This window comes from Schistocerca serialis, chromosome 9, assembly GCF_023864345.2.
Source record: "Schistocerca serialis cubense isolate TAMUIC-IGC-003099 chromosome 9, iqSchSeri2.2, whole genome shotgun sequence".
In the NCBI taxonomy this organism is placed as follows: domain Eukaryota; kingdom Metazoa; phylum Arthropoda; class Insecta; order Orthoptera; family Acrididae; genus Schistocerca; species Schistocerca serialis.
Window position 1 is genome coordinate 149,356,031 of NC_064646.1, and position 269,113 is coordinate 149,625,143.

The 269,113-nt window shown below is 41.5% G+C and overlaps 1 protein-coding gene across 1 annotated transcript; it reads left to right on the forward strand.

The window, feature by feature from the left end:
* The first annotated feature begins 88,686 nt into the window (after positions 1-88,686).
* Positions 88,687-242,959, forward strand: LOC126419432 (brachyurin-like). The gene is made up of 6 exons (XM_050086621.1): positions 88,687-88,786; positions 119,034-119,187; positions 164,453-164,625; positions 172,734-172,832; positions 232,143-232,282; positions 242,780-242,959. Exons 1-6 carry the CDS (start codon positions 88,687-88,689, stop codon positions 242,957-242,959), a joined length of 846 nt encoding a protein of 281 aa, XP_049942578.1.
* Positions 242,960-269,113: the final 26,154 nt, after the last annotated feature.

The following is a 269,113-nucleotide window of genomic DNA, read 5'->3' on the forward strand; positions in this document are numbered from 1 at the left end:
TCAGTATCCCCTGTGAGTTCTATTTGGTATGGTTACCACACACTTGAGTAATATTCTAGAACTGGTCGCAGAAGTGATTTTTAAGCAGTCTCCTTTGTAAGTGATTGCACTTCCCCTGTATTCTACCTATAAATCGAATTCTATCATCCGCTTTATCCACAACTGAGCCTGTGTGATCATTCCATTTCACATTCAAACAGAGTGTTACCCCCAGATATTTGTATGAGCTGGTTGATTCCAATAGTGTCTTATTGATATTATAGCTACACGATACTACATTTTTTCGGTTTGCGAAGCGCACAATTTTACATCTGAACATTTAAAGCAAATTGCCAATCTATGCACCACTTTTAAATCTTATCAAGATCTGGGTGAGTATTTATACAGCTTCTTTCAGACAGTATTTCATCACAGATAAGAGTATTATCTGCAAAAAGTCTGAGGTTACTATTCATATTGTCTGCAAGCCCCAGCACACTTCCCTGGGGCACACCTAAAGTTACTTCTACATCTGAAGATGTTTCTCAATCCGAGATAACATGCTGTGTCCTTCCTACCAAAAAGTCCTCAAGCCAGTCACAAATATTTCTTGATGCGCCATGATATAGTACTTTTGGCAATAAACGTAGGTGTGGTAGTGAGTTAAACGCTAATCGGAAATCAAGAAATACTTCATTTACCTGACTGTTGATCCAAGGCTTTGAGCATGTCAACTGAGAAAAGTGCGTGTTGGGTTTCACATGATCGATGTTTTCGGAATCCATGCCGGCTGGCATTCAGAGGGTCATTCTGTTCAAGAAACCTCATTATGTTTGAGCTTAGAATATGTTCTAAGATTCCACAACAAATCGATGTCGAGGATATTTGACGGTAGTTTTGTGGATCACTTCTACTACCCTTCTTGTAGATGGGTGAGACCTGTGTTTCTTTCCAAGAACTGGGAACCTTTATTTTTGTTCGAGGGATCTACGATAGGATATAGTCAGAAGAGGGGCAAACTCATTCGCAAATTCCGTAAACAATCTGACAGGGATTCCGTCGGGCACTAGACCTTTGTTCAGTTTTAACGATTCAGGCACTTCTCAGCACCACTAACACTAATACTTTCTTCATTCATCTTTTCAGTGGTACAAGGAATAAATTGGGGCAATTCTTCTGGGTTTTTCTTTGTAAAAGAACATTTGAAAACAGAGTTAAGCAATTCAGTTTTTGCTTTGCTACCCTCAATTTCAGTTCCTCTCTCATTCGCTAGGGTAATGGTTATTGTACAAGATATGAATGCAGCATACGCTAAGAGTTTATAGCTGACGCGAACAATGCCTCTCAGTATGCACAGCAAACAAAGAGAAGTAATGCACCACTTGCGTATAAGCAATGGCCAAGTTAGGACATAAATGGACCTTCTTTCTACTTTAATTTAAACTTTAATTGTGCACATAATAATAGACTGTATTTGTATATATGTGTGAATGTAAGTTCCGTTCTTCAGTAGTAAATAGAATTTGAGTTAAAATTGGGTTCTATCAACTTGACTTGCAAGGGGAGGCCACGACGTTTGGAACGCGGATTTACTGCAAACTTCGTACACTCGTAGTACTCCATTGGGACAACAAAATGTGTAAGCAGTAGCGCGTACTTCTCAAGCGTTATTGAGAAAATCGCAAGATGATTTCGGTCGTCAGATACATATCTGTGTGTGAGCATTTTTACCCTGAAGCGCCGGCAGCCGACTGGCGCCGGCACGGTAGCTCAGCGTGTTCGGTCAGAAGGTTAGCTGCCCTCTGTAATAAAAAAACTGAGTTTAATCTGTCAACAACCAGCTTAAACGGGTGTCTGACGACGTCCGCCCCGAGCAGATGGAACGAACTGAAGCGAACAAAATGAGATTAAAAACAAAAAAAAGTGGTTAGCGTTCAAGCCCCGCTATCGCTGGGTCGCTGGATCGAGTCCAGTTCGTCAGTTTTTTTCTGACTGTCATTATCTTTACTATTTATATTGCAGTTGATGTAATGGGAAAAGTACGTGTAATCGGATGAACTTACATTGAATTTACGATGTTATTTGGCAGTCTACAAATTTTTATTATGACAAATAATATAATATTCATAACTATCGACTATTAAACGACCAAACGCAAAAAGAGATACTGAAAATGTATGCTTGTCCGTGATTTGAGAAATCCCTTATACCTGGAAGGAGCCCGAAACGACTTGTTACCTTCAAGTTTCGACCAGCACACACGGCTTTCGAAAGATGTACAATTAATCGTCGCTTTCGACATTACGAGTACAAGTTGCGGGATGGTATTTTTCGTAAAAACATGAAAAACAGAGTTAAACGGCACCAGCTGCATTGAATAAATGCTATGTTTCCGCACACTCAATGCCTTTTGAGGTTTTCAGTGGTAAAACATTCCTCATTAACACTTTCAAAAACCTCTCTTTCAGCCGATAATTTGGAAGCAAACCATGCATAACGCAGCATTTCCTTAAATATCGGCGCTGATCATTGGTCATGCAGTATCGAGAGTATTTTAATAGCATCTTCACGAGAAGCAATTTCTCGTTCTCTTTCGATTAAATACGAACAATTTTGAAGACACGGACAAGCATACATTTTCAGTATCTCTTTTTGCGTTTGGCCGTTTAATAGTCGGTAGTTATGAATATTATATTATTTGTCATAATAAAAATTGAGCACGATGTATGAGACAGGCGAAATACCCTCAGACTTCGAGAAGAATATAATAATTCCAATCCCAAAGAAAGCAGGTGTTGAGAGATGTGAAAATTACCGAGCTATCAGTTTAATAGGTCACAGCTGCAAAACACTAACGCGAATTCTTAACAGACGAATGGAAAAACTGGTAGAAGCCGACCTCGGGGAAGATCAGTTTGGATTCCGTAGAAATGTTGGAACACGTGAGGCAATACTAACCTTACGACTTATCTTAGAAGAAAGATTAAGAAAAGGCAAACCTACGTTTCTAGCATTTGTAGACTTAGAGAAAGCTTTTGACAATGTTAACTGGAATACTCTCTTTCAAATTCTGAAGGTGGCAGGGGTAAAATAGAGGGAGCGAAAGGCTATTTACAATTTGTACAGAAACCAGATGGCAGTTATAAGAGTCGAGGGGCATGAAAGGGAAGCAGTGGTTGGGAAAGGAGTGAGACAGGGTTGTAGCCTCTCCCCGATGTTATTCAATCTGTATATTGAGCAAGCAGTAAAGGAAAAAAAGAAAAATTCGGAGTAGGTATTAAAATTCATGGACAAGAAGTAAAAAGTTTGAGGTTCGCCGATGACATTGTAATTCTGTCAGAGACAGCAAAGGACTTGGAAGAGCAGTTGAACGGAATGGACAGTGTCTTGAAAGGAGCATATAAGATGAACATCAACCAAAGCAAAACGAGGATAATGGAATGTAGTCAAATTAAGTCGGGTGATGCTGAGGGAATTAGATTAGGAAATGAGACACTTAAAGCAGTAAAAGAGTTTTGCTATTTAGGGAGTAAAATAACTGATGATGGTCGAAGTAGAGAGGATATCAAATGTAGACTGGCAACGGCAAGGAAAGCGTTTCTCAAGAAGAGAAATTTGTTAACATCGAGTATAGATTTAAGTGTCAGGAAGTCGTTTCTGAAAGTATTTGTATGGAGTGTAGCCATGTATGGAAGTGAAACATGGACGATAACTAGTTTGGACAAGAAGAGAATAGAAGCTTTCGAAATGTGGTGCTACAAATTTAGCATTGAAGGGCAGCGTGGAGGGTAAAAATCATAGAGGGAGACCAAGAGATGAATACACTAAGCAGATTCAGAAGGATGTAGGTTGCAGTAGGTACTGGGAGATGAAGAAGCTTGCACAGCATAGAGTAACATGGATAGCTGCATCAAACCAGTCTCAGGACTGAAGACCACAACAACAACAACAACAACAGTGGTCAGTAGACCGATGACCAAAAAAAAAAGGAGTACATGAGTGTACGGAGTTTGCAGTAAATCCGCGTTCCAAACGTCGTGGCCTCCCCTTGTTAGTCATAGTCCAGTCACAAAGTAGTTGCCCAAATGGAATTATACAGCAAGTCGATTATATTCACTGCATTTGTTCTAAGTGTTAGAGGAGGTGGTACACATATACAGAGAATGACGACACAGATTTGTCTAATGGTATGTGTTGTTGGTCGGCTGATTTTGGGGGAGGGGACCAAACAGCGAGGTCACCGGTCTCATTGGATTAGGGAACGATTGGGAGGGAAATCAGCCGTCTCCTTTCAAAGGAACCATCCTGGCATTTGCCAGAAGGACAGTCACGGAAAATCTAAATCAGGGTGGCCGGACGTGGGTCTCAACCGTCGTCCTCTCGAATGCGAGTCCAGTGTGCTAACGACTGCGCCTCCTCGCTCACTTATTGTGTGTGCAATGATACACATCCCCAGTGAGTAAACCGATTACTTACTCACTGTTGCCCTAACATTTGACAAAAAACCATTATTGATAGTAGAATGCCCTTCATCGTTAGACAGATCTTTCATAGTAAAGAAGAAAATTTATTGTAAAACGAATCGGATAACTAAGGAGTCCCAGAAAATAAAGATCTTTGTAAATAACACCATGTAAGAATCTTCTTGCTCCACCGTTACAATATACTTTGGCAATATACTTTGGCACAAATTTACCACATATTGACTGAAAGAAAATTGACTTCCTATTTTAAACTTGTGGTAAGGTCTAATGGGACCAAACTGCTGAGTTCATCGGTCCCTAAGCCTACATACTACTTAATCTAACTTAAACTAACTTACACTAAGGACAACACACACACACACACCCATACCCGAGGGAGGACTCGAACCTCCGACGGGGGGATCCGCGCGATGCCGGCCAGAGTGGCCGTGGGGTTCTAGGCGCTACAGTCTGGAGCCGGGCGACCGCTACGGTCGCAGGTTCGAATCCTGCCTCGGGCATGGATGTGTGTGGTGTCCTTAGGTTAGTTAGGTTTAATTAGTTCAATGTTCTAGGCGACTGAGAACCTCAGAAGTTAAGTCGCATAGTGCTCAGAGCCATTTGAACCATTTGATCCGCGTGAACCGTGACATGATGCCGATAGACCGCGCGGCTACCACGAGCGGCTGACTTCCTAATTAGAGCCTCAAGGCCACGCGATGTCGAACGGTTGCTGTGAACTCTTCAGACCTTGGGGCCGCTACTTCTCACTCAAGCAGCTCCTCAGTTGGCATTACCTTGCTGAGTGAACTCCGTTCCAGTCTCACCACCAAGGAGAAATCCATGACAGTAACGGAAAATGAAACTTGATCCTTTGCATAGGAGTCAGTCACGATGACTATCACACCGAATTTTATTACGGAAATTGTGAAGCTGTATTTTAAATCAGTTCCCCTGCCAAGTCAATAGAGATGTATTCCTTTAAAATTTGTTAATTCACTTGCAGTCGACTTCGAGGTATTTGAATGTCATCCTCGGGGCCCTTCTGGAGTCCGAAAACACAGTGGTAATCAGTATCACAAACATGTAACACTGATTTAATTTGTTGATCTCAGTGCTGGTTTCGTTTTTGAATTGTTATTGCTAAGTGCCTTAAGACCCCAAAGATATAGCGAAGAATAACCCAGTAAAATCACCCTTAAGCGATGGAGACGATATTATTAATCAAATTAAACATGCACAAAACATCTTTGCAGGTAAAAGTACCATCTAATTTCGCGTAGCAGCTAGATATCTTACTTCCTTTAGTTGTCAATATGCAATATTGTAAATTTGATACATGGTAAAATATATACAAAAAACGGAGAGTAAGAAACAGATTGTAAGCAGAAGCAATGAATATGCAAACAAAGCATTTTCAAACACTTACAGAACTCTTTGCTATTATTTTTATTACCTCCATCGTTGCACTTGTAGTTGGTGCAACCCCCTATCGTTCCATAAGAGGTGCACCAGCACACGTTACAACTTCTCAAGAAGGGACGTCCTGGACTGCAGCTTCCTGCTATAGAAGACCCTGAACACAGAGAACATAATATAAATCATTTGCGAGATATATGCAACTATTTTGCTTTTATGTGGAAACAGTTCTGCACTATTATTAAAATTGTATATCATTGTTTACATTTACACTTATTACAAGGACAATATGTAAGGGTTGTAAATAATCGTAATATCAAGAGTCATGTACTTTGTACTTGCACTGGTTCCAGTTCAGGTATTAAGCATATATAGTTAAATCTACTTAAAACTGTTTGGCACCACCTACATATCTACTACACACGTGTGTGGGATTATATTCAAGGGAAGCTGGGAATAAAGAATGAGCTTTAAGAAATAATAATTTATACTCTGAATTAAAAACAGGGTAATAACCAAAGCAAGGCCACACTGCTCCATATTGCACACTTTCATACATATGTGATACCAAAATATGTTTCTGGATGTTGCTTCACACCGTGCATTGTGATATTTGAATCCTCCTTGGTATGCTCTTCACAAGGGGACAGACACAATGCTGCTCAAGCCTACCTGAGGTTTCAACGGTAGCTCTCATGAGAGCATTCTATACATCAGCAAAATTTCTGCGACTGTAAGGTTAGACAATATGTGGGACCACATCACCCACTATAGCAGAGAAATACTGCCGTCATTCATACAAATATCTAGGTCAAAACATGACTGCCCCACTTCACTGTTCAGCCTATCTTATTACATGCCAGAGAGGTACATTGTAAGCTGGCCACCTCCACATTCCCCTATGACGATAGTCAGGCATCTGGCGAAGCCTGCACTCGTCGGTGAAGAGAATTTAAAGCCAGTGATTAAGGTACCATTGCACATCTTCATCGCGCACAGTAGCGTTGAATGCCTTACACTGAGGTGACAAAAGTCATGGCATACTTCATAACACAGAGTCGGACATATATTGTGTTCGAACATTATGAATTACCTCGAAGAAAACGGTCTATTGACAGAAAGTCAACATGGGTTTAGAAAACATAGTTCCTGTAAAGCACAACTAGCTCCTTATTCGCATGACGTGTGAGTGCTATTGGCAAGGGATTTCAGATCGATTCCGTATTTATGGATTTCCGGAAGAGTTTTGACACTGTACCACACAAGCGGCTCGTAGTGAAATTGCGTGCTTATGGAATATCGTCTCAGTTATGTGACTGGATTTGTAATTTCCTGTCAGAGAGGTCACAGTTCGTAGTAACTGACTGAGACTCATCGAGTAAAGCAGAAGTGATTTCTGGCGTTCCCCCAGGTAGTGTTATGGACCCTTTGCTGTTCCTTATCTATATAAACGATTTGGGAGACAATCTGAGCAGCCGTCTTCGGTTGTTTGCAGATGACGCTGTCGTTTATCGACTAATAAAGTCATCAGAAGATCAAAACAAACTGCAAAACGGTTTAGAAGAGGTATCAGAATGGCGCGAAAAGTGGCAGTTGACCCTAAATAACGAAAAGTGTGAAGTCATCCACGTGAGTGCTAAAAGGAACTCGTTACACTTCGGTTAAACGATAAATGAGTCAAATCTAAAAGACGTAAATTCAACTAAATACTTAGGTAATACAATTACGAACAACTTAAATTGCAAGGAACACATAGAAAATGTTGTGGAGAAGGCTAACCAAAGACTGCGCTTTATTGGCAGGACACTTAGAAAATGTAACAGACATACTAAGGAGACTGCCTACACTAGCTTGTCCGTCCTCTTTTAGAATACTGCTGCGCGGTGTGGGATCCTTGCCAGATAGGACTGACGGAGTACATTGAAAAAGTTCAAAGAAGGGCAGCACGTTCTGTGTTATCGCGAAATATGGGAGAGAGTGTGTAACCTCCCCACAGAAATGTAAGTCTAATCTTACTCAAATGGAAATGGACCTAGAGCTAAGTGTAACCTCCCCGCAAAATTTTTTCAAAAATGGCAATATTTAACTGACAATGAAAATCGTGCTAAGTGTAACCTCCCCACAGAAATAAATTTAATGACAATACGAATAAATGTGAACTAGCAATCTGAGCCAAATGTAAGCTGCCCACAAAAATGTAGCACAATTCAGTGATAATGAAAACGCAAATAGACCGAAATGTCGATCTTAGGCCCTGATTAAACTCAAATTCTTACCTCAGTAAAACTGCATCTGCTCTTATTTTTCGCCATAGCTTGGAGGAAATGCATCGCAAAATATACTTTTTTTTTTTTTGGAAGTTAAAGGGATCTTTTCTTTATGGAAATGTAAGGCAAATATTCTTTCAAAAAAGGATTCTTTGTTAAAAAATGGTTGGTTTAAAAACAAAGTTATTATTGGGGCGATTCTTGAACAAATTATTTACAATTACAATACATTATTAGCTGAGCGCAATGCTGCTTCATTACCTTATTTAAAAAAATATACCTCGTCCTGAATCTTGACCAGAGTGCCATGTCGACGCCCGCCGACTCCTCACACACAACTGCGACTATCTCTCGCGCGCTACTACCACAGACTACTTCATCTCGCATGCGCTACTACTCTCGATCTCTAACTCGCAACTACACTCTCTGGTCAAAGATTTTACAATGCCTCGCCATCGCTGTTACCGAGTACATACGCGTTTCAAGTGTCACTGAAATGATACAGGGTCTGGGCTGGAAATCATTAAAAGAAAGGCGTTTTCAGGGTTGCGGCGGAACCTTCTCACGAAATTCCAGTCACCAATTTTCTCCTCCGAAAGCGAAAATATTTTGTTGACACCGACTTATATAGGGAGAAACGATCACCACGATAAAATAAAGGAAGTCAGAGCTCGTACTGATGGATGTAGGTGTTCGTACTTAGCGCGCGCTATACGAGATTGGAATAATAGAGAATTGTGAGGGTGGTTCGACGAACCCTCTGCCAGGCACTTCAATGTGATTTGCAGAGTATCCATGCAGATGCAGATGTAGACCTTCTTTTGCCGGCATAGTGCAGCAACTCAACATAGCATGGATTCGGTCTGTCGTCGGAAGACAGCTGCAGGAAAATTGAGCCATGCTGCCTCTTTAGCCGTCCATAATTGCAAAGTTGTTGCCGGTCCAGGATTTTGTGCACGAATTGACTTCTAAACTATGTCGCATAAATGTTCGATGGGATTCATGTCGGGCGATCAGGGAGGCCAAATCATTCACTCGAACTGTCCAGACGTCCTGCAAACCAATCACGAACAGCTGTGGCCTGACGACATGAGGCATTGCCATGCAAAAGAATTTCAGTATTATGTTGGAAAATGAAGTCCATGAACGTCCGCAAATGGCCTCCAAGTAGCCGAACAAAATCATTTCCAGTCAATGATCTGTTAAGTTTGACCAGAGGAGTCAGTTCATTTCGAGCAACCACAGCCAACACTATTACGGAGCCACAACCAGCTTGCACAGTGACTTCCTTGTTGACAATCTGGATACATGGTTTTGTGGAGTCTGCGCCACACTTGAACAATACCACTAACTCTTATCAACTGAAATCGAGACACGTCTGACGAGGTCACGGTTTTCCAGTCGTTTGGGGTCTAACCAAAACTGCCTCGAGCCCAGGAGAGGGGCTGCAGGCGATGTCGTGCTGTCAGCAAAGGCATTCGCCTCGGGCTTCTGTTGCCATAGCCCACTAAAGTGCGCGTCATTTATGAGGGCGGCCGAGTTTAGGTTCATTCTGCGCATCTGACGTCACAAAAGGCAGTCAGCCAATGAACAGAGAACGACGTTGCCGGAGCTCGACTGCAGTGCAGAGCACGGACGAGTGTCTTCAGTTTTACAAACGTTCAGTCATAAATAAAGTAATTGAACAAAAGCAATGTCCTGATAGTAGACTTTCATTTATAGAAAGTTTGGAAAAAGCATTCTTTATACCAATTGCTTCATATTCTATTAATTAATTCAACCAAACAAGCAATAAGCCTCCTAATTCAGGCGATAGCAAGGAAAGGTGTTTGTATCATTCTCACTAACCGCTTTTTCGCAATAAAGAACAGTGGTAATTGTTTATTTCCTATGCTACTTCGACGAAACGTGAGCAATTCATAATCATACCAACAGTGTTTGTCGGTATTTTGCGTGATATTTTAAAGTCCTCCTGGAAATATATTGAGTGATGTGCTGCGTTAGCATAATGGTTAAAGTGTATGGCTGCTTAGCAAAAGGTTCTCAGTTCAAACCTTGATCGGTGCTTGATATTTTCTTTATTTAAAAACAATATCGAAGTGTCTTACTTCATGAATTTTATTCGTTTGAATGTATTTTTTTTTTAAATTTCTAGTGGCAACTAAAATCGACCATACGGAAAGTATACACTATGGACTTTTACCTCTACAAACTCTTCAAAATTTCGTGCAATGGTTTACTACATCTAATGCTGCACAATAACTGCGTTGAACATCGAAACAAAATTAAGTCACTTATGGGGGGAAGGTATCAGTCAAGAAGATGTGTAAAAATCAAATTTTTGGGCCAAATAGTTTTTGTGAAATCGAATGATAAAGTGTGTCAAAGCAGTCGAAACACCATGTGTCTGCACAGGCGAGCAGTGCAATGATGGCAAAATCGCACCCATCGCGGAATGCGGGGAGCACGTCTCTGTAGCAGCGAAAGGGTTAATGCGGCCATGGTGGTGTTACTTCATAAACTGCGCGCTCCCCCCTAAACGTAAGTTTGCGAACTATACTATGGCGCTGCTTCTCTTGGCGCGTACAACTGGCAACGCAGCAATCTCCCGCGTCTGGGCGGGCATGTGCGAACCGCCAAGATAAAAGAATTGAACTATAACACCAAATTTCGATGCACTATCCTAAAGGATACGTTCTTCGCACGTCCCACATTGATTTCTGCGGTTATTTCGTGCAGTGTTGCTTGTCTCTTAGCACTGACAGCTCTACCGCCTGTCCTACCGGTAGTTAAGTGAAGGCCGTCGGCCACTGCGTTGTCCGTAGTGAGAGGTAATGCCTGAAATTTGGTACTCTCGGTACACTCTTGACACTGCGGATCTCGGAATACTGAATTCCCTAACGATTTCCGAAATGGAATGTTCCATACGTCTAGCTCCAGCCACCACTCCGCGTTCGAAGTCTGTTAATTCCCGACGTGCAGCCATAATCATGTTGGAAATCTTTTCTCTTGAATCACCTGAGTACAAATGATAGCTCCACCAAATCACTGCCCTTTAGTACCTTGTGTACGCGGTACTATCGCCATCTATATGTGTGCATATCGCTATCCCATGAACTTTTGTCAGTTCAGTTAAACATGCACACAACGTAGTTGCCATGTAAAAGTACCATGTGATTTCGCTTTGTAGCTAGCTATCTTACTTCATTCAATTTTTAATAATAATACGGAATCGGGATATTTTTTATTGTCCTCAGTGTATATTGTTACTACCTGACAAACCCGATTTTGCCCTGGTACTGATTTTTCCAATTTTCTATTAAAAACGAAAACAAAAAATTAACTATTTTTGTAGTGTAACATCGAAAATTTCATTACCATCTATTCGGAAATACAACTTTGAAATTATAAAACAATTCCAGAATGAGATTTTCAATCTGCAGCGGAGTGTGCGCTGATATGAAACTTCCTGGCAGATTAAAACTGTGTGCCCGGCCGAGACTCGAACTCGGGACTTATAAAACAATTGCTGTATGCTGGGCGCAGCTGCTTCACGTGTCTACAGCGCGATTTTACAACCGTCTCCACGGTAACGCTTCTTCATAGCTGTTGTTTTCGCCTAAAACCGTTTGGCCTTTACGGGTGAAAGCTGTCAAAAGTGCTGAAAGGTGTTAGGAACTTCCTTCACTTGACTCGACTGTAGGATTTTCTTAGTACTAGAGAATAAATGTATTAAAATGGTATGTACGAGGCGGCATTTCTGCACGCATCTCAGTTTTTATGCCATCACATACCTTAAACTGAGTCGTACAATGCTACATTGCGTAGGTACATTCAACGTCATATGTAGATACTGCCCGCGAAATGTGTTGCGAATACAGTCAGTAGCAAAGAGAAAATAAATTTAAACTTCATGCAAGCTGCAGCAGTTTTTCAAGCATTTCAGTGCTTATGACGTCATATTTCCTGATCTACGTGGATAAAATGACTTAATTTTTAGGTGCATTCAGCAGAATATTGGGTTACTGTGTGCAAAATGTATTGTGAATATAGTTATTAACAAAGGAGAAATAAATTTAAACGTTATGCAGAATACGGCACTTTTTCACGAAGCTCTGTGTTTATGTCTTCATATTTAGCGGCACTGTCTCCGAAATTTATTGCGAATAGAGTTAGTAGCACAGAAGTAATAAATTTAATCATCATACATGATATGGTAGTTTTCCACGCACCTCATTGTTTATTACGTCATATCTCCTGAACTATATAGGCAGGTCGTTCTTACCAAAATAGTGATTGTTGGCTAACAGTAACAGATATTTTTACCTAGTTTAGTTGAAATCGGTCAAGTGGTTTAGCAGAAAATGTGGAACGCACACATCTACGAGGGCAGTTCAATAAGTAACGCAACACATTTTTTTTCTGAAACAGGGGTTGTTTTATTCAGCATTGAAATACACCAGGTTATTCCACAATCCTTTAGCTACACAACACTATTTTTCAACGTAATCTCCATTCAATGCTACGGCCTGACGCCACCTTGAAATGAGGGCCTGTATGCCTGCACGGTACCATTCCACTGGTCGATGTCGGAGCCAACGTCGTACTGCATCAATAACTTCTTCATCATCCGCGTAGTGCCTCCCACGGATTGCGTCCTTCATTAGGCCAAACACATGGAAATCCGACGGTGCGAGATCGGGGCTGTAGGGTGCATGAGGAAGAACAGTCCACTGAAGTTTTGTGAGCTCCTCTCGGGTGCGAAGACTTGTGTGAGGTCTTGCGTTGTCATGAAGAAGGAGAAGTTCGTTCAGATTTTTGTGCCTACGAACACGCTGAAGTCGTTTCTTCAATTTTTGAAGAGTAGCACAATACACTTCAGAGTTGATCGTTTGACCATGGGGAAGGACATCGAACAGAATAACCCCTTCAGCGTCCCAGAAGACTGTAACCATGACTTTACCGGCTGAGGGTATGGCTTTAAACTTTTTCTTGGTAGGGGAGTGGGTGTGGCTCCACTCCATTGATTGCCGTTTTGTTTCAGGTTCGAAATGATGAACCCATGTTTCATCGCCTGTAACAATCTTTGACAAGAAATTGTCACCCTCAGCCACATGACGAGCAAGCAATTCCGCACAGATGGTTCTCCTTTGCTCTTTATGGTGTTCAGTTAGACAACGAGGGACCCAGCGGGAACAAACCTTTGAATATCCCAACTGGTGAACAATTGTGACAGCACTACCAACAGAGATGTCAAGTTGAGCACTGAGTTGTTTGATGGTGATCCGTCGATCATCTCGAACGAGTGTGTTCGCACGCTCCGCCATTGCAGGAGTCACAGCTGTGCACGGCCGGCCCGCACGCGGGAGATCAGACAGTCTTGCTTGACCTTGCGGCGATGATGACACACGCTTTGACCAACGACTCACCGTGCTTTTGTCCACTGCCAGATCACCGTAGACATTCTGCAAGCGCCTATGAATATCTGAGATGCCCTGGTTTTCCGCCAAAAGAAACTCGATCACTGCCCGTTGTTTGCAACGTACATCCGTTACAGACGCCATTTTAACAGCTCCGTACAGCGCTGCCACCTGTCGGAAGTCAATGAAACTATACGAGACGAAGCGGGAATGTTTGAAAATATTCCACAAGAAATTTCCGGTTTTTTCAACCAAAATTGGCCGAGAAAAAAAATGTGTTGCATTACTTATTGAACTGCCCTCGTATTTTAAAAATATATATAGAGTCGTAGCGATTCGCAGTGCTCCCTATTGCCTCTAAAAAAACGGCGTGTTATTTCTTTGCATTCTGCTCGAAGAGCCTAGGAGCTATAACTGATAGTTTTGGACAGTTAGTATATTATTTTGACCACGGATGAACACTGCAGGATAGATATTTCATGCTTTTTTTCTCAAGATACTGGTTGGGTGCTACCATTTCCTACTTCCTACATACGAAAAAATAGTCGATGTAATTGTTCGAGGCTCCACAATGTTCCGATTCAAGCAGAAATATGCAATAATACATACAATATAATGCCTTGGTCAAAACGAATTAGTTACCTTTTGTAGAGCCCATTGTCAGAATAGAAGCATCAACAAGGAAAATAGTAAATAACGTTTTTGCTAACAGATTTTGCTAAAATGGGCTAGCAACTTTAACAAATGCAGCTCAGCCAAGTAAGTACTTCGTCTTCTCTAAGTGTAATATATAAAAAAAAAAACTATAAACGGGGCAGAAATTTCGAATTACTTGGATGGATATTCTAGTTCAACTACTATTGCTGAAAGAATAACTTAACGGTGAGGACATAGAAATCAGTAAGTTAACATACTTTGCATACACAGGAGCTATAATTTATAGTTGCGGTCAGTCAGCATGTTATTTTGACCACAGGTGATCACTTCGTGACAGATATTTAATGCTTTATATCTCGAGATGGTGGCTGGATCCTCTGGATTCCTGTTTCCTACATACGAAATAAACAGATGATGTAATTGTCCCAGGCTCCACAATATTCCGACTTAAGAAAAAGTGTGGAGCAGTACAAGCAACATAATGCCTAAGTCATATGCCTTTGTCATTGTCAGCATAGAAGCATTTCATAAAGTTAACTTCATACTTGCACTACGATTATTCATCGTATAAGAGAAACTTACTACTACCATGACTGGGGTTCACAAACGTAAAACAACTTGAAGGCATCTGTCCACGGATTTACAAAATTAAAAATTCAGTGATGAAAATTTTTGTGTTGCATTTTGCGAGCAATAAGGATATTCAAAAATACGAGGGTCGTTCAATAAGTAATGCCCCACAATTTTTAAAAAGCCATTAACATACCCAGACAAACGTCCTTATTGGTGCTTTACATTTAATGTTTGTTCTGTGCGCCGGTGAAGTTTCGAACCGTTCTGGAGGACGGCAGAGCCGTAGTACAACGACAAAATGGCGTCTACATACGACTCACGTTACAAGCAGCGTGCTGTTATTAAACTCTCCTGTGCAGAAAAAGAAACTGTAGTGAACATCTATAAATGTTTGTGTGCAATGTATGGCGATGTAGCAGTTGATAGGAGCACAATTGGGCGATTGGTAAAGAAAGTTACAGCCTCAGGAAATGCAGAAACAGAGCTCCATGATCAGCCACGCTCGGGACATCCTGTCACAGCCACTGCTCCAGAAATGCTGAATCGTGCGGGTGCCATTATTCGTGCAGACCGGCGCATCACAACTCGACAATTGGCTCTACAGTAGTCGGCCAGCATTGGAAGTGCGTCTGCAATGATCGAGACTCTCGGATATTCAAAGACGTGCTCACGATGGGTTCCACGAGTGCTCACAGCGGACCACAAGATTGAAAGAAAGGCCATTTCATCTGAATTGTTGGAGCGTTTTGAGACCTACGGAGAGGCCTTTCTGTCACGGATCTTTACGGGGGACGAAATCTGGGTGCACTAATTTGTGCCGCAAACAAAATGGCAGTCCATGGAATGGTAGCATACTCATTCACCACAAAAGAAGAAATTCAAGACAACTGCTAGAAAAGTCGTGGCGACAGACCTCTGGGATTGTGATTGCGGCATTATCGTGTATGTGATGCCAAGAGGGTCAACCATCAATTCAGAGCCATACGTGAATAAACTCAAGAACCGTTTCCGACGTGTTCGATAGGACAAGAATCCAGCAGAAATCTTGCCCCAACACGATAATGCACGCCCACACCCAAGTCTCAGAACCCGGGATCACATCGCCGCCGGCCGGAGTGGCCGTGCGGTTCTAGGCGCTACAGTCTGGAACCGAGCGACCGCTACGGTCGCAGTTTCGAATCCTACCTCGGGCATGGATGTGAGTGATGTCCTTAGGTTAGTTAAGTTTAATTAGTTCTAAGTTCTAGGCGACTGATGACCTCAGACGTTAAGTCGCATAGTGCTCAGAGCCATTTGAACCATTTTTGAACACATCGACAAATTGGGTTGGACATCATTGCTTCATCCATCCTGCAGTCCAGACATGTACCCTCGGACTTCCATATCTTTCGGTCGCCTAAAGATTCTCTACGGAGAACGCACTTTGAACATGACGAGAGTTCAGTCATGCAGTGAAAACATGGCTACGCCTACAGGACAAGAGCTTTTATCAGCAGGGAATACATGCTCTTCGACAACATTGCCAAACGGCCATAGAACGTGATGGAGACTACGTAGAAAAACAGGACGTGGACAATACATGTCTATGTATGTTATCACCAAATTCTGACTCTTAACAATAAATATGTTCTGAGAAAAAATGTAGGACATTATTTATTGAACGACCCTGGTAGAATATTACAAGGAAAAATGGTCAGTTGTTCTACTGTGAACCTAACTTTGGCACAGACAAGTTCAAAATTCGCAGATACAAAAGTCTTTGATACTCTGTCTGTGGAAATACGAGCAAAATGTTTGGCAGACAGCAGAAGTTGTTGGCAGTGCTGATTATTCCAGTGTGCTTGTGCGTGAACTACAGACCCCTCTTATGATGTGAACCTGGTTAGTGACGACCGAAAGCAATAACTCACTTTCAAATTTTGTTATGACTTTCCAAAGCAATAATATTTTTAAAAGAATGTCGTTCTTTCTGAGACAGCATAGGTGTTTTCAGACTTAAAGTTGTTTCTCATCAACAACTCCTTTTATGTTGAGTAGAAATACGTAAGTAGTTGTAAAGCTCTTATATCATTATACATCGAGTTATTTACTATCATTTCTAACAGTTGAGAGTGTATTTATCGAACTGCTTAATCACAGTAACTATGCTGCAGATACCTCTTGTTTTGTCGAGCTAGAATTTTAATGACAATGTTTCTGTGTAAAGCATGATTGTTGTTGCTGAGCGCCTGTGCTCGACAGCAGTCATATCTGTCTGCAGTCGGCAGGGGAAGCTGTGTCGCTTGAGCCGCACAATCGGCTGGGAAGACATATGGCTAGAAGTCTTTGGTTAAAGTTTCTAATGTGTTTTGTGCATGACTATTGGGGCCGTGTTATTTCACTTGCAACTTTCAGTGTTTTCGACAGTAAATAGTACCGATCGTGACCTCATTACAATAACTGTTCTTCGTGGTACCCGTCGTTGCATCAGCCATTATATTATATCTGTCTCTTAATGAAGAGAGAAACAGGTGAAGGGGATATCGTATCTTTGGATCCGGAGCCCGATCGCCAGCAATAACATATGGTGAGTGGCTTAGGCATTTTCAGCGGAACCAGCGTTGGACAGGAAAACGAATATAGAAAGTGAACATTTACTTTGATTATGAACTGCGTGTAAAGTGCAGATTTGAATGTGAATGGCTAGTGCAACAGAGAATAGTGATGCTAGTAATAGAGAGGAAAGTATTCATCAGGTCAATTTTGATATGGATATTGTTAACGAATCAGAACTAATTAGTGCAATTCAACGTGTAGATGCACCGGAAAACGTAAACTACTTGAACCACGTGAGGCACTGCCAGGTAGCAATCCTGTAGAAGCCGTAGGATGCAGGAATGCTGTTTTTACAAAAATGAACACGACTTTGAAGAAAACAGTGATAGTACTCAAAAATTAAAGACGAAGCTCGATGATCATGACCAAAATTTGAACAAAGAACTCGATGAATATGGTGAAAAATTGGAAAAAAATGTTAGATCAAATATTAAGTATCAATCATTAAAATATATCTGGCTCTTAATGAATGGAGTTGAGAGAGGCAGCCTTGCAGTGATATAACACGCATCCGACGGTCGTGTTGTACAGTCAATGCCAAACATGTAAAGATGTGTGTATACACATAAACAGTGTCGATGTTGTCAGTGCAAACCTTTGTGAGAATACGTTGCACATTATAATATTTATCGTGAATGTCTATGGGAAATTAACTAGCTAGCTAATAAACCTTAGTTTGTTGCTTAGCTTAAAAGATGCCTATTGATGAATATATCATGAAGTAAAGGGGCCGAATGCTGAAAACGAAAAAAGGAAGTAAGCCTGTAAATGCCTGTAAAGAAACCTATGGTATATTACATACAATGACTTTCTTTAAAAGTGACTTTTTGTAGCAATAGCATATTTATGGAAGAAGTGTCAAGTAAGTACAAGCAGACAGTTGTCACTTACGTTAATCACTAATGTTTATATGCAGGGTGATTATAATTGAAGTTAAACTTTCCAAGCGCTGTAGAAATAACACCACTGGTCAGAGTGGCGTCAAATTGCAACGGAGAAGGGGGAAAACGTATGGCAAAAGAAAAATAAATAGTTACAAAATGTAGCAATAGATGGCGCTGTAAGCATCGTAATTTAACAGTGGTCGACTACAAACGACAAATGAATCGTACAACAATGCCTTAGGTGTAAGTCTGACGTTAAACAAACTGTACTACTCAGTGTGCATGGGTGTACTGGTGTGATACTGTTAGTTACGTAAGCCCATCCACCACGGCAAAGTCATATCACATACGACGAGAAAAATCGGTTTTTAATTGTTCTGAGGCCAAAAACCGCGTAAAAACCATCAATCAAAATCAAATCGGATTATTAATTTACATGTGACTGGTCCAAAACGTGTTCAATATACTGTCCACCCGTTTTCTGCAACAAGTTGAATTCGAGAAAGAGCATGTTCCACAACTGATCGAAGTGTTTCCAGGGTCACGTTCAGAATGTGTTGCGCAATGCATGCCTTCAATGCAGCTAAGTTTGCAAGCAGAACACTGAATACACATCTTTCAGATGGCCCCACAGCCAGAAGTCACACGGATTAAGAACAGGTGATCGGGACGGCTAGGCTGTAGGGAAACGGCGGCTGATAATTCTAGCACTTCCGAAATGGCGCCTCAGAAGCTGCTTAACTGGATTTGCAATGTGCGGAGGTGCGCATAAAAATGATCCCATCCACACATCCACGCTGTTGTAGAGCTGGAATGACGTGGTTGGGCAAAACACACTCATAGCGCTTACCAGTGACGGTACGGGTAACAGGACCGGAAGCACCAGTCTCTTCGAAAAAATATGATGCCGTAAACTCGCACCACACAGTGTCCAATGTTCGGGCAATTCTCCGTGCACTACACGTTTGCACACCACCACTCGTCTCCTCCTGCTTTGCTGTGGCTACTGCTTCCACTGACGTCGAATCAATTCGTGATCAATGCACGTAATGCCTGTTGGTCGGGCTTCATCCACAGTTCATTGAGTATTCAATGAACTGTGGATGATGCCCGAACGACAGGCATTACATGCATTGATAAAAATGATAGTGCATTGAGAATGGCTAGTTTATAGCTGAAATCTGGATCTGCCAATAAAATTTAAATAGGTCGACTGATAGTTGAAAACTATTATTTACAAGAAAAACAAATCACATTACCGAAACCAAATGTGTCGAATTACTAGAGCAAATACGCATTCAAGAACAGAAAAGCTTTCGAAATTGCCTTTCTGACACTGTTATTCATGCAAGCACTGTAATTCTTAGTATTTAAAACAGTTGTAGGATGCACATGACAGAAATAATGATCAAGAAACAGTCTTAAACAGTAGTCTGCTAATGCTTAGGGCTACTTAAAATGGCAGCAGGTCCCGCCCTCTCTGGCCTCAAAACAACGCACAGCGGAAGTCTATAGTGCCGTCTCCCTTCTTTTCTTACCTCCATGAGTACTACCTCCCTTCTTTTTTTACCTCGATGATATTATTGCAACAAAAGATAATCTCTGAACTAATGGATAATGGTGCAGGTTGGTTTTCAGCCATATTTCGAATGAGAATTGAATTGTCTTATGTAACTGCCATTCCATATTAGTGCCAAAACGTCTCACACTACATATGTAGTTACACTGAAATTCTTTAAAGACAACCACTTTTTTTGAGTGACATATGGTTCAGCACATAATTATTTTTACTACCGCAAATCACACAGATACCTTTGCTATACGAAGACTGTACTGTACGAAGAACCAAGAAGAAGTGGGTAGTTTCTTGTTCCGTATCCTCTCAACGATCAGTCCCTAGAGTTTGTACACGGTGGAAAAAAATCACTGTGTATACTGACATCATTTTTTTCAAATATGCGTCCATGCTGGTCATTTATTAGTCTTTTCGTCTTTTAATTAAAGACAGAAGATGTTAGTCAATATTCCCTACCCATCACCATGTATACAGAACAGTAACAGATAATCTTCTGAGGAATAGGAGGAGTTGTCAAAGATAAACATTTTCAGTTTAGATTCAAATTTTACTTTTCTGTCTGTCAGGCATTTGATATCAAAATTTTGATTGCAGCATTGTGAATCCCTGTTTGTGCTATAGACAACCACCTTAATGTAGGGTAATGAACATCATTTTTTGTTGTGTAGTGTCATTATGCACAACATTGTTCCTGTTGAAGTGCAGTGGATTGTTTACAACAAACTTCATGAGGGAATAACTCTACTGTGAAATGGAGAGACTGCTATTCACATGCCAATCAGCAAGCAAGCAAGCACGGCGAAAAGAATGTTTTCGGCCAAAGTGTTCTTCAGAAAGGCAGGAAAGCACAAATTACATTCATACAAACGCGCACACAAAAGTCACACACACATGTCCGCTGTCTCAGGCTGTTCTAGCCAGAATCATTTTTAAGGGGGGAGGAAATGTGAATAATGAATAATTATCGGCGGGAGGAATTTAGGGCATGAGATGCTGCCCCAACAAGCAGCGCAGTCACGTAACCGTGTGTAGCGCTGGAACGAGACCGTTGATGCATTGTGGCTAGAATGTCGGAGCGTTTGCGACTTGGAAGGCAGTGAAAAACACAGGAAACAAGAGAAAGAACGGACACTGAGTAAATTCAGGCATATCTAAAGTCAAATGACAGAAATATAACCACGGCGATAAGAGTAAACAGTGAAACCACAATTCACGTACACAAAAGAAAATGTTGCTTGAACGGTTCCACCTACGTATGAAATGTGATTCCTTTGTACCTTTAGACTACGATCGGATTGATTAGTACATCCGAAAACAACGCAAGCTGGCATTTTTGATGAAACAGCTACGTCCCCACACAATCAAAGCACCCAGCATGGTCGAAACTTGGCACGGGCACGTCGGAGTGATGTCACGGTAAAGTATCACCGCCGTCAGCCAAGGAGGTATGAATGCAGTGAACTTAATGTTTTGGGATGCTTAAGATGGTGATTTGACTGTTTTTTTTCTTGTTAACTGTTTGTGATATAACCGTTAGTGCTGAAATTGTAAGAATTACCATTATTAAATCCACACATCAAAAAAAGTTTTGCATCACCCCAGTTCCCAGAACTCCTGATGATAGATGTTGACTGTGGATATTGTGTCACTTCGACTGTTCAGAGATGTCACTAAACCCGCCCAAAGAAGTAAACAACCATGCATGAGAAGCGCCTATTAGACGGAGGATGTCCGACACCCGATCAGTTCCAGTCACCCACTAGGAAGTAGTTACAGGTGTCGTGTTGTCTGTAGTTCAACCATGCCTAGACAGCCAATACCACTCTTCGATCGCGTCCGCATTGATACTTTGTGCCAGGAAGGGCTCTCAACAAGGGAAGTGTCCAGGCGTCTCGGACGTCAAGAGATACAGAGAGACAGGAACTATCGATGACATGCCTCGCTCAGACCGCCCAAGAGCTACTACTGCAGTAGATGACCACTACCTACGGATAATGGCTCGGAGAAACCCTGACAGCAACGCCACCATGTTGAATAGTGCTTTTCGTGCAGCCACAGGACGTCGTGTTCCGACGCAAACTGTGCGTAATAGGCTGCATGATGCGGAACTTCACTCCCGACGTCCACAACGAGGTCCATATTTGCAACCACGACACCATGCAGCGCGGTACAGATGGGCCCAACAACGTGCCGAATGGAGTCAGGCTGAACGCCTTCGACACACTGTCCAGCGAGTGCAACAAGGTGGACTCGCTGTTTTGGGATGGCGTTATGTGGGGCCGACGTACGCCGCTGGTGATCATGGAAAGAGCCGTAATGGCTGTGCGATACGTGAATGTACAACTATATCGGCAGCATATTGGCGAGACATTCGTCTTCATGGACGAAAATTCGCTCCCCCATCGTGCACATCTTGTGAATGGCTTCTTTCAGGATAACGACATCGCTCGAGTGGCCAACATGTTCTCCAGACATGAACCCTAATGAACGTTCATGGGATAGATTGAAAAGGGCTGTTTATGAACGGCGAGACCCATCAACCACTCTGAGGGATCTACACCGAATCGCCGTTGAAGAGTTTAACAATATGGACCAACAGTGCCTTGACAAAATTGTCGAAATTGTAGATAATATGACACGACGAATACAGACATGCATCGATGCAAGAGGACGTGCTACTGGGTATTAGAGGTACCGGTGTTAACAGTAATCTGGACCACCACCTCTGTAGGTTTCGCTGTATGGCGGTACAACGTGCAATCGTGCAATGTGTGGTTTTCATGAGCAATTAAAAGGGCGGAGCCGGCCGTGGTGACCGAGCTGTTCTAGGCGCTTCAGTCCGGAACCGCGCGACTGCTATGGTCGCAGGTTCGAATCCTGCCTCGGGCATGGATGTGTGTGATGTCCTTAGGTTAGTTAGGTTTAAGTAGTTCTAAGTTCTAGGGGACTGATGACCTCAGATGTTAAGTCCCATAGTGCTCAGAGCCATTTTGAAAAGGGCGGAAATGATGTTTGTGCTGATCTCTATTCCAATTTTCTATACAGGTTCCGGAACTCTCGGAATCGAGTTGATACAAAGATTTATTGATGTGTATATTTTGACATTACATTTTCGTTTCAAATTCAAGTTATGGTAATGATTTCTAGACAGGTAAACATAGATCATGAGCATGATAGTCATGTCGCGTTGAAATCGGAATTAGCAGAAGCGATTACAGGCGAATTATAGCCGGTAGATCCGATGACTGAATTACTAAAAAAAATCGAATCAATGTTTTCGGCTGTGACTGAAACAGCGAAAGACCAGGAGGTTATCGCTACAGAAATGGCGAAGGTTTCAGAGCTCGCTCAGGAGCAGGACGCGCTTACCTTCGATCTTACAGCACTTCCAGAAAGACTAATATGACGAAAAAAATTAATGGCGAGACATCGGGACTAAAGAAAGCGTGTAAAGGTAAACAGGAGGCTGTGCAGAAATGAAGTGGCAAGATAAGCGAGATAAAACACTCGTGTTATGCACTTTGCCAAAATATCCAAATACTTCCGAGTGCGATGAATAGTTTTGCTGTAAAACAAGTGCAAGCTTTGCAAGAGCAGTTTGAAAAAATGGCTCTTAGCACTATGGGACTTAACTTCTGAGGTCATCAGTTCCCTAGAACCTAGTACTTAAACCTAACTAACCGAAGGACATCACCCACATCCATGCCCGAGGCAGGATTCGAACGTGCGACCGTAGTAGTCGCACGGTTCCAGACTGGAGCGCCCAGAACCACTCGGCCACTCCGGTGGCTGAGCAGTTTGAAATGCAAGGAAAACTTTCGCGAAAGAACTCACAGTCTGGGCATCCGAGAAGGAAACTCGCATCGTACAACTACTAAATACCAGAGTACACAAGGTGGCGGATAAAAAATTGCAAACGAAACTGAGGACGAACATAACCATTTCAAAGATCCTGTAGGAAGTGAACTACGGACTGTAACGGAAGAATTAGGTCAGGATAAATGAGCATTGCAAAAAAATGCTGTAAGACAACGATTAGAAAATATCGAGAGAGAAATCGGAGAAGCTAACGTCTTCCCCCCCCCCCCCCCTCCCCGTCGGATGTTCGAGTCCTCCCTTGGGCATGGGTGTGTGTGTCGTTCTTGGCGTAAGTTAATTTAAGTTAGGTTAAGTAGTGTGTAAGCTTAGGGGACCGTTGACCTCTGCATTTTAGCACCATAATACCTTACCACAAATTTCCAAAAAATTAACTACGTTGCACGGGATGATCAGTCCGAAGGGCACGGTTTAGAAAGTAATCCTATATCTGAACCAGTAATATATAGTCCACAATGAATACCAACCGAGCAGGCAAGTACAACATTGCACGATACTGTGTTTGTTTCGTCCAGCCTCGTTACCAATCTCATGGGAAGCCTGCATACTCGGTTCGCTAGACAAATAGTCAAACACGTCGTTTAATGAGTTTTATTACAATTAATCAAATCCAACACTTAACTTTGGCAATTACACAGATGTGTCACAAGCAAGGCGACAATCAGTCTTTGCAGTGACTGCTGATTAACTGATAAGAGTCTTTGCTGAACTGCTATCTAAATGGCTATCGTTGACGCTGCTATCCAAGTCGCTAATCTTGAAGCTGCTATCTAACCGGGCGCCACCAGTAGGTCGCGGGGCGTATGCCCTCTTCACATAGGGGCTGCTGCTGTCGCGTTGTCGTCCTGGAGGCAGGTCCAGTCAGTGTGCGACTGGCTGACTTCTTCTCACAGACTTTTCTTCCCTTTCGTTCCCGACTGGCGTGCTGGCGCTTGGCTATACGCCGTAACGATGTTCAATAATAGGGAGCCGCACCGCTATATGCTGCAATGCTGCTCGAAGGAAATGTAATCCGCCACTAGGAATTTCAAACTTTTCTGCCGGAAAAGAAATCTGTTCATCCCATTGCGTTCATTCGTGCATTTCGTGGTACCATGTCGAATCTTGGTCTGATACTCGGATGATCAACAAACAGGCTTCATGAGTCTTCATGAATGCATGTATACAGAGTGATGATGTAATATGGAAGGTAGAAACGGCAGAATATTGCAGACCGTATAACGAATTTGAAAAAGTGTTTGTGGCGATTTGGTATGTAGCAAGGAAGTTTCCGTAAATATTTTGAGAAATATATTGATAAAACGAGATACTGAGGTCGTCACATATCTCACAGAGATCTACTTACAATGATAACATTAAAGGAAAAAATACCAGCACATACACGAGAAAAGTTAGTCAAGTTTCCTGAAAGAAATTCAGAAAAGAGTTCTTATAGGTGTTGGATTCGATAGATCTGATACGAGAAATTACGAAGACGCCATCGAACAATAGACGACTCAGAGGAAACGATATCGGAAAAACGGTTTCAAGTCAGAGTTATCCCGAAGGTCACAACAATGAACAAAATAATGTCCCCAGAAACAAACGCAACGGAAATGCGAATTATGCACAAAACCATGGCTTTAGAAAGGGGAAGCTAATGGGTTATGGGTACAACAGTAACAACAACAGTAGCAGCGGAATAGACATAGTAAGCCAAACTGGGATAATTCAATTCGAATGCGAGGAGTATAGTAGCGATCGTCCATCCATGTCAGGTTCGGCAATCTAATCTCGACTGTGTTGATCCCCAAAACGATGTTATTTCTGCATACTTACATAAGCGAAATTGTCGAACAATGCGTGTACCCACGTCTCCTGTTAACAATTGCAGGATTCTGGGAGTGCCAGGCACCAGATCTCCAAGCATCACGTGACAGGGCTGGATTCACTTTGACTAAGAAATTTGCCAATATTATGTGCAATTTTGGTTCCAGACTTTTTGATAATGAACTGTATACTGGGGATGTAATTCTTCCACCAAAGGGGTGAAGTGATCGACCTACATACAGAAGTATGCTACTTGAATATCGACGGCATAAAGATAGAGGTAGAATTGCAAAGAAGTACCAAAGCCTATGGTAAACATTGCCAAGGCACGAAGATTCAAACACTAAATAGTTGGTTGGATTATATAAATTGGCATCTCCTGGAATCGGTTACTGTGACCGATATTAAGGAACAGATTATCTGAAAAGAAACTGAATCTGCAACCTCTCAACAATGCCATGATTTTAGGAGTGAGTTGCAAAAATATACAATGGTGTTTGACGGCAGACCTGGCTTAACCCGAGATTTTAAGTTTCAGATAACACCATTTCTAGTGTCTCATGATCAAAGAGACCTGTCGTCACTAGGGAAACTCGAAAAACGCTAGAATGGGAAATCTTTGTGCATCTACTAGCCCATACCCCAGTTCGTTACTAGCAGTAGCGAAGTAAGGGAGCAATGTCAAGTTCATAATTGATGCTACGGCAACAAACGTAATCACAATACCCGTCCAGACTAGACCTAAAACATGGAGACGCAAATACAGAGATTTCACGCCGTGCAGTAAATATTCTTCTGATGAACAAACAAGTGGATATGAGTGTACGGCATTGTGGGTCGAGATTCCCCCATTTGGGAAAGTTCGTCCGCCGAGGGCAAGTTCATATTGCATTCGACGCCACATTGGGAGACTTGGGCGTCAGAGATGGGGATGAAATGACGATGAGCACAACACAACACCCAGTCCTGAGCGGAGAAAATCTCCTGCCCCAGTCGGGAATCGAACCCGGGCCCCTTAGCGTGGCATTGCGCCTCGCTGGCCACTCAGCTAACGGGGCCGGACTTACGCTGAACAATTACGAAAATTGATCATTCATTTAATTCTACAACCTCAAGCTCTTAAACAATCAATGGTGTAGTGTAAGAGGTGAAGTGTCAGCTCCCAATCCTTAAAAACATAGTCGGAAACTTTTGTTCCACAACAGAAAACCTTTTGTCCATATTTCAAAATTTTTGGTATATGTTTGCAAATTTCTCGTTATGTTTTTTAAAATTTTCGGGCCGTACTTCAAAAAACTTGCTTCATTGCTTGCCACACTCATTCGTAGCCTTACGCCTTCGGTGGAATTATTCGCTCAGTGTATGTTTGCTGCTTCCAAATCAGCCAATCTTTCTCCTTCATGTTCCGTTTCCAACAGACCACTATTTTCTACTATAGAACTTGACTCTCCTACACAATTATCGACCATTACATAACTCCACAAAATTCGATAGCAATACGTGTGTCAAAACATTGTCTCTTCCTAACTCGGTGGGCTCCATCATTTCTACTTACGTAACATCACTACATTTGCAGCTACATCAAATGTTTTTGAGTTTCCGTTATTCCTTATTTACTGCCCACTGTCTCTGTTTTATTTTCTAAATCAGATTTCATTTTCTTTCACGCTGCAGCTTAGTGTTTACGTACGAATACTATGCTATAAACTCTGACTACCAGGGACGGTTCTAGAAGTCGGTCAAGGGCGGTGGGGGGCTAAGGGGGGGGGGGGGGGGAGGGGGGCAGGGTTTTTTTGGAGGCATGGAATACCGCTTAACAAAAGGAGAGTTGGGGTCTCCACCAACAAACTGATAAAATTTGGTTTTGCTTAAAGTAGTTTTTGGTAACTGTTTAGGAGTCCAGGGTAAAAAATGTGTACTAATAAATAATAAGACTCCCATTTTATGTTCAATGATATTTGTTGGTTTAGGTAGTAAGCTATTTGCCGCTCTTACTCTTTTGTTAAAATGTGTTTGAAATACATTGCAATCTATATTGCCTCATAATTATATATATAAAAAAAGATTGAATCTGTCGGAGTAATATACTCGCTGATTTATGAAGTGATTTTATCAGGTATAATATGATAGTCCAAGGGGGCGGGGGGTGAGGGGAAACAAATTAATACGATCAGTCTAAGAAAGAGTCTACTACACCTACACTCAAACTTAAACAAAGGTAAAACTTTACAAAAGACCATAGGTATGCATGTGGTGGTAACGCCTGCCGCGAGCGATGGTGGGAATGACGGTACAGCTGATTTTTGAAGTCAATAAGAATGATATTTTAATTTCAGTCGCGGAAGAAACAAATACTGCATTTTAATATAACATCCATTAGCACACTACGTATCGCAGTTTGACGGAACTGACGTTTCACAGAGAGTGACTGGTACACAATGCACGTTATACATAATTGACCACATCGTTATATTATTGCGGATGTGGCTTGTTATGCAACGAAATAACACTCTATCTTTATGGTGCCTGGGTACCATTTCTTTATATTTACGAAACGTCATGTATTTCAGGTGTGTGCATATGTTTCAAGATCCTTAAACATCACTTTAGGATTAACTGTAAAATGCCTGAACCTTTCATCATTCAAGGCATTTTGTGCCATCCCTGTTTAAGTCTTATATGTGCCACAGCGATCAAATAGGACACAGTGTCGTGTTGTAAAAATATGGTGAAGTGTGAAATGAAAGCCAATGCAGTGCGTCCACAGCATGTACAATGTATAAGTAATAGCAGATGAAAGTGTTTGCTTTGCGTGAACTCATCAACCTCTCTGGTGTAATAAACATATAAAGCACCGCCAGAGAGAAAACTGACCAACTCTCTTCTGTCTCGCTCTACGAGCAGAAAGTTGTTGTGGAGTAGCACCTCTGACGCTTACTGCTTGTGAAACGAAAACGTATGTATTAAAAATGTATTACTTTGTACTTAGTTTCCGAATATAATTCAATAGTTACAATATTAACCTACTTTGTTCCGTTTTCAAAAGCTCCCTTCCTTGAGTTATTAAGTAAATATGTAAGAGTTTTCTAACGGCCATAAGCCGCTGGAGATCATTGCTGGATCGCGGCCACAAGTCACTAATACCTTTATATTTATGTAATAATTTGCGTGTTTCACCTGCCTTCTTGAATAATGTCTCAGGAAAATAATCGTTAGAACCATAAAACTTGAGTGCTCAGGAATAATTTTACTTATTGTTTACATAATAAAATAATGTTTTTTATGTTGTTTACATAATACTTGATCGATATCATTTCACGAGATCTGATATCGGTGAATTTTTTAGATTAAAGAATTGACTTAAAGACAAATACTGAACACACAACCGAAGTCGAATTTTTTTCATTCTGGATGCTCAAATAATAAGAATTACTTTATTACAATAATTTTTCATTACGTGAGTATTTGTATCGGCAATCCATCTCTATAACGTACGTTGTATGTCGGGCAAACCTAAACAATTTCATACTATTGACATCATATACGCGAAGCTTTATCAGACATATTGGTTCGCAAGCTTAATTTTAACAACATTTCAAAATATTTTGCTCACGTAATGTCAAATCATTAATTGCCTGACAAACGCAAGGCAATTTTCTGCGCTTTGTCACTGTATCCATTTCATTCTTTTCATTCACCGAGTTGCTCCGCGAGCATGTACGTAAATCATTGCAGACAATTCCGGTCGCCTAACTACCGACTAAGAAAGATCGATACGACCATTCACTCGTAAACATTATATATAAATTAAATTTAAATAAAAACATACACGAAGAGAGGGAAGGTCACTACAGTTTGCACAACCTAAAGCAGTCGGAAATTACTGTCGTTCCCGGAAGGATATACTAATAGACGATACTGAGCAGCACCGTCTTTGTACGCCAAAAAAAAAAAAAAAAAAGAAATCGCTTGGTATCCTTCGAAAACCTATCTTACTGTTTTTCTTGGTTCCCTTTGCTGTATTTTCTTCTTCCGAACACAGCTTCGTTTATCACCTCAGTGATTTAGTCGCCACTAAGCTTCTCAATCTCTTTGAGACACATTTTAATACATACTTTTCTGCAGAAGGTTAAGCAATCGACGACTATCTTCCTGGATAACTGCAGTTCATTGGTGGTAAAAAAAATTTCTGCCCCTTTCCACTTACAGAAAAGTTAACTGTACAATTTTTTCGATGCTTAATTTGCTGCCCTCAAACAAAAAAAAAGTTTTTTTTGATTGCTGAATCTATCTCTGTGATCAGTCATTTGGAAGCTCCACTACACTCTTTCTGTACATTTCGTACGAGTAATAAGACTCATATTCACACCTCTTTCTATTCCTGACAGTAAAACCGTGAGACATACACCACCCAAGTACACTGTTTGCGTATTTCATAATGACAAGGTCCCTAAAGCGAACTCGGTCGGAGACCATGGCTGAAAACACAACGGACTGAAATCAGATTGTCTGCTCAAAAGAGGCTGAAGTCCTCTGTTTCGGTATTTCTCATTGGCTACTTACAAGAATACCAAATATGACATTATCATCTATTATTGCCTTCTAATGTGACTATTGACTAACAAATTCAGCCTAGAAAATAAAAACGTAACATTTGTGAAAATATATACCCTTCGATAAAATTTTTCTTTTGATTGGCACGACATAACCTCCGTTACAAAGCCCCACTCGACGTAGTCCGATCAGAGAAGTCAGTGCGGCACATAATAAAGGTAGCAATGGAAGTTAACGATATTACCTATTTATCACTGCCAATGCTATTACAGGATTCACGCCCTTACGTAGACTGCGAACTACGCTACAGATTCGTCTGCCACCAAAGTCAGTTTTTCTGCTTTCATACCCGTTGGCTTCGCCAACTCACAACCAGACTGTTGCCTTCCAACCTAACCTAGGCCTTGGGCTAGACTACAGATTAGCTTATCACTAAAACTAGTTTTTCTGCTTTTACATTCGTTGGCTTCTTCGCCAATTCACAAACAAGCTGTAGCCTTCGAACCCAACCTAGACCTCGCGCTAAACTGCAGACCAGTCTCTCATCACAACCAGTTTTTCAATGCTGCATTCGTTTGTTTCCCGAACTCACAACCATACTATTGCCTCCATACCTAACCTAGACGTCGGGATGTGCTACAGGTCAGTCTGTCTCCACAACCAGATTTTCTGCTTCCATCGTCGTTGACTTCGCCGACTCACAGCCAAACTGCCTTCCAATCTAAAGTAGGCCTCCTCTTACTGGAAACATCAGAATGTCACCACAACCAGTTTTTCTGCTTTTACATTTTTTGGCTTCGCCACCTTACGACCAATCTGTCGATTCGTACCCAATCCAGAATCCTTAGTAGTAGTTATTATTAAAATCAGTCTTGATCACAAACTTATTTATTCTGGTAACCGGTTTTGACCACGCCTGCGGTCATCTTCAGACCAAAATGCTGTATGAGCAGGAACCTCGTTCTGGTGGTAAATCACTGCTTGGCAAGAGGGAGGCTCCTGCTCATACAGCATTTTGGTCTAAAGATGACAACAAGCGTGGTCAAAACCGGTTACTAGAATAAATAAATTTGTGATCAAGACTGATTTTAATAGTAACTATTAGTAATAACATTGATCACTGTCTGCTCCCACGAAGTATTCAAAAGTAATAGAATCCTAAGGCTACAAGTAATAATAGAAACGGCAACAGCAAAAAATGGCCATATACACAGCGCATGCAATTCGTCTCCCAACGGAACAAAAATTCGCTTTTGCATACACATTACTTCCGATCAGACTACCTCAAAATAAAAGTGTCCGTAATAACTGCTTCAACATAAAAAAATGCCGGACTGTATATATACTTCGATAACTGATACGCCAAGATACAATAAAAGCAGAAAATTAATATGGGCTGCCCCTAAGACGCGAAGAATTCGTAGCAGTCCGTCACCTATACAACATTCCACTTTTCAGGATGAATTATTTGCAGGCGAGTGGTGTGAATCAGGACGTAAGTGACATGACTTCCGTTTGATACTCACTGAAATTTGAGGAACGAGCTGTCGTCAGAGCAACGAACGCCAGGGAGACGATGAGGAAGAGTCGCATTCCCATCTCTGCTCAGGTGGTGTCCCTACAGCTGGCGGTCCCCGACTGGCGTGTTCTCTTATCGTCGCTCCATGTGCACGTCGTCACGCAATACTCGCTGCGCTTACCGGCATTCCTGACCCATCGTGACAACGGAGACACGATCCTGACACCAACTCTGATTACAGTGAAGTATAAACTTGTTACAGTGCGCTTTAATCACATCTACCAAGAACAATTACAAAATAATTGAGTAAAGAAGTCGCCGTTTCGATTGTGCAGTAGAAACTGATCCAAAGTACAACGCTCTTCATCCAAGCACACTTCGCTCTTCGTACTTATAACTGGAATTTGCTCAGTATTCGTTCATTACGGAAACGTTTCATTCCTCAGTTTCTTTGTAAATATGTGATTTGTCTACAACAGACTTCGACAAAACTCTCTGCAAAATCAGGTACTGTGAGGAGTGAGAAATTTTAGAGTAACTCTAGTGTGAGATGAGCAGATATCGCATTGCGTATCTGTCTAATTTCACTCCGCAAGCGGTTTAATATTAGCCATCACTGTGACATCGCATAAGCCACACGTGCCAAACGACGTAAACAATGAGGAAATGACCCACCACGGCTGTCTATGGATGTGATCAATCAGTAGTTTCGTGAGCTGAAAACTGTAATAAATAACGTTATAATGTAATCAGAAGTGTGGAACGTACGTTAAACACAATGTCGCCAGTCTGCTTACATAAAGCGTTGGAGGGATTTGTCGGGACGCTTAAATCCATTAGTAGGAGGCACAACGACATATCCCTGTCGTGACAGCAAGATTTACACAGATAATCAAACTGTTAAATGCCTAATCGCTTGGAGAGTATGCCGTAAACAGCGAGCTCCACGCTGTGTTAAATTACAGTAAAGGTGACGGCAAGCGCTGAGAAGCCATGAATACTGATACCAAACGACTCAATGGGGAATGGGAAGACGAAGGAGTGACCTAACCGAGACTTTAGGGTTTATTCTGGCTTTAAATGCAATAGAGGTGCCAGAGTACATGGTGTTTATAAGTTAGTTATACAAAAGTCACCTTAAATGTGAAAAAGATAAATAAATTACAGAAATAATTAATGTATTTTAAAGTTATATTTGCAGATGTTCGACGTGTCTACCTTTTGTAACACGACAAACGACACATTTGTAATCAGTTTCCTGTCAAATCCTATGAAGCAAATATTGATGTATTGTGGTAACTGCTTGTGGTATCCTTTGTCTTAGCTCGTCGACATTTCGCTGAAATGCAGGAACAAATACTCTGTTTTTGATGTAACACCTTACACAGAAGTCCGTTGAGCTTAAATCAAGTCACTGGACTCGCATTCGGGAGGACGACGGTTCAATCCCGTCTCCGGCCATCCTGATTTAGGTTTTCCGTGATTTCCCTAAATCGCTTCAGGCAAATGCCGGGATGGTTCCTTTGAAAGGGCACGGCCGATTTCCTTCCCCATCCTTCCCTCACCCGAGCTTGCGCTCCGTCTCTAATGACCTCGTTGTCGACGGGACGTTAAACACTAATCTCCTCCTCCACCTCCTCCTCCTTAAATCAAGTGCTTGTGGTGGCGAGGATATTGTTCCGCCACGTCCAGTCTAAGTCTACACATCCCTACGGAGCTACGTGACACCGTCACGATTATAATGTGGTGGCGCGCCATCTTGCTGGAAAATAAATTCTGCGACCATATCCAGCTGTAATGTTCGAGTATGTCCAGGTACAATATGCCAGTTACAGTTGTCTCGGCAAAAAAACGAAGGACCGTAAATCTTGTTCCTTCATACAACGCCAAAAACGTTTACTTTAGTTGAGTTCCGTACATGTAAGATAATGTGATATGGTTTCTGCTCACACCATATCCGAACATTATGCAGATTCACTTTACCGCTGGTTTTGAAGGTGGCTTCGTCACTGAACACAACTTTATTAGGAGAATCATCTTCAGTCTGCATTTTGTTAAACACTTCTCCACAAATCGCAATTCGTTTTCCTTTATCACTTTCTCTTAAAGCTTTCAACTTCTCCAGTTTGGATGGTTTGAATGGCAGGAGTTTCTGTAATATCTTCCACACTGTAACACTAGACACATTGAATTTTAAGCTGGCATTTCTCGTTGATTAACACAGACTACGATGTAAGACTGCCGAACACATTCAGTTGCTGCGTCAGGAACTGCTGGTCGCCCATGACCCAGTGTCCTACGCGATACACAGCTAGTTTCGGTGAAACGATTGTACCAATTAACAACAATTTGTCTTTGAGGTGGCGGCTTGAAATATTTTGTCCTGAATTGTCGCTGAGCTTTTGTAGCGGATTTGAATTCATGAATTCATAAAGTACACTGCGCACGCTCTGCACTGATATATGATTCCATGATAACTATTGGAATAACTCATTTGAGCATACCACCTAACGGGAACGTCGAGAATAAGGCGGGAATAAGACTTGAAGATATACTGCAATCAGTGGTGTTTCAAACATCTTGTATGTTATTTATCCTTTTCACGATTATAGGTTATTTTTGTATAACTAATTTTTATATGGCTTGTTGTTACTCCGTATATACCGAGGGCCGAACGAGTCCGTCAAATCACCACGCTGTACAAACTCAACTGCCCACGAATCAAGTACTCAGTGTACAGCCAATGGGTATTGATTGCTGCCAAAACTATCGAGTTTGGAGCAGAGCACGTCTTGTCTTCATAGAACAAAATTAAATCTGAGATTTTAAGGTTACACAGGGTGTCCGAAAGGACTTTCCCTGATTACATAAATTGATAACTCAGGCTAGAAGTAAGATACAAATATGAAACTTGTGTCGAATTGTTTACAACTATCAAAGTTTTTTTTATGTTTTAGGTTCGCAGTACGTAAGTAGTGGATGAGGTGCAGTGCCCAAGAAACCATGTTAACCAATCAGGAGAAGGCACGGTGTGTCCTGTGGTACCATGAGACACGATCACCAACCACAGTGCAGAGACACTTCCAGACAACATTTGGAAGGAATCCACCTGATGTCAAGAGCATTAAAGCCTGGTATGAGAAGTTCAAGAACACAGGATCGGTTGCTGACCTTCCGAGGTCTGCTCGACCAAGAACCTCAGCAGACAGGGCGGAAGCTGTAAGGTAGTCTTTTCTGCGAAGTCCGAAGAAATCGGTGCGCAGGGCCTCACGTGAATTACAGATGCCAAAAAGCTCTCTCCATGACATTTTACACAAACGTTTATTGTTTCGTACATACAAAGTGCAAATCGTTCAGGCCTTGTTGCCCAATGACAGTACACGTCGATATGACTTTGCGGCCGAAATGCTATCACTTATTGAGGACGATGATGGTTATCTCAGACGAATTTTCTTTTCCGACGAAGCGACCTTCTTTGTCAGTGGAGTAGTGATTCGGCATAATGTGCGCATTTGGGGTTTACAACCCCCTGGCGAGGTCATGGAGTGCACCAGAGGCAGTCCAAAGGTGAATGTTTAATGCGCGCTATTGCACGATCGAATTATCGGGCCATTCTTCTTCGCTGAGGCTACCATCACATCTGCAGTGTATCTGGACATGTTGCAACTGTATGCTGTTCCTCAGCTGCTTCAGTATCACCCCGATGTCTTGTTTTAGCAAGACGGTGCACCGCCTCATTGGGGTTTGGACGTCCGTGCCTATCTCGATATGACCTTTCCTGGGCGATGGATTGGTCGTGATGGGCCAACGGTTTGGCCTCCACGCCCTCCTGACATAACCCCATTAGACTTCTTTTTATGTGGTTACGTCAAGGAAGAGGTCTACCGAACACGTGTACCAGATCTTGAAACCCTGCAGCAACGGATAACGACAGTCGTTGAATCGATCCCTCCAGTGATGTTGGCTAATGTGTGGACGGAAATTGAATATCGCCTAGATGTGCTACGTGCTACCAAGGGTGCTCATGTGGAAGTTTACTGATGTGTGAAAAAATTTTGATAGTTTGTAAACAATTAGACATCAGTTTAATTTTGTATCTTACTTCTAGCGTGAGTTATCAATTTATGTAATCAGGGAAAGACTTTTCGGACACCCTGTACATTGTATCTAGTATGGCCTCATCAGTGTTATCGTTCTTGCCTTTCTTCTTATGCTGAGACGGGTTTGCGGTAATAGGCGAATGTGATTTCGTTAAGCTTTCCGTCGATATTCCAGTCTTCCTCTAATCTTCCTAAACGGGTAGTGGGTGGTCTGGGTGAATGAGGCCGCCTCAAGGCCGACTAATGTCCGCAGGATGACCGATGCCTTCCAACATCCACTGCAGGGAAGCTTATGAACGCTGGAACACCACAACCTGAAGCATTATAAGCGGCAGCAAGACATGACCAATGAAAATAGTTACATTCTGCTTCTTATCCTGTTTTTCTGTAAGGCCTAAATGTTAAATAATTTCGTGGAGTGGTTTGGAGTTCGTGAAGTCCGGCAGTTTGCTTGCAGCCCTCTTAGGGTTGAGATGGCACACAGTGGGCGCTTTAGGGCAGAGTCTGTGTTTTGTAGTGCTTTAAGTGAAATCGGCAATTAGTGATCCTTTGCGATGAGCAAAGTTACTTTTCCCGTTCAGAGAGTCCACAATGAATTCGAAAGCACTTCACCTTCCGTAGGCGTGGGATTCAGCTTAGGAACTTGTATGTAGTCTGCATAGCGAATGGATATTACTTACGCTCTTAAATGAGGAACTTTGTCGTTACCAAGCCTCACATAAATACTAACCTTCCATCAAAAGTGAGCAAGACCCAAATTAAGAAAATGTAAACTGACTATTCTCAATTATGGTCATACAGGTATCCATACTTATACAACACAACGTAACATTTAGTTTAATATCTGTAACACCTTATTCTTGCCTGCTGGTTAGCCTTCATGTTGTTGAACCAAACTTAAATCCTCCTAAAGTACTTGATATTTGTCTGATAAGCAAAACAGAAACCTAAATTTATGCTTTGATGTTTGAAGTTGTTTTATTTCGCTGAAATGAGCTTGTAACACCACAGTATCGTGAACCTAGTAAATAAAATGTTGATCAGCCGCCGTATTGGATCTCTAGAGGTAAGGTGCCGTCTGGGGTCCCAAAATAATTCACCAATACAAAATGTGGTTCTTTGTGAAAATCTACTACGAGCAAAAACGGTTTTGATGAAAAAACTGATTTGGATTAGACACAAAAATATTCAGATTAATATGTTCCATGTAGGCATTGTACTACACGTCATGGGTGCACGCATCTACTATGTGTTAGAATTATAGCTTCCGTCATGTTGGAAGGCGGCCCTATTTTCAGCCGTTCTGCGCATCCCTCACCATTAACTACTACTAGCCAATAAGATTCATTCTCTTTCCTAGGGGCTAGCCGCGACTTACAAACTGACTGCGAGAATCTGTTTCCCACGTGCTGGGCTGTTGCTGTATTTTGCGACAATGCGGCTTCATTCACAGAGCGACCGAATTATTCACTCAGATGTTACTTTCTTGTAGCGTTACAGCTGTAAACGTGTATCTGTAAACGTTTTAGTGTGATTTCCTAAAGAAAACGTCATGTGACAGAAATAAACGTGAAGTTTCTCACAAGCAACATTAGTTGTGTGTCTATGGAGTGTCTTCTTAGTCGTGCGACTGGTTTCGTGACTTCCTGTCAAAGATCACTGTACGCAGTAATTCACGGGAAATCATCGCGTAAAACATAAGTGATATTTGGCGTTTGCAAGGAAGTATTATAGACGCTCCTCTGTTCCTGGTCTAACAAACGATTTCGGAGACAATCTGAGCCGCCCTCTTAGACTGCATGCAGATAGTGCTGTGATTTACCGTCTCATAAAGTCATCAGAGATTTAAAAAAATAGAAAAGACTTAGCAAAGGTATCTGTATGGTGAGAAAAGTGGCAACTGACTCTAAATAATGAAAACTCTGAAGTCATCCGCATGATTACTAAAAGGGATCCGCTAAATTCCGTTTACAGGATAAAACACACGATTCTAAAGGCTATAAATTGAACTAAACATTTACGGATTACAATTACGAATAACTTAAAAATGCTACTACCATCTGGATGACGTTGTGTGGAAATCAAACCAAAGACTTCGATTTATTGGTAGAACAATGCAACAGTGCTTCTAAAGAGATTACTTACTCCACATCAGATAGAACTAACCGAAAAAGGTCAAAGAAGGGCAGCTCGTTTTGTATTTTTGCGAAGTAGGGGACAGACTGCCAGGGATATGATATGCGAATTGTGGCAATCATCAAAACAACTGCGTTTTTCTTTGTGGCAGGACTTTCACATGAAATTTCAGTCACCAACTTTCTCCTCAGAGTGTGAAAATACTTTGTTGGCGTTCACCTACTTAGGGGGGAATGTTCATCATAATAAAATAAGAGAAATTAGAGTTCGCAAGGAAAGAAAAAAGCGTTCGTGTTTTCTGTGCGCTGTTCGAGAGGGGAACGATAGAGAAACATGTTTTGAAGGTGGTTCTGTGAACGCTCTGCCAAGCACTTCATTGTGAACCGCAGAGTAATCATGTAGACGTAGATGCTTCACAAGCAGCCGAGGAGGTTTACGTCCCGCATTTATAACTTCTTCAAATTTGAATCTGAAACCGATACTTCTATTTTTGAAATATTCAAGACTCAAGAAGAAACTGCGGAAGCACGTGTCGGCAAGAGAACTGTACAGAGAGTGTCGGAGCTGTACAGAGAACGGTAAACAAAAGCGTTGGAGCTGCAGAAAACACAGGAAATTTTGTTTTCGTATCACCTGATTATCATCGACATCGCTAGAAACTTGTAACACAAATAGATGGTTTTGACAAAGTTGTTTAAAGCGCTCCGTGTTTGAAACGTACATAAGAAGGGAATACCCAACATCACAAAAACTTGTTACAATTACGCTTCAGCAAATTGGCTTCAAAGGTAGCCCTTCGTCAATTTAAATAATTTTAAAATACATTCGTTTTAAACAAAATGGTTCAAACGGCTCTGAGCACTATGGGACTTAACTGCTGTGGTCATCAGTCCCCTAGAACTTAGAATTACTTAAACCTAACTAACCTAAGGACATCACACACATCCATGCCCGAAGCAGGATTCGAACCTGCGACCGTAGCAGTCGCGCGGTTCCGGACTGAGCGCCTAGAACCGCTAGACCACCGCGGCCGGCCGTTTTAAACATCTTAAGAAAAGAGTTTTTAGTTGAAAGAAGTGACATGGAAGCAGCACGAAGCACGCCTGTTACAAAGATGCACGACCCAAGAGGAGGAGGTGGTTCTACAGCGTATTACTTTGATGAAACATGGATGGATCAGAATCATTACATGAATACATCCTGAAAAACGAGTAATGATACTGGTGGTTTTAAATTTCCCTTAGGAAAAGGTTCTCGCATACTTAACCTGCATGCTGGCTCTTTTTCTGATTTGGTTTCTGAGAGTAAACTTGTATGCAGGTGTAAGAAAAACAGTTGTGACTACCATTCGGAAATGAACGCTGTCACTCTCAAGAAGTGATTCACAGAACTATTCTTGCCATACCTAGCTTCGAAGTCGGTCATTGTAATTACCGTGACAGTTGTCATTCAGGTGTTACAAAAATGACCAAGTACGAGTACCAGTAAAGGGGATATCGTGCTTTGGCTGAAAAATAAAAATATTCCGGACAGCAGAAGCCAGATTCGTGCTTAACTCGTTAACTTTTAAAGTCATCGACACAACGTACAAATTTTACTTTCTTTTATGTGGATGTGGTCACACAGTTTTCCGTTTACTCACACACTACTGTCAGTATAATCCCATAGAATTAATTTGCGTGCAGGTTACGAGCTATGTGGGGGGAAAACAAAACATTCAAGATAGCAGACACAGAAAGGCTTGTGCTTGAAGCAATAGACACCATCTCCCTTCAGCGTGGCAAACTGTGTATGTTTCAAAAATAAGACTTTCACAGGGAAGTGAAGATGGATAAAAGCCTTGAACGTATCAGCCTAGTTTTACTTGGCTCGGAAATGGACTCAGATAATAGACGGTATTACGGTGTACACTTTGAAACAAAATAATGATCTTCCTTGGTTTTAAAGTTTCATGGCTCAAAAATTTTTTTGTCGACATATCAGTTGCATACACTGTGCATGAGAACTTCCTAGCTTTTATTGGTTAGGAATATGTAGCCTGTGAAGCATTCAGATATAATGTTCAACACGCTGCGCAAGGAGATGTTAAGCTTTTCGCAGTCTGTTGTATTACTTGTGAGAATGTGGTTGGATAAATTCGTCAAAAATTCCAGTATTTCGACACGTAAATCCCTGTCATTTTCATGGCACGAATTGGACACTACCTTAAAATGAAAAGGACGATTACCTGTCGAGATATCGATAGTTTTCGAGGTTATCGGTCAGCATTCCGTCCAGTTGTTCACAGAAGACGGTTAATTGTTAGCTTGTTCAGTAGATCATAAATGCGTTCTCCCACTGTAATGTCGAACGTGTAAGTTTAAACTCATAACGCCTGTTGACATCGAAAAATATGGTAACATACAGACAATTTTTATGATAGTCTTTTGCATTAGTGTGTGCCACCAGTAATTCATTTTTACGCGTAGTGGTTTACACTGCACAGCAGTGAAACACATCCACTTACGCGTATAAAACACATTTTAAAAAATGTATGAAGTAGAAGCAGTTGTCAAACAAATATAATGATTTCGGTTTGAGTTTGAAGTGTTTCGGTAGCGTGCTGCCGGAGTTGAAATTAATTTCATAAGTTGCAGTGTAGCCACGCTGTTTAAACTAAGTGAAATTTTGTAGATGACAGAGCTTGAGCAATACGTGGGGAGTTAAACGATTTGACGCTGATTTTGAGCGATTTTTGTTGTGGCAGCTGGAGAACGTTAATCTGGGTCGAGCGCTGCATTATTTCATCGTTAATTTAGTCGATAGTGAAGTGGCAACACTAAAGAACTTTTACAGTAACAGTGTAACACATAGGCAAGACCTGGACCTTGGTGTTGCTATCACGTTAGCACAGTTAACTAGGAAATTTGACAAATATAATTCACTTTCCATGCCATCTTAATTAGCAACGATTTTAGTTGTTTAACAGTAGATGTAGATCGTCAGAGTTTTAAATACAGGGTGTATCAAAAAGAATCATCCGATTTGGAACGTCTATATTTCTGATACTAATAAATGCATACAACGAATTTTGTTTTTTGACTAACGGAAAACTCAAAAAGATTTTTTTCATACCTTTTCATAGCTGTTCAATATGCCCCCCTTGAGATGAATGGCATATATTAATGCGGTATTCAAATTGTTCCCGCACTGCAGCGAGCATATCCTGAATTACAGCTTCCGCAGCTGCTGTTGTGCGATGTCTCACTTCATTTATTGTTGTTGGTAACAGAGGCTCATAAACAGTCTTACAAACCACCACAAGAAATATACACATACCATCAGATTCGGTGACAGTGGAGGCCAGTAATGTAGGGCTGAATCATTTGGTGCAGTGTGTCCGATCCATCATTCAGCAGTCCTTTGATTTAAAAATTCCCGCACTTCCAGATGCCAGTGTGGCGGTGTCTCATAATGTTAGTAAACGAAATCGTTCGAATCAGTCTCCAATGGGGGAAAAGAAAGTTCTCAACCATATCGAGATATGTGCTTCCTGTAACAGCGTTCTCAGCAAAGAAAAATGGACCATGCACCTTTTCCCGTTAAACTGTACGATACACATTAAATTTTGGAGAGTGCCTCTAATGCTGTACAACTTCATGTGGTTATCCTGTACCCCGTATTCTCACATTATTACGGTTCACTTTTCCATTTAAATGGAATGTTACCTTGTCACTAAACACTAAATGTGGAAGAAGAAGAACTGTCGTCTTCCATCTTGCCAAGAACGAAATTACAGAACTCCAGACATTCTTGTTTGTCACCTTCACGAAGAGCTTTCAGGAGCTGAATTTGGTATGGTTTCACGTGTAAACGTCGACGCAACATACGCCAGACGGACACGGGGGGCTTATTGAGCTGTTGAGCTGCACGGCGAACAGATTTTTGCAGACTCTTTGTGAAGTTATGGCGGATGAGCTCGACGTCTACATCAGACACTCGGGAACGGCCCGGCGATCTGCCTTTACACAAAAAACCTGTCTCTCGGGATTATTCATGCCATCGTCTGATGTTCTGTGCTGCAGGACGATCCACACAATACCTAGTGCGAAAGTTGCGCTCAACAGTTATTACTCACACGCAGTGCGCAAAACGTAGAACGCAAAACGTTTTCTATTGTCCCGACACCATTTCTACTAGAACTGAAGTGGGCGCACATTGCTGCAACCTATCGGGAACCATGTAAAACGGTGGCCGAGCTGTTCTGGGCGCTTCAGTCCGGAACCACGCTGCTGCTGCCGTCGTATGTTCGAATCCTGCTTCGGGCATAAATGTGTATGACGTCCTTAGGTTAGTTAGTTTTAACTAGTTCTAAGTCTAGGGGACTGATACCCTCAGATGTTAAGTCCCATAGTGTTTAGAGCCATTTGAACCATGTAAAACTCGAGAGTTTGCTCCTTCCAACAGTGCGTTGTTCACGCACGTATCTCAAATAACAGAATATACAGGGTATCCCAGCTATCTTGTCCACCCAAAATATCTCTGGAACAGTAACAGCTATTGGAAAACGACTTTCACCGGTATCAATGTAGGGCTGGGGCCCATGAATGTACATATTTGGAAACATTCTAAAACGAAAGCATATGTGTTTTTTAACACAAACTTATGTTTTTTTAAATGGACATCCTATATTTTTTCTTCAGCAATCCATAGCATGACAAAGCACATACACAATAGCGTTGATTGCATCGCAATATTCCCATTACATCCCGAGATATTGAGACGCGAAGTTGAAGCTTGAAACACAACAATGTTTCCAAATATGTAAATTCATCGGCCCCAGCCCTACATTGATACAGGTGAAAGTCGTTTTCCAATAGCTGTTATTGTTCCAGAGATATTTTGGGTGGACAAGATAGCTGGGACACCCTGTATATTAAATCGGGTGATTTTCTTTGATACACCCTGCATATTAAGTTTTGGATTTTATCATACAGTAATCCATCTGAGGCCCTGAGAACCATAAAGTACATCATCGTCGATTGCGTGACGGTAGAAATTATTCATGTTTCTGACATCTGTTGATCTTATGGTGGATCAGGTTTAATTGTCAAATTGTATACAAGAACATTCACGAGAGGCTGTCTCACTGGTTGCTTTGATATTCAGTTAAATGTGGGATCGACGACGCTGTGCTTTTGGTCCTTATGCTTCTCAGCCCCTCATTTCTGCTCTAGTCAAGTGATCATGTTGGTAGACAGCACTACATGAATTTAATCATTTCCATAAACTTCAGTTTGTGTTGGAGTTGATTGTTTACTGTGCTGGAATCGCTTTCGTGTGAAGTGTCAAGATGAACTCTGTTGAATGTTTCAAGCGGTAACAGAAAAGAACATTACCAGGAAAAGTTAACAGCAAACGAATTAGGGCCAACAAGACGAGATCCGTTGATTGATAAAGTGACGAAATCAAATAAGCCTGACTACAAGCGAACACAGAAGTGTATACTATGCGTAAGTTGTTGCATGGGTGGAGCGTAAGAATGTCTAATTATCAGTCCGTAAGTTTATTCGTTAACTAATACATTTGTCCGAAGAAATAGAAAAAAACGAGAACTCGCACTCACACAAAAATGCGAAACGAAGAGTAACGGAAGCTTACACGTTATTTTCTTCTTGCCCTAAACAGTACTCAATTATGTACAAAACAACAAAATTATCCGTAAACAATTCTTTCTTTTTTTAGACAATTGATGCATATTATTATTATTATTATTACTGTTATAATTGTTGTTATTATTATTAATAATACAGGGTTATTACAAATGACTGAAGCGATTTCACAGCTCTACAATAACTTTATTATTTTAAATATTTTCACAATGCTTTGCACACACATACAAAAACTCAAAAAGTTTTTTTAGGCATTCACAAATGTTCGATATGTGCCCCTTTAGTAATTTGGCAGACATCAAGCCGATAATCAAGTTCCTCCCACACTCGGCGCAGCATGTCCCCATCAATGAGTTCGAAAGCATCGTTGATGCGAACTCGCAGTTCTGGCACGTTTCTTGGTAGAGGAGGTTTAAACACTGAATCTTTCACATAACCCCACAGAAAGAAATCGCATGGGGTTAAGTCGGGAGAGCGTGGAGGCCATGACATGAATTGCTGATCATGATCTCCACCACGACCGATCCATCGGTTTTCCAATCTCCTGTTTAAGAAATGCCGAACATCATGATGGAAGCGCGGTGGAGCACCATCCTGTTGAAAGATGAAGTCGGTGTTGTCGGTCTCCAGTTGTGGCATGAGCCAATTTTCCAGCACGTCCAGATACACGTGTCCTGTAACGTTTTTTTCGCAGAAGAAAAAGGGGCCGTAAACTTTAAACTGTGAGATTGCACAAAACACGTTAACTTTTGGTGAATTGCGAATTTGCTGCAGGAATGCGTGAGGATTCTCTACCGCCCAGATTCGCACATTGTGTCTGTTCACTTCACCATTAAGAAAAAATGTTGCTTCATCACTGAAAACAAGTTTCGCACTGAACGCATCCTCTTCCATGAGCTGTTGCAACCGCGCCGAAAATTCAAAGCGTTTGACTTTGTCATCGTGTGTCAGGGCTTGTAGCAATTGTAAACGGTAAGGCTTCTGCTTTAGCCTTTTCCATAAGATTTTCCAAACCGTCGGCTCTGGTACGTTTAGCTCCCTGCTTGCTTTATTCGTCGACTTCTGCGGGCTACGCGTGAAACTTGCCCGCACGCGTTCAACCGTTTCTTCGCTCACTGCAGGCCGACCCGTTGATTTCCCCTTACAGAGGCATCCAGAAGCTTTAAACTGCGCATACCATCGCCGAATGGAGTTAGCAGTTGGTGCATCTTTGTTGAACTTCGTCCTGAAGTGTCGTTGCACTGTTATGACTGACTGATGTGAGTGCATTTCAAGCACGACATACGCTTTCTCGGCTCCTGTCGCCATTTTGTCTCACTGCGCTCTCGAGCGCTCTGGCGGCACAAACCTGAAGTGCGGCTTCAGCCGAACAAAACTTTATGAGTTTTTCTACGTATCTGTAGTGTGTCGTGACCATATGTCAATGAATGGAGTTAACAGTGAATTTATGAAATCGCTTCAATCATTTGTAATAGCCCTGTATTGGCAGTGATTTTATGTTATTAATTTCACACTCTCATATTTATCTCAATCCAAACATTTGTGAACATCCACATCACGAGCCGCTGCTGGATTTGCCTTTTCACGAACAATCTATTTCTCGGAATTGTTCATGCCATCATCTAATGCTCTGTGCTGTAGGAGGATCCACACAATACCTGGTACGAAAGTCAAGCTGAACAGTTATCACTGATCTGCACTGCGCAAAACTTAGAACTCAAAACGCTTTCTATTCTCCCGAACCCATTTCTACTAGAACTCAAGTTGGCGCACACTGTTGCAACCTAGTGGGACCCATGTAAAAGTAGAGTAGGATCTTTCCAACAGTACACTGTTAACGCACATATCTAAAATAACATAATAGTTATGATTTTTTTAAATCGGATGATCCTTTTTGATACACCCTCTGTTTTATGTAACGGCCTCATACGACTTTGTATCTTTATTGAAAGTGCAATATCCAACATTCTAATTAACTTCGTCACTGTGGTTATCACCATTTTTAGTAACCGGTTACATACATTCTCTCATTTTTGTTTAACTTGTTTTACTGTTTATTTATTACTGCAACGTGCACCGGGCTTCATATGTTCAATTGGTGCTTGCCTGCTGAAAGCTGTCATTAGGGTAGAAGCAAAGCAACGGCCGACCCACACTTACGATGTAGAGTTATACGTACTTCGTCGCCCGGATCATTCACGGTCCAGACCCCAATAATTTTAGTACCAATTATCGTGAATATTTTCTCAACTACAGGGAGCCAGTTTGTTTCCGATGTGTGGGGAAACGATGAAATAGCTCAGCCAAGGAGTCCTGTAAGACACGCAATGTACGACTTCCTGCCGGCTGCGATCTCACTATCGTGTCAGAGCTGCAAATTTGAAAGGGAGAAACCAAGCAACAGTCAGTAAAGCAAATGATTCGGCTCTCAAGTACCTCCTACTGGTCAATCCGTCGGGACGAAAGTATTCTCATCCGAATAGGGCACCGTCCATTAAGGCGCGACTTTGTACTCCGATTGGAGTTTGGGGCGTGCAAATCACTATATATCACATCTTCACTATACGAATATTTTAGCGTGGGATTAGAAGCAAATTCGAGAGGAGCCTTACACTACGGATTCATAGGCAACTTACAGTTTTGAAGAGTCTTGACTCCGTGCCTCCACGAGGCTGATATTTTAATGTGTTGCAGATTGGCTCGTAAAACGTTTTTAAAAGTCTGTAATATCTGAGTTGTTGTATTGTTTTCAATTTGCAACTGTTAAAAGTTTTAAAGCTGAGAGTACACATGATTATAGTATTTCCGTCCCCCCACTCCCTCGCCCTTTCCTTCTCTCACTCTCTGCATGTGTGCTTGCGTGTGTGCGTGTGTATGTATGTGTGTGTGTGTGCATGTGTGTGTGTGTGTGTGTTTGTGTGTGTGTGTGTCTGTGTGTGTGCTTTTGTTTGCACTGGGAAACATCATACTGCAATTTTTGTAGACTTATTACTGTGATGCTACTTTTAGCCACTCTCGCCGTGTAACAGAATTTAGAAAAGGCGCCAAAGACGTTGCTACCGTGCTTTGTGACAAACATATCACCAACATAACAGTTCACAGTGCTGGCAGTTGACAGACCTCTGCGCTGTCACAGGGAGTGACTGGGTCCATTATGTGGTTTCTCGGTAGGAGCACTGTAAGAGTAACTAAGAACGATATAGCATTCTCTGACAGGTACGCATTTACAGTTTCTCTGTGGCTGCAAACCTGTAAACGCATTGCGATGGAAGTTGTCCCCATCCAATGACTGCGTCTAGGAGTGCGTCAATGTTCGTTCCGGTGAGGAGAATCAGAGTGAGACACAAAAGTAAATACACCTGCATTCTCTTTTTCAGGGAAAGATTTTGTTAAACACGGCATCGAACGGTACTCAGTCCCCCAGCTATTAAGGCCCGTTTTTCCGATACGGTAACAATAAAATAAATTATTAGCCTCATTATTTTTAACAGTGTGTGTTTGTAATTGCAAGACAAAGCACTGGCTCAAGATGAGTGCCTATTTAGTATCATGATTTGATAACCTTTATAGCGTCGGTACGTTTTATGGACTGATTTTACGGATTCTAACGTACACAATTTATGGCTAACATAAAAGTCGTAAGAAGCTTGTACCAACGAGTTTTCTTATGGGTTTGTTTCAGGTAGGGCAGCTGTTGGATGTATAAAAACTATTGGCTACCAAAAAAGTTTTCGCTCCTGTCTGCAGAAGATAAGTCAGAGAATTGCAATTTTATGTTATTAAGCAATATAAAGTATTCGACTTTTATATCAATATTCATTCACTCTTGTTCAATAACTTTCATGAATAGTCAATGACTCGAAAACTCTTTCGAAATTTATCCAAACTTTAGTGTTCTTGTGCCTCATCCTCATTTCTGTAATGATACTGGGAACAAAGGAAAGAAACTGTAAGATAAAAGGAGAATTCGGCACATCACTCGAACACTAAAGTCGAAATAAGGTGTTTGGATTAGACAACATATCCTCAGATTTATGAAAATCCTTCCTAGAACCGACAAGCATAACATTGAAAAATTAAAATGAGAGGGGGGGGGGAGTACCCTTAGACTTCAAGAAGTTATGATAATCCCAGCACAGACCTGAGTCATCAGGCTTATAAACATTGGCATTGAAATACTGACATGAATTGTATGGAGCACAACTGAACAGTTGGTTAAAACCTACGTGGGTGAAATATATTTTGGGTTCCAGAGAAATATAAGAACGTGCAAATCAGTGCAGTACCAATAACGTCTCTCAAAGCAGATTAAAGGTTGTAGGAAGGCAAATCCACATTCACACAATTTGTATATTTAGAAAAAAGATTTTTATGATTGTGAATAGTTTACACTTTTTTCCATTCCGTATTTGTCAAGGATGAAATAAAGAGAGTGACAGTTTAAATACAACTAGTATAGGTACGAAACAGAAGTTATGAGGGTTAAAATGGATGAAAGAGAGGCTTTAGCTGAAAACGAACTGAGAGGAAGTTGTAGAGTACCACTCAAATTATTCGATCTGTAAAACAGTAAAAGAAATCAAGGATGGGTTTTGAAAAATAAGATTAAAGTTTAGAGAGAAGAGATATAAATCACTAGTTTTGCTGATGATATTGTAATTTTATTATTGATGTTAAAGGGTTTGGAAGATAGATTTAAAGGAGATTATCAGACGAAAATGAACACAAGTGAGGCAACAGTAAAGAAATGTGTTCGTAAATCGGGTGAAGTGAAGAGAATTAATTTACGAAATGAATCACTAAGTCAAGGATGAGTTTGTTGTTTCACAGGAAAATAAGCGAGGACGGTAGACGAAGAGAGAGAACAGAAAATGCAGACTAGAAGTACGAGTATACTCGTAATGCAAATCATTTCTAAAAAAGCGAAATATTTAAGACTGAATATAAAATTAAGTATTAGGATCATTTTTCTGAAAGTATTTATATGTTGTGCAGCCTTGTATCGTCAGCTTAGTACAACTCGGTTCTCTCTACTTTTGAATTACCTATGTGACTCTCGCCTACTAGATGAGCTTTATTCAATGATAAAACTGGTTATCTCTCAGTATTTATTGTTGGGACACAATATGTATTCAAACAGATATGAAAGTATTGAACCAGGGAGTGTTTCTGTGCTACAAATACACTCATATTCAGAAAAAAATAGAACACCTTGAACCACTAGACATACGACCTTCATATTCACAGGACATTTACATTAGTATGTTGTGCAGAAATGATTAGGATTTAAGTCATCTAGATTCAGCATGAGTCCTGTTGCCTAGCTGGTACAGGGTCCGCCATGAGCCCTGATAATGTTCCATGCGTGATGGTATCGACGCGTATAAGACGCGAATCGCGTTCCATGTTACAGCCATCCATGCTGCATTCGCCCGGTTCCGAAGTTCATCTGTGGTGAGTGACATTAGATCACGGCGCTGTAGCCATCGTTTCGCCAGGTCCCACACATTTTCAATTGGCAACAAGTCTGGTGATCTGGCGGGCCAGGGCAATAGGCTGATATCCTGTGGCGCCAAGAAGGCACGTGTTCGTGTAGCAACATGTGATCATGCATTGTCTTGCTGAAATACGGCGTCTGGGGTGTTGTGCAGAAAAGGTATGGATACGGGTCAGAGGATTTCATTTACACAGGTCACACTGGTCATAGTGCCCTGGACACGCACCAACAGTGTTTTGCGGTTGTACGCAGTAGCACCTCATACCATAAGGTTGGCGCTGTATGTCTTGTGCGAATGCAGTCACTGTGATGCCACTCCGCCTGTCTGAGGCGAACCAAAATGCGGCCATCATTTTCAAACAAACAGAACATGGATTCGCCCGAAAACACTATTTGATGCCTTTCCTATCCCCAGTGATACCGTTCCATATACCATTGCCGTCTGGCATGTTTCTACACATTCGTCAAAGGTAGGAGGAGAAGTGGACGACGCACACGTAACCAATGCTGTAATAAACGGCGATGGACTATTACTTCGTGATTGTGTGCGACGTGTTACACTGCTCCAGTGTTGCGTGAGAACCGAGGAGGACGAAGAGCTGTCCTGCAATGCCATTCGGATTAGGTGTCGATCTTCTCGGGAGGTGGTCTGGGTGTTGCTACCTGACGCTCTTCGTGTTCTACAGTCTTCCATGAACCATTCTGCACATACGCATGCACTACTGAGATACTTCTTTCCTCAGGAGCAGCTGTTTCCCAGACGGCTGTATGACATTCTCTCACTCCAATAATGCGCCCTCTTTCAGACTCACCTATTTGACGGTATGGTTCGCGCATACGTCTTCGAGGCATCCTGCACGTCTGCTCAAGCCACACTGATCCATTACCTTCGGTTTATAGCGGCAACGAGAGCCGCAGGCACATTTTGCGCCACGATATCGATGTTTACCTTTAACCCACGGGTCGACGTGTTTCTAAATCTAACCATTTCTACAGAAATGTCCTGTGAATATGAACGTCCTATCTCTAGTCGTTCAAGGTGTTCTATTTTTTCCAACCATGAGTATATATACACTGGTGTCCAAAATTAAAGCAACAAACAGTTATATCCTCGTCCTATGTGTAATTCACGATATAATCAAACAAACTATCTACCAGATGTCGTACGATCTTTACCTGCACAGAAGATGGCATTCCGGTCAACGGACAATCATGCTGACGTTGCCGTTAAGGCACCTATGAAACGAGGTAGTGTTTGCCGGGTAGCCCCGCATCCACATTCACTGTGTACATAGTCACAGACGGTGCAGTATGGCGCAAAGAAGATGCCTATCAGACTCTCTGCGACGGTTGGTCATAGAAAGAACGGAAGCAGGACAGTCGCAAACTGATGTGGCCCGTGGCTTAGTGTGAATCGTTCTGTTGTTTCTCGGATGTGGCGACAGTTCACAGAGACCGAATATGTATCCCGAAGACCAGGGCAGGGCCGACCACGTGTGACTTCACAAGGGAGGACCGTTACTGGCTGTAAGGACACGGTAGTACCGACTTAGTACTGTACGGCAACTAGGATGTGATGTCGCGCCATCCACTGGACGTGATTTATCGAGGCAAACGGCGTGCAGGAGGCTTCGGCAGAGTGGCCTTTATTGTCACAGACCAGCTGTATGTCTACCTCTGACGAGTCTTCACAGATGGGAAGGTCTAGAGTGGACTCATCAACATGCCACCTGGACGGTCGAAACGAGGGCCGATGTTGTTTTCACAGATGAGTCCCGATTTAGTCTTGAGAGTGATTATCGATGGATTCGCATCTGAAAGGAACGTGGAACACAATTTCTGGAACCAAACATTGTGGAAAGAGACCGATATCAAAGACGATCGCTAATGGTGTGGGCAGGGATTATGTTTACCACTCGAACCCATATTCATGAAATTGTCTGGGTGAATAGGCAAGGTTTAACAGCTGTCAGGATCGTTACTGGGGACCTCATTTGCAGTGTTTTCGAAGTGCAGTCTTCTTACTGATGGTCGATAATGTTTGCATGGGTGGTTGATGTTTTCTTGGAAACTAAAGATATTGCAAGCATGGCGTCGCCTGCTCGGTCTCCCTATTTGAATCCCATAGAGCACGTCTGGGATGCACTGGGGAGGTGGTCTGCATGTCAGCATCCAGCAAACACTCTCCAAGACTGCGAGCAGCTCTGCAGGAAGAATGGGCGTTATTACCTCAACATGAGCCTGATGACATCATTCACGACATGCCCCATTGTTGTCAGGCCTGTGTTGCTACCAGAGGGGGTGACATCCCATACTGAGCACAGTAATCAATTGTCAGAATTTGTGTGCAAATGCGTTAAGTTGGAAAAACGAAGAAAATTTCTGTTTACTGTTACGCCATGTTGCAGTTGTTTAGGTACTGAATTCTTTGCATTATTTCTACTTTCCTATTACCTGTTTATACTGTTTTGCTGCAAAATGAAAGCAACCTTGCAAAATTTCCTTTTGTTGCCATAATTTTGGACGCCAGCATATCTTGATTTATACAGTAGTCCCATAATACGAACTGCCAATGATGACTATAATCCTAGAAGTAGATATCTTGAGTTACCTAGTCATTTTGTGGTATGGCAGTTCTTCTTAGTTCAGTGCTTGCTAAGAAAACTGGATGAGGAATTCCGCCTTATGCAAGACACCTTTCGAGTTTTGTTTTACCCAAACGTGTTTCGGCACTTTTTATGCTATCTACAGTGGGTTACTTTATTGCCTTTCTTACATGAAGCTAGAATGTGTATGTTGGTACAAAATCTACAACTTCGTATAGCTTCGATTTTGTGGTGCTTGTCTCCTTTGTATGTAGTGTCGTAACATGCTGATTTCTACCACTTTAGTTGTTTCACAGGAATTTTCTGTTTTTTTTCCCGAACTTGTGCTTTCACCACCATTACGTAATCATATGGCGACAATTTATTTGCCTTTCCCGTTTTCTTATTTCCTATAGGCACTAAATGGGGACAAAAAATTATCTTTTTAATTTGTTGTAATGATTGGTCAGGTGAATTGGAAGAAATGCTTTGAATGTAAAGCACGCAATATACTGAAACACGTTTCTGTCCTTCTGCAGGTATCATTTGTTCTTAGCGTGTCATGAGGGAAAAGCATCCCGAATTAGTCGCTTTGCTTTCTACTTTGTTTCTCAGTGACGACAACCTTAATTCAGATTCACCATCTGATATCTCTCCCCGTATTTCGGAACACAAACTATCACCTAATGATGAATCAGATGATGAGCTGTGAAGAAGAATTAGCGTTAATTTGAAGCATTTAATGCTAGCCCTTACTAACGAAGACAGTATAATGTGCATCTGAAGATGAGATTACCGATGTGCAGCCCATTAAAGTAAAATTAAAACACTCGTAACACTGGGCAAAAAATATTTCTAGAATCAGACGGCAGCGCGGAGAATCTTACGTTTCATCCAGGATAGTGCATGTTACAAGAGTATGCATGAAAGATTCATGTTCAGTGAACTGCAGAAGTGTTAGAAAAGTTATACAAACGCAGAGACGCTAAACATTTTTGAAATATATTGTAAATTAGAGACGTATGAGAGAAAGAGAGATTTCATGCGCAGTAACACAGACAAGTGTAAAAAGACCAGCACGTGCGAGTGAAGAGGGAAAAAGGAGCAGTCACGTAAAGAAATTCGCCTCGCAGCACTTTTGGATAGTATCAAGAGTCACATTGAAAGTTTTGCAGATTAGATTAGATTAGATTAGTACTTGGTCCATAGATCATGAATACAACTCTTCATAATGATGTGGAACGTGTCAGGTTAATAAAAGGTGTCTATACAAGATAATACATTACACTTAATTTTTGGTGTGGGGGGGGGGGGGAAATTACCCACTAACTATATCCAAAAATTCATCTAATGAGTAGAAGGAGTTGCCATTCAGAAATTCTTTTAATTTCGTTTTAAATGCTATATGGCCATCTGTCAAACTTTTGATGCTTTTAGGTAAGTGACCAAAGACTTTTATGTCATCATAATTCCCCCTTTCTGAGCCAAAGTTAGATTTAACCTTGAGTAGTAAACATCATCCTTTCTCCTAGTGTTGTAGCCATGTGCACTTCTATTACTTTTGAATTCGTTTGGATTGTTAATAACAAATTTCATAAGTGAATATATATATATTGTGAGGCTACAGTGAAGATCCCTAGCTCTTTAAATAAGTGTCTGCAGGATGATCTTGGGCGAGCTCCAGCAATTATTCTGATTACACGCTGTTGTGCAATGAACACTCTTTTACTCAATGATGAGTTACCCCAGAATATGATGCCATACGAAAGCACAGAATGAAAATAGGTGTGTAAGCTAATTTACTGAGATGTATATCGCCCAAATTTACAATGACCCTAATAGCATAAGTAGCTGAACTCAAACGTTCCAGCAGATCTTTAGTGTGGTTTTTTCCAGTTCAACCCATCACCAATGCATACACCTAGAAATTTTGAATATTCTACCTTAGCTACCGATTTCTGATCGAAGTCTATATTTATTAATGGTGTCATCCCATTCACTGTGTGGAACTGTGTATACTGTGTTTTGTCAAAGTTTAATGAGAGCCCATTTGCAGAGAACCACTTAATGATTTTCTGAAAAGCTTCATTTACCATTTCCTCAGTTAATTCTTGTCTGTTGGGTGTAATAGCTATACTTGTATAATTGACAAAAAGTACCAGCCTTGCATCTTCGTGAATATAGAATGGCAAGTCATTAATATATATTAAGAATAGCAGAGGACCCGAGAACGAACCTTGCGGCACCCCATTCTTGATTGTTCCCCAGTTTGAGATATCATCAGTTTTTTGCATATTATGTTAACTCCTTACTTCAACATTCTGCACTCTTCCAGTTATGTGTGATTTAAACCATTTGAGCGCTGTCCCATTCATACCACAGTACTTGAGCTTATCTAGAAGTATTCCATGATTTACACAATCAAAAGCCTTTGAGAGATCACAAAAAACTCCAATGGGCAACTTCCGGTTACTCAGAGCATTTAATATTGCATTAGTGAAAGTATATATAACATTTTCCGTTGTAAAACCTTTCTGGAAATCAAACTGATATTTTGTTAAAACTTTTATTTTTACTAAGGTGTGAAGCTACTGTACAAAACATTACTTTTTCAAGAATTTTGGATAAGGCAGCCAGAACAGAGATTGGGTGGTAGTTGTTGACATCAGATTATCCCCTTTTTATGCAGTGGTTTAACAATGGCATACTTCAGTCTGTGTGGGAAAATACCCTGCTTCAGAGAGCTGTTACATATGAGGCTAAGAATCCAACCTCTCTTGGGAACAAGCTTTTATTATCCTGCTGGAGATGCCATGAATTCCATGTGAGCTTTTATTCCTGAGAGAGCTTATTATCTTCCTTTAGAAGGAGAGGTGGGTGAAATTTCAGTTGTATCAGAATGTGTGGGTAAGGCCTCTTCCTTTAACTGCCTTGCTTCTTCTAATGAACATTTGGATCCTATTTTCTCTACAACATTTAGAAAATGATTATAGAAAATGTTTTCAACTTCCGGCTTGTTGTTTGTCAAGTTTTCATTCGCTTTGACGGTAATGCCATCATCTTGTACTCTTGGTTTCCCTGTCTCCATTGTAATAATATTCCAAATTGTTTTGATTTTGTTATCAGAGGTATTAATCTCAGACATGATACACATGCTTCTGGACTTTTTAATAACCTTTCTTAATGTAGCACTGTAGTTTTTATAATATTTGGCTGTTTCTGGGTTATTACTCTTTCTTGTTGTTAGGTAAAGTTCCCTTTTGTGGTTACAAGATATTTTTATTCCTTTAGTAAGCCAAGGTTTTTAGCATGGTTTCTTATAATTAGATTTAACTACTTTCTTGGGGAAACAGTTTTCAAATTCTCTTACAAGTGTATCATAAAATACATTATATTTTAAATTAGCATTGGGTTCCTTGTACACCTCATCCCAGTCTAACTGCTGAAGATTTTCCCTGAAGTTTCTAATTGTTGAGTCATTAACTGAACGCACAACTTTGGGGGTTAGTTTTGAATTACTGAATGGAGCAATGTCATATACTGTAACATGTAGCTGAGCACCATGATCAGAAAGGCCATTCTCAACAGGACAAGAATTTATGTTTTTAAACTTATCTTGGTCTATAAAAGTGTTATCTATCAATGTGCTACTGTCCTTTACTACCCAAGTAGGAAAATTAATGACAGATGTCAAACTGAAAGTACTGAGCAAGACTTCTAGGTCATTCTTCCTATTACACTTTTCAGTCAATCATTATTGAAGTCTCCGCAAATAATAATTTGTTTTCCCCTATCTGACAGATAGCACAACAAGGCATCCAAGTTTTTCAGGAATAAATGAAAGTTTCCTGAAGGGGGCCTATACAGTGTTACAATTATAAAAAAACCTTCCTTCAGTTTAAATTGACAGGCACATGCTTCTATATTCTGCTCTAGACAAAACTTTTTTGTGTCTAAGCTTTTTACACTGTTAACTTTTGAAATATGTGGCAACTCCTCTCACCTTATTCTCTCGACTCATATGTGCAGCTAGTTAAAATCACTGATATTTACCTTTTCCATTTCAGACACAATGTGATGCTTAGACAGGCATGGTATATCTATTACATTATCAGATTCAATGTCATCTAAACAAATGAGGAGCTCATCTACTTTATTCTTCAATCACAGAATAGTTTGGTGAAAAATGGTAATATTATTTTTTACTTTACTATTCTGAGAATCTACTTTTTTCTTTGATCCACCAATATTTTTGTTAAATATGGTAACATTATTATTTACTTTAGTGTTGTGAGAATCTTGTGAGTTTTGGACCTCTTTAGCACCTGCCTGCCTAAACTGCTCGTTGGACACTGATATTAGTCTAAAAAAGAGGTACATCAATGAGTAATAGTGTCCCACCTTATGGATTTCGCTATACAACCCTGCCAGTTTACGCTTCCCTTTCCTATTGAGACGTAGGTCATGCCTTGTGAAATCCTCCCTATCAATAGCCTCGACTGGAACCAATCCAATGTCTGACAGAGTGGCCGCCCTACGCAACTGATCCAACTCCATATTTACCCTACTGACAGAGCGGTTCAACAGGGGCTGACCATGCTGCATGAAAGCAGGCACCAGATCAACACTGGCATGGGTCGTTGCAGAGGCTGTTTTCACCAGGTCTCCCTCAGTACTGTAGCCCTGATCCCTATCAATACTGTTTCCAACTCCACCCACTATCATCACATGATCCTGCTTTGAGAAACCCTTGCGCAAGGAACCTATATCCTCTACCACCTGGCTAAGTCATTCGCTTGGCTTGCAATTATAGCTCCCGCCGTCATGAGCTATTACTTTCATTTGTTATACCGTCATCCAGTTGTTGATTAATAAATCCCTCCAAAAATTGGTTTCAGAGATGGTGATATTCTGTATGGTTTCCAATATATCGGTGCTTCGTTGCCTTTCGGTATCCGGTGTTGTGTTACTGGTGTAGCGGGCCACGGCCCATGCAGAAAAACCAGATCTTAAAATTCTAGCAACAGGTCCGCTATCTGTGATCTTTGAGTCCCCTTAAACTGCTTTAATTTTTCACGATATGCAGTCCTAGCAGCATGCTTTGACCTCTTATAGCCTACACCTCCCGTATGGCAATCTTCTTCATCCTGAGTCCGGCCCCGGTAGCTGAGTGGTCAGCGTGATAGACTGTCAATCCTAAGTTCATTCGTTTTTTCATAAATTAAATAAATTCTAGAGTTTCATACACCTGTGAGTATGGTATGTATGCTGTGCAAAATTCATGGAAGAATCTCTCTAACTTATGAAGAAAAGTGTACCTATAGCAACAAATGCAGCCATTAGTAATTGAAAAATTGATGAAATGTCGCACGTAAAAAAAAAAAAAATTATTTTGTTATGTTTTCGAACTTCCACTGGAATGAGTGTGAATCCTGAATCCTTCCTGGTGTTGCTGACAAAGTTTTGTGAATTTATTTGCAAAATTATAGACACTGGAAATTAAAACGTCCTGTGATGCCTTTCCTGCTCCAAGTCGGCCCGTTTGACGTCCTACCCTCCTTAAGGCGTAATAGGGCTACGAGAAGCAGGACGCTTGTTCTGTGATAATGCAGAAAAAACTGACAGAAAAGTAGCCACTATACACAATTGCTGGCAGCATTGGACACGACAATGTACGGTCACAAGATTGGGTGGTGAAGTGCCACTACCGAGAGGGAACGCCATCGAGTTCAGCTTGTGGCCCTGGCGCATCATACTGCATATGCGCAGCAATTTGAGCAGGAGTTGGCACCACAGTGACACAACTAACTGTTAGTTACTTCAAGGACATCTCCGAGCCAGACACCCTGTAGTGTGCATTCCACTGGCCGCAAACCACCGCCATTTGCGGCCCCAGTGGTGTCAGGCGACAGCTCATTGGAGGGCAGGGTAAACGTCTGTTGTGATTTCCGATGAAAGCTGGTAGTGTCTCGTTGCCAATGATGGCTGTCTGTTGGTCAGAAAGAGGCCAGTTGGTGGCCTGCAACCAACCTGTCTGTGTGCTAGACACACCGCACCCGGAGTTAGGGTCTGGCGTGCGACTTTGCATGACAGCAGGAACACTCTCGGGGTTATCCCACGCATCATGACTACAAATTTGTACATCAGTCTGATGTTTCAACCTGTCGTCCTGCCTTCCATGAATAGCATTCCAGGGGATGTTCTCAAAAGGATAACGGTCGTCCAAATACCGCTGTTGTAATCCAACGGGCTCTACAGAGTATCAACATGTTCCCTTGGCCTGCTCGATCATCTCATCTGTCTCCAATCTAGCACATGTGTGACACCATTGGATGACAACTCCAGAGTCATCCACAGACAGCATAAAGTTGTATTGATCGACCAAGTGCAAGAGGCGTTGAACTCAATACCACACACCGAAACCCGATACCTGTACAACACAATGCGTACATGTTTCTGTGCTTGCATTCAGCATTGTGGTGGTTACACCGGTTATTAATGTACCAGAATTTCACCTCTGTAATGGCTCATCCTGCACTTACATTAATGCAATTGTATTCCCAAAATTACATTACTCTATGTTAATTATGTTTTGATGTTGCGATATTTTGTCCATCAGTGTATGTGCTACATAATGTGCAATAATTCACACATTCTCACCTGCGCAACTACACTGCTGGCCACCATAAATGCAACACCAAGAAAGACAAGAGGTAGCACAACAAAATTTATTTTGTAGATAACATGTTGACCAAGTATCAAATGATTACGTTTACAGACGTCTGTGACATGTGATTCCTGCCAGAATCAGTAGCCAGAGTAGCCGCCATTGTTGGAGATCACCGCTGCCACACGTCTCGGCATTGAGTCAAAGAGACGTTGGATGTGTTCCTGGGGTACAGCAGCCCAAGCAGCTTCCACACGTTGCCAAAGATCATCTGCTGTGGCAGCTGGGGATGTAATCTGGGTCACTCGTTGAGCAACCATGGACCACATGTTTTCTATCGGCGAAAGATCCGGAGAGCGAGCCGGCCAGGGAAACACTTCAATCTGGTTATTGACGAAGAACCTTTGGACAATGCGTGCCACGTGTGGTCGCGCATTATCCTGTTGAAATATGGCTGAGGCCGAGACCTGAAGGTAAGGAAGGACAACTGGCTCCAGCACCTCGGATATGTAGCGCCGGCTATTTAAAGTACCGGCAATGCGTACTAGAGGCGTGCGAGAGTAATATCCAATACCGCCCCATACCATAATACCCGGTGCAAGACCAGTGTGGCGGTGCATAATGCAGCTGTCCAGCATCCTCTCTCCACGGTGTCTCCACACTCGAATCCGACCATCGTGGTGCTGCAGACAGAAGCGTGCCTCGTCAGTAAAGACAACGTCATTCCATTCTGCCGTCCACATCCGTCTGTCATCACACCATTGGCGACGAAGGCGTCTGTGGTTCTGCGTCAATGGTAGACGAAGCAATGGACGTCTTGCGGACAGACCACTCTGCTGTAAACGGCGTCGAATGGTACGCGCAGACACTGGATGATGCGTTACAGACGCAATGTGCTGTGCTATGGTTCGGGATGTCACTGAGCGATCCGTCACTGCCATGCGCCCAATTTGCCTATCAGGACGTGCAGTGGTGCACCGAGGTGAATGCGATCGACCACGTCGGTCCGTCGTACCCTCCTGCATCCAACGGTCACATATCCGCATTACAGTTGTTTGGTTTCGTCCAACACGACTAGCGATTTCTCTGTATGATAATCCACAATCTCGGTAAGCCACTATCCTTCCTCTGTCGAACTCGGATACTTGATCAAACGACGTTCGCTGTTGTCTACGAAGCATAACCGGTCGTCTTGTGAAACAACCACAAGGTAAACACACGTGCCTAACGTACACTCGTCGAAACCGCCAAGCCTTAAATGGCGCTATGAGGTGGCGCCACAGACGCGCGTGATGTGTGTCTGCGCTGAAATTCTAATCAGTTGCATATCTCATCGCTGCAAACCCATGGTGTAAATTTCACTTGATTCGGATGCTTCCTTCAGGGCGTTTCATTTACGGTGGCCAGCAGTGTATAACAAGCGGTTCATCCAGCACACATACAAATCTACTACTTAAAAATAAATTAACCAAACACACCTTTAGTCACTCGGCGAATAATGTGATTGCGGGAGCATTTCTATCCAGTCCCCACAGATGAATCGTTTGTCATCGTGGTGTAACAGTCCTACTTTTAGTTGAAATGGAGTATCTACCAGATGGAACCACATGTGGAACGTTGCAAATGGGCTCAAGCTGTCACCTCTTGTGCTCCTCTACTGAGGCAGCCTTTGACGCTGTATGATGCTCACTTTTAGCCCGGCTCTGGGTGGCACTTGCATCTATATGACATGCACACATCTTTGACCTCAGTCTTATAAACTTCACAGCCTGCAAACCATTCACCTCATCATTCTTCAGACAAATAACCTTCTTGTTTTGTCGTGTTATTCCGTAAGGATTATCGACCGCATGTCCAGATGTGTCAAACACTTCGTTGTTGTACCTAATTACTTGGTAATGATCGAAGCCTTTCAAGCACTGGATGAAATCGTCTGTATGCGTACAAAGTAATTTGTGGTCGCTGAATTTTGGCTTCACAAACTCATAGCGGAATCGGTATACGTGGAGCTTGGAGAGGTCCAGAACGCTTGTCTCTAATCTTGAACCGGCCTTTGATAACTACTGAACAGATGGTTATTAATGTCAGTAGTTTCCCTAGTTTTTATTTAGTCTAAGGTGCATTAAGCAATTGAGAGCTTTTTATATTTCAATGTTATTACCGCTCAGTTGGCACGTGAATAGCTGAAAGACATTGTAATTGATGCAGGATCATCTGAAGAGCGGAAACGTGAAGTGCTAAGTGCCAAATCTCTTATTTGTCAGGAGAACCTAAAACAATGTACTTCTGTTTTGTAGTTAAGTAGTTTTTGTTCCAAAAATTGAAAAGGTACTCTTGTGCAACAGAGTAGGCTAATGCTGTCCATTTGATCACTCCAAAAAATAATAAGACAGCTCAGAAAATTGACATTGTCCGATATGAGGAAACTGATTAGTTATGAGTGGCAATTAAAAATGGTTTTATTTTATGTGTCAGTTATACGTATGTACTACATTTTATTTGTGATATCGTAAGTAGGGACACACAGTAATAATTATTAACTGGTAGAGCTTCAGTCAACAAAAACCATTTCACATCTCTTGTAAGATTTCTGCAATGGAATAACATAATTAAAGTCAAGAAATAATGCCACAGTGTTGTCTTCTGTTTCTTATACAGCTCCATTCTTGGGATCGGATGTTGAAAAATGTTCTGTAAAATTACCCGTGCTGCTGAGGCAGAATGACATGGTATACATCTACCATGGTATTTCGTCTTCAGAAATTTTATATAGCTCTTTGAGAAGGATGTGTATGAGACACTTGGATCAAACCGCATTTCGAGAGCTTACGTCCCTCCATTGACGATAAAGTCTCAACAGTATCTTCAAAATTAAATAAGTCAGCTATATGCACTGGAGCTACATGGAATGGATTCATAGCGTTAGCTGTCAATAGTCTTGTGGAAATCTTGCCGATCAAAGGCCTTGCTTACTTTTCTTCGTTTGACTGTTGTTGCAAAACCTCTGTCGCCAATCAAAAAGCTGTGCCCAATCACCAAACGATTATGTGTAATTTCTTTAAACTATCTCACTCTAACTAAAGGACACCTTGATGCGTGGTAGTTAGAACATCACTGGGAATCAGTACTTGACCCGTAGATCATATGCCACAAGTTAAACTTTTTCTACACTGTGAAACAACATTAACGGATGACATTTTCGAAACCCCCTGCTTGTCTCCCATTCCAACGCATAAGGTTACAAGGGTACCTACAACCTTCCTCTGTAATGGTAAAAAGCTTGGCATTCTGCGACGACGCCTCAACCAGCAAAGTGTCGACAAAAGCGAAAGAAGGCCACAGCTCAGAAGTTCTCGTGAGCTTTAAAGGGGTTAACGATGTTTCATTGGCACCAAATTTCACCATAGTTCTGCCCAACGACATCGTCGACATGTCACCCGATGGTACGGTCTTCAGCCCCTCGTCCCCACATTTCACACCTTCTACTGCCGCCTCTGCGATGGATGTCAGAACCGTGACATCCAGCACTGAAATCACGTGGTTTTCTTTGGGTGGACGAGGGAAACATTTCAGACACAACGATGCTCAGAACTGACACGAAAATACCACAGGGGGGGGGGGGGCATAAAGGGAGTCAGTGAAAACACTCCTTTCCTTGGGAAGTTGGTTCTCACACATTTTACCGTCGAAAATGAGAGTTGGCCGTGCGCTGAGCAACAGGGCTACGTTCTTCACGACGTTCGACACTGCCGCCAGCCTGTGTGCGTCTCAGCGCTACTCTACGTATATTGTGGGCTGCACCCACACTGAACGGGATATAGCCCGTTTGGAGTGTAGTGAGATTTTTGCTGTGGTTTATGGTGTGGAACCGCATGCGATCGTCAAAACCATTCGACGAAATTTGAACCCAATGCGAAGCAGCGAAGGGTTTTATGCTTTTTCAGCGCTTCATTTTTACGCCCTTCTGTGGCGAATCCATTTGGTTCCCGTTTTCCTCTGCCGCGGTAGGATGTGCTTCTTATGCAGAACAAATTCTGTAGGTTAATAAGGTTTCACAGTTTCTTTACATACTTGGATACAATTATACGCTTTGACACATATAAAGGACAAATTAGTACGCATAAAAGTTATTTGCTTTATATTTTTCCAGCTTACTTTGCTCATCGATCATCGAAAACCCCAGGCTTTTAAACTGAGTCTTAAAAAAGGTAAAAATATTATAAAAAATGTGTTATTGAACTCGGGTTCCCGGGTGTTGTGTGCTGTCCTTAGGTTAGTTAGGTTTAAGTAGTTCTAAGTTCTAGGGGACTGATGACCATAGATGTTAAGTCCCATTGTGCTCAGAGCCATTTGAACCATTTGTTATTGAACTAGCAGTCCTTCCAGTTCTACGTAATTTTTTGTTTGTCATTTTAATTTCTTCTCAGGCTTATTAGGACTCATTTTAGCCATTTTTGTCACTTCAGTACCCATTTGGGCATATTTGTATAGGCCTGAAGTTCTTGTTCTACAGAGACAATGTATTATAGAATTTCATTGTGAGAATATGCTGATTAAAAGCCTCGGTTGGTGATTCCAGAATCTTGCGATGACGCTAGAACGGTTTCTATGTGTTCACTACGTTAGTTAACACTACCACAGACCGAATGTTATAAGCATAAGCACGTTAACTTTGAACCTCCGGATCTCGGTAACCGATAATGATACTAAATAAATATTCGAGGTTCCGGGACAACATCATCTTAAGCACATATGATAAAAATTTCGACCATTTGTCAAGAATAGAAATTGTAGAAGTTGCTATTCCCACAACTGGTACTTTTGGTTACCAAAAAGCATGGTTTTTTGGAGGTAGCTTGACAACAGATACAGATTTTCGAAAGCGGAAAAATGGAATTTCTAGATGAATATCTGTCGAATGTACGATTAAAATTTGTGTCATTTACTGTAGTTGATTATTTCGATATTCGTGGCCCACCGAAAAAAATGGCTAAAATAAGTTTTAGCGATTTTCTGCATAATTACGGTAACTTTGAATCTCTGAATCTTGGTTACGGATAATGAGATCAGAAGAAGTTACGAAGTTCCGGGAGAACATCATCTTAAGTATATACGGTGAAAATTTCGATGATTTTCCATGAATACGAGTTATAGAAGTGGACATCCCCACTACTGATGCTTCTCGTATCCAAAGATCATGGTTTCTTGGGGGTCTCGTCAAGAACCACTCATGAACAAAAGGTACTTTCATAACCCGCATAAGGTCCTCCTTAAACCATACCTAAAGCAAAAGAACCAACAAAGCCGGCTGGAGTGGCCGTGTGGTTCTAGGCGCTGCAGTCTGGAACCGAGCAACCGCTACGGTCGCAGGTTCGAATCCTGCCTCGGGCGTGGATGTGTGTGATGTCCTTAGGTTAGTTAGGTTTAATTAGTTCTAAGTTCTAGGCGACTGATGACCTCAGAAGTTAAGTCGCATAGTGCTCAGAGCCATTTGAACCAGCCAGAACCAACAGATTTTCACAATTTATTTCGGCAGGAGGAAATTTGGAATGTTTAAATTTTGTCCATGCACTTTAGGACAGCTACAGTGTACGTTCTTTCGTTAGGTATACAAGTCATCGCTAGTCCAATGGCAGACCATAACACCCTACACATTATGTACGCGATCATTAGAATCCGAGATTTGTCCACACGCGGCGTTTCGGAACTTATTGGTCGTACACAGGCCGAATATCGATAACTGATATATCACAACGATAGATACCACTTACAGATGTATCGATTTTTCGATATTTTGCCTACTTCAGGGGTAGCAGGTGCTTAAGAGGTTGCCCGCTACGGCGGTTTCGCCTTATCGGCTATCCAGAACATCGTCACATAGCACTCCTCGAAGTTAAGGGGATTTGTGTGGATTTTTTTTACCATCATTGCTTTCCCCACTTACTGTTACAATGTTCCACAGCAGCGCTGCGTAGTGGCCGCTGAAGCATGCCCAGAGCTTGTGGTTTCATGGGATTGGTGGTTCTCAAGACATCACGGATTCACCAGATCCGTAGGTAACTAATATAGGCCTTTTCACAACGTGCTCGTCATTTGGCACGACACAGGGGGCAAATGTGAGCTGCGCAATGATACATGGGCAGCCGACATTAATTCTCTTTCGTTCTGATGTTCAGTTAACAGCGAAGTTGCGTAAAATTTCTGAGACCAGAGTTAATTCTGAAATTCTTCACGTTTTACACCAACTGTTTCGATTTGTAGATAGAGGACGTATTTAAAAAGAAACCGGGACTGAAAGTTTTGCGAAGTGCCCGAATATTGGATAATTCATAGTTATAAGTTGTCTTAGCGAAATGTGCCTGGATGAAATACATGGCATTTTGGTTCAGTTTCTGGTGCAGAATCGCAAGATCGCAATTTTTACTTTATTGTTGTGTACTTTTCCTCGTTGGCGGACATTCATGCGGGCTGTGACACGGCAAACTTCGTTGTAATAAGAGTTGGTATCCAAAAATGTATCTCCCTTATTAGGATAGGTCGAGAGTCCTCGTAAGCGCAGGGAGGCTGTGGTAAGAGCAGGAAGGCCGTGAGACGACGTGTATATGATAATACGCCGCTGCGATAAGAGCAGAGCCCAGTCGACGACTGCCACCTACAGGGACAGCATCTGCGGAGATGGCGCTACGACTCTTCTTCATCGTCTCTCTGGCGATCTTTGCTCTGACGACAGTGTGTACCTATAACCTAAGTGAGTATCAAACGGAAGTCACGTCACTTGTGTCGAATTTCACGTCACAAATCTTTAAATTTCGCATCGCTTCCCTATCTTGAAGTGATCTATCCAGGGTGGTTCACGAAGATAGGCAAATATTTTAATATTTTATTCTACAAGTAAAACTAAAGAAAAAAGTTCATATAAACATAGGCCCGCAAATGTTTAGTTACGGAGTTACGGCTAACAAAAGATTTTGCCTGAAATTTAGCAACTTCGCTAAAATGAAGCCATCGCAAAACTGTACGAGGGTAAAGTAAAGTACGATTTTCATTTATTTTGTTGTTATTCATCTGGTGAATCTAATAAACCATGTCCCAGACGTTTCTCTGCAATTGTTTTCCAGAACATCCAGAGAAGCATAGAACGAATTTCGTAAAATTTTTAATTTATTAACTACTTGGTCCACTTTTTTTCTTTTTAAATTCCAGACAATTGCACAAATTTTTCAACACAAGTTGAAAAGTTTAATTTTGGAAAAATTATGGCGATAACGTTAACTGAAACTGTATGAAATGTGTCAGACTGCTTCTATTAATACCATATCAGACGTGAATTCATGTAAAACCAGAAAAAAACAAAGCTCAGTGTTGAGGAAGTGAACAATACAGAAAACTAAATCGTTTCAAGGTTAGGAAACGACTGAAACAGCTCACTAACGGTTGCCAACAATGACATGAACGTTTCTACATTGATAATAGAGAGTAAACAGGTTACTTGTGTAATAACCTTTGATTCTCTGGATGTTCTAGAAAACTACTGCATATATACGTATGGGACATGTTTTATTAGATTAATCAGATCAATAACAACAAAATAAATGGAAATCATGCTTTACTTTAACCTCGTACACTTTTGCGATGGCTTCATATTAGCAAAGTTGCTAAATTTCAGGCAAAATCTTTTATAAGCCTAACTCCGTAACTAAACATTTGCGGAGCTATGTTTATTATGAACTTTTTCCATTACTTTCACTGGTAGGATAATGTATTAAAATATTTGCATATCTTCATGAACCACCCTGTATATTAAGAAGAAAGAATGCAGCATGTACAAGTATGTCCTACAGACTACTGAAAACAACACACATCTGATAAGTACAGTAAATGTATAATGAATGCTTTGGATGCTGATTACTGCGCAACAACTGCCGGGAATAATGAATCCTTGCTAAAAACCGATCACCAACTCCACTTGATATCTATAGAACGCCGTCTTAATATTACGAGACGCATGATAGAAGGCGTGGCACTTAGAGCGGCGCATTATTAGATGTCAAAGGTTAACTGAAAAGTTATATTTATGGAGTTTACTTTCTCGATTAGGTTCTCTTTCAATAGATTATCTGTATGGTATTTCCCCAAATAATACAGATCGAGTCACGTTTATGTATACGTGATACATTTAGGTGTATGATTACATGGTGCCTCTTTCGCAGATTATAAAAAAACACAGTCGCTTAAATTTTGTAAGCATATAAACGTTCGTATTTGATACTAACACTGTTAGTAGAACAACATATTTACTTTTAACAGCAGTAATAACATTTTGTCATTTATACTAGTGTTTAATGAAAAATTGGTGCGCGTATTGGACTTTTCGAGAAGAAAATACTGAGGTTGGATTTAAAACGTGCTTTCGTTCCTATGAAACATATTGTGTAATTGAATAAATAACCACGCTTTTGCGTGTCTGCATGTTGAAGACTTTTCTGAACAACTGTCAGCCTTTGTGGTGAGTAATGAGTCTCACGTTTTCTTCGCAGTTCTAGTGCTCATTAACGAATACATATGAATGAGAATTAATCGTACTCGGACGCCACACTGCCGTTACTTGCATACTGACAGTACACAGATTATTGTATCAAAATTTCACTCCGTGCATATTTTCAGTAGAAAATGTACGTCAACGAGTGTAGGTTGGTTTGCATTTTTATTTTCTAGTTTTAAATTGCACAGTAATGGCGTAGTACACACCGTTTCTTCACAAAATGTTCTTAGACTCCAGAGCAAATGCTCAAAGCTATCACCCTGCCTGCGTCTCTAATCATTAAATGACCCTCTACGTCATGCTTCTGTGGTTTTCCTCGCCTCATAGCAGTATCCATTTACAAGAGCAGCATTTAAACACGTTACCAATTCTTCCGATTCCCCATCTGTCCAAGACTATGTTTATATTCCGGATGTTATTGCCCCTGTCTAGAAATATTACTTGTTAATGTGCACCGTTCAATGAATTTATGGAACATGTACAAGTTTGAATAATGCTACTGACCGTAGCGATACTAAAGGATAGTTGCAATTGGACTACAAATCATTGTTCGAACAAAAAGGAAAAGGTGAGAATTAACGTCTTCTCGATTACGAGGTCATTACGGACGCAGCACAAGCTCTGTTTAAGGTAGGACAGGTAAGAAAATCGACCGTATGCATTTCAAAGGAACTGCGTGGAATTCCTGTAGGGACTATGCGAAACCCTGCGGTAATAAACACAAGAACGTGTCAGGGCGATCCTGAGTACTCGATACGGAACACCTGAAACAATCTTGACGTCTGTACCCCCTCACTACAGCAATAATACTATTTATGAAATAACAGTTTCTTGGTTTTAGTCACGTTTTTTTTTATCCAATATTCATTGACTGACGTGTTTTGGCAACATGCTGTCATCAGGAGATGCCCAACTGTTATATACAGCCTAGAGTTACAAACCAATAAATAAGTGTTAGGCATCTACTGATAACAGTGATAACAGTATTTGTCTAAACGCATCCTGTTGATAAATGCTGGACGTCTATATGTCTACATATATCAGCAGATACCTAACACTCAGTTATTGAATTAGAGCTGTGGTGTATATGTATAACTAACAATTGGGCATCTGCTGTTGCAAGTATTGACAAAACACCCGATGTCAATGAATACTAGAAAAAACGTGACTAAAGCCAAGAAATTGTTATTTTATAAATAACGTTATTGCTATAGCCAGAGCGAGAGGGTACAGACGTCAAGTTTATTTTAGGTGCTTTGTATCACGTTCTCGGATCGGGATGACGTATTTTTGCGTGTAATACCCCATTAAGATGAGAAGTGCTAAGTCCGAATAAACGGAGTAGTTAAGTAGAATGAGTGTGGGCATTCTATTAGTAGGGCTATGGAGAAGTCCATTTTCGTTGGCAGTCATATGTAAATGAGTAAGACGGAAGAAATGAAAGTAAATTGTTCATTATTACAAAAGTAGTCGCCAAATCCGTTAATACATTTATCCGACTGTGAAACAAGAGTGTAAGTACCTTCATGGAGAAATGTTTGTGGCTGCCTACGAAACCATGATTGTACCCAGGCGTGCAAAATTGAAACGTTGTGCCGCGTAGTAGGAACAACCTTAGCAACATGTGGGCCAGTCGATTTGCTTCGGACAAAGAAGAGCACGCCTGGATCTTGTGTCACAGTGCGATTTACGTGTCAAGAGTTAGAGCGACTGTTTTTAAATAAAAAAACAGTTCACTTACTTTTTTCCAACTGTCTCGTATTCATTTTACTTCCCCTAATATAAATAAGCTAAGACTTCTCTGTGCGTAGTTCTCTGCCTACTAGAATTACAAACGGTTGCATCACGAACTGATAAGCGATATCCGGTAATGGACATTACTAGTGAAAGTACAGCTACTGAAATTTAATTTTGGGTTGCAAAGTAACAACTCAGATGCGTGAAATGAAACTTTACTCCTATGAATAATAGGAAAGATGAAATGTATACGCGAGAGGTAGTTTCTGGCACTCGCAGTTTCGAAATATCTGGCACTTTTGACTGAGTGCAGTTAACTTACCAACAGTAAAGTCAGAGGAACACTGAGTGTCTCTCATACGACCGAACAGCACTTAGTATCGAGTAGGCCATTGCAGCTGCAGGTAAACACATTGTAGTCCATTGCCTAGCATTCGGGATCCTCAATATGTTGTAATCTGTATGTACTTCGTCTCAAATTAGCTCTTTGCTGAAGATGTTACTTCTTATTCCCTGTAAGGGATTATTGCCTAATTTAAATTCTGTGATTGTTCTAGTCATGTTCGTTTTGTTTTTATCTTCTGGAGATTAACAGCATTAGAAGCGACTAATCTGCAACTCATTTATTGTCGTAGTACCTCAAACAATGTTAGCTATGATCATAAAGTGTAAAAACAGAGATCTTCTGAGTGAAATATTAATGTAGCAGCGCGGAATTCGCCGAGCGGTCTAAGGCGCTGCAGTCATGGATTGTGCGGCTGGTCCCGGCGGAGGTTAGAGTCCTCCCTCGGGCATGGGTGGGTGTGTTTGTCCTTAGGATAATTGAGGTTAAGTAGTGTGTACGCTTAGGGACTGATGAGCTTAGCAGTTAAGTCCCATAATATTTCACACACATTTGAACATTTTTTTTTAAATGTATTTTGATTGTGCCATTTCACTACACTTCGTCATCGGTTTCTAGTAAGGCACATTCTTATCCATAAAAGCATCTGTTACGAAGAAAGTCGAAGAATTACAATTTGCGAGGATTCAAACGACCAGTATCAACTGCCGATATCTGCTGGAAGGATTTATTCACTTCTTTATTGCGTACACGTTGCAGCGTTTAAACTGTACTTTCGTTAATAAAGACTAAATCAACACAGTAGCTATTTTTGTGTATGCACCCTGCAAAATAAAGAAATGTGAACTTTTGCTCAAAATGGTTCAAATGGCTCTGAGGACTATGGGACTTAACATCTATGGTCATCAGTCCCGTAGAACTTAGAACTACTTAAACATAACTAACCTAAGGACATCACACAACATCCAGTCATCACGAGGCAGAGAAAATCTCTGACCCCGCCGGGAATCGAACCCGGGAACCCGGGCGTGGGAAGCGAGAGAACTTTTGTCTCAAGCTGAGTGAAAGAAGAGTAGTCTCTTTCTTGTGCGGGAGTTATTCAGAGAAGTGTGACGCCATTAGCGTGACTAGCACGTGATGTACAACCCTCTGTCTATCAGTCGAAGTATGTTTGTACATCAGTGCGAAGCAGTTCCTAAAAACAAGACATAGTTCATGAAGTTCACAGCTGAATATGACCTGCATAAAACTATATAACATTGCATAAAGCTATATAAATATTGTGGAAGTGACTTTGAATAACTATAAGATGATAACCAGGGACAAATTTTATCTCGAATTGGTTGCTAATCAAACTGTAAGTTTACTAATAACTCGATAACCAGGAGTAAATTTAACCGACCGGAGTGGCCGAGCGATTCTAGGCGCTACAGTCTGGAGTCGCGTGACGGCTACGGTTGCAGGTTGGAATCCTGCCTCGGGCATAGATGTGTGTGATGTCCGTAGGTTAGATAGGTTTAAGTAGTTCTAAGTTCTAGGGGACTGATGACCTTAGTTAAGTCCCATAGTGCTCAGAGCCATTTGAACTATTTGAATAAATTTAATTCGGCATTCGTTATTAATCAAACTGCAAGGCTACTACCTATCTTTGATAGGAGTCGGCAAGTGTGAATCTACTACTCCTTTTAAGAATACTTTTATTAAATTCTGATATTGTTTTACGGAATACTCTTAATACTGAGGACTACCTATGCCTGAGAAAAATCTGTTTGCGTTTAGTCTCGGGGATCATGTATGGACTGACCAGGTTATCGTCTACCAAGCTAGTCCAAATTTTGACAGCGAAGTAATCTTGGTGATCATGAACAAAGGCGGCGTGCGGATTTTCCCGACGCCACATGCGTTGACTGTGGCTGTTGAAAATACTCTCTCGGGTAAAGGACGCTTCATCCCTAAAAAGTACAGCGTTCGGAATGTCCGAGTGAGTGGCACACCTTTGCAGAAATCACTGGCAGAATTCAATTCGACGTGGAAAACCGTTTGGGTTAATGGCTTGATCTTCCGAAAGCGGCAGGGGTGAAATCATCTTCATGGTACACAAGCCAAATCGTGGAATGGCTTGCACCCATTTTCCGGGCAACACACCACGATCTTGTTTAGGGCGTGCTTTCCAGCAATGCGCCCTCTTCAAGCCATGGTGACACACGTGCGTTGACGACTGCGTCCGTCAGGCGTTCGCAGCTGAGTACACGGAATTTCGAAATGGCCTTGAATGCATATGTGCCACTACGAGAACGTGACAGTAAAACGTACCTCTAGTGAACCTCTCATTCGTAGGGACATGGGGATGGCAGTAAGTGTGCATGGACTTGGCACTCGTCGATTCGGAAACCTCCGAACGTACAATCGTTGGTCAGCCTGAGCATTTCCATCCGGTGCCCCGTAAGTACAGTGCATGTCAGCCCCTTTTTCCCAAAAATAGCACTTCGCTTCCTGTCCGCTCCACATAGAAAAAAAAAAACAACAACACTAAAGTGTCCCCGTTTGATGCCAAATGATGCAGGGCGAACCAGACTCCGCAGTGTGCACAGGGGCTGCCCTCTATGCAACAACTGTCAAACACCCATTTGCACAGCTAGAAGCAAAGCGTTCACGTCCTATTAAGAGGCTGAAAACCCATAGTGTTCTATCTGGAATATCCGCAACCATGTCGACAACAGCATTTGCATGTGAAGGTAATAAGACTTCAACTCGACGTCTCTTTTACCTTGATGTCACAAATACATTCAAATCCTTGCGCGGCTTATCTCATTTCATGACGGCTCGGATGGCGTGTTGTGTGCTTACCCTATTGGTGACGCGCCATGCTGGTGGACGACGCCTAGGCCAGTACGCTAAGCGATGCGGACGTGAGTCTTTGCTGTATCTGGATCCCGCTCCAGCGACTGCTGGGTCTGGGATGTTACTGTAGAGTTTGGAAATGTTAGTGGCGGAGGGTGGCCGGATGCCACCACGGGATACGTCAGATATTGCTACATTTTTTATGAAGACTCTAAAGAAACTGACAAAGACATTTTCGATGCAATATGCAACACTACAGAATCTAATGGCTTTCACCTAAATCAAGTACATGCATACAGTGTTGCAACTGCCGTGTCATAAATAATAGTGTAAAACACTGTCAGAAAACATTTCGTTGTGATGTAGAGGCATTAGTTCTCAAAATACACTCCTGGAAATTGAAATAAGAACACCGTGAATTCATTGTCCCAGGAAGGGGAAACTTTATTGACACATTCCTGGGGTCAGATACATCACATGATCACACTGATAGAACCACAGGCACATAGACACAGGCAACAGAGCATGCACAATGTCGGCACTAGTACAGTGTATATCCACCTTTCGCAACAATGCAGGCTGCTATTCTCCCATGGAGACGATCGTAGAGATGCTGGATGTAGTCCTGTGGAACGGCTTGCCATGCCATTTCCACCTGGCGCCTCAGTTGGACCAGCGTTCGTGCTGGACGTGCAGACCGCGTGAGACGACGCTTCATCCAGTCCCAAACATGCTCAATGGGGGACAGATCCGGAGATCTTGCTGGCCAGGGTAGTTGACTTACACCTTCTAGAGCACGTTGGGTGGCACGGGATACATGCGGACGTGCATTGTCCTGTTGGAACAGCAAGTTCCCTTGCCGGTCTAGGAATGGTAGAACGATGGGTTCGATGACGGTTTGGATGTACCGTGCACTATTCAGTGTCCCCTCGACGATCAACAGTGGTGTACAGCCAGTGTAGGAGATCGCTCCCCACACCATGATGCCGGGTGTTGGCCCTGTGTGCCTCGGTCGTATGCAGTCCTGATTGTGGCACTCACCTGCACGGCGCCAAACACGCATACGACCATCATTGGCACCAAGGTAGAAGCGACTCTCATCGCTGAAGACGACACGTCTCCATTCGTCCCTCCATTCACTCCTGTCGCGACACCACTGGAGGCGGGCTGCACGATGTTGGGGCGTGAGCGGAAGACGGCCTAACGGTGTGCGGGACCGTAGCCCAGCTTCATGGAGACGGTTTCGAATGGTCCTCGCCGATACCCCAGGAGCAACAGTGTCCCTAATTTGCTGGGAAGTGGCGGTGCGTTCCCCTACGGCACTGCGTAGGATCCTACGGTCTTGGCGTGCATCCGTGCGTCGCTGCGGTCCGGTCCCAGGTCGACGGGCACGTGCACCTTCCGCCGACCACTGGCGACAACATCGATGTACTGTGGAGACCTCACGCCCCACGTGTTGAGCAATTCGGCGGTACGTCCACCCGGCCTCCCGCATGCCCACTATACGCCCTCGCTCAAAGTCCGTCAACTGCACATACGGTTCACGTCCACGCTGTCGCGGCATGCTACCAGTGTTAAAGACTGCGATGGAGCTCCGTATGCCACGGCAAACTGGCTGACACTGACGGCGGCGGTGCACAAATGCTGCGCAGCTAGCGCCATTCGACGGCCAACACCGCGGTTCCTGGTGTGTCCGCTGTGCCGTGCGTGTGATCATTGCTTGTACAGCCCTCTCGCAGTGTCCGGAGCAAGTATGGTGGGTCTGACACACCGGTGTCAATGTGTTCTTTTTTCCATTTCCAGGAGTGTATACAGTGAATTTTTTTTTCCTATGCATCAAATTTTCAGTCACTGAGGGAATTCTCAAGGTTTGTGCAGATAGAGATTAACGAAACGTTAAAACATGCATGTACAAGATGGCACGCGCTACTTCCTGCAATTGACAGAATTGTGTATTGATGGCCAGCCAACAAGTCATATTTTATTTCAAAGGGCAAGGAAGTGTGTTCAAGATCGATATGGAAGTTTATTACATCAAATGTGGAGCACGAGCCTGAAGAAACTGAACACTCATTTCCTACATGCTATCTACGTTTTCTGCAGTATATTTTGCTCCTGTTTGAAACTGGTATTAGAAAACTGGAAAACAGCTCAGTTACTTCTGTTGAGCTGGATAGACTGATAAGGATCCTTAAGAGCAAGCTAGAGAGCAGAAAACAAGAAAAATTCTTAGGAAAGAAAGTTTATGATGTCGTAGAAGAAACACTAAAACCACAGAATATGCGTTCTGAAAATGATGCACAATCTTTCTTGTGACATTATACTGATTATTTATCCAAAAACTTCGGCTTTTCTAAGAACAGTTTGTTGAATCTGATTACGAGTTTTTTTCTTAAAGATCAAGACGATTTTCGTTTTCAATGGCAGTATGTTTTAAAGGGTACAAACAAGCTTAATTTCAACCTGGATGGAAATCACTTACACAATGAATTCTGTCATTTACGGAATGAATATGCTGGACTTTATATAAAAATACAGCACACGACTAGATTTGTTTAAGCAGAAGACCACAAACGACAACTCCCGATCGAAATTGCTTACGTTTATATCATAAATATTTTCAGTTCGACCAGCAACTCATTTACTGAAAAGAACTTCCATATGACGAAAAATCAGTGGCGAGAGGACAGAAATCGCAAGTCAATGACCATAGTGAAAAGCGGACTTCAAATAAATTTTCCTTTTCTGAAAGTTGTGGTGAATTCTAGACTTTTATGAAGCATCAGGTATCAGATAGATTATCAGGTATCAGATAGATTATATAATGGTAAGACAGAGATTTAGGAACCAGGTTTTAAATTGTAAGACATTTCCAGGGGCAGATGTGGACTCTGACCACAATCTATTGGTTATGACCTGTAGATTAAAACTGAAGAAACTGCAAAAAGGTGGGAATTTAAGGAGATGGGACCTGGATAAACTAAAAGAACCAGAGGTTGTACAGAGATTCAGGGAGAGCATAAGGGAGCAATTGACAGGAATGGGGGAAATAAATACAGTAGAAGAAGAATGGGTAGCTTTGAGGGATGAAGTAGTGAAGGCAGCAGAGGATCAAGTAGGTAAAACGACGAGGGCTAGTAGAAATCCTTGGGTAACAGAAGAAATATTGAATTTAATTGATGAAAGGAGAAAATATAAAAATGCAGTAAGTGAAACAGGCAAAAAGGAATACAAACGTCTCAAAAATGAGATCGACAGGAAGTGCAAAATGGCTAAGCAGGGATGGCTAGAGGACAAATGTAAGGATGTAGAGGCCTATCTCACTAGGGGTAAGATAGATACCGCCTACAGGAAAATTAAAGAGACCTTTGGAGATAAGAGAACGACTTGTATGAATATCAAGAGCTCAGATGGAAACCCAGTTCTAAGCAAAGAAGGGAAAGCAGAAAGGTGGAAGGAGTATATAGAGGGTCTATACAAGCGCGATGTACTTGAGGACAATATTATGGAAATGGAAGAGGATGTAGATGAAGATGAAATGGGAGATACGATACTGCGTGAAGAGTTTGACAGAGCACTGAAAGACCTGAGTCGAAACAAGGCCCCCGGAGTAGACAATATTCCATTGGAACTACTGACGGCCGTGGGAGAGCCAGTCCTGACAAAACTCTACCATCTGGTGAGCAAGATGTATGAAACAGGCGAAATACCCTCAGACTTCAAGAAGAATATAATAATTCCAATTCCAAAGAAAGCAGGTGTTGACAGATGTGAAAATTACCGAACTATCAGCTTAATAAGTCACAGCTGCAAAATACTAACACGAATTCTTTACAGACGAATGGAAAAACTAGTAGAAGCCAACCTCGGGGAAGATCAGTTTGGATTCCGTAGAAACACTGGAACACGTGAGGCAATACTGACCTTAAGACTTATCTTAGAAGAAAGATTAAGGAAAGGCAAACCTACGTTTCTAGCATTTGTAGACTTAGAGAAAGCTTTTGACAATGTTAACTGGAATACTCTCTTTCAAATTCTAAAGGTGGCAGGGGTAAAATACAGGGAGCGAAAGGCTATTTATAATTTGTACATAAACCAGATGGCAGTTATAAGAGTCGAGGGGCATGAAAGGGAAGCAGTGGTTGGAAAGGGAGTAAGACAGGGTTGTAGCCTGTCCCCGATGTTGTTCAATCTGTATATTGAGCAAGCAGTAAAGGAAACAAAAGAAAAATTCGGAGTAGGTATTAAAATTCATGGAGAAGAAATAAAAGCTTTGAGGTTCGCCGACGACATTGTAATTCTGTCAGAGACAGCAAAGGACTTGGAAGAACAGTTGAATGGAATGGACAGTGTCTTGAAAGGAGGATATAAGATGAACATCAACAAAAGCGAAACAAGGATAATGGAATGTAGTCTAATTAAGTCCTGTGATGCTGAGGGAATTAGATTAGGAAATGAGGCACTTAAAGTAGTAAAGGAGTTTTGCTATTTGGGGAGCCAAATAACTGATGATGGTCGAAGTAGAGAGGATATAAAATGTAGGCTGGCAATGGCAAGGAAAGCGTTTCTGAAGAAGAGAAATTTGTTAACATCCAGTATTGATTTAAGTGTCAGGAAGTCATTTCTGAAAGTATTCGTATGGAGTGTAGCCATGTATGGAAGTGAAACATGGACGATAAATAGTTTGGACAAGAAGAGAATAGAAGCTTTCGAAATGTGGTGCTACAGAAGAATGCTGAAGATTAGATGGGTAGATCACATAACTAATGAGGAAGTATTGAATAGGATTGGGGAGAAGAGAAATTTGTGGCACAACTTGACCAGAAGAAGGGATCGGTTGGTAGGACATGTTCTGAGGCATCAAGGGATCACCAATTTAGTATTGGAGGGCAGCGTGGAGGGTAAAAATCGTAGGGGGAGACCAAGAGATGAATACACTAAGCAGATTCAGAAGGATGTAGGTTGCAGTAGGTACTGGGAGATGAAAAAGCTTGCACAGGATAGAGTAGCATGGAGAGCTCCATCAAACCACTCTCAGGACTGAAGACCACAACAACAACAACATGAAGCATAGATGGGAGGGGGGGGGGGGGAGACGGTGAAGGACTACTGAAAACAACCAAGAGCAACGCAAAATATGCGTTCAGAAATACAAAACAGCGAACTTATTACATTGCCCTGACATGTTCATTTAAAACTTAATTTTATGTTTAAATTTCAAATCCATAGATTACAAATAACAATGAAAAAGACACGTATTTCTTTTTTATTTTTGTTTTAACAGAATATTGAAACTAGGTTATCATATGCTTGGAAATTATAGGTGCAACAAATTGCTTATAGTCATGTAGTAAACAATTAGCATTTTCTTCATTCCGTATGATCGAGGAGTAGTCCAGTTCAGGGTTTCTTGAAAAGGGGCATCCCTACGGCAAAGGTAACCTCCTTTCCCATGCTCGCCAGCTTGGCCGCTTTCAGCTCCACAGAAAATAGCATGCCCTCACTATAATAAAAGAGAGGGCAGAGAAGTGGTAATAAGTAGGGTAGTCACTGGAACTACTGAATACTGTCTGCAGTTATGAAGCAGCATAAGAGTGACTACATGGAGCATGGGGAGGAGCCTATTATGTCATGAAATACGATGTATGGCGATCTTGGGACAGAATTGCCACATAACATTATGAAATACATAGTCCAAGTGAATAACGTTTGAGGTCTGTAGCTACTACAACATTCTCATGCAAACATGAAGAAAATCCAAACATCTTACTCGCTAACAAACATACAAACCATAAGACAATGCTACACAATGACTCTCACAAATTCATGTTAAAAACTACATGCAGATTTAAGAAACCACTTGTGTCCTATGTGTCTGTTTATTCATAAAACGATTTTCCATCCTAATACAGATATAAATCTCGTATTTTTCTGAACCAGGAAATCTCAGTAAATACAACGCAGGATAATAGATATGTGCAATCTCAAACAATCTTCTCCATAAGCCTTAGGGTGGTTTTAAAATAGGACTGAGTCACCAACTTTATAGTCCTGAAGGTGAGCAACTTCCTTGTCAAATTAGGAATTTCTCTGGTCTGCTTTTGTGGGTAAATTTATGAAAGTTTGTCGTGGCTGTCTCACACTATCTTAGGAATCAGTCTATACAATTCATTATTCTCTGGCTGGTAAAATAATAACTCATGGCAAACGTATTCCATGGACATATTAGTGAAATTGTTGTCTATTCACTCGAAGTGTTCCAAAAATCTGCCCAGTTATTTTGTACGTGTTCTCACTTCATGTAAATATATACGAACCATTTTGGGTATCAAAAACATCGTGCTACAGAACTTCCTTTGGGGTGATACCTCGAAATAAGTATTTATTTGGTTCCATTTTGCCAGAGAAATTATTTCAAATTGTTGTGTGCAAATATTGTGCCACAATTAGGGAGTAGCACCTCTATCATGTCAGCTCACACTAGGTAGTTGGTCTGAAAGCCCCAAATAATTGACATACTGGTGGCATTCCAGGCAGTGTACGGGTGCAAATACTTAGTGAAATACTGAACATTGCTACCGTTTAGTGTATACCAACTTTCGAATGGGGGAGAGGCTAATAGGTGTCAATGGTAAAAGTTGCGTGGGTTTATATGGAATAACAAGATGCAATACTTCCTTGTGGCAAAGGATGGTGGCTTTGTAATTTGACTAATGAAGCACAGCTTAATCATTTACTGAACCCTGCGTCCCATATCAGGGAAGTAACAACACTCATTAAGTTCGTTTGCATATTTCGACATTCCAAAATGACCCTACTTGATGTGTGTGTGTTAACTCAGTCTTTCTGTTGTTTTGTGTAAAATGCACACTCATCATAGCTCACGATTTAGACTTCTTCAACAGTATGAAACATTGATTTCCAGCAGATAGTGGGATCCGAGCTGCACATGATTTCTATCTAAAAGATTTTGCTATATGCCGTAGCAATTAGGATCATCATCTTGTAGATCTATCATATTTTTGCTATCACCAAGAAAATGTCAATATTGGATGGCCACTTTCATCACAAACACCAGGAATTGGTTTTCTTGATTTATGTGTGATGTGAAATTTTTCAATCCTTGTGGGAGATGCAACAATGTGACCACAACCACATTGTTGCTACCATCTGACAGACACGATCTTAAGGTCATGTTCTTGAAGTAACAGTGACCACCATGCTCCGTGCGGGTGTACAAGTCTATAATTAAGCGGAAAGTTTGAGACTTTGTGATCATTGTAAAATTTTGTGTGGCCTCCAGCTAGATAATAATGGGACTGCTTCAACACAGTCATTGGGTAAGCATGTTCACATGTTTTTAAAATCACGATGTATGAATGACGATTGGTTTTTATCCTTGACTTTCAGTAATATAAAGTATTTTTCCCCAAGCGAGAGAACGTTTATCTTTTTACTTCCGATGCTACTTAGCAGTGGCTTTTGTGAACGTATACCTGAGGAAGGTTAGTTGAGACAGATAAATATTCTGAGCACTGCATTTATCCTTTGACCAGCGTGCACTCAATAATATTCTAAGTATGTTTGCATTCTCTCTTACATCACAGTAATAATATGTTGAATTCACTTCTTTAAAATGGCTGTTAAATACACGAAATGGAATTATGCTGAGTAGCATCTAGATTAATGCCTCAATGAAGCAGAACTTATTTGTGGCAATGTCCACTTGTCTGTTGAGATGAAGATAACTGGAAATCCGAAGAGAAGAAGGTATAAAATGATATCTAGTTACAGATTGCTGAAGACAACATACACTCTAAGGGAAAAAAAAGGAAGAGGCGATGCACCACAAAACAGTTATGCAAATCAGTCACAAATTGATATTCTTACGTGTCGCTACGGAAAATGCAAAACTGTAAACTTCGATGGCTGATGGCTTAATATTTGATTGCTGCAGCGCAGTTTCACTGCGCACGTGGCGAGGATAGTCAACAGAGGACCTATCGATACCAGGGCATAAAGTCTTCGAGAATTTCATTCCGCGTACTGTGCTGGACAGTAACTATGCCTCGCAGACAGTAGCGTAAACAGCATATGGAGATGTCAGCGTTTGAGAGAGGATGTGCAATTGGGCTCAAAGAAGCCAGTTGGAGTATCCGTCGAATCACTTGACATTTAAATAGGAGCAATGCCACTATTCGGCAATGTTGGTAGGAATGGGTGAATCATGACTGAACACAGCGTCAACAAGGAAGTGGTCGAGCAAGAACCACGACAGAACGTGAGCACCTAGCAGCCCAGTATTGGTTGTTATCGTTGATCAGACGTGCAATTGATGCTTCAGTGACCACAAGAACTATTAAAAGAAGCTCACAAAAAGTGAGCTGAGGCCATGGCATCCATTGCGCCGACTACTATTGACCTTTGTACACCAACAACCCAGTTTTCAGTAGCGTCTGGCACATTCGGCCTGAAATCTCATTGACTGAAGTAGAATTGTCTTCAGTGACGAGTTCCACTTCGAACTTAGCCCCATTGACTAGCCAAGACGTGTCTGGAGGCTCCCCATACAGTGATGGGATACCTTTCCAGCAGTCGCTTACTATATGGCGCGAGAATCAGGTGTACCACTTCTATATAAAACAGGAATCCTTTGGTTGTCATCCACAGCACTTTTACAAGACAGCATTACGTCGACAATATTCAACGTCCTCTTTTGTTGGCCTTCAGGGTATGCCATCCTGAGTTTACATTTCAGCAAGATAATGCTCGCCCACACGCAATGAGAGTTTTTAGTGCTTGTCTTCGTCCTTGGTAAACCATACCTTGACCAGCAAGGTAGCCTGATCTCTAACCAACTGAGCAAATTTGGAGTATTATGAGTGGAGTCCTCGAAAGAGCTAAGAATTTCGAAGCTCTAAGTCGTCAATTGGACAGAATTCACTACAATGTCATTCAGGAGAACATCCAACATCCTTGTCAAATTGTGTCAAGCCGAATAACTATTTTGCGTAATGGCCAGAGGTGGACCAAAATGTTACTGACTTGCTCAAATTTGTGAAGCTTTTTCTCCTGAATAAATCATCCGCTTCTGAAACTGTAATATATTTGTCTATACACACACGTCACAGTTACTGATTTTTGTCCCATTCGCATGAATCCTTCGTAGTGCCTCGTTTTCTTGCGTCAAAATCTCTTTTTATACAGTGATGGTAAAAAAATTAGTACACTCTTAGATTGGTACGCACAGTTGGCGTTAGGTTGTCTGGGAGCGAAAGAACCAGGCCAAATAAGGGTTGGACATAACTCGCATGAAGATTTTTGTTAACAGTTGCCAGCAAAATCACTTTATTAATCAGACCCCAGGTCCTTGAAATTAAGACTAAACTATTAAATTAAATTACTTAAAACAATTACTGATAATCGATCGACAATTTACCAGACGTTTCATTGAGATCAAGTAACAAAAGGTGACAGCGTTAATTCAAACACTTGCTCTCAAGTCTGCAAATGTCATTCGCGGGAACATGAAATACGAAAATTTAAGTTAACAACAACTGTTATTGTGTTTACAAAAATATACAAATCTTGTGTGCCATTGTCTACTATTCTTGAAACATTTAAAGCAAATTTTAATAAGAAAAGCAGGTTAACACTTCAGCAATTGAAGCTACGTAACACTCTCTTCAAAGGTTCTGAAAAAAGACTCTTCATATGGGTAGTCCACAAAAATACCTTTTATGTGTTTTGACTAAAATACCTTGAGGTTTACCTAAAAAGGGGTTCATTAAAAAGAAGGAAAAACGCAACATTAGAAGCTGCTCACTGTGAAACCACGACATGTCGGGCATTGTGGTCCAGACAAACGGACCCGAAATTATTTAGGGCAGATCCAATAAGCTGCTCATTACGCTCCTCCTTTCCTAATCAACCAGTGGGAACACGCCCCAAGGCACAAACGTACAACGATAGCCTGATGAACAGAGAAACAATTTTTAAGTAAAACGAGTAAAACTTAAGTCATCACATTACACGCTAACATCGTAGACAAACATTTGTGAAAATCACTACAAGATGGTAACTGGCCAAGGCTACTACTCCCATTTACACCTGATAGTAATGAAGTCCAGCGGCCAATTGAGATTCAACTTCAAATTACGCCACGAGGCAAAAACTGTAAATATTTAACCGTCACGTGGGATGATAAACGTGGGTGGAAGAAAGGACGTGAACGTTTGGCTAATGAGCCTCTCCTACGTATACACAAGCTTGCCTTGGAAGTAAAGACGACAAAAATGCAAGCAGCAAGATTTGCTCCAGTGAGGCGCGTAAGCTTGCGGGCTCCAAATAACTAAAAAAAGCGACTTGGCGATTTAGTACACAAGATAACATGCACGAAAAATGTTTCGGACGTCGCAGTTAATGACACTGAACGCACAAGGAATTTACAAAATCCCAATAACTTAAAGCACACAATCAAATTATAACTCTATGATAATTACCAAATGGAAGATATTATGTTTTGAAACGAGCGACATGTTCCTCAAACCTCGTTGCCAGACGCAGGCACACGGAGCAACAACAATAGGAGACTGAACCGAGTCCAATACAGAAGCAAGAGGGCACAAACACGCGCAGCAAGCGGACCAGTCACAATTATGACGCTCACAACTGGTAGGAAGGTCAGTCCTTGCCGATGCCGCGCGGTCTCGGCAGCGACGCAATGAACAAACAGTAGCTCAAAGCCGCTGTGGGATGACATAAACAGTGGGAAACTTGTAGCCCCCAGGAGACATGTGGATAACGACAGCCCATCGTCCGCCTACAGACCTGCCCCGCCAAAGGAACAATGCGTCAAATCCTGTTTCCGGTGCACGTCCCTCATTTCTGGAAGATTCTCAGCCAGACCAACTTGGAAGTCACACAAGTAACAGAACAAACAGCCGGCCTACAGCCACAGAGACCGTAGTACCCGTAAACCCACTGGTAATTACCGGTTCGCAAGCACTCGTACACTGAAGCACCGAAGAAACTGGTATAGGCATGCTTGTTCAAATACAAAGGTATGTAAACAGGTAGAATACGGCGCTGTGGTCGGCTACGCCTATAAAAGACAAGTGTCTGGAGCAGTTGTTAGATTGGTTCGTACTGCTGCTATGCCAGGTTATGTTCTTCTCAAACATTTATATTCACTTATCACAACCAGCCGGGAAGAAGGTTATGTCCCGATGAGTATGCGAAATTCGAGGATAGTTACTCTATATAAACAGAAAGGGAGCAGAAGTGACTGTAACAATTACCGAGGCATTTCATTACTAAGTGTAGCCGGGAAAGCTTATACAAGAGTCATCCTAATGCGATTACAAATCATAGCTTCCAGAATCTACCCAGAATCTCAGTGTGGCTTCAGGCCCGGCCGATCAACCGTGTATATGATCGTCTCCTTAAGACAGCTACAAGAGAAATGTCGTGAGCAGCAGAGGCCACTTTATATTGCTTTCATTGACCTTGTTAAAGCGTTTGATTTAGTGAGCAGAAAGGGGCTTTTCAAACTGTTGCAGAAGATTGGATGCCCACCTAAACTACTACAGATAATTGTCTCTTTCCATGAGAAAACACAAGCAACAATCTGCTTCAACGGTAAAACATCAGAAGCATTCCCTGTTAATAGCGGTGTGAAACAGGGGTGTGTATTAGCTCCTACATTATTTGGGATTTTCTTTTCCATTCAAATTTGGCTTTGAAGACTGTGAGGAGGGAGTGTATCTACATACGAGGTCTGATGGAAATCTTTTCAACATTTCTCGCCTCAAGACCAAGACCAAAGTAATCAACAAATTATCAAATTCCTGTGAAAAATTTGGTCTACTCATCAGCCTTCAAAAGACTAAGATCATGGCGCAGAGCACTAACAACCTTCCATCCATCAGCATTGGTTCAAATGGCTCTGAGCATTATGCGACTTAACTTCTGAGGTCATCAGTCGCCTAGAACTTAGAACTAATTAAACCTAACCAACCTAAGTACATCACACACATCCATGCTCGAGGCAGGATTCGAACCTGCAACAGTAGCGGTCTCGCGGTTCCAGACTGACGCGCCTAGAACCGCACGGCCACACCGGCCGGCTCCATCAGCATTGATGGCAATCCTCTCCAGGTAGTGGATGACTTTAGCTACTTGGGATCCACAATATGTAGCAACTTGTCCATGGACACTGAAATTACTAACAGAATCGCAAAGGCATCATCTGTCATGGCGAGATTGAAAAACAGAGTATGGAACAACGGACTGCTTACCACAAAAACTAAATTAAAAGTCTACAACGCTTGTGTTATAAGCACCCTTCTCTATAGCTGTGAGACATGGACAACTCTTTCTAGGCATGAATCTCGACTCAACAGCTTCCATCTCCGCTGTCTCCGGAAGATACTTCAGATCTCTTGGAGAGATAGAGTACCCAACACCGAAGTCTTTCATCGTGCAAGCACAACCAGCATCCTTGCACTCCTGAGTCATCGATGTCTAAGATGGTTGGGACATGTCAGGCGCATGGATCCTGAACGGATACCGAAACAACTGCTGTACGGAGAACTTCAGGAAGGTGTGAGGCCAGTGGGTCGACCGCATCTTCGTTTCAAGGATGTCTGCAAGAGAGACCTGACCAAGACCAGAATCAATCCAAGTCGCTGAGAAAGCATTGCAGATGACCGTGTCAAGTGGCGAGTAACTGTGCGCAACGGCGTCAAGCTCTCAGAGGACGAACGCACACAGGAACAAATCAGGAAGAGGACAAAGCGAAGAGACAGAGCGGCTTCTGTTCGAAGTCCCTCAAATTTCACATGTCCAAACTGCAATAGGGACTGCCACCCTCGAGTGGGACTTTTTAGCCACAGCAGACGCTGCAGACTCTGAACCAAGCATGCTACACCATCATCCCTAAAGGATGGACGGATGCCATTAAAAATACCAGTTTCTTTGGCTCTTCAGTGTATGTGTTGTAGCTACATGAACTGCCACTACTGGCCGTACAATACTGATAACCTGGCGGGCGTTTGTGCTAGGTGGACGTTTGTGTGGACGTCCAGAATCACCTCTGCGCGTGTGAAACTGTTCACATGATCACTGACACCCACATCGTTGCACAACTGACGCAGTACGTCCTGCTTGTATGCGAATTCTCGGCAAGGCCACAATCTGAGCCCTTTCAAATTCACTCAGTTGCCTATAAGAAGCACGAGTGCGTCTCCGTGTCATGATTGCCTGCTTACCTTACAAGTTTACACCACATGGAGCCTTCTGAATGTGAGCACACTCTATTGAAAGGTAGACACAGATGGTTCCCTGGTAGCTATGCCACTACGATATCTATTGAAAGACAACGCTGAGAACATTGCCAGTGCATCTACTATCTCCCAGATAGCATATGTAGTCATTGGATCAATATCGACGTCGTTTTTCCAGTTATACTAATTTTTGTTCCAGCAGTGTAGTATCATGAAGAAAAGAAATTTCTGTGCAGGAATTTTAAAAATTGAACCCAGAAATTACAAAGTTTTGTTCACTGATGTTTGAAGGAATCGACTTTTGCCTGATGATCTTCCTGGAATTGTATGGAGGTGGTCCGCTAACAGTGTATGGATCAAGCACGGAATCTCATGGGTTCAACAAGGAAGTGAGGCAGTCATGTTGTGGGCCGGAATCATGTGCAGATAACGGCCATTTTTCTTCGCAACAGTGGGTAATTTTGGTGCTGTGCAATATCGGCATAGGGTCCTCCTACATTTTGCCCAATCTTACAATCTCGAGATATGTGCTCAAGCACAGGATGCCCTCACGATGCCTGCCATCGAACACAGTGTCAGACTTGAGCACCATAGCGCCTATCACGTTGTGGAGAACATCCCAAGGACTATACAAGAACATTACAACGCCTGGCGTGAAGCAGGATGACATCCAGCAGCATATTTTGATTTCACAGACGTACGAAAATGTACAGCAAGGGGCTAACAGCCCTTACGTCCGTTATTGTCCCGTTTGAATTTAAAAGCAAATTTGAGCCCTGAAAACGATAAGGGCCTAAAGGAAACAGTCTTTGATTATGAGATTGTAACATGTGTGCATATGGCCTACAAATACACTCCTGGAAATGGAAAAAAGAACACATTGACACCGGTGTGTCAGACCCACCATACTTGCTCCGGACACTGCGAGAGGGCTGTACAAGCAATGATCACACGCACGGCACAGCGGACACACCAGGAACCGCGGTGTTGGCCGTCGAATGGCGCTAGCTGCGCAGCATTTGTGCACCGCCGCCGTCAGTGTCAGCCAGTTTGCCGTGGCATACGGAGCTCCATCGCAGTCTTTAACACTGGTAGCATGCCGCGACAGCGTGGACGTGAACCGTATGTGCAGTTGACGGACTTTGAGCGAGGGCGTATAGTGGGCATGCGGGAGGCCGGGTGGACGTACCGCCGAATTGCTCAACACGTGGGGCGTGAGGTCTCCACAGTACATCGATGTTGTCGCCAGTGGTCGGCGGAAGGTGCACCGGCCCGTCGACCTGGGACCGGACCGCAGCGACGCACGGATGCACGCCAAGACCGTAGGATCCTACGCAGTGCCGTAGGGGACCGCACCGCCACTTCCCAGCAAATTAGGGACACTGTTGCTCCTGGGGTATCGGCGAGGACCATTCGAAACCGTCTCCATGAAGCTGGGCTACGGTCCCGCACACCGTTAGGCCGTCTTCCGCTCACGCCCCAACATCGTGCAGCCCGCCTCCAGTGGTGTCACGACAGGCGTGAATGGAGGGACGAATGGAGACGTGTCGTCTTCAGCGATGAGAGTCGCTTCTGCCTTGGTGCCAATGATGGTCGTATGCGTGTTTGGCGCCGTGCAGGTGAGCGCCACAATCAGGACTGCATACGACCGAGGCACACAGGGCCAACACCCGGCATCATGGTGTGGGGAGCGATCTCCTACACTGGCCGTACACCACTGGTGATCGTCGAGGGGACACTGAATAGTGCACGGTACATCCAAACCGTCATCGAACCCGTCGTTCTACCATTCCTAGACCGGCAAGGGAACTTGCTGTTCCAACAGGACAATGCACGTCCGCATGTATCCCGTGCCACCCAACATGCTCTAGAAGGTGTAAGTCAACTACTCTGGCCAGCAAGATCTCCGGATCTGTCCCCCATTGAGCATGTTTGGGACTGGATGAAGCGTCGTCTCACGCGGTCTGCACGTCCAGCACGAACGCTGGTCCAACTGAGGCGCCAGGTGGAAATGGCATGGCAAGCAATTCCACAGGACTACATCCAGCATCTCTACGATCGTCTCCATGGGAGAATAGCAGCCTGCATTGCTGCGAAAGGTGGATATACACTGTACTAGTGCCGACATTGTGCATGCTCTGTTGCCTGTGTCTATGTGCCTGTGGTTCTGTCAGTGTGATCATGTGATGTATCTGACCCCAGGAATGTGTCAATAAAGTTTCCCCTTCCTGGGACAATGAATTCACGGTGTTCTTATTTCAATTTCCAGGAGTGTATTTATCAAACCAGGTTTATCTGTGCCGGAGACCTATAATGTATATACCACCAACATTAAAAAAAAAAAAAATTGTTTCCCTGATTTCTCTGATATTCGCTTTCATATGGTCCCAAAGCACAAAACATAATTTGGTGTCTGTGCGCTGCTCAGCTGTTATATACTTTAGTGTCTACATGAGCAGCGTAGTAGTACTTTGTAATCGGAGGTAGATTTTCTCATCTGGTAGGATGTATCAAGCAAGGCTGGCTGAATCTTTTACAGTCTGTAAAATGAATATTCGGGATTTCAGAACCTTTTATAGTGCTAGCGGACACACAACTAAACCACAAGTTTCTATACATGGTAACAATATAAATTTTAGAAAGTTTAGAGTGATGAAGATTTCAACAAGTTGACAAAAACTGCGGTTTAAAGTATTCTTATTGGGGTGTAGGGAGGCCACTACTTTTTACAAGTCACGCCGAGGGATAACACAATTTGTCATTTCCTCACAGTTTGTAAATGCCTAGTGCTCACATATGTATTTGGAAAGCAAATATCAACCTTGAAACACAGAGACTAAACAGAACTTCTAGATATCATGCCTGAAGTGGTGGACAGTTTTACCTGACTTCAAGTCAAAGAATGTGCTTTGTTAAAATGATGATAAGAAGGACCATGAAGTATTGGAATAGGTCATAATTGTTTGTGTAATGCATTTAGCATCTGTTTTTTATGTTTTTGGTCTAGTTTCACGTTAATTACGAACTTCACAACGTCAAAGGCAAACTATTGTCACTAGGTTATATGAGAAAACTTTTGTGAATGAATATTACTAACAGTATTGCTAAATATTAATTAAAATTTCATGATACTTTTAATTACAAATACTGGATGTTCAGACTTGGTGAAAAATCAAACGAAACCTATGAGACTCATGTTTTTCCTACAAATTCCTATGTAGGTGGAATAAGACCTTTTTAAAGCAGTATTTCCTAAGTTTGCCTAACTCCTGAAATGAAACCGCCGCGTGGAGTGGCCGCGCGGTTTGAGGCTCCATGTCACGGATTGCGCGGCCCCTCCTACCGGAGGTTCAAGTTCTCCCTGGGGCATGGGTTCGTGTGTTGTTCTTAGCATAAGTTAGCCTAAGTTAGTATAAGTAATGTGTAAGTCTAGGGACCGATGACCTCAGCAGCTTGGTCCCTTAGGAAAGTCACACATTTTGAAATGAATCCAGTGCAAATACAAACCATAGAACTTTTGATATAACCATTCCTTACAAACTTTATACATAATTTTTACATAAAGTGTACACATAAATAAATATCTATCTTATAAAGTAGCAGAGAAAAAAACATATTAAAACAAAGTAACTGCACGTAGCTTGTGTGTGATTAATAATTGTATTTTTTGACCTTCTGTAGATAGACGCTGCAAACCGGGACGGCCCTTCATGAGAAAGTGTAACATCTGCTGGTGCGCCTCTGATGGAACTCCTGGGGGCTGCACCAACTACAAGTGCCCCGATGATGTTGCAGCAGTCACTAGTTCCAGTGAGAGATCTATGTTTTTCAGATTGCGCTATTTGCATGTTAAATGAGTACCCTTTGCAATCTATTTCTAACCTTATATGCAATATGTTTTGCGTTATAACTAAATTACTGTTGTTTCCTATCGACAGTTGAAAGTAGGAAGATATACAGCCACCGCTGCAGAAACAGATGGTACCTTTGCCTGGTAACGCCGTGATTTGCCTGTTTAATTTGATTAATAGTATCATCTTCATCCATTAAAGATTATTTTAAGGTGGTTATGCTCGTTATATGATTGGGCTCTTATCGTCTATTATCAACACCAATTCAAATCCACTGTCAGCAAGTGAAATCAAGGGTTTTGTTTTGCCGATTACATGTACAAGGTGTTACCAAAGGGTACGGCCAAATTTTCAGGAAACATTCCTCACACACAAAGAAAGAAAATACGTTATGTGGACATGTGTCCGGAAACGCTTACTTTCCATGTTAGAGCTCATTTTATTACTTCTCTTCAAATCACATTAATCATGGAATGGAAACACACAGCAACAGAACGTGCCAGCGTGACGTCAAACACTTGATACAGGAAATGTTCAAAATGTCCTCCATTAGCGAGGATACATGCATCCACCCTCCGTCGCATGGAATCCCTGATGCGCTGATGCAGCCCTGGAGAATGGCGTATTGTATCACAGCCGTCCACAATACGAGCACGAAGAGTCTCTACATTTGGTACCGCGGTTGCGTTGACAAGAGCTTTCAAAAGCCCCCGTAAATGAAAGTCAAGAGGGTTGAGGTCAGCAGAGCGTTGAGGCCATGGAATTGGTCCGCCTCTACCAATCCATCGGTCACCGAATCTGTTGTTGAGAAGCGTACGAACACTTCGACTGAAATGTGCAGGAGCTCCATCGTGCATGAACCACATGTTGTGTCGTACTTGTAAAGGCACATGTTCTAGCAGCACAGGTAGAGTATCCCGTATGAAATCATGATAACGTGCTCCATTGAGCGTAGGTGGAAGAACATACTGACGAAACTAAAATGAGCTCTAACATGGAAATTAAACGTTTCCGGACACATGTCCACATAACATCTTTTCTTTATTTGTGTGTGAGGAATGTTTCCTGAAAGTTTGGCCGTACCTTTTTGTAACACCCTGTATACATGTCAAAGAATTTTAAAGTGTGACGTGTGCTGAAGCAAAATCCTTTGCAGCACCACTAGATTATGGTCCAACGGCCGAAACTGAAACTGTCGAATAAATAATTTCTACAATCAAATGCAAATCTGATGCCCTTTAAGAAAAGTGAAATCACTGTTGCACCCTTGAGGTACTAAATAACACAGCCTTGCCCCATCTAGAAGGGCCCTGAGGATGAGATTCCAATACCTCGGTCTCGAGTGCAAGTGAATGAATTTTCAAACAACACTTCTCTGTTGTCGGGAAAAACGGATGATGAGACAGTGCTGTTTCGTAAATTATTTATTCACAATCGGTTTCAGTCATAGACTGTCCTTCCAGTGCTATACATACAAACAAAACAAAAGAGAAAGCTACAAACGTCGAAACAAAATACAATTTCCAATGAATAATGCATTCCAAAGCTTCAGATACTTACGAAAAATTCTTTTTACAGTGACAACATCACTTGAGATTCATGATGTCTTTATATATGAATGAATAACTTGGTCAATCCAAAAGCGTAAGAAACATTTAACACAGGTATTCAGTACTATACCAACGACTCAATCAACGACAAGTGAAATACTAGCAGTCGAGCATACAAGTGTGAACAAATAGGTCACAAAGCAAAGCCAAAACTCATACGACCAAAGACAATACAAATAAAAAAAGGAAGCAACATAATGTCGTAACTTAAGAAGTACAAGACAGTGAAAAATTGCTATGATGAACACGAAGATTTTATATAAACACGTAACATTATTTTCTTCCCTCCACGCACAAACACTGCAGCCAATATCAAATGCCCAAATACAGCCAAGTAACATAAAAACATCACCTACTTGAAACTGAATTATATTTCGAATGCGTCATGAGTTTAATGAACAGAACTAAACTTCTATATTAAGACATGAAATAATTACATATAGATACCTGCATCGAAAATAAACGCGTAAGTCCTTAAACATGCTTGCAGTGAAGTATAACAAATCAAAATCATTCAGAAAAACGAATAAGCTATGTATACCATGTCTCCTTATGTACCTATACTATTATATGCCACAGATGAGAAAGCATCCAAAATTGTGGTTGTTGTGATCTTCAGTCCAGAGACTGGTTTGATTCAGCTCTTCATGCTGCTCTATCCTGTGCAAGCCTCGTCATCTCCGAATAACTACTTCAACCTACATCTTTCTGAATCTGCTTGGTGTATTCATCTCTTGGTCTCCCTCTACGATTTTTACCCTCCACGCTTCCCTCCAGTACTAAATTGGTGATCCCTTGATGCCCTAGGATGTGTCCTACCAACCAGTCCCTTCTTCTAGTCAAGTTGTACCAAATTCGTCCTCTCCAGCCCTGTTCCGTAACTCCTCAATACTTACGTGATCTACCCATCTAACCTTCAGCATTCTTCTGTAGCACCACGTTTCAAAAGCTTCTATTCTCTTGTTGTCTAAACTATTTGTCGTCCATGTTTCACTTTCATAAGTGGCTACACTCCACACAAATACTTTCAGAAATGACTTCCTGACATTTAAATCTATACTCTATGTCGACAAATTTTTCTTCTTCAGAAACGCTCTCCTTACCATAGTCAATCTACATTTTATATCCTCTCTACTTCGACGATCATCAGTTATTTTTCTCACCAAATAGCAAAACTCATAGACTACTTTAAGTTTCTCATTTCCTAAAATACTTCCCTCAGCGTCACCGGATTTAATTAGACCGTATTCCATTACCCTCGTTTTGCTTTTGTTTATTTGCATCCTATACTCTCCTTTCAAGAAGCTGTCCATTCCGTGCAACTGCTCTTTCAGGTCCTTTGCTGTCTCTGACAGAATTACGATGTCGTCGGCAAACCTCAAAGTTTTTTATCTCAAGTTATGGAACCTACACTCATACAGGTAACAGTGCTCAACAGATGTAGTACATGTAGATAAGTAGAAACTGTAGATCTAGTCTGACAAAAGAATCAGTAGTCATAACATCACATCGTGATTGTTTAAAACACGAAACCAAATTATACAACATGCAAAAAAGTCTTAGGTATAATGAGAGGACTGTTGTTACTCCTCTCTCCTCCCAACCTTTGAGATACCTTGGATCGTATTTGTATGCGAGATACACCATATTATTCATTCCTGTCTAAAGACATTGCCATGTGATTTTGTCACTGGGAAAGATGGGAAAGAGAGAGAGAGAGAGAGAGAGAGAGAGAATTGTAAGTATCTCAACCTTTTGTATTTCTTTGGACATTGCATTTTATTTCAGTGGTCATTGTCTTTTTGTTATGGTTAGGTTTTTTGTTTTGCTTTGTTTGTATATACAGCACTGTGTAGTTGGTCTGTAACCAAAATCGATTGTGAATAAATTATTGCCAAGGCAACACTGTCTCATCATGTTTTTTTCCAAGTATAACGATGGTGTTAATTGTTGTCTGAAATAAACTTCGATTTCTCTATTGGCGAGACTAGCGAACTAAATAAAAACAAAGCTGAAAAACTTAGAACTTCTGTAATACAATAGCTCCCTACTTAGCAATCATATACAACCGCTCGCTCACCGATAGATCTGTATCTACAGATTGGAAAAATGCGCAGGTCGCACCAGTGCTTAAGAAGGGTAGTAGGAGTAATCCATCGAACTACAGACCTATATCATTGACGTCGGTTTGCAGTAGGATTTTGCAGCATATACTGTATTCAAACATTATGAATCACCTCGAAGGGAACGATCTATTGATACCTAATCAGCATGGCTTCAGAAAACATCGTTCTTGTGCAACGCAGCTAGCTCTTTATTCGCACGAAGTAATGGCCGCTATCGACAGGGGATCTCAAGTTGATTCCGTATTTCTAGATTTCCGGAAAGCTTTTGACACTGTTCCTCACTTTTTTTTTTTTGGTCATCAGTCTACTGACTGGTTGGATGCGGCCCGCCACGAATTCCTTTCCTATGCTAACCTCTTCATCTCAGAGTAGCACTTGCAACCTACGTCCTCAATTATTTGCTTGACGTATTCCAATTTCTGTCTTCCTCTACAGTTTTTGCCCTCTACAGCTCCCTCTAGCACCATGGAAGTCATTCCCTCATGTCTTAGCAGATGTCCTATCATCCTGTCCCTTCTCCTTAGCAGTGTTTTCCACATATTCCTTTCCTCTCCGATTCTGCGTAGAACCTCCTCATTCCTTACCTTATCAGTCCACCTAATTTTCAACATTCGTCTATAGCACCACATCTCAAATGCTTCGATTCTCTTCTGTTCCGGTTTTCCCACAGTCCATGTTTCACTACCATACAATGCTGTACTCCAGACGTACATCCTCAGAAATTTCTTCCTCAAATTAAGGCCGGTATTTGATATTAGTAGACTTCTCTTGGCCAGAAATGCCTTTTTTGCCATAGCTAGTCTGCTTTTGATGTCCTCCTTGCTCCGTCCGACATTGGTTATTTTACTGCCTAGGTAGCGGAATTCCTTAACGTCATTGACTTCGTGACCATCAATCCTGATAAGTTTCTCGCTGTTCTCATTTCTACTACTTCTCATTACCTTCGTCTTTCTCCGATTTACTCTCAAACCATACTTTGTACTCATTAGACTGTTCATTCTGTTCAGCAGATCATTTAATTTTTCTTCACTTTCACTCAGGATAGCAATGTCATCAGCGAATCGTATCATTGATATCCTTTCACCTTGTATTTTAATTCCACTCCTGAACCTTTCTTTTATTTCCATCATTGCTTCCTCGATGTACAGATTGAAGAATAGGGGCGAAAGGCTACAGCCTTGTCTTACACCCTTCTTAATACGAGCACTTCGTTCTTGATCGTCCACTCTTATTATTCCCTCTTGGTTGTTGTACATACTGTATTGTATATGACTCGTCTATCCCTATAGCTTACCCCTACTTTTTTCAGAATCTCGAACAGCTTGCACCATTTTATATTGTCCAACGCTTTTTCCAGGTCGACAAATCCTATGAACGTGTCTTCGTTTTCCTTTAGCCTTGCTTCCATTATTAGCCGTAATGTCAGAATTGCCTCTCTCGTCCCTTTACTTTTCCTAAAGCCAAACTGATCGTCACCTAGCGCATTCTCAATTTTCTTTTCCATTCTTCTGTATATTATTCTTGTAAGCAGCATCGATGCATGAGCTGTTAAGCTGATTGTGCGATAATTCTCGCACTTGACAGCTCTTGCCGTCTTCGGAATTGTGTGGATGATGCTTTTCCGAAAGTCAGATGGTATATCGCCAAACTCATATTTTCAACACACCAAAGTGAATAGTCGTTTTGTTGCCACTTTCCCCAATGACTTTAGAAGTTCTGATGGAATGTTATCTATCCCTTCTGTCTTATTTGACCGTAAGTCCTCCAAAGCTCTTTTAAATTCCGATTCTAATACTGGATCCCCTATCTCTTCTAAATCGACTCCTGTTTCTTCTTCTATCACATCAGACAAATCTTCACCCTCATAGATGCTTTCAATGTATTCTTTCCACCTATCTGCTCTCTCCTCTGCACTGAACAGTGGAATTCCCGTTGCACTCTTAATGTTACCACCGTTGCTTTTAATGTCACCGAAGGTTGTTTTGACTTTCCTGTATGCTGAGTCTGTCCTTCCGACAATCATATCTTTTCGATGTCTTCACATTTTTCCTGCAGCCATTTCGTCTTAGCTTCCCTGCACTTCCTATTTATTTCATTCCTCAGCGACTTGTATTTCTGTATTCCTGATTTTTCCGGACCATGTTTGTACTTCCTCCTTTCATCAATCAACTGAAGTATTTCTTCTGTTACCCATGGTTTCTTCGCAGCAACCTTCTTTGTACCTACGTTTTCCTTCCCAACTTTTGTGATGGCCCTTTTTAGAGATGTCCATTCCTCTTCAACTGTACTGCCTACTGCGCTATTCCTTATTGCTGTATCTATAGCGTTAGAGAACTTCAAACGTATCTCGTCATTCCTTAGTACTTCCGTATCCCACCTCTTTGCGTATTTATTCTTCCTGACTAATGTCTTGAACTTCAGCCTACTCTTCATCACTACTATATTGTGATCTGAGTCTATATCTGCTCCTGGGTACGCCTTACAATCCAGTATCTGATTTCGGAATCTCTGTCTGACAATGATGTAATCTAATTGAAATCTTCCCGTATCTCCCGGCCTTTTCCAAGTATACCTCCTCCTCTTGTGATTCTTGAACAGGGTATTCGCTATTACTAGCTGAAACTCGTTACAGAACTCAATTAGTCTTTCTCCTCTTTCATTCCTTGTCCCAAGCCCATATTCTCCTGTAACCTTTTCTTCTACTCCTTCCCCTACAACTGCATTCCAGTCGCTCATGACTATTAGATTTTCGCCCCCCTTTACATACTGCACTACCCTTTCAATATCCTCATACACTTTCTCTATCTGTTCATCTTCAGCTTGCGACGTCGGCATGTATACCTGAACTATCGTTGTCGGTGTTGGTCTGCTGTCGATTCTGATTAGAACAACCCGGTCACTGAACTGTTCACAGTAACACACCCTCTGTCCTACCTTCCTACACCTGTTATACAATTTTCTGCTGCTGTTGATATTACCCGATACTCATCTGACCAGAAATCCTTGTCTTCCTTCCACTTCACTTCACTGACCCCTACTATATCTAGATTGAGCCTTTGCATTTCCGTTTTGAGATTTTGTAGTTTCCCTACCACGTTCAAGCTTCTGACATTTCACGCCCCGACTCGTAGAACGTTATCCTTTCGTTGATTATTCAATCTTTTTCTCATGGTAACCTCCCTCTTGGCAGTCCCCTCCCGGAGATCCGAATGGGGGACTATTCCAGAATCTTTTGCCAATGGAGAGATCATCATGGCACTTCTTCAAATACAGGCCACATGTCCTGTGGATACACGTTACGTGTAATTAATGCAGTGGTTTCCATTGCCTTCTGCATCCTCATGTCGTTGATCATTGCTGATTCTTCCGCCTTTAGGGGCAATTTCCTACCCCTAGGACAAGAGAGTGCTCTGAACCTCTATCCGCTCCTCCGCCCTCTTTGACAAGGTCGTTGGCAGAATGAGGCTGACTTCTTATGCCGGAAGTCTTCGTCGACTTCTAATCAAGCTGCGGGCCTATGGGGTATCGTCTCAGTTGTGCGACTGGATTCGTGATTTCATGTCAGGAAGGTCGCAGTTCGTAGTAATAGTCGGCAACTCATCGTGTAAAATTGAAGTGATATCAGGTGTTCCCCAGGGAAGCGTCCTGGGACCTCTGCTGTTCCTGATCTATATAAATGACCTGGGTGACAATCTGAGCAGTTCTCTTAGGTTGTTCGCAGATGATGCTGTAATTTACCGTCTAGTAAGGTCATCCGAAGACCAGTATCAGTTGCAAAGCGATTTAGAAAAGGTTGCTGTATGGTGTGGCAGGTGGCAGTTGACGCTAAATAACGAAAAGTGTGAGGTGATCCACATGAGTTGCAAAAGAAGTCCGTTGGAATTAGATTACTCGATAAATAGTACAATTATCAAGGCTGTCAATTCAACTAAGTACCTGTGTGTTAAAATTACGAACAATTTCAGTTGGAAAGACCATATAGATAATATTGTGGGGAAGGCGTGCCAAAGGTTGCGTTTCATTGGCAGGACACTTAGAAGATGCAACAAGTCCACTAAAGAGACAGCTTACACTACACTCGTTCGTCGTCTGTTAGAATATTGCTGCGCGGTGTGGGATCCTTACCAGGTGGGATTGGCAGAGGACATCGAAAGGGTGCAAAAAAGGGCAGCTCGTTTTGTATTATTACGTAATAGGGGAGAGAGTGTGGCAGATATGATACGCGAGTTGGGATGGAAGTCATTAAAGTAAACACGTTTTTCGTCGCGGCGAGATCTATTTACGAAATTTCAGTCACCAACTTTCTCTTTCGAATGCGAAAATATTTTGTTGAGCCCAACCTACATAGGTAGGAATGATCATCAAAATAACATAAGAGAAATCAGAGCTCGAACAGAATGGTTTAGGTGTTCGTTTTTCCCGCGCGCTGTTCGGGAGTGGAATGGTAGAGAGATAGTATGATTGTGGTTCGATGAACCCTCTGCCAAGCACTTAAATGTGTATTGCAGAGTAATCATGTAGATGTAGATGTAGATGAAGATGTGAATGAAATGCAGTATTAGTATGTGGCGAAACAAGTGCCAAAGCTTGGAGTTAACTGTAACAGTTAACACTCGCATGGAGCTATGGATTCTTTGTATCATAAATAGACTCTTTGGGTTCAAAAGAATACCGTTTTGTGTTAACCATGAAAAGTTATTTGCTTTACCTTCATCACAAATATTTATTCACAAATGTCATGTTTACATATTTTAGAATGCAAACAATATGTTGACATAAAAACCTGAAAAAAGGTCACAATAGGGTAGCTAGTTTATGTAACCTTGCATAACAAAAAGTGAAACTGTTGTGGCGTAGCAAGACAGCCACGCCACGGAAGTAGCCGAAAGGCACGCGTTTAGCAGGCAAGAGATAGGTCTGTAACAGGATACGTCATGAATGCTATAAAGAAAAGTACGTAGCTTCTGTAATACTTACCTTTAATCCATCCTTGGTACATCGCTATTGACGATATAAGTGAGACTCCATAGATACATGCAATGTTACTAATGGCGCCTTGCTAGGTCGTAGCCATTGACTTAGCTGAAGGCTATTCTAACTATTGGCTCTGCAAATGAGCGAGGCTTCGTCAGTGTAGTCGCTAGCAAAGTCGTCCGTACAACTGGGGCGAGTGCTAGTCCGTATCTCGAGACCTGCCTTGTGGTGGCGCTCGGTCTGCGATCACACAGTGGCGACACGCGGGTCCGACATGTACTAAATGGACCGCGGCCGATTTAAAGCTACCACCTAGCAAGTGTGGTGTCTGGCGGTGACACCACAGAAACATAAAAATTCAAACTAGTTTATTGTATTACAAATAACATAAAACTTTAATATATCGCTGTAAGATGAAGGTACGAAATGTGAGATAGAATGAATGAATTTCACATATCAATTGATGCACAACTTTTTACAGATGTTCAATATTCACACATTGAAATTATGAATGAACTTCACGTATGAATTCATACACAAATTTTCACAGGTGTGGAAGTTCTGATATTCACACACTTTAAACATCACTAAAAGACAGGTATGGCTAAGTGGAAGACTGTAGCAGGTACAATACTGACTGGTATTTTTCTAACTAGAGAGGGGGACAAGTAGTACATCATCTCTTCTGTGAATCTGAAATGGATATTTTTTATTTTCGGAGAGGTTTTGTCAAAATTTGTGAACTCGTTATTCTCAATTCATTTGGTAGTCTGTCATTGATCAGTCTTGCTTTGAGGTAGGATTCAGTGCGCTACGTAGGTTGTACTTTGATGCACTCAGGTCGGGAAATAGGTATGTACTTCACGCAGGATGTTTGCATTTCATAAAAGCTACCTCCGATATGTTAAAAAAATGGCTCTGAGCACTATGGGACTCAACATCTGAGGTCATCAGTCCCCTAAAACTTAGAACTACTTTAACCTGACTAATCTAAGGACATCACACACATCTATGCCCGAGGCAGGATTCGAACCTGCGACCGTAGCGGTTTCGCGGTTCCAGCCTGAAGTGCCTAGAACCGCTCGGCCACTCCGGCATGCCGATATGTTCAAAATTGCATGAAAAAGCAAGAGTCCATCTGCGTGGTGGTCTGCTTGTGCTGTCGTCAAGAGGACGTACTACAACTTTTGTGCTGTTTTAAAAGGAAATTATTTCTGGTTAGGTTTTCCTGTTTTGAAATGTTCTCTTTTTGACTAATGCATACCGGAAATTAACATGAAAGCTTTTCCTTTTTTAGGGACATAAGAAATAAATGTTCTGTCATTAGTGAAGCCGTAAAGTGATGAACCTTCCACATGCCTCTTTAGACTCCAGGAATACAGGAGTGATTTTCTTTTTATTTCTTTCTCAGTGTAGCAAAATAAGTTTCAATTCGGAAACCAATTCAACAGAGTCAAAGTAATTGTTACCTGTAATGTTACAGTATGTACCATAAATGGGCTGCCCTAGTCTCAGGACAGATTGAGTAAGTTTCTGAAATTTCTTTCCTTCTGGTTTTGAGTCAACGCCATCACTGTCTTTTCCTATGTATAAATAGGCAATCAGAAGGTTCTTTGTTTGATCATCAGCTAAAGAAATTATTTTGAGCCCTTAAGTCTCTGGTTTACAAGCAATATAAACCATAGATATGCATCTCCCACGAAAAACAAACTAGCATTTCATGCACACACACACACACGGGAACGTATGCTATAACATTGCTGAGGATTGTGAACCACTCATCTAAAAATACAAGAAATCGTTGCTGCAGGGTATTTTCCTTTCTGTTGACCCTGCTGGTCACATTATCAAATCTTAGGCAGTGAAGCAATATCAGCACAGAAAATATCTTTTCCGGTGCCGCCTGCAGCAAACATAAACTGTAAATTTCCATGACTAGATTTGGAAGTGACACTAAAATGTAATAATCCAAATAGTGCTCGAAGTTCATAACATTTTCGTCTCATAGTTCCATGCGCTGCTAATCAGGAAATTTTGATCGGTATGAAGATATTTTCACATTAGTATGAATTACAATTTCTTCTTACACATACGTGCCAAACGAACACTCGCACGGTTCCCGTGGACTGCACTAGTCTCCCAGTCTGCTTCTAGGGGCATTCAGTGTACGAACATCCATTGTCAAGTTGCGGGCTGGTGTTCTCACACTTCTAAAAAGTTCAGTAGAGAACTACTTATACCTATATTTGCCTCCTATCTGTGTTCATTTCACTCTTCATTGCCTAGTTCACGGACCAGGTTTTTTTTCTGAAGTAATTTCATGTTCTCTGTTGTAACAAGGGCTATTTTCATCTTCGATATCATTTGCGTAGCTACTTTCAATTTTTTAGTTCATCATCTTCCTTTCCTCTCTATCCAACATCTGGTCAGGTTGGGGTATCAATGGTACTGCGCCACTTTCCTCGGTCTTTCCACCATTATTCTTCCACAATTTGGCAATTTGGGTCCGTAGCAGGTTTCTCCCTCTTAAACCCATGTTTATTGTATCAATCCATCTTGTTCTCGGTCTTCCTCTTGGCCTTTTGCCCTCAGTCTTGAACTCCATCATTCTTCTTCGTATTCTTCCCTCTCTCATCCTCTTCACATGCCCAAACCATTTTAATCTATTTTTTTCATTTTTCTTAGTCAATTTCTCCACTCCAATTTCCTTCCTAACATCTTCATTTTTCACTCTGTCTCTCCTCGTCTTCCCTAGCATACTTGTCAGAAACTTCATTTCACTGGATTGTATCCTACACTCCTCTCTTCTAGTCATAGTCCAAGTCTCTGAGCCGTAAATTAGTATGGGTGTGAAGAAAGTCTTGTATAGTACCAACTTGCACCTCAATGGCACTTCCCTTCCCCACACCAAACTCTCACACACTGGTAAAATGTTTCCCTACAAAGTCCAGAAAATTTGAATCAAACACTGACATACTGAATGAGAGCTGGAAGCAGTAGTAATGCAGAAAATAAACGAAAACATGAACTAAGCCTAAAAATAAAATTATATTTAGCTGATAAGTAAGTCTGGAACACACGGAAAACAGATTACCTTACAGCAGGGACGATCATCCTTTTTCAATTTGAGATCTCCTACATGAAATTTAGTCCATTTAGAAATGTAGATTTCACACGCGTGAATAAATTAAAATATACACTATCATAAATGTTGAAAAATATTTGGGAGATACTTGGCTTTACGTATCATTGCCAAGTTTATTATAGTTTGGTGAATAATTTGTCGGGGCCAACCTTACACAGCCTGAAAGATGGACATCAGTCGTTTATTTCTACGCTTAGATTTCAATATGTTCATCGTTGCAAACACTACCTCACATTGATAAGTTGATTAAAAAATCGGTAAAACATAGGATGCCGTGTTTAAAGTGTTAGATTAGGTTTTCCCACTCATTAATTTCCAAAAGTTATCTTCATTGTATTCTGACTTGCAGGAAATGCCATTTGGAAATCGAATAATTTCCTCTTCAGGTTCAGTCTCAGTGCAAGTGGAAAGAGGACTCATTTTACTTGAAATATCTTCCACATCGACTTTTTGGAAAGGTTGATTTACGAATGCTAGAAAAAGTACCGTTGCCTTTAAAGGTGAAAGTCGGTTTTCAAACCCTGCGTTTAGTGCTCTCACTTTGGCCGTTTACTACTTTGCAGGTTCTTCACTATCAACAGCGGCTTGCAATTCGAAGTCTTTGAAGGTTGTTGCAAATGGGGTTCAGTGTTTCCAATTTTAGGAATGACTAAAGTAGCATTACACATAAAACATATAAACTTACGTTTATGCGTTGCAACAGAAAGCGGTTTTCAAACCCTGCGTTTAGTGCTCTCACTTTGGCCGTTTACTACTTTGCAGGTTCTTCACTATCAACAGCGGCTTGCAATTCGAAGTCTTTGCAGGTTGTTGCAAATGGGGTTCAGTGTTTCCAATTTTAGGAATGACTAAAGTAGCATTACACATAAAACACATAAACTTACGTTTATGCATTGCAACAGAAAGCTGTTCGTAAAGTTCACTGTGAAAGTGGAATGTCTTCCGTGTTTAGCTGCACTCCTACTGAGTCCTGATCGATAGCACTCGACAGCGGTGGTGAGACATCGTACAGTAGTGGTTTCGATTCGCCTCTGTGTGTGTGTGTGTGTGTGTGTGTGTGTGTGTGTGTGTGTGTGTGTGTATTTGGAGGCACTGGCGCTCAATGACTCGGTTATTAGCCCCTATTCGCCGGTATTGGCTGCATTATCGCAGAGCTGTACTGTCGGTGTGGTGTGTATCGTTGCGCTGTCTTCATCTCAATTGTTTCGAAAACGAGTGATGAGGTGGTTTTTTGACATGTCAATACAAACAGAAATCTGAGTTTCGATAGCACACAAAGCGTTTAACTTATCATTACCTCCGTAGTGCACATTGTTGTTTCGCTGAATCTCGCAAGCGGCGCGGGATTAGCCGAGCGGTCTCAGGCGCTGCAGTCATGGACTGTGCGGCTGGTCCCGGCGGAGGTTCGAGTCCTCCCTCGGGCATGGGTGTGTGTGTTTGTCCTTAGGATGATTTAGGTTAAGTAGTATGTAAGCTTAGGGACTGATGACCTTAGTAGTTGAGTCCCATAAGATTTCACGCATATTTGAACATTTTTTTTTTAAATTTCGCGGCCAAATTTGTATTGCCCATTGGGGACGAAACTTGTTCGCCCCCCGCACCGCACACTGCACCACAGCCTGCAGCGAACCCTGAGATCTCTCCCCGGTCACCACAACCCCTGGTCATAATGCATCAAGTTACGATTCGCGAGTAGTAACCTCACGCAGAAGGGAAGACTGTTGCTTGGCGCGAGTGTTAAAAGCAGAGACAATGTTGTGAGTTTTACCGCCTGTAAATACCACGCGAAAAGCTCATTGTCAGCCAAGTATTATCTTGTGCAAAAAAAAAAAAAAAAAAAAAAAAAAAAAAACCAGATCATTTAAACAGATTTCTGACAAAGTATTTCAAAGGTCGAGTCATAAAACCATGCCGATCGACCGGTCGATCGGGATCGGCGGATTGAGCATCCCTGATTTCTGGTGTTGTGGAATACTGGCACGACCCAAACTTCACAGCTGTTCACTGAGAAAGCGGACGACTCGATAATGGTTCTAATTTGTATACTTGTCCGTTATCAACTGCCAGCAAGGTATGAGGAACCGCCAACAAATGAAGGACCAATGGGGGCCGGCCGGAGTGGCCGAGCGGTTCTAGGCGCTACAGTCAGGAACCGCGCCACCGCTACGGTCGCAGGTTCAAATCCTGCCTCGGGCATAGATGTGTGTGATGTCCTTAGGTTAGTTAGGTTTAAGTAGTTCTAAGTTCTAGGGGACTGATGACCTTAGAAGTTAAGTCCCATAGTGCTCAGAGCCATTTGAACCATTTTGAACCAATGGGGGATATGGCAAGGGTGCACAGTTTCACTAGTATCGAAAGATACCTCGTAACTCCGTTTCAGTTTTAAATAAGATTAGCCTTACACGGTGTTATTCACAGAGATATATAGCAACAAGAGGTGAGTGGGGTGCAGGTGGTGGAATGGTGGCTTGTGGAGATGGTAAAGCTGGCCAGGGTGGCTAGGAAAACTCCGCTGCAAGATACAACATATTTGTGTTGGTTTACAATGCTATAGTGCTGCGACGTTCATGTATTCGTCCTCTGCAGGTGCGTGGTCTTCAGGTGGTGCTGATGACGTCGGTAGACCGCGGCAGTGGGATGGTCATTTGATGCCCGTATACTGCTTTTCTGGCACTGTTTACATCACTCATAACAGCGTGCCTGAGTTAGCTGTATGTGGCCCTTAGTCAGCAGTGCCAGCAACAGGTATGGCCACTGACTTCCTGTAGGTGGTTATGGTTAATGGGTTAGGAGTTCGCCCTGGTGTGGAGGGATGGTAGCAGTACTGCCCTCTGTGCGAACTGCTGTCCTCCAAGGCAGAAGATCCGTGATGTTGTGGCACATGGGGGATGGCTCCCCGTCGTGTTGGCTAAGTCCATGTGGTGGACTTAGAATCGTGAGCTGGTCTGTTGGAGCTTGCTGCCCAGACCAGCGTCGAGTTCTGGCTGGTCCATAGCGTGTTGGAGACTGACGTTGACCCCGATCTCATGGAGGGTGCTATCAGGCCGCATAACTGTGCTACAGATAGGAGGTATTTATAGCGATTAGTATCACCCTTGTTGTGCTGTTACACTGCTTCCAAGCATGTACAAACCGACACCTGTGTCGCAACGTCCTGAAAATACACCACAGGCCGGCCCGTATTTGCATAAGCTTTCTGTGATAGTACTACGATTGCGCAGCTTAAACCTACCGCCTTGTGGAGTACAAGAAGACTAGCTTTTGAAATTACATTCATTGCCTATATGCCTGCCTGCTTGCCCCACACATGGCTGTACTGGAACTGCTTTAATTCAGTAACGCCCAAAATTTAGTGACAGCGTAAGATGCATCATCTCTCTAGGACGACACAGACACCAGGTCTGAACCTGTGACCAGTCTCCAAAGTAAGACTTCACCACAAAGTGACGACATAGGTTATTTTACAATTTTTTGTCTTACATCATGCAACAAATCTCCGCATGTACAGCTCATTTCCACCCATAATACCCAATCCATTTGTTGCGTTGGTCCAGAGGCTACTACACTTCCATTACTGTTTGAGCTATCTTTTCACTATTAACCCCTCCAAAACATTAAATAACTATTTACTTTAATATCTCCTTATCGCGCCCACATGACGCCTCATACAGTCGACAACAATGCTCGTTTCTACACTGCCAGGTTATTCGTCCTTCAAATCACATGTAGTTATTTTATACAATGTAACTCTCTTATTAGTATATCTAGCTTTTACAATCAGCACACCTCCTCCTGTACAAATAGTTAACCCGTCCATCGGTATCTGATGTGCTGGATGATGCACTCGCGAGCGGCCGTCCATGTAAGGCAGATAAAGGTTGCGCAAAACAGAGTCAACACTAATATAGTGTCTGTGGCTGTGACACTTATGTTCTTGGTCGTGTGCTGCTGCTCTTCCCGGTATTTCTGAACATGAGAAAGAACTTCGTCTACAGAAACACGCCCCTCTTGCGTTTCTGTTAACCGGTTTAAGGACAGGTCTAGGGTGAGGATCCAACATTTCATTCAGGTAGGCAGATTTTTCACTAGTACTCTCCAGTCGGTACAGCTGCACCTGCGTAATGTTAATCTTTATTGCCCCCATAACAGAGGTTGACAGATGCAACGTCTGCTCCGTTACATCACAGACCGTTAATACCGTCTTAAGTTGCACAGAAAGGACAACTACTTATTGATGACCAGTTTTGGACGGCGTATCCATAATCAAATCAGCCATAAATGTCAATGTTGCGTTACACCAGGCATACAATTGGAAAATTGGCAATGAAATCAATTCGTGTGATAACAGAAATTGCCTCAACATGTTCTCATCTCTACTATGACAGCGTGAGCACATGTGTATGCCACATTATCTGCTATCACACTTGTTAATTTCATGACAAGTTTTCATCTTAATGACTGGTGTAACGCAAGACTTACATTTAAGGCTGATTTTTGTCCGCAGCTCGTGGTCGCGCGGTAGCGTTCTCGCTTCCCTCTCCCGGGTTCCCGGGTTCGATTCCCGGCGAAGTCAGGGATTTTCTCTGCCTCGTGATGACTGGGTGTTGTGTGATGTCATTAGGTTAGTTAGGTTTAAGTAGTTCTAAGTTCTAGGGCACTGATGACCATAGATGTTAAGTCCCATAGTGCTCAGAGCCATTTGAACCATTTTTTTAAGGCTGATTTCATAATGGATAAGAAGTTTTTAATATGGTCATAAACAAATACCTGTTCTTCTTGTGCAACTTACAATCTCTATAACGGTTACTGTAACCGTTAATAAGTATTTCACTCCTATGCAAACCGAAACGTTCAGCTCCCTCGACCTTATCTTGCTCAAAGCAGTTCACTAGTACCACTTCGATACTTTTACAGAAAACATCCAGTACGAACATGCTTGCTGAATGTAGGCTCGCGGCTCCAGTACGTCACATGTCCAGTTCTGGCCTTCTTCTAAGTACAGCGGCATCTCATATGTTTTTCCCTTCCAATGGTAGTACCTGTAGCGTCCCCATTCCACTTCTAGTGAAGAGGTGCAACATTGTTAGGCAAAGGACAACCTTCATCTCTTACTTCGAGCTGTAGCAACCTATGAACAGAGAACTCCCATCACTAACCTTCCCCCCTTCAAAAGGTTTTCCGTTACATAGACATACAAAAATATCTAACTTACATGCCAATGAACATAAAAGTATAATCATACGTATAGCAACAAAACTTCTTCCTCCCGTCCCTATCTCAACTGGCATGCTGATCCATTATGCCTCTAAGTAACATGTACACTCTCACCTACAGGTAAACTATTCCCTCCAGATTTCTTGGTGTTCATCCATATGGAATTTCCTGCAGAGATTTTGCAGGGCTTCTGTATACATGCCCCCAAGAAAAAACGACATCTGTCTCAACGCATCTGGTGCATCTCGAAATGGCTTCAGACGTCCCACACGCACAACAGTTGTAAGAACCGGTAATTTACCGACGTTTTTGTGTCAACTACCCCATATGGCCCTCGATAATTTGTTTTTTATTTCCTGGTCTTATCCTTCAGAATGTACAGGTTCTATAACAGTACTAACTGACCGATTTTATACTGTAGCAATCTGCCACTATCATTCCCCGACCGTTCCAGGTTCTGCCGTTTGCTCCTTGAACACGCTTCCAAATTTCCCTCACTCTTTTAGCAAAATCACGTAACCTTATTTTGTCAGATGGCGATGGCATGCCTACCTGTAAACTACCTCATATGTTGACAGTCCCACTGCACAAGGGACTTTTGAATTATATGCACTCTTAAGGAAAGATAAACACATGCCCCAATCATTATAGTGGACACCCACATAATGACTCATAATCCTTCTGACTGTGTGATGCACCTCCAGCGCTCTACCATTAGCCTGGAGGCGCAATGCACTCATCAACTTCTTAACCCTAAAATTTAACAAACTGAACATAATGTTTGTTCTGTGATCAGTGGAAATAGTTTCTGGCACTCCCAATATGAACACCCAACTGTTCACCAATGCTTATGCTACTGTTTTTGCCTACTGATTACAGAAGCAATCTTTTCCACATATCTAGAAAAATGATCAATAATGGTTAACAAAAATCGATTCCTGGCTGGAATCTTGTTGAATGGTGCAAGAAGGTCCAACCCAATATTTTAAAAGGCTCCATTGCTTCTTTCAATGTGTAAAAAGTTATTAACTTGCATCTCATATCCGCTCACTGTCCCCATTGTACATAACCCCTCACATACCAGCCCACATCGTCCTTTATAGACTTCCACCATCAGCACTCTTTCACCATTATATTCGTTGTTCTACAACCATCATGGCCTGATAACAAGTGATCATGCATTTCTTTCAACATTTCCTATTTCAACATAGCTGGCACTACAACACAATAACCCGCACTACACAGTGAATTGTGACTGCAGCCCATACTGTTTCGCTGCTTGCCATTGTGCAAGGGCTGAATTATGCTATTTTTCTCCTTAAACTACATGCGTTTGTGTGCCTCTTACCAGGTTTGTGTACTGCTTCATAGCTGAATGCACTTAGCCTTAATGCTCAACTATCCAGCCTACAAGAATGGTCCATAAGCTACAAAAACCTTTTAGGGGCTGAATTGTTCATTACTACTGTAAAGCTCTTTCTATATAAATAAAACCTGAAAAACGTAATTCCATATATCACACCAAGCGTCCCTTTTCTGTTGTTGAGTAGTTTTTCTCTGCTCTGCTGTGCTGCCTAGTGGCATACGCTACCACATGTCTATCTTCATTTACTACTTGACTGTGGACACATCCTATAGTCTGATTGGAAGTGCTGGTGGATATTATCCAGAAATATTAGTGCTGAACTCAATGTCAATGGTCTTCTTCGCTCTTCAAACGACTCTTGGCATTTCTTTGTCCATTCGAACTTTACTCCCTTTTTTAACAGTCGCGTAAATCACCGGGCTACTTTTGCAAACTCTTTTATGTATTTTCTATAGTAATTCGGTAAATGCAGAAAGACTAATTCCTTGGGAATACTAGTAAAGGGAAATTCCAGTACTGCCTCTGTCAACCTCAGCTCCGTCTCTACCCCTTCCATTTTAATAATATATCCTAAATACCTAAATTCTTCTAATGTAAAACGGCATTTTTCTATGTTTACTGATAAATTTACTGCTCGTAAATTACTAAAAGCCCCTCGCAGATATTACATATGCTCTGCCATATCCTTCTGAAAAATGATTACATCATCCAGCTATACTGCAGGTATATCATGCACTGGCGAGGTTTCAGCCCCTTCAGCAGTCCACGATGAAATGTTCCAGGAGAATTTTTCAACCCAAATGGAATTCTACAATGCTGGAAACGGCCGCAGAGGGCGAACGCTGTTTTTAGATAGTTCTCGTATCTAAGGTGAGAAGTATTTACGCAGCCCCAAATTGTCAGAGGTTTCAATAATGTGTGGGACCAGATATGCATTTGTTATGGCTTCTTTATATCTATAGGTCCATGTGGTGACGTTTTCCATACAATTAGGACAGCTGCACTCCACAAACTATTGCTTCCCTCTCTTATACAAGCCACTATCTGTTGCTCAATGAATTCCTCTCATTCTGGTCGCAGACAAAAAAAAACCTATTTTTTTGGTTGGGAACGCTTTTATAGCACTACGTTTTGCCGCTCGGTTGCATAGAGCGAACATTTCAAGTCAGTAAGCCGAGTGCCATCGCTGAAGGTCAGAACTAGGTCAGGACTAGTTTCGGCAGTGTTTATAGTGACAACTGTTTTGTGCGATTGTCGTTTTTGCAAAGGCTGATTTTCGTGAGCGGCGTGCGGCGGTGAAATTCTGCTTTTTTCCCGAAAAAAGTGCAGTAAAACTCTCTCGAAATGTTAAAAACGGGGTACAAGGGCGGTGCTATTGGGAAAACACATGTGGCTGTGTAGCTCGGCCGTTTCAGAAATGGTGAAATGTTAGTTGATGACGAACCTCGTTCTGGTCATCCTTCTACGGTTCGAACACACGAAGATGTTCAAAATATTGTTACAGTCATCAATGAAGATCGGTGACGGACCACTGAAGAAACTGTGGAGCTGTCAGTAATTCAGTACAGGGATTTATGACAGAAGATTTGGGAATGAAAGGGTGGCTGCCAAATTTGTGCCACGACTGCTAATTGCTGAACAAAAACAAGGTTGCATGGAAGCAGCCTGTGCTTTGAAAGAATAGTCCCGAAATAGTCCAATTTAAAAAAAAAAAAAGATATCACGCGTGTCGAAACTCGGTGCTAGCTTACGATCCTGAATGAAAGCAACAATGACGCCAGCGGAAGACTTCAAGTTCGCCTCACCCAATGAAAGGAGGACAGCTGAAATAAAACAGTAAGACAATGCCGACTTGTTTTTTTCCATGTAACAGGAGTCGTCTGTTCAGAGTTTTTTCCGCAGTGTCAGAAATTTAACCATACTTCCCATTTGGAAGTTTTGGAAAGACTGTGTAACAGCATGCAGGAGAAGTGGCATAATTTGTGGCTGTCGGGTAACTGGTTTGTCCATCATGACAGTTCCCCTGCTCATAGAGCCCTGCCTGTGCAACAGTTCTTGACCAAAAACAGGGGCGATGGCAACGGCGGAGGTCTATAGCCCCCCCCCCCCCAATTGGAGTATCATATTACACTGGATAAATTGACTTCAGAAATCAGTGAATATATTACTTCATCACATTCAATCATTTTTTATAATTATGTATCAGTATAGGTTGCGGAAGAGCGGAAAATAGCTTGCTATCTAAGCCAATAAATATTATTTAACTTAAAATGGGCGTCTTATTATTTATTAATATACATTGGATGTATATTGATGTACAAGTACCACTTACTATAATCAAGAAAGCTAAATATACCTGTTATGTCTACCAATACTTAAATTGCTGACCCCAGACAAAAAATTCGAATTCACCGGACATCTGGGTCAAACAGTATTATTTTCTCGGGCACACACATTCTGTAGACACGTTTTTACCCTCTAGTTACAACGTTGTTCCCATAACTTAAAGTATACGTCACCTATGGTAAATTTTGGCATACTATGCTATCAGAAAGTCCAATACTAAGATCATGCAGTAACCATCTCTTACTCTGGGCAGGATTTCGATGCAGTGCCTAAAATCTATAATTGCTGAAACCAAAGACTTCACACCATATCTCCAACTCCACCTAAATTATACCGTGAAGGTCATAATCGCCTCTGACCCAGAGGCCTATGCTTACAACTGACATACGTGCCCCTGTGTCTAATAAAAACTAGTGCTTTCTACACTTCACTGTTCACACTACATTACAGGCTGCTTCTGCATCCATATTCATTACATCGAAATAAATTGGGGAATCCGCACCGGTGGTTGTGCTTTCCGTTTGCGTTTGACACCTGCTTGTTCGACTATTGTTTCTCATTACCATTCCTACAATAATGTTGGTGGAATCTAGCCATACCACATCTACTACGTTGAGGTTGGCGACATTGCCTCTACGCATGTCGTGTCATTTCACATCTGCAACACCTCACGTCAACGGAAAATACTCCATTATTTTCCTGTATTCCTGTTAGTACATCAACTTCTTCAAACTCCGAGGTTAATTGGATCGCAGAGTATAAATCAATTGCGGTAACCGTTCTCACCCTTCTAGAGATATCAAGACAGTAAGCCTCTCAAAAATGTGTCCCATATTTTCTTTTCTACTTCATGGAGTACGATTGTATTTGCCTTGTCATCATCCCCTAATTCACATGTCTGCACATTCACATTCCATATTCTGTTGGTAAAATTTTCGACCGGCTCATTATGCTTCTTTGACGTACAATTGCTTGCGAAAAATCTTCGTGCTGTTTTGCTTTTTATACCTTGGTAGCAGACCTTTTTCTAGTTCATCAAATGTCTGTGTTCCTCTGAGCCCCTCCGTAAATATGTCATATGTCTAGGCTTTTCCTACCAATCGTAGTATTGCCACCAGTGATAACTGATTCTGTAATGACACCCAGTATTAGCTGCTAACTCCAGGTCATCCAAAAAACACATTACGTTGTCAGTCAACTACCCAGAGAAGGGCATAACCAAACAGGCTGTGGCAGAATCTAATGAAGGAATAGGTTACTCCACCAATTTCAGCTCTTCCTCCCTGGCTGCAAGCCTTTTACCGAAGTCGGCATTATCTGCTTTCAAATTCAAGTTACAATGACCTCGTTGAAGAGGTCGCAAATAATGCTACTCTGTTTTACCACAGAACTGGGAAAGATCAGCCGGTTCTCCTGGTTGTACAAACGTGACCCTCAAATCCCTATGCATCTGTCATTTAGATTCCATGCCCCCTACACAAGAAACAGGAAGAAAAACCACAAAACACAATAGTCTGCTCACTCACCCCTGTGTATGACAAAACTGCATGCTGTGATTGTAAAGCCGTGCTGCGTCGAGTGTGCTGACTCCAGTTCTCAAACAAGGACCACAAATACGTCTTACACCATTATATAGCGACCTAGAGGGAGTGGGGCTGCTATGGTGTGAAGGTGGTGGAGTGGTGGTTGTAGTGGTCAGCGATGGCTAGGAAAACTACACTGCAATGTACAACTTTTTTTATTCGTCTTGGTTTAGAGTACTAGAGTACTGCGACACCCCAGTATTCGCCCTCTGCTGCGCCGTGATCCACCGATGGTGCCGATGACGTCGGAAGACCGTGATGGTGGGATGGTCAATTGGCGTCTGTGGTGGCACTATTTACCCCCTCAGCAGAATGTGCCTGAGCTAGCACTATGCGGCCCTGAGTGAGCGTGCAAGTGACATGAACGGCTGCTGGATCCCCTTGGGCTGCTGGGTTAGAAGCTTGCCCTGGTGTGGAGGGATGAAGGCAGTACCGATCTGGCTGAGACTGCTGCCCTCCAAGTGAGAAGTTTGGCGGTGCTGTGGCACTCGGGCGATGGTTCCCGATTGTGTCACCTAAACCTTCAGGGTGGACTTAAATCCTTGAGCCGACCTGGAGGACCTGCCCAGAATGACGCCAGTTTCTGGCTGGCCCCTAGAATGATTGAGAGTGATGTGGACCCGATGCCGTAAAAGACGCTGCCAGACTGGACATAATTGTGCCAGAAACAGGGAGCATTTAGAGCGATTAATAGTACCCTTGTTGTACCGTTACATTGCTTTCAGGACCTTGCAACGGTGTGGAAATATACCACAGGCTGGCACGTCGTAGCATGGGCTTTCTGCGACGGCGCCACGAATGGGCGGGCTAATCCTGCCGCCCTGAGGAGTACTAACTGGCTCGTTTGTGAAATTGCATAGCACCGCATCTATGGCTGCCCACTTGCCCCACAACTTGCTGCACTGTGGTTGCTTTAATTAAGTAACGCCGAAACTCTGGCGATGGCGTCAAAATCGTTATTGTCAGGAATTCGTTAGGAATTTCTTTCCCGTTATAATAAACGTACTCTTACGTGTTCTAGGGGTACTACTATCGATAGTGGTATGACATTATCAACTGCACCACTTAGACTTCGATGGTTCTCTGGAGTGTCACATTCGTGCGGTACATTAAGTGCCAAATAGGTCTTTGTTTCACAGAAAGAAGGAACTTTTTTTTAAAAAAATTTTCAGCATAAAATAGCGGAAGGAGTAACATACTTAGTGACTTCAAAAATCAAGATAAACGCTGTCGCCCTCTATGGCCATCGCGCAACAAGAGCGGCACACAGCCAGAAGTGTCCAGCAGGCACAGTCATGCTGTGGCAAGAATAACAGGTGCATCAGATTGTCAGACTGAAATGGCGCAGCAACTCAAGCGGACTCCAAAGTTGATGAATGTGGGACAGCAGTACGATTCTTGTTGGGAAAAAGCCTAAGCTGCCTACAAGTTAGCCGTGAAATACAGGCGGTCTATGGACCAAAGACGAAGCCGCCTGGTGCAATTTTGCACAGAGCAAACTTTAATCATAGCTAACAGTACATTTAAAAATCATGAGAGAAGGTTGTATACGTGGAAGAGACCTGGAGACACTGGTAGGTTTTAGATTGATTACATTATGGTTAGAGATTTAGGAACGAGATTTTAATCTGTAATACATTCCCAAGGGCAGATGTGGACACTGACCACAATTTATTGGTAATGAACTGCGGATTAAAATTGAAGAAGCTATAAAAAGGCAGAAACTGAAAGAGATGGGACCTGGATGAACTGAAAGAACCCGAGGTTGCAGAGGGTTTTAGAGGGAGCATTAGCGAACGATTCACGGAAGAAATGATGAGTGAGAAAGCCGACATCCTGGTCCTCATTCTGACTGGCTAAAAGACCTGTAAGTTAAAGTTATTCGTGCAGCGCATGTGGAGCTCGCGAAGGCGAGGAGTGGGCTGGCAGGCCTCATCGGATGATGTGGCCCTCTGGAGCGGACATTTCGGAAATCTAAAGTTATCGACCCTTCATGACCAACGAAATTACTTTCCCGCTGCGGGAAGCATGTAAAGCATTCCCGTGCGCGGGCATCGAATTCTGCTTAACCATTCCGGTGTTTTTCTCTGCGTGTGCGGATTAGCGAGGGTGGACGTGTTCGGTAAAAATCGTATCTGAACAGAGGGCGGAGACATTAGCTTACTGGCAGTGGTGTTGGATAAAAGTGTGGCATTTGGCTAGCTTTAATTCATACCACTGGTACTAATTTGTTTCCACGGAAATTTGTCTTGTGCTTCTTTTCCTATTGACTTTTAGTCGTATTGTTGTGATTATTGGCAGTAGTTGATAGTGACCAGTTGAATACATTGTATTGAACTACAATGACAGAAAAAATTATCAACACCAAGAAGGAGCTGTGCGACATAAACGTGGCAGGCGAGTTTCTACATCTGAAAGATGACGTCTATTAAAATTTGCTAGGAGCACCACCAGGGGATGCAAGTAAAGTTTGCTTTGAATACACGCTTTAACAACCGTGGGCAATGATTTTGAGATAGGACGTGATCAGCTGTCTAGAATGCCATTAGGGAAACTAGGCGCCGTTATCAACAACTCAATGAGTTTGAAAGAGGTCATGTAAGAGGGCTATGAGAATCTCGATATTCCTTCTGCGATGCTGCAAAAAGACTTGGTAGGAATGCAGTCACTCTACGTGATTGCAACATCAGCTGGGCCACAGTACTGCAATGAACTGTTACAAGTCGATTACTTAAAGGACAGATCTGTTAAGTGCATTCCACTGCTCTCAAACCACCACCATTTGCGACTTCAGTGGTATCAAATGAGAGCTCATTGGAGGGCAGGGTGGAAATCTCTTGCGTATTCTGATGAAAGTAGATTCTGTCTCCGTGCCAGTGATGGCTATTTTTGGTTAGGAGTAGGCCAGTTGAGGGTTTGCAGCCAACCGTCTGCGTGCTAGACACACTAGGCTCACACCTGCAGCTACGAACTGGAGAGCGATTTCGTATGACAGTAGGAGCCCTCTTGCTGTTATCCTATACACCACAGCTTCAGATCTGTTCGTCGATGTGGTGGTCCGACCAGTTGGTCTGCCAGTCACGCACAGCATCTCAGTGAGTGTTATCCAACGCGAAAACGCCCCACCCCCTCCCCCCTTCCTCCCACATAGTTCTGTTGTAACCCAACATGCTCAACATAATGTGTAAAAGTGGCCTTGGATCTATCTTCAGTCGAGCACATATGGGACATTATCTGATGATATCTCCAACGTCCTGCACAAATAGCGTTAACCGTACCTATATCGACTGACCAACTGCAACAGGCATGGGACTCTATCCAACAAATGGACATCCGGCTCCTGTCAAACACAACGCATGCTAATTTGCATGATTGCGTTCAACATTCTGGTGGCTACATCGGTTATTAATGTACCAGCATTTCACACTTGCTACGACTTATCTGGGGCTTATATTAACCTGTGACCCTAGAATGTTAATCACTTAAATATGTTACCTAGACAAAAGTACTCCCTACATTTCATTAATCTACATTAATTTTTTGCTGTTGTGATTTTTTTCTGTTCAGTGTTTTATCGCTGAATGTATTCCAGTGCAGTGGTCGGGTCACGGAATCTTACCTAGAAGTAGTTAGGCAGCTACAGAGCTTTTAGCTTTTGACACTTAGGAGTTCGTGAGGCTGATGATCCTAACTGAAACTGATTTTGAATGTGTAGCAGTACAGAGAATTACTGAGTCAGCCAATGAGCGTTTCCAATTAAATCCGTTGAACAGCACGCCGTATAATGTGCTTGGCGCGGCGCACTTCACCAAGAATACGCGTGTTCACGCCGCAGCCGCGAGTGTAATTGCGCACGAAGCTACGGAAGCTTCGAGGAGCGGACGAAAGGAACGTTTCAAAAGTGAAAAGTGGAGCAAAACATGTAATATATAGCCTCTTCGACGTAAAAGTTGAGTAGCAGTGCTGATAAGTTGCAATTATTCTTACAATATCGTAAACGAAAAAGAAATTGTTGAATGAGTTTCCTTCCATCATCGGAAAATACAACAGGGTGGTTTCACAAGTCTGGTAAATTTCCTCTAAAGAATGGAACATTTTTGTTGCCCCTACATGGTTGATAAACATGTTTATTCCAAGGATCGTTTAAGGAATTTCAACAATATAAAGCGTAAAGTTCGTGATTGACAGCCGTCTGCCGTTGAAATGGAGGAAACCGATTTTCGTGCGGTTATTAAACATTTACATTGGAAGGGTTGGACTACAGCACAAATCAAAGCAGAACTGGATGAAGTTCACGCAGACTCTGCATCATCCTGGAAAGTGGTGGGTCAAGTACCCAAGACGAAGTGCGCTCCCGCCGTCCAGTTGAGGTCACCACAAAGGAAACGGTTGACAAAATCCACGATACGGAAATGCGAGACCGCGGAATAAAAATTCGTGAAACTGCTGAGACTATAGGCATCTCACCTGAGCGAGAGTGTAACATCCTTCATGAATAATTTTCTATGTAGGGTCTGTGCGCGAGGTGGTTGCCGCGATTGTTCAAAGTGGAGCAAAAGTGAGTCTGGTACAACGTTTCAGCACATTGCACCAGAGTCCAAATGGTAGTCAAAGCAATGGGCATATGTCGGTGACAGTTCATCGAAGAAAGCAAAGACCATTTTGTCAGCTGATGAGGTGATGGCGCTGTTTCTTGCGATTCCGAAGAAATAATCCTCATAGATTACTTGGCAAAAGGGAGAACCATAACCGGATCCTATAGTGCTTCATTGTTGTAGTTAGGTAGTTAATTAGTTAGTTGGTTGCGTGTTCCATTGATCAATCGCACGCTACGGAAGCCGTTATGATGTAGAAAGTGTCAAGTGCACAAGAAATGCACATGTGATACAACATTTTTTAATATATATATATATTACAGTACAGTGTTAAAGATTAATATTTATATTATTTACCCCATTCCCTTAAATGGCACAACATGCATATTCTATATTAATAGATTTATTTATTCCTATTAAAGAATTCATCTATGGTATAGAAGGAGTTGTCAAGGGGATATGATTTCAATTTATTTTGGAGGCTATTACTGCATTCTGTCAGACATTTTATTTCGTCATGTAATTTGTCAAAAATTTTTATAGCAGCATATTTTGCCCCTTTCTGGGCCAAAGATAGGTTGAGTAAAGGATAGTGTAAGTCTCTCTTTTTTCTGGTATTATAATCATGAATGTTTCTGTTGTTTTTAAACTGGTCCATGTTGTTGATAACAAATTTCATTAGTGAACAAATGTACTGTGAGGCTGTTGTAAGTATTCCCAATCTTTTAAAAATATGCCTGCAAGATGTTCGACTATGAAACCCACACATTATTCTAACCACTTTCTTTTGAGCAGTGAATACTTTTTGTGTAAGTGTTGAGTTACCCCAAAATATTATCCTGTATTATATCAGAGAGTAAAAGTATGCAAAGTATGTTAGCTTACTAATTTATATATCGTCAAAATTGGAAATTATTTTTATTGCGAAAGTTTCTGAACCTAATCGCTTTAGAAGATCGAAAATATGAATTTTCCAATTAAGATTCTCATCTATATGTACACCCAAAAACTTAATGTTCTCTACCCGGTCTACTGACTTCTGTTGGTGTGTTATATTTATTGTAGGAACTGTATTTTCTCCAGCATAAAATTGGATGTACTGTGTTTTTCCGAAGTTTAGAGCAAGCCCATTTGCAGAAAACGAATTAATGACTTTTCCAAAGACCTTATTTGTATCGTTTTCAATTGGAGTTTCTTTTACTGGATTAATAATGATGCTTTTATCATCAGCAAACAGTGTCAGTTCAGCTTCTTGTTTCAGATAAGAAGGGAGGTCGTTCACATATATCAAGAATAGAAAGGGACCCATTATTGAACCCTGTATAACAACTAATGTAATTTTACCCCAGTTAGATGAAGTGGCAAACTTATTTAAATCACGTGACCCATATAAAGAAACATTTTGTTTCCTGTTCTGTAGGTACGACTTAAACCATTCATATGCTATCCCATTTATGTCATAGAATTGTAATTTCTGTAACATAATGTCGTGGTTCACACAGTCAAATGCTTTGGACAAGTCACCGAAGATTCCTATTGGTGACATTTTACTATGTAAAGACTCTATTATGTGGACAGTGAAATTGGATATTTCTGTCTCAGTGGAACAGCAATTTTGAAATCCGAACTGTGATTCCATTACTGTTAAGATGGCCAACCACTCTTCAGTTCATTATTTTCTTGAAGATGTTTCAGAATGGCGTAAGCAAGGATACTGTCCAATAATTATTGACATATGCGGTGTCCCTCTTTTTGTAGAGAGGCCTGACAATGGTATGTTTAACTTGTCTGGGAGAATACCTTGAGTTAGTTATGCATTACATATGTGACTCAGAACATCAGCTGTTGTTTTAATATCTTATTAGAGATGTCATCTACTACAACAGAACATTTATTTTTCAAAGATTTAATAATTTTACTTATTTCACAAGAGGTTGTCAGGTGAAACATAAACTGACAAAAATTTTTCAAAACTGACTCTTCCATGTACTGCCTGGCTTTTTCTTTTGAACTATTCTCACCAATTTTTTCTCCTACACTTAAGAAATGGTTGTTAAATACGTTAGCTACTTGTGTACTGTTGGTTATGATGGTCTCATTCTCTTTAATAGTAATGCTGGAGTTGTTAATTTCTTCTCTATCATACGTATTTCTTGATTTCCTTACAACTTTTCTCAGTGTGTTAAAATAATTTTTGTAGCGTAATACAACTTCTGGATCTTTACTAGTTCTTGCTGTCTCATACAGCTTTCTTTTTCTTTCTGAAGGCTCTTTAATACCTGTAGTAACCCAAGGTTTCTTTGAAAAGTGAGTGGTGTTGCATTTAGTAATTTTCTTTGCGAAACAATGTTAAAAAAGGGATATAAGTTTATCAAGAAGTATGCTACATTTATTATTAGCATTTGGCTCATTATATACACTTCCCCAATTAAGATTTCTTAAACTTTCTCTGAAGTGCTCTGTAGATAATAGGCTGAGCATCCTCACACTTTTACTGAATGGTTTCTGAACTGTAAATCCTGTTAGATTTTGTAAGTTAATCAGTTGTGCATCATGGTCTGACAATCGATTTACCACAGGGAAAGCATGTGTTCGTTTTACATTCTCTTTCTGTACAAATAAATTATCTGTTACAGTGCTACTGTCTTGAGCTATACGTGTAGGTAAATTGACCACTAAGTTATATGTTGTTAATAACACTTCTAGTTCACTTTTCCTATCAGAATTACTTAAAAAGTTTGAAACTTGCGTTGGCTGAAAACAGACCAAGGGTGGCACCAAAAAAGTGCTCGTTCACCAGGATGCTGCACTATCCCACACACCAGCAATAATGATGGCAAGAGTACATGAAATGAGATCTGAAGTGGTTCCTCATCCACCCTATTCACCAGACATAGCCCGAAGTGACTTATTCCTATTCCTTAACTTGAAACTTTGGTGCGGTGGTAAGAGATTTTCATCAGAAGAGGAACTGATAGCCATAGTCAACGAGTATTTTACAGATTTCGACATAACTTTTTTTTTGAAGTGGGATGAAAGAGCCGGAAGATCGCTGGACCAAGTGTATATACTTTAAAGGAGTCCGTGTCGAGAAATAAGGTGATGTGCTTACGAAACAAACATTTTTCCTTGCTTTTTTTACGATACTTATCAAACCACAGTCGTACATCTTAATATTGCGATTTGAGAGTGCATGTTTGGTAGCTGTAGTATCACGGTACGTGACATCCCACTATCTGTTTGAAAGGTGCGTTGTCCGATTCGCGCATCGTCGGTGGGAAAAAGGTGAAGCCCGGCGAAATCCCGTACCAGGCGCTTATGGTGTCTGACTACTCATCGATTTGCGGTGCATCGCTCATCTCCAAGTCCGCCGTCCTCACTGCGGGACACTGCGTCAAAGAGTAAGTTGGCGCAATACATTTTTCATTACTCTACATTAATTTTTGGTGTTAATGAAAAATCGCGGGAGTTGGTCACAGTTTGAGTCGTCAACTATTACTCTGTTCCAGCAGCAGCAAAAGTGTTCTTTTAAGGTCTAGACTCTCTGAGTATTCTAGGATAAGTGGTCGTAGACTTTAAGTATCAAATTCTCAACTTGAAACTTGCACTTCCCCCTAGCATGACGGATAACATTGTGTACCACGTGTTCTGAATACCCTTCAGACAAGATGTTGACATTATCTTGAGAAGATAACTGAATTATTTTTGCCAAAATTAACATTAGGGTCTTCGGCAGAGAAGGCTATATGTTTGTGAAATCCAAATCCCGCGCTTTGAGTCTATTTATTATATTACTATAAATATCGATCGCTTTTTCATCCGGGTTCTCATAAAAATCAAACAGGCAGATGCCGATTCCACTCTTTGCAGAGTAAAAACTGACAATTATTGGAAATAATTATATATATATATATATAATTTGGCGGATCTCTCGAAATGCTGTAAAACACGCATGGCCTTAGTTTTTCCACGCTATCTTAGATTGATGTTGGAGCCAGAAATTTGAAAATGAAAGAGGACGTCTTAGTTCTACCGAGCGATATTTTTGACGCGATTTGGGAATCATTAAATATCACGGGCCATAAGGTTGAATCGCAGTCAATAGAACTGTACGACAAGTTACGGTCTACGCCATGGTAAACTTTGGACAACTCTGAAGCTGTCACTTTTTCCTCGTCTGTCGTGAATACATCGCACTTTAAAAACTGCTGCAAAGTCTGAGTATTCTTTCGAGATCTTTCACCCTGTTGGTGTTCCGGGACGCTATGATGCCGTTTTACATCATTCAAACCTCCGTCTGGTATCATAAATGATTTCATACCCATGTTGCAAGAAGCTTTATGCGCATTCGTATCAGCGTTTTTCAAAAAAGGATACGAATTATTCCATTCATCCCGGTAGGAACACTTCACTTTACAGTTTTTGTAGTTTACTTTTTCACTGTCTTTTTCTGAATCAGAAATGACTCAAATCCAAAGGAACTGTTCAGTAATAGTAATTGCAAAGTGCACAATAACACACTAAACGCTATTTATTTTATGAATCGCATAAAAACACCGAACCTCTGTGATAAGTAGTGTGTACTAACTGCACGGCGCCGTCGTAACGCGAGACACTGGTGCAGCGAGGGGAGGGGGGGGGGGGGGGGGAGGGCGGCTAGTGACCGAACGCGTGCGACACTCACTCGTCTCCTTCCAGGGGCGGCGTGGGTGTGAGCGGCTGCTGTCATTGTCCACACGCCCGACACCGTTGCATGTACGCAACGCGCCCCATGTACTTCCCTTGAATGCGATTTCTTTCTAACCTAGGCCAGGTTTACCATAAAGCGGGACAATTAGCGTCCCGCAGACACACGTTGCGGGACACATTATTTGAGCACTACCTTGTACCTTTAATGACTTTACCTTTAGCGTGTGCGGTGCACGATGCTGTAAAATGTGTTCATATTCTTTAACATTTGCTACTTTCTTAAGCGCAACAGTGTTACCACGCCCTAACCACGAAAAACATGATACTCCCCGCCTCCTTTTATGCTCGAGACGTCTAGTGGTCAGTTCCGGATTTCATAGGATGACCGAAAGTTTTTGACCAGGTAGCGAAGGTTTGCCAAGACAGTTTCATTTATTATCTGACATAAACTGTCAATGTGTCAACAAATACTAGCCCTCTCTTATGCCTCATTGTGTAGCCTCTGTGTGGTGTGCGTACTGTAAGACCTTCGGTACACACACCATCAGATTATTTGACTTGTCACCCTAACGAAGTAGGCGAGTGTCAGCAATACATCTCGTGGTCTTATCGTGGCGTGTTTATCTTCTGCCGTTAGGTCAGACGATAGAAATGCCACTTGCACGCTTAGAGTAGCAGATTGACGGTGACCAACTTTAAACAGAACTTGACTAATTTTCACACACGTTTATTAAAGTAATAAAAAGCATAAAAATAACTTAACTTGGTTCTGGATGCTATTTACAATTGACAATCGGAAGTTCCTTTGGTCTTGGTGCGTTAATCTTATTCTCACATATCTCTGATACTTGACAAAGTGTCTATACATTTCTCTTCATGGCTATGTACAGGAATATGATAATCTTATTAGGCGCAGTCTGAAACTTGACTACAGACTAATGCAGACAGACTAATCGGAGGTCTGTACACTCGTTATAATAGCTCGCGAATTCAGGTATCACTACGCGAGTGTGATCCGCGAGGAGAAAAGGTTCTACGTTAGCAGCAATCTCATTGGCTGCGTGACATATTAATACGCGGATCGGCGGAAGCAGAATTTGGTCCGTCTCTAAGACAGCGCCATCTTGTAGTGCGGAGACGGACGAGCGCTGCGCCTGCGCTGTTGTGCTTAGCGGGGCGCGCTCTATTGGGAAAGTTGTGTACCCGCTGACTACGCGGAACTATGTACACAACACTCTGCAAAGTATTCTCCGTCCTAACAGGCCTTGAAATGTCCAACGGTACCGACCGTTCGCCGTGTTATCCTCAGACCACTGGCGTCACTGGATGTGGAAATGGAGGGGCATGTGGTCAGCACATCCCACTCCCGGTTGTAAGTCAGTTTACGAGACTGTACATGCTACTTCTCAATCAAGTAGCCCCTCAGTTTGCCTCACAAGGGCTTAGTGCACCCCACTGGCCAACAGCACTCAGCAGACTGGATGGTAACCAATCCCAGTGCTAGCCCAGCCCCATAGCGCTTAACTTTGGTGATTTGACGGGAACCGGTTTTATCACTGCGGCGAGGCCGTTGGCTCTGCTAAGTATCAGTAATGTTCAAAAGATTATTACACTGTGATTTGCCAGTAGGAGAACTGCCTTGCCATGCGACTGACCTCAGAGCAGTATTAACAACTATTATCATTATGACCAGTGCCATCATGCAACATTTCTGATTGGCTGTGTCGTTGTCGCCATTGTACTGAAAGAACAGTGTGCCATCACGACCGCATGTAGTGTGACTTTTCTTATTTTGCCAAGCGATAAATCGTAACAACATTGTATTATCCGTAATATCGTGATGATGGTTTTGCAGGTAAACTTCTATCCATTATCCTAATGAGGAAGACACAGTTAAGTGAGACTTTTTAGAAAGAAAAGTTTTGCACAGAATAGAACCACAAAATCCAACAATGGTATTGATGTATGAAGACATGCGTTAAAGTCTCACATATTTAATGGAAAGTTAATTATTATTCAGCTTGAGACAGTGTAGTGGAACCAGCAACCATCGGTATGCATCTATGAGAAATTTTAATGAGCTCCAGAAATTATAGTGATGATGCCGATATTCTTCCTGTATACAGCTATGCAAATGGCAACCATCACTCAGACTAACATCTGTCGTCGTTAACCCAGGCCATACGGCACTTAAACGCTGGTAATTTCAGCAGGAGTCTAAGAGAGGAGATCCTAGCGAGGCAATGACTCCTGGTGGCGCCATCAGCTGATGCGACACAGATTCCACGAGTGATGTGCGGTCCAAGCGCCTCGTGCCAGACCCTGCTTTGACGAAGGCGGCTTTTATTATTTCAGTTCCATCACCCCGTCCCTCTGAGAGAAACAATGATTGTATGCTTTTTACACGACTCCTTTCCTACAACAAAGCAATCGCACTTCATTCGTTTCTTACAAAACTTAAGTATGTTAAATTTTTATACGGGGTATTCAAAAAGTCTCTCCGCAGTGCCGTATGATTGTTAGCCGCGCGTGCCGTATGACTCTTCGCCTGCCTGGGTTACTTCCCTTCAAGTGGACTCTCGCAACATTCCACTGTTCCGTTTATCTCAGCCAGCGTCAGTAGTATCGTTCGTGTGTGTCGTTACGTGTTGACGTGAACGTTTAATTTTAGTTCCTTTGTTAGTTTGTCTCGTTTTTGTCACTGTTAAAATGCTAACTACTGAAGAACGTGTGTTTTTAGTCGAACAAGTGTTCAAAGCTGGCGGTAAATACACATTTCTGTTCGTCAAACATTTAACTCAGTTGTCCTGGAGACAACACTCCCACACCGCGATACTGTGCGAGATTTGATTAACAAATTTCGAACTACGGGTTCAGTGACAGATGCACCAAGGAGTGGTCGTCCTAACGTTTTGTCTGAGGACAAACTACTCGAGATTTCCGATAAAATGTCCGTGAGTCCGAACAAGTCGTTAAGAAAGTGTCGGAACGGCCCACACAACTGTAAGGAAAATATTGGAACTTTTCCCATACAAAGTGTCAGTCTACATCTACATCTACATCTACATTTATACTCCGAAAGCCACCCAACGGTGTGTGGCGGAGGGCACTTTACGTGCCACTGTCATTACCTCCCTTTCCTTTTCCAGTCGCGTATGGTTCGCGGGAAGAACGACTGTCTGAAAGCCTCCTTGCGCGCTCTAATCTCTCTAATTTTACATTCGTGATCTCCTCGGGAGGTATAAATAGGGGGAAGCAATATATTCGATACCTCATCCAGAAACGCACCCTCTCGAAACCTGGCGAGCAAGCTACACCGCGATGCAGAGCGCCTCTCTTGCAGAGTCTGCCACTTGAGTTTGTTAAACATCTCCGTAACGCTATCACGGTTACCAAATAACCCTGTGATGAAACGCGCCGCTCTTCTTTGGATCTTCTCTATCTCCTCCGTCAACCCGATCTGGTACGGATCCCACACTGATGAGCAATACTCAAGTATAGGTAGAACGAGTGTTTTGTAAGCCACCTCCGTTGTTGATGGACTACATTTTCTAAGGACTCTCCCAATGAATCTCAACCTGGTACCCTCCTTACCAACAATTAATTTTATATGATCATTCCACTTCAAATCGTTCCGCACTCATACTCCCAGCTATTTTACAGAAGTGTTTGTTCCGCTATCATATAATCATACAATAAAGGATCCTTCTTTCTATGTATTCGCAATACATTACATTTGTCTATGTTAAGGGTCAGTTGCCACTCCCCGCACCAAATGCCTATCCACTGCAAATCTTCCTGCATTTCGCTACAATTTTCTAATGCTGCAACTTCTCTGTATAGTACAGCATCATCCGCGAAAAACCGCATGGAACTTCCGACAATATCTGCTAGGTCATTTATATATATTGTGAAAAGCAATGGTCTCATAACACTCCCCTGTGGCATGCCAGAGGTTGCTTTAACGTCTGTAGACGTTTCTCAATTGATAACAACATGCTGTGTTCTGTTTGCTAAAAACTCGTCAATCCAGCCACACAGCTGGTCTGATATTCCGTAGGCTCTTACTTTGTTTATCAGGCGACATTGCGGAACTGTATCGAACGCCTTCCGGAAGTCAAGAACAATAGCATCTACCTGGGAGCCTGTATCTAATATTTTCTGGGTCTCATGAACAAATAAAGCGAGTTGGGTCTCACACGATCGCTGTTTCCGGAATCCATGTTGATTCCTACATAGTAGATTCTGGGTTTCCAAAAACGACATGATACTCGAGCAAAAAACATGTGCAAGAACTGAAAAATACTCATCATAGCAAGAGCCTGCATTATTGTCAATGGTTCAAAAATTTCGTTCAGCAAAATATGAGGGATATTCTTAATGAAACGTTTTTCACTGATGAGGCGTTGTTTCATTTATCCGGGTACATGAACTCGCAAAATTCTCGTATGTGGAGTACTGCAAATCTATTGTGTATTCAAGAGGAACCACTTGATTCTGTGAAAATAGGACATTGGATTGCAATTTCTAGACGTCGGATTGTGGGTCCCATATTTTTCAACGAAAAATACTGCGGTGATATTATGTACCGATTCATAGGAGAACGTTTGTTAAGTGAAATACGGAGCGGTTATTTTCAGCAAGATGGTGCAACCGCGCATACAGCTCGCGTTTCAATGTCAATGCTTGCTGATGTTTTTGGTGATCGCATAATTTCACAGGGACTTTGGCCTCCACGATCGCCTGACCTAACACCACCTGACTTTTTCTTCTGGGGTGCAGCGAAAGCAACTCTCTAAAATAACCGTCCAAAATCTATCGATGAATTGAAAATCGCAATATCCACTTTCACTGCTTCTGTTACAGAAGAAATGTTACAGCTTGTGTTTGGAAACATGATTAGATGAATTGAATTGTGTATTCAACAACAGGGGGACACTTTCAACATTTAATGTGAAAATCTGTAAGTAAAAATGAATATTAAATAAATTTATAACTTGTATTTCACTGAGATTTATTTCGTTATATTCACTGCAGCATACGGCACGAGTGACTAACAGTCATACGGAAGTGCAGAGATGCTTTTTGAACACCGCTTATAAACAAATCATTATAACATTATCTGTATGTATTCAACAATATATTAAATGTTTAACATAAATACAAAGTGTTTGGTTTTTGAATGGGTCTCTGTGGTGTGCATACTGTAAGACCTTCGGTACACACACCATCAGATTATTTGACTTGTCTCTCTAACGAAGTAGGCGAGAGTCAGCAATATGTCTCATGGTCTTATCATGGCGTGTTTATCTTCTGCCATTAGGTCAGACGATAGTAATGCCACTTGCACGCTTAGAGTAGCAGATTGACAGTGACCAACTTTAAACAGATCTTGATTAATTTTCACAAACATTTATTAAAATAATAACAAGCATAAAAATTACTTAACTTGGTTCTGGAAGCTATTTACAATTGACAATCGGAAGTTCCTTTGGTATTGGTACGTTAATCTTATTCTCACATATATCTCTGATACTTGACAAAAGTGTCTATACATTTATCTTCATGGCTATGTACAGGAATATGGTAATATTATTAGGCGCAGACTGAAACTTGACTATAGACTGGTACAGACTGTTGCAGACAAATGCAGACTGATGCACACTGGTGATCAGAGGTCAGTACACTCGTTATAATACCTCGCACGTTCATGTGTCACTGCACTAGTGTGATCCGCGAGGAGAAAAGGTTCTACGTTAGCAGCAATCTCATTGGCTGCGTTACATATTAATACGCGGATCGGCGGAAGCAGAGTTTGGTCCGTCTCTATGGCAGTGCCATCTCGTAGTGCGGAGATGGACGAGCGCTGTGCCTGCGCTGTTGTGCTTAGCAGGGCGCGCTCTAGTGGGAAAGTTGTATACGCTCTGACTACGCGGAACTATGTACACAACAGTCTCTTACATTCTGCATTAGCCGTATGTTTCGTCTTTGGTTGAGCGAAGCCAGTCACTCTGCAGTGGGTGGACAGAAGTACGGGAACACCAAAAACAGAACACATTACCATGCCTAATATGGCCTAGCAACTCCGTTGCCATTAAAAACAGCTTCCACTCGTTTGGGAATGAATAAATACAGGTACTGCAGGGTTTTCAAGATTATCGTATGCTATTCTTCATGCAAAATAGTGGAAAATTCAGATAATGATGATGGATGTGGGTACCGGTCACGAACCCTTTTCTCGAAAGGGGACCACATAGTCTCAATAATTTAGAGATGTGTTCCCTGTAGTCGCCAGGGAAGATGCAATTTTCATTCTCGTGATCAAAAAGCTAGGCCTGAGCGATACGAACTGTGTGGATAGCGGCCCTGTCGTCTTGCAACACAGAATCAGCATTGCGCAAGAAATATTGTATCACGGAATGGACGTCATCAGCCAAAACAGTAACATCGTATTTGTTTGTTATGAGACCTAGAAGAGTAACCGCGTGACTTATGGAATGTCACGATACATCTGCCCAAGTTATCACAGAACGCCCATCATATTTCAGTCCTCGGGTGCAAACTCGGCCAGAAGTTGGGGACAGGGTGAAACAAGACTCGGTAGGCCAGGTTTTCTGGCTTCGGCATCGCGTTTCCCTGTTACAGGCATTTGCAACACTGTTGATTGGTTTTGTAGGTTCCCCTTGACCTCCATTTCCCTGCTTGTGGAACGCCCTTCCTGTTGTTTTGGTGTTGACAGGGTTCGTGAGTGCGACATGCGATTCTGAAACGATTTTTACAGCTGTCGTCCCCTTATTTTTCGTCACAGTCCTCTTCTACGACTATCAACCACCATCACTCAAACCAAACTTTCTTTCGCTTTGTGAATTAGTGGATTATGTTTTTCCGCTTACCCTGTGTGCGATATAAATCTTAGACACCGTGCTTCTTGAAACACTAAACGCTTCGCCTACCTCGCTTAGGAGGGAATTTAAGGAGATGGGACCTGGATAAACTGACTAAACCAGAGGTTGTACAGAGTTTTAGGGAGAGCATAAGGGAACAATTGACAGGAATGGGGGAAAGAAATACAGTAGAAGAAGAATGGGTAGCTATGAGGAATGAAGTAGTGAAGGCAGCAGAGGATCAAGTAGGTAAAAAGACGAGGGCTAGTAGAAATCCTTGGGTAACAGAAGAAATATTGAATTTAATTGATGAAACGAGAAAATACACTCCTGGAAATTGAAATAAGAACACCGTGAATTCATTGTCCCAGGAAGGGGAAACTTTATTGACACATTCCTGGGGTCAGATACATCACATGATCACACTGACAGAACCACAGGCACATAGACACAGGCAACAGAGCATGCACAATGTCGGCACTAGTACAGTGTATATCCACCTTTCGCAGCAATGCAGGCTGCTATTCTCCCACGGAGACGATCGTCGAGATGCTGGATATAGTCCTGTGGAACGGCTTGCCATGCCATTTCCACCTGGCGCCTCAGTTGGACCAGCGTTCGTGCTGGACGTGCAGACCGCGTGAGACGACGCTTCATCCAGTCCCAAACATGCTCAATGGGGGACAGATCCGGAGATCTTGCTGGCCAGGGTAGTTGACTTACACCTTCTAGAGCACGTTGAGTGGCACGGGATACATGCGGACGTGCATTGTCCTGTTAGAACAGCAAGTTCCCTTGCCGGTCTAGGAATGGTAGAACGATGGGTTCGATGACGGTTTGGATGTACCGTGCACTATTCAGTGTCCCCTCGACGATCACCAGTGGTGTACGGCCAGTGTAGGAGATCGCTCCCCACACCATGATGCCGGGTGTTGGCCCTGTGTGCCTCGGTCGTATGCAGTCCTGATTGTGGCGCTCACCTGCACGGCGCCAAACACGCATACGACCATCATTGGCACCAAGGCAGAAGCGACTCTCATCGCTGAAGACGACACGTCTCCATTCGTCCCTCCATTCACGCCTGTCGCGACACCACTGGAGGCGGGCTGCACGATGTTGGGGCGTGAGCGGAAGACGGCCTAACGGTGTGCGGGACCGTAGCCCAGCTTCATGGAGACGGTTGCGAATGGTCCTCGCCGATACCCCAGGAGCAACAGTGTCCCTAATTTGCTGGGAAGTGGCGGTGCGGTCCCCTACGGCACTGCGTAGGATCCTACGGTCTTGGCGTGCATCCGTGCGTCGCTGCGGTCCGGTCCCAGGTCGACGGGCACGTGCACCTTCCGCCGACCACTGGCGACAACATCGATGTACTGTGGAGACCTCACGCCCCACGTGTTGAGCAATTCGGCGGTGCGTCCACCCGGCCTCCCGCATGCCCACTATACGCCCTCGTTCAAAGTACGTCAACTGCACGTACGGTTCACGTCCACGCTGTCGCGGCATGCTACCAGTGTTAAAGACTGCGATGGAGCTCCGTATGCCACGGCAAACTGGCCGACACTGACGGCGGCGGTGCACAAATGCTGCGCAGCTAGCGCCATTCGACGGCCAACACCGCGGTTCCTGGTGTGTCCGCTGTGCCGTGCGTGTGATCATTGCTTGTACAGCCCTCTCGCAGTGTCCGGAACAAGTATGGTGGGTCTGACACACCGGTGTCAATGTGTTCTTTTTTCCATTTCCAGGAGTGTATAAAAACGCAGTAAATGAAGCAGGCAAAAAGGAATACAAACGTCTCAAAAATGAGATCGACAGGAAGTGCAAAATGGCTAAGCAGGGATGGCTAGTGGACAAATGTAAGGATGTAGAGGCTTATCTCAATAGGGGTAAGATAGATACTGCCTACAGGAAAATTAAAGAGACCTTTGGAGAAAAGAGAACCACTTGCATGAATGTCAAGAGCTCAGATGGAAACCCAGTTCTAAGCAAAGAAGGGAAAGCAGAAAGGTGGAAGGAGTATATAGAGGGTCTACACAAGGGCGATGTACTTGAGAACAATATTATGGAAATGGAAGAGGGTGTAGATGAAGATGAAATGGGAGATTCGCTACTGCGTGAAGAGTTTGACACACCACTGAAAGACCTGAGTCGAAACAAGGCCCCAGGAGTAGACAACACTCCATTGGAACTACTGACGGCCTTGGGAGGGCTAGTCCCGACAAAACTCTACCATCTAGTGAGCAAGATGTATGAGACAGGCGAAATACCATCAGACTTCAAGAAGAATATAATAATTCCAATCCCAAAGAAAGCAGGTGTTGACAGATGTGAAAATTACCGAACTATCAGTTTAATAAGTCACAGCTGCAAAACACTAACGCGAATTCTTTACAGGCGAATGGCAAACTGGTAGAAGCTGACCTAGGCGAAGATCAGTTTGGATTCCGCAGAAATGGTGGAACACGTGAGGCAATACTGATCCTACGACTTATCTTAGAAAATAGATTGAGGAAAGGCAAACCTACATTTCTAGCGTTAGTAGACTTAGAGAAACATTTTGACAATGTTGACTGGAATACTCTCTTTCAAATTCTAAAGCTAGCAGGGGTAAAATACAGGGAGCGAAAGGCTATTTACAATTTGTACAGAAACCAGATGGCAGTTATAAGAGTCGAGGGGCATGAAAGGGAAGCATTGGTTGGTAAGTGAGTGAGACAGGGTTGTAGCCCCTCCCCGATGATATTCAATCTGTATATTGAGCAAGCAGTAAAGAAAAAAAAAGAAAAATTCGGAGTAGGTATTAAAGTCCATGGAGAAGAAATAAAAACGTTGAGGTTCGCCGATGGCATTGTATTCTGTCAGTGACAGCAAAGGACTTGGAAGAGCAGTTGAACGGAATGGACAGTGTCTTGAAAGGAGGATATGAGATGAACATCAACAAAAGCAAAACGAGGATAATGGAATGTAGTCGAATTAATTCGGGTAATGCTGAGGGAATTAGATTAGGAAATGAGACACTTAAAGTAGTGAGGGAGTTTTGCTATTTGGGGAGCAAAATAACTGATGATGGTCGAAGTAGAGAGGATATAAAATGTAGACTGGCAATGGCAAGGAAAGCGTTTCTGAAGAAGAGAAATTTGTTAACATCGAGTATAGATTTAAGTGTCAGGAAGTCGTTTCTGAAAGTATTTGTATGGAGTGTAGCCATGTATGGAAGTGAAACATGGACGATAAATAGTTTGGACAAGAAGAGAATAGAAGCTTTCGAAATGTAGTGCTACAGAAGAATGCTGAAGATTAGATGGGTAGATCACATAACTAATGAGGGGGTATTGAATAGAATTGTTGAGAAGAGGAGTTTGTGGCACAACTTGACAAGAAGAAGGGGCCGGCTGGTGGGACATATTCTGAGGCATCAGGGGATCACAAATTTAGCATTGAAGGGCAGCGTGGAGGGTAAAAATCATAGAGGGAGACCAAGAGATGAATACACTAAGCAGATTCAAAAGGATGTAGGTTGCAGTAGGTACTGGGAGATGAGGAAGCTTGCACAGGATAGAGTAGCATGGAGAGCTGCATCAAAGCAGTCTCAGGACTGAAGACAACAGCAACGACCTTGCTTACGGAAGTACCACCAATACGAGCACCACTTATACGAGCCAAAACGATTTGCCCATTCACGGTTTTACTTGCATTCGACATAATATACTCACAACTACGCAGGACACTGTTCTGACCACGTCTAACACTTGCGACGTATTGAGTTCACAGCATAGGTGCCGTTCGTGTTGAAATACAACCGCGCAACCTGTGGGCTTGCCTGGCATCTGCATTTAAGCTCAAGCATAGCGTTTCTCACGGTGTTTCCGCATTTTTGTACTTCTGTGCGCTATGTATAAATGATTCAAATACATTCATCTTTGTATTTCTGAAAGACGTACCATAATATGAAGTAACGAAAAAAAAAAATTATAGCCTGTCATATCCAATCGTAGCAAATAAATTGCAGTTACATCCAACATCCTACAGCCATTGCAAGAATGATTTCTCAAATTAAAATAAAGTACTACTGTTGCTAGTCTCTGCTTCATGGACTAGTATGGTAAAACTGGCGATCCCACTGCACTAAAACCTTGCACCACAAAACTCTCAAAAGTTTCTAAAATGTTTCAGTTTTACTACATTATGTATCATATTATATTAGGTACACTTTAATGTTGAAATGACATGTTTCGGCTGAATCAGCTTATCCTCACCTCAGATACAGAGTGAATATCAGTTGTCACCGCTATCATCTGACGTGCATCATAAAAATATCCTTTAATTTTTTTTATTATATATGCTAGTGTGATCTCAGACTGAACCCAAATTATATTTCACAAATTTGGTAACACATTTTGCTGCTATTGCAGCATTGTGTTAATCAACGGGACCATTAGATAAGGGCATCTGGTCGTTTATCCGTGAACTACAGCGTCCTGGATTACGCAAGGAGTAGCAGAAGTGCATACACTTTGGTGTGCTATTCAGGCTTGGATACTTTTACACTACTGGCCGTTAAAACTGCTACACCACGAAGTTGATGTTCTACAGACGCGAAATTTAACCGACAGGAAGAAGATGCTGTGATATGCAAATGATTAGCTTTTCAGAGCATTCACACAAATGGTTGGCGCCGGTGGCGGCACCTACAACATGCTGACATGAGGAAAGTTTCCAACCAATGTCTCATAGACAAACAGCAGTTGACCGGCGTTGCCTGGTGGAAAGTTGTTGTGATGTCACGTGTAAGGAGGGGAAATGCGTACCATCACGTTTCCGTCTTAGAAAAAGGTCGGATTGTAGCCTATCGCGATTGCGGTTTATCGTATCGCGACATTGCTGCTCGCGCTGGTCGAGATCCAATGACTGTTAGCAGAATATGGAATCGATGGGTTCAGGAGGGTAATATGGAACGCCGTGCTGGATCCCAAAGGCCTCTTATCACCAGCAGTAGAGATGACAGGCATGTTATCCGCATGGCTGTAACAGATCGTGCAGCCACGTCTCGATCCCTGAGTCAACAGATGGGGACGTTTGCAAGACAACAACCATCTGCACGAACAGTTCGACGACGCCTGCAGCGGCATGGACTATCAGCTCGGAGACCATGGCTGCGGTTACCCTTGACGCTACATCACAGGCAGGAGCGCCTGCGATGGTGTACTCAGCGACGAACCTGGGTGCTCGAATGGCAAAACGTCATTTTTTCGGATGAATCCAGGTTCTGTTTACAGCATCATGATGGTCGCATCCGTGTTTGGCGACATCGCGGTGATCGCACATTGGAAGCGTGTATTCGTCATCGCCATTCTGGCGTATCACTCGGCGCGATCATATGGGGTGCCATTGGTTACACGTCCCGGTCACCTCTTGTTCCCATTGACGGCACTTTGAACAGTGGACGTTACATTTCAGATGTGTTACTACCCGTGGCTCTACCCTTCATTCGATCCCTGCCAAACCCTACTTTTCAGCACGATAATGCACAACCGTATGTTGCAATGTTGCAGGTCCTGTACGGGCCTTTCTGGATACAGAAAATGTTCGACTGCTGCCCTGCCCAGCACAATCTCCAGATCTCTCACGAATTGGAAGGGTCTGGTCAATGGTGGCCAAGCAACTGGCTCATCACAATACGCCAGCCACTACTTTTGATGAACTGTGGTATCTACATCTGCATCTACATACATACTCCGCAAGCCACCTGACAGTGTGTGGCGGAGGGTACTTTGAGTACTTCTATCGCTTCTCCCTTCTATTCCAGTCTCGTATTGTTCATGTTGAAGCTGCATGGGCATCAAGGCCGTTATTACGGCCAGAGGTGGTTGTTCTGGGTACTGATTTCTCAGGATCTATGGACCGAAGTTGCTTGAAAATGTAATCACATGTCAGTTCTAGTATAATATAATTGTCCAATGAATACCCGTTTATCATCTGCATTTCTTCTTGGTGTAGCAATGGCCAATAGTGTAGTCAAATTCAATCATCGTATTAATTTTCACTGTAATCGTTTTAACCTCAAGCTACGCGTACAGTTGAAATGCCACAGTTTAAGAGAGTTCACTTGTCTAAAACAAATATGACTTTATGTGTATACACTGAGGAGAGGAGTGAAAATTTGTACCAAGGTTGGGAATCGAACCCATGTCGCCTGCTTACAATTCAGGTGTGTTAGCCACTAAGCCGCGTTGGCACAGCAGTTCACACAACTGCACGAATTACCATTTCTTCAGTCTGTATTCATAAAATGGTATCTGTATGAGACCAGTAAAGTCTCTGAGATTATTTCATTTTATATTTATAAGTACCTGCGTCTGGGTTTCTAGTTGGATATACTGTTTACGTTCGATGCTGTTCCAGAAGATGGAGAGCATCGGAAATCCTGTTCGTGTGTAACGGGAAATTTAAAGAAGAGGGGGGCGGCAGTGAGAATTTGGATTGAGGAGGGACGCATGCCAGGGCAATCCATGTGGATGCGCAAACTGCTATGCCAAGGTGGTTTAGTGGCCAATGCACTTGCTAGCAAGCGGGAGACCCTGATTCGGTTACTGGCCTTGGTGAAAATTTTGCTTTACTCTTTGACTCTTCAGTCTATACACATAAATTCCAGCTACATATTAATAACCTAAACTGGCCTAAGAGGCACAAAGAAGACAGTGTAATGTTGTGACAAGGGAAACAGTGATCTTGTTTTATAATTTTATCAACAGAGAACATTGCAGATTACGAATTAATTATAACAATATATGATTTCTGTTCAATTTGTTAATATTCACATCTAAAGCATAGAAACGTTGATAGTTTTCATTGGCATCTTCTTTAGTTAATACCTGTAATAGCTCCCATTCTCTCTGACTTTAGATGCGAAGAGGGCGTAGTTAGGCCCAAACTAGTGACTGTAAAATAAAATAGACTCTATTCTCTTCATAAAATTCTGAAGCCTGTGCAGAATATTCTTTATGGTTTTTAGTGCCTGATTATAAGTTTTTTTTGATGATTTTCTTCATCTGCTGAATGTTCAAATAGCGAACTACATTTGTTACATTGTTAATATTTAAGCAGATTTGCATTTTTCAAATATTTTACCTGATCTGTCTTCACTCATTTTATTTTCGAATCCTCTTTCATTATTCATTCATTATTCAAATTTTTAATTTCGTAATCTTTATCTCATATTTTATGATACGTTCTGTGACAAACATAATTTTCGTTGATCTCTTGCCAGTATAGTGTTTACTATTGAACTTTTATATTGAATACTTATATTATTTTGAGTCATCTGCCGTCTTCTGACGGGTATAATGCGGATGGCCACGAATTCCTCTCTTGTACCAACCTCTTCATCTCACAGTAGCACTTCGAACATTTGTCCTCAATTATTTGTTTTATGTATTCCAAAGTCTGTCTTCCTCGACAAATTAAGACCTATGTTTGATACTATTAGACTTCTCTTGCCAAGGATTGTCCTTTGAATCTGTGTTAGTCTGCTTTTTATTGCCTGCTTGCTTGGGTTGTTTTGCTTCTAAGTCAGAATATTTCCTTCACTTCGTCTGCTTTGTGATAGACAACTTTGATATTGAGCTTCTTACTATTCTCATTTCTGATACTTTTCGTTATATTCCTCTTCCTTCGTTTCAGTCTCAATCGATATTTTGTATTCATTACGCTATTCGTGCCATTTTAACAGATCCTGTAACTACTCTTAGTCTCCACTAAGGATAGCAACGTCATCAGTGAATAATCTTATCATCGATACTCTTCCACCCTGATTTGTAATCCCGCTCTTGAACCTTTCGTTTGTGTCCGTCACTTCCGCACTAGAAGTGAAAGGCTGCATCCTTGTCGTTCACACTTTTTAATCCAACCACTTCTTTCTTGGTCTTCCAGTCCTGTGGTTCCCGTTCTTGCAAATATTGTATGTTACCTGTCTTTCCCTATTTGTTCAGAATTTATATTTGCAACATTTTGCACTTTCGAACGCTTTTACCAGGACAACAGATCCTATGAACGTGTTGATTTTTCTTCAGACTTGCTTCCATTATCGCAACCGCAGTGTCAGAACTATCACTCTGGTGCCTTTGCTTTTCCTAAAGCCAAACTGGTTGTCATCTAAGAGATCGTGAGTTTTATCTCCCATTCCTGTATATTATCATGGCAGCAACTTGTATCCATGAGCTGTAAGGCTGATTGTCCAACAGTTTTCCCATTTATCTGCACTTGCTATCTTAGGAACTGTACGCATGATATTTTTCCGAAAGTGTGATGGTATGTCGCCAGTCTCGTAGACTGTACACACCAACTTCAAAAGTCGTTTTTTGCCATTTCCCCCAGTGATTTTCAAAATTCCAATAGAATGATATCTAGACTTTCTGGCTTATTCGATCATAAGGCTTCCAAAGGCTCTCATAAATTCTATGGCTAATACTAGATCCCCTATCCCTTTCATCTAGACACCAAATTCTTCGTCTGTCACCTCATGAGATAGTTCCCTCATAGAGGCCTTCAGCATACTCTTTCCACCTAACCGCTCTTTCTTCTGGTTTAAATGGTGGATTTCCTACTGCATCTTAATGTTGGCGGCCTTACTTTTAACATAAGTCAGGACTGTTTTTAATTTTCTATGGGCTAGAAAATTTCTTCCAACGATTATTTCTTTTTCTATTCTTTCACATTTGTCTTGCAGCCGCCTAGCGTTTCCTATTTATTTCATTCGCCAGTGATTTACACTGCTGTGTTCCTGTCTTTCCCTTCAAATATTTATACTATCTTCTTTCGTCGAACAGCTGAAGTATTTCTTCTGTAAGCCACGGTTTCTTCGCAGTCCTCTTCCTCATACCTTTGTTTGTCTCTCCAACATCTCTGATTGTTCGGTTTAGAGATGTCCATTCCTCTTCAACGGAACTCACTACTGTGTTATTCCTTATTACATTATCCACGTCTTTAGTGAACTCCAGACGCATCTCATCTTTTCGTCACCTCAGTATGCTACTATCTTGCACACCGATTCTTTCGTTTGATGCTCGTCATCTCCAGTCTACTTTACGGAATTACTAAATAGTGATCCGAGACAGAATTTACTCTTGGGTATGCCTTACACCCTAATATCTGATCATAATGGAATCCATCTACAATCTTTCCGTCTTCCCAGGCTTTTTCCACATGCTTTTCGCCCTCTTTTGATTCTTGAACAGAGGATTCACTGCTACTAACTGACATTTGTTGCAGAACTCATTTCTCTCCTCATCTCTCATTCCCACTACCAATTCCATGCCCTCCTGTAACCCTTTCTTCTACTCCTTCATCTGTAACAACGTTCCAACCATCATGATAACACTAGTCAACAGCCATTTTATATCTGGGATGTGGTACATCAACCAGTATGTATTTTGGTCTGTCGAATCCGAATACACCTTTCAAAATGTTCCAGCACGTACCATTTTTGAGTTTTTAAACGTCTTTTTATTTTTCGTATTCAGTATTTCGCTTTTTGCTGTTCTTCTGTTTTGATGTTTAATTGTGTGTTTTTGATTTGCAGAGGAGAGCTAAAATGTCTACAAATCGTCAGTAAATGGTTGGTGTGGTAGTCAAATGGTGTGAAAGAGATGCTCAGTGAGTGTTTCCTGTGAAAGATAGTGCGAACTTCTTGTGTTTAAAATTTAAACTAAGAAAAATGGCAATTAGTAAATCTCATTGCTGTCTAAACTACCCCAACAACTTTTTTTATGTGTATGGGAAATTCACTCCGAAAGTCCAAACAAAGCCAATCATTGATTTGGTTAAGAAGGCATATGAATTGTATTTTGATCAAGATAAAAATTTTGCACCTCATATTGCCTGCGTAACCTGTATTACAACCTTAACCGAGTGGTTGAAAGGAAAACGCCGAGCCACGTCATTTGCTGTTCCAATGATGTGGTGTGAGCCTAATGACCATTATTCAGACTGTTACTTCTGTCTTACAAATATTTCGCGACATTCAAGCAAAACTAGACATAAAATAAAGTATCGAAATGTATGTTCAGTGGTTGTGCCTGTGCCCCATGATGAGGGGTGGCCTGTTCCTGTCTGTAACTTGAAAGCCACGGAATCAGATATCATGCCAAGTGAGTCAGAAAGTATTGTACATATAGAAGAGTGCTACCCTTAATGTCATGACACTTCACCTCAGCTCTTTTATTGAAAGGAATTGAACGATTTGGTCCCCGATCTAAAACTTTCGAAACAGCAAGCTGATCTCTTGGGGTCGAGACTGCAACAACGGAACCTTTTAGTACCAGGGACTAATATTTCCTGTTTCAGATCACTATTTCGATATGCAGAGTTCAGTGTGTGCATGTAGAGATTTAAATGGTCTGATGATGCAATTAGGTGTACAACATAAGCCACAGGAGTGGCGTCTATTTATTGACTTCAGTAAAACCAGCTTGAAAGCAGTACTACTGCAAAATGGCAATGCATTTCCATCGGTACCTTTGGCTTACGCAGTAGACATGAAAGAAACCATGGCCTTGCTGCTAGAGGCAATCAAATATAAGGATCATGAATGGCAGCTTTGCTGTGATTTAAAAGTTGTTGCACTCCTTACAGGTTTACAGGCTAGATTCATGAAATACTGCTGCCTTCGGTACAACTGTGACATCAAAAACCACTATACAGTCAAAGACTGGCCTAAACCTCCTCTTTATACCAAGCTGGGCCTTATCAAGAACTTTGTAAAAGCTCTGGATAAAGAAGGTGAGGCTTTCAATCACTTAAAAGAAAAGTTTCCCAAATTAAGTGAGGCAAAGCTGAAAGAGGGTATATTTGTTGGACCACAAATAAGAAAATTGCTGAAAGATCCAACCTTTGATACCAAACTCACAGATACCCAGTTACCTGCTTGATCTTCTTTTGAAGCAATTGGAAGGGCTTTTTTGGTAACAGATAAGACAAAAGCTATGTTACCATTGTGAATAATCTGTTGGACAGCTATAAGAACATGGGGTGTAGAATGTCGCTTAAAATTCTCTTTTTACATTATCACCTTGATTTCTTCCCAGAAAATTTGTGAGCTGTAAGCGGTGAGCATGTTGAATTGAACGCTTTCACCAAAACATTCTTACCATGGAACACCGTTACCGAGGCCACTGGAACCCTCTGATGAGGGGTGACTACTGCTGGGGTCTTGTTAGGGAGAGTGATGAAACGGCAAACAAAATAAGAACTCCGTCGTCGCATTAAAAAAAAAAAAAAGAACCAAAGATGATTAAAGGTTAAGAACATGTTCTGAACTAATTTGGACCTTTTATTGGCACCACGCCCAAATATACATGCAAAATAGTATTGCGTATTTTTTTACTTACTTGTGTCAATTTTCGCTATTACCATGTTTTATTCTGCTGTGTATGTAGGAAATGTGACGTCATAGAGAAAAACTTATTTTACCAGTGTATTCAGAACACGAAAATAAGGTAAATCCACCCACTTACAAAGAAGATGCAGAAAAAAGTTTAAATTTGTTAACTACTGTTACTAGTTTTTCAGCTTCCTTTACATACAGAATTACCACTTCAAACTCCTGATATATAGACTTATATATAAACAAACTCTCTCTTCATCTTGTGGCTGCGACATCAGCGTATATACCTGAACTATTGTTGTCAACATAGATTTGCCATCGATTCTGATGAGAACAACCACATTACTGAACTAATCACAGTAATGCACTCTCTGTACTAAAATTCTATTCGTAATTCATAATTCTCGTTACACCTCTATCTGCGACTGTTGATATAGCTCTATATTGGTTGGACCACAAATCACAGTTTTCTTTCTATATAACTTCCTTGAATCCTATTAGATCTAGACTGTGCCTCAAAATTTTCCTTTTAGATTTTCTGGCTTTTATACCAAATTCAGTGTTCAGGTATTTCATACCCTGACTAGAGGAATGTTATGCTGTTGTTCACTATTGCATCTCCCACTTGGAAGTCCCCTCCTGGAGATCTAAATGGGGACTAATCCGGGGAAACGTTTGGCAATAGAGAGATCATCATGACAATTTATTCAATTACAGGCCACATGTCTTTTTTATACACTTTATGTATCTTTACTACAGTGGTTTCCATTTCCTTCTGCATCATCATCGCTGATTCATCTGCCTTTTAGGTGCCAGTTTAGGCTCAAAACTCTTTTGATAGTGGATTATGAGTAACTCAAGCCAAAATTTTGGAGAATTTTAAAATTTTACTTTATGTTATTTCAAATGATTAAAAGATATGTGTCCTGTTTGATGTTGTAGACAATTATAAATTCATTCTGTTATTAATCCCAGATACCTAAGCGGTCTATGTATTGACACATAACTCAAGCCAGTTTGAATAATAATTTGAAATTTTTGATATGAATATCTATAAAAGGTTAAAAGATCATCTGTGTTTCCATAGGTCTGTTGAATATCATAATGGAATAAATTTTCATATAAACTCACATCGTAATCTTAGGTTAAGTAATAATTATGAATTACTAAATAAGATAAGTAGATAGATAAAGAATAAAAAGCATTATTACCAATTGAACCAACAGTACAATTAGTAAAACTAGCCCAAAGAATTTTATTTTTATTCTGTAACTGGCATTAAGACAGCTAATCTTTAAGTTCTCGGATGTGCTGATAGCGGAAATGTTAATGAGAATGCAAGATCAGTTCTCCTTTTGAAGTTATGATGACTTTTGTTGGCGTTTTCCCATGGAGCAAGGTCACTGAATCGCTACTGCTTTGCGTGGTGTTTGTAGTTTTCTGATGGTGATTCCCTGATTGGTATCTAGCAGTAATCGGCTAACACTTATGCACCCCACTTTCGCTGGTATCCAATTTCCATGTCCCAATTTTGTTGACGGAAACGTTCTCTGTGCTCATCGGTTTCAGCATCATAGTTACCAGCAAATAAATTGAAGTGGGAATCTAGGAAATGTAACTTTATCGACATATCTTACACATCAGTCTATCGTAGCACTGCAGAAGGTTTAACACAAGATCCTTATAGTTTTCTGTCCTGTTGTTTCCTAAATAGTTTGTTGACACTTGAACAAGTGTGCCCCAAGCTAACTTTTCGTCACACCTCAGGTTGGTGTTGAAATGTTCCTCTCTGTACAGTTACGCTTCTAGGGACTCAGAGAAATTCCCCTTTCATTTTCAGCTAATTAAGATGTGAAAACTCACGCACAATAGAGAAATTATTTCCCAGTTTTATCCACAGTCTTAAAGAAGTTTTTCATTAGGGCAAATTTTATGTGAACAGCATGGAGAATTATGTTCTGATGTTTTTCATTAGGGCAATTTTTATGTGAACAGCATGGAGAGTTATGTTCTTGGATTCGAAAACTGCTTTATGCATAACATTGTGGGATAATGGTTCAAACGATTGACGTTTGGGCCAATCTTTTTTTTATCTTTATAGCGAAGCACTTTGGCATGGCTATCTCAGAGGGACAGGAAGCGGCAGAAGTTGGTATAACCATGTTTTAGCCCAAGTAATATGTTCATGACTTTCAGATCCCCAGAAATCTGCTATTTAAACTTGTCATAGTTCAATTTCAAGAATAACTGTTTCATGCCATCATATGTTTCTATAATTTAAGGTGCATACCCAGTCCGAATCGATGGTAACAAGCACATTGCCATTATGAAGTGGCGCACACTTGAGACTTTGGAGGAGTCGATAAACAACCTCCACTGATCACTTTTATTATCAATTCCCATAGCTGCTATAAGTCTCCGTACATCACAACAAAATATGAAGTTCTTTCCACTTTCGAAAAATGGAAGGAAAGGCATACGGCGATTATGAAACGCAGTCAAATTTACCACTGTTGTAATCTTCACATCAAAAATCCAGCTTCATATCTTAGCAATTCCAGACATCCCGCTAGGTCATTAATTTCAAATCTCGTTATTTTGTGAATCGTTACACGCAGACTCAGGATCTTTCGGTGAACTGTGTTTTGAAGATGATGGTGCGGCACTAGTTTCACTACTGCCCTCATCAACATCACATTCAGATGGGGTAGGAATAGGCAGTCCATCTCCATGAGGCACTGGTCGCATGGCTGACGGTATGTTAGGATATGTCAAGGAAGGCGTTTTCTTCTTTGAAATACTATGTGTTAATGGAGTCGTCATACAGAAGTAACACCCATTCACGTGGTATGATGGTTCTCGCCAGAGCTTGGGTATAGCGAAGCCCATGGAAAACCTTTTACAATACAACCACAAATGATGACTCGAGACACAAGATATGCAACATACATGAGGATATCAGGGCTTGTCCTACTCGTCGATGTCACAGCCTCAGCGTAGCCTGTACGCCTTTCTAATATATGGCGTTATTGGCCTCCTTTGCTATTTCAGTGTAGCTTCTCAGCAAATGTCAAAAAATGTCAGCGCTGCTTACACCTTTGCGAGACATATTGGATTATATTAACTACGATGAACAAAAACGCTAACTGCACTTCAGTAACACGTTCTTACAGCACACAAACAGATCACTAACTTGTAACACACTGAAGACTAAACTTAAATGAAACATGCTCCACACCTCCTTTCCTCTTCCCATCCCAATTGTTGCTATGAACAGAAGCTAAAAGTAGCGACAGAATACACATCGCTGTAACACATCAGATGAATTCGCCACTGCCAATTATGACGAACATCAGCTGTAGAATGGAATGACGACGATGAAAATTTGTGCTGCACTGGGGCACAAACATGGATTTCCCGCTTATAGCAAGTGCTTGCCTTACCATTTGGCTATCCATCAGACCCAAATGTATGGTTGACGACATTTGATATATAATCCCATCAATGTTTTCTTTATTTCCAAGATTAACAATATTATACGAAGAGCAAAAATAGCTGAGCATAACTGTCTGAGAAGGACAGTAATATTCTTCTTTCAGTTGAAGCTTTTGTGTACGTATACACCAAAAAAGTTGGAGCATCTACCCTATTTGCTGACTCCTTTTCATGTGCTACATCAGTTATTGCTATGTGTCTACCTGTTGAGAACTAAATACAGTGTTCTTATTCAAAATTTAGACAGAGTCTATTTTCTCTAAATCAGTTGAGAATTCTTTGGAAAACATTATTTTGAATCTCATCTGTTGCATTCTTTCTAATGGGAGTTATTATAATGCTAGCTGGTCCCAGTCACTCACAGGTGTGGCTCAGCCTAGATAACTGGAAAGAAAGAAAACATAAAGTACACTTTTTAATATTATATATATATATATATATAAATTTGTTCAACCTCCTCCCCTCCCCCCCCCCCCCATCTCTGACTCTGAGCCATGTTTATCAGTACTGCAGATTAAGATTTTGTAGTAGTACTCTGCTCATAACCTGATAAGCCATAAATACAAATTTCCTGTTGGCTAACTATCTCTCTCTCTCTCTCTCTCTCTCTCTCTCTCTCTCTCTCTCTCTCTCTCTCTATATATATATATATATATATATATATATATATATATATATATATATATATATGATCTTCATCTAAATGTATTTGAAGTAAATAAGTCAAGCAATTTTAGAAATTTTAGTAATGGCATTTCCCCTTTATATATTACATATTTTTATATATTATATATATATATGTAAAATGTATGTATTTCAAAAGTATATGTTTAAAAATATATACATAAAATGTCACACATATTTGAATGCTACATGGTCTCAAAATTTGGAAGTAATCACTGCAGAACTTTCAGAGAATTAGGTCGTTGTACATATGTACATTTACATTGTTATATAGATTTGCCTTACATTTGTTACACATTTGTTTGTGTATTACAGTGACTTGGCCACCTGGTAGTTATACTGCATAAAAATATGTGCATATTGAATTCAATGTTATGTTAAAATTTCACAGTATTTGGTGAATAGCTTTCAGAGATTTGCGATTTTGTCCAAAGCAAATATTTACGTTATTATTGACATAGATGTAAATGTTAGTATGTATAAAACTGCATACGTCTCAAAGTTCTTCACCAATTACTTTGAAATTTTGACATAACACTGCACTCAAATGCATATGTCTTTATATATCTACTGGGTTGGCAACTCAGTAGATATTTAAACACACAGACCCACACCCACCCACACACATAATCACATTTCATTTGCTCAAAATCCTAAATCTCCGAAAGTTCCCCACCAGTTTCTTTGAAATTGTGACAGTATTTAATATGGGCTTGGGTGTGTTCTTATATACCCAGTGGAGTACAATATAGAACGTAAACGTGTATCCATATTTTTATTTAACTATTGTTCACTCATTAACAATGTTACATGGTTGCTTTCAATTCTATTATGTATCGTGGTCCTTACCATTTCATATTTCCATATAGACACTAGCATTAGCAACTCACCATTGCAGTCAGAGTGCACTGTTGCTAACAGACTGTTGCAACGTGTCATTTGGTTTCCACGCTCACTATTTCCTAATGACTGCTTCTAATACGGCCAAAACACTAGCATACCCTTTCTCTTTCAAATATCTCCAGAGAAAAAAAATCCAGTGGTGTCAAGTCTAGTGACTGCAACTTTTCCCTCGAAACTCCAGGAACTGGTTATTCTTCCACCCACTGTAATGATGACTCAGCAAACTCTATTCTAACATCACAGTGATCTGGTGACAATGCTTGGACGAACAGAGCCGTATGCTAAATCGGTATCCCTCTGATGTCGGCTCGAGGACTTCGTGGGGCTTTGCGCAAACGCCACAACAGCGCTTGGTCTAACCCTTCAGCGACAACTTTCTGTGAGGGCGAAGCACCCCTTTCATAAGTAACAGATCCTGCACGCAACAAATTCGCATGCAGTCTCTTTAGTGTTTTCACGTCCAGAACCGTGCGTCTGTCCCTCTCCAGTCTCTACCACTACATGCGATTGCCATTCTTCCATACCAGCTGCAATCCGATCACGGTCAGAAATGTGTAGTCTCTGAGCCGTCTTCACTTAATTCGCGGTTAGAGCTGCAACAAACAAGAGATACGTAACAATTAGATAATGACATAGAACAGAGCATTATATGATTGTAGAGTGACTTTACAGAAAGAAGTTGCAATCATTCTTGGGACTTATTAACTGTTACCGTCAGTTCATAAAAGGATTTGCAGGTATTGCCAGACTGTTGACGCAATTGCTAAAAAGGGTACTAAATCTGTGTGATCAGAAGAGTGCCAGCACGCTTTTGTGGAGCTAAAAGAAGCTTCAACGCCACTCCGATGTTGGTATTTCTGGATTTTAATACAGAATTTGCTATGTCATGCGATGCATTTGGCTGCGTGTTGTCACAAGAGGTAGAAGGTGTACAAAATTCGGTTGCTTACTCATCAAGGCAACTAAATTCCGCAGAAAGAAATTATTCCATAATGGAAAAAGGGATGTTGAGCCATAATTATGGAATCACTTATTTCAAATGTTATCTGTTCGGTAAAAAGTTTATAGTAATAACAAATCATGCGGCATTAAAATGGTTGTCACTGTTAAAGGATCCTTCCGGTAGGTTGACACGATGGGCAGTAAGACTAAGCGAATTTGATTTCGAAGTTATGCATAAAACATGGAAGAAGCACGGAAATGCAGATGGCTTAAGTAGAAAAGTAGCAGCGTTACACATTGGGGGTAATAATGAGCATAAGGAATGGCAAGCTGGACAAAGAGCGGATGCCAAATGTAAGCAGTATTTTGAGCAGTCACAGTTTTGAATGCAGGGTGGGTTGTTATACAGAGAAACCAAGTTGAGACAGCGGGTAGTGGAACAGCGAAGCTAAGGAATATGGTGGTACAAGAAGCTCATGATCACATATTAGCGGGTCACAGATTTGCAGATCGACCGACAGAACAAAGGCGGAAAGGTATTGCTGGAGTAATAGGCTGACAGATGCAAATCAGTATGTGTGGAATTGCATGCATGTCGCAGAAGTATAATAAGTATATACTATCATAAAGCATTTTTCACAGCACATAGAAATGATCGCAATGCCAGACCAGCACACAGCAACAGTGACACAAGCATTTGTGAATAATTCGATATTGAAGTTTGGACTGTGTGAAACAATAATAACAGACCAGGGAACTTCCTGTCAGATCTACTCAAGAAACTGTGTAGGTTACTGAATGTGAAGAAGTTAAGGAAGAGTCCTCTCCATCTACAGGCTAATGCAAGAACTGGAAGAGTGTCATGGGACAATCGGGAAGATGGTTGGATTCTACATTGCCTCTCATCACACCAACTGGGATATCTATGTAATGTACGCTGTCTCCGCCTACAACTCAAGGCAGCATACGAATACAGGATTTCGGCCATATAAAAGAGTATATGATCGTAAAATGCCATCATTGTTCGACATATTGAAAGCAAAGAAAGGGATGACTGGACAGTCTGTTAAAGAATTTACCAAAGCGATTAGGGACTTTTGGAATAGACTACAGAGGGCAAATACACGAACAATGGAGAAACAGAAAGAGGCTGTGAGCAATATGACAAGTATGCCACAGTATAATGTTGGTCAGTGGTGATGCTGTGAGCTTCGTATACGCCGAAGGGAAATTCTAAAAACTTTTTTGCAAAGTATCAGGGGCCATAGAATGTGGTAGAGACTACGTCGCCAGTAAATATTATGATTCCGTTTTCGATGGAGTCTGGAAGTTATTCCAGGAATAGGAGATATTGACCAGAAATCGAGAGTGAGCAGAAAGGTATAGGAAAATAAACAAGAGGTTTTAAATGAAACGATGATGAGGAACCTGTATGGATTAAGGCCTAGTAGATAGTCATTTAATATTTTTTGTAGGTTAGGTATAGATTTAGTTCAATTAGTATAAGCAGCTATGGAGCTACAATGAATTTAAGGGGGAGGAAAGTAATAGGTATTTCTGCCTGTAGATGAGGTTTCGATAAGGAGGTATTAGATAACACACAACTACTGTGACACTGCCTAGGGCGGTAATGCGGTATGCCAGAGTGATCAGGGAACTACAAAACAAGGTACAAGTCTTAGCTAGGGAAGTAGTAATGACAAAATGATTGCAGTACGTAGAAGACAGTGTTTCGGAAGCATGAGGGAAAGTGATTGAACTACAAGAGGCTATGCAGTAGGCAGTAAGAGGCCAGCAAGAGATAAATTTGCTGTAAACAAAGCACTACTTAGAGAGTCTAAGGAAAGTTCAGGAAGAACTACCTCTGGAGTTGAGGTTGGATTTACAGCCCGAGCTACCACACCGGAATTTGTTTGACAAGAAGCAGCTATAGTTTTAAATCATTATAGCTGAAATCGTAGTTATTTGCGTATACATGGTGGGTTACTGCGGGCGTTTGATTGTTTTCCTCTACTTTATCGAATTTACACATCTTTAGTACATTAAAACTCACATTGGTTAACTTTTGTCCTTTTCTTTCACTTCATCTACTTCAAGAACATACTGTATATTCCGTATTCCTAGAACATTAACTTCACATAATTCGCTATTGGAGCCATTTCAAAATAGGTAAAAAATTAAATTTCAAAAGTTAACTCATGATGCATATACATTTTCGTCACTATTAAAGTAAAAACTATATGACTTTCTACAGTACTGTTTTAAGAATTTTGATAATTTGCTTGTCCTAATAGAAATTGTTTTGTAAAAAATTTTGCTTGACAACAATGTTTTCAAAACGATTCTTTTTTTATATTAACGCGTGTTTACTCAGAAAATAATTATAATTGTGAAACCTTCAAAAAACTAAATTTGTGTGTCATTGAGAAGCCTTAGAAGATATTTCATTTTCGTAGGGTTGCTGCATAAATTGTTTAACACATTTCTTATCCCATTTATCAATGACGTATCAGGTTCAATTCCATTACAATTGTGACTATGAAAATGTTATAATCGTGGATGAACAAAGCTTTCAGTCACATATAAATCTGTATATTATTGCAGATCTGGCTAGATTTCAGTTACATTATGCCATCATCAACGCTAAAAGTAATTTGAACTTTATTTACCAGGAAGCATTTAGGTGTTTCCCACTTCAAATATTATAAGTTAAGACAAACAAGTCGTTTAGTAGCGATTAATTCAGACCTAGAAAGCTTGCATGTGCACTTGTTGCTAAAATAACTTTGACACGCCCATAACGCAGTTCTCACTAGGGATTCTGTTCACAATTGTACACAGCCAGTCACAGCGTCCATTATATTAACTTCAGGTGCCCCTGTACTTGGTGCCATTTCATTACAAATTGCAACATACACTGAATCCACACAAAATATGTAAACTCAAAATATAAATTATTACACTGATATTATTGATACATTATTAAAAATCTAAATTTGATAACAAGAACCAAATTGAAATATTACAGAAGTGGAGTATAGAAAAAGCATTGCTTTCTGTATCATGAAACAAGTAAACCAAGCTTTACACGTTTGATGCAAAAGAGGCTATGAATAAATGTTTTAAAAATCGCTGTCACATACTATTTAAAACAAATACGTTTTTGCACTTATCAGAAATTCTGCCTGTTAACACAACTCATAATGAACCCACTGGGTTACAGTGTCATAGTGCTATGAAGAAATGACATGTGCCAGAGCGCATAATAAAGGGCTAGTTGACAACTTCAACATTAGTTCAATGATATTAACATTGCAGTTGAAGCTGTTGCGTAGAGTTTGGGAAAAAAAATAATACAATATTCGTCAGTGGCAACTTATTCTCACTTGAAAAACTAACGAACGCTACTATATAAGGAGGAAGATAGAATGTGAACACATTTACTTTTCCTCATTCCGAACAAACCCCTCGCTAATACCTGCTTGTACTGCCTCACTTCTCTCACCTCAGCGTTTATCAAGGTCTTTGACTCCATCTTCTCCTTTCAGATCCACCGACATCGGCTCAAACATCATGTGGTTCCTATTACCCCGTTTGGCTTCCATCCTTCCTTCTCTGTTGACGATCAACTCCTGTGCCTCACGTACCTCCTATTCCAACAGCTCAACAACCGTAAATACTACATCATTATCTCCCTTGACTTGGAGGAAGCAGATGACCACATATTGCATTCCAGTCTCATTTTCAAACTCCAAACTTATGCATTTTCAATAAACTATGACCACCTTCTTGGATCCTTCCTACCCAACCACCCAGCCCACACCTTCTACCCCACTGCATGATTTCCCGAAGGTTCCATTTTCCCTTGTCTCCTTACCTCCCATACACTGCCAACATGCCAAAACCACCTCCTCCGCCCACCTTCTTCAGTATGGTGATGACATCACTTTCTCCAGCCTCTATCGTACGCTTCAGAAATCGCAACGATCCCTCAAACTCCACCGTAATCAGTCTACCTCCAGGTGTACCCAATGGCTCCATAAGATTAACCCCTCCAAAACGCCAACAATAATTATAGGATGCACCACCTGCACCTTCCGTCACCACGACTTCTGTCTCACTATTTCCGATCATCCTACTCAGCTATCTAACTCACTAAAATACCTTGGGCTAACTTTCCACTGACAACTGATGTGGAAAACTAACCTACTCCATCTAACAGAAAGCCCACAACAGACTGAAAGTACTAAACCTGCTAACCAGTTGTGCATGCAGACGACACCCCTCCAAGGTCCTCACACAAACAAATCCCTGATTTACCACGTCCTCTGCTACGCAAATGTTGCATGGATGTTTGCACCATGCAAGTTCTATAAGTCTCTTCACATCCTCGAATGTCAGACTTATCTGTCTCACTATCCATATCTGCTTACTTTCCAACAATCATCCTTTACCAAATCATCATATTCCGATTTCTCCTCACTCACATTGGACACCTACAAAGCACTTGTGCCATGCCCAAACTCGACTGCAACAATCCTATTGTGTCCCCTCGCCTTTCCAATCCTAGTGTGTTGCCGCACCTCAACCTACACGTCCCACTGTACCCTCCAACTGCCCACCATCCACGTCTTCTCCCAAAGAAATTTCAACTGTCGGTCCTGGACTACAAAGTCCACCTAACATACACCCAGTTTACCAACACTGAATCTACTCCATTCTATCCACAATCCCAAGGGCTCCCTCCTCAACCTCTTCCAATATCACACCTCTTTGTCTTCTACATCCCTGTCGCTCCTCACTCCCTTTTCCTTTCAGGTTTCTAGATTCCAGTAAGGCCCATGGTCTAGGGGTAGCGTCTTTGATTCATAATCAAAACGTCTTCGGTCCTGGGTTCGATCCCCACGACTGCCTAAATTTTGATAAATAATCAGCATTGGTGGCCGAAGACTTCCGGCATAAGAAGTCAGCCTCTTTCTGCCAACGGCCTTGTCAAAGAGGGCGGAGGAGCGGATAGAGGTTCAGGGCACTCTCTTGTCCTAGGGGTGGGAAGTTGCCCCTAAAGGCGGAAGAATCAGCGATGATCAACGACATGAGGATGCAGAAGGCAATGGAAACCACTGCATTAAAGACACGTAACGTGTGTCCACAGGACATGTGGCCTGTATTTGAAGAAGTGTCATGATGATCTCTCCATTGGCAAAAGATTCCGGAATAGTCCCCCATTCGGATCTCTTGGAGGGGACTGCCAAGGGGGAGGTTACCATGAGAAAAAGATTGAATAATCAACGAAAGGATAACGTTCTACGAGTCGGGGCGTGGAATGTCAGAAGCTTGAACGTGGTAGGGAAACTAGAAAATCTGAAATGGGAAATGCAAAGGCTCAATCTAGATATAGTAGGGGTCAGTGAAGTGAAGTGGAAGGAAGACAAGGATTTCTGGTCAGATGAGTATTGGGTAATATCAACAGCAGCAGAAAATGGTATAACAGGTGTAGGATTCGATATGAATAGGACAGAGGGTGTGTTACTGTGAACAGTTCAGTGACTGGGTTGTTCTAATCAGAATCGACAGCAGACAAACACCGACAACCATAGTTCAGGTATACATGCCGACGTCGCAAGCTGAACAGATAGAGAAAGTGTATGAGTATATTGAAAGGGTAATGCAGTATGTAAAGGGGGACGAAAATCTAATAGTCATGGGCGACTGAAATGCAGTTGTAGGGGAAGGAGTAGAAGAAAAGGTTACAGGAGAATATGGGCTTGGGACAAGGAATGAAAGAGGAGAGAGACTAATTGAGTTCTGTAACAAGTTTCAGCTATTATTAGCGAATACCTTGTTCAAGAATCACAAGACGAGGAGGTATACTTGGAAAAGGTCGGGAGATACGGGAAGATTTCAATTAGATTACATCATGGTGAGACAGAGATTCCGAAATCAGATACTGGATTGTAAGGCGTACCCAGGAGCAGATATAGACTCAGATCACAATATAGTAGTGATAAAGAGTAGGCTGAAGTTCAAGACATTAGTCAGGAAGAATCAATAGGCAAAGAAGTGGGATATGGAAGTACTAAGGAATGACGAGATACGTTTGAAGTTCTCTAACGCTATAGATACAGCAATAAGGAATAGCGCAGTAGGCAGTACAGTTGAAGAAAATGGACATATCTAAAAAGGGCCATCACAGAAGTTGGGAAGGAAAACATAGGTTCAAAGAAGGTAGCTGCGAAGAAACCATGGGTAACAGAAGAAATAATTCAGTTGATTGATGAAAGGAGGAAGTACCAACATGTTCCGGGAAAATCAGGAAAACAGAAATACAAGTCGCTGAGGAATGAAATAAATAGGAAGTGCTGGGAAGTTAAGACGAAATGGCTACAGGAAAAATGTGAAGACATCGAAAAAGATATGATTGTCGGAAGGACAGACTCAGCATACAGGAAAGTCAAAACAACCTTTGGTGACATTAAAAGCAACGGTGGTAACATTAAGAGTGCAACGGGAATTCCACTGTTAAATGCAGAGGAGAGAGCAGATAGGTGGAAAGAATACATTGAAAGCCTCTATGAGGGTGAAGATTTGTCTGATGTGATAGAAGAAGAAACAGGAGTCGATTTAGAAGAGATAGGGGATCCAGTATTAGAATCGGAATTTAAAAGAGCTGTGGAGGACTTACGGTCAAATAAGGCAGAAGGGATAGATTACATTCCATCAGAATTTCTAAAATCATTGGGGGAAGTGGCAACAAAACGACTATTCATGCTGGTGTGTAGAATATATGAGTCTGGCGATATACCATCTGACTTTCGGAAAAGCATCATCCACACAATTCCGAAGACGGCAAGAGCTGACAAGTGCGAGAATTATCGCAGAACCAGCTTAACAGCTCATGCATCGAAGCTGCTTACAAGAATAATATACAGAAGAATGGAAAAGAAAATTGAGAATGCGCTAGGTGACGATCAGTTTGGCTTTAGGAAAAGTAAAGGGACGAGAGAGGCAATTCTGACGTTACGGCTAATAATGGAAGCAAGGCTAAAGAAAAATCAAGACACTTTCATAGGATTTGTCGACCTGGAAAAAGCGTTCGACAATATAAAATGGTGCAAGCTGTTCGAGATTCTGAAAAAAGTAGGGGTAAGCTATAGGGATAGACGAGTCATATACAATACAGTATGTACAACAACCAAGAGGGAATAATAAGAGTGGACGATCAAGAACGAAGTGCTCGTATTAAGAAGGGTGTAAGACAAGGCTGTAGCCTTTCGCCCCTACTCTTCAATCTGTACATCGAGGAAGCAGTGATGGAAATAAAAGAAAGGTTCAGGAGTGGAATTAAAATGCAAGGTGAAAGGATATCAATGATACGATTCGCTGATGACATTGCCATCCTGAGTGAAAGTGAAGAAGAACGGAATGAACAGTCTAATGAGTACACAGTATGGTTTGAGAGTAAATCGGAGAAAGACGAAGGTAATGAGAAGTAGTAGAAATGAGAACAGCGAGAAACTTAACATCAGGATTGATGGTCACGAAGTCAATGAAGTTAAGGAATTCTGCTACCTAGGCAGTAAAATAACCGTGACGGACGGAGCAATGAGGACATCAAAAGCAGACTCGCTATGGCAAAAAAGGCATTTCTGGCAAAAGAAGTCTACTAATATCAAATACCGGCCTTAATTTGAGGAAGAAATCTCTAAGGATGTACGTCTGGAGTACAGCATTGTATGGTAGTGAAACATGGACTGTGGGAAAACCGGAACAGAAGAGAGTCGAAGCATTTTAGATGTGGTGCTATAGACGAATGTTGAAAATTAGGTGGACTGATAAGGTAAGGAATGAGGAGGTTCTACGCAGAATCGGAGAGGAAAGGAATATGTGGAAAACACTGATAAGGAGAAGGGACAGGATGATAGGACATCTGCTAAGACATGAGGGAAAGACTTCCATGGTACTAGAGGGAGCTGTAGAGGGCAAAAACTGTAGAGGAAGACAGAGATTGGAATACGTCAAGCAAATAGTTGAGGACGTAGGTTGCAAGTGCTACTCTGAGATGAAGAGGTTAGCACAGGAAAGGAATTCGTGGCGGGCCGCATCAAACCAGTCAGTAGACTGATGACAAAAAAAAAAAAAAAAAAAAGATTCCAATATCAGCCGTACCCCAACCTCCTTGTCCCCCACAGGCACCCCTGTCGCATCACCACCTCTTACCAGACCTCATCACCGACACTTCCTTTTCTTTCATCTGTCCTGTGACTGTTTTGATGCGGCCCGCCACGAATTCCCCATGTGGCAACCTCTTTATCACAGAGTGGTACTTGCAACCTACATCCTCAATTACTTTCTGGGGGTATTCCAATCTCTTTCTTCCTCTACAGTTTTTGCCTTCAACAGCTCTCTCTAGTACGAAGGAAGCCATTATCTGATGTCTTAACATACACTATTTGATGAAAAGTATCTGGACAACCCCCAAAACATATGTTTTTCATATTAGGTGCGTTGTGCTGCTACCTGCTGCCAGGTACTCCATATCAGCGACCACAGTAGTCATTAGACATCGTGAGAGAGCAGAATGGGACGCTCTGCGGAACTCACTGACTTCCAACGTGGTCAGGTGACTGGGTGTCACTTGTGTCATACGTTGAACGCGAGATTTACATACTCATAAACATCCCTAGGTCCACTGTTTCCGATGTGATAGTGGTACTTGCAACCTACATCCTCAATTACTTTCTGGGGGTATTCCAATCTCTTTCTTCCTCTACAGTTTTTGCCTTCAACAGCTCTCTCTAGTACGAAGGAAGCCATTATCTGATGTCTTAACATACACTATTTGATGAAAAGTATCTGGACAACCCCCAAAACATATGTTTTTCATATTAGGTGCGTTGTGCTGCTACCTGCTGCCAGGTACTCCATATCAGCGACCACAGTAGTCATTAGACATCGTGAGAGAGCAGAATGGGACGCTCTGCGGAACTCACTGACTTCCAACGTGGTCAGGTGACTGGGTGTCACTTGTGTCATACGTTGAACGCGAGATTTACATACTCATAAACATCCCTAGGTCCACTGTTTCCGATGTGATAGTGGTACTTGCAACCTACATCCTCAATTACTTTCTGGGGGTATTCCAATCTCTTTCTTCCTCTACAGTTTTTGCCTTCAACAGCTCTCTCTAGTACGAAGGAAGTCATTATCTGATGTCTTAACATACACTATTTGATGAAAAGTATCTGGACAACTCCCAAAACATATGTTTTTCATATTAGGTGCGTTGTGCTGCTACCTGCTGCCATGTACTCCATATCAGCGACCACAGTAGTCATTAGACATCCTGAGAGAGCAGAATGGGACGCTCTGCGGAACTCACTGACTTCCAACGTGGTCAGGTGACTGGGTGTCACTTGTGTCATACGTTGAACGCGAGATTTCCACACCCATAAACATCCCTAGGTCCACTGTTTCCGATGTGATAGTGAAGCGGAAACGTGAAGGGACACGTACAGCACAAAAGCGTACAGGCCGATCTCGCCTGTTGGCTGACAGAGACCGTTGACAGTTGAAAGGGGTCATAATGTGTAATAAGCACACATCTATGCACACCATCACACAGGAATTCCAAACTGCATCAGCATCCACTGCACGTACTATGACAGTGAGGCGAGAGACGAGAAAATCTGGATTTCATGGTCGAGCAGATGCTCATAAGCCACACATCACGCCGGTTAATGCCAAACGACGCCTTGCGTGGTGTAACGAGCATAAACATTGGACGATTGAACAGTGGAGAAGCGTTGTGTAGAGTGACGAATAACAGTACACAATGTGGTGGTCCAATGGCAGGGTGTGGTTTTGGCGAATGCCAAGTGAACGTCATCTGCAAGCGTGTGTAGCGCCAACAGTAAAATTCGGAGGCGGTGATGTTACCGTGTGATCGTGTTTTTCATGGAGGGTACTTACACCACTCGTTGTTTTCCGTAACACTATCACAGCACAGGCCTACACTGATGTTTCAAGCCTCTTCTTGCTTCCCACCGTTGAAGAGCAGTTCGTGGATGGCGATTGTATCTTTCAACACGATCGAGCACCTGTTCATAATGCACGGCCTGTGGAGAAGTGGTTACACGACAATAACGTCCGTATAACGGATTGATCTGCACAGAGTCCTGACCTGAATCATATAGAACGAACACCTTTGGGATGTTTTGGAACGCCGACTTGGTACCTGGCCTCACCAACTGACATCGGTGACCTCTCCTCAGTGCAGCACTCTGTGAAGAATGGGCTGCCATTCCCCAAGAAACTTTCCAGCACGTACCTGAACGTAAGCCTCCGAGAGTGTGAGCTGTCATCAAGGGTAAGTGAGGCCCAACACCATATTGAATTCCAGCATTACCGATGGAAGGCGCCACGAACTTGTAAGTCATTTTCAGTCAGGTTTCCGGATCCTTTTGATCATACAGTGTCTGTAATATCATCCTGTCCCCTCTCCTTGTCAGTGTCTTACACATACTACTTTCAGATTCTGCGCAGAAGCTCCTCATTCCTTACCTTATCAGTCCATCTAATTTTCAGCATTTGTTTGTAAAACGACGTCTCAAATGCTTCGATTCTCTCTTCTGTTCCGGTTTTCCCACAGTCCATTTTTCAGTACCATACAATGCTATGCTCCAAACGTACATTCTCATGAATTTATTCCTCAAATTAAGGCCTATGTTTATACTAGCAGACTTCACTTGGCCATGAATGATATTTTTCCAGTACTAGTCTACTTTTGATGTCCTCCTTGCTTCGTCCGTCATTGCTTATTTTGTTGCCTAGGTAGCAGAATACCTTAACTTCATCTACTTCGTGACCATCAATCCTGGTGTTACGTTATCTCAGTCCCAATTCTGCTACTTCTCATTACCTTCGCCTTCCTTCGATTTACTCCCAGCACATATTCTGTACTGGTTACACCGTTCATTCCATTCAGCAGATCGTGTAATTATTCTTCACTTTCACTCACGACAGCAATGTTATTGGCGAATCGTATCATTGATACCATTTGACCTTGAATTTTAGTCCTACCCTTTTTAATTCGAGCACTTCGCTCATGGTCGTCCACTTTTATTATTCCCTCTTGACCCTTGTACATACTATACATCCCTATACCTTAGCCCTATTTTTCTCAGAATTTCGAACACCTTGCTCCATTTTACATTGTCGAACGCTTTTTCCAGGTCGAAAAATCCTGTCTTGATTTTTCTTTAGTCTTGCATGCGTTATCAATCCCAACTTCCGAATTGCCTCTTGGCGCCTTTACCTTTCCTAAAACCAAATAGATCGTCATCTAACTTATCCTCAGTTTTCTTTTCCGTTCTTCTGTATGTTATCCTTGTCAGCAACCTGGACGCATGAGCTGTTAAGCTGATTGTGCTACAATTCTCGCAGTCTTCGGAATTGTGTGGATGATATTTTTCCGAAAGTTAGATTGTTTGTCTCCCGATTCATAAATTCTACACACCAAAGTGAATAGTCGTTTTGTTGGCACTTACCCCTAAAATTTTAGAAATTCTGATGCATTGTTATCTATTCCCTCTGCCTCATTTGATTTTAAGTGCTCCAAAGTTCTTTCAAATTCAGATTCTAATACTTGATCCTCTATTTGTTCTAAATTGACTCTTGTTTCTTCTTGTATCACATCAGTCAAATCTTCCACCTCATATGGATCTTCAGTGTAGTCTTTCCACCTATCCGCTCTCTCCTCTGCATGTAACAGTTGAGTTCCCGTTGTACTCTTAACGTTACCACGCTTGCTTCTAGTTTCAGCGAAAGTTGTTTTGTCTTTCCTATATGCTGAGTCAGTCCTTCCGACTCTCATTTCTTTTTCGATTTCTTCACATTTTTTCTGCAGACTTTTCGTCTTAGCTTCCCTGCACTTCCTATATGCTTCATTTCTCTGCGTTTTGTATTTCTGTATTCCTGAATTTCCCATAACATTTATTCTTGCTTCTTTCATAGATCAATTGAAGTATTTCTTCTGTTACTCAAGGTTTCTTCGCAGTTACCTACTTTGTACCTATTTTTTCTTTCCAACTTCTGTGACTGCTCTTTTAGAGATGTCCTTTCCTCTTCAGCTGTACTGCCTAATGAGATATTCCTTATTGCTGTATCTATAGCATAGCATAGAGAACTTCAAGCGTATCTTTTCATTCCTTTGTACTTCTGTATCCCACTTCTTTGGGTATTGATTCTTCCAGAGTAATCACTTCAGCCTACTATCTCATCAGTACTAGTTTGTGATCTGAGTCTATATGTGCTCCTGTGTACGCCTTACATCCAGTAAATGATTTCGGAGTCTCTGTCTGACCACGATGTAATCTAAATGAAATCTTCTCGTATCGCCCGGCCTTTTCCAAGTATACCTCCTCCTCTTGTGATTATTGAAGAGAGTATTCGCTATTACTAGCTGAAATTTATTACAGAACTCAATAAGCCTTTGTCCTCTCTCGTTCTTTGTCTCAAGTCCATATTCTCCTGTAACTGTTTCTTCTACTCCTTCCCCTACAACTGCATTCCAGTCTGCTGTGACTATTAGATTTTCGTCTCCCCTTACGTGTTGTATCTCCCTTCAATATCCTCATATACTTTCTCTATCTCTTCATCTTCAGCTGAATTATCGTTGTCGGTGTTTGTCTGCTGTCGATTGTGATAACAAGGGCATCACTGAACTGCCCACAGTAACACTCTGCCCTTCCTCTCTATCCATAACGAATCCTCCTCCAATTATACCACCTTCTTTTGCTGTTGATATTAGCCTATACGTATCTGACCAGAAATCGTTATCTTCTTTCCATTTTACTTCACTGACTCCTACCATATTTAGAATGAGCCTTTGCCTTTCCCTTTTCAGATTTTCTAGTTTCCCTACCACGTTCAGGCTTCTGCAGGCTTCTGGCAATCTATGCCACGATTCGTAGAACGTTATCCTTTCGCTTGTTATTCAATCTTTTTTTCATGGTCACCTTCCCCTTGGCTGTACTCTCCAGGAGATTTGTATGGGTACTATTCCGGAATCTTTTGCCAATGTCCTGTGGATACACATTATCTGTCTTTAGCGTAGTGGTTTCCACTGTCTTCGGCATCTTCATGCCGTTGATCATTGCTAATTCATCCGCCCTTAGGGACAGTTCCCCACACCAAGGACAAGGGAATACCCTGAAGCCTTGTCCGCTCCTCCGCCCTATTTGACAAGGCCGCTGACAGAATGGGGGTGACTTCTTATGCCGGAAGTCTTCGACCACCAATGCTGATTATTAATGAAGCTGTGGCGGGTTTTGAAGCCAGGACTGGAGACGTTTTAATTCAAGATGCTACCCCTAGACCACTAATCAACTACCGCTGTCTTATCTCCCTCTACAGCCATCTTCCTTTTCATTAACAAAAAACCATCCCACGGTAGGTCCTTTTCCAGTTTTAGGGAAAGTGCAAAATGCTCATTTTTAAGAGTCAGTGTTTCTTCTGTTGTGTTCAGTGTTTATCAAGTGTTATTTCAAGTGTTTAATGTTCTTCGAGTATTTTAACTGTGCTGTCAGTCCATTCGTTTATCACTATTTTTCAACCATTCATGAAGACAGCGTTATGTCTTACAAGATTACAAACATCACCATAAAAATAATTAAATTCATGGTAAATATGTCTCCCTGTTTTGTGTTCACTGTCTGAGTTAGTGAATTCATTTCCAAAGTGACGAGGCAGAGGAACGTAATTTCGCTGCCCGTGTGATCGAAAACGAGTTTAGCGTTCCGATCATGTGCTCGCTTTTGATGGAGAAGGGCCGATTTGTGGACCTACTGGAAAAGATGGAGATATCACTGGTCCGTGAGCAGGTACGAATGAGAAGATTCCAATTTTGGGAGCTGTTTAAAATGACCCTGTGTGCTGGTGAGGCCAAGACCCTGCAGAGATATGAATCCGCCTGCTATTTTGCTCCCTATATAAGAGGGCGTAGTGAACTGCTGAGTCCGAATGTGCGGACTTGGTGTCTCTAAGCTCTGGGCCATGGCTTCGAGTCTGTGCCATATAATACCCACCTCTCACTGCCTGAGCATGGCGAATACTGTCGCTGTTTGTCAGCCTGTGCGAACATATGACTGTCACTGTTGTTGTCCCTCCCCCCCCCCCCCCCATCCATCGCTCAGTGTTGGCACACGACAATGACATAATACATATTGGAGTTCGTGGTTTAATCCTGCCTGACCCAGTGACGCTGAGCTTATCAGTGGTGCTAGGCTGGGCCATGTACTGCCCATCCATTGCTCGCCACCTGGCACCACCTATGGGTTTGTGCCTGCTGCCGCTGTGTTGACAACAGCACCTTGGCAACAGTTGTTGATAATTCTTCTGGGTTATATGGCTGTGGTCCATGGAATTCTTCTGTTCCTAACGTTTCGTCCAATACTACGTTGGACATCTTCAGAGGTATGGCTAGTCCTGCTAAGTCCTGCAGACCTGCAGTCCTGCAGGACTCAGCAGGACCAGCCATACCTCTGAAGATGTCCAATGTAGTATTGGACGAAACGTTAGGAATAGAAGAATTCCATGGACCATGGCCATATAACCCGGAAGAATTATCAACAACAGTACCATCCGGTCGTGAAAGCCTTCATTGTATGACCTTGGCAACAGTCGCTATCTCCCGACCACGTCCGAAACACGCCGCGCTTCTGAGGGGCTACTGCCAATGTCCGCACACTTCACTGGCTGTGGTCGCCTACATCACAGGGGCCTTTGGCGGCATTTCGGATGTCACCACCGATGTAATTGTTACGGAATAAAGACTTATACGACCAGTTTTGTTTCTTTGACGGGTCACAACTTAACACCTGCGACCAAACCACAGGAGCCACGTCCTAGGAAGAGAACTATCATATTTCACGGCCCGCTTCACCTGCCACCATAGAGATCGTAAACATCGACAACTATTATAGAAAGGGAGAAAATCGACAGGTAGGGGAAGAAAATTATTACATACGACGTATTCATATAATGCGTAATGGCTCAGAACAAGTGAAACTACATTAAAGGATGAGTCAGTTTCAAGACATTCTGACAAACATGGAAGACAATGTGTCCCTCTATGCGAAGTCTACCGGCAGAATGAGAGATAGTAATCTGGAGACACTCTTTTAATTATTACTTTCATAACCAATTAATGAATGAGAGAACCCTCTGAGTGACATGTGTTCTGCTGGCACGTCCGACAAAACGACACCACTCGTGATGAGGCGGCTGCGTTGCAGTGGGCGACAGGTTGGCAGTTTGAGACGGTCAGGGAACGTGTCCAGACGGCCAAAGTAGTTAAGGAAACATCTCATGAGAAGCGCTAAATCCGGGTTCGAGTCTCGGTCCGACACAAGTTTACAGCTTTCACTGCTGCATTACCACAATGCCCTGTTCGGTACCACAATGTCCTGTGTGGCTGGAGGTTGCGAACTCCCATCCATCCCTTCCCTTGGATTCTCCATTTACTATTACATGTAAATGACTGCGAGAGCACTCTAGGTATCTAACAGCTGTTTTAGTGCGGATGTGGATTCCCAGTGGATGAACAGAAATGAAGAGCATAATAAAAACATATGAACGACGTAAATTTTGCCTGAGTCTTAGCACTATGCATTATTACTTGGTTTGTTGTTTGGTTACAAATGCAGAGTCGAACTGACTTTTATCAAATTACTTTTGGCCGTTTACACAGCTGCAAGAGAGTTAAACTAATAATTTTACATCTTTGTTCTTCTAATATGAATCGGTTTGTTTCAGCTCCAAATCATTAATACTTATCTCCTTTTACATGATCTGTAACACTGTGCACAAAATTTCGTAAAACTGGAGACTTCTCTTTGTTTTCTTGCTCCTGTCCTAATTGCACCTAACACCTAGTCGTTTGTAAATCAAGGTTTTCTTTTGTAGCTCTCTTTTTCTTTAGAGAATTTCTTGATCCCTTCATACCTAAGTTTCCCTAATCCTCAGGAAGAAGTTCTGACACTGCTTTCAGGCAGCTCCACCAGCAAAATATGGCTTGCCAACCGACTGTTTCTAATCTAAATCCTGCACGAAAAGACTGTTTATAACGTCCCCTTATGAGTGGTACTTCGGCAATGAACTGCTCAATTTAGAACGTTGTGTCCAGATAGTAACAGGGTCGAGCTATGAACTTCTGCCTTTACGCCCAGCAACTGAACTCGCTGCATTGCTTATAATGAGAATTATTAAACCAAACAAGTAGCAATAAAACTGAATAATAATCATAATTGTTAAAAGCGTTATTCTGATGAATAAATTGATGCAGACGACAACAGAAGGTTTCACCTAAATGCACCGATTTATTTAGTAAGTCAAACATTGAAACTGTTAAGAATGGTAACCCTAAAATAAATTATTAAAACGTGAACAATTTTTCACATGCATTTAAGCTTGCATGTATGTGAGATTAGAATGGCAACAGAATCCCGAAATGCTATGTAGATATCACTGCTATGCGAAAAACACAGTTCTATTCCGCTTAACTGAACACAACTTGTTGCCAGCTCATAAATACTTAAAGTTCACTTAAGGCAGCCGGCCGGGTTGGTCGAGCGGTTCCCGGCGCTACAGTCTGGAACCGCGCGACCGCTACGGTCGCAGGTTCGAATCCTGCCTCGGGTATGGATGTGTGTGATGTCCTTAGGTTAGTTAGGTTTAAGTAGTTCAAAGTTCTAGGGGACTGATGACCTCAGAAGCTATGTCCCATAGTGCTCAGAGCCATTTGAACCATTTTTGAACCACTTAAGGCAATCAACATATTAACACACATGCGAATTTTCAAGCAGATTTTCGTACTACACCTAGCTTGAATTGTAAAAGTGAAATCTCAGTAAGTTAAAGTTCAACATTGCACATTATTTGACGTTCACAAAATGTTAACGTTCCACGCAGTTGGCACAGGCTGAGTACCACACCACTCGGAAATTTTATATGTGCAAACGAATATTAAAGTATTCAGGTGTCTACGTGCAGCCAAGAAACCAACACTTTAGCGCCTAAAAGGTCCCCAAGCCTACCCTGTACCAAACTTGACATACAAGTCCCCTATTCATTCGACAGAAAGTGTCTTCCAGCTCAACTTTCCCCCGAATCCTTCCTTGCTCCCAAACGCCATTCCACGAATAAGAATACGCCAACGCTTCTATGCTCGGACGAACAAGAACATTCGCTCCCCCACCAAAAGAGCATAATTTACTCAGAGTTTATAAAATGGACCACCATTTTCGTGATAGCGATTTTGCAAATTAGGCACATGACTTAAATGAAAAATCACTTTTATCGGTTCTACAGAGATCAAACGAAATAGTCTGCATAGAAAAGTACAGACAAAACTAATTAATCACGGATATAGTGCATAAGCGCTTAAAACAAATAATAAAGAATACACGTTAAAACATACACCGGAGAGTCAAAGAAAGAGATACACCTGCCCAATATCGTGTAGAGCCCTACGAGCACGCAGAAGTGCCGCATCACAGCGTGGTATGGACTCGACTAATGTCTGAAGTAGTGCTGGAGGGAACTGAGCGGAAGTGTTTAATCTCAGAAGAGAGTTCCTGTAACTATTCTGAAGCGAAGCAGTTCTGGACGTGTGGGGTGTCGCGTTGTACTGTTGGAATTGCGCAAGAACGCACAATGCGCATGAATGGATGCAGGTGGTCAGACAGGATGCTTACGTGTATGTCATCTGTCAGAGTCGTATCTAGTCGTATCTGGGGTCACATATCACTCCAACTGAGCACGCCTCACACCATTACAGAGCCGCCACTAGCTTGAACAATCGCCTGTTGACATGCAGGGTCCATGGATTCATGAGGTTGTCTCCATACCCGTACACATCCATCCGCTCGATACAATTTGAAACGAAACTCGTCCGATCAGGCAACATGTTTCCAGTCATCAACAGTCCAACGCCAGTGTTGACAGGTCCAGTTGAGGCGTAAAGCATTGTGTCATGCAGTCATCAAGGGTACACGAGTGGGCCTTCGGCTCCGAAAGGCCATATCGTTGATGTTTCGTTGAACGGTTCGCACGATGACACTTGTTGATGGCGTAGCACTGAAATCAGCAGCACTTTGCGGAACGGTTGCAACTGTTGTCAAGTTGAACGACACCCTTCAGTCTCGTCTTGCAGGACCATTTTCCGGCCGGACAGATGTCGGAGATTCGATGTTTTACCAGATTCCTGACGTTCATGGTTCACTCTTGAAATCGTATCAAGGGAAAATCCCCACTTCATTGCTACCTCGGAGATGCTGTGTCCCATCACTTGTGCACTATAACACCACGTTTAATCTCACTTAAATCTTGATAAGCTGCCATTGTAGCAGCAGTAACCGATATAACAGCTGCGGCAGACAAATGTTCTCTTATATAATGGTTGCCGACCGCAGCGGTATATTCTGCCTGTTTACATATCTCTGTATGTGAATAAGCATGCCTACTGTCTTACGAATAATTTTCCGTTTTTAAGTTACAAGGGTTTTTCTAACGTTGGCCTACTAACCTTTCAGTTACACAACTCAGAAACAGCTAATAAAGCGTGACTAGGGAATCGCCACACTACTTTCATTTGCTGTGTTAGTGTGGAGTATCAGATGGTGTAACAAAAAGATATAAAAACATACGTACATCCCTATTCTAAATTATAATGCCGTGTCGATGCAACCATTCTCATGTAAGAAGCACAATAACTCAAAAAAATTGTCTACAGATGCGTGGCTTTCAGGGATGATGTTTAGAGTCCTAAGTTATCGTCCAATACCTTGCTTATAAAGCATTTAGCAGTTCTTTAATTTTAAATGACTTTTACTATGATAATATAACTTCCCTGATTTTAGTGATATTTGTAATAATATTCTCTCAATAGATCCACCTCAGTGCTTTGAGTATGCTGGTACGTATGGATCTGCGCTATGATGAAACACTGAATTATCACAGAATTAAAAAGTATTTGAATGTAGCCGTCTTTCATACTGTAGCAGAAGCCACCATTGCATACATCTCGTATATTGGACCATGTTGCAGCTGGCTAGAAGCTCATCCTGTCCTGCAATTTCCTCAGCAAAAACCGTCGCTTAGCTGCTGGATACCATCCTTATTTTGACGAGCGTGGCTTACCGCAAAAGCCCCTTTCGTCGAATCACGCATCTGCTTATGTCGGCCAAGAAATCCAACGTTCCAAATTTCACGTACCAAATTTCACATACCAAATTTCACACATTGATCTGGCCGAATTCTTACCAATATGTTGGTAATCTAATAAAATTCTGATATCTTCATTGCACCTCTAGTCTTTATTTTTGTTATATACTATTTCTAGTATGGTACTAATCTCTCCCATGTCCTTCTTCATCTCATCTACCCATTTGTTCTACTATCCCCATTAGATGTTCAGACACTTACAACATTCGTTTTCGCATTTTGACTCTAGTCTTTCTGGTACTTTTAGAAGCCTTTTTCTTTCTCTGGTTCTCTGTGGTGCTAAATTTTCCCTCTCGATTCTACTATAACACCCTATACAACTTTTATTATTAAGATGTCATTTATTTGTAATACAGGATTCGGATATAATTTTTTAAAAACTGTCTCTGGTCATTTGTTTCCCTTGTACAGTTTCAATACGTTTCAAGTGACGCTGGGGACCATCAAACTGTACTCCTTCGACTGGGAGGACAACTTGGAGCGCGTTTACAGCCGCGAGGGTGTAGTCCACCCTTCCTACACGAGCGTGTCTCTCAAACATGACGTGGCTGTTGTCCTCCTGAAACCCGAAGTAGCCCTAAGCTGTAAGTTTACATTCGACGGAAGATATGATTCTTCTGTTTCTTTGGTTTTATTTATTTATTTGTATATTTCAACTGGTCATATCAGTCACATCGGACTAGGGTTTCACACACAAGTATTTTTTCATCTTAGTTACCTAATAAATAATGATAGTTTTAATATGACAAACAGTAATCAAATGCTTTTAATACAAATGAAATGACTGGATTGCATATAGGGACAATGTGAATAAAAACACTCACTAAAAACTAATAAAGTTAGTACTACCAGTACTGTTACTACTACTGTTGTTGCTGCCGCTGCTGCCTAGTAATGATAATATCACTCATGAACACTTTTAAATGTGTAGAAAAGTGACATTTTGTGATATAGCGTGTTCTGGGGGACAGAAATGTAGGTAGACTGCACATGCTAATAGCTCTAAATGAGGAAGCTATGGTTGGAAAGAACGATGTGATAATGTAACGAGTGCATACAAGGACAGAAGTACACGTTATTGTTGTATCAGATATCTGTTTTGTTCAGACATGAGTGTTAAATTTGAGGGGTGTATGTTGGCTGGTTACTGTGACGCCATTGTGTCACGTAGATGCTGGTTTGATATACACTATGGATTTTCCGACTGTGCTGTTGGTAACACGCTTAAGATGGAACTTGTTGCAGTTATTGGAGCTTATCCTCACGAAGTAATCATTATGCCTCTAGTTAGTTTGCTGTCCGATTGTGATTTTAGCTTATGTGAAGTGCTATTTCAGTCCCCTGAGTGGAAAAATAAGATCAGCTTATGACATATCTTTTGATAGAACCAAGAAGGTGAGCTCATGTACCTGACTGAATAGTCTTCAAGGGTCATAGAATTAATGATAACATCAACTGATACTGCTGGTTTCTATTTCATTTTAAATGTTTGTAGAATTATGGGAATAACGTTGAATGAACTCTACAAAACTATTTCGATAATTAGATAGCTCGATTTTATTGGCCCTCTTAACTCTGGTTTTATTTAGTTATGGGACAGACTTGGGAGAAATGGTCTCATAACATTACACCTTCATGCCGTTTCTTTAAATTTTTGCTGATGCAATTGTCCTCAAAACTTGTTAAAGCGTGAATGCATGAAGGAAGTTAGATATGTGTGATTGAGATTATGTGCTTACTGGAGGCACTGTTTTGGCCATGAATTTTTCCAAGAGTACAGGTAAACATTTTATTCTGATCCTAACTAACTTCAGGCACTCACTCACTTAGTCCGACGGCGTCGTTACCAAACAATACAGGGTTGCTTAATGCACCACCTCACAACTTATTCAACCCTCTTTACAACTCTCATTACGGTTCAGCCATTAAATTGGTTCACATTCAGACTAAATGAATTTATAAACAATGTACAGCGTATCAATTATTGAACAATGTGATATAAAATCGTCATATGTTCTGAACGGTTTACGTTAGGACGTTCAAACTGTACGGTTAACCGCGGGGCGTGACGGGAATTAATATGGTTTATGTTAGCTACGAAGCCAACTTTAATTTGGATGGGTTCGTCAATAAGCAAAATTCGCGCATTTGGGGGATTGAGAATCCGTATTTCGCCACCGGGAGGTCTCTTCACCCTCAACGGGTGGCTGTATGGTGTGCAATGTCCAGTCACGGAATAATAGGTGCGATGTTCCTTGGTGGCACGGTGACTATCAAACCGTACGTGAAGGTTTTGGAAGATGATTTCATCCCCATTATCGAAACTGACCCTGACTTCGACAAGATGTGATTCATGCAAGATGGAGCTCGATCCCGTCGAAGCAGGAGAGTGTTCGATGTTCTGGAGGAGCACTTTGGGACCGCATTCTGGCTCTGGGTTAGCGAGAGGCCACTGGCATGAGCCTCTCCTGGCCGCCATAGTCTCTTGATCCGAACTCATGCGACTCCTTTTTGTGGGGCTGTATTAAAGGTAAGGTGTACACCAATAACCTCAAAACCATTGATGAGCTGGAAACAGCCATTCAGGAGGTCATCGACAACAAAAATAGCTCTAAGCACTATAGGACTTAACATCTGAGATCATCAGTCCCCTAGACTTAGAACTATGTAAACCTAACTAACCTAAGGACATCACACACATCCATGCCCGAGGCAGGATTCGAACCTGCGACCGTAGCAACCGCGTGGTTCCGGACTGAAGCTCCTAGAACAGCTCGGTCACCGGTCGGCTCATCGACAGCATCGATGTTCCGACATTTCAGCGGGTCATGTAGAATTTCACTATTCGTCTGCACCACATCATCGTCAATGATGGTAGGCATATCGAACATATCATTACCTAAACCCTAATACCTGTAGTGACGTTTGCATCTTGCATAAAGTGTGTGCACACCGCAGTTTGTAACTAATTTACGTTTTTTCCCAATATTTCATTGACTGTCACTCTGTAGTATTTATTTTTATTTATTGCGAAAGCTCTCTCTAAGATTACAAATGTTAGAAATGTAGGTTTGCCTTTTCTTAATCTATCTTCTAAGATAAGTCGTAGGGTCAGAATTGCCTCACGTCTTCCAACATTTCTACGGAATCCCAGCTGATCTTCCCCAAGGTTGGCTTCGACCAGTTTTTCCATTCGTCTGTAAAGAATCATGTTATTATTTTGCAACCGTGACTTATTAAACTGATAGTTCGATAATTTTCACATCTGTCAACATCTGCTTTCTTTGGGATTGGAATTATTATATTCTTCTTGAACTCTCATAAATTTTGTTCACCAGATGGTAGAATTTTGTCAGGGCTGGCTCTCCCAAGACTGTCAGTAGTTTTAATGGAACGTTGTATACTCCCAGGACCTTGTTTCGACTTAGGTCTTTCAACGCTCTGTCAAATTCTTCACGAAGTATGTTATCTCCCATTTCATCTTCATCTACATCTTCTTCCATTTTCATAATATTGCCCTCAAGTACATCACCCTTGTGTAGATAGGCCTTCTGTATACTCCTTCCATCTTTCTGCTTTCCCTTCTATGTTTAGAACTGCTTTTCCATCTCAGCCCTTCATATTCATACAAGTAGTTCTCTTTTCTCCAAAGGTCTCTTTAATTTTCCTGTAGGCAGCATTTATCTTACCCCTAGTGAGATAAGCCTCTCCATACTTACATTTGTCCTCTAGCCATCCCTGCGTACCCATTTTCCACCTGCTGGCGATCTCATTTTTGAGACGGTTGTATTCCTTTTTGCCAGCTTCATTACCTGAATTTTTTTATTTCCTCCTTTCATCAATTGAATTCCATATCTCTTCTGTTACCCAAGGATTTTTAATAGCTCTTGCCTTGTTACCTACTTTATCCCGTGCACCCTTCACTATTTCATCTCTCAAAGCTACCCATTTTCTTTTACTGTATTTCTTTCTCCCATTCTTGTCAATCGTTCCCTGATGGTCTCTCTGAAACTCTTTACAACCTGTGGTTCTTTCAGTTTGCAGTTTCTTCAAGTTGAAACTACAATTCGTAACCAATAGATTGTGGACAGAGTCCACATCTACCCCTGGAAATGTCTTACAATTTAAAACCTGTTTTCTAAGTTTCTGTCTTACCATTATATAATCTGTATGAAACTTTCCAGTGTGTCCAGGCCTCTTCCATGTATACAACCTTCTTTCATGATTCGTAAACCAGGTGTTAGCTATGATTAAGTTATTCTCTGTGCAAAATACCACCAGGCGGCTTCCTCTTTCATTTCTAATCCCCATTCCATATTCACCTACTGCTTTTCGTTTTCTTCCTTTTCCTACTATTGAATTACAGTCCCCCATGACTATTAAAGTTTCGTCTCCCTTCACTATCTGAATAATTTCTTTTATCTCATTATACAGTTCTTCAATCTCTTCGTCATCTGCGGAGCTAGTTGGGATATAAACTTGTACTACTGTGGTAGGCGTGGGCTTCGTGTCTATCTTGGCTACAAAAATGCGTTCACTGTGTCGTTCGTAACAGTTTACCCAAGTTCCTATTTTTTATTCATTATTAAACTTACTCCTGCATTACTCCTACTTGATCTTGCATTTATAACCCTGTATTCACCTGACCAGGAATCTTTTTCCTCCTGCTAGCGAACTTCGCTAGTTCCCAATATATCTAATTTTAACCTATCCATTTCCCTTTTTAAATTTTCTAACCTGCCTGCCCTGTTAAGGGATCTGATTTTCCACACTCCAATCCGTAGAACTTCAGTTTTGTTTCTCCAGGTAACGACGTCCTCCAGAGTAGTCCCCACCCAGATCCGAATGGGGAACTATTTTGTCTCCGGAATATTTTACTCAAGAGACGCCATCATCATTAAACCATACAGAAAATTTGCATGTCCTCGGGAAAAATTACGGCTGTAGTCTTCCCTTGCTTTCAACTGTTCGCAGAACCAGCACGGAAACACCGTTTTGGTTAATGTTAAAAGGCCAGATCACTCAATCATTCAGACTGCTTCCCCTGCAACGACTGAAAAGGTTGCTGCCCTTCTTCAGGAACCACACATTTGTCTGGCCTCTCAACAGTTACCCCACTGTTGTGGTTGCTATCTGTATCGCTGAGGCACGCAATCCCTCCCCCCCCCCCCCCCACCGCTCCCCCACACCAACAGTAAGGTCCATGGTTCATGGGGAGAGGTGTTATATCCTTCAAATAAATAAAAATGGTTTTCTACACACTCTCTACAGTAGGCTATACTCTTCCTCAGCATTCGAGCTATCCCCATACCAAATTTATCAAAATCGGTTCAACAGTTTAGTCGAGAAAGCGTAACAAACGGTGTTACTTTCGTAATTATAACGTTAGTATGGATGTTAGTATCAATATTATTAGTATGGATGTGAAATTTGAGCAAACTCTCATGAAAACAGTGAAGAGTTCTGGTGAGATGGCTCGTGGACAAGGTGTACCGGACAGCTTCCTCACTCGCTAGACTATAGGGTTAGCTGCATTTTAAAACGCAACTGACGAAATTGAGAACTTCTGCAGGGGTGATTCGGCTACTATGGAAAAACACATTGACGTGACATCTTCCCGTGTCGCAAGGGACAACTGTGACGTTAATATGCTAACACAGCCGTTTTCCAGTCACAATCCTTTTCCAACTGTTAAATATTTAATGTCAATAAGTAATGGAGCGAGTGAAGGTGAAGACTTCAACTGGAATAGATAGAATTGTGAACAGCAATTTTGAGAACATGCGTTTCTGACGTAAATATGCAGTGGCTTCTCTGTCGGTAATTTCTACCCATATATAAATGAAAAAAGGAAAAATAGCTCTGAATCTTTTCATGCTTTACAACAGGATGATCGTCTCTAAGCAGCCTGATGATCTGAAGAACTACATCAAGCTCAAACTTTCTCAAGTTCCACCATAATTTTTTTCTGAGGAAGGCATTCGCAAAGGGAGAAAGTCCAGATTTTACGCTCCCTTGATACCCTAACCAAGTGACATAGAAGTGGGTAAGAGCAAAGAATGTATTTCTGCCATTTCAAAAAGATTTGTGGCTTACTCACAGCGACATCATGGTCAAAATTGGTAGTTGACTTCGGTGGGTATCCCGCAAAAGAAAATAAAAGGAGCAAAAAACACCAAAAGAGCTGTTCGCTTCTGGTTAAAATATTGTGCGGCAGTTCTCGTTGATGTTTCGGCAGATACCAATGGATAAATTGTTATCAAATGAAGAAAAAAAATCCTGCTTTATTTCATTGCTCCAGAAGGAACTTCAGCGAACACAAATGATAACCAAGCAGGTAATAAAGGACACAGATGTGTTGATTGTGAAAACTACCATTTCATTTTCTTCTGAACACGATTCTGTTCTGTATGCTGGGAGAAACATTCATCTTTCGGGTTTGATGATGGCTTTATTGCCAGACAATGTGGTTTTGCAAATCGATAAGGGGTAACATAGCAGATGCACTGTACACCAAAACGTTCTTCAGATATAAAGATGTTATTGACAACATTCTATTTCTCCTTGCAATAACTGGTTGAGATATCACCTGTACTCTGTTTCGACAGAGGAAACATAAATTTTGCACTACACTTGGGAGAGATGTTTCCCACAGTTAAAGTTATTCTGTTTTCGAAAGATCTAGCTGCACAAAAACGGAAGATTGTGAAAACAACTGAAAATTTTCTTGTGGAACTTTATGGAGGTGTCCTGAAAACTTCTATAGACGATCTGCGATTTCTTCGCTTTTCTAAAGCTGCTACGAACATCTAATCCAATTTAGCACGCCTACCTCCAGCCTCGAGATGAGTGGGTGTTGTTATGTCGTCTTCATCATCATAATTCATCCCCATTACGGTCGGAGGATGGCAACGGCAAACCACCTCCGCTACGACCTTGGCTACTCAGTGGTGCAGGTCTCCCACATCGTCCCCTACGCTCCTCGGAGTATGGGACCTTATCATCATTACATCCAGCTAAGGGTGAAGTTCATTATCGAACATACAGAACTTATCTGCAAGTTCAGCTAGTGATGAGTTTATGGAAAAAAACGTCCTGAAGTGGGGCCGGAATAAGGATATTGGCGGTGTGACTACAGCGCCAATGAATAAAAGACAAGCTCTACAGGCATTGCTTAACACGATTTCATGCCAATGCAAAAAATTTGTGGCAGCAAATGCTGCTGTAAAAAAGCAGGACTTCGATTCTCCATTGTATATGTTCACTGTTGTTCGAATTACACGGAAATTTATCAGACGTTGGATTCAACATCGAAGAAGACGAGTTGCGAGATCCACTGCCAATTGGTGGAAGTGATGAATGCATATGTCAACATATGAGCGAAAATAACAGAAACTTATGAAATTTTACAATTAATTTTACACTTTTACAGTAATTAATAGTTTTATAATTAATACAAAAATATGCACTATATAATTTTTTTGTATATATATAATTAAAATAAAATTTAAGATCTACTTTTTAATGGTATGTAAGTATACATAGATGTGTTGAAATTAGTGTTTTTACTTTTTCAGAGATACTTGTTCTCAAGAAATTAAATGACTCTCATGATCTACATTTACGTATTGCATAAGTAGCTGCTTAAAGCTGATATTACATTTAGGAGTACTATTTTTGACTGAGGAAGGCTTTTTCAGTTTCAAATCCACTTTCACTACAATTGTTAATGCAGTATTTCTCGGCATGTATCGGTAGTGATTAAAAATATTTTGTATGAATCTTGCGAAATTAAGTCATCTAGAACAATGGTTATTATACAATGTGCACCAGGTCTACAAAAGAGTTATTAAAGTGAATTACTAATTACCTAACTTTTTGTGATTTCTGAACATCTTTCCAGATTTTCACAGCCTTGTGTCTTAGTAGCTGTTCCGAATTTTCTATCATGTTTTGTGTGAAACTTTAAAGTTTGCCGAAAACTTGTTGGGAGCAAATTACTGAGGCAAAAGTAAAAAAGTGCCATTTCTTACCGATTTTTTCGAGATTGCGATTAAGGCACAAGAAGGAGGTCTAAAACTTGGATTTTTCATGAGAAGAGTAATGCATACAACATGTATGGTCATGAGAATTACTCTATCTTTTGCAGTCCAAAATGGTATCTCTACTTTGTTATATACAAATGTATAACACACTCATGTCAATTTGACATATATAGGATGCTTCCTTCATGATGTTGATATTTTAATGTTCACCATTGTATTTTTTTCCATTGTGCTGAGATGACAATAATTTGCATATCTGAGCAACTGATGACAGTTTGATGTTTGTTCACTTCTGTCTTTATGAAGTTGCATTTAAAATACCAGCAATGTACTAGGGTCATGAAAAAAATCAATGAAGTCAATAGACCTAACTTACATTTCTTACATTCCTCTTCCTTAGGTTAAACATTAACTAAGTTATGCAGTTACTCACCACACCTTTAGAATTATAAACTTTGGAATTAAAAATGAAAGCTAATGGGTTTAGTGACAATGAGGTAACTGACTTTGGGTACAGTGTAGACTCCTTTCACAAACTACAGCAAGGTAGAAACAAGTTGTACACAGTGTTTTAAAGTGACTTATGCACTTTCTGGCTATCGTCTTGTTATTATGCTTCAAATGAATATTTTTTATTATTATTACAGCGTACATCCAATTAGTGGACCTGCCTTCATATTCGATTGCTAATGAGACATTTGTAGATTATAAAGCCACTGCTTCTGGTTGGGGTAGAACAGCAGACAGTAAGTTAAGTTACTATTTTCATATATTAAAACACCTCATAGTACTGTAAGTGCATACAAATGTAATTCCTTGTCTACAGAAATTCTGATAACGTGCATAAGATACATGGATATCAAGCAGCACCATCCTCCTGTATATTCGTCAGCTATAGTTCTCTTACATCCTAATCCTTGATTTTTTACAATGGTACTTCAGAATGAATTAATAGTTACCAATTATCTGATCCCATGTGGTCCTTCAGACCACCTCTTATATCAGATAATAGCGTTGAACACACAAGAATTTTTAGATTACAATTTACTTAAATGAGCAAATTAGCTATAATATTACAAATGGTATTGGCAAAGATTGTAACAAAAGAGAAAGATATGTTGAATCAGTATTTTAATATATTTGATGCTATTTTTAATGACACTATTGATTGAAAATTTACAGAAAATGATCTGTACACTTAACTACTTACAAACAGTGATACTAATAATAATACTCCAACGAGAACTAATAAACCGAGAGATCAAATTTAACTGTCTCCTTACCTGGTCTGCTATGACATTAAGTACAGCATCCAAGCAAAAAAGAGGTATGTCTGGTAAGGACACATCATAACAGCATAATAATAGAGGTCTGTATCTCAAGTAGCAGTATATTTTTTTTACATACAACCATAGTAAAAGAAGAACTTCAAGATGGCTCGAAATTAGCCAAGAATCATCCTTCACACAAGTTTAGAATCGATGGAGATTTGAATACACATTGTAGCACATTAATAGTCCCAAGCAATGCACAGATTTTTGTCACATACCCTACAAAGAAAAGAATGGCTTATGGTAACAAAATTATGAATTGAAATTAATAATGTGCCTCTCTGAACATAATGTGACCACTGGTATAGAACTTTTAAGTGTTACAGGATTTAGGTTAGCATCTCACTTTTGTAGAGCAGAAATGGACAAAGGAGGTGTGGCCACATTTATCACAAACATTCATAAATTTAAGAACATAGACATTCATAAATTTTGCCTAGAACAGCGTATGGAAGCATGTGCAACAGAAGTAGAATTTCACAAAAAATCCTTCATAATATTAAGTGTATATCGAGCACCTACAAGTAACTTTAACTTGTTCATAAACCATCTTGAAGCTGTAATTGCCCATTTAACAACCAAAAACGAAGAAATAGTGTTTGCTGGAGACTTCAACGTAGATTTCCTTAAAGACTATCCAAATAACATACCTGAGTTAGTAACACTATCATTCAACTTAATTCCCACTGTAAAGTTTCCAACTTGTGCAGCCAATTGCTCAAAAATAGCCATTGATAATATATTCATAGAAAAATCCAATGAAGAAAATTATATTAGAAAACCAAAAGTCAATGGCCTCTCAGACCATGACATACAGGTCTTTCTGATTTACGTTAATGCTGAACAGGATATAAAATCTGTTATATCTGAACTCAAGAGGGCAATCAATAAGCCAAAAATGGATTATTTTAGGACACTCCTCAGAGACATTGACTGGAGTGATGTTTACAGTGCTTGTGACATAAATGAAGAATATAATACTTTTGCTAATAAAGTGCTTGCCTTATTTGAACACTGTTTTCCCCCAAAACTAACCCATGTTAGAGCAAGGTCTACAAAGAAGCCATAGGTTACTCAAGGCATTGGGGTATCTGGTAAAACAAAATGAAAACTGTATCTGTCAATCTGAAACAGTTCTGATGTTGATGTTATAGCACATTACAAGTAATACTGCAAAATATTAAAGACTGTAACACAGACATCAAAGCAAATATAATACAAGGAAAAGATAGTCATACCAGGTAACAAAATAAAGACAATATGAGATGTACTGAAGGAGGAGACCGGTAGAACCAGACATTAAGAGGGGCAAATAGAATTAAGAGTAAATGATATGTTGGTGACAGATGTGTATAGTGTTGCACAACTTTCTAACAAACATTTTATAACTGTTACTGAAAAGATGGGATAGCCAGGTTCTGTAGTTGCTGGCATGGGATACCTCAGACCAGAGATTTCTAGTAACTTCCATAATATGGATTTGAACCTCACTATCCCAGCAGAAGTAATGTCAATCATAATAAAATATTTAAAATCAAAAACATCTAGTGGGTATGATGAAATGTCAACGAAGTTGATTAAAGAATGTGATTCGGATTTAAGTAACATATTAAGCTATCTGTGTAACCAGTTGTTTATCAGTGGAATATTTCCTCAATGGTTGAAATGTGCCAAAGTTAAGCCACTGTTTGAGAATAGTGATAAAGAAATAGCATCAAATTTCCACCCAATTTCACTTTTGCCAGCCTTCTCAAAAATTTTTGAATAGGTAATACATAATCGGCTATATATCCACCTTATCACAAATAACATACTGTCAAAGTCGCAGTTTGAATTTCTAAAGAGATCTTATATTGAGAATACCATCTACACTTACTGTGAAAGTGTACTTAATTCAATAGACAAAAAATTGCAGGCAGCTGGTGTCAAAGGCATTTGACTTTGTAAATCACAATATCCTTTTAAGTAAATTAGAATATTATGGTGTAACAGGAAATGCTGTAATATGGTTCAAATCTTATATCTCTGGTAGGAAACGAAGGATGTTATTAGGAAAGAGACATGTATCAAGCTATCAGGCGTCATCCAACTGGGAACTAATTACATGTGGGGTCCCACAAGATTCCATCTTATGACCCTTACTTTTTCTTGTACATATATCAATCATCTCTCATCAGTAACATTACCAGATGCCAAGTTTGTTTTGTTTGCTGGTGATACAAACATTGTAATAAATAGCAAATCAAGTGTAGTCGTAGAACGGTCGGCTACTAAAGTATCTGTGGACATTAATCACTGTTTCCTAGCCAATTCTTTGTCACTAAACTTTGAAAAAACACAATACATGCAGTTCAGAACTTGTAAGAAGTGTCCCATGAGTATACATCTAACATACAACGACAAACAGATATAAGAAGTGGACAGTATTAAATTCTTGGGATTACAGCTTGATAATAAATTCAACTGGGAGGAGCACAGCACAGAACTGCTGAAGCATATAAACAAATCTCTATTTGCAATGCGAATTGTGTCAGACATAGGGGATATAAAAATTAAAAAGCTGGCATACTATGCTTACTTTCATTCCATAATGTCATATGGGATTATTTTTTGGGGTAATTCATCAAGCCAAGCTAAAGTTTTCTGGGCACAAAAACGTGCAATAAGAGTTATATGTGGTCTCAACTTAAGAACACCCTGCAGAGGCCTGTTTAGGGAACTAGGGATACTAACTAATGCTTACCAATATATTTATTCCTGAATGATATTTGCGATTAAAAATGTATCACTTTTTCAAACCAACAGCTCAGTTCATGGAGTCAGTACTAGAAATGAGAATAATCTTCACAAGGATTTAAAGTCACTTACTGCTGTACAGAATGGTGTGCACTATTCCCGAACACACATTTTCAATAACTTGCCAGTAGCCATAAAAAGCTTAACAACCGATGAAATTCAGTTTAAGAGAAGCCTAAAGGATTTATTTCTGGCCAACTCCTTCTACTCCATTGATGAATTTCTCAGTAGAACCATCTGACTTCGTGTGAGTGTATGTGTGTGTGTGTGTGTGTGTGTGTGTGTGTGTGTGTGTATGTGTGTTAATGATGTGTTCATTGCAAATAAGTATTGTAGTAGTTCTGTTATTTGTTTATTACTTTATAAATTAAAAACAACATTTTTTACTTTTAAATTGAGTGCATTAATGCAATCTTAGTAAAAGAGTGTTGTAAAATGATCTTTTCAAATAGTGTCCATTAAAAAGGGACATTACCTTATTTGTTTTAGTTGTAAATATTTGTCATGTATATTGTTCTTCTGGCATGTTCTACATCCTGGAGAAGCTCCTCGCTGTGGACCAATTTGAATGAAAGTAAACGTAACCTAATGTAATGTAATCTTAATCATCATATGAAGTAATTTTTTACTTTCCAAAAGAGCAAACAAACACCCATAAATTCATATAGAGGTTCAATTACTAGTCTAGGCATCTGGTTGTGCACTATTGCATTTATCCTAATGAAATCTTATGAATCATAAAACCCCAGCAAATTATTAATTAATAAATTGCAAAACACAAATAAATTTCAGTTAAATAAGATGATATAAGAACAGTCCATTGTGACAAGGGTGTACCCTGAGACTGGTACAATACTGAATCTCCATTTCATTTACATCAAGAAACAAGTTACATTTGATGGGGAGTTGCGAAGGCAAATATTTTATATTGTGAGACAAAAAGGAGTCTACACAGGCAGCTTTTAACATTTGCCACTCACATTGTGCAATGTACTGGAACGATTATCTGAAAACATTCCGCACATTTAACAGTTCACTCAAGTCTACCTGAGTACCATATCTCCAACAACCATTTTCAGTACAAAATGTCTCTTTAATTCGCAATGAATACATTGTCAAGTTGCAATGTGGTGCCTAGAGGTCACGCCCCTAAACGCACTCCTCCTGCCTCCTCAGCTGTATTCTGTGACTGACTTCCTTGGAAATGTTACAGCATGCCTGACCACCAATTGATGAATTCAGTTTTATATGGGTTTTAAGTGCTCGAAACACGTACACTACACAAGCATGAGTAAGTGTAATTGACTATCGTATTTCTTTAGTTACATATTGTCAGATTACTAACACAAATTGTATTTTGTATTCTGCATTATCCTGAACAGCAATTGTTAGTGACGTGGATATTTTCTCTTACCAATTCCGCGCTGTTTGATAAACACTGGTTCATGTAGGAATTTGCAGCATGTTTGTACCTTTCTGCATGTAACTAGCATATTGTGGTAACTATGTAAACATGTAACAGCGCCTATCCACTGTCATGCAAGCTGTCAAGAGAAAAATAGCATAAATATAAACCTAAAGTCAGATATGTTTTTCCAACATGCATCTACAGATAAACTAATTTTCCTAAAAAAAACATGGGACTTGGCAGCAACGATATTACATGTAAGGTAAAAACACCGAACGAATATATTATAGCTTTTATGATCACAGCTACAGACTGTTATATTAAGACTATCACTTACTTATGTATTTACAAGACACTTGATGATGATGGTATGCCGAAATGCGCTCATCATGAGTCATTTATAAAATGAAAACCATTTAAAGAGCCATGTAACTGGGTGACATACATACATTTCATGTCATTATAGGACATACTTTGCATTGTGCACCCCAAAGAACAAAAGCTTTCGTTACTGGTGCTGTAAACAATTTCACATATAAATGTTAATAAATTTGTTATTATTAATTGTACAAACAAGACAATATTTTATGGGAATAGTCTATTTAATGCGACATCACCGTTTTTAGATTTCCTATAGCTCATTTGGAAGGGATTTTAATGTCTCTGGCGAAAAAGTAAATTTTAGCTTTAGATACAGACACAACCTTGGCGTGCTGTTACCTTCCACAGTCATGTGATGGCGTAGCCTCGCCTCCCCCCCCCCCCCCCCCCCTCCTGCCGTGGTAATCCAAACCACATCCACTCATTGGCTTGTCAGCTACTTACTCATTTTCTTCCTTGGCTTGCTGCTGGACCTCTGGCCGTGTGACGGCTTTCGCTTACCTGTCTGGCCTTGCCACTCTACCTTAACTTGTCAGTAACATAACACTCAATTGAACCTTCCATACTATCACCGGTCCATACAGAGTGTTAGGCGTGTAATTACTGATATTGTGATCACTGGTACCTTAATATCTACCCGCTTCAATGTGTTAGTTGTATTTTCTATGCATCTAACAGTCTTCCCGCTAACACATCAAATAATTAACTACCTGATGTTTTCTGCGTGGTAGTAACTGCACCACAATATGGAATATGCGTTTCAGTGTATACTAACCATTTTGCGTCCACAGATCCACACTTAAACACCTGACCTGCTGCCCAAGGGAAAATTAGCGTTAACATGTTTCTCTAGCTACACTTACTAGGAGTTTATAACCAAGCTAAGAACATATTACCCCAAATAGCTATAGTTACCAATCTGTAAATGAAGTAAATACTGATTTATGTTGTTAATTACACTGTCCTCAGTCACTAACAAAAATATCTGCGCTTATACACATATATTACTGCTTTCTATGTCACACCCTCTAAAACAGAATGGAATAATTCGAGCATAAGCTGAAATTAGATGAAAGAGGATTTTGAAAAGGTGAGTGGACGGTACAAGAAATAATGCATGAGGAAACAGTGCTAAGGGAGTACCTCTGTAATGGTTATGATGGTATGTAACTCTTCTGGCTATGCTGTTTCACATAACACTATTGGGAATTGGCTAAATGATACTAGTGATTACTAATGCAACCCTTACTAACAACAATTCGAAAATAAAATTCAAAATATATTTTTCTAAATCCTTTGCAATCAAATCTGAAGCTTTACTGGAGATGAACATGCACCAATCCTGTCCCTGTGTAACAGAAAAATGACTCAAGAATGGGGCCATGGATTAAAACTTCGGAACCTATTTATATTTTTGAAGATTGAGACAAAGAAGGATGGTGTCGAATGTACTTTAGCTTTCGTAGCTGAGATACCCACAGTGACAGAAGTTTCTGGAACAATAATACAAATTGGTGCACTGAAAGAAGTAATGGAATAAATTTGCTTGGAATTATCTTTCGAAAAAAAGCCTTATTTCCAAATATAATAAACGCTGGATATGAAACACTAAAAGTTCGTATAGCTTTGTATATCTGGATGAGAAGATTGCAGACGATGGCCTAGATGAATGAGCCTTGGTAATAGTAGGCAAAGAAATTGAAACATTTTACGAAATCTCATTGGAAGCTGCCAGTTTCTTGGCACTTTCGATTCCTCATCCACATTTTACCTTTTTCAGAAACTTAAATATTTATTCTGCAACTACACTACCGGCCATTAAAACTGCTACACCGCGAAGATAACGTGCTACAGACGCTAAATTTAGCTGTCAGGAAGAAGATGCTGTGATATGCAACTGATTAGCTTTTCAGAGCATTCACACAAGGTTGGCGCCGGTGGCGACATCTACAACTTGCTGACATGAGGAAAGTTTCCAACGATTTCTCATATACAAACAGCAGTTGACCGACGTTGCCTGGTGAAACGTTGTTGTGATGCCTTGTGTAAGGAGGAGAAATGCGTACCATCACGTTTCCGACTTTGATAAAGGTCATATTGTAGCCTGTCGCGATTGCGGTTTATCGTATCGCGACATTGCTGCTCGCGTTGGTCTAGATCCAATGACTGTTAGCAGAATATGGAATCCGTGGGTTGAGGAAGGTAATACGGAACGCCGTGCTGGATACCAACGGCCTCGTATCACTAGCACACTAGCAGTCGAGATGACAGGCATGTTATTCGCATGTCTGCAACAGATCGTGCAGCCACGTCTCGACCCCTGAGTCAACAGATGGGGAAGTTTGCAAGACAACAACCATCTGCACGAACAATTCGATGACGCCTGCGGCAGTATGGACTATCGGCTCGGAGACCATGGCTGTGGATACCCTAGACGCTGCATCACAGACAGGAGCACCTGCGATGGTGTACTCAACAACAAACCTGGGTGCTCGAATGGCAAAACGTCATTTTCTCGGATGAATCCAGGTTCTGTTTACAGCATCACGATGGTCGCATCCGTGTTTGGCGACATCGCGGTGAACGCACATTGGAAGCGTGTATTCGTCATCGGCATACTGGCGTATCACCCGGCGTGATGGGGTTACACGTCTCGAGTTGAAGTCACTTTCAACAGTGGCTCTACCCTTCATTCGATCCCTGCAAAACCCTACATTTCAGCAATATAATGCACGACCGCATGTTGCAGGCCCTGTACGGGCCTTTCTGGATACAGAAAATGTTCGACAGGTTCCCTGGCTAGCACATTCACCAATTGAAAACGTCTGGTCTATGGTGGCCGAGCAACTGGCTCGTCACAATAAGCCAGTCACTACTCTCGATGAACTGTGGTATCGTGTTGAAGCTGCATGGGCAGCTGTACCTGTACACACCATCCAAGCTCTGTCTGACTCAATGCCCAGGCGTATCAAAGCTGTTATTACGGCCAGAGGTGGTTGTTCTGGGTACTGATTTCTCAGGGTCTATGCAACCAAATTGCGTAGAAACCGAATCACATGTCAGTTCTAGTATAATATATTTGTCCAATGAATACTCGTTTATCATCTGTATTTCTTCTTGGTGTAGCAATTTTAATGGCCAGTTATATATATATATATATATATATATATATATATATATATATATATATATATACGAATTTGGGCTCAAAGGTCCTTCCTCTGTGATGGTGCAAAAACTTTTCGTCCTACGTCGTGTCCCACGGACTCGGCGACGTTTCAAACTGCAAGGTGTTGGGTTGGACATGCGAAAGAAAGGCCAGAGCTCAGAAGTTCATGTGAGTAAGGAAGGTTAACAGTGCCACATTGGAATAAAATTTCATGACAATGAAGCCGAACGCCTTCTCGGAAGTGTCACATGATGACAATGTCGTCACACCGTCTCATACCCACTTTTCAACTCTTTTTTTGATGAGTCTGTGGGGAATCAGCGGTGTCAAAGAGCGTCAAGAACGCCGTCTTATTGTTCATTGCACTGGCAACTGTCGTTTCCAACAGCGAGATTTATGGGAATCAACGCTCCAAGAGAAGTAGTATTTCCAGTTACCATTGACGACGTTTGCGGCAACAGCTGAGGCATTTCGTGACGTTACTGGGTGGCCGTGTGTCTGAGATGTTTTCCTCGACTACCAATAAGAAAATTCGAATGGTGGGCGTCACAGTTATGATCTCTGTGGCAAAGGCATCAAGAGCAGGGCTGAAATGTGGGTAAGAGGGGATGTGACGTCTTGTCCACCATGTGCCACATCCACAGATGCACTGGGCAGAACTGTGGTGAAATTCGGTTCCAATCCGGCATAACTGACTCACCTTAGAAGTCACATGAACTTCCGAGCTTTGGCCATTGTTTCGAGTGTGTTGACATCTCGTTGCTTGAAACGTCGCCGACCATGAGGTAGGGATGGGGAAAACAGACCGATTGAAAAAATCGATACCAATATTTCACTTCTGAAAGTATTTCAGTATTTGTTTGCTCTTGACTATAATAGGGGTTTTTCACTTTTTGATAATAATCGAGTAAAAGAACTGAAATATCAATTTTTAAATAAACCTTTTTTTTTAAAGAGAGGAGTAATTTTTATTCATAAAATTTGTATTGATTTGAAATACTGCTTTACTGTAGAAAATGGGTAAAGTGATCAGTGCTATTTAGTAACAACGCCGACAGAAGTGAGCAATAAACATACGGCATACGGACTGCTGCAGCACCGCTGAGATGATACTGGTCGTGTTGCCGTATGTCGTGGCTTAAAGTACTCGCGTGCATGCAGCGCGCAAGACGTGACCTGTAGGCTAGTTTCCCGCTGCCGTCTCCGCACATCCGTTGTACTGCATAATGGCACCAGCCCTCGACTGGAAATATTTTGGGGAAGTGATGTACTGATGAAATATAAAGCTTAATTTGCTTTACTAGATTAGGGATTTGTCTGCCTTTTCTATGAAATAATAAGAGGGGAAATAAATTATAGTAGTAAATTAAAAACTCATCAACACTTCATTCACACTATACGATAAAAATAGAAAGTAGGTGATCTGCTGCTTTTGCCTATATAGTATGCCTTTATCTGCGTGTAGCTATTGAAAACGAACAAATTAACAAGAAAAATAGAGTTGTTCAACCTCAGTTTTCACCCTTTAGCACTGACTATTCGTAATGCCTAAGTGGTGGTATGACACTGAGTACAACATGATATTTGAGTAGAGTTTCAAAAAATTAGAAGTAATAGAAGAATACTGGTGATTTTCTGTAGTATTCAAGCACTTATCACTTTTAGAGAAAAGCGGCGAACGGTGAACGGATTAAGTTTTCTATTATTTGCCTACTCAGTTTACTATTTTGCATCTATGTATCTTGAAACTGAGAGACACAAAATTTTTCAATCCCTGTCCAATTTCTACATTTACTACAAAATCAGTTATGAGTAAAAAATCGTTGATTTCAGAAACCGGTTATTTTGACCAGTTTTAATAGTCAGATTAAACTGCCGTGGAAAGAAACCGATATAACAAAAAATCCGCTTGTTTAATCGATAACCGACATCCCTAGCACGAGATTAACGTCACAGGGTGCCACACTTTTATACTAAGAGAAATGTTGTACGCACCCCTTGAGCGATATACCAAACTTCTGGATCTAATGGAAGACAATTACTACGATTCGAAATACTGACCCTTTAATTGTGTAGCATGGTATGTGTATCGATTGAGATACTTTCACAAATTCTTTGCTCAATCACTATATCGGAATTTAGGCTTCTTTGGATAAGTTGGTCATCAGCTAGTAGCTCCGGCGTTTGAGAAGGCCATGTGGTTTCTCCTTCGAAGGAAATAATTCATTTACACTTGTTGTATAGTGCCCTGAAGTGTTAAGAAGCGTCTGGTTCCGGAACTATACCTGACGAAGCACACTGTTCCGATGCAATCACTCTTGTCTTAGAGGGAATCTCGATTCTGAATATTCTGTACCACAAGCAAGATGACCAGTAAAATCATTCCAGTTGACATTCAGTGCTGAAATATATTCTACATTTGAGGTTAGTCAAGTTGTCCATTTGTACCGGTCCATGCCCCAATACAATCGTACTTTCGCATACTTACATGCAGTGGATTAAGCTTTAACAGACAGACAGTTATTAAATATTTGGAGGCCGGTTACTGAATCATTTAGACTTCATGTCATTCTATTATATCTTCCATGTCGAAGCTTGTCTTTTACGGTTTTGGATTACTTTTGTCAAGAGAAGATTGTTTTTGTAAAGAGTACTTTCGGTAATATTCAAACCATGACACTAATTTCTGTCCATGATTATTATCAACTGCACGTGTTGTGCAGCGATTTACTGGAAATATATTCTTTTATTCATGCTTTACTTAAATGTGCTTCAAATAGGGCACCACCAAGTTTTGTCATGATGTTACCCAAAGTGATGGCTGAGGTAAAATTCATTTTCATGATTAATTTTACGCACAGCGAGTCAAATTGGAGGATAACGATAAAATTCAGTACGTTCCCTTTGCACGCTAGCTAGTTTTTCAGGATTTCAGTTCGGTAAGATGACGGATGTTGCTGAGTCGCTGGTCGCCGATATACAGGGTGTTACAAAAAGGTACGGCCAAACTTTCAGGAAACATTCCTTACACACAAATAAAGAAAAGATGTTATGTGGACATGTGTCCGGAAACGTTTAATCTCCATGTTAGAGCTCATTTTAGTTTCGTCAATATGTACTGTACTTCCTCGATTCACCGCCAGTTGGCCCAATTGAAGGAAGGTAATGTTGACTTCACGTCATCAACACAGATTTTCTGTGAACATTTGGGCAGGCATTGTTGGTGATGTCTTGATTGGGCCCCATGTTCTTCCACCTACGCTCAATGGAGCACGTTATCATGATTTCATACGGGATACTCTACCTGCGCTGCTAGAACATGTGCCTTTACAAGTACGACACAACATGTGGTTCATGCACGATGGAGCTCCTGCACATTTCAGTCGAAGTGTTCGTACGCTTCTCGACAACAGATTCGGTGACCGATGGATTGGTAGAGGCGGACCAATTCCATGGCCTCCACGCTCTCCTGACCTCAACCCTCTTGACTTTCATTTATGGGGGCATTTGAAAGCTCTAGTCTACGCAAACCCGGTACCAAATGTAGAGACTCTTCGTGCTCGTATTGTGGACGGCTATGATACAATACGCCATTCTCCAGGGCTGCATCAGCGCATCAGGGATTCCATGCGACGGAGGGTGGATGCATGTATCCTGGCTTACGGAAGACATTTTGAACATTTCCTGTAACAAAGTGTTTGAAGTCACGCTGGTACGTTCTGTTGCTGTGGGTTTCCATTCCATGATCAATGTGATTTGAAGAGAAGTAATAAAATGAGCTCTAACGTGGAAAGTAAGCGTTTCCGGACACATGTCCACATAACACCTTTTCTTTCTTTGTGTGTGAGGAATGTTTCCTGAAAGTTTGGCCGTACCTTTTTGTAACACCCTGTATTACGTGTCCTAATACTGTCACCGAATTAGTATCGCTTCACAAACAGGAGTCACAAGAGCACTATTAAACAATTTATCAGACTGTGAACTATCGCATATCGGTCAGCCGATGAGTACACGATTATGGAAACTGCCCCATGGTTCACCAGATCGCTGTAAGTGAGAAGCTAACACGTATTAGTACAACTTACTGCTTTCATGAATTTCTGCCCTTACATACGCTGTGCTAATTCGTGTGTAATTGTGTGCTCTGTGAGTGTTTAAAGGTGCTTAGTCGAGTTAGTTAGCTTTAGAAACTATTTGGTAGCCGTTCCGTATTTTTTTCATTTTGTATATCATTAGAATATCAGAGCTTCCTCGTCGGTATCTGTGAGAGGTTGATGCTTTTTTCACACACACACACCCATCGTTCAACATGGAAAATATATGACTAAAACTTCTTTTCCATATATAACGAAATACTTTATTTCAACACTGTTATAAAGTAGTGCAGCTCCATGCGTCCGAATTCCTTATCCTCTATGAGAAATATTTACAAGCAGAATTATAAAGTAAGGAATTCCTTATCATCTATGAGAAATATTTACAAGCAGAATTATAAAGTAAGGAGTCGCAATATTTTTGGTCCTAAATAAAAATTCGAAAAACTAAGTAAATTCAAAGAGAGAGAAAAAATCAAAGCAGAAGCGCAGATTTAGTTATATGGCCTCGGGTGAACAGTGGATGACCCCACTGGACGAAAAGCATCTTCAACTTATTTGACCTGAATCTAAAATCTAGAATGTCGGGATACATCTACGTCAAGAGACATCCAAAGAAACCGATTGCAGAACCGAAAGGCACATCAAATGAAAGCATCAGATCGTCTGTGGAAGAGAAAAACAACTCATATTACATAGATTAACACCAAGCTGAACACAATTTGTTGATGAAAAAAATCTTAGACGAAGAAACAAACGCGATAAAATACCTCCATAACTGTTATAAGGTTACTGTGGATCTGAGATGACCGAATAACGAAATGAAAATAATAATTATATTACACTGATTGACTGTTCGGTGAAAAATGTTAATGTTAGAATTATAAATAAAACAAAATGGTTATTCCATCAGAAATGTGGTGTAAGATTATTTAACCAATATAAAATACGTGACACAGTAATTAATGAAATGTTGACAAACTACAACAATTGTACATGGAATGAAATAATTGAATAATAAACTTTGCTGACATATTCCAGTGATGTGGCTGAACAAAATAATCTTGTTTTTAATAGGTCCTAAATTACAGTCATACAAGATATAACTGTGATATTTAACAGCTGAGTGAAGCAGCCGTGATTATAAAAAGTAAATTTTTTTTAACACAACGAGAGGAATTATAGTAACTGAAATAACATTTTTCGTCTCTGGAAATGGAGATATTCTGAAGATGCACTAGTTTAAAGTCTTTGTTTCAACAAAATTTCACTGCACCATATGCTTATCTTTGTACCTGATGATATGCGTAACAGCAGAAAGCCGGTTCTTGTAGCGAATAACAAATATTGTAGAATATTACACCAGTGTTGTGTGTGTTTCATTCATAATAATAATTTTTTTAATTGTATACAGTTATACTATTATATACAATAATGTTTAAGGGCGTACAGTACTGTACAATGCCGTAGTTAGGGACTATGGAAATAAAAAAAGCTCTGGTTGGAGACGTGGTAAGTCGGAGTGTACATAAATAAAGGTAGCAATTTTGTTATAAGAGAGAATGTGGTCGTGTGATCGAGTGGAGCAGACAGGGTTATGTTCTGGCTATAATCAGCGTTTGTGCGATACTGTTCATACAAATTCGTTGAAGTTGGGGAGAGATGTGAGGGAGTGATAGGTCCATCAAGTGGTAAAACTGATAGAGTATAAGAAAAGACTGCACTTATCGTAATCAGAAGATCTGAATGAAAGATATTAATATAAGATGGAGATGTTTAATTCGACGCTTTCATCGTCAGATCCAAGATATGTGGACTTTCTCGAGAAGGACCACACAGAATAAAATTGCTATTCTCAAGCATGTGTATAAATTTCTTCTTTGGACATGCCACTGGTTTACTACGAGCAGAGGATCGGACCAAATATCGAACAATCGGGGAGAATTGCGATTTTATTTTCCCAGTAGTGACGGATTCTGACGGTATAGTAGGTACGAGTGAAAGCATTGTACTTCATTTGGAGACCCATTTAGACTGGTAAGTCTGGAATATAAGAAGTCGAAGTAATCAGTACGGATACATTTTTCTTGGCTTCATAACATAAAGAATTGCGTATCCATCAGCGTACAGTGAAAAAGTTATCATCACCGTCCACGAGGACCATGCGAGGTTCTTCGACGCTCATAATTCAGCTACACAGGGTGAACATTAATAAAAGCGATAAACTGCAGGGACACATTTCTGACTGGAAATGGAAGAAAACGGTGCTATGAACATGTGTCTGGAAACGCACCGTTGCCACGGCAAACGCCACTGACGAATAGAAGTTCTTCTGACCACGTGCCATTTGTTCCTTGTGTGCTGCAGGTTATGTGATTGACGCAGCGTATTGTAAACAGCAGAATGGTCCGCCATTCATGCCGATAACAAGACGAGATGGTGTTTGTGTACGGCTAAGCAGATATAGCTTGGGATACTCAGATGTTTAGGACGGGTGGTAGGGGCAGAACATCGAGTGACATTATACTGAGTGCACTATCTGAAAATTTCCTCGAGCAATTAGAGAACCGACTCGTGGAGATAACATCTTGGACCTACTGATAACAAACAGACGCGAACTTTTTGAAGTGTCGGCAGGAGTGCCAACACTGTTTTATTTGAGGAGACCGAAATGCACGCTATTAGCTCACGCAGGCTGGCGTGAGGTCTGAAACAGGATACGTAATGAATGCTATATAGAAAAGTACGTAGCTTCTGGAATACTTAACTTTAATCCACATTTGTAGAACATCGCTCTTGATGATACATTAACAGGATCTCAATATCTATACTGGTAATGGCGCCTTGCTAGGTCGTAGCAAATGTAGCTGAAGGCTATGCTAAATATCGTCTCGGCAAATGAGAGCGTAATTCTCAGTGAACCATGGCTAGCAACGTCGGCTGTACAACTGGGTCGAGTGCTAGTACGTCTCTCTAGACCTGCCGTGTGGTGGCGCTCGGTCTGCAATTACTGACAGTGGCGACACGCGGGTCCGTCGTATACTAGCGGACCGCGGCTGATTTAAAAGCTACCACCTAGCAAGTGTGGTGTCTGCCGGTGACACCACAGTCCTCCCCCGCAAATCGGCGTACGGTTGTATTATAAGGCTTCCGCCCGCCGTGGGGAGGACCCCATGTTGACGTATGCGACGAGGTGGGGAGCCTAACAACAGGCGAGGCTGTGCCACCCGCACCCTGCCATTCGGTCCGAGGGGACCCCATGTTGACGTATGCGACGAGGTGGGGAGCCTAACAACAGGCGAGGCTGTGCCACCCGCACCCGGCCATTCGGTCCGAGGGGAGCTAGGACACGCCTGAAAACATAGTCCAGAGTGCACGCCAACATGCGGTGTATGCGCCCTGAGAGAGACAGGAGGGGCCGAAGGGTCGACCTCCATCGCGTCGGGGTAGCCGACGGGCGATGACGACAGATGGTCCGGAGAGGGCCAGAGTTCCATGCCGGAGGACAGCTGGTCACGGGAAGCGGCCGGCGGCGCGTGATCCAGGGAGGCGTCCGGCGGCTGCAGCGGCGCGTCCACTGCGGGCGTCGCCGGCTGGAGAACGGGGGGCGGTGGCGGCTCGACGCCATGGGGCAAAATGGAAGGCAGCGTCGGTAACACCCGGGGATGAGGCGAGCCAGTAGATGGGTCCCCAGGGCGCTGACCGGACGGCACCGTCGCTGAAAGCAGACGGGGAGCGGCAGATCCCGTGCGACGACAGAGGCGCAGCTGATTGAGATGCCGACGCACCTCACCAGAGGCCCCCAAAACCAGATACATAGCGCGGCCGAGGCAGCGAAGAATGCGCCCTGCGAGCCAACGCCGTGAACCGCGATAGTTGCGATAGTATACAACGTCGTCAGGGGCAAAAGCAGGTGGCTGCCGCAGCACAGGAACCTGATGCGGCGGGTGTAGCAAAGACATCAAGGTTCGATGAGGACGACCATGGAGCAACTCATCCGGCGAGCGACCATCGCGGGGCTGAGAGCGATACGAGGACAAAAAGAGCAATAACGCGTCCTCCCGAGAATGTGACTCTTTCAATTTCAACATCTGGGACTTGAAAGTCCGGACCAATCGTTCAGCGGCACCGTTAGAGTGAGGTGAAAATGGCGCGGAGGTCAGATGTTGAATACCATTGGCCTTGCAGAATGACTGAAATTCTGCGGACATGAATTGTGGGCCATTGTCGGAAACAATAGATAGCGGACAACGCTTGTTTTGTGGCAGAAGACGTTGTGGAAGACATCCGGACAACAAAAGGAAAATTACTGAATGAATCGACAACAACCAACCATCGAGCATTCCAGAATGGACCAGCAAAATCGATGTGTAAGCGTTGCCAAGGGGAAGTGGCTTTTGGCCATGCAAAGAATTTCCGCGGAGGTGCGGATTGTTGTTTGGCACACGCCATGCAAGAAGAGCACATATTCGTAATCGCAGCATCAATTCCGAACCAAGTACAGTGCTGACGAGCAAGTTGTTTCGTTCGCACTATACCCCAATGTCCTTGGTGTAGAAGCTTTAAGACAGAGGACTGTAACGAACGTGGGACCACGACCCTGGACTGATCATTATCAGAACGCAACAACAAAACACCACGTCTAACAAAAAGTCTCTCCTTGTGAGCAAAAAAACGGCGAACCAACGGATCCCAGATCCGTGACTTTGACAAGGGCCATTGCAAAACGGTAGCAAGGACAGGGTCAGCAGCTGTGGCTGTAGCTACGTGACGAAAATCAATCGGAAACGATTCGACCACATCATCGGTTTCCGACTCAATGAACATGCAAGCAAGTTCGGAAGAATCGAATGCTCCATCCTCAGCACAGGCAAACGGGACAACGCATCGGCGTTTCCGTGCTTAGCAGTGGACCGATACAAGATATCGTAGCGGTACTGCGAGAGGAAAATAGACCAGCGAATGAATTTCTGCGCTGTACGTGGAGGTACAGGCTTGTTCGGATGAAAAAGCGATGTCAAAGGTTTGTGGTCTGTGATGATGGTAAAGTGACGACCATACAAGAAATCATTTAATGTTCTTGCGATCTCATCACGCAATGCGTGGGGAACATTGCGCGCTCTGAAAAATTTCGGTTGCGCGTTTACTTTCAGTTCCAAATGTGCTTCATAGTTCTTAGCGAAACCAAGGCCCGGTGCAAAAATGTCAGCAAATTCGTCACATAGACGAGAAACACTGCCTGAAGGCACAGTCTGGTTCACTGAGAGGACCTGATTGACTATAGACAAGTTAAACAACTGAAATAAATCTAAACCAAACAAGTTCACAGCAGAAGAAGAACGAAGGACGTAAAAAGACACAAGTTTTGTTTGTCCCTTGTATGTTGCAAGAAGGCTGCACTGTCCTAACACAGGGATATGCTGTCCGGAATAACTAGTGAGCTTAACATTTGCGGCACGCAACGGAGGTTTGCCCAGCTGTTTGTACGTGTCGTGATTGATCAACGAAACTGCAGCTCCGGTATCGAGCTGGAACGGGATCACTTTTCCGTCAAAGTCCAAATCTACAAAACGTTTATTGTCCTGCTGACGACAAGAGCGACCGTCTCGTGCAACGTGAACTGACACTGGTACGGAATCACTTGCGACTTGACGGGATTTCCGTCGATTGCGACGCCCACTTTTAGTGGGACGAACACAGTCACTGTTACAGAGAGTAGCACTGGGCGGAGTGGCATGAACTACATGAATTTCCATGGGCGAAGGTTCACGAGCCCGAGTATTCTTGGTTTGATTCCGGCGCGAAGCAAAGGGCCTGGAATGTTTGTGAGTGTCTGTTCTAAGCTTTTTCTGGCAAACACTTTGAACATGTCCTTTTTTATTACAGAAAAAGCAAATAGCTTGGCGTGACGGGCAATTCTCACGCGAATGTCTAGTAGCACACCGCAAGCATGATATTATCATTGCATTTGCTTGCTTACGCGGCACACGTGGCTGCGCGGAAGGGCGCGAGGGCTGTTTACTGTTCCGTGCAGCTCGCCCGGCGGGCCAGTTAACCTGACACACAGCTGGCGAAGTTTCAAATGATTCCTGAGCAAAGTCAAGTGTCTTGCCGATCCAATATGTCTATCACTTGTTGAAGAGAGGGATTGACTAGTTTCAAAATCTGTTCTCGTATACGAACATCAGAAACGTTCTGTGCAATTGCATCACGCACTGTAGTATCTGAATAAGGGAGTCCACATTCACACTCAAAAGCACAATCCCTAGTAAGGCCTTGCAAAGTTGCAATCCACTCCCGATTAGTCTGACCGGCCGTACGTTTTGTACGAAAGAACGTATACCTTTTTGCAACTACATTGACTGTTTCTTTGAAATAGGCATCTAAAGCAGACAAAATTTCTTCGTAGGACAGAGTTGCTACGTCGCGTCTGAGAAACAATTTCACTATCACTCTGTACGTCTGGACGCCGACACACGATAATAAGTGAGGCTGCCGCTCGTTACCTTGAATTCTGTAGGCGGCGAGATGGAATCCAAATTGGCGTGACCACTCCGTCCAGCTTTCCACTGCTGAATCAAAAGGCCGAAAAGTTGGTGCAACTGCGTGTTGTGGCTGCGGTAGCGATGAAGCGGCGGCGGCCGCATCGTTTTGCAGTGCACGTTGACCCTGGACGAGCTGTCCAAGGGCATCCAATAACGCCTGCGTCTGCTGATTCTGCAAGCGATAAAATTCGGACAGTACATCTGCAGAATGTGGCGAAGCCATGACACAAGTAAATTAGGGCAAAGTAAGTATAAAGAACAAGATCCTTTTTGAGACTCGTCGCCAATATGAAGTGTCGGCAGAAGTGCCAACACTGTTTTGTTTGAGGAGACCGAAATGCACGCTGTAAGCTCACGCAGGCTGGCGTGAGGTCTGAAACAGGATACGTAATGAATGCTATAAAGAAAAGTACGTAGCTTCTGGAATACTTAACTTTAATCCACATTTGTAGAACATCGCTCTTGATGATACATTAACAGGATCTCAATATCTATACTGGTAATGGCGCCTTGCTAGGTCGTAGCAAATGTAGCTGAAGGCTATACTAAATACCGTCTCGGCAAATGAGAGCGTAATTCTCGGTGAACCATGGCTAGCAACGTCGGCTGTACAACTGGGGCGAGTGCTAGTACGTCTCTCTAGACCTGCCGTGTGGTGGCGCTCGGTCTGCAATTACTGACAGTGGCGACACGCGGGTCCGTCGTATACTAGCGGACCGCGGCCGATTTAAAAGCTACCACCTAGCAAGTGTGGTGTCTGCCGGTGACACCACAGTCCTCCCCCGCAAATCGGCGTACGGTTGTATTATAAGGCTTCCGCCCGCCGTGGGGAGGACCCCATGTTGACGTATGCGACGAGGTGGGGAGCCTAACAACAGGCGAGGCTGTGCCACCCGCACCCTGCCATTCGGTCCGAGGGGACCCCATGTTGACGTATGCGACGAGGTGGGGAGCCTAACAACAGGCGAGGCTGTGCCACCCGCACCCGGCCATTCGGTCCGAGGGGAGCTAGGACACGCCTGAAAACATAGTCCAGAGTGCACGCCAACATGCGGTGTATGCGCCCTGAGAGAGACAGGAGGGGCCGAAGGGTCGACCTCCATCGCGTCGGGGTAGCCGACGGGCGATGACGACAGATGGTCCGGAGAGGGCCAGAGTTCCATGCCGGAGGACAGCTGGTCACGGGAAGCGGCCGGCGGCGCGTGATCCAGGGAGGCGTCCGGCGGCTGCAGCGGCGCGTCCACTGCGGGCGTCGCCGGCTGGAGAACGGGGGGCGGTGGCGGCTCGACGCCATGGGGCAAAATGGAAGGCAGCGTCGGTAACACCCGGGGATGAGGCGAGCCAGTAGATGGGTCCCCAGGGCGCTGACCGGACGGCACCGTCGCTGAAAGCAGACGGGGAGCGGCAGATCCCGTGCGACGACAGAGGCGCAGCTGATTGAGATGCCGACGCACCTCACCAGAGGCCCCCAAAACCAGATACATAGCGCGGCCGAGGCAGCGAAGAATGCGCCCTGCGAGCCAACGCCGTGAACCGCGATAGTTGCGATAGTATACAACGTCGTCAGGGGCAAAAGCAGGTGGCTGCCGCAGCACAGGAACCTGATGCGGCGGGTGTAGCAAAGACATCAAGGTTCGATGAGGACGACCATGGAGCAACTCATCCGGCGAGCGACCATCGCGGGGCTGAGAGCGATACGAGGACAAAAAGAGCAATAACGCGTCCTCCCGAGAATGTGACTCTTTCAATTTCAACATCTGGGACTTGAAAGTCCGGACCAATCGTTCAGCGGCACCGTTAGAGTGAGGTGAAAATGGCGCGGAGGTCAGATGTTGAATACCATTGGCCTTGCAGAATGACTGAAATTCTGCGGACATGAATTGTGGGCCATTGTCGGAAACAATAGATAGCGGACAACGCTTGTTTTGTGGCAGAAGACGTTGTGGAAGACATCCGGACAACAAAAGGAAAATTACTGAATGAATCGACAACAACCAACCATCGAGCATTCCAGAATGGACCAGCAAAATCGATGTGTAAGCGTTGCCAAGGGGAAGTGGCTTTTGGCCATGCAAAGAATTTCCGCGGAGGTGCGGATTGTTGTTTGGCACACGCCATGCAAGAAGAGCACATATTCGTAATCGCAGCATCAATTCCGAACCAAGTACAGTGCTGACGAGCAAGTTGTTTCGTTCGCACTATACCCCAATGTCCTTGGTGTAGAAGCTTTAAGACAGAGGACTGTAACGAACGTGGGACCACGACCCTGGACTGATCATTATCAGAACGCAACAACAAAACACCACGTCTAACAAAAAGTCTCTCCTTGTGAGCAAAAAAACGGCGAACCAACGGATCCCAGATCCGTGACTTTGACAAGGGCCATTGCAAAACGGTAGCAAGGACAGGGTCAGCAGCTGTGGCTGTAGCTACGTGACGAAAATCAATCGGAAACGATTCGACCACATCATCGGTTTCCGACTCAATGAACATGCAAGCAAGTTCGGAAGAATCGAATGCTCCATCCTCAGCACAGGCAAACGGGACAACGCATCGGCGTTTCCGTGCTTAGCAGTGGACCGATACAAGATATCGTAGCGGTACTGCGAGAGGAAAATAGACCAGCGAATGAATTTCTGCGCTGTACGTGGAGGTACAGGCTTGTTCGGATGAAAAAGCGATGTCAAAGGTTTGTGGTCTGTGATGATGGTAAAGTGACGACCATACAAGAAATCATTTAATGTTCTTGCGATCTCATCACGCAATGCGTGGGGAACATTGCGCGCTCTGAAAAATTTCGGTTGCGCGTTTACTTTCAGTTCCAAATGTGCTTCATAGTTCTTAGCGAAACCAAGGCCCGGTGCAAAAATGTCAGCAAATTCGTCACATAGACGAGAAACACTGCCTGAAGGCACAGTCTGGTTCACTGAGAGGACCTGATTGACTATAGACAAGTTAAACAACTGAAATAAATCTAAACCAAACAAGTTCACAGCAGAAGAAGAACGAAGGACGTAAAAAGACACAAGTTTTGTTTGTCCCTTGTATGTTGCAAGAAGGCTGCACTGTCCTAACACAGGGATATGCTGTCCGGAATAACTAGTGAGCTTAACATTTGCGGCACGCAACGGAGGTTTGCCCAGCTGTTTGTACGTGTCGTGATTGATCAACGAAACTGCAGCTCCGGTATCGAGCTGGAACGGGATCACTTTTCCGTCAAAGTCCAAATCTACAAAACGTTTATTGTCCTGCTGACGACAAGAGCGACCGTCTCGTGCAACGTGAACTGACACTGGTACGGAATCACTTGCGACTTGACGGGATTTCCGTCGATTGCGACGCCCACTTTTAGTGGGACGAACACAGTCACTGTTACAGAGAGTAGCACTGGGCGGAGTGGCATGAACTACATGAATTTCCATGGGCGAAGGTTCACGAGCCCGAGTATTCTTGGTTTGATTCCGGCGCGAAGCAAAGGGCCTGGAATGTTTGTGAGTGTCCGTTCTAAGCTTTTTCTGGCAAACACTTTGAACATGTCCTTTTTTATTACAGAAAATGCAAATAGCTTGGCGTGACGGGCAATTCTCACGCGAATGTCTAGTAGTACACCGCGGGCATGATATTATCATTGCATTTGCTTGCTTACGCGGCACACGTGGCTGCGCGGAAGGGCGCGAGGGCTGTTTACAGTTCCGTGCAGCTCGCCCGGCGGGCCGGTTAACGTGACACACAGCTGGCGGAGTTTCAAATGATTCCTGAGCAAAGTCAAGTGTGTCTTGCCGATCCAATATGTCTATCACTTGTTGAAGAGAGGGATTGACTAGTTTCAAAATCTGTTCCCGTATACGAACATCAGAAACGTTCTGTGCAATTGCATCACGCACCGTAGTATCTGAATAAGGGAATCCACATTCACACTCAAAAGCACAATCCCTAGTAAGGCCTTGCAAAGTTGCAATCCACTCCCGATTAGTCTGACCGGCCGTACGTTTTGTACGAAAGAACGTATACCTTTTTGCAACTACATTGACTGTTTCTTTGAAATAGGCATCTAAAGCAGACAAAATTTCTTCGTAGGACAGAGTTGCTACGTCGCGTCTGAGAAACAATTTCACTATCACTCTGTACGTCTGGACGCCGACACACGATAATAAGTGAGGCTGCCGCTCGTTACCTTGAATTCTGTAGGCGGCGAGATGGAATCCAAATTGGCGTGACCACTCCGTCCAGCTTTCCACTGCTGAATCAAAAGGCCGAAAAGTTGGTGCAACTGCGTGTTGTGGCTGCGGTAGCGATGAAGCGGCGGCGGCCGCATCGTTTTGCAGTGCACGTTGACCCTGGACGAGCTGTCCAAGGGCATCCAATAACGCCTGCGTCTGCTGATTCTGCAAGCGATAAAATTCGGACAGTACATCTGCAGAATGTGGCGAAGCCATGACAAGTAAATTAGGGCAAAGCAAGTATAAAGAACAAGATCCTTTTTGAGACTCGTCGCCAATATGAAGTGTCGGCAGAAGTGCCAACACTGTTTTGTTTGAGGAGACCGAAATGCACGCTGTAAGCTCACGCAGGCTGGCGTGAGGTCTGAAACAGGATACGTAATGAATGCTATAAAGAAAAGTACGTAGCTTCTGGAACACTTAACTTTAATCCACATTTGTAGATCATCGCTCTTGATGATACATTAACAGGATCTCAATATCTATACTGGTAATGGCGCCTTGCTAGGTCGTAGCAAATGTAGCTGAAGGCTATGCTAAATACCGTCTCGGCAAATGAGAGCGTAATTCTCGGTGAACCATGGCTAGCAACGTCGGCTGTACAACTGGGGCGAGTGCTAGTACGTCTCTCTAGACCTGCCGTGTGGTGGCGCTCGGTCTGCAATTACTGACAGTGGCGACACGCGGGTCCGTCGTATACTAACGGACCGCGGCCGATTTGAAAGCTACCACCTAGCAAGTGTGGTGTCTGGCGGTGACACCACACTTTTCTACTCTGTAAGCGCAGAACAGGGAATCAGTGATCATAAGGCCGTTGCAGCATCCCTGAATATGGAAGTAAATAGGAATATAAAAAAAGTGAGGAAGGTTTATCTGTTTAGCAAGAGTAATAGAAGGCAGATTTCAGACTACCTAACACATCAAAACGAAAATTTCTGTTCCGACACTGACAATGTTGAGTGTCTATGGAAAAAGCTCAAGGCAATCGTGCCGGCCTGAGTGGCCGAGCGGTTCTAGGCGCTACAGTCTGGAACCGCGCAACCGCTACGGTCGCAGGTTCGAACCCTGCCTCGGGCATGGATGTGTGTGATGTCCTTAGGTTAGTTAGGTCTAAGTAATTTTAAGTTCTAGGGGCTGATGACCTCAGAAGTTAAGTCCCATAGTGCTCAGAGCCATTTGAACAAGGCAATCGTAAAATGCGTTTTAGACAGGTACGTGCCGAGTAAAACTGTGAGGGACGGGAAAAACCCACCGTGGTTCAACAAAAAACTTAGGAAACTTCTGCGAAAGCAAAGAGAGCTTCACTGCAAGTTTAAATGCAGCCAAAACCTCTTAGACAAACAGAAGCTAAACGATATCAAAGTTAGCGTAAGGAGAGCTATGCGTGATGCGTTCAGTGAATTCGAAAGTAAAATTCTATGTACCGACTTGACAGAAAATCCTAGGAAGTTATGGTCTTACGTTAAATCAGTAAGTGGCTCGAAACAGCATATCCAGACACTCCGGGATGATGAAGGCATTGAAACAGAGGATGACACGCGTAAAGCTGAAATACTAAATACCTTTTTCCAAAGCTGTTTCGCAGAGGAAGACCGCACTGCAGTTCCTTCTCTAAATCCTTGCACAAACGAAAAAATGTCTGAAATCGAAATAAGTGTCCAAGGAATAGAAAAGCAACTTTAATCACTCAACAGAGGAAAGTCCACTGGACCTGACGGGATACCAATTCGATTCTACACAGAGTACGCGAAAGAACTTTCCCCCCTTCTAACAGCCGTGTACCACAAGTCTCTAGAGGAACGGAAGGTTCCAAATGATTGAAAAAGAGCACAGGTAGTCCCAGTCTTCAAGAAGGGCCGTCGAGCAGATGCGCAAAACTATAGACCTATATCTCTGACGTCAATCTGTTGTAGAATTTTAGAACACGTGTTTTGCTCGCGTACCATGTTTCCGGAAAACCAGAATCTACTCTGTAGCAATCAACATGGATTCCGGAAACAGCGATCGTGTGACACCCAACTCGCTTTATTTGTTCATGAGACCCAGAAAATATTAGATACAGGCTCCCAGGTAGATGCTATTTTCCTTGACGTCCGGAAGGCGTTCGATACAGTTCCGCACTGTGGCCTGATAAACAAAGTAAGAGCCTAGGAATATCAGACCAGCTGTGTGATTGGCTTGAAGAGTTTTTAGCAAACAGAACACAGCAAGTTGTTCTCAATGGAGAGACGTCTACAGACGTTAAAGTAACCTCTGGCGTGCCACAGGAGAGTGTTATGGGACCATTGCTTTTCACGATATATATAAATGACCTAGTAGATAGTGTCGGAAGTTCCATGCCGCTTTTCGCGGATGATGCTGTAGTATACAGAGAAGTTGCAGCATTAGAAAATTGTAACGAAATGCAGGAAATCTGCAGCAGATAGGCACTTGGTTCAGGGAGTGGCAACTGACCCTTAACATAGACAAATGTAAAGTATTGCGAATACATAGAAAGAAGGATCCTTTATTGTATGATTATATGATAGCGGAACAATCACTGGTAGCAGTTACTTCTGTAAAATATCTGGTAGTATGCGTGCGGAACGATTTGAAGTGGAATGATCATATAAAATTAATTGTTGGTAAGGCGGGTACTAGGTTGAGATTCATTGGGAGAGTCCTTAGAAAATGTAGTCCATCAACAAAGGAGGTGGCTTAAAAAACACTCGTTCGACCTATACTTGAGTATTGCTCATCAGTGCGGGATCCGTACCAGATCGGGTTGACGGAGGAGATAGAGAAGATCCAAAGAGGAGCGGCGCGTTTCGTCACAGGGTTACTTGGTAAGCGTGATAGCGTTACGGAGATATTTAGCAAACTCAAGTGGCAGACTCTGCAAGAGAGGCGCTCTGCATCGCGGTGTAGCTTTCTGTCCAGGTTTCTAGAGGGTGCGTTTCTGGATGAGGTATCGAATATATTGCTTCCCCCTACTTATACCTCCCGAGGATATCACGATTGAAAATTTGAGAGATTCGAGCGCGCACAGAGGCTTTCCGGCAGCCGTTCTTCCCGCGAACCATACGCGGCTGGAACAGGAAAGGGAGGTAATGACAGTGGCACGTAAAGTGCCCTCCGCCACACACCGTTGGGTGGCTTGCGGAGCATAAATGTAGTAGATGTAGAAACGATCGAGAGGCAGCAGGGCTACAGCAAAACAAATACCCTTACAGAAACCAACACCAACCACATCTCACAGCATTTCAAGCCATTTTTGGGATTTCGTGTGACCATGGGTTCTTTCAGACAGACGAGCGTGCAGGCAGGAGGAGGCTTGTGTGTACATCAGATTTGGAAGACCAGGTTCTACAGGACGTTGAGACCAACCCTGTTACAAGTAACCCCTCAGCATGTTGTAACCCATGAGCACACGAACTCCCAAAAAGAGCTTGACAGGTTGTGTGGTGTGGCTGGTGTCTGAGACTGTACTTGTCTTCGGTTAGCCGTGCTGCCTCTCGACCGTTTCCATTTGTTTGCCCATATACAAATACCATCTTGGCTTGTTCTCAACTTGAATACCGGACCATTCTGCTGCTTACAGTACGCTGCGTCAAACACACAGCCCGCAACACACAAGGAAGACTTAACACGAGGTCAGAGGAACTTTCATTCGTCAGCCCCATCTACCGTGGCTACCGTGCATTTCCGGACGTAAGTTCGTAGGACCTTTCTTACCCAATTTCCAGTCGGGAAATGGATGAAGAAAGTGTATTTAAATCCACTGCAAGGAGATTGCATAAGAGTTAGTGAGCATATAATATATATAATTGAAAATAAAGACTCTCATGGACATAAAGTATTATGTTTTATGAGCTATATTTGAAATTAGAACAAAAAGATGGTTCTTGAGCAGCACAGTATTAAAAGTTCTTAGAACCTGGTAGTAAAACGTTTATCATATCTTCAGTTGTAAAGGTTAACAGTAAACTAAAAACAATAATAAAATTGTATTAACAATTGTTATGTTTGAGATACCACAGACTGTAACTATATTCATAATCAGTGTATGATTAGAAAACATCCTCTAAACTATAATGAAAGGTAATCCTAAAAAAGTGGATCTATAAGCAAGTAAATCTATAACGAAAATTTGAATATTATTATCTTGAATAGCCTAGCAACCGTATTCTGCGCTGTAGGATGAGTGACAGCATCTTAGACAAGTAAACTAAGCAGTCAAGCGGGACATGTCAACAAAGAGATTGTGACATGGTGGAGCACGTGTAGGTGAATTTTCAGCGAAATCTTGATATCTGCCTTAAAGGGAAACAACATTGCATTTATGATATTATACTTTAATCTTACTTTGAATTTAAATGGATTGTAGATAAGAATTCTTCAACTGATAAAACTGTTTTTCGTTATAAACTAAGTCAGCAGTATTTGTCAGAAATATCGATTTGCTATCGATTATTCTGCATAATGAATGAAATGGTTCAAATGGCTCTGAGCATTATGGGACTTAACATCTGAAGTCATCACTCCCATAGAACTTAGAACTACTTAAACCTAACTAACCTGCCCGAGGCAGGATTCGAACCTCCGACCGTGGCGGTCTCGCGGTTCCAGACTGAAGCGCCTAGAACCGCACGGCATAATGAAAGAAACCTGTAAAATTTTTGTGCAGAATATTTAGCACCTTCTCAGTACGGTGTACATCCAGACTATTCATGGAAAATATAATGCCTTCAGTGTGTGCAACAGTGGCAATTAGTTGTGTCTCTTCCTCTTTATTAAATAGTGCATGCTCACATTGTATGAACTGTTTGGTGCCAGACTGTTCCTGCATTAGCACGAGAATGCATGTGTTCGCAAACAGACATCATTTACTCACTGACTGAGGAAAAGTAGGTGTATATTCGAGACTAGTACATTTGAAGCCACAAAACGTGACTACCACAGTTCAGCACCCTACGTAATCATAATTTCGCCATTTCTGTGATTTAACTTACTGTACGCCGATTACTGAATGTAAAATTGTGTGATAACAGTAAGAAGAGGTGTATCAAGAACATGATAAGTTTCTTTTTACCGTATTTCTGTTGTTTTACGTTCACTTATCGCATATTTCGAGAACTAACAGCAGTAAGAACTTGGGACAACGTTAGTTTATATACCGATGCCGTATACTGAGACTAAAGTAACTAAAATGGTCAACGTAACATATTTGCAAGAATCATAATGGCGCTAATTTTCAACTTAACGATTAATCCTTTATATAAACATAACTGATCCATATAATAATTCACTACATAACTGACTCAAATTTCTAAGCACAAATTCAGAATCTGTAGACTTTTTAATTGTAGAGATTTCGTAAGTATTAGCTGTAGCAACGTCCTTGGTAGGCAAGTGAGATGTTAAAATTTTCTTTAAACTAATTTAGTAAATCTGACAAGCTATAGTTCTGGGACTACATCAGTTACTGAGAACCGAGAGTGAATTTCCTGTCTCAGTGTTTGGAACTCTGACATTACCAATATTTTCATAATCATTGTAAGAATTCGCTATAAATAGTTCTCAGTTGTATCAAACGTTTCTTTGCCATACTGAAAGATAAGGGTTAGCTATATACAGTTGGGTAATAGCTTAGTAGTTCAAAAGAATTCCATAAATACTGAGCAAACAGACAAATGCGTTTAAACAGCTAGTATTTTTCTCCTGATACGTCAATAAGTTGTTTCTGAGACTTATAATAGCATCACTATTAATCATTCAACATCCCCTGTTACGTTAAGAGCTTCAGAATGTCCCAGGAATACATTCTCTGGCTATAGCCTTCCATATCACTCATGAATCTTTTCTACCTAATTTCGTTGAATTTGTTCGAGTCTGTCTGAACATTTCCGACGTACCTTAAGCACATTCATTAAAATTGCAGGCAAATTGAACATAGTTTATCATATTTTTTCAGATGTAGAATCAAGCCTGCCAAATTTCGTTTGTGTCGCACAGCTAATTGTCGGTGTTGCGATTTTTTTCGCGGCAGTTTAGTTTATAATCTTTCCTCGTTCTTGATTGTCTGGAAGGCTTACTTGCATACCACTTTTCTTATGTGTCTTGTTATTGTCTCACCAGCCAAATTTCGAAACGCTCTTAAATACAGCACATCCGCAGTCTTGTAAGCTACCCAACAATTCACACCCCGTGGGAGTGATCAGCAAGAAGTACAGCGGAGCACATTACACTGTAAGTACTATTTGATTGCATTTAATAGGTTTAGATTGTCTTCCATAATGTCAAACACATCGCATCAACATACATTGTCCACAGTTATAAATAGTACATTTAATTTAAGCCAATGAAGACGTAACAGTTCTAGTAAACGTTTGTTTAAGGGAAGTTTATAAAATACTTATAAAATGAATTCTTCTAACTTTGTTCATTCCTTGGCTTATGATTTGACGTACAAATTAGTTTTATGTCATTACTCTACAGTTGAAACTCATCCCTGTTAAACATTATGAACGATCCGTACAGTGATATTACAGTTTCCCTGGTGATCCCCTTCTTGCAGACAGAGGGCAGGAATGTTTTTTTCCGACAGACATTTCGATGAAGAACAGGAATCACTCCTGCAAGCAATGTGTACGTATTCTAACTTGTGTAATCTGTGTCATGGTTGAATGTTAGAGAAACCAATACACCTAGAACGGTAACCAATAGGAAACATTATTATTTATGGCCTTTATTAATTTGCATATACATTTACACGTAAAAGTAATGTAGATACCAAATCTTTGGTGCAGTTTCACCTTGAATCATCTCCTTAAAATCTTGAAGGTGATCAAGTGATCCTCATCTGAACACGAAGGTCTTACGTGTGTGAATTGCTCATGGACCAAACTGCTGAGGTCATCCGTCAGAAGGTCTTACGTGACATCATCAGTAACCTTGAATACCTGACGTTATCACTCTTATTAGCAATGTTATCACCCTTATTAGTGACAAGTCACGACCTCTGGCAGGGTGAGTTAACTGTAACGTATCCAGCACTACGTGGCAAGGAACAGAACATCCTAGCCTGCTAAACAAAAATGAAAGTTGCCCTGCTACTATGGGGTACTGTGTACGTAAGCTGCCATTTGATTCTACTAATGACACAATAAAAGGGTCGCCAGATGTCTGAACATCAAAGATTAATACAAAAGATATATATATATATATATATATATATATATATATATATATATATATATATATATAATTTGGAAAACATAATTGTCATAAGAAACAATGTCCCCCACAGCTAAGTATGGCTGATGGTGGCCTCCAGTAATCTATATTCAGGTAACATGGGCTTAACTAGCTACTGAAACGATATCAAGAGGAGTTAAATTACTGGAAATTTATTTCACAAAGATCTACATACGTGGAGTAAAAGGAATATGGCGAACGTCTTCCTTCAAAATAAAAAGAAATACACGAAGCATCAAGTTATCTCTTTTACAATAAATACGCATATTGTGCTCCGCAAGGTTCCAGGAAACACAGTATAAATGAGGTAATATTTCCAAAGTTCGCGATGGAATCGACTGTAAATCATGTGGCAGTAATAATTCGATTAGAATGGGATAATTGACGGGTTGGACATGTACTAAAATTAGTACGTGCACTGGGAAAGCGTACGAGCAAGTCATGGTAACACAAGATTCACTGTAACAAAAGTCGTGTCCAAATTGCAAAACAACTGAAATGATAAAATTAAGAATAACAACTATAGCTGAGAAACCACTCTCGATTGATCTCAACGTTCCTAAGTTTCTCACGGTGCTGATGTCAGTTAAATCCTAACATCGTAGCTCGAACAAACACCAACAACTCTCCATGTATCTCAGACCTAGAAAGCTGAATTCCGCCGTCTCCTTAAGCTGAATGATCTGTCCACTGATCCCAAAAACGGAATGTCCCTCAAATCTTTTCGTTTCTCCAACTCTGGCGATCGATCAGAAATAAATCCTCCAAAAACCGGCGTCAGCCAAATAGGTCTCACGCTAATTTGTTGCCCTATCAAAAGAGAGAAAATTTTCCACACGTTTCCCCTCCTAAAGCCTTATGAGTTTCAGAGAGAGCCAAGTCACATATTAGCGGCCAATCAGAGCTCTCGCCTGGGCGCTAGGCTAGGAGACATGGGCAAGTGATCGTATCTTTCCCTAACATTCATACTATTTTCGGAAGAATCTTTGGCGCTGCTGAGTCGGTTGACACGAGCAGGTCGCTTGTGTACCCAGAAGATCGTCAGTATCTCCTCACTGCTGCAGGAAGCGCAACTCCACCATTAATCAGAAGGCTGTCCGCCACGATACATTCCACTAGAATCCTGGCGTGGCAGACTCCTGGAGAGTTGGAAAAGCAATCGCCCTTGTATACGTTATTTGAGGCTCTGAATTGACTGTGGGGCGCAAAAAGGGCCATCCTGCCTTTAGAGGCACACAACTGGAGTAAGGTGAAAATGTCGGTAGTTTAATAAAATCTGACTTGCTTGTGCCTTGTCCAGTGAGAGGAGTATCGAATTCTCTGTCTAGATTCTATTAAAAGGAGCTTATTAAGCGGGTGTCTGCAATTGCATCTGCTCTGCCTGTGCTCACACCGGAATTATTGGTCTAACATGCAAACCTGAAGAATATAATGACACTGTCCTTTCCTAGAGAATGGTTACCTTCACGAACATTTGGCAATTAGATAAAGCTGATGAACAGTTTAGAAAACAAAAAAGATATGAGAGAGATATGACATATCTAGAATGAAATTTTCACTCTATAGCGGAGTGTGCGCTGATATGGAACTTCCTGGAAGATTAAAACTGTGTGCCGGACCGAGACTCGAATTCGGGACCTTTGCCTTTCGCGGGCAAGTGCTCTACCGAGCACCTCCAACAATGATGTCTCTGCTTCGAAAATTCTCCTACAGTCAATGGCAATTAAAGCTGTTTGCATTTATAGTCCACCAGGCACTGCCATCTACTCCATAACCTTAAACCTGTTCCATCACTAAAAGTAACAGTGCATTCACGCTGCTCTAACTATGTAGTCCCACCAGAAAAATTATTGGTATCCATTCCCATATGCAGCAGCAAAACAAGAGGTAAACTGTCTGTATGACTAAAAGCGAAGCAACCATGATGCTTTTACACGTTAGCCAATGTTAGAGACATAAAAGTAATAAAAAACAACTGAGAACAAAATTCTGTTCTTAACAGGTCTCTCTGCGTGACGTGGTGTAATCGTCACGTGTGCAATCACTTTTAAATTCCTCTAGTTTTGGAGTTTTCTTTCGTACCATTTCCTCGAAGCAAACATTTCTCTTCATAAAACTACAGAGAATTTTAAGATAATAATTAAACAATCGATTTTTTGACTAACCGAATAATGTTATTTGTATAATTAGGGAACTGGGGACAAAACGCTTTAAACTAGATGATCTCGAATGGATTGCTGTCGAGTCTCAATTTATAAAACACATATATACTTGTGGGTTAGGAAACAGGCTTTGATTTTAGGAGCCTAGGTATTTCTTGGATACCTGTTTTCACGTTTTCAAGACCGAAGATCTTTTGACTAATCAACCTCCTAAGACCCATTGTTTACTAGTTTGCAAATTTATCTTTATGAAGTCAGGTCAGAAAAAAACAAGAAATATCTCTTTATATACGAACATTTTAGGTTAGGCTTTACTATAATTGTTATTGAAATCATTGTTTATTTATCTCTACGACGCGTTTCAAAGGTTTAAATCTCCATCATAAGGTGAATTTACATTTGTTAGTATGACATTTGTGTGTGTGTGTGTTGTGTTATGATTTTTAGAAAGAACTTGTGGCACTATCTAGTGGAGAAACAAAATCCTGTTTCAGAACATAGTTTTGGATTTATTTTGACAAAAAATTAAACGTTTATCTAACGGTAAACGTAAAACAACTAAAATAAAGTACCTCCAGTGGTCATGGCTTCCATTCACTGTTGTAACACATCACACATATCCTGTCATATTTTGTAAACAAATATGGCGTCGGAAACCATTGGGTGCATGAATCACACAGCACAAGAGAAAACATTATCACAAAGTATGAAGAATATATATCATAAAATAATTATTACAGAATAAATTTTAAAGGATTTGGAGGTGTTATTTTGAGCTGTCGAATACATTTGTTGGAATAAATACTCAGGTGGTATATAAATCTGATTTTGACAATTTAAAATAGCTTAAACTTCATGTCCATTTATACACTCAGGTGAAGAGATACAAACATTAAATACAGTAATTATATTGGATACAGTGGTAAATTATTTATAAATAACGAGTTTGGTTGGGATTTATAGATAGATATGAAAGGCTGGAGGCAGAGGGGGAGGAAGAGAAAGTGAGAGGAAGGGAGAGGGAGGAAAGAGCTGATTGTATAAAAGTGAACTGCACAAGGCAAGGTGTCTTAAGATTACATCTTTCACATGTAATAATTGCCTAAAGGATGGGGTAAAACATTGGTTAATGCTTAAAAATATGCAGATGGATATGAAATTTGTGCTACTAGTTGATGTAGATATAGTTTCAAGCTGACAAGTGGTACAAACTGTGGGTGTGGTCACATATCTGTAAATGAGGTCAATCTCTTGTACACTTGGCGGCTGTCATGGTAACATAACTAAATATTTATTGTAAATATTGGTATGTATAGTAAATATTGGGATATGTGTGTGTGTTTGTGTTTGTGTGTGTGTGTGTGTGTGTCCGTGCGCGCGCGCATGCGCACTTTGCAGTTTTAGTGATGTAGGTAGTTGCTGAAAACAGAGATGATACTATTGTAAATATTGTAATTTAAGATGGATTCAGGTTGTTTTGTTTGGTGTTTGTATATTTGGAGTGTTTCAAGGATGTCTAGTTTTCTGCCTGTTGGTTCGAAGTGTAGGATGCTGATACTTGCGTTTTTAACATGGTGTTTTGTTTCATACAGGGGGTGGCTATTGCTGATGTGTGGTACTTTCTGTTTCTTAGTGCTATCATGTGTTCTTTGAATCTAATCTCAGATTATCTGCCTGTGTGGCCTATGTAGAAGCAGTCACAGTCCAAACATTCAATGTTCTACACACCTCTGTGGTGAAGTGGGTTTCATGTGCTGATGTTGTGGGATAGCTTCTGTCCAATTTTGTTGTCTGTGGTAAAGGATATGCTTATGCCTTTTCGTTTGATGACATTGACAATCTGATATGAAATGTTACCTAGAAAGGGGATTGTATGGAAGATGTTATTTTCTTTTTGGTTTTTGTGTTGTGATTGCTTTGCTGTTATTGAGTGTTTTAGGGTGTCTACTATGGAGCTGGTATAACCATTTGCAATAGCTGTTTGTTTTTTTATTTTAATTTCTTGATCACATTTCCTCAGAGAGTGGTAGTTGGATAGCTCTATTCATCATACACCGGAATGGTGCCATTTTGTGGGCTGTGGGGTGACAAGAGGTTTTATGGATTGCAATATGTGTTGTGGTAGGCTTCCGATAAATGTCAAACTGATGTATGTTATTCCTTATTCTAATGGTAAGTTCTAATAAATTAATTCTGTAATATGTTTGGTGTTCAACTGTGAATTTAATATTTTCATGGGAGTTACTGAATAACTGATTCAACTCACTGATGTCATCTTTAGTGCGTTTGCTTAATAAGATGGTTTCATCTACATATCGGTATTAGTAGATGATTTTTTGAGGAGGTTGTTATTGGAATTGAGGATTTTGTCTTCTAAGTTACTTATAAATATTTCAGCAAGCAATCCTGAAAGATTCAAGCCCATTGCCATACCATCTGTTTGTTTGTAGATTTTATTGTTAAATTTAAAATAGTTGTATGAAATTGTGAATTCAAGCAGGTCCATTAGTTCAGTAATGTGAGTTGAAAGGATTTTTTTGTGCCTTTATAGGTTGGCATTGATTACTTGCAGTGTGGGGTCTATTGGCACAGAGGATTAAAGGTTTTGTATGTCAAATGAGGCAAGTGTGGCTCCATCAGGTACTTCTATGTTTTTGACATGTCGTGTAAATACTGTTGTGTTTTTAAGTGTTCTCTTACTATTGAATGTATATGCTTTTTGAGAATTTTGGAGAGTATTTTGTTGAATTTGAATGTTAAGCTGTTCCTATACTTCACTATAGGCCTGATGGGGTCCCACTAGTGTGTATATTTGCTTGTAATCTAAGGAAAGGTGCTTGTGGGCTCATTGTTACAATATTTCTTGCTTCTTAGGTGGTGAGTAGAAAGTTGATCTTGTTTGAAATGTGTTTAACCTCTTTTTGTATTCTGGCTGTTGGATCTTTAAGTATCTCTGATAATGCTGTTGGTTTGGAAGAAGTCTATAGTTTTTTCTACGTATGTTGCTCCATCCATTACAACAGCTGTGTTACCCTTGTCAGCGTTTACAATTACTGCATTAATCATGTTTAATTTAGTTTTAATGGTATGTGTAAGGCTTTCCTCTCTTTTCTTGTATGATGGGAATGGTTTTGCAATTTCCTTCTCAATAATTTCGTTAATTTTGTGGCGGACTGCTATTCTGTCAGTTTGCTTCTTAAACGCGATGGTTGAGATCTGCATGGCACTAGTGATGACCTTTTCTTGGTTCTTTCGGTCCAGTGGAACTTTAAAGGTTTGTTTCAAACCATTGCAGAGTAGTGCCTCTTCTTCTACAGTAAGTATTATGTCGGTGTAGTTGAGGAAGGGTGTGTAGAATGTGTGTCTCCTTCTGCTGTTTTGGTTCAGTTTGGTAGGTTGCTTTATAAGATTGGCTAGTTTTTTCTTCCGTGTGGCTTTTGGGCTTTTGTTTTCTGTACAACGAACTCGGTGTACTTTCTGATTTTTTCGGTTATGGAATCATATTCTAGTCTATGAAGCCACTTTCCTAACTGTAATTTTGCATTATAAAGCTGTGTGTTGAACATACACTGTGGAAGGTATAGCGGAAGACAAAGAATTCTAGATCGCATCACTACATAATACAAAACACAGACGTGATATACATGACAATCTATTTATATTGCACATGGTGAATGAAATCGTCCTCACTGGCTGTTAAAAGTCTTTCATTTCCGCGCTATGACCCTTTCTTAAAAAAAAAAAAAAAAAAAAATCCTCACACCTCAAATTCGTCTTCATTGATACGAGACTGGTCCTAACTATTTAATCATTTAATAATAGCCGACAGCGAGTATGGACATTTTATTCGCCGTTTGGAACTGAGGCTGCGGTTGTCCGGCCTCTAAAATAATATATTTATATTGCAGTTTGATATTACAGATATATGTCACCTCTGTTTTACAAAATATTTCCCGAGTCGCACGGGATAGCAAAACTCCCAATCAGTATGGTGTTATATGTGAACGTGGTCTATGTTTTACTCTGAGGAATTGTTAATGTATGTTTTGTTGACTCTGTGGAATTAAAGTGGTCTGCACAATATTTCCTACTGGCAAAAAGGAATATGTATAGTTTACAAATTATGGTATGAAGCTAAACCACCTTTAGTTATTTATACCGCTATGGAATGCATATTGGAACAAATTGTTAGTTGCCGTTGTATTACTGTCTCTGATTTTGTATCCGATCAGATGCATTTGCATTAATCATTTAGATTCGCTTACTACATACAGTGCAGCTATGACCAAGAATACTTCGAATTTCACTTGTACTGGGCAGATACTGCATACAATGGGCCACCCAATAACTCTATGCAGTTGCTGCGATTGTAAATGGTTTTTTATTACAAAATGAAACTATGGTACTTAGCCACAAGGAGGTATCAGCTTTTTGCTCTGGAAAGATTTGAGAGAAATCATGTGAGGAAGACAATTTAGAACATCGAAACATTTTCATTTCATAGTTACATACCGAGGCGCAGAGCAATCCCGTTGAAATGTTAGTTATAGGTGTCACTATACAGTGACTCTCATATTTCACAAACTTAGCAGTTAATGTGGGTATATGTCAATCAGCAACGTTTGTGAATAAAGGTGGAAGAGAATGAAAAAGAAATTAAACTAAATCCAGGTCAAGTGTCTATTTAGCCATCAAATATGTAAAATAACAGATCATTTATAGAGGGTTCCAGTAATACTTCAGGATAAGAGATGAAAAATGAATTTTGGATTCATCAACCCGCTAAATGTCTTAACAAGTTCCCTCACACTTAAAATAAAATGAACTCAAAATAACGAGGGTACATTTTCCTGATGATCGAGAGTTCTGTCGGGTTTATCAGAAGGGACTTTTCCTATGTGAATACCTGAGTAATGAATCGATTTTACTGGAAAGTCACGTACTGTCAATCGAAAAGTTTAAAAATTTATTAACGGGGGAAACAATGGGGTGTGGTACACATTCGCGCTCACTAACTTACACTAGAAGATTCGCAGGCTCTACCTTAAGACGTATGAGTTAGATCCATCACACTGTGCTACCTGACCTGGCTTGGCGTGGGATGTTCTGCTGAAAATTAGTAAAGCAGAACTGTAGCTTATTACCGATACTGAACGATTCATCTGAGGCAGATATGTTCATTGTTCTTGCAGACGTGCAGCTGCTAAAAACAGTCATGCTCGGCTATGATGGTAAAATCGAGGAATCTTACATCATATCTCTTGATGTGAATAGCCTATACACCTTGCAGTAGTGTAGCGCCTTTCCGTATGTAATTTTGAATGTATTCCTTCAGAGAGTGTCCAGAGCTTTGCGTTGGAGGATGTATCATACGATTTGAACGCAGGGTGCATCCTAGAAGAAGATCTTGCGTGTATACCACCGAGGAAGAGGGGGGATGCCAAAAGAGTGAGGAATTTCTGGCAAAAAATTGAGACATAAGCACCACAGGAAAGAGCATACGACATGGACTAAAGCAGAGCATCATGCATTTACGAAAAGGCAGGAAATTAGTTTTGGCGAAAAGTCGGAACTATGTGGTATAACAGAGGAGCAAAGTCAGATGTGGATGCAGGAGCGACAGACGATACAGGCGACCAGGATTTGAGGACACAAGCTATGCAAGTGTACGTTGACTGCGACAGCACACATCACGACGAATACACTGCTCTGCTTACAGAAGTAAATGGAGATTCGCCAATGCGGACGCGAATCTCCAACAAAAGCAGCATTAGACTCAGAGCCATTTCGTACAGGAAACTAACATCTACTACCAAGAAGTAAACAATAAGTCACACCCGAACCGATCCGCAACAGATTTGTGAAGGCATAGAGAACATTATATAACTCACTGTACTTGAAGGTGGATGGCGTTTACTACACCATTAAGACATCTAGTAAGGTATAAGCAGACCGCCCCGGTAGCTGCGTGGTCTGACGCGCTGTTTCCCGAGCGAAAAGGCTTGCCGATCCCCGCCACCGATCCGCCCGGCGTACTTATATCGAGGTCCGGTGTGCCGGCCAGCCTGTGGATGGTTTTTAAGATGGTTTTCCATCTGACTCGGCGAATGCGGGCTGGTTTCCCTCATTTCGCCTCAGTTACACTATCTCGGCGATTGCTGTGCATATACTGTCTCCACATACGCGTACACCATAATCGCTCTACCACGCAAACATTGGGGTTGCATTCGTGTGGAAGGAGACGTTCCCGGGGGGGTTCCACTGGGGGTTGAACTGCACAATAACCTTGGGTTCGGTGTGGGGCAACGGTGGGGTGCGTCGACTGCTGTAGCCTGTTGTGGGGTTGTGTACAACTAAGGGCTACGGCGGGGACGAAGCCTCTCCATCGTTTCTAGGTCCCCAGTTCAATAAATACACACATACATACATACAAAGTATAAACATCAAAAATGGGAGTATGTTACTTTTCTTGTACCTGATATCGTAGATAGAATACATCTAAATGTGAGCAATCTGCCATCGGACGTGGAAAAACTGGAGATGTTACTGAAGCAGGTTTCTGCCAGAAGAAAAGAATCATTCTTCTTAGATACCTTGTAGAAACACTTTGTGATGATGCATGGTCGTATAGCATAGCATTACTGGCGAGTAGGGCAAGATCGGCGAATATATACCCATCATCCCTACTTGAGATAAACATGGGACAGCTTAATGCCATGAGAAGTGTCAGCGAATTGCTTGAAACTAGGAGAGTGGCAGAAAGTTGTAGTTAGGTGTGTTGTTCCTCCAAGAATCGTATGCAAAGGCAGGAAAGATCCCCAGTACGCCACAGTTTTCCGGATAGTCACACAAAGGTAACGTACTATGGGCAGCAATAACAGTAATTAACAAGACCATGACATTGACAAGAATATCACAGTATTGTTCGGAACACGTAATATGTGTGAAAATTTAACCAAAATGGTGAACTGCTTGCTGGTCTCCATACATTTTCAATTTAGTGATGAGATCGGCTTGTATCTGGTAAGACTAAAGGATATTAGTCACCTAGAACGAACTAAGCCACTTGTGTACTCCATGCATGCAAATGCGAAGTCAGTATCGAGGCATAGCCGCCTGGCTGATGTCCGTGGAAGACAACCAGAAGAAGCCATTACGTGACACAACCTACAGGTATTGAATGCACCCACACAATTCGCCAACCGACGAAGAGAGGGTCAGAGCAACGTCAAATACTTTAGCACTTCAGCAAACATGGCAGCGGCGCGCCTTGTGAAGGGAGAGTGGAATGACTTCGAGTGACCACAATATCACACACTATACCATCACTGGAAGGGAAATCCAAGACTCCACGGAAAACATGCGCATAAGACCCAAGTACAACATCAAGGACGCTAACATGGAAGAACCAAGAAGTGTGTTTCAGCGTCTGGGAAATACATCGCCAGGAGATAACGTAGATGTCAAAGATCAAGAACTGGCGGTGGCTATACTCAGATCAATGGAGGCATCGATACCTGTGAGCAGAGGTCATTCTAAAGGAGGGCCTTGCATCTAGACCGAGGCGTTGCAGAAATTGGAATGTGAAACTAGAACGGCCAGGAAGCTGTACCAGAGCAGCATGACCCAAGAAGAAGATGATATTAATATGTTAAACAACATTTTAAGTAAGATTTACGGAAAATAAAAATGGAACGATGGAAGCAATTTGTGGAGGCTAACTTAGAAACCAATTCCTGTACCATATATAACAGTCTTCAAAAAATACGATCACCAACAGATTTATCTACGCACAAAAGGAATGATGGGACGGTAACAAAGTTGGGAACAGTCAGCTGCTCTGCTAATGGATGCACTAGTTCCTGACGATGGAAAAGAAGGCACATAGATGTTATGGGAAGAGTACAGAAACAATAAATGTTTGCACCCCTTCCCACAAGAAGAAATTAAGCAAATAATTTTATGATTGAAAAAGAAAAAATCTCCAGGACATGGAGAAATAATACAAGCCCTTTGTGACCGATTAGATAGTTACATGCGCGAATTGTACAATGGGTGTCTTTTGCAAGGAATGGTCCCTGCACAGTGGAAGGACGTTGAAGCGATAATAAGTAGTAAAGGGCAAGATAAAGATCCAATGACACTCAAATAATACAGAGCAATTTGCCGTTTGAATGTCCTTGGCGAAAAATGTGAATAACTATAATGGAAAAGATTACAAGATCATGGACCTCTACACGGGATGAGCAATGATGCTTTGCTAGTAATTCTAGGCATATGCCCACTGGACTTGAGAAGTTTGGAAGAGAGGAACGTTTTACTGGTTGAAGAGGTAAGTCAATTGAAGACGCAGTTAATAAAGCAATTTCGCTAGCGACAAATATTCATTCTTCTTACACTCTAGTGCTCAAGATCGATATTGCTGGCACTTTCGATAACCTATGGTGGCTGCCTTTCTTTGATCACCTTTCATATATGGAATGTCCAAAAGCACTGTAGAATTACCTGATTGATTATTGCCACGGGCGACGTGACGTGCTTCTTTAACATGCCTAGGAAAGAAAATTACGAAGACGAAAAGAAAAGGCTGTTCGCAGGAATCAGTGTGTGGTCCAGAGTTTTAGAATGTAGAAGTTGCTTGACAACGGTAACATAAGAGGGCTGGTAACATTTTCAGATGGCGTGCTGCTCGTTGTAGGTGGTGACTACCAAAGAATTATACAAAAATGTAATGCGACATTACAAGAACTTGAGGGCTGGTGACGTTACCGGTTGAAGAAAATCAATCAAATGGGAGCATGGAGAGCGCTTGCAACTGAGGACAACTCGATAAAGGTAATAAAAGATCACCTGTTACAACTGTGGCAAAATCAATGGGGCTAATCGGGCCAGACAAGAGAATAACATCAGGGAGGGATTAAAAATGAAATTTCTTAGTCCATAGAGCTGACTGATATTACCTATGGCTAATCGGGCCAGACAAGAGAATAACATCAGGGAGGGATTAAAAATGAAATTTCTTAGTCCGTAGAGCTGACTGATATTACCTGACTGGCCATGACCTGTATGATACGCATCTACAGAAAATCAAAACAGCCCAGACATTGTGGTCACACCAGAACACACAATATAGGACTACGTTCTCTATGAAGACGTGGTGGATAATGGACGGCAGGTATTAAGGATACTGGAGCACAAAGCAGCATTGAGAAGCGAGTCTACCTAGTGCATCTTGGACGATACTGCAACCGCAGGAAGACCTCGGAAGCATTCAACCGTAAGTCAGCATGCTGCCGTCAGGACTAGATATCGTACTCTGCATATGGAGAGAAGATAACTGAGGTCGGCGACCACCGAATGAAATAATTTCCTAAGATTCTTCATGGCAGTGGTTCAAGTGATTATGGAAGTGTTAACTTTAAGACGTAACAGTGACGGGAGGAATTGCTTGCTGTAGTTGAAACGCTTCTGAAGTGCTGCCCGACGCCCAAGGAATCAATCAGATAATAACTGTTGATCGGGATAATATGAGGACGGATCCAGTAGCAAGTTAAAAGCACTAAAATAAATGAACAAATAGAGTACTGATTCTGTAGGGATTGTAGTAGTATTAATAGTTGGATAACTGGTTAATGGTTTTATTGTAGTTTTAGAACTAGTTGTAGTATTTAAAAAATAAGTATCAGAAGTAAATAGTTAATATATAAATTAATTACTATCCAAGGAAATGTGATTTGTATGGCCCATTTTAGCTTTCCAGATAAGAGGCTGCAATTATGAATAAATAAAGGCCATAAAGTATTCAGTAGTTATTTTCGCATTTGCCTCTGTGTCCACAGAAAACGGAGAAAATGGCGACACCATCCGACAGTAACACACCAAAGAAAAAATATGTCATTCATTGCAGAAATTTGAAACAATATTTATAAAATCAGCTGGTTTCAGAAAAGATTAATCAAGTCTTGTCGTTTACATAAACTTCCTGGATGAAGCCATACATAGATATTAACGCACAAAACCGCATTAGTGCACAGAATGAGTCTGAGCTGATTCTCTAAGTGTCCATGCAACACAGCTTCCGAAAGACGAGAACCGAATTTCGGGAACTATTTTTCGCTGTTTGTGTGTTAAGGTCTGATGCGTATTTGGTAGGCCAGTTAAATATGGCGCCTGGAAAACAGCTGTTACAGCTTCTGATTGAGGCAGTACAGTCGCTATTTCTCTTCAGTTAGAAAAGGTTTATTCAGCTTCAGTCTAATATTTCTACTTATCCCTCACTGTACAAAAAAACACTTTATATATATTAATCCAAATTTTTTTTAAAATAAGACAAAACCTGATAGCCCAAACATGTTTCAAAACCGGATGCTTTTATATAGCCACGAAAATCGATTACGGGATTGGGAAACCGACAACTAGAAGCGGATTTCCAGAATAGATTTTGAAGTGTTTACATGACCACCCAAATGCGGTATTGGGAAATCGCCTTGTGGAATGGAATCCGGTTTTGGGAACCCCATGTAAAGGAGGAGAATGTTAAACTCATGCGAGGGCTGTTTTGGGGCAGCTGTATTAATTGCAAAAGTGGAGTTTCCAAAGAACCCTTTTAACCAACATTTAGTCGCCATCGAACTTAGCAGACTCAATACATCCTTCGATAAACCCATTACACTGGGAGTAGCGATCACTAAAGATATATTTTGAACAAATTACCGCCATATTGTGTAAAACTGTTCTACACAGACCACAGTAGCCTCACATACAAATTAAAGCCCGTAACATCTACGAAGATATTGGGAGTGATGTTCACAAACATTTCCATACTTTGAGACTTCCAACCAAAATAAAATACGATATTTCACTGGTTAATAAAAAGTAGTTGGACTAAAACGTATTATGTACAATTTTCACTTGCCTCCAAAACGATATGCCTTTAGGACCGAGTCTGGGTACGTAATTTGCGGAGCAAATGGCATAAAATAGTTTTGTCTAAATAGGCTAACCATTGACGAGAACAAGCTTTGCGTCTTTGATTCAGAAGTAAAAACCATTCTACAGTTTGTCATCCAGTCGAAGCAGCAAGTAGTTTTGATTACTACACGACAATCTTCCTTTATCACCACAGGAGAAAAACGCCATGTACTTCCTGATAAAGTTAATACACTAGCCCAAGGCCATTACCAAATGAGAAGTGAGAATTGTAAATAGTGTAAAAATGTTAGTAATGTAACTTGTAGATTATAACCTGAAGTTAATACCACCTTTATTCTATGGAAATATTTACTGATCCATCGCAATTCGATTTTACTGTAAAAAATACAAATACCTGTAAAAATCTATATAATGTAAAACAATCGACAATAATGTGATTGAATATTCTAAAGACTCTAAATGCATGGAATAATATTGTATGCAAAATCAAAATGCCAACAATTACAAACGAGTGTCACTTCTGCTAGTGGCATACAAAATGTTACCAAAAATTAACATCGACAGAGTTGTAGTAGCTTTAGGCAAACAACTTGTAGAATATTAGGTTGGGTTTTGAAAGGGGCAATCCTGAAAGGAACATACTTAAAAGCAATAATTCGACCTACAAAATTATCATTTATTGATTTCAAGAAAACATCTGATTTCCTAAACACAGAAACAGTACATAAAATAAGAAGCGAATTCAACGTTACAGTAAAATTAACAAACATAATTTGTAGAACTCTAACAAATACGAAATTTAAAGTTAAATTCATGGGAGATGTACCTCAGTCATTTGAAATAAAAACTTGTGTTAGAAAAGAGGGAAGTTTATTACTCTTACTGTTTAACTGAATTCCTAAAAAAAATTGTAAACATCTGGAATTTTGTGCTTAAAGCTCACAAAATTGAACCAGCATTTCTGGGAGGGAATAAAATGCAATTAAAGTAAAAGGCCTGATTTTTGTAGATGATCTTGCAATAATTTCAGTAAATCTGACAGAAGCAGTTGTTGAGAAGAACCTCCTGGAAGAAAACATCAAATAGAACTTGTCTCAAAATTTCAGGTGAAAAAAAATTCAGCTGAAAAAATACATAAAAGAGAGCACGTAAGTAAATTTAAATATCATGGAGAAACTATACAACAAAATGGTCTAGAAAAAGTTTTAATAGATGTAATAATTAAGAAAATAGAAAGAATACTGGTTTGATGAATATTTACAAAAAGAAATACCTATTTAAAAACGAATTTAACACTATACCACTGTTGAGAATGTTCATATAGACGTGAATGCCTAACGATTAACTGTAAGCTGGAAAGATGGATTATCAGAAAAATAATGGGTGCATACAAACTACGGATGGTTGAAAATAAAAAGAAATGTACATATATACAAATTTATACAGACAATATCAGAAGTAGCGGCTAAGCAAAATTAATCTTTTTCAACAGCTCTACTGAGTGAATGAGAGGAGTCTACCAAAACAGATATGCCTGTATTTCTGGAAGAAAAATCGACAGTAGCAAGGACTACAGAAATAAGGAAAGAAGTAGAAAGGAACAATGTCAAATAATCAGAAATAACAGGAAGAAATACTTTTAAGAATAAAATATTGAGAACCAGAAGAAACAGGAAACTGGGAACAATATGGACAGAAGAAAGGAAAAGAAAGCATGGGGAGATAGTGAGGGAGCACTTCTTCACAGCGCGTCAGTGCCCTGTGCTGCCCTGATTGAATCACACTTGTATGCAGTGTCCTCCTCGCCGTGTCTTCCCACCTGCCTAGCAGAACTGTTTGCTAAATATCAGCACTGCCCGCACCTGTCATCCGATGTGCCAGTCAGTCTCTTTACTACTACCTTCCCAGTCCCTTAACTACTGTGTTCCAGCCGTAGCTGAGTGAAATTTACACGAATTCCTCAAATCCACGCCAGTGCGTATTCGTGTCGCAGCAGTATTAACATATGGTTGACTGGAGATTATGCACATTGTTGTTGTTGTGGTCTTCAGTCCTGATACTGATTTGATGCAGCTCTCAATGCTACTCTATCCCGTGCAAGCTTCTTCATCTCCCAGTACGCACTGCAACCTACATCCTTCTGAATCTGCTTAGTGTATTCATCTCCTGGTCTCCCTCCACGATTTTTACCCTCCACGCTACCCTCCAATGCTAAATTTGTGATCCCCTGATGCCTCAGAATATGTCCTACCAACCGGTCCCTTCTTCTTGTCGGGTTGTGCCACAAACTCCTCTTCTCCCCAATTCTATTCAATACCTCCTCATTAGTTATGTGATCTACGCATCTAATCTTCAGCATTCTTCTGTAGCACCACATTTCGAAAGCTTCTATTCTCTTCTTGTCCAAACTATTTATCGTCCATGACACTCCATACAAGTACTTTCAGAAACGACTTCCTGACACTTAAATCCATACTCGATGTTAACAAATTTCTTTTCTTCAGAAACGCTTTCCTTGCCATTGGCAGTCTACATTTTATATCCTCTCTACTTCGACCATCATCAGTTATTTTGCTCCCCAAATAGCGAAACTCCTTTACCACTTTAAGTGTCTCATTTCGTAACCTAATTCCCTCAGCATCACACGACTTAATTCGACTACATTCCATTATCCTCGTTTAGGTTTTGTTGATGTTCATCTTATACCCTCCTTTCTAGACACTGTCCATTCCGTTCAACTTCCCTTCCAAGTCCTTTGCTGTCTCTGGCAGAATTACAATGTCATCGGCGAACCTCAAAGTTTTATTTTTCTTCTCCATGGCTTTTAATATCTACTCCAAATTTTTCTTTTGTTTCCTTTATTGCTTGCTCAATATACAGATTGAATAACATCGGGGAGAGACTACAACCCTGTCCCACTCCCTTCCCAACCACTGCTTCTCTTTCGTGCCCCTCGTCTCATAACTGCCATCTGGTTTCTGTACAAATTGTAAATCGCCTTTCGTTCCCTGTATTTTACCCCCGCCACCTTTAGAATTTGGAAGAGAGATTTCAGTCAACATTGTCAAAAGCTTTCTCTAAGTCTACAAATGCTAAAAACGTAGGTTTGCCTTTCCTTACTCTATTTTCTAAGATAAGTCGCAGGGTCAGTATTGCCTCACGTGTTCCAATATTTCTACGGAATCCAAACTGATCTTCCCCGAGGTCGGCTTCTACCAGTTTTTCCATTCGTCTATAAAGAATTCGCGTTAGTATTTTGCAGCTGTGACTTATTAAACTGATAGGTAATTTTCACATCTGTCAACACCTGCTTTCTTTGAAGTCTGAGGGTATTTCGCCTGTCTCATGCATCTTGCTCACCCGATGGTAGAGTTTTGTCAGGACTGGCTCTCCCAAGGCCGTCAGTAGTTCTAATGGAATGTTGTCTACTCCCGGGGCCTTGTTTCGACTCAGGCCTTTCAGTGCTCTGTCAGACTCTTCGCGCAGTATCGTATCTCCCATTTCATCTTCATCTACATCCTTTTCCATTTGCATAATATTGTCGTCAAGTACTTCGCCCTTGTATAGACCCTCTATATACTCCTTCCACCTTATTGCTTTCCCTTCTTTGCTTAAAACTGGGTTTCCATCTGAGCTGTGGATATCCATACAAGTGGGTCTCTTTTCTCCAAAGGTCTCTTTCATTTTCCTGTATGCAGTATTCGACAGAAAAATAATAAGTATCATAAACTACTGCGCCTTCCATGAATAATGTTACACCACATGTGTTAAGAAAGAAGTAGTTGTGTATCAAATAGACTAAGGCCAATCCCTATTAAAGATATTACTCTTTAAGTTAAGTTAATGTGGAAAACTTCGCCATGAATGAAAACTATAAACTATTGCTCAAACAAGTATCGATCACTGTCGATGTCTAAGGAAGGCACGCATATCACTTAATGCAGAGTACGTGGAACAAATCGGGATGTGAAAGAAGGATACAAGATAACTGCATTTGCTGTAAATACTAATGGAAAATGGACCCATCCTGCTATACTTTGAGAGAGATGATGGATTCAAAAGTGTTTACTACGTGCATTAGTTACATGATTATTCGGATGTGGGAGATCTAGGAGATAAATAGATTCTTCAACATTATGCGTATTTTACATTGCATTTGTGATACACAGGGAAATTTCTGTGTTAGAGTTAGCCAAAAAATGTGTTATAATTATATGTAGGGAAAACTTGGTTCATTTCTGTCAATGACCACAAAACGTTTTGGTCCTTAGCCTGCCGGTTTTGGTCAGCAATGATGATTTTCAGAGCCGTTCTACAACGTATTCTAATATAATGAGGTCCTAATGTCATCACCAACAAATACACACAAAATCAGCTTACCTTCGTCACACATATTTAAAATGTGATATAAACGAGGCCACAGTGCCAGCATTCATCCTGTTAACAGCGCTAGTGCTCAAAACAAATGTTTTGAAATAAACAAGTATTTTGAACAATATCGTCATTAATAGGAAGACGCTACCGCCACTGTGAACTAGTTTACACCAAATTTTAAACATGTGCGACGAATAGAGGCTGATTTTGTGTGTAGTTCTTGACGAAGCCATTGTGGCGTCGTTGTATTTGGACATGTTGTGAAACAAGTCTGCAGATAGTCATCGTTGTCCGAAATTGGTAGTCTAAGAACCAAACAGTTTTTCTATCATTGACGGAAGTAAAATAAATTTAAGGTACATTTTATCTTTTTACCCCACAACTCTGTTGTAGCTTGACGTAATTATGTATGTCCAAAGAATATAACTGTTTCTTGTTAAAGGGGTATACTGCACATCAACAGTCTATATCGAGACATATAACACCTAATAGATTAGCTCTAAATGTCATTGGTGTGATTACACCGTGATATTAAATCTTCTTTTGTAAAACACTGACAAGCGTTGAAGAATGATGATTTTAGTGTCAATATGTAAGGTTGACAGACAGTACCACCAATTGTCGATGTAGACTGTCTTCCACAGGATTAAAACACCATTTTATTCCTTCCAGAGTGTTATTGTTAAGACATCTACTTCACAGTTGCGAAACATTTGGTAACAACTGCTTTGTAATGTAGGAATGGGATGCCAGAGGCAGCGAGTACACTACGAGAACCTAGTAACCTAATAACGACCCAAGATTTCAGCTGGATGCATACTATGGAAAACACCCAACTCTGTTAAACAATGATTATAATTCATTGTCTACATCTATATGCTTGAATCCTTTAAAATCACAACATTAGTAATTGTACACAAATCTTACAGATTCACTCTGAAAGAACATTATACAGTGCATGTATTTGGAATTTGTGGCAGATCCAGTTGAGCTTTAATGTAAGTACTAGACGTAAGAGGGGGATGATAACACATATCTGGGCGATAACACATGTCTGTACTTTCATAGAGAACAGACGAAACATTCTAGAGACATGCTGTCAAGACAAAACTACAGCTTTTCTTACGCAGGGGCATTACTGCGACAGAAAGACGTTATTGGAAAAATTGGCAAGAAAGCACTGTAAATCATTTCAAGTACATATCCTGTGCCTATAATATACAAACAGATTTTCTATACGTTAAAATAGATGTTCTAATGGATCAAGTACCTGAAATAATGAAGCAGTTTCCTGTAGATGACTATTACCTAATGTCCGTGACTATACTACAAGCTTTTTGTCGAGATTTTTAACAAAGTGGAGATGCATTAGTAACTAACATCAAACCATGACCTCTGTGTGAAAGAAGAAGACTGCCAGAGAAATGGTAATGTTATTGTAAGCAACGAAAAGACTGCTTAACATCGGCGAGCGCCAGTTTTAGAGGAATGACACATAACAAATTTAGACGTCAAATCTCAAGCCAATGAGTGAACAAAGTTATGAATACCCATTTCATCAACTGCCTTGATATGTGACTACAAGAAACGCTTACATCTTCCTTGCCTAAGGAACACGGTGTTATCAGACTATAAACTAAAATTTATAACTGTGGAGTGTAAGGTATGTTTCACGTGATGGAAGACATGTAAATATATTAAATGTAAGCAAATAGTATTTGCAATGTGCGTCACTATACTCTGTGTCAGGCACTTTCAGTGGTGTGAATTATCGGGTGGTTTCCAAAACAGATACTATGCTGTTTTTAATTGCATACCCCAGATTTTCTTCTGAAAAAATAAAAACACTTGGAAGTTGACTGGTGTCCAAGTAAATCTTCCAGACAGCCAAAATGAGAAAGATTAAAAACTAAGTTCTTTCCTCTCACAGTTTTAATTAACTGCCTGTAAAGCATGTGGCGACAAGGTGACGTAACTATCATATAGGGGTGTTATATTTAAAGTGGAGAAACATATTGTTCTCCATATAGGAGAATATTCTTCGCAATGCTATAAAATAAAGCCATTTCCATATTACGATTTGTTCCTACGAACAATATTATTCTACAGGTTTTAACAAAAAGAACCAATGTGTCAGACTTAAACCATCCGCGCCGGCCGGTGTGGCCGAGCGGTTCTGGGCGCTACAGTCTGGAACCGCGCGACCGCTACGGTCGCAGGTTCGAATCCTGCCTCGGGCATGGATGTGTGTGATGTCCTTAGGTTAGTTAGGTTTAAGTAGTTCTAAGTTCTAGGGGACTGATGACCTCAGAAGTTGAGTCCCATAGTGCTCAGAGCCATTTGAACCATTTTTAAACCATCCGCTGTTAAATATTTTGAGCATAAAACTCAGGCAGTATAAAAATGCACATGGCTCACATATCACCATTATTGGGGTAGCGGGTGTCAGTGGGCCTACAGTGGTAAGCATAGTGTATGCAGTCTCTTTAGTATATTTGCTATACCTTCTAAGTGTTCCAGTAAATGAATTCTGTACTGGTGCAACATACAGAAATCAATATCAGCTTACATAATGCTTCAACAATGGAGACTTTGACTATAAGTAGAAATTTTGATATTCTGCGTAGTTTACATTGCCTTTGAGATACGAGGCCACAAACATCATCTTACCGAACTTATATAATGCTCCAATAAGTGTCTTCCTGTCTAATGAACATTGTATTTAGATGCTGTTTATATTTCCATGGTGGTGCTACGTATTTTTCGCACTACCAAGCTGCATTTACAGTGGGTCATCTGCAACACACTTTTGTTGTGGTGTAAGGTAGCAAACAGCCATTCGTTCGCTAAAGTGTTAAAAAATCTAGTTCTGTAGACGAGAATAGAGAAAAGACTGCTGATAACATCCACCCAAAAACACAAGGGAGACACTGAAGTGAAGTTGCTATTTAAGACGTTTTGCTTAGCTTACGTTGCATTAGATACACACAGTCACTAATCCTATTGTAGAGTTAGCATAATGCTGTGTAACCCACATCCAGTGCAGTGGCTGTGCAAGCTAGTGCGGATGCCTAGACGGTCTGAAGATATTTGTGTAATTGAAATAAAACATCCAAATAAATAAAACCATTCTGCAGTCCAAGACTAAAATGTCAACACATACTGGTAGTAGCATTATAAATGCCTAAATAAAACGATGTGCCACAGACATTTATGACAGGTAAATATCTTACTGTTCGAAATGGCTCCAAGGAATGTTACTAATCTGAAAAAAATTCACAGGTCCGTAAAATAATTATAGCTTGCTTATGTGAAATTGAAATAGCACAAAACTAATTTTCCACTTCAGACTGGATTTTATGAGAACAAAAATTTTGCATATGCTTCACCACGTGGAGTAGAGTTCTGGAAGGTATCGACAGCGATGTGCAGCTATGCCGATTGCAGTGCTGTGGCCAGTCGCGCTAGATTTCTCGGCTGAAGATCCTCTGCGCGAACAGCCCAAACGGTATGGTCTCACAGATTCTAGGTTGGGTTTTAAAATTGGGAGTCTAGTGGTCAGGAGGGTATGGTAAAATTCTGATCCTCTTTGAACCACGCGCATACAGTGCGAGCTGCGTGACAAGTTATATTCTCCAGCAGGTAGATGCCATCATGCCGAGGGAAAAAACTGTACGTAGCAGTGGACATGGTCCCCAAGGAAAGATGCATACCTTGTTGATGCATTGTGCCTTCCAGAATGTGATCAGTCACTGAGTGCTCTCCAGCCTTGACCCGTGTGACAATTGTTGCACCGTGTTAGCAACCACACATTTAACACTGTACACGGCAAAGGCCATCTGTCTGATAAGGCGTAAAACTCGATTTATCTGAAAGGGTCACCTGTCGCCAGTTGCGGTACTATGAAAAGATGTGAATTCTCATTACTGTGTGAAGAAACTGAAACATTTGTATTACTTGCTCATAATTAGTTCCATATCTGTTCGATGGAAGCAGGGGCTCGATATAACACAGTTACAATGGCATAACATATTGTTCCACGCTTTGGCCTATCTATCTGAGAACTTAATAAATGTCTTTAAATAAAAACTGACTAGGATTGCATGTAAGTTACTAAAATTTACTAATTAGGTAATCGGTTTCGATAGTGGTTCGATCATCTTCAGATCATTAATAGTCCATGATGTGGGTTTTAGAGGGTATCCTGGGGAGCAAGCTCTGTAGCTTGGTGAACACTGTTGTGTTGTGTATCTGTGCATCATTGTGTCAGTGAGAGCCTACTCGATATAGAAGCTAATGTGATGGGAGGCACTTTATCGTGATGTGTAACTGTTAACATTATTTTAAGATTACCATCACATGAAGTGACAAAGTGTCTCTGACAGTTTCTTTGCTGCTGTTCTGCCGCAATATGAGTGCAGAAAATACAATATTTTTTTTTACTACTTACATTAATGTTTTAAAATGTTCTTTCGATGAACTTATTTACTCTCTGTATCAACTTACAAAAATCTTTTCTTAATCAAAGTTTGCTTAATTACAACATATTTTGTAACATTCAGTGTATGACTATGATTCGGTTAAAAAATACTGTCTGCTTGATCTTTAGTGAACAAGTTCTTAGAGTATGCTACATCCAGCAATACTATAGTGATTCATGTAGCAAATTCAGTATTCGGATGTCCTCCTTGTTCAATATTTTGTTAATAAAATCAATCCTCTTTCAAAGAATGTCCTTCAATACACGCTACACTATCCCATAGCTTGTAACCCTTCTACTAGAGCAAATTGCATTTCAAAGGGAGTGTGACACCATTTTGTACGCTCTGTGAGTCACCACTCCTCTGGAAAGGAAAATCCACCCATCCGGAAGAGTTCGTGAATTATTTATTAGTATTAGTGAATTGTAAAATTTCCTTTTCCTTTTCTCGTGTTACAGGTTGTATATGTTCACAGGACTCTTCCCACGACTTGAGCAGCAGAAACAGCCCATGTTGCTGGCTGAGGAAGGTTTCCTTAGTTGGATAACGCTAATAAGGCATGCTAATAAGTGTCACCTGCAACAAGCCATCCATGGGAAACGTGGAAGGAATGTCACATGGGCCTCCAGAAGTTGTAGACAGAGCATGGATTCCAGAATGGTCTCTCTCGCTCTCTCTCTCTCTCTCTCTCTCTATCTTCAACCCCCCCCCCTCCCCCTACAGATCCTGACCAAGCAAGACACACCATCTCATTAATTTTCTTAGGAAGACGAAAAGTCAGTCTTATACACCTTCTAACCAGGACTCTTCCTGTTTTACTGGATATAGCGCCACAAAAAGGAAGAACTGCAATCGGTGGCTCATCCTGAGAGAGTGTAGCATTTACACGTTTCCTTTTCTTGGAAAAGGGGGATTTATATTGTGTGCACCGTATCCGTTCTTTCGGAACACGTACTTCAGGTGGTTGATTTCGGACTTCCAATGGTCCTCGTCAGAAACAGTTTTTGCTCTAATCGGGTGTCTTCTAAACAGGATGATGGAAACTCTGTGCATTAAGATATAAATCGTCTAGTAATGACACTTTCCTTCCTTCCCCATCTCGACAGTGAACCTGATGTTCGGATGTATACTGTTCATGTGTTCCGTCCGCAGCTCGTGGTCGTGCGGTAGCGTTCTCGCTTCCCGCGCCCGGGTTCCCGGGTTCGGTTCCCGGCGGGGTCAAGGATTTTCTCTGCCTCGTTATGACTGGGTGTTGTGTGATGTCCTTAGGTTAGGTAGGTTTAAGTAGTTCTAAGTTCTAGGGGACTGATGACCTCAGGTGTTAAGTCCCATAGTGCTCAGAGCCATTTGAACCATGTGTTCCGTGAATTGTTCGAGAGCCTCTACGCCATGTTGACAGATCATAAATGTATCGACAACATAACGAAAAACAAGGATGGACGGAGGGCAACCAAATTTAATGCACGTTCCTCAAAATTCTTCATAAAAAAGTTAGCCAATGATGGAGGAAACGGAGAGGCCATCGCCATATCCTCCGTCATTTCATAAAAATTGCTGCCGTACAAGAGGTAGGTGGTCGTCATCGCATGCCACAACAATTTTATAGTTTCAGGAGGAAAAACATCTTCCAGCATTTTCGAAGTGTCCTCCACAAAAACACTTTTGAACAGCCATACCACATCCCGGGTGACTAAAATGTCATTTGGACCGACTATAATCTGATTTTCTCAGTGAACGTCTGGGTTGTTTTGATATACAGGTCACAACGGCTGACTATAGGAGTTATCAACTTTGTCAGGTATTTGGTCAGCTTGTAGGTCGGAGAACCAATTGCACTGTCAATAGGTCTCAAGGGAACTTTATCCTTGTGTATCTTCGGTAGTCCGTACAACCTGGGAGGTCTAGGAGCTCGGACTGAGATTCTTCGTAACATCATCTGGTAGACCGAAATTCTTCACTATCTCCGTAGTTTATCTGCTGTATGTCAAAGTTGGGTCCCGTTTAAGACATTTGTACATACTGTGCACCAATAGTCAGAGATGGGGCCCCTCCACGCCCGCACCAACGTGGTGACCAAACCAAACGTTCTACTGTCACCTCCGTAAACATGTTAGTTATCTAGTAAGTCGATCACAGGATGCTGGGCTGTGATGTTATCCGTGCGTCTGGGTAAGACTACGCATTAACACAGTCCATCAGGTGATAGATAGGGGACGAAACGCGAGTGAGGGTAGCGATTTGAAGAGCAGAGGGAAAAAAGTGCCATGGTTCGTGCCGTGGGAAAAAAAAACCTCTGCGACAGTGGGCTGGGTAGTAAGAGCAGTAGTGGCTTACTATCTGCGATACTTCATGCAAGGTTGGATTTGTTAGTATAGGTATCATGCATCATTACCGTGGCAAGCGATGGCGATGTATCCCAGTTGCCGCAGCTGCTAGATTCCTGGAGCAATCAAGATCGTTATACAGTAGTGGGAGATCGGCCATAGATCATCTCGCTGTGTGAGGGACGTGTGGAGCTTGTCTGCATGCAGTGTACGGTACGGCTTCCCTGCGTGGTGCCCGTTATTCGGCAGTGTATTCCAGCTGGATATCCAGTAATGGTGTCTGATTAAGAGGGGCTCGCCTGTGCCGTTATGTTTGCGTATGCTTGGCCATAGATGTTAGGTCCTTACAAGGAGGTCTTTTGGTCTTTTATGTTTCCATCTATGGTTGTGGTCGTAGTTCCCCAGATTCAGAATAAACGGATTCTGCGAATGTCTGGAGTTTGTGTATAGTCTTGTGGTGAGTTTGTGGATTATCTCCGTGAGAGTCTCAAGTCGGTGTTCCCGGTGAAGGTCCGCGACGCGTGTGTATGAATTTGAGTACTTTGTTTTGTATGAGCTGCAGACGGCGCAGGCGTGTAGGCGCAGCGTATCCCCAGACAGGAGCTGCGTACGTCATCAGGGGTCGGATAAGTGTCATGTACATGGACCTCGACACCCTTCTGTTCAGTGTGCTACGCCTGTTGAGCATAGGATAGAGCTGTTTGAGCCTCGCGCTAGCTCGGTTGGTCATGTGTTGTATGAGGTCCCCCCAGAGTAATTTCCGGTCCAGCCAGACACCGAGGTATTTGGCTTTCTCGCGGAAACGTATTGGGCGTGCATGTAGAGTTTTTGGTCTGCAGTAGCGGTGTTTGCGCAGTTGCTTCGGTCTTCTAGTGAACAGAACAGCTTCGCACTTGTCAACGTTTCCTCTAACACGCCATTTCTCCAACCAAGGCTCAGCCACTCTGAGTGCAGTCTGTAAGCGTGACGTAATGTTTGATGGTTTCCAATCTGGCGCGAGGATGGCTGTGTCATCCTCGTAGATTGCCATCGTTGTGTTGTGTGTGGTTGGGAGATCGTATATGTAGAGGTTAAACAGTAGGGGCCCTAGGATGCTTCCCTGGGGTACTCCCGCGTGTATACCTTGTCGTGTTGATTGTTTTCCCTGCACGTCAGTGTTGAAACTCCTGTCTGTGAGGTATGAGTGTATTAGACGCAGCAGCCCGTCGGGGAATCCCGCGTCGCTGAGTTTGCGGATGAGGCCGTTGTGCCATAGACGGTCTAAAGCCCTTTCGATGTCCAGGAACACCGCCCCTGTAGCTTTGTTTATGTTGAAGCCATGTGTTATATGTTCAACGACCCGTAGGAGTTGTTGTGTTGTGAAGTGGTGATTCCTGAAGCCGAATTCCTCCGGTCTCAGCATGTCATTTGTTATGCAGTGCCTAGTGATGCGTTTGAGAATCACCTTCACAACGATCTTGCTGAGCGAGCTCAGAAGGCTGATGGGTCGGTAATTTTGTGGGAGGCTGTGGTCTTTCCGCGGCTTCCTGAAAATCAGGACCTTGGACGTCTTCCAAAAGGCGGCGAAGTGTTGGTGTAGTGATGTCATTTTGCTATGATATTCGGTAGTATTAAGAACGACAGTGGCTTTTCTTTTGCCAGCTGGTAAGGTGACAAGATCATCTCTCCCAAGTAAACGGAGGCCCTTTCCTTCCTCTCTACTGATGTTAAGTTAGGGAGGCTTAGCTGAGGCCAAAATGCGACTGGCAATAAGTCTCAATTCGTCGGCGTCGTCCTGTGCAAGATGCAGCAATGTCTGTTCTACTCCACTGATAAGATCCTTGATGGGTATAGTACATGACATGAGCAAAATTCAAACCTTTATTAACGAAAGAATGGTTATGGTGCATGCGATATAAAGGCCCCGTTCTCCAAGAAAAGGAAACGTGAAAATGCTGCACACCCACAGGATGAACCACCGATTGCAGTTCTTCCTGTTTGTGGCGCTATATCCAGTAAAACAGGAAGAGTCCTGGTTAGGCAGGGTATAAGACGGACTTTTCGTCTTCCAAGAAAATTAACAAGATGATGCGCCCTATTGAGGACACTCTCGACCTCAGGGTCCCTGGAATTTATATCATCTCCTGTGAGTGTGGTAGCAAATACGCTCCTGGAAATTGAAATAAGAACACCGTGAATTCATTGTCCCAGGAAGGGGAAACTTTATTGACACATTCCTGGGGTCAGATACATCACATGATCACACTGACAGAACCACAGGCACATAGACACAGGCAACAGAGCATGCACAATGTCGGCACTAGTACAGTGTATATCCACCTTTCGCAGCAATGCAGGGTGCTACTCTCCCATGGAGACGATCGTAGAGATGCTGGATGTAGTCCTGTAGAACGGCTTGCCATGCCATTTCCACCTGGCGCCTCAGTTGGACCAGCGTTCGTGCTGGACGTGCAGATCGCGTGAGACGACGCTTCATCCAGTCCCAAACATGCTCAATGGGGGACAGATCCGGAGATCTTGCTGGCCAGGGTAGTTGACTTACACCTTCTAGAGCACGTTGGGTGGCACGGGATACATGCGGACGTGCATTGTCCTGTTGGAACAGCAAGTTCCCTTGCCGATTTAGGAATGGTAGAACGATGGGTTCGATGACGGTTTGGATGTACCGTGCACTATTCAGTGTCCCCTCGACGATCACCAGTGGTGTACGGCCAGTGTAGGAGATCGCTCCCCACACCATGATGCCGGGTGTTGGCCCTGTGTGCCTCGGTCGTATGCAGTCCTGATTGTGGCGCTCACCTGCACGGCGCCAAACACGCATACGCCCATCATTGGCACCAAGGCAGAAGCGACTCCCATCGCTGAAGACGACACGTCTCCATTCGTCCCTCCATTCACGCCTGTCGCCACACCACTGGAGGCGGGCTGCACGATGTTGGGGCGTGAGCGGAAGACGGCCTAACGGTGTGCGGGACCGTAGCCCAGCTTCATGGAGACGGTTGCGAATGGTCCTCGCCGATACCCCAGGAGCAACAGTGTCCCTAATTTGCTGGGATGTGGCGGTGCGGTCCCCTACGGCACTGCGTAGGATCCTACGGTCTTGGCGTGCATCCGTGCGTCGCTGCGGTCCGGTCCCAGGTCGATGGGCACGTGCACCTTCCGCCGACCACTGGCGACAACATCGATGTACTGTGGAGACCTCACGCCCCACGTGTTGAGCAATTCGGCGGTACGTCCACCCGGCCTCCCGCATGCCCACTATACGCCCTCGCTCAAAGTCCGTCAACTGCACATACGGTTCACGTCCACGCTGTCGCGGCATGCTACCAGTGTTAAAGACTGCGATGGAGCTCCGTATGCCACGGGAAACTGGCTGACACTGACGGCGGCGGTGCACAAATGCTGCGCAGCTAGCGCCATTCGACGGCCAACACCTCGGTTCCTGGTGTGTCCGCTGTGCCGTGCGTGTGATCATTGCTTGTACAGCCCTCTCGCAGTGTCCGGAGCAAGTATGGTGGGTCTGACACACCGGTGTCAATGTGTTCTTTTTTCCATTTCCAGGAGTGTATATAGGTCAGACCATTCGTACTGTTTCCGACCGCTGCGTACAACACCAACGGTATATTAAAAATAGAGAACTAGAGAAATAGGCAATTGCGGATCGCAGCCTCACTAACAGACATAAAATATTGTTTGAAGGAACGAACTTTGTCCCATGCCTCCACATACCGGGATTGTGTTATCAAGGAGGTTGTTGAAATACAAATGAGCGTGAAGAAGTTTAACCGTAATAGCGGATAGTATCTAAGCGGTGCATGGAAACGAGCGCTCAATGCAGAGAAGCAGCAGAGACATTCCGTGCAGTGTTTACATTCCCATCCAAGCGGTGGCGCCACCAGTGCAGACACTGACACCGTCTGCGACAGCAGTTTGTACTCGCTGACCAATCACAAAGTAACCAATCAGAAACTGTCCACGGCCTATATAAGGCCACCACAGCAGTAATGAAGACAGTCAGCTGCTGCTGACCCATGATGGAGGCTATAATCGAAAGCTAGAAATTTTATCCGCATCTGATGCGACAAGAAAATCCAGAACATTTTACATATCACTGCCATCGCAAAAGGCTTCGTTCTCACAACTTGATTTAACCCAACACAATGGCTCTTTTAATTTTCCACCATTGCCTTCTTGCATTTTTGAATTTCCCAGTGACACCATCTTTGGTTTTGAATTTCTGGACAGCACCAACTTGGCTTCACTGACTGCAGTGCCATGACTGAAGCGTTGTCTAGCTGTGGCTGCTAAATGTGAACCAGCTTACCTGTAACCATACTACTCATGAGTCATTCCATATACAGACACAGGCTTTGAAGGATGTACGATACCAAGGACCACCACATTGTCTTAAATTGTAAATGGTAGCTCTCATTAGGAGACAGGTGAAAATGAAAACTCTAGTGGATCTTCCCTTACTAGTGGAAGGAGGCTTTGAACTTTGTATTATAACAAGGACCACCACTGTGTTTCAGGTTTTAAATGGAAATTGCCATTAGCAGACAAATGGAAATAAAAACTGTTGCAGTTCTTTTTCTGACTACAGTGCATGACACTTCGGAATATCTGCAGAAGGTAACGTTGGACATCATCTCCAATAAGAAATGTTGGAAGTACTACGGTAGGATGTCGGTGACTTCATCCATTCTATGCGCCCAAGGAGACAAAAACAGGAGCACATGTAATGTGAGTAGTTCGCTCTCGAGCACTGCATCAAATTACATGAAACTAGTGCTAATGAATTTCTTAGGCGATCAAATTCTTGAATGTAGAACATTTTATTTAAATGTAACACAGTACAAGAACAATAAGTAGTTATATAATACAGCTTAGTAATATTATATTATGATTCACACTGCAAGTAACTTTTTTGTCTATGTTCATGACGATATTGTTTGATCGAAGAAAACGAAGTGTCCAAGAGAAAACCATCGAATTTTCTCTTCAAAGTGTCAGTCTTTTTCAAAAGTCTAATTATATTCTTTGGTAGCTTGTTAAATAAAATGATAATTTTTATTTTGGCTGGAGCCACAGTCATTATAAATTATTCTGGAAGATGCTGGCACCACTTGACTGCAATAATTTCTATTTTATTGTTTTACAATCCAGATTTCGGTCTTAAGCCATTTTCAAGTAAAAAATAGAATAAAAAGTTGAAGTATAAACTGGTGAAGACAAAATGGTGGTGAGGGGGAAGGAACATGGATGCAGATGTGGAGCCAATAGAACGTGATACATTATTCAAACAAGGAAAGGGTGGCAGTGGTGTGGGTGGCAAGGAAGGGGGCAAATTTAGGGGGAGGGGGTAGCCTGCAGAAGTGAGTGTCCAAAGGGATTTTTGTAGGACCTGTGTTATAAAACTTACTGAAGTACTAATAAAATCTGTGTAATCCTATGTATAAAAGCTTTGTAAAGTGTTTTTAACATGTGCTTCATCAACATGGAAACCACAATGTGCACACAGATTAAGAAAATAAAAATTTCACGGGAAAGTAAATGTATCATATAAAATATTTCCTCAAATGTAAAATATATAGTTGTTTGGTTATTAACAGTATCTGAAAGTTCAGTGGTTAATTCGGTATGTAATTCTTCAGACTAGTAACATATTATACAAACTGTATGATGGAGTGATACCAAATACTTTCTATAGTTTTCGTATTTTACTTATAAGATCAGAGTAATCTCTGGAGGCAGGTGATGAGGAGTGGGTATGGGATAGAATGATCATTAAATATTTACAGAATATTTGGAAACATTTACATATTCCTGGCTACCTTCAGTAACCATTAGACATTATGAGGCCATCCAATGTTTATAAAAGTACTGGAGAGCATAGTTATATTTTTGAAAACACATTTAAATATTCCTTAGAATTATATGCATCCTTATCTGCATTTTCATCAATCAAACATAATAGGAAATAAAGCATGGTAAAGTGGTTGAGACAAAAGACAAGTGGAAACAAATATCAGGGATGGGGAAGGGGAGAAGTATAACCAACATTACTAACAATAGCGGAAGGTAGTTTTACATTTGCTAAAATATTTTGTACATCCACATTTGGAATATTTGTGTTAATATCAACTGCTGGAATACAATTTTATTTACATCCATGTTCACATCTTTCATTGAGCAAGTTAGTGAAAGCAACTTGAGATAACCACACTCATTCACATACATGTATTGCTTGTTTCACTGCTTTTAAGGTGGACTTGGTCATCACAAGGATTTATTAGGGTATAACTTTGTTTACCCCTCATTTTTGATTAAATTTTATACATTTTATTGCATTGGTTAATTTTATGTTTCTTCTTTGAAAATGAAGTACGTCTCCCTGTGTCTGACTGCACAAACAACTTAGACATAAAAAAAAGAACCTAGTGACAAGCTATACCTAGCACATCTGAAGTTATCAAAAGTGCTTCCACCTTTACATTATGTTCATGTGATGACTTTAGTCGATGAAGGTAATATGGTAGAGCACAGTGTATGTTTATTATAGTACTATGTAGTAACGTCAGATTTTTTAGGAGAATAAAGAATTTAACAAATATTACATTTACTGAAAAAGAATCTGATATTTTAAATAAATGGTTCAAAAAGTTACAAGGGTGTACAGTTAATAACCTAATTCCTTGTACTTAAGTTGATTTAGGTGTGGCAAAGCTGCCAGTTGAGAAACAAAACCAAATAACTAGTAAAATACCTGGAATTATCAAACAGCAATTAGATACATACAAAACTAGTGGCTTCAGTAATAAGACAAATGAATACTACAAAACTGTAAAAAGTATTACTATGAAACTAACAATAAACTGGGCAATTAGCACAACAGGAACTGAAACACACAGTGAAGTAAAAAATATCTGCTGATAAATTCTGAATGAGAAGCTAGAATTAAAAACAAAACATTATTAGATAACTTTAGACCAATATTCTTAGGAAATTGGTTCAATTAGTTGTCTTCTTCAGAGGTTTTACGTTAACTGTGATTAGTTAAACACAACGTAATGAATGTGATACCTCACAACAAGGGCTGGGATAATTTTAAGGAATACACATCGAAGGTAGAGCTTCATATCTTGTCATTTTTGTTTCATGGAATACACTTTATTGCTTAACAGTTATCATGATTACAAATTAAAACACTCACGATAATTTAAAGAACTTTAACAGAATCAGTTCATTAATAAAAAACTAACAATGTATACCATTAAGAACAGGGCTTAAAACCAGGAATGTACATATGTCTCCAAACACAAGTAATAAGTTGCACCAACTAGGTGTGAGTGCAAGTTCGTGCAACAAACCGAAATTTAGTGGCAAAATGAATTACAAATGACTGCCACTAAAAGTATTAAAAATCTCAAGCGTGGTTAAAATTTAAACAAATAGACAATGCCCACCCAAAATGCTGAAGGACAACAAGTCAATCCAGTGACTATGGCTGTTACAAAGCCCTTAATTTATAAACCTTAATAAAATCCCTTAAGCAGTAAAATACACAATGCCCCAAAAACAAGAAAAGTTGAGAAGGCATACAATTTAAACGTGACTATGTAACGGAACCTATTAAAGGCTTTACTTTACCGAAGTATGCGATATCCTCCAAATTCAACCAGTTTAACGAGTATTTATGATTATAGAAAAGTTATTGTGTATGTTAACAATGATTGCATAACATGTCTCCATAAGCAGTCAACTCATTAAATTATACTGAATAACTGACCCACACAAAGTTAATATCACTTGATCACTGATACAGCAAATGTCATCATGTAAAAACACTAAGTTCATCTTAAATAATTAATATGAAGTACGAAAAATAGTGACCAACTGACGTATTTTGGATCTCCTTAAATAAAAATCACCCAGCCGGCTGAAGTGGCCGTGCGGTTAAAGGCGCTGCAGTCTGGAACCGCAGGACCGCTACGGTCGCAGGTTCGAATCCTGCCTCGGGCATGGATGTTTGTGATGTCCTTAGTTAGGTTTAACTAGTTCGAAGTTCTAGGGGATAATGACCTCAGCAGTTGAGTCCCATAGTGCTCAGAGCCATTTGAACCAAAAATCACCCAGTGAAACCTATTTGTTCACTAGGACCATTTTCACTCAGTATTCACATATACACTCCTATTTCAGACGAAAACCAATGTAATTCTTAATAATTCATGTTATTTACTTATTTATGCAAATTAGAGAAGTCAATTGACAAACTTCTAAAAAAGGCCTTTTTGTAACTGAGAATAATTCTGTCAAGTCAACAAATCTGTCTGTCATTTTAATAACCTGTTCAATTATGTCACTCGATATAAATTAATAACTTTTCTGCAGAAATTACGATAACAGATGTACATGTGACTTATAAACTATATCTCTTGTTAGTAGTTCTTTGACAAGGTTATAAATACAAGCAGAAAGAAGGGTCGGGAGCGGAGTCTGAATGTCACTTTGGTAAAGTGTGTGGGTGTTGTTGTTCGAGGTGGATGAACATGGCAAAACACATGTAAAAGAAGTGCTACTTTGTGTTTTGTCATTGTCTTTGGGGGACAGTGGAATTAAGATGGCCACCAGAGTAATAAATTTTTGAAGATTAAATATTTATTGGTTTCACTTATTAGTTATCATCAAAAGCACATCAAAAACACGGGAACTCATCTTTTTACCCCTAGACAACCAGATTTAGAGCCAGCATCAGCATCGAGACACAGCAGCGGTCGAGCAAGCAGCAGCGATTACCACAATGTATTTTAATGGCGCCAACCTAACATCAAGTGCTAACAAGCTCCGTAAATGGTAGCGAAATAGTGAGATTATAGCAATATCTACGACTAGGCGACCATTATAGCTCCCAGCTGGTACACACAAGCAGGAATATTAATAAAGACCATTAAACAAATGCACAATCCCACAAAATACAAGAAAAGCTAGGGGAAGCATACAACCTAAATGTGACTTCCAAATGGTATATACAATCCATCAGAAACATTAACGATGAATCTTAAAGAAATATACAATCCATGAAAATACAAGAAACGTAACAAATTATAGCAGCCAGTTATCACAGTGACCTGGCAGCAACTGCGCAAGATTGACAATGAGAGGAATTAGCTAACGACTGCGGATGAAAAACAACAGTTCATACTCATAACTATAAGTCCTTAAAACTATACACGACCCAGAAGTAGCAAAATAGGGCCTGCAAGATTCAAACCAGTTTTAAAGGGCAAATATAATCACAAGGAACTTCGGATTTACTGCACACACATTAAGGCTTGTGCGCTTGCTCAACTCTCAATATTTGAATAGATCAAGAGTTCCAGAATTAACTGGGGGACACTCTGTCGTGCCACATACAAAAACGTTCAAATTTACTTAACGGGAGCTATCACGAGGCAGCTGATAAAGATACCTGGCTGCAGGCAAACCCAGACGTCGTGGAAGGACGAGAGTATCGCCGCAGCAGGAAGAAAATGTCTCTGCTCCTGGCCCAGGAAACTTTAAACGCGTCGGTCGCTGCCAGAACTACCCTGCCAGCGTGCTTAGGAAAGAAAACAGTAATTTGTCCAAATATGGCTACCAATGACAATACATAAGATGTAGGAAATACCAACTTAATCCAAATACCAGGGCACACCCTGTTTTAACAGTGCATTGCCTTCGTCACAGACTAAACTGCAGCCCCAATTATATCAACTCACTTCACAACAGAGAGTGTTTCATACACTTGCAATGAATATGATATGGAACAAACAGATTAAAATTAGTTCCACTGGCTGGTGACCATGCACACAATCACTCGGAGCTCTGATGAATATGACGAGTCTAATTCAACATTAACACAGATGTGGCTTATGATAACAAGTACTACAAATAAAAGGTCGACACTCCACTCAGTTTCGAACGATACCTGACTTCCAGGATTCGAGACAGGGGTGGTTTTGCCTCCAGTCCGTGTAGGTGATGTACAGATAATATAATGCTTAAGCCTCCAGCGTTGGTGCTCCCTGACGAGGTTTCGCACAGCGCCAGCTGCCCTTCCTGCAATCGCCGCTATCAGTACTTAAAGTTTGCCTGCAATCAACTTAAAAACTCGCGCCTTTATGAGCTTCACGCCTGGTCAGTAGGAGTGCTGCCAGATCCACTTTCCAGTCACGTGGCCTCCCGCTAACTGCAGGTACCATGGCCTGCTAAACGCAACACCACAATCTTCGACCAAAAACCCTAGCCCTGGCATACGACCGGGATCGATATCGGCTGTAGGAGTAGTTAGTGGCGCCAGTAGAGTGGCACGCCCGCCAAAATTAATCCCGCCACGGCTTAGTATGTATCTGTTTATTCAAATACTGCACCCTCTGCAAATATCTGTTTTATATCCCAAGAATGCAATAGGTTTTTAAACTAGTATAGACCCATACATTGAATGACGACTGTGTAACTTTTCTCTACCATTTGCCTCACAATTGGAAGTATAAATTATTTTTTTCCATATTAAGTTACATGTACCTATAACCTTACATACAGAGCGGAGAAAAACTGTGTCACGATAGCTGATGCGAGTAGGAACCAAAATTAGTAGTGTTGTATAGGTCGACAACGCACCATTTTTAAACTACGAAAACTTGGTGCCACGAGCTACTATTGGCCATGGGATTGCCCTGTTGTCGTTCGTCGGTTGACAGGCAACGCTATGGTGGTCGTTCAGACATACAAATGTTCCTCGCCTGTCAATGCCTCAACGTGAACCGCACACGTGTCGAATAGGTCTACCTGTTTGCCCCCACCTCACGTCAGAGGCATTCACAGGTAAGACTCTCTTCGGAGTTAACACACGTCACCTGCGATTTAGTCATACAGTAAGCATGGCGGCACAGTATTCGTTTGAAGAACAACTAGGTATGCTGTTTGCTTATCGACTAGCCGATGGTAATGCGCATGAAGTTTGGTGGTTGTGTGAGGAACGGTACCCAGCATGACGCCCCCTACACTCACAGACGTTTCAGCCATTCATTGTCGACTTGGCGAAACAGGCTCGTTAGCGGGATATCATGCTGATGCTGGAAGACCTGGAACATGATGGGATGCTGCATTTGAAGCGACTGTTCTCAAGCCCTTCGAGGAAGCACTTACAAGTACTCGAGCGGTTGGGCACGACATCGGGGTCACTCGTCCTCCAGCAGCCATTTAGTTTCCACCCTGTCCAAGACCTAAACTCTGTGGTGGACTATGAACACAGGCTAGGGTTCTGTCGGTGGTTTCTGCGATATGTTGCACGAGATTCCGACTTCTCTGCCATTTTGTTATTTACCGACGAGTGCATCTTCCATCGGGATGGCATTTACAACACTCGATACGTTCATTACTGAACAAAGGGAAATCCCCACGTCACGTACGTCAGCGGACACCAGGAACGATTTTCGCTCAACATTTGGACAGGCATTGTGGGTGACCATCTAATTGGGCCTGTCCGTCTACCTCCGGGGCAAATTACCTTCACTTTTTGCAAAAAACTCTACCTGGCCTGCTGGAAGATGTTCCTGGGGACCTAAGGCTACGCATGTAGTTGCAGCATGATGGGGCGCCCACACACAAGAGTCGTGCTGTGCGCGGACATTTAAAAGAGCTCTTCGACGGCCGGGTAATTGGCAGAGGTGCTCGTAGGACATGGCCCCCACGATAACCAGACCACACGCCACCGGACTTTTTCTGTGTGGATTCTTCAAGGTTATCGTTAAACTACCCGGACGCGAACTACCCAGAAAAGCAGAGGAATTAATGGATCACATTCAGCATGCCGCCAGTTACGTCAGGGCAATGTCAGAAATCTTTGAAAGAGTTAGGTAAAACACCCTTCGACGTTACCAAGCTTGTGTCGCCTCAGAGGGTAGCCAGTTAGAGCACCTGCTATAAGTAAACAATGTCCTAGCTACGAAAAAGGTACTTTTCAGGGCCGACACAATTTGTGAAACACTTTCTGTACGAGAACTAACAGCTCTTGACGGTTTTGTTTTCCCGGTACGTCTTATCATGAAAGTACAATGTATGTGTCGGCGAATTCGCCCCCAGAGTGGAAGGCTGGCACGCTACCACCGAGCGCGCGGGCCGACTTGGGTACATCGCGATCTCCGGCAGGTAAGGCATTCACGGTCATGCGTTGTCCAGAGAATCCGGCAGCAGGGCGATCACGCGGCCAATACGACCGCGTTGCGCCAATTTCCGTAGTTTAAAAATTGTGCGTTGTCACCTACACAACATTAGTAATTTTCGGTTCTATTGGCACTTCCTATACAGGGTTAAGATTTCGTGACACAATTTTTCCCCACCCTGTATGTAAACTCATAGTGTAACCAGTATTAATTATTTTTTCCATATTACCCATTTAAGTGTTTTAAAATATAAGGAAGAATGTACACTCCTGGAAATTGAAATAAGTAACATATATACAAAATATTTTAACGAGTGTAAAACTAACTTACATTATTCTTATAAGGAAACCTCCCTATCGCACCAACGGCAGATTTAGTGGTAAAATGGCACTATGGATAGATAATCAAAAACTGAACACAGATCAAGCATGAAAACAGGAGAAAGGTGTACTGACCTATGAAAAAAGAAACAAAATAGAGGCAGTGAACGGTCAAGATGTACAACGCCGACCAAACCTGAATAGCTACGGCGTCATGGTAATGTGATCACAGAGTTGGAGTGCAAAGAGGCTCCATCGTGTACCCGTTTTTTTTATTTTTTTTATTTACAAACTTATGAGTTGTTCGTCCTGTCATTGACGTATCTGTTAGCTGTGTTCAAATTTGTGTCTGTGTCATGGTGTAACGTCCATTTGCAACAGCAAGGTGTAAGGGAGGGATGTTTAGACGTATATCTCTCCTATTTCTTCTACACAAGTAACACGCCTTATGACTCTTGCGATATGTGTTTTGACTGTTGAATTCCTTTGTTGTAACATAGTTTACACCTATTCATTTGTTGCTTTCATTTCTGTGAGGGGTCATCTCACCTGCTCTCACTTTTCGTCACATTTACTTACAACAGTAATACATTATTACACGTGTCTCATAGTCTATAACCAATGTATGGTATGACAATAACCAAGATTACAGAATGAGAACAGACACGTCAATGATCAGACGGAAAGTTCTTAATTTTGAGAAAAAAAAGTGGACAGAAGGAGATTTGAACAGATCTCCCACTTAGCAGTTCAACACTGGAACCACGCGACCTAGACACCGTGGTTCTCGTATTCACTCGATGATGCTGCACAGATTAACCTTGGACCGTTGAGTGTTACTATTTTGCTTCCTTTTTCACAGTTCAGTAGCTTATTTCCTATTGTGTTTGATTGTTGCAAATGGAGATATGTGTGCAAATAATTCTAATGAATACTTAAATGAGTTATCAAATACATAACTATGCTCTGCAATACTTTTATAAACACTAAATGAGCCTGCACATTTCTAGTGGTTACTTAAGGTAGCTTAAAAAATTAAAACATATTCAAATTGTTCAAATGTGTGTGAATTCCTGTGGGACCAAACTGCTACGGTCATTGGTCCCTAGACTTACACACTACTTAAACTAACTTATGCTAAGAACAACACACACACCCATGCCAGAGGGAGGGGCCTCGGCCTCGCAATCAGTGACATGGCGCCTCTAACCGCGCGGCCACTCCACGTGGCTTAAAAAATATTTTCAAATATTTTGTAAATATATACCCCTCCTCCAAAATCATCTGCTTCCTCAAACAAACAACCACCTTTCTTCACCTTACAGCTTATACCAGCCTCTCCACCATTTACTCCCCTGTTTTATTTTTGTATATTCCTATCTACCCCGCCCTCCACCACACATTTAAAATAATATTGTCAAAAAATTATTTATTTTTATTTTTGTACGTACTTTAGCTCTGTGTTTATCAACATTACGTAACATCCACAGAAATTAATCTATAAATGTGCTATTACTCAGCACGTTTTTATGTGTTGCCAGTTTACAGAATACCCTACTCTCTCAACCACTGAGATTTTTATACCGAACTTTATTTTATGTCTGTTTTATGTGAGAATAAATGTAAGCATTACTGATGTGGAAATACATACATTACACCAAATGTTAAATTGCTTACTGTAGTTTTTACTAGAATGAGTTATTTTGCTCCCTCCAACTTCCTGTCCTTGTCACAACACTTGTTTACATCTGCTTATATCAGTAGCTTCTCACCTAGCATATTTTATGTTTTATATGTGATTTGACACTTAATGTATTAACAGTTAGAGACGTAGGCGTAAGTGCATATACTCGTAATGGTTACTTAAATGTCTGTTTAAAATGTGACTATGTTCCCCAATACTTTTATAAACACATATTTATAATGGTTCCTTAAAGTGTTTGGGATATGTAAATGTGTCTCAAATATTTTATAAATATTCGATTACCCCTCCACCCTCCTCATTATCTGCTTCATCAAACTATCTACCTCCTTTTCCAACTGTCACCTCTGTCATTTCAATCCTCCTTCCTTCCCCTCCCCATCACAAATACGGAAATTATTACATTCATAAAAGCTCTGATTTCGTAGATACAATGAAAATATATAGGAAAGTATTACTCCATCACACAGTTTGTCTCGTATGTTCCTAGCTTACAGAATAATATAATGATTTAACTACTGAACTTTTAAGTATTGTTAGTAAATTAACAACTATTAAGTATTGTTAACAAATGAACAACTATTGATAAATGAACAGTACAGCTACGATGTTTCCAAACACGCCACAGATCGAGTGGTGCAGACCGTAACGTCTCTCAGGCGACGTTTGGAAGATCGCTTCATCTAAGTACATGTGAGTTGTTGTTCAGACACAATAGTATGGCAGATATCTGGTTATCAGTTAGCAGATTCATATAGTAGCTGTGTTATTGGGTTTATTTTAAAATCTGGATTCGAAATGTTTGTCTTACTACTATATAATCAATGTGAAACATTCCAGTGTAGCCAATCCTTTCCACATGAATTTCATACGCCATCCTTAAAACTCAGTGTTAGCGAAAAATAAGTAATGCTCTGATGAAAATTTCACTAGGTGGCTTCGTCTTTCGATGCCTTTTCATTTCGTCCATTGGTCCAGCATATATGTTTGAGAGGTGCATCGAATTCTGTCACAGGGAGACAGCGGCGGTCCTCTCACGGTCAACCACAATGGAGGACGCATACTCGTCGGCGTGGTCAGCTTCGGATCCGTTAGGGGTTGCGAGCAAGGAATTCCAGTTGCCTTCTCCCGAGTCACCAGTTATCTGACGTGGATCGAATCAGCAGCCGGTGTGAAGATCAATTCGACACAGTAGTAATGACTCGCGAACAGTGACTTTTGTATCTGCTCCAGTATCTGCAGCTGTATGTACCTAATGGAAATAAGATAAATAAAATATACTGGTAAAATGTACCCTTGTCAGTGTATATTGTTCCCCCTGAGACCCATTGGCGTATAGTCCTTGGTGCTTTACTGAATATCCACAATTTAGTTTCCGCACTCTGTAGCTAGAATCAGGCCAAGCAAATACTGTTCATCACGTGGTACATTGGGTGTCGAGCGTCGACGAAAAGCGACAGGTTGTTTCTGGTTATAACCGATTTTATGTGCTCACACGGTAGAGCGGTCCTAAATTTGTCCAACACGACTTTACGTTTAACGACATTGGACAAAAGGCCCGGTGAATAACCTGAGAGCCAGCAGTGACTCGCATTGTGCCCTATCCTGCTGTGACGGCTAGTGCCATGCAGCAGCGCTGATCAGTCGCTGCTGGAATATTTGTTGTTGATCATGCTCTTAAGTCCCATATCGCACAAACGAACACCACATTAGACAAATTTAGGACCACTCTATCGAATGGACATGTAAAATTCCACTTCGAAACACTATAGGAAATGTGGCTGACAAATATTAGGAGAGACACCCGATATATAAACTGAAAAAAAGGAATAACTCGAAGGAATTATCGAAATCACACGGAAATCGGTAGATGTAATGATTCATTCAAGGGGAAGAGGTTCAGTGGTTCAGTAACTGAGCAAGTCAGTAACACGTTGGTTCACCCCTGGCGTTTATGCTGGCATTCATTATGCTTTGCATTGACTGTCAGAGATGTTGGATATGCTCTTGAGCGAAATCGCTCCAAATTCCATCCAACTGGCGCTTTTCGATCGCCAACATGCCAAGCTGATTGGAGGGGGATGGGGGGGGGGGGGGGAGGGGACGGGTGTTGCTGATAATGTAGCAAACTTCTCAATTGGGAAGAGATCCGGTGATCCTGCGGGCCGAGGCATGAAGGTAAGCAGTGGAAAGTCTTGCTGCGTGCGGGCTGGTATTGTCTTGAAACGTAAGCCCATAATGGCTAGCCCCGAGGGGCGACAAACTGGGGCGTAGAATTTCGTCGACTTATCGCTCTGCTGTAAGAGAGCTGCGGATGACAACTAAAGGGGTACTGCTATGAAATGAAGTGGCACCCCACAACATCACTCCTGGTTGTCAGAGCCTATGGCAGGCGACAAACAGGTTGGATTCCTACGGCTGTTTGACACGTCTCCAGACATGACTTCGTTGGTCATCTGGGCTCAGTGCGAAGCAGGACTCATCTCCGAAGACAGATCTACTCCAGTAATTGAGATTCCATACCAAACATGCCCGACACCACTGCAGATGGACTTCTTAGAATACAGACATCAGTGGTAGTCAGTGCAAAGGGTACCATGACCTCAGCCCCCTTTCTGTGAACCTTTTAATAATGGTCTTTGTGGTCACTGAAGTACCACTTGTACGTGGAATCGAAGTTAATGATTAATGCGTGGCTGTGAGTGCCTCTCTGATTAGTACCTGGTTCTAACGTTCTGTCATCTCTCTAGGTCGACCACCTGCCTCTTGATTCACCGCTTACTACTGCGGCTTTTATTTTTTTAATCTCAACTGCATGTCTCTTCTCCAGCGTTAACATCTGCATATTTTGCTAACGCACAGTCTGCAGACATAGTTAACAGCCCAACTGAGTACACAGGAGGAAATCCACGAAGACTCTGCATCCTGATATCGACATTTCCCCTGTTTTCTGCAAAGGCACAGATTCATTCATCGGACACCAAAGTTAGCAATTTTGCATTTTCCGTTGATACTTGCATGAATACCAATTTTTGGTCAATTTGCATGACTCTTTCATGGTGCGTGGTTTCTGGACTTAGAGTACATATGTTTATTTGTGTGTGTCTTTCAGTATAGCTCTTCAACGTGCTGTGAGGATAATGGAACGCTACGAGACTTATTATTGACGTAGCGTGGCAAATTGGTGCTGTGTAAGTGTAACAGTGCTGTACAAGTGTAAGCTTGGAGAAATTGGAATCAGACGTTGATGGGTCACCATTCGTAAGGGAAAATACTTTTCTTACAGATGGGGCAGGACGTCATCTGAAATTAGTCGAAAAAGGGATACAATGATGTCATATGAAAATTTTGTAAGTTTTCTGGGTTTACCAGCTGAGGTTTACAGATAACGAAGATTTGCAGAATGTGGAGCATATAAGCAGAAGTAACCATGAATGCTTGGGATTTGGGTGGGTTACATCTTAATGCTATATTCTATGCTGTTTCGAAAAGGCATATCCTATAATCTTACTTTTATTTTTAGGCGATCAGACCAAGGAATTGCAAGCTGCTACAAGTTTCCTTGTATCCATCACTGCCTTCCATTATTCATCCATATCCATCGTTAGCTGTTGTAGGTACTCCTGGAGGAAATCGCTCTACCTTTTCCTTTGTCTTCCTGGGGGTCTTCTACTTGTGGGGATGAAATCCTGGAGCTTCTGTCACAACCTGTTGTCTCCTATCCAAGCCACAGCCTATTATAGTAGCTTGCATAATATGATTCCTGCTGTATTGGCATCTCAATATATTTTATCTAACACATGGCTGTGTTTGGCCCTCTATTCACCAGTGTTTGCATCCAACACGAACCAAAGACCTTCCGCAGCACTTTCCTCTAAAATATGACGATCCTGCTGAAAGAAAGTGGTGCATTCCGAGCCGGCCACTGCCGTGGTTATATCCATCAGGCACTTCCATTTTCATTTTTGTTTCGGTGATTATCATAGAACTTCATTTGCCTTTGGTGTAGCTACATTTTCTCTGATTTACATTCGTCTGATGGACTGCTATGGTTACGGTAAACCACTGATTGATATCACAGTACCTTCATGCCTTGAGTAGCAGTAGTGGAACTTAATTCGACAGCTGAGACACATTGCTTTAGGGGTACCTTTAGAACTTTCCTTGAGTAGCACGTGAGTTCGTGGAAACTTGTCATTGCCTGTCACTCTTTCTACACTCCTGGAAATGGAAAAAAGAACACATTGACACCGGTGTGTCAGACCCACCATACTTGCTCCGGACACTGCGAGAGGGCTGTACAAGCAATGATCACACGCACGGCACAGCGGACACACCAGGAACCGCGGTGTTGGCCGTCGAATGGCGCTAGCTGCGCAGCATTTGTGCACCGCTGCCGTCAGTGTCAGCCAGTTTGCCGTGGCATACGGAGCTCCATCGCAGTCTTTAACACTGGTAGCATGCCGCAACAGCGTGGACGTGAACCGTATGTGCAGTTGACGGACTTTGAGCGAGGGCGTATAGTGGGCATGCGGGAGGCCGGGTGGACGTACCGCCGAATTGCTCAACACGTGGGGCGTAAGGTCTCCACAGTACATCGATGTTGTCGCCAGTGGTCGGCGGAAGGTGCACGTACCCGTCGACCTGGGACCGGACCGCAGCGACGCACGGATGCACGCCAAGACCGTAGGATCCTACACAGTGCCGTAGGGGACCGCACCGCCACATCCCAGCAAATTAGGGACACTGTTGCTCCTGGGGTATCGGCGAGGACCATTCGCAACCGTCTCCATGAAGCTGGGCTACGGTCCCGCACACCGTTAGGCCGTCTTCCGCTCACGCCCCAACATCGTGCAGCCCGCCTCCAGTGGTGTCGCGACAGGCTTGAATGGAGGGACGAATGGAGACGTGTCGTCTTCAGCGATGAGAGTCGCTTCTGCCTTGGTGCCAATGATGGTCGTATGCGTGTTTGGCGTCGTGCAGGTGAGCGCCACAATCAGGACTGCATACGACCGAGGCACACAGGGCCAACACCCGGCATCATGGTGTGGGGAGCGATCTCCTACACTGGCCGTACACCACTGGTGATCGTCGAGGGGACACTGAATAGTGCACGGTACATCCAAACCGTCATCGAACCCATCGTTCTACCATTCCTAGACCGGCAAGGGAACTTGCTGTTCCAACAGGACAATGCACGTCCGCATGTATCCCGTGCCGCCCAACGTGCTCTAGAAGGTGTAAGTCAACTACCCTGGCCAGCAAGATCTCCGGATCTGTCCCCCATTGAGCATGTTTGGGACTGGATGAAGCGTCGTCTCACGCGGTCTGCACGTACAGCACGAACGCTGGTCCAACTGAGGCGCCAGGTGGAAATGGCATGGCAAGCCGTTCCACAGGACTACATCCAGCATCTCTACGATCGTCTCCATGGGAGAATAGCAGCCTGCATTGCTGCGAAAGGTGGATATACACTGTACTAGTGCCGACATTGTGCATGCTCTGTTGCCTGTGTCTATGTGCCTGTGGTTCTGTCAGTGTGGTCATGTGATGTATCTGACCCCAGGAATGTGTCAATAAAGTTTCCCCTTCCTGGGACAATGAATTCACGGTGTTCTTATTTCAATTTCCAGGAGTGTAGTAACAGACACTGGATATGGGACCACCAGGGCACTGGTTTATGGGCTGCCATTCTGGCAGTCAGGTTTGTTCCACTAGCGGCCGAAGCAAGCGGGTGGGAACGCCGTGGTTGAATGCGAAATGGCGCTCCTTAGAAACTGGTGGTGCCTGGGATCTTAACCGCTTCATTAGCAAATGGATGTAGTGTGGGAGTCTGGTCTCCTGATCCCATCTGCGGGTCTAGGTAAAGCAGCATTGGGCTGGCACCAGGCTAATGTTTTTATTACAAGAACAGCGTGCCTTGTGTGACAGCACTACGCATTTCTCTCGATGTCGCATTTCTTAGGTGCCGCCGCGCCTCGCCAAAACGGCCCCCACTAACTCGTTTTATGGACGAGACGGAGCTTGTTTTCACTAAGAAGCTTCCCTCATCTTGTAAAATGCTCCAGGGGTTTAGCTGCGGAACCTCTAGGCATTGTGTACTGTTTTTTCAGAGAACAGAATGAGTACTGGACTGCAGTGATTGTTTGAGGAAGATCGGGTCTCCTTGTTAGAAAACATGATTGGTACAGTAATCTGGGCCATGATTGGTTTACTGAAGAACATCGAAGCAAACGACTGTTTTTGGGAAGGTTTTGAGCAACGGGAGAGGTAGGGACTTGCTTCTCGACTGTCAAGGAGTACAGTTGCTAGGGATCTTCCGTTTCTGCAGAATGAACAGTATATGTTTGCGAACGTGAGACAATCACCGGTGGACGTGGCGTCATCTCCTGCAGTACGATCCACCACCGAAGCTAGCAGCTTCGGCAGCACCCGCACGCAGACGACAGCATCTCGTCTTCCACCGCCTAACTGGTAACACTGTGCAGCTTTGGTAAGATCACGAGCTTCCCAGTCGTTTTCATGGCCGTATTTCTTATAGCAGAATCATACTCGCAGTAGTCACTCCCAGTGTCCATTGCATGCTTAATTATAATTTGACGCAAGAGACGAGTCAGTGGAACGATACAGAAGAGTGTTTTTGCCTAGATTAGGATTCTTCCACTCACAGTAGCCAGTCTCATGAACACGGAAATTCCAGTCAGGTTCCCCAAGACTGTTGCCAACCAACCTGAGTTCATGTTAACGAAATTTTATACCGTTAAAGTTTCTCATTATATGCTTGTTCTCTTTTGTCCTTGATATTAGTTAATAAATTTCTTTGTGATACTGTAGATCCTTGTTATTAATTTGTAAACAACACCCATTCTCATTTCCTACAATGTCACTTATTTTGTTGTGGGTTTGAAGGCAATAAATTAATTTTATGTCAAGTTAGTCAGCACATTAGATTTTCCACACAGGGCCCACTGTTTACGAAAGTCAGATTTCCTTGCGCTATTTATAAACGTGGCACCTCTTGGGTGTGTTTGTTACGACTTCTAGTCGTTTGGCAGACGTAGAATTTCCGCCACCATACGCTAGCTTGCACTCCTTTCAGATGCTACACTTCTCACAGCCATAGAGTACCAAAAGTTCGATCAGGGTTTTACGTAACCAAATTTTGAATTGTCTGGAGAGACATCTGGACAGAGGCAGTTGCTTTGGGCTGTAGAAGGATTGGTTTCCTGCCCCTCCCCTTGCCCTCGCGTTGATTGCTACCATTGTATGACGAGTGCTCTGTGAAAAGGATGCTCATATTTAAATTCGCAGAATTTCTTTTAGGACCGCAGCGTCTATAATTATTCGGTATCCTGACCTTATTGACAACTCATAACGACGTAATCGTCTTGATTTGGTTTATTGTTGTTGCTGGAAGCTATCTCCATTGCATTAATTACTCTTCAGAGCTGGTAACTGAGCAGATGTCATCTGCAGAGACTAGATATCCCATGTTCATCCCTTCCACTTGAATCCCTTCAAAGTTCTTTTCAAAAGTCTCACGTATGTCACTCTCGAGGAAAACATTGAACAGAGAAAGAGATGAAGCATTTCCTTGCCTGAGACATTTCACAAAGTCAGTCACTTGTTAGACGACTTTCCCTCTTTACCTTACCACGTGTTTCACTGATGCAGATCCTAACACTATTGACGAGCTTCTGTGCATTCCAGCCGCTCTTAGAGAACTGAACACTCTCTTGTGGTACATGCAAACACAGACCTTCTTGATGTCTTTACTTTACTCTCTCAGGTTTTCAATGGGCGGTTGGGGAAGATGTTAGCTATTGTTGATCGCCCTGGCCGAAAACCTCCCTGATATTCACCAATTAATGATTCTGAGAAGGGATGAGTTCTATGTATGAGTGAGTTGGACAGAGTCTTGTAGCATAAATTAAGCAGGACGATTCCTCGATAGTCTTCACACTACAATTTTTCACCCTTATTATGAGTTGGATAGATCAGGGTCGTTTTCCATTCTTGGTATTCTTCTTGGTCCAGATTATTTGTATCAGCCAGTGTAGTCGTTCTGCAAGTTTCTCTCCACCTGCCTGGATCATTTTCGCTTGGACTTTTATTACTCCTAAGCCCCCTGATTTGCATTTTGATTTCAACTAATGTAGTTGGGGGGGGGGGGGTAGCCTGTGCCAGCTGTGAAACAGAATTGTACTTTGTTTGCATCACAGTTGAGAAGCTGGTGGCTTTCAGCGATTTCACTATCATTGGTCAGGATTTTATCATCTGAGTCTTTGACAAACTTTTGTCTGCCCTGGTACCCTTCACTGCAAAACACATTTTGGAACATTTCCATGGTCTTTTTTTCCTCTTAAGTCTGCTTCCAACTCAATGATGATGTCCTTAAAATATTTTCTCTTCGTTCTTCTCAGAATTTCTTGGGTAGCTCTTCGAAATCCCACAAATCGTGCTTTGCCCTGCACCAGATGTGGTCTCTTGAACTCACTTTCTGCTGACTTCTTGTCTCCGTTTCAAACCATCCGTGCATTCGTTTCCAAACCAGATCTTCTTGCCAACTAGGTTTTGTCTTGATTATTTCCTTTGCTGTGACTGTCACTGGGCTCCTCATGTCTCTTCTCATTTGTTCAAGACCCTTCACTGCCGTCCCATTCACCGAGCGTTTCGAAACCGTTGTTAAAATGCATCTGATATTCGGTCTTGATTGCTTCATCTTTTAACCTTTCAAAATAGTGTCTGACAGTCTTCTATAGTTTATCACTGGTCCTTCCTGTACACTGTATTTGTTGTACCCTGAGCCGTCTTGAAAAACGTATTAATATCGTTTTTCTCTTATATCCCTGATGATGTGGTTCTATCTGGTTTACTTTCCTCCCACCTGCTGACACCCACGTGCCTTTATGTATGTCCTTACGCTGGAAGTTTGTGCTGGTACCGAATAGATCTGTCGACATAGCGAAGCTGATGAATCTCACACAACTGTCGCTTTGCTCATGTTGACTGTGTCTTCTTATGGTGTCTTGGAATACTTGTTCCTTCGAAATTCTAGCATTCATATCATCGGTGAGCATCCTAAAGCGTCAATTTTGGAGATGAGTGTAGAACTGATATTTCATTTCAGTGGTACTTTGTTTTGTGTTCACAAAAGTCGTCTTCTTATGGTTTGCGTTCACTGTTAAGGCAGAGATTCTTGTGCTGACAGACACAAACTCTAAAATATTAGTGGCCAAGATCTTTCTCACTCAAAAACTACAACCTAGCATATGTACTCGCTCACAGGATTCATAAACGACAGTATAATCCTCAACACCGAGGCTGCCAGAGTCTTCCCACAGGATTTCTTGCACAGGAGTTACATTTTGTCTGTATTTTCGAATTTCTTTCACCACACTGGTTGCAGCTTCTGCTTTGTATAGACTTCTCAGATTCACTTTCCCGAATCATATACCATTTCTTTTCCATTGTCACCGTCTGGATTTTCATCATCACTCCGAGGCTTACTAGTAGCTTTGAAAACATATTAATTTGTTTTATGAAGAAAGGTTGCTGGCTTCTTGTTCAGCCTTAGGTGTTGCCATTGCAGCTTACAAGGCTGCTGGCTTTTCTGTGGGGTTGGACTCCCATAGCGTTCTTTTGTATTTCTTTTCTCTTTGTTAGCTCATAAGGTATAGCTGAGGTTAATTTCCCAGCCTTCCAACTCTGTCAGCTCATCGACCCAGCTTCCCTTTGGGATTGATTACCCAACCTTCCACTAGGTTACTCGGCCTAGCAGGGACTCCTCGTGCTGGTCTGTGTTTGGAGTTGGAGGGGAGAGTTATAAAATCCTATTCACTCAATCCTTTATTTACCAGTGCCCTGTTACTGCATCATCGCGTCACAGTCCAATTTGTACAAGTCTCTTGCTGGTCTGGAAACATGTCTGGGTTGATTGTAGTGCCCTTTGATAATACAAAGGTCACTATTAACATTATCGAGATCCTTCGCCAAGTTAACTGCTTTATTATGTAAATATAAGCGTAGGTCATCTGCATATATGTTGTATTTCCTGTGAGACCAAACTGATGACTTGTCATTGACACAGATCGAGAACAGTATGAGACATAACACTGAATCTCTGAGGGATGCCCAATATTAACTGTTTCTATTTTGACTTTCTGGTCCAAGACATAATGAAGAGTTCGCTGGACTTGAGATAGAAATGAAACCACAACATTATAAAACGTAAGCAAGTAAAATGTCTTCAGTATGGAAGTTGTTAGCTAATAAACCCTGGCACAAAGCAGACACCACTATGAATAATTAACGCAAGACGGTCAATGATCTATTCACTGCAAATGCATACCAGGCTCGAACTCTTAACGAGATTCGACGAAATGCCGCGAGTAATGAGGATAATGGGCAAGGGGCGCTACAAAAGTTCTGTGTGGATAAGTTCAGAATTTTGGTCTGACGGCAGGCATGCTGAGGTGGTCTCTGCAGTTGTAATAGCCTCTGTGTCCAGATGGCACCTGAAGTCAGAGCATCTGCCAAGTAGGTGGGATACTCAGGTTCGGATCCTGGGATGGCACGGATTTTCCACTTCCCCACTGATTTCAATAAATGTCCTGTCAGAGCCAATGTCTGTACGTAATATGTGTTTTAATTGTTGGATCTAAATGTACCTTCATTTCTTACTGCGTCCTGAAACAGTTTTATTTGCGATTATCGTACTGTCTTTGGTCAGCGACTCAGGCACAGAACGGTGTTGTGTTCTTGTTGCAACCAGATTATCCTTGATTCCACTAATGTAGGGAAACATACGCAGCATACAGAATCCGCTTAAACAATTACACATCTCTTTCAGCGTATTTTAAACTCAAAAATTAAAGCCGCTGATTAAATTTCATATACATCATTCCCCATTCACAGAAACGTGTAAACATATTAGCTTTCACAGAAACGACACAACTAATTGTGCTTTCTATGAAACTACATCCCTTCGAGCAAAACTTTTTCCCAAAAGGTGTTAGTTTTACAGCCAATGCAAAAACATGCATGGGAAGTACTTTGCACTTGGGCCAAAACAAAGCAAATCTGATAAATATAAAACCGCCAACTGGTTGCAACAATGTTTTACTTTTATCAAGTTTCACCACCTCATATGAATGTATTCATCAGAAAATACACAGTTACCTAAAAGGTTATTATGAAACATTAACGAACAGAAAAATTATGGTATATACAGTTTTTATTGCAAACAGATTTATAAGAAGACTGCACCCACATGTAGCAAGTGACCATCAAGTTTAAGAGCAATAATGCTCGTGTTGCACAAGACTACTTCCTTGAGAAAGCACTCCATCTCCATCGGGACCATCCGACCGCCGTGTCATCCTCACAAAAGGATGCGGATAGGAGGGGCATGTGGTCAGCACACCGCTCTCCCAGTCGTTACGATGGTTTTCTTTGACCGGAGCCGCTACTATTCCATCGGCCCATGGCGGCCCGGATGGTCACTCATCCAAGTGCCAGCCACGCCCGACAGCGCTTAACTTCGGTGATCTGACGGGAACAGGTGAATCCACTGCGGCAAGGCCGTCACCACTTCATTGAGAAGGTAATGTCAAACAAACTGGTTACTGCCAGTAAACCTGTAGCTATTATAGCATAGTACAGTACACGCCGCTAGGGGCTTCAAGAACAAAAAGTCTCTGGATGTGGTATCAGACCAAGAGGATCATACGTCAAATTTGCCACAATATGGACACAAAACAAGTCACACCACCTAGTAACAGTCAAATATACCACCTGCTTAATTCACAAAAAAATATTTGTAACTAGGATACATCTTCACGTATGAAAAGCAAGTATTATGCAAAATGAAAAATTATATTAGACAACAGAACACCAAATATTGCATACATTTTTCAATGGAACGAGTACAATGTTTTAATGAAAATAAGAGAGGGAAACGATATTTTGGAGTCTGTTCCGAAGAAATAGAGAAGTAAACCTTAGGTATTTCTATATAACAGCCTTATACTGTTATTATGTAGCTGCAACTGTTCATTAAGAATGAAACTGTCATTTAAAGAAAGGTGTCTGAAAATGTCTAACTGTTCAGCAAATATTAAGCCTGAAACCTTTTTTCCCCTGTGCGCAGCATGCTGATGTCATGATCTTCTTTGGGCTTACGGACTGTAATTAATAAATAGTCAGCAAATGACGAGTTGGAGATTCTGCTGGAAGACAATGTATTCTTCTTTTTTCAATTTGGAAGTAGTTTTGAGATATTGTTGTTTGAAGGTTATTGGGTGGTTCTCAGAGTTTATTAGTTGTATTCTGTGGTATGTTGTTGAGTTCCCTTCAGTTAATTTTATTGTGTCTGCAGCTGGTACTGAGGTGTACATATACTCCGTGTGAAAATAAATGTGAGAAGGTAATAGTGGAATGTGTACATTCTTTATTTGTGTTATAAATTCGTTTGTGGTTTTCACTGTTCTCTTCTTCTTCATTTTATACTATTGTATTATGGTTTTGCTTATGTGCTTTTCCATCTATTATGATAAGCCATTAATGAAATTTATGTTAGATCTTACAAGAATACTTAATCTGTGAATGCTGGGTTTACTTCTGTATGTTGGTTTTTGAGGGTGGTTAACTTTCTGTATGGTGTGTGATGTTTATGTCTGTCAACCTATGTTTGTGAATTGTTGGGGAGCTGGTTGCAGAGTGAGAAAGTGCTGGGACCATAAACAAGGAAATTATAAAAAAATAGTTTATTGAAAACAATTAAAACCATACAATAATGTACACCATAAAGTGGACCACAATCACAAGCAGTTAACAAGGAATTAAACTAAGAACAGTGAAATAAATGGTTAAGGGGTAAATAATAAGTGTTTCACACATCCATACTTACATTCTGAATTGTTGCAGTAATAAAAAGTGAATGAATAATCAAACAGCTGCTAAGTAGTTAATCACTGAATAACCTAGCAACTATTAAACTGGCTCAAGGTAGAATTAACATTGCATCACCAGAGTGCTCCACAAAAAATTTGTTACAAGCAGGTGTATTTTTCAAAGTAATTCGAAAATTGTTCTTAACAATTACGCCAATTGCGTAAAACCTAATGTCAAATTCCTTTTTGAATAAGAAACGCAAATACAGGGAATATTTAAAGATTAAAAATACAACAGCGAAGTCATTGATTTACACCAGACAGTTTCATCACAGTGCATATAGCCCAATGAAAGTACTAACCACGATGAAGCAACACGAAAATTTTAAAGGCCTACATATTTCACAAACACTGAGCTTAAGTGGTGTCAGAGCATGTACATATTTTAATAAATGGCAGGTGGTTACGGAAACATGTTTAGAATCAGTGAAGCAGGTTTAAGGTTAGCCGAAAATTTCCCTAAAATGCATGACATCCTAGTGAGATTCACAATACAGTGGCCTAGCAAACAATACTTGGAGCTTATATTACAGGCTGTCTCTAGTCACTGTTTCTTTACTTAATCTCTAAGTTTTCATACAATAGTACTTTCGTGATTAAAATATTCAAGTGTTGTGTCCTGTTGCACAGAGAGTAACAAGAATAGTTACAGATTAAACAAATAGATATTACAGCAAGACCGAAATTTTAAGATTTACAATTTTAAGAGTACTTTAAAGAAAAGACATGCACTTAGTTAACGGCTGGCAGCCACTTAAGCAAGCTTCACTACTGGCAGAGGTACCTTTGGATGTGCCTGAAATTTTATGAAGACACAGTCAAGTACATAAATAACTATAAAAGTTCTCACTGCGAGGGGCTATGGCCAGTAGCAGACTAACACAACTCTTAACTTCAGGGACGTAAATAACAGTGGTAGACGTTCAGGCCTATTGACAGACTGGGCAAGGTCCAGGAAAAAAATGTGGTAAAATGTGTATGAAATCTTAAGGGACCAAACTTCTGAGGTCAACGGACCTTAGACTTACACACTACTTAAACTAACTTATGCTAAGAACAACACCCACACCTATGACCGAGGGAGGACTCGGGCCTCCGACGGGAGGGGCCGCACAATCCGTGACATGGCGCCTTAAACTGCACGGCTACTCCGAGCTGCTGGTCCAGGAAATTGACTAATTACTGGACAGAGGGCTGGTTCACAAAAATAATGAATGGCAAATGATATGGATCTAAAATACTCCGCTGGCCACAAGTCTTACAAAACAGATCACTATTAACGAACGTATTACCACTTCTATATGACATCCGTCACAGCAGTAAGTAATACTGTGATGTCCGACACAATAAAATTTCAAAAAAGGGATTAAATGTCCTGTAACACACACTGAATTAAAGAATATGAGAGACAAAGCAAGTGTGTAAAGCAAGTTTAAGAAGCAATTAAGGCAACAACAAAATAAACTGAATAAGTACTACGTTCATAGAACACATGACACTTGATAACACATGATAACACATGTTGTTGTTGTTGTTGTGGTCTTCAGTCCTGAGACTGGTTTAATGCAGCTCTCCATGCTAATCTATCCTGTGCAAGCTTCTTTATCTCTGAGTACCTACTGCAGCCTACATCCTTCTGAATATGCTTAGTGTATTCATCTCTTGGTCTCTCTCTACGATTTTACCCTCCACGCTGCCTTCCAGTACTAAATTGGTGATCCCTTTATGCCTCAGAATATGCCCTCCCAACCGATCCCTTCATCTAGTCAGGTTGTGCCACAAATTTCTCTTCTCCCCAATTCTATTCAGCACCTTCTCATTAGCTATGTGATCTACCCATCTAACCTTCAGCATTCCTCTGTAGCACCACATTTCGAAAGCTTCTATTCTCTTCTTGTCTAAACTATTTATCGTCCACGTTTCACTTCCATACATGGCTACACTCCTAACAAATACTTTCAGAAACGACTTCCTTACATTTAAATCTATACTCGATGTTAACAAATTTTTCTTCTTCACAAACGCTTTCCTTGCCATTGCCAGTCTACATTTTATATCCTCCTGTGGGGCGGCGAGTAGAATTAATTGTTTATATATAAATGTAGAATGTAATTTAGAAAATATGCATTTCCCAGCCGATTCACCATATGTGGGGCGACGGGTAGAATTATTGTTGTTAAAATGTTCCTATTATTTATTTAATGCTGTGTTGTTGTTTGCCATTCTCAACACTGGCTCTCTAACTACAATATTGGACACCAGAAAGTGATTAGCAAAACGTGAAGCCTGTAATTAGAATTCCTAGTGCCCACTTCATCTGAGAAATACACTTATAGCTACAGCTTATAGCTCTGAGGAAATAGGAGATTGTCTGGGATTCATAATCAAAAAAGATTCTGTCTAAAGTATTCACTATATTCTGAAAGTCACAGACAAAAAAAAAAAAAAAAAAAAAAAAAAAAAAGGAATCCACACAATCCAACTACCAGGGCAGTTCAGAGTCTAATGCGCTGATGCAACTATAACTGTTCAAATTAAATGTTTAAGTGAATGCTCGCCATAATTTGATGATAATGTTCATCAAACGCCACGTTAAATAATGGTAGAATGTCTGTCCCGCGGCGGCACGTGAAAATACGACATACGCAAACTGAAGATAGATCATTAAAGTCTTCCCAGAATTACCGAACTATCAGTTCAATAAGTCACAGCTGCAAAATACTAACGTGAATTCTTTACAGACGAATTGAAAAACTGATAGAAGTCGACCTCGGGGAAGATCAGTTTGGATTCCTTAGAAATATTCGAACATGTGAGGCAATACTGACCCTGAGACTTACCTTAGAAGAAAGATTAAGGAAAGGCAAACCTACGTTTCTAGCATTTGTAGACTTAGAGAAAGCTTTTGATAATGTTGATTGGAATACTCTCTTTCAAATTCTAAAGGTGGCAGGGCTAAAATACAGGGAGCGAAAGGCTATTTACAATTTGTACAGAAAGCAGATGGCAGTTATAAAAGTTGAGGGGTATCAAAGGGAAGCAGTGGTTGGGAAGGGAGTGCGACAGGGTTGTAGCCTATCCCCGATGTTATTCAATCTGTATATTGAGCAAGCAATAAAGGAAACAAAAGAAAAGTTCGGAGTAAGTATTAAAATTCCTGGAGAAGAAATGAAAACTTTGAGGTTCGCCGATGACATTGTACTTCTGTCAGAGACAGCAAAGGACTTTGAAAAGCAGCTGAACGGCATGGACAGTGTCTTGAAAGGAGGGTACAAGATGAACATCAACAAAAGCAAAACGAGGATAATGGAATGTAGTCGAATTAAGTCGGGTGATGCTGAGGGAGTTAGATTAGGAAATGAGACACTTAAAGTACTAAAGAAGTTTTGCTATTTGGGGAGCAAAATAACTGACGATGGTCGAAGTAGGGAGTGTAGAGAAGCAGCCTACTCACGCTGTATAAAATTCACATCAGTCTTTCCATTGTGTACCAGCCTAGTCCGCTGTAACTAGCCCTGACGTCATAAATGTTGCGCAATACTTTAAAAATCAAGTAAATCACCTGAAACGTTTGTAGCATGTCAGAAGTAATACTAAATCCATATGTGTTGAATATCTGTTTAATAACTTTAACCATTTTCGAAATTTGGACTTTCTGTAAAAATCATTGGCGCAACAGAAAAGAGCTAGGAACTTAAAAATTTATATTTAGATTCCTTTTGCATAATAATTTAGTAGAAACTGTACTCTGGATCTCACAAATTAAAATTTTAGTTGAAATTCATGATTTTCTGGTTTTTGTCTGAGAAATTAAGGAAGCAAGAGAGATTACGTTGGCGAATAAATAAGGCTAGGATGTTTAAATTTAAGTAGAAGGGAGATTCGCTATAATCATAAAGATGTGAGAAGGGTCAACTGAATAACTATAAAACTATAGCGATAGCGTATCTCCAAAGAGCAAGTTCAGAGCTCGTCTACTGCATGTAGTGTACTTAAATTAATTTTCTTGCCCAAAATATTTCACTTAGCCGCGTCAGACTTTTATTATAATTACTTACCTGTGTGCTGATTGCACATTTAAATTGAGAGCTTCATCAGCCATCAGCAAAGGAAGCAATGATTTATTCTATAACTTAATGTGGTGCATTACTAGCCTAGCGGCTAGTCGGGAGAGCGGAATTGATCAGGCGTTCCCTTAGCCGTCCGCACTGCGGCTTTACATATAAGAACGCTGCACGAGAAAAGAAGGCCCCAGGTCTCTCCAGACGCTGAATAGCACACCACCTGTGCCGGGAGTCGCGTCGCGTCGGTATCATTGCTATAAACAGCCTCGGATGCTGTAATAAGTTACTCGGGATACGCGTAACCATGAAATCGTTTTCGAGTGATGTGTTCATTCTGGGATGACTTTAATGATCTATCTTCAGTTTGCGTATGTCGTATTTTCACGTGCCGCCGCGGGACAGACATTCTACCCTTATTTAGCATGGCGTTTGATGAACATTATCATCAAATTATGGCGAGCATTCACCTAAACATTTAGTTTGAACAGTTATAGTTGCATCAGCGCATTAGAATCTCAACTGCTCTGGTAGTTGGATTGTGTGGATTCTTTTGGTGTGCAACGTTCAGAATATAGTGAACATTTTTAGAGAATCGTTTTTGATTATGAATCCCAGAGAATCTCCTAATTCCTCAGAGCTATAAGCTGTAGCTATAAATGTATTTCTCAGATGAAGTGGGCACTAGGAATTCTAATTACAGGCTTCACGTTTTGCTAATCACTTTCTGGTTTCCAATATTGTAGTTAGAGAGTCAGTGTTGAGAACGGCAAAAGACAGCATTAAACAAAAAACAAAACATTTAAATAACAACATATAATTCCACTTGCCGCCTCACATATGGCTAATCGGCCGAAAAAAAAACAGCATTTATTATTAAAATATATTCCATCCGCCACCCCACATATGTTGCTAATCGGCCAGGAAAAACAAAACATCTTATTATTATCAATAATTCCACTTGTCGCCCCACATATGGTGCATTGGCCGGGAAGGAAAACTGAGTAAAAGTTAAAGTGATTTTTAAATATCTGGATTCGGGAGTGAATTGCGACACGCAACTGAGTAATAGAACAGTGATGGTGTTACGTGTGCATGTGGACGATGGAATTGGATTAAGAATGCATCTGGATTGACGGAGCTGGCACTGAGTCTAGTGGCGCTGCCGGCATCGCGAGAAGCTAGTTTCGCCTCAGCGCAGTTATCCGCCGCAGCAGCCGGAGCCGCGCCTTTAGTTGCGGGCCACGCAAACACACAGCAGCCGTCGAAGTGCTGTCTGCAGTTCAACGCGCCACGTCGCATCAGTAATCCTGGTACGCCGCGCCGGCAACGCCATACGTCGTGCAGAAGGAACTAAGTTAAGTGAAAAGCTGTTAAAAATTTTACTAAACTGCACTAAAAGACTGTCGGCGATGGAACTGCCAGAAGAAACTGAGGTTAAACTTAAATCAGAACCTATGTCTGTTGAGGGAACTGTAAATCCAGACAACGGTTAAGGTGTAAATATGCATGAAAATAGTAATGTTAAAGTGAAATATGAAGTATTGTCTCCTGTCAGTAGTGTGAAAAGAGGCAATGATTCAATAATAGAGACCCCTGTAGTAAAGCAGAAATCAGAAATTGTTAATTTATTGGATGATAGTTTGTCTGATCAGTTAAAAACGAAACAGTCATCAGAGGTGGTAGATTTCAAACAGGAGAAGTTAGATATGACTGATCATCAGAAGTTTCATTTAGTTTTGATGATTCTGGTGTTGGAGCTAGTTTTTCGTCACCTGAGTGTGATAAAAAACCAGCTAGTGAGCAACCCAAAGATATTGGGGCTATTGATGTAAATGTTGTATTACAAGCAATAGCTACCAGTAATGCTGAATTAAAGTCTGAAATTGTGACCAGCCAAACAAAATTTAATAAACAGTTTGAGGCAATAGACAATAAATCAGAATCCAATAATACTGAATTCAAGTATGAGATTGTGGCCAGCCAAACTAATTTTAATAAACGATTGGAGGTAATGGACAATACATTCAAGGCTGGTTGCAATAAGTTGAAAGAGGATCTGGACAGTTTGAATTATAAAATTGATTACAATCATGAGGATATTAAGAAAAAGGTTGCTCAACAGTTATCTGAAATGTATAGAACAGTAAAATCTGAAGTTGCTGAGGTTCGCAAAGACTTCCAAATGGAAGATGCGAAGCTGGAGCACAAGTTAACGGAAAAGATCGAGGCGGAATCTGAACTGTGCTCAGATAGGTTTAAAGATGTTAATATAAAAGTAAACATATGTCAAGCACAAGTAGATGCAATCAAAACTGATACTACTCATATTGTGCAAAGAGTAGATAGTGTTGAAATGAGAATAGAAAATATTAGTACTAACATTGCTAACATTGAGAGTAAAGTAGCTTCAGTAACTTCTAGTAATGGTAGTATGCAACAAGTTGTGGCTGCAAACGCCGCTTTTATCGGGTGTCGGCAGTTCTTGCGGTTCGATCCAGGTAAAAATTTCCACCCGCTGGATTTCTGGAACGATTTTGAAGATGTGATTCCACCAACTTGGTCTGAACGAGAGAAAATCTCATTTATTAGAAGCCATTTAGCAGGTGACGCCATGCGTTGGTCAGCTGATGTTATGTTGAAGTGTAAAACATTAGCGGAATTTAAAACAGCTTTCATTAATGAGTATTGGTCTAGCAATAAGCAAAATGAAGTGTTGAGAGAACTTTGGAGTGGAAAACGCTTCAATGCAGGCAAGGAATCTATTAAAGAATTTGCTAGGTCATGGATCTCCCGTTTGTCACATTTGGCCGAAAAGCTAAAACCTGAAATGTTAATACTAGGTCTTGAAGCCGAACTGCCATGGTATTGGCAAACTAGAATTATATCTGCCCTTAGAGACAATCTGGATCGTTTCATTGAATATTTGGAACGTGTAGAGCGTGTGGCTGCCAATGAGGAGCAAGCACGTAATAACAGAAATGCTAATAACACTAGTAGTAATTTTAAGAACGAGCAGAATGGCAATGTAAACATCAGAACAGTAGGCGTTCGCCATCCTAAGAGAGGTAGGAATTGGAGAAATAATTATCAGAACCAACAATGGCATCCAAATGATAATAATTTTGTTCCGAACAAAGTGATGCAGGTAAACAACAGTGCGGAAAGCAATGCTGTGCCATTTAACTATAATGGAAATAAATAGTAGCGCGAGGCAGGAAAACTAGTTCCCGTCTATGAGGACACTGGCGCTCACCAGGCGGTTATTTTTCCTAAGACAGTAGTTATAGTAATTGGTAAGACAGATCAGAATACTCAGACTGAACATGTGGATGAGGGGTCGGTAGCAGCTAATGATACAGCAGAAATATTAGATCACTGACAGTATTTGATAAATACCGTGTTAGAGACGCTTTCTAAGTGGGAAGAGAAAGAGAAGGCGCAGCAGTATACCGGTAGGGAAGAGCTACAAAATACTGTTTTGTCAGGTGAAGAAGCAGAAGAAATTCATGCTTATATTTACGATGAGGATGATGTGCTCTTATTTAAAGTGCCTGTGCAGGATGCTGATGCTGTACTAATAGATTTAGGACAGGAGGTAAGTGAGAATGTAGAGGATAGCCTGTTGGGGTCGATGAACCCAGTAGCTGTGACCAGTTGTCACTTGAGAAGGAACCCGACGATAATAGTGAAAGTGGTTTAGCTGTAACTAGTGTTATGCCCGGTCTGGAGGCGCAGAATCGCTCGGACTACAGTAATTTGGGTCATGTTCAGCAAACTAAATGTAATGAAGTCGTGCGGTGTTTCGATTTGAAATTAATAGACCGACTGGAAAAGGCAGCTGAAAATGTAATTCAGGAAACCCCTACACACTTTGACTTAAATGTAATGAAGACAGATGTCGATCACTTTAGTTGGAGACAAATCCAAAAGGAACTATTGGATGAGTTTGAGTATCCACCTGTACAAATTAGAATAAGCCACCCTATAATAATAGTGAATATGTTGGGTATCAATGTACGTTGTCTCTTAGACAGTGGAAGTGAGGTGAGTGAGATATCTCAGTCCTTCTTTGATGCATTACCTGATGTGACAAGCTTACAGTAATGAGGGTATCAGGACTAAGAATAACTGGTGCTACTGGCAAGGTGTGAAAAACGGTAAAGCAAGAAGCTTTGCTGCCCTTTGACATTAATGGTAATTTAATCGATCATCCATGCTTAATTGTAAACAATCTCAGTATTGAGGTTTTAATTGGCATAGATTTCTTGTCGAAATATCAGAGTGTTGTTGACTTTGAAAGAAGCCAGTTAAAAATGGTCTTGCCGATAACCGGAGTAATTACGGTACCTTTTATTGATAAACATGTAGTAACTAGTAATGAAACTTGGGAGCTGCCTATACGAGTTCTGAAAAATAAGAGATATTGGGACGAAGGTGTTAATCTTAGTAAAAGTAAGCTAAACACAGAAGAAGAAGAAGCAATTATTTTGGACAAAATGGAAGCTAAATTGCAGGAAATCGATGAAATTTCAGCTAATCAGAAGGAAGAACTGAGACAGGTTTTAAGAAGACATAATAAGGTATTTTCAACCGACCTGGCGTGGTCAAAGGTTATGAATGACAATTAAAGGTGAAACCTGGCCAAGTGTTTTTCAGGAAGCCATACCAAATACATGTAGCTAGGAAGGAGGCGGTTCGAAAGGAGATACAGAGAATGCTATAGTGGGGTGTGATTGAAAAAGCGGTCAGTGAGTACAATAATCCTCTTGTTGTTGTACCAAACAGAGACGGGAGTGTCAGATTGGTCTTGGACGCTCGTTGGTTGAATGAAATAGTGGTTAGGGAAAGTGATAGACCGCAGAACATGGACGAGTTATTGCAAAAGTTCCGGGGAGTAAAATTCTTAACTTCTATGGACATCACGTGCGGACATTGGAATTTGCCACTGGCGGAAAGTTCAAGGAAGTACACAGCTTTCTTGTACGAAGGAGTTTGTTACCAATACCGTGTGGTACCTTTCTGACTTAATATATCTGTGTGTGCCTTCGTACGTGTGATGTGCCATGCTTTAGGATCAGCCTTAATTAATAAAATAACAGTCTACGTAGATGATCTGTTTATAGCAACTCCTACCTGGGAAGAACACATAGTTTTATTAGAGGAAGTGTTAGAGGCTATTGAGAGAGGTGGCATGAAACTAAAGATTGAAAAGACAGAGTGCGTTAAAGAGGAAATAGGTTTCTTGGGATATATGATAATTGGAAAAGGTATTCTGTCTGACCCAGGCAAGCTAGCAGTCTTTGAAAAATTTGAGGCTCCCAGAAACAAGAAGCAGTTGAGATCGATGTTCGGTCTTTTCGGCTTCTATAGGCGTTTTGTTAGTGATCAGGCTTTTAATGCGCCCTGTCTTCACCTCCTGCTGAAAAAGAATACCCCTTGGGTTTGGACAGCAGAATGTCAACAGGCGTTCGAGGTGCTTAAACAATCTTTAATTAATAGTCCTATTTTACATCATCCTGATTTTGAAAAACCATTCTGTATGTCTGTTGATGCTAGTGGCTATGGTATAGCTGTGGAGGTATTCCAAGTAGAGGTGCACAAGACTATAGCTTTCGCAAGTCGATCTTTACAGGCAGCAGAGAGAAATTATGGCATCTCAGAACTGGAAGCAATGGCAATTGTATTTGGGGTACAGAAGTTTGAGTAGTATCTATTAGGTCACAAGATAATTGTTTACAGTGACCATAAGGCGTTGACCTTTTTAAAGACCAGTAAGTTGAAGAATGGTCATTTGGTAAGATGGTCATTGTATCTCCAGCAGTTTGACCTTGAGGTTAGATATATTCAAGGGAAAGACAATCTGGTAGCTGATGGGTTATCTAGAAGTGCGGAGCTCTGTGATGACGCGGGAATTACAGCAACAGACCTAAGTGAAGTACTAATGTTTGCGTTGCACGAAGTAAAGGAAGAAAGTGCATTAAAGAGAGTGATTAAGAACTTGAGACGTGAGCAGAATGCAGATGACCAACTGAAATTAGTGAAGAGCTATTTAGGAAATGCGAACTATCCTAAAGTTTCGCAATACTATTGTCTGCATAAAGGTATTCTGTTTAGGATGAAAAAGGTAAGTGTTTCTGAGTGGAAGCTGTGCTTTCCCTCACAACATGCAGACTTACTAATCGACTATGTGCACCTGAGGTATGGGCACTACGGGGCAAAGAAGTGCATTGCAAAATAAAAAGGGAAGGTTGTGTTTGACAACATGTACCGCCGTGTTGCCAAGCGTCTAGCATCTTGTGTAGTGTGCCAGAAAGTCCGTGCTGCTAACACCAGAATACAAGGGGGCATGCATTCAGTAGAGCCAACTGAAACGCTAGAATTACTGGCCTGTAATTTGTTTGGCCCTATTCCTGCTTCGAGAGGTGGGTGCACCCATGTTTTTGTTGTTGTGGATGGATTTAGTAAATATGTTAAGCTATACCCAATTAAAAGAGCAAATGCAAAAACGTTGGTAGAAAAGTTGGAAAAAGATTTCTTCGTGAACATTGGCGTTCCGAAGAGTTTGCTGTCAGACAATGGGCCTCAATTTACTTCTGATAGATTTAAGGAATGTCTACATAAGGCCGGAGTGAAACATCTGAAAATATCTGCGTATTTCCTCCAAGGAAATATGAGTGAACGTATTATGAGAGAATTGAATAGGCTTTGCAGGACTTATTGTGCTCGGAAACACTCAAGTTGGGCGGAGCACATGAAGTATTTTGAGAATGTAATTAACAACTTAAGGCATGATGCAACTGGTTTTGCGGCTTGTGAATTGATGTTTGGCCAAGAACCGCACAATGAGATTGCAGATATGGTAGAATTCCCTATTCTAACGCAAATATCCACAGACGAGAAGAAGTTAAAGGCTAGGGCAATAAGAAAAAGAGCATTGGAAAGGAAGAAGCGTCATGACGCAAAAGCTGTACCCACCGGTTTTAAAATAGGTCAGTTAGTCCTTGTCAAAACCAAGGAAAAATCAAAGAAAATAAATGCAAAAACAAAGAAATTCATGTTCGTATACCAAGAACCTTTCAGGATCATAGGAAAACCACATACCAATGCATATAGGCTAGAGTACCCTAAGAGTAAAAAGCTATTAGGTCTCAGGAACGTGATCGACCTAAAGAAGTTCATAGGTAGTGAATGAATTGGTGTAGGGAGGAGGTTGTTCTGTAACCTCTACACAGTGTGGCAGCTGTGCAGTCCCAGCTGTGTGAGATCTTCTTTCCCATTTCAGGTCTCACTCATTCTTCATCTTTCCTATCTACAAAAATTTCGACCCCTTCTTTCCAATACGAAAATTTTCTGAAACCAATGAATTCTGTAGGGAGGAGGTTGTTCTGTAACCTCTACACAGTGTGGCAACTGTGCAGTCCCAGCTGTGTGAGATCTTCTTTCCTTTACAGGTCTCACTCACTCTTCATATTTCCTATCCACCAAAATTTCGGCTCTTACTCTTAAATACTAAAATCTTCCGGAATGACTATCAAATCTGCATTAAGCTAATGAATTCCGTAGGGAGGAGTTTGTTCTGTAACCTCTACACAGTGTGGCAGCTGTGCAGTCCCAGCTGTGTTAGATCTTCTTTCCTTTTCAGGTCTCACTCATTCTTCATCTTTCCTATCCATCAAAGTTTCGACTCCTTTGCAATACAAAAATTTTCCGTCATGCCTATCAAGCCATGAGTTCTGTAACCATTCTATCCACCGGATAGTGAAGAAAATACCTAATGTGACAAACCTAACAGTGACATAAACAACAGAGAAGTATGATGTAATTAAGATACAAAGGTATTTGAGTAACAAGTATATATAGAACCCTGGTAATATTATAAGTACAAAGTTGTTGTTTTATTGGAAATGGTCCACCAACAGTAATTTAAAAAGATATACAAATTCGTGTACAAGCAGGATCTGAAGTGACAGTCAAACTTATTGTATGCTGTAGAGCTAACTAATTAATAGTAAAAGAGATTGCTTAGTGTTATGAAAAATATGCAGATAAGTTGTAAGAATGAACTCATCTTGTGTAGCAAGGAATGGCAGTGTAGTAGCATTGAACAGTGTTTGTGCTTGAGACGTGAAGGACACCTCCTTGAAATATTTATAAGGTTGGAACTGGCCATTATTTGGTGTAGTGTGTGACAGGACACACCTACACGTTTTGAGGTTATGAGTTGGAGGCGTGAATGCGACCATAGGTACCCTTATGTTAGATGAGACAGAGCAGCTCATGGTGTCCAATAGGTTTAAGGAATTTAGCATTACGCTCGTCCACAATTACTTATTGCACTTTAGTGGTAGGTCGAGAGAGACTACCTGTGGTTTCAGCGTCCGATCGAGTGGAAATGGATTGCCACGTGAGCAAACTGATCACCTGCAATACACTATAGATATGAAATAAATGTGCTGTCCTGTGCTTTAAATTTTAATGGAGTGAGTATTACTTAAGTTCATACACTAGCAAAGTAAGTAAGTACATAATGGCAGACGTGAAACATTATTTATAGCTCAGCATAAATACACGTCGATGAAGTAAGTACATAATTGCAGATGTGGAACTGACACAGCAGCAGAGGACCAATAAGTGGATTTAGTAGTCAACTAAACGTAGTGTGTTTTGAACACTCAGAACTGTACTATTACCGCAAGTTACTCACATGTACAAAGAAGCTGAGAAGACAACTGCTAATCAAATATACTCATACTATCTCTAAGAATAAGGTAATCGAAGATGAGTCAGCTAAGTAAGTAAAATACAAATGTATCAGGAATGTACCGAGCATTGGTTCAGTATGCCGGCCCAGAAATAATAAATCGAGATTAAATAGGATTTATGATTGTATGCCTTGAGCATAAATTTTCTCTAGTACGTGAGTAACGGCGTTTTGAGCCATTTGTTTACCGATTTTATGACAGTTAAGTAACCGTGAGAGTATAATTGAAAAAGTTCTGTTAACTTCGTTCCAGTAACATATTGAAAGATAAAATGTATATATCCCCATTTTATTGTGACCCAACCTTAGATATTAAGTGAACAGGGTCTGAGGCACTCTTTTTGTTTGTTCTACAGGACAAACCAGATAATGGCAGCCTGGTAGCTGCGTGAAAGCGTGGAGTGACTTGGACACAACTCACAGTGACCCCCTCCCCTTTCACTATGTAATTTTGAGTGAACTTGAAGGACACACACCATAGCAACTTCCCGTCTTCTACCCTTGTGAATGGAAGTGTAGAACGCCAGCCAAAGCGGCTACAACCACGTGTGTAAAAATGAAATTGTCAAGATTTGTGAAATTTTCTGTCAGGTTTAGAAAAGACTGCTAAGATATAATTATCTGTTTATGTATCATGAATAACTGTGTTATTTGCTTTGAATTTGTGTATGTAAAAATGTATTTAATGTATTTAAGATTTTCATAATTATACATATTTTTATGTGTTTGTTTGTCTAAGGCAATATGTATGCCAAAGTGTTTCATTGATTTTGCTTAAATTTTGAGTGATAATGTTGCTTATTAAGTAGTGAACATTCCAGCAATTTAAATAATTGAAGTAGGTAATAAGTTTTCTTTTAATATTTCTATATGTTTACATTTTAATTTTAATTTTTCATAGGGAGTTAAGCTGTTCTCTTGCTTCCCTTTTTGTAATTAATTTTTTTTACATTAAGAAAAATTAAGTAGAGGGTGATGTAGGGAAGCAGCCTGCTCACGCAGTATAAAATTCACATCAGTCTATCCATTGTGTGCCAGCCTAGTCCGCTGTAACTACCTCTGACGACATAAATGTTGCGCAATACTTTAAAAAACAAGTAAATCACCTGAAACGTTTGTAGCATGTCAGAGGTAATACTAAATCAATATGTGTTGAATATCAGTTCAATAACTTTAACCATTTTCGAAATTTGGACTTTTTTTGTAAAAATCATTGGCGCAACAGAAAAGAGCTAGGAACTTAAAAATTTATATTCAGATTCATTTTGCATAATAATTTAGTAGAAACAGTATTCTGGATCTCACAAATTAAAATTTTAGTTGAAATTCATGATTTTCTGGTTTTTGTCTTAGAAATTAAGGCAGGAAGATAGATTAAGTAGGCGAATAAATAAGGATAGGATGTTTAAATTTAAATAGAAGGGAGATCCGCTATAATCATAAAGATGTGAGAAGTTTCAACTGAATAACTATAAAACTATAGCGATAGCGTATCTCCAAAGAGCAAGTTCAGAGCTCGTCTACTGCGTGTAGTGCAATTAAATTAATTCTCTCGCCCAAAATATTTCACT

Coding starts and splice junctions, on each gene's coding strand:
- LOC126419432 (XM_050086621.1), top strand. CDS start 88,687: ATGAGAAAGTGTAACATCTGCTGGTGCGCCTCTGATGGAACTCCTGGG. Junction 119,188..164,452: donor GCGGGACACTGCGTCAAAGA/GTAAGTTGGCGC, acceptor TCCCTTGTACAG/TTTCAATACGTTTCAAGTGA. Junction 232,283..242,779: donor AAAACAGGAGCACATGTAAT/GTGAGTAGTTCG, acceptor ATTCTGTCACAG/GGAGACAGCGGCGGTCCTCT.